This window comes from Heterodontus francisci, chromosome 10 (assembly GCF_036365525.1).
Source record: "Heterodontus francisci isolate sHetFra1 chromosome 10, sHetFra1.hap1, whole genome shotgun sequence".
Lineage (NCBI taxonomy): Eukaryota > Metazoa > Chordata > Chondrichthyes > Heterodontiformes > Heterodontidae > Heterodontus > Heterodontus francisci.
Window position 1 is genome coordinate 105,134,330 of NC_090380.1, and position 288,358 is coordinate 105,422,687.

Below are 288,358 nucleotides of genomic sequence, written 5' to 3' on the forward strand. Positions count from 1 at the left end.
CAAATCCTGGCAATTTTGCAAGTACACTGAGAGACATCTATCATAGCTGACATTGTCTGTTGCAGTCAGAGGCTAAATGCTAGCATCACTTCAGTAATGGGCAATGAAATAGAGGATGACTAACATTGCGAAAAAATAAATAAAAGGAGAAGGTATATATTATATTTTAAATCGTATATTTTCTATAAGCAAGGAAATTATGCTAAACCTTTATAAATAACTGGTTAGGCCTCTCAGCAGGAATATTGTGTCCAATTCTGTGTACCACTCTGTAGGAAGGATGTTAAGGTCAATGGGAGGGTGCAGAGAAGGTTTATTAGAATGGTAACCAGGGATGAGGGACTTCATTTCTCTGGAGAAACTGGGATGGTTCTTAGAGCAGAGAATGGTTGTTCAAAGAGTTGTTCAAAATTATGAAGGATTTTGAGAGAGTAAATCAGGACAAGTTGTTTCCACTGATAGAAGGGTCAGTAAGCAGAGGACAGACATATAAGATAATTGGCAAAAGCATAAGAGAGGAAATGAATAGGCATTTTATGCAGCAAGGTGTAGTCTGGAATACACTACCTGAAAGGGTAGTGCAAGTGGATTCAATAATAATTTTCAAAAGGGAATTGAATATATTCTTGAAGAGTAAAACAATTGCAGGGTTATGGGCAAAGAGCAAGGGATTGGGACTAGAGGCACAGAGTCATTTACGGCACAAAAGGAGGCCATTTGTCCCATCGAGTCCATGCCGGTTCTCCATGGAGCATTTCAGTTAGGCCCACTTCCCCGCTCAATCCCTGTAGCCCTGCAAGTTTATTTCCTTCAAATGCCCATCCAGTTTCCTTTTGAAATCATTGTCTCCTCTTCCACAGCACTTGTGGTCAGTGAGTTCCAGACCATTACCACCTGCTGCGTAAAAAAGTTCTTCTTCATATTCCCTGCATCTCTTGCCCAAAACCTGGAATATGTGTCCCTTGGTCCTTGGACTGTTCATTAATGTGACAGTTTTCCCATGTCTAATTTATCTATGCCTGTCATAATCTTGCACACCTCTATTAAATCTCCCCTCAATCTGCTTTGCTCTTAGGAAAATAACTCCAGCTTTTTCAACCTAACCTTGTAACTAAATTCTCCCATCCCTAGAACCATTCTGGTAAATCTTCCCTGTACTCTTTCAAGGACCCACACATCCTTCCTAAAGAATGGCGACCAGAACTGGACACAATACTCTAGTTGTGGGCCTAACCAGAGCTTTATAAAGGTTCAGAATAACTTCTCTGCTTTTGTACTCAATGCTTCTATTCAGGAAGCCCAAGATGCCATATGCTTTGCTAACCACTCTAATTGGATAGTTCTTTCGAACAACCGGCGTAGGCACAATGGACCTCCTTGTGTGCTATAAAATTGAATGAATGTGAATTAACTTCTGGCCCATGCATTTTGGGTGAACTCAACACTTTAGTAAATGAAAATTACAGTATTTCAAGCAAGCTTTATGTTGGTGCAGACATTAGAATCACAATGTGTGTTGGTGCAGTATTTGGAGTGGGTCACCTGCAACCCAAATGTGTTTGGTTCAGTGAGCCAACTGAGGGGAGGAGAGAGAAATATAAATTGACTACATGTACAGTATCAGTATGTTCTTGGCCCAACTAGAAAGGAGGGATTGCTGGATCTGGTGCTGGGAAATGAGGTGGGCCAAGTGTCAATGGGGGCGCACTTGGGTAAGAGTGATCATTGTATCACAAGGTTTAGACTCATAATGCAGAAAAGCAAGGAAAAAAATAAGGTAGAATGGCTAGACTGGAAGGGGTTTAATTTCAATGCGATGAGAAGGGATCTAGCCAGGAGAAAATGGAACCAAAGACTGACAGGAAAAACTGTAATGGAACAATGGGTTATCTTTAAGTAAATAATGCTTCAGGTACAGGCTAGGTAAAATTCCAATTAGGGCGAAAGGTAGAGGAACCAAACACAGGGCTCCTTGGATGACGAAGGAGATAGAGATTATGATCTCTATTATAATCTCCACTTGGAGAGGCAGGGATAGTCAGCATCGCTTTGTCAGGGGTAGCTTGTGTCTAACTAACTTGATTGAATTTTTCGAGGCGGTGGCTAGATGTGTTGATGAGGGGAAAGCAGTTGATGTAATCTACATGGACTTCAGTAAGGCTTTTGATAAGGTCTCATATGGGAGATTGGTTAAGAAGGTAAGAGCCCATGGGATCCAGGGCAATTTGGCAAATTGGATCCAAAATTGGCTTAGTGGCAGGAGGCAGAGGGTGATGGTCAAGGGTTGTTTTTGCAAGTGGAAGCCTGTGACCAGTGGTGTACCAGAAGGATTGGTGCTGGGACCCTTGCTGTTTGTAGCATACGTTAATGATTTAGACGTGAATATTGGAGGTATGATCAGTAAGTTCGTAGACGATACAAAAATTGGTGGTGTTGTAAATAGTGAGGAGGAAAGACTTAGATTACAGGATGATATAGATGGGCTGGTAAGATGGGTGGAGCAGCGGCAAATAGAATTTAATCCTGAGAAGTGTGAGGTGATGCATTTTGGGAGGACTAACAAGGCAAGGGAATATACAATGGATGGTAGGACCCTAGGAAGTACAGAGGGTCAGAGGGGCCTTAGTGTACTTGTCCATAGATCACTGAAGGCAGCAGCACAGCTGGATAAGGTGGTTAGGAAGGGATACTTGCTTTTATCAGCCGAGGTATAGAATATAAGAGAAGGGAGGTTATGATAGAGCTGTATAAAACACTAGTTAGGCCACAGCTGGAGTACTGTGTACAGTTCTAGGCACCACACTATAAGAAGGATGTGATTGCACTGGAGAGGGTGCAGAGGAGATTCAACAGGATGTTGCCTGGGCTGGAGCATTTCAGCTATGAAGAGAGACTGAAAAGGCTAAGGTTGTTTTCCTTAGAGCAGAGAAGGCTGAGGGGGACATGATTGAGGTATAGAAAATTATGAGGGGCATTGATAGGTTAGATAGGAAGAAACATTTTCCCTTAGCAGAGGGGTCAATAACCAGGGGGCAAAGATTTAAGGTAAGGGGCAGGAGGTTTAGAGGGGATTTAAGGAAAGATTTTTCACTCACAGGATAGTTGGAATCTGGAACACACTGTCTGAAGAGGTGGTAGAGGCAGGAACCCTCAACATTTAATAAATATTTAGATGAACACTTGAAACACCATAGCATACAAGGCTATGGGCCAAGTGCTGGAAAATGGGATTAAAGTAGTTAGGTGCTTGATAGCCGGCACAGACACGATGGGCCAAAGGTCCTGTTTCTGTGCTGTATAACTCTATGATGAAACAAATAAAGAGGGTGTATGATGCATGTCAGGTGAATTCTTCAAGTGAGAACCAGGCCAAATACAATGAGAGGGGAGGTGAAAAGGAAAATAAGACTGGTAAAACGAGAATGTGACAATACAATGGCAGTCAACATAAAAGGGAGCCCAAAAATCTTCTACCGGCATGTAAATACTAAGCGGGTAGTAAGAGGTGGAGTGAACAAAGAACAAAGAACAAAGAAAATTACAGCACAGGAACAGGCCCTTCGGCCCTCCAAGCCTGCGCCGATCCAGATCCTCTATCTAAACATGTCGCCTATTTTCTAAGGGTCTGTATCTCTTTGCTTCCTGCCCATTCATGTATCTGTCTCGATACATCTTAAAAGACGCTATCGTGCCCGCGTCTACCATCTCCGCTGGCAACGCGTTCCAGGCACCCACCATCCTCTGCGTAAAGAACTTTCCACGCATATCCCCCCTAAACTTTTCCCCTCTCACTTTGAACTCGTGACCCCTAGTAATTGAATCCCCCACTCTGGGAAAAAGCTTCTTGCTATCCACCCTCTACCTCGATACCTCTCATGATTTTGTACACCTCAATCAGGTCCCTCCTCAACCTCCGTCTTTCTAATGAAAATAATCCTAATCTACTCAACCTCTCTTCATAGCTAGCGCCCTCCATACCAGGCAACATCCTGGTGAACCTCCTCTGCAATCTCTCCAAAGCATCTACATCCTTTTGGTAATGTGGCGACCAGAACTGCACGCAGTATTTCAAATGTGGCCGAACCAAAGTCTTATACAACTGTAACATGACCTGCCAACTCTTGTACTCAATACCCCGTCCGATGAAGGAAAGCATGCCGTATGCCTTCTTGACCACTCGATTGACCTGCGTTGCCACCTTCAGGGAACAATGGACCTGAACACCCAAATCTCTCTGTACATCAATTTTCCCCAGGACTTTTCCATTTACTGCATAGTTCACTCTTGAATTGGATCTTCCAAAATACATCACCTCGCATTTGCCCTGATTGAACTCCATCTGCCATTTCTCTGCCCAACTCTCCAATCTATCTATATTTTGCTGTATTCTCTGACAGTCCCCTTCACTATCTGCTACTCCACCAATCTTAGTGTCGTCTGCAAACTTGCTAATCAGACCACCTATACTTTCCTCCAAATCATTTATGTATATCACAAACAACAGTGGTCCCAGCACAGATCCCTGTGGAACACCACTGGTCACACGTCTCCATTTTGAGAAACTCCCTTCCACTGCTACTCTCTGTCTCCTGTTGCCCAGCCAGTTCTTTATCCATCTAGCTAGTACACCTTGGACCCCGTGTGCCTTCACTTTCTCCATCAGCCTGCCATGGGGAACCTTATCAAACGCCTTACTGAAGTCCATGTATATGACATCTACAGCCCTTCCCTCATCAATCAACTTTGTCACTTCCTCAAAGAATTCTATTAAGTTGGTAAGACATGACCTTCCCTGCACAAAACCATGTTGCCTATCACTGATAAGCCCATTTTCTTCCAAATGGGAATAGATCCTATCCCTCAGTATCTTCTCTAGCAGCTTCCCTACCACTGACGTCAGGCTCACCAGTCTATAATTACCTGGATTTTCCCTGCTACCCTTCTTAAACAAGGGGACAACATTAGCAATTCTCCAGTCCTCTGGGACCTCACCCGTGTTTAAGGATGCTGCAATGATATCTGTTAAGGCCCCAGCTATTTCCTCTCTCGCATCCCTCAGAAACCTGGGATAGATCCCATCCGGACCTGGGACTTGTCCACCTTAATGCCTTTTAGAATACCCAACACTTCCTCCCTCCTTATGCCGACTTGACCTAGAGTAATCAAACATCTATCCCTAACCTCAACATCCGTTATGCCCCTCTCCTCGGTGAATACCGATGCAAAGTACTCGTTTAAAATCTCACCCATTTTCTCTGACACCACGCATAAGTTTCCTCCTTTGTCCTTGAGTGGGCCAATCCTTTCTCTAGTTACCCTCTTGATCCTTATATATGAATAAAAGGCTTTGGGATTTTCCTTAACTCTGTTTGCTAAAGATATTTCATGACCCCTTTTAGCCTTCTTAATTCCTCGTTTCAGATTGGTCCTACATTCCCGATATTCTTTCAAAGCTTCGTCTTTCTTCAGCCTCCTAGACCTTATGTATGCTTCCTTTTAGCTAGTCTTACAATTTCACCTGTCATCCATGGTTCCCTAATCTTGCCATTTCTATCCCTCATTTTCACAGGAACATGTCTCTCCTGCACGCTAACCAACCTCTCTTTAAAAGCCTCCCACATATCAAATGTGGATTTACCTTCAAAAAGCTGCTCCCAATCTACATTCCCCAGCTCCTGCCGAATTTTGGTATAGTTGGCCTTCCCCCAATTTAGCACTCTTCCTTTCGGACCACTCTCGTCTTTGTCCATGATTATTCTAAAACTTACGGAATTGTGATCACTATTCCCAAAGTAGTCCCCTACTGAAACTTCAACCACCTGGCCGGGCTCATTCCCCAACACCAAGTGCAGTAGGGCCCCTTCCCGAGTTGGACTATTTACATACTGCTCTAGAAAACCCTCCTGGACGCTCCTTACAAATTCTGCTCCATCGAGACCTCTAACACTAAGTGAATCCCAGTCAATGTTGGGAAAATTAAAATCTCCTATCACCACCACCCTGTTGCTCCTACATCTTTCCATAATCTGTTTACATATTTGCACGTCTATCTCACTCTCGCTGTTGGGAGGCCTGTAGTACAGCCCCAACATTGTTACCGCACCCTTCCTATTTCTGAGTTCTGCCCATATTGCCTCACTGCTCGAGTCCTCCATAGTGCCCTCCTTCAGCACAGCTGAGATATCCTCTTTGACCAGTAATGCAACTCCTCCACCCCTTTTACCTCCCTCTCTATCCCGCCTGAAGCATCGATATCCTGGGATATTTAGTTGCCAATCGTGCCCTTCCCTCAATCAAGTCTCAGTAATAGCAATAACATCATACTCCCAGGTACTAATCCAAGCCCTAAGTTCATTTGCCTTACCTACTACACTTCTTGCATTAAAACAAATGCACCTCAGACCACCAGTCCCTTTGCGTACATCATCTGCTCCCTGCCTACTCTTTCCTTTAGTCACGCTGACTTCATTATCTAGTTCCTTGCAGGCTTTAGTTACTACCTCCTTACTGTCCACTGACCTCCTCATTTGGTTCCCATCCCCCTGCCACATTAGTTTAAACCCTCCCCAACAGCGTTAGCAAAAGCACCCCCAAGGACATTGGTTCCAGTCCGGCCCAGGTGTAGACCGTCCAATTTGTAATAGTCCCACCTCCCCCAGAACCGGTCCCAATGTGCCAAAAATCTGAACCCCTCCCTCCTGCACCATCTCTCAAGCCACGCATTCATCCTGACTATTCTTTCATTTCTCCTCTGACTATCACATGGCACTGGTAGCAATCCTGAGATTACTACCTCTGAGGTCCTACTTTTTAACTTGGCTCCTAACTCCCTAAATTCTGCTTGTAGGACCTCAACCCATTTTTTACCTATATCATTGGTGCCTATGTGCGCAACGACAACTGGCTGTTCACCCTCTCCCTTCAGAATGTTCTGCAGCCGATCTGAGACATCCCTGACCCGTGCACCTGGGAGGCAACATACCATTCGGGAGTCTCGTTTTCGACCACAGAACCGCCTATCTACTCCCCTTACAATCGAATCCCCTACGACTATAGCCCTTCCACTCTTTTTCCCGCCCTTCTGAACAGCAGAGCCAGCCACGGTGCCATGAACCTGACTACTGCTGCCTTCCCCTGGTGAGCCATCTCCCCCAACAGTATCCAAAACGGTATACCTATTTTGGAGGGAGATGACTGCAGGGGACACCTGCTCTGCTTTCCTGCTCTTTCTCTGCCTTTTGGTCACCCATTCCCTTTCTCCCTCAGCAATCCTAATCTGCGGTGTGACCAATTCGCTAAACGTGCTATCCACGACCTCCTCAGCATCGCGGATGCTCCAAAGTGAGTCCATCCGCAGCTCCAGAGCCGTCATGCAGTCTAACAAGAGCTGCAGCTGGACACACTTCCTGCACGTGAAGGAGTCGGGGACATCAGCCGTGTCCCTGAGCTCCCACATTGAGCAAGATGAGCATAACACGGGTCTGAGATCTCCTGCCATTTTTAATCTTAAGCCTAACTTAGATAAATGAAAAAGGAACGAAAAGTTTTTACCAATCTCACGATAAAAAAAATGAGAAATAGAAAAAGCCTTAGCTTATCTACACACCACCGAGTCCTTTTTTTTTTGGTTAGAGGAGGAGGGCGGGTGGGAGACACTACACGTGTAGTGTCTCAGGTTCAGAAACAGCCCAAATATATAGGTTTTTACTTACCCAGCAGCCCCCTGGTCTGCCGAAAACAAAAGGAAAATTAAGTTTAAATTGAAACTGACCTCCCCAACTGATCACTCGCTCAGCACTCTCTGCTTCCAAATAAGCTGCTGCAATGAATGGGGCCTATTAGGGACATCGAGGGTAATATATGCTTAGAAGCACAGGGCAAGGCTGGAATACTTAGTGAGTACTTTGTATCAGTATTTACTAAGGAAGAGGAATCTGACAAAATATCAGTAGAAGTGGAGCGTGTAGAGGCAATGGATAGGATAAAAATTGAGAGAGAGGAGGTACTGGAAAGGCTGGCTGTACTTAGGGCAGTTAAGTCACCTGGTCCGCATGGCTTGCATCCCAGGTTGCGAAAGGAAGTGGAGATAACGGAAGGGTTTGCCATAATCTTCCAATCTTCCCTGGATATGGGGAAGGTGCCAGAGGATTGGAGAGTGATAAATATGATATCCTTATCAAAGAAAGAGTGTAAGGACAGTCCTAGCAACTACAGGTTGGTTAGTTTAACATCAGTGGTGGGTAAGGTTCTAGAAATAATAATCAGGAAAAAAAATCAACAGGCACTTGGAGAGGTTTGAGTTAAATAAGGATAGCCAGCATGGATTTGTAAATGCAGATCATGCTTGACTAATCTAATTGAATTTTTTGATGAACTCACAGAGAAGGTTGATGAAGGGAATGCGGTGAATGTTGTCGATATGGATTTTAAGAAAACATTTGATAAAGTTCCACACAAAACTGAGGCTCGTGGAATAGGAGGGCCAGTGTCCAATTGGATAACAAAATTGGCTTAAGGACAGAAGCAGCAGGTTGTAGTAAATGGTTGTTTTTCGGACTGGAGGATGGTAGACAGTGGTATTCCCAGGGGTCAATGCTAGGATTGCTCTGCGGAGAGTCGGCATGGACTCGATGGGCTGAATGGCCTCCTTCTATGCCATAAATGACCTCAATACAATTACAAAGAAATTAGATTGTGAACAGGCCATTTCGCTCAACCAGTCCCTGTTAATATTTACCCTCAATGAGCTGTAATCCTAATCCAATGTGGCTGCTCTGTTACAATATCACTTTATCTTCCCTTCCTTCAACTGCCTCTTGAACCTATTCTTAAACGTTGGCATGGTTTCTAGAGCACGGCTAGCCGACCTGAGCCCAACGGGACCTGATGACGTGTCGGGTTCGGGTCAGGTTGGGTCGCTCTTCCGGGTCTGGCATTCGGGCTCGGGTTGTGTCAGGCCGGGTCGGACACACTCTATCACCAAGTGGCTCCAATCTTAATGTACTTTTTGGACCAGAAAGATTGTTTAGTTACAGTTTTTTTAAGCTTGTCGGGCGTGGGAAAAATATGAAAAGATTCAGGCCGGGTTGGGCTCGGGTCGGATGTGGTTCTGTCGGGCTCGGGTCAGGTTGCATTTGCAGACCCGAGCTGGCCTTTAATGGTCTCTGCTTCAATCACTGACTCTGGTAGTGCTTTCCACAGCCTCACAGCACTGTTAAAAATGTATCTTCTGTTCCCTGTCTTAAGTTTCGCAACCACCACAAGAAAACCCATATTCCAAGGAAACCACTTTTTCTATCAGGTATCTAACATACTTTTTCCATTTGTTCTGCAGCACTACAGAATGTCAGCATTTTCTCAATGAACGCAGGAAATTGTGTTGATCACTTCCCTATTAGAATGTTCCAGATTGACGGTGGAGAAACAGAGGAAGAATTATCCCAACTGTACCAAGGGGAGTGCAGACTTGATACTCACTGCCAGGGATTTGAACTCTGCTGTACAAATGGTATCATCCGCAAATGTGTCCTATTTCAGAATCAAGGTGTGTGAACTCTCAAGTACACAAGCCAGATGAAAGAAAATTGAAACAATCTAACGTATATTTGTTTCATCTCTTATTGGGAATTTATTTCCTGTTTGATGATAACTTGAGGTCGCAGCTTTTTAAAAAAAATAGGATTACCAAAACACACATGGGGTTGGATGATGCAGCGGGATCCTTTCATTTCCGGTAGCGGATGTGAATTCTACCCAGGTTGATGGGAATGAAATGTCCTCTGTCTGTTGGCTGTAATGGTCTTCTGTTAGCCATCTCAAGCCAGCTCCGAGTGGGCAAAGGCTTGCAACAGAATGCTGCCTCCAGTTTGGCATTTAATTGACAATCCACTCGCATATGTCACCAGAATGGCTGGTGTAGGATGTGCAATCTTTCTTACTGGTGCAGTTGAAGAGTGCTATTCTGAGGTTGGAGCTGAGGTGCATTGTTAGAGTAGAGTAGAGTGAGCTTTACTTCGCATCTCACCACACTATACCTGAACTGTGGGTGTTTGGTATTAAATATTTTACTTGGGAAAGCGTTCTATTTCACAGCATCTTGATAGGAATAAAAATGAAAAAAAGTTACCAATAAAACCTTCACCTGGAAAGATGAGCAATGCCACGTGGAAACTCCAGTGCATGGTGGAGTGGTTAGACATGATTTTGTGGCTAAAATTTCCCGCACAGTGTATTTTCTTTTATCTCCTCTCTGGACGTGGGCAGTGCATGAAAAGTTGCATTTTTATTGCTTTCCCTAGTTGTCCTGAGAGGTGGGCCTTCTCTTTAAAATCTGAAGTCTTGATGCTGTTCCCACGATTGCATTAGATAATGTCTGGAATTTGTCCCAGTGACGATGAAGGAACAATGGTATATGTCCAAGTCTTGTTAGTGTGTGAATTGGAAGGAAACTCAGAGTTGATTACATTTCCACAATCTTGCTACACTTGTCATTTTGCAGGTACAGATTGTGAGATAGGGAGGTATTGATCAAATAAGCCTGTTGACTTGCTGCAGTGCTGTGTGCCAACTGAAGAAAAGGTGCTAAGCAAAAGCAATGTACAATTCATCAATTCTACAATCCCATTAAGGAACCGTACTCAAAAGGAGCTTGCTGTGAAGAATCAATGTTATATTTTTGTAGTTTTACCTCTTACCTGTTCTTCCCTTGGGCACAACTCCAGGATAGGAGCATATGGTCAGTGAATTTATCTTATGGGTCCTGGTTGATCTGTGGCACTTCAGCCAGGTGACCGTTATGTGAGAGCCAAGACAGTGAGGATTGACATTTATTCAAGCTTGATCTGTACCTGGGGTCCACATTATGCAAGCTCTCCAGTAAAAGTCTCTGGACAGAGGATAGGATTGGGAACCCCTGCAAATCTTTCCCTTCCTAGCCCTGGATGCTAAAACCAATCTCAAATCCCCAATCCTTGTTCTGGATGAGATCAGCTGGAGTGCACAGTCAAAGAGCCGGCACTGTATTTAATGATTGTAACCCAGCATATACTATGACTGGAACTTGGGAGCTTCCTGATCTGTACAGGTCAGCTTCTTTTTGGATATGCTCACTGTATCATCAGCCAGATTTTTGCATAAATGTGGCCATTTGTATTGAACCATGATGAAACAGTACTTTTAGGTCCAACATAAAACTTTTATGATGCTGCCTTTCCAGAGATGCATTATATTTAACTTCAACACAAAAGCAAAATATTGAGGAAGCTGTAAATCTGAAATAAAAATAGAAAATGCTGGTAACATTCAGGTCAGGCAGCATTTGTGAAAAGAGAAACAGAGTTAACATTTCAGGTCGAAGACCTTTCATCAGAACTGGGAAAAGTTAGAAATGTAATAGGTTTTTAGTCGGTCAAATGGGGGAGGGCAGAAAGAAAACAAAAGGGAGTGTCTGTGATAGGGTGGAAGACAGGACAGATTAAATGACAAATGAGTTGGTGGTGCAAGGCCAAAGGGAGTGGTAATGGGACAAGTAAAAAAGCAAAAGCTGTATCTAGAGGTGTGAATGGCAGAATGATGAACAGTTGCCATCTGAAAGCAAAAACAGAGAAAAATGTGAGTAAAACCAAAACTTGCAAAGTAAAATAAAACGTAATGGGGCAGAGAATACAGTATGAAATTGTTGAACCCAGTGTTGATTCCAAAAGACTGCAAAGTGCCTTATCAAAAGATGAGGTGCTGTTCCTCAAGCTTACGTTGAGATTCATTGGAATGCTGCAGGAGGCCGAGGTCAGCGTGAAAGCAAGGCAGAGAATTAAAATGACAGACGACCAGAAGTTTGAGATCATGTTTGTGGACTGAACGGAGGTGTTCTGCAAAGCGGTCACCCAATCTGCATTTGGTCTCCCCAATATAGAGCATCGCTTTGGTTTAGTCTTGTTTTTCTCTTGTTTTTGCTTCCAGGTGGCAGCTGTTCATCATTCAGCCGTTCACACCTCCTCTAGACACGTTTTTTGCTTCTTTATTTGTCCCACTAACACTCCCTTTGGCCCTGCACCACCAACTCTTTTGTCGTTTAATCTCTTATGTCTTCTATCCCAGACCTTTACTTTTGTTCTTTTTCTCATCTTTCCCCCTCTCACTTGCTTAAAACCTATTCCGTTTCTAAATTCTCCCAGTTCTGATGGAACTCTGTTTCTCTTGCCACAGATGCTGCCTGACCTGCTGAGTATTTCCAGCATTTTCTGTTTTTATTTTATATTTACCCTCTCTGTTTTACAGATGGAATTGACTATTACCTAGGATGGGCGAAGTTGAATGTATCTGAGATGGGCACCAACTACAGTAATTGGGATTATTTGGACCTATTAAGAAATGCCAGTAGTTGGGTACGTAAAGCCACTGAATATATATTCCTGGATGTTCAACAGGAAAGGCTAATAGTTGATCATCTCTAATAAGCATGGAACGGAGGCTGTAATAAATTTTAAAAATGTCTTTCCTCCAGTTTAGAATTATTTGCTCTTGCTCTGGTGAAGGTGCTACCTTGTGCTGGGCACATTTCCACATGTACTACTTGATGGTACCACACCCAAGTGGCTACTCTTCATGTGTCAGCCAAGTTAGTGATTGTCTGTAGGCTATTTTACATGGAATGATGGGGAAGCGGCTTCTTAATAACAAGCTCTGATACTCTCTTTTGCCCCTCATTTGTACACATGCCTTTACCTCTTTATCACCTATTCCATTTCATGAAGCATTCATTAGTATATCTTAGTATGTATAAAGAAGAAAACTTTGCATTTCTGCAGCACTTTTTCATGACCTCAGGACATCTCAAAGCACTTTAGAGTGAATGGGGTACTTTTTAAAAGTGTAGTCACTGGTTGTAATATAGGAAGACAATTTGCACGTAGCAAGGTCCCATAAACTATTATATGCTAAGATCCAATAATCTGTTTTATTAATGTTGGTTGAGGGCCAGGATACTAGGAATAACTCTCTTGCTCTTCTTCAGAATAGTGCTATGGGATCTTTTATGTCCACCTGAGACAGCAGACAGGGCCGTAGTTTAATATCTCATCTGAATGAGGAAGTTCCAACATTGCAGCACTGCCTCAGTAGCGCACTGTAGTATCACCTATATTGTGTGCTCAAGTCTTTGGAGTGGGACTTGAGCACAAGAACATTCATATCACCGTTATTATTATTTGTTATCAGTTGTTTTCCAGTGATTATTCCATGTTCAGTTATTGTTAGTTGAGTAGGTTTTGCAGGGGAACAGTAGTTTCTCGGACACTCAGGGGAAGACAAGTGATATCATAATTCCAGATAGCAGGAACCTATGTTGCGAGGAAGGATTAAAATGTTAGATTTGATGGATTAGATCTTGACTTGGTGTGATAGTGGGAAGTGGGTAATAGTTACTTGGTAACCCGTTTTACAGTTCTCCTGATTTTATTTCTATCGAGGTTTACTCGATTGTGTTTGGAAAAGAGGAGTCTTTGAGATGACCTGATTATTCATTGTGGGTGAATGGTTCAAAAACCAAGGACACAGTTAAACAAATATTCAGTTAGGAGTAAGAAGGGAAAGTAAGGTAGTTTAGTTTGGACTCGGAAAATAAATTATTAGAGAAGCTCAGTGAAATAAATAGTAAATTTGGTTCAAGAGGTAACTGGCTGTGTTTCTGGAAAAATAAAGGATTGCTAATGATGAGTAGTTGGGGTTGTGATCAGTGAACAGACTTTTGGGGTAGACGTTTCTATAAATTGCTGTGATGTTGTCTCATTTGCTTTATTACGACCAGGTGAGAAAGGTGTCTAGGAGTCCCTCTCAGCCTTCACCTGGTCTTACCGTAACAGGGTTTTATTTTTAAACACACTGTTTTTAGCTCCCCCTTGGTGAATCCTTGTTCACCACTTTCCAATTATAAGGCAAAGAAACCAGCACAAACAGGTTTTCTTAGGTTTACAGAATAAAAGTTGAAATTTATTAAACTTAAACTCTAATTCAGTTGAAGCCTACGGATACACGACGCACCCACGCTAGCATGCATATGCAAACACACATGCAAATAGAGACAGAAAAGAGCAGAAGAAAAATAAAGTGGAAAGATTTGAGACAATATCTGAAGAGTTTTTGTTACAGTTCTTCGGGCTCACTGTAGAGTCCTTGATTGTAGGTAGATCTTGCTTTTTGTTGCGGCCCAGTATTTTTTTAAACCTTGCTCGCTGTAGGAGACTTTTCTCTCTTGGGGTTTATGTGTCTTCAGTGGATTCAGAGGCTTGTGAGAAAGAGATGGGAGCAGACAGGAGAGATCTTCTCTGTCCAGGAGCAAACAGTCTTTTTTCAGTTCAAACTGTTTGTACAATTCAAAAAAACCCAGGTTGCCAAGCAGATTAGTCATGTGACTAACTGGTCTGACCACGTCTTGGCTCTGTGGATTGTATCATCTTAGCAGGGGCTGGAATGCACTTCCCTGCCTTCAATGTCTGGTGCTCAAAGTACATTGTGGGTTAAATGGATAAGGGAAGTAAGGGAAGTAACCTCTCTTGTCCCTATTGGTATGTAAATATCCTGCAGCCAAGTGTCTGGCAGCACTTGGAACAGGCCATCTCTTCTTCCCAGCAACAATTTGAAATTTAATGTCCATATGGTGAAATTAATATGCCTCATTCTTGGCAGGTGGGGGTCTAGCATGACACCTCCACACCCAGTGGAATGAAATGTGATTTGGCAAAAGGCGCATTTTATTAAAAGGGTCGAGAGAAAATATAAACAGCAAAATCCATGCATTTCTTGCATTCATTCCATTCATTCATAAATCCTAAAACTTATTACAGCCTGTCTTCTCTTGGTACCAGTGCTGCTTTAATTGCCCCTTTTTGGCATCCAAATAAACTTGTGGTTCTTTGGGGAAGTTTTTCTTCAGTTTAAAACTTCCTGAGAATCAAGTGTAAGAAATAGAGAAACTGAGGATGCATTTCTCATGAAAAGCCTGCCAGAAACATCTGATGCTGCATTTATCCTGGATGCCTGCCAAACTGATCCTCAATGTCACCTGAAAAGAATTGCTCGAGAAATATCCCAGTGACAGCATATTCTATACATATTTAGGACACCTGACCAAAAAGGGACACTGACATCTTTCCATATCTTCTCTTTTTTCTTCAAGTATTAGCAAGTATTTGGCCAACGTATTCTTTTTTGTCGTTTTTTTTGTAACAGAGCTCTAAAGACAGAATTTCTGTATTTTTTTCAGTGTGTGTGTGTGTGAGGAATTTGAAAAGGGAACTTTCATATTTCAATCTGTGTTTTAATGCCTTGCTGCATACTGGTTAAGTCTTGTTTTAAAATAAACTGATAATTTTGTTGTTTATTAAAGAAACCTGATTGGCGTATTTTATTCTGGAATAAAGAGTAGAGTATATGATTGATAGCATCGGTAACTGGGTAAAGGTTTAAAAAATATATGTTGTGACCTGTGTAGAAATGGAACTAGAAAAGACAGTGCACTCCTCCCATCTCGGTCTTAACAGTAGCTAATGCTGGAAATACACAGCAGGCCCATCAGCCAGCCTAAGAGACTGGTGAACACTTATGGGTCTCTCACCTCTGAGTCAGAATGTCATAGATTCAAGCTCCAGTATAGAGACTGGAGCACAAAAATATAGGTTGACACCGCCAGTGAGTACTGTACTGCTGGACGTGCCACCTTTCAGAAGAGTTGTTAAACCGAGGCCCCGTCTGTCCTCTCAGGTGGATGTAAAAGATCCCATGGCACTATTGTGAAGAAGTGCAGGGGAGTTCTTCCTGGTGTCCTGATTAATATTTATCCCTCACCCAACGCTTAAAACAGTTGATCTGGTCATTATCATATTGCTGTTTATGGGAGCTTTCTGTGTCCAAATTGGCTATACTGTCCCTATGGTAGCGCTATCCAACTAGTCCCACTCCCCTGTTCCTTTCCCCATAGCTCAACCAGTTTTTTATCCCATTCAGCATTTATCCAATTTCCCTTTGAACATTATTATTGAATCTGCTTCAACCACCCAGGCAATGAATTTAGATCATAACAACTCTCTCTGTAAAAACATGTTGCTTCATGTCGTTTCTGGTCCTTTTGCAAATTATCTTAAATCTGTGTCTCCTGGTTACCGACCGTTCTGCCACTGGATTAAGTTAAGTAAACAGTCTTCAATTTGATTTACAGCATTGCACTCCAGTACAAAGTAATAGATATTCCAAGAACATTCTCATAGATAACCACACTTCAAGCAATATTGAAGGTCTCTGACCCCTAACACAACCACTTTCCCAATGAGCTCAGGCAAGCCTATGCTCAAAAGCAGTTACTTCCAACCTTTTTGGCTGGGGACAACCAACACATATTGACACTATCTTGAAGATTGCTATGACTGGCACACTCCCACTCTCACTCCCACTCCCACTCTCACTCCCACTGGCACACTCCTGTAAACATTGACACATTACAGGAAACCCTTCACATCAGTCTTGGGGACTCCCAGAAAACATTGACCTAATCTGTGGGAGCACCATAAAATATACTCACGCTCCAGGGCCTCCCTGTCCTGACTTTAAAAAGATTGCCAGCTTCCCAAAAAGAACCGTCTCAGCTACCCATTACAGAAAATATTTTACATTGGTCTGTAGTAATAAGATATAACATACCAATAAATTAACAAATACAAAATAAACATCAGAGCATGGTGTGCCTGGTTCCAATAGTGCAGAAGTATAACAACATTGCAGACACTCTCCTATGAAATCTTCTTGCAGTGCCTTTAGTGTAAGTGGATCCCAGTTTGGAAATATATGCTGTAACTCTGAGTGAAGTGGTCAGGCAAGATTGGGATTTAGCTTAAGGGATCTGGGTTGGCATGATAACATTCTCTAATAATCACCACAACAGTAGTAATTAACAAATAGCTGGCATTTCTAATAATTTTCATACGCTCTAATTGTATGTTACAGCTGACAGCTGCACTGTTAACACACAACATATCTGATGCAAATGTCCACGTCCTATGCCCAGAGCCAACTTCTGGACACCAGCAGTACCCAGTCCTTGGTTTTATGTTGGAGGTGAATCAGAACTACAGTCTTGATTGGCTCCGTCAAGGATTCCACAACTTTACTAGTACCAGCGAATACGTATGCAATGTTAAACTTGGAGGTAAGATGGGCACATGTTGTTGTACCTGCATGGCATTATCATGTGATTCCTTCATTTTCTCTCTTATGTGTGAATGCGTGGTCCAGTGAAACAGCAGACTTTACAGAGCCCCCAGAACTCCTGTAAATGCACTTTTGTTATATGCTTAATAAAACATTGCTACTCTTTCTAACAATATATGGCTCTACCTATTATTTAACGATGTATTGACACATAGTGGCAGCGGTGGTACTGATTATTTAAAGCAGCTTTTACTTTTGTTTCGGTGGACATATAGATAGCCTACAAGGTTTCATAAGTTAAGCGAAATGGAAAGCATCTAACAATGGCATTGGGAGGTGCTATACCACCGTCTGTAGCTCTCAAGATCACTGACTTGAGTGCTTCAGAGAAATGGAAAATATTCGAGTTAGCCTGGGAAAACTACACTTTTGCAATGGTTCTTGACCGGAATTCAGAGCGAGTGCAGGTCACGACACTTTTCACAGCCATCGGGGTAAAAGCAGGTGAAGCCTACTCCATGTGGTTGGACTGAACTGTGGTAAAAACAGGAAGCAGATAGAGTTGGTGCTGATTTCACAGTATTGTCAACGACACATGAAGACCTGTTAATCTGACATCAGTAGTAGGGAAAATGCTAGAATCTATTACAAAGGATGTGATGACTGGGCACTCAAGAAAATAATGGAACAAAGAACAAAGAACAAAGAAAATTACAGCACAGGAACAGGCCCTTTGGCCCTCCAAGCCTGCGCCGATCCAGATCCTCTATCTAAACATGTCGCCTATTTTCTAAGGGTCTGTATCTCTTTTCTTCCTGCCCATTCATGTATCTGTCTAGATACATCTTAAAAGACGCTATCGTGCCCGCGTCTACCACCTCCGCTGGCAACGCGTTCCAGGCACCCACCACCCTCTGCGTAAAGAACTTTCCACGCATATCCCCCCTAAACTTTTCCCCTCTCACTTTGAACTCATGACCCCTAGTAATTGAATCCCCCACTCTGGGAAAAAGCTTCTTGCTATCCACCCTGTCTGTCCCTCTCATGATTTTGTACACCTCAATCAGGTCCCCCCTCAACCTCCGTCTTTCGAATGAAAATAATCCTAATCTACTCAACCTCTCTTCATAGCTAGCGCCCTCCATACCAGGCAACATCCTGGTGAACCTCCTCTGCACCCTCTCCAAAGCATCTACATCCTTTTGGTAATGTGGCGACCAGAACTGCACGCAGTATTCCAAATGTGGCCGAACCAAAGTCTTATACAACTGTAACATGACCTGCCAACTCTTGTACTCAATACCCCGTCCGATGAAGGAAAGCATGCCGTATGCCTTCTTGACCACTCTATTGACCTGCGTTGCCACCTTCAGGGAACAATGGACCTGAACACCCAAATCTCTCTGCACATCAATTTTCCCCAGGACTTTTCCATTTACTGTACACTTCACTCTTGAATTGGATCTTCCAAAATGCATCACCTCGCATTTGCCCGGATTGAACTCCATCTGCCATTTCTCTGCCCAACTCTCCAATCTATCTATATTCTGCTGTATTCTCTGACAGTCCCCTTCACTATCTGCTACTCCACCAATCTTAGTGTCGTCTGCAAACTTACTAATCAGACCACCTATACTTTCCTCCAAATCATTTATGTATATCACAAACAACAGTGGTCCCAGCACGGATCCCTGTGGAACACCACTGGTCACACGTCTCCATTTTGAGAAACTCCTTTCCACTGCTACTCTCTGTCTCCTATTGCCCAGCCAGTTCTTTATCCATCTAGCCAGTACACCCTGGACCCCATACGACTTCACTTTCTCCATAAACCTACCATGGGGAACCTTATCAAACGCCTTACTGAAGTCCATGTATATGACATCTACAGCCCTTCCCTCATCAATCAACTTTGTCACTTCCTCAAAGAATTCTATTAAGTTGGTAAGACATGACCTTCCCTGCACAAAACCATGTTGCCTATCACTGATAAGCCCATTTTCTTCCAAATGGGAATAGATCCTATCCCTCAGTATCTTCTCCAGCAGCTTCCCTACCACTGACGTCAGGCTCACAGGTCTATAATTACCTGGATTATCCCTGCTACCCTTCTTAAACAAGGGGACAACGTTAGCAATTCTCCAGTCCTCCGGGACCTCACCTGTGTTTAAGGATGCTGCAAAGATATCTGTTAAGGCCCCAGCTATTTCCTCTCTCGCATCCCTCAGAAACCTGGGATAGATCCCATCCGGACCTGGGGACTTGTCCACCTTAATGCCTTTTAGAATACCCAACACTTCCTCCCTCCTTATGCCGACTTGACCTAGAGTAATGAAACATCTATCCCTAACCTCAACATCCATCATTTCCCTCTCTTTGGTGAATACCGATGCAAAGTACTCGTTTAGAATCTCACCCATTTTCTCTGACTCCATGCATAATTTTCCTCCTTTGTCCTTGAGTGGCCCAATCCTTTCTCTAGTTACCCTCTTGCTCCTTATATATGAATAAAAGGCTTTGGGATTTTCCTTAACCCTGTTTGCTAAAGATATTTCATGACCCCTTTTAGACCTCTTAATTCCTCGTTTCAGATTGGTCCTACATTCCCGATATTGTTCCAAAGCCGTCTTTCTTCAGCCGCCTAGACCTTATGTATGCTTCCTTTTTCCTCTTAGCTAGTTTCACAATTTCACCTGTCATCCATGGTTCCCTAATCTTGCCATTTCTATCCCTCATTTTCACAGGAACATGTCTCTCCTGCACGCTAATCAACCTCTCTTTAAAAGCCTCCCACATATCAAATGTGGATTTATCTTCAAACAGCTGCTCCCAATCTACATTCCCCAGCTCCTGCCGAATTTTGGTATAGTTGGCCTTCCCCCAATTTAGCACTCTTCCTTTAGGACCACTCTCGTCTTTGTCCATTAGTATTCTAAAACTTACGGAATTGTGATCACTATTCCCAAAGTAGTCCCCAACTGAAACTTCAACCACCTGGCCGGGCTCATTCCCCAACACCAGGTCCAGTATGGCCCCTTCCCGAGTTGGACTATTTACATACTGCTCTAGAAAACCCTCCTGGATGCTCCTTACAAATTCTACTCCATATAGACCTCTAACACTAAGTGAATCCCAGTCAATGTTGGGAAAATTAAAATCTCCTATCACCACCACCCTGTTGCTCCTACATCTTTCCATAATCTGTTTACATACTTGTACCTCTATCTCACGCTTACTGTTGGGAGGCCTGTAGTACAGCCCCAACATTGTTACCGCACCCTTCCTATTTCTGAGTTCTGCCCATATTGCCTCACTGCTCGAGTCCTCCATAGTGCCCTCCTTCAGCAAAGCTGTGATATCCTCTTTGACCAGTAATGCAACTCCTCCACCCCTTTTACCCCCCTCTCTATCCCGCCTGAAGCATCGATATCCTGGGATATTTAGTTGCCAATCGTGCCCTTCCCTCAACCAAGTCTCAGTAATAGCAATAACATCATACTCCCAGGTACTAATCCAAGCCCTAAGTTCATCTGCCTTACCTACTACACTTCTTGCATTAAAACAAATGCACCTCAGACCACCAGTCCCTTTGCGTTCATCATCTGCTCCCTGTCTACTCTTTCCCTTAGTCACGCTGACTTCATTATCTAGTTCCTTGCAGGCTTTAGTTACTACCTCCTTACTGTCCACTGACCTCCTCATTTGGTTCCCATCCTCCTGCCACATTAGTTTAAACCCTCCCCAACAGCGTTTGCAAAAGCACCCCCAAGGACATTGGTTCCAGTCCGGCCCAGGTGTAGACCGTCCAATTTGTAATAGTCCCACCTCCCCCAGAACCGGTCCTAATATCCCAAAAATCTGAACCCCTCCCTCCTGCACCATCTCTCAAGCCACGCATTCATCTTGACTATTTTTTCATTTCTACTCTGACTAGCACGTGGCACTGGTAGCAATCCTGAGATTACTACCTCTGAGGTCCTACTTTTTAACTTGGCTCCTAACTCCCTAAATTCTGCTTGTAGGACCTCATCCCATTTTTTACCTATATCATTGGTGCCTATGTGCACAACAACAACTGGCTGTTCACCCTCCCCCTTCAGAATGTTCTGCATCCGATCTGAGACATCCCTGACCCGTGCACCTGGGAGGCAACATACCATTCAGGAGTCTCGTTTTCGACCACAGAACCGCCTATCTACTCCCCTGACAATCGAAACCCCTATGACTATAGCCCTTCCACTCTTTTTCCCGCATTTCTGAGCAGCAGAGCCAGCCACGGTGCCATGAACCTGGCTACTGCTGCCTTCCCCTGGTGAGCCATCTCCCTCAACAGTATCCAAAACGGTATACCTGTTTTGAAGGGAGATGACCGCAGGGGACACCTGCGCTGCCTTCCTGCTCTTTCTCTGCCTTTTGGTCACCCATTTCCTTTCTCCCTCAGCAATCCTAATCTGGGGTGTGACCAATTCGCTAAACGTGCTATCCACGACCTCCTCAGCATCGCGGATGCTCCAAAGTGAGTCCATCCGCAGCTCCAGAGCCGTCATGCGATCTAACAAGAGCTGCAGCTGGACACACTTCCAGCACGTGAAGGAGTCAGGGACATCAGCCGTGTCCCTGAGCTCCCACATTGAGCAAGAGGAGCATAACACGGGTCTGAGATCTCCTGCCATTTTTAATCTTAAGATTAACTTAGTCTTAACTTAGATAAATGAGAAAGGAACGAAAAGTTTTTACCAATCTCACGATAAAAAAAATGAGAAATAGAAAAAGCCTTAGCTTATCTGCACACCACCGAGTCCTTTTTTTTTGGTTAGAGGAGGAGGGCGGGTGGGAGACACGACAGGTGTAGTGTCTCGGGTTCAGCTGCTGCCCAAATATATAGGACTTACTTACCCAGCTGCCACCTCGCTCTCCCTGTTGCCGCTGCAAAAAGAAACTGCCGAAACAAAAAGTTAAGTTTATATAAGTTGTAAACTCACTTACCCAGCTGCCACCTCTCTCTCCCTGTTGCCGCTGCAAAAAGAAACTGCCGAAACAAAAAGTTAAGTTTATATAAGTTGAAACTCACTTACCCAGCTGCCACCTCGCTCTCCCTGTCGCCGCTGCAAAAAGAAGGATTGGGCAGAGTCAACATGGCTTTATGAAAGGGAAATAATATTTGACAAACCTGTTAGAGTTTTTTGAGGATGTAACTAGCAGAATAGATAAGGGGGAACCAGTGGACCTGGCGTATCTGGATTTTCAGAAGGCTTTCGATAAGGTCCCATACAGGCAGTTAGTAAAGAAAATTAGAGCACATGGAATTGGGGGTAATATACTGGCATGGATTGAGAATTGGTTAACAGACAGAAAGCAGAGAGTAGGAATAACTCGGTCATTCTCAGGTTGGCATGCTGTGACTAATGGGATACCTCAAGGATCAATACTTGGCCCCCAGCTATTCACAATATATATCAATAATTTGGACGTGGGGACGAAATGTAATATTTTCAAATTTGTTGATGACACAAAATTAGGTGGGAATGTGAGTTGTGAGAAGAATGCAAAGAGGCTTCAATGGGATTTAGACAGGCTAAGTGAATGGGCAAGAACATGGCAGATGGAATATCATGTGGAAAAATATGAAGTTATCCATCTTGGTAGGAAAAACAAATGCAGAGTATTTCGTAAATGGTAAGAGATTGGGAAGTGTTGATGTTCAAAGGAACCTGGGTGTCCTTGTTTATAAATCACTGAAAGCTAACATGCAGGTGCAGCAAGCAATTAGGAAGGCAAATACTATGTTGACCTTTATTGCAAGAGGATTTTAGTACAGGAGTAAAGAAGTCTTGCTGCAATTGAATCGGGCCTTGGTGAGACCGCACCTGGGATATTGTGTACAGTTTTGGTCGCCTGCCCGAAGGAAGGATATATTTGCCATCGATGTAACAAAGGTTCACCAAACTGATTCCTGGGATGGCGGGATTGTCCTATGAGGAGAAATTGAGGCGTCTGGGCCTATATTCTCTAGCGGTTAGAAGAATGAGAGATGATCTCATTGAAGGTACAAAATGTTTACAGGGCTCGACAGGGTAGATGCAGCTTGTTGCGTTTTTGTACAAGTGAAGTGGAACTACATTACATTGCGCACCCAGGTCTTTTTGAATATTTAAGTACTTGCATGATTCCAGATTAAGTGTAACACACTCTGAACCAATAAGGTTGACCACATTGATGACAAAGATTTCTTTTGTTCTTGGATCTTCATCTATTGCTCTAGCTCAGAGTTGTCCAAACTTTTCACGTGGGGGGCCACATTACAATTTTTGTCTTACAAAGGAGGCTGGTGAGACAATTTCAGAAAGATAAAGGCAATAAAAGTATTAATCAAAACAACAACAAATGTGCATTTTTGTGAAGCTTTAAATGAGAAGATCAATTTATTGACTTACTTTCTCATCACTATGTTGAACACAGATTTAGTGAGCTACCTGGCATTTCTTGTACTTGCACAAGTAGTCAATGTTTGCCCGCTCACTTGTAGCAACATGGAGTGTTCTTGATCACTGTCTCTCCCGCGCTCTCCCTCTGTCTGTCTCTCTCACTATGTTCCTCTCTCTCTGACCCCCTCTCTCTCTGTTGCCCCTCTCTCTGTGACTGCCCTCTCTCCCTGTCCCCTCCCCCGTCCTGCTCTCTGTCCACCCCCTCTCCCTCTTGCTCCCCCCTCTCTTTCTTTCCCCCTCTTTCTTTCCCCCCCTCCCCTCTCCTCTCTCTGCTCTCTCTGTACACCTCTCTGCCCCACTCTTCTCTCTGTCCCCTTCCCTCTCTCTCCCCTCTCTCTCTCGCTCTCTCTCTGTCCTGCTCACTCTCTCCCCACCCCACCCCCCCCACTCTGTTGCTCTCTCTCTCTCCCCCCCACTCTCTGTCTCTGTTAGTTGCAGAGAGCGGGAACGCTCAGCACAGCAGTATTGTGGTTGGTCAGTTTTGAAAAAAATCTCAACACAGCTGACAGATGCTGTATGAGAATGGGAACAGCGTTTCTGAATTTCCAACTGAATTGGAGTTTTCCGGTGGGCTTTTAAAAAAAGTTCAGAAACTGCTGTTCCTGCTCTCACGCAGCACCTGTCAGCTGTGAAACTGACTTGCGATTTTTTTAAAAAGCCTGTCTGGAAGAAGAAGACAATGCAAAATTTCTCATCTCTGAAATACATCTGTGGGCCGTACGTTGGACAACTCTGTTCTAGCTGTTCATGTGTAGGCAATTCCTTTCCAGTGTGAAATGGTTGTGCTTTCCACACTAGTTGCACATTTTCTCGGAGATGAGGAGAAATGTTTTCACTCAGAGGGTGGTGAATCTTTGTAATTCTCTACCCCATAGGGCTGTGGAGGCTCAGTCATTGAGTACATTCAAGACAGAGATCGATAGATTTCTAGATATTAAAGATATTAAGGGAAAATGGTGTTGAGGTAGAAAATCAGTTGTGATATGGTTGAATGGGGGAGCAGGCACCGGGGCCGAATGGCTTACTCCTGATCCTATATCCTATGTTCCTGTAAATGTTTCCTTTGAGAGATAGATGTTCAACAGGAGAATGCAAAGAACTGATGAAACATATGACCAGTACCATACAGCATTGTGAAAACTCACCAAAGGGCGCAAATTCCAATCCATAACACCAGAAGAGATAATCCGAGACTGATTAATGTTTGGGATTATGGATTCAAGGATGTGAGAGAGACTGCTTCGAGAGGCTAATATAACTTTGTTGAAGATGGTTGAGATATGTCACACATCTGAAAGCATGGTGGTGCAACTTAGAGTCATTGGGAGTCAAGGGGACAGCATGTGGGTGTGGTACAGAAAGCCAAGGAAAACCCAAGATGCAATAGAAGCTAACTTTGGGATAATGCTAAAGAATCCACAAAGACTGGTGAGTGCTGGAACTGTGCGAAGGAACATGAGTTCCATATGAGAGAATCACGATCTGCTTTTGAGAAAATGTGCAACAAACGTGGAAAGCACAACCATTTTGCAGTGGAAAGGAATTGCCTGCACACGAACAGATAGAGCAATAGATGAAGAACCAAGGACAAAAGAAGTCTTTGTCAGCAATGCGGGAAATCTAATTGGTTCGGAATGTGTTACACTTAATCTGGAGTCATGCAACCACTTAAAATTTCAAATAGACCTGGGTGCACAATGTAACATAGCTCCACTTCACTTGGACAAAACTGCAACAAGAGACTTTAAGCTAGCAAAGGTGAAACCACTTAAGTTTGCGATTGTGGCTTATGGAGGAACAAGTCTCTCCATTGGAGGACAAGGACAAGTCCAAATTTTGGTCCAACATGTCGATTATAAGTGTTAGCAGGACTGTAAGAACATAGGAACAGGAATAGGCCATTTAACCCCTCAAGCTTGCTCCGCTATCTAATGAGATTATGGCCGTTTTGCGACTTAACTCCAAGCCTTGGCCCCACATCTCTTAATACGTTTGGTTACCAAAAATCTATCAATCTCAGATATAAAAACTGACAATTGATTTAGCATCAGTTGCCATTTGTGGAAGAGTGATCCAAACTTCTACCACCCTTTGTGTGTAGAAATGTTTCCTAATTTCAAGCTCGTCAATAGCACAAGTACATGGCCTCTGCTGGGTAGAAAGGCCTGTCTGGGCATGGACATCATTAAGCTGAAGGAAATCCTGGATAGTCCAATCAGACAGACATCATCGTGCCTGTAACAACGCAGACCTCATGGATCAGTTTGATGGTAGCTGTACCTAAGAAGAACAGTACAACACACATCTGCTTAGATCCCAAGGACTTAACCAAAGCGGCACTTAACCGGAGCGGCACAGTGGCGCAGTGGTTAGCACCGCAGCCTCACAGCTCCAGCGACCCGGGTTCAATTCTGGGTACTGCCTGTGTGGAGTTTGCAAGTTCTCCCTGTGTCTGCGTGGGTTCCCTTCGGGTGCTCCGGTTTCCTCCCACAGCCAAAAGACTTGCAGGTTGATCGGTAAATTGGCCATTATAAATTGCCCCTAGTATAGGTAGGTGGTAGGGGAATATAGGGACGGGTGAGGATGTGCTAGGAATGTGGGATTAGTGTAGGATTAGTATAAATGGGTGGTTAATGGTCGGCACAGACTCGGTGGGCCGAAGGGCCTGTTTCAGGCTGTATCTCTAAATCTAAAAAAAATCTAAATCTATTAAGTGAGAGCATTATCAGAATTCACAGAATTGTTACAGCACAGAAGAAAGCCATTTGTCCCATCATGTCTGCACCGGCTCTCTGAATGAGCAATTCCCCTAGTGCCGTTCCCCCACCTTCTCCCTGTAATCCTGCAAATTCTTCCTGTTCAGATAACAGTTTAATTCCCTTTTGAATGCCTCGATTGAACCTGCCTGCACCATACTCCCAGGCTGTGTATTCCAGACCTTAACCACTTGCTGTGGTGAAAAAGTTTTTCCTCATTTCACTTCTGCTTCTTTTGCCAATTACTTTAAATCTATGCCCTCTCGTCCTTGATCCTTTCACAAGTGGGAACAGTTTCTCCCTATCGAATCTGTCCAGACCCTCATCATTTTGAATACCCCTATCAAATCACTTCTTAGCCTTCTCTTCTCCAAGGGAAACAGTCCCAACTTCTCCAATCTATCTTCATAACAGAATTTCCTACCTCTGGAACCATTCCCATGAATCTTTTCTGCACTATCTCCAATGCTTTCACATCTTTCCTAAAGTGCGGTGCCCAGAACTGGACACATATATACACCCAGGTCGCTCTGCTTCTGCATCCCCTTTAGAGTGTGCCCTTTATTCTATATTGTCTCTCCATGTTCTTCGTACCAAAATGAATCACTTCACATTTCTCTGCATTGAACTTCATCTGCCACCTGTCTGTCCATTCTACCAACTTGTCTATGTCCTTTTGAAGTTCTACACTATCCTCCTCACAGTTCACAATGATTCCAAGATTTGTATCATCTGCAAATTCTGAAGTTGTGCCCTGTACACCAAGGTCTAGGTCATTAATATATATCAGGAAGTGGAAGGGTCCCAACACTGACCCCTGGGGAACTTCAATACAAACCTTCCTCCAGCCTGAAAGACATCCATTAACCATTACTCTCTGTTTCCTGTCACACAGCCAATTTTGTATCCATGTTGCTACTGCCCCTTTTATTCAATGAGCTAAAACTTCACTCACAAGCCTGTTGTGCAGCACTGTATCACATTATTATGATATAGCTATACGCCTACATGGTGTTGAAACCTTCACAATTCTTGATGTTCGCAATGGGTTTTGGCACATGTGACTCGACAAAAAGTCATGATATTTTACCACATTGCACACACCTTTCAGACGATACCTCTGGAAGCATCTGCCTTTCGAGATCAGCTCAGTGCTTGAAATTTTCCAGTGAAAGATGCATGAGCTGGTGGAAGGACTGCAAAAGCTAGAGGCCACTGCAGATGATTTTGTGATCGTGGGTTTTGGCGAAATGTTTGAAATAATAATTTGAGACCACGGTAAACACCTGGAAGCTTTCCTACATTGACACAACGATCATGGACAGGTATTAAACATGGATAAAATGGAACTTCGTGGGCAAGATGCACCTTATATTGGACACGTTGCTATGGAAAGAGGACTTTGTGTGGATCCAGCTGAAGTTGGGGAGAAGCTGGTGTAGTGGCCTAGGCCAATTCCCTGAGGACAAGGGTTCAAATCCCACCATGGAAGCTGGTAGAATTTAAATACAGTTAATTAATAAAAAAACTGGAATTGAAAGCTAGTTGTAGTAATAGTGCCATGAAACTATCAACAATTGTTGTCAAAACTGATCTGGTTCACTAATGTCCTTTAGGGAAGGAACTCTACCATCCTTGTCTAGTCTGGCCTATATGTGACTCCAGACCAATAGCAATGTGGTTGACCCTTAACTACCCTCTGAAATGGCCTAGCAAGCCACTCAGTTGTCAAGGGCAGCTAGGGATGGGCAACAAATGCTGGCCTTTTCAGTGACACCCACATCCCGTGAAAGAATAAAAATAAGTTAAAGTGGTTTTGGAGATGCCGATACCAATGGATGTAGCGGGGATTCTGTGACTGCTTGGACTTGCCCAATATCTGAGTAAGTTTCCCTTGCATCTGTCAGACATAACGAAGCCTGTCAGGATTTATTGCAGAAGGACTCAGAGTAGTTCTGGGGAGGATCACAAGAATTGGTGCTGCCATGCCACAAAGTAGTGGCCACTCACACACCAGTCTTAGGTATCATAATCTCAAGGAAAAAGTCACTCTTTGATGCATCTCAATCTAGACTTGGAGCAGCAATGATGTAGACATTCAGTCACATAAGCATCGAGCATTGACTTCAGCAGAGACAAGATATGTACAAATCAAGAAAGAACTAGCGATTGTGTTTGCCTGTGATAAATTTGAATCTTACGTCTATGGCTGGATGGTGGTGAATATTGAAATGGGTCACTGTCCACCAGAATCAATAGTTCTCAAGCCACTAAACAGTGTGTCAAAAAGACTTCAAAGAATGCTCCAAGGGGAAAAAACTTGTTCACCTAGCAGCGGCGCTACACAGACTTACATTGATTCCCCGGGGCAAGCAGTGCCGTAGGCCGTTACCTGCGTGGCCTGGGTGGGGTCTCACAATGATATAACAAAGACATTTCCCCCCCAAAAGTTTTGTCTGAAAGTGTCTTATGAGGAAGTGGAGAAGATAGTTCTAGCAGAAACACTGAACAGTGCGTACCTGCTAGTGAGCTGGATGAAATTGATCATCATGAATCACTTCCAGTTTGAGATTCACACTGGCAACAACTGAATTGTGCTACTGCTGATGACCCTTCTCAGAAGCAACTGCGTGGGTTATCATTTGGCAAGGCTAGTTGGGAGCAATTTAGAGGTACCTCAGTGCCTCCATTCCTATTTTGACTTTCCATAGGAACTAACTGTCCAAGGGAAATTGATATTCAAAGAACAGCAGAGCATGGTAACTGTATTGCATAAGAAGCTCATGCAAGACACAACTGCATGGAAGGTTGCATCAGCAGAATTTGTGACAGCCTCCATTGACCTAGGGTGTCAACAGAGCTTAAACAATACAGTGCGAAGTGTGATATCTGTTTGGTTTAACAGGGTTCTCCAAGGAACCATTATTACAGATTGAGACTAAGCCTTGGTCAAAGGTTGAGGCTGAGTTTCGCGAGTTACAAAGCCTCACCCTGCTAATTGTATTTGATTATTATAGTAACTTTATCGTAGACTTCTGTTACTGCATGCAGTGTTCTCAGAGAATGCAATAATTGCTTGCAAGATTTGGGATACCAAACAACTTATAAAGGATAGTGGTACACAATTTGCACCCACAGAATTTGCAGTGCTTACCAAAAGATGAGGATTGAGAAATATAATTCCCGCAGGAATTGGCATCAGTTGATTTATCCTGATGAGGTACCTGTAAGCAAAACTCCTGAGATTAAGGACATCTCTAAACTGTCCACAGTCTCCAAAGCAAGTTACAATAGCTACAACACCCCAAATTCCTGGTCGTCAGATACCAATCACTGTGCACAGATGGAAAAGACAGTGCTATCCTTCATCTTGATTAAAGGGCTATTTGTTTTTATGGGTGCCTGTTTATGAGTGTGTTTTTTGTTTCGGTTAAATTTCAGATTTACTCCATGTGTTGCACTCTGAAATAGATAGTATATCTTTTCCTATAGAGGGGCTCCCATTTTTTGAATATGTGTGGCGACTTGAGTCATCACCATGTGATTCCTTTGTTTTTTTCTCTTTCTCCTGTGTGTTTGTGTGTGGTTCAGTGAAGTAGCAGACTCATAGAGCTTCTTGAACTGCTGTAAGTTCCTTTATGATATATGGTTAATAAAACATTGATACTCTTTCTAACAATGCATGACCCCGCCTACCATTTAAAGAGATATTGCAACAGATAGTTAGACATGTGCCTCACATTGGGCACTTTTATGTTATGTAGAGACACTGATCCCTTTCCTTTTACTGGACTTGTTCCTTGTTCTTCTGCAGGTAGCATTGTGCAAATCAGGAACACATGGACAGCACAAGGTGAGAGTATAACCAGCTGCAATGTGATGCAAGAAACATGGAGTTTACATGCAACCAACACAACCGCTGTGGCCCAGAGTACAGTGGACATGGAAAATGTTACAGTCGAAAAATCAACAACTCCAATTGGGAAATCAAGAGAGACTCATTCAACAGGTTCCACGCGGGTACAAAGGAGCACAACTGATGCTGCCAGTGACACACAGACAGTCAGCCAGGCAGGACGGAGGAGCACAACTGCAACAGTTGTTCCAACTGAGACAACGGTACAGACAGATAGAGCAGCCGCCATTACCATGGAAACAGGTACTCTTGCACAAAGAACTGACTTTGAAATATCCAGTGCTAAAATGGCAAAAACAGGTTGTGATGAGGCACAAACTGAAAACACAGCTGGGGGTTGTCCACTGCAAGCCCAGCTGTTGCCAAAGTCAAGCATATTAATAAATAGCAGAGACCTAAATTCAATACATTGGCATGTGCATTCTTGCAATGCATTATGTTGTGGAGATGAACTCTGGGGAAGAATCACTCTTGTGGCCATAGAAAGAAAGTCTTGCATTTCTATAGCACCTTTCACAACCTTAAGCTATCCCAAAGCGCTTTGCAGCCAATGAAGTACCTTTAAAGTGTAGTCAATGTTGTAATGTAGCCAATTTGCACATGGCAAGCTCCCACAAATAATAATGTGTTAATGACCAGATAATCTGTATTTTTTTAAAATAATGGTGATTGAGGGATATATACTGGCCATGACGCCAAGGATAACTCCCCTGGTCTTCTTCAAAATAGTGCCATGGGTTCCTATACATCCACCTGAGAGAGCGGGTGGCTGTGTGCTGTGATATGACAAATGTTTGAAAAAGAACATGTTTAACTGTCCTTTACACACCAAGTAGAGTTCGAATTTAATCATTGCCACTAAAGTAACGCTCACTGTTTTATTTCTAACATAAAAAGGTACGATTACTATTGGTCAGATTATGGCCTTGACACTTAATGCACTCATATCAGACTCCTCCTTGCTTTTATAACAGTGATGTTTGCCTGTTTATAGATTAATTAAAACTGTGGAGCAAGGAATTTTAATTGAGAAACTGCAACAGCTGGAAATGCACAGCGGGTTGCTCAGCATCTGTCAAGGGAAGAGACCAGTTCTGAGATTTCCGTTATGTGTACTTCACCAGTGCTGAAGACTGGAGCGAGGAATTAGATATTAAAAAAAGACTTACATTTTTAAAGCGCCTTTCACAATCTCAGGATGTGCATTAAGCATTCATGGGACAGCATCGCCAGCAGTGATTTCTGGGCGATCTAAATTAATTTAAAAAAAATTCATCATGGATTTTTAAACATTTTTAATTTTTTTAATTCATTCTACAATTTTTAGTTTCACCTGATCCCATTTTTTCACTTTTCTCTCTCCTTTAGCATGATAAAGTCCTTTGATACCTCATCAATTTGACCTTTCTTTATATTTAAGCCTAAATAGCCAGTGTACCTGGGCTATTGCACCATGGGAGTGGGGGGGGGGGCTCACCTGAAGTCCATACATGTCCACCAGGGATGGGAGGGGTCAATGGATAGAGATCAGAATCGGGGAGTCCATCTGATTGAATCACTTCCCTAGCCTCGAAGGCAAAGGCCATGTGCAGCACACAGCCACCAATCTAAAGAGTCACAGAGAGTTTTAACTCAACTGGCTGTTTTAATTTGTATATTTTGCAGCCATTACCAAATTCAGAGCTTCCATTTTGATCACCAACTGGAACTTCACCAAAGAGCTTGACAACGAAACCAGCATCGCCTACAGAAAACTGGAGGAGCTCTTTGTGGCCCAGGTAAGAGTTCAGGAAGCAAATGTAATGAAAGATCTTGTACTTTTATAGTACCTTTCATAACCTCAGGATGCCTCAATATGCTTTACGGCCAATACTTTTTTTTTGAAGTGTAGTTACTGCTGCAACATAGGAAATGCAGCAACCAATTTGTACATAGCAAACTCCCACAACAGTAATGACTAGGCTATCTGTTTTTAGGTGTTGGTTCAGGGACAAAAATCAGCCTCAATGGAGCTGTGCTGCTTCTTTGAACAGGGCCCTGTGATCTTCTATAGTCACCTGAGAGGACAGAGAAGACCTTGCTTTAATAACCCATCTGATAGCACCACAGATAGGGCAGCACGCCCTCAGTATAGTACTGGTCGGGGACCTGAATCCACAGCCATCTGATTCAGAGGTGAGACTGCTACAAACTGAGCCACAGCTGACACCACCATGCAGAGCTGTAGTGATGGCACCACTCCTCTGATAGGGACATTCCTTTGACTCTGCAACACATGACCCAGACCTATTGAGGCAGGTGTTGCTGAAAGAAATTTGTCACTAAACACCATGTATTTTTCTGTCTGCCAGTTATCTCAGCTGCTGACTGAAGCTGCAGAAGTAACTTTGCACCGTACGCTTGAATTCACTGTGTTGGTAGAAGGATTTAGAAAGGGCAGTGTGATCGTTGACTTCATCCTCCTGACACACACCAGGGAGAATGTAACCCTTGCCATCATGAACTCTGTGCTGATCTCCGCTGTTAACCAGTCCCTGAGATCAGAGAGTGGACTCAGCATGTCATACGGAAACATTGAAGGTAAGGGGGTAGAATTTCAACATGGGCAAGATCATCGGAGGCAGCACAAAAAACCGGGAAGTTTTAAATGTAAGTGAGTTACAGCCAAAAAACGTTTTCATTCGTGTTTTCAATAGGTTTTCCTGGTTGGTTGAACAATCAATTCACTGGGAATTGGCCCTGCCCGCAAAAATGGCCATGCCCCCAGGTCGAAATTGTGAGATCCTGCCAATTGTGCTGGTTTGGGAAAGCTTTTCAAATTGTGCTCATTTTCTTAGGCGGTCAGGCACTGATAGGCACATTTTAAATGTATTTTCATATCAGGAAATAATAATTTACTATAACATTGAATAGTGCACATCTATGAATATACTAACTGGTTCAGTACAGTTCTTTCAAGTCATTTTCAGTGATTTTAAATCAGGTTACTCACAGTTGGAGGACTGGATGTCCTGATTAAAAATGCTTATTTTTTGTGATAACCCCATTTTTAGCTATTAATAAAACTTCACCAGATTACCATTCTTAAATACATCAAGGAATAGTGAGTGACAAAAAAAAAACAATTATGTTCTATTATGCTGCCCAATTACACTGGTTCATTGAAAACTTTGGCCACAAAATTGGGCTCTGTAGTACCATTGGTGTCAGCGCTACAGGAGTCCTGGGGTGCTGATAATGGCGGCCAATCCAATTCTGCCATTTCTGCTGCAGTCACATTGCGCGCCATGCTGGGAAAGGTGCTACAATGGGCATACTATGCATGCCAGAAACATAGAGGGGGGAATTTTATGCTCTCCCCAACAGCGGACTTGGAGGTGGACAGAGCATATAATCGAGTGGGATGCTGGTGGGAGGGACCCCGCAACCTTCATGCCTCCGCTGCAATTATGTCTGGGACGGTAAGGTCTGCAATCGGCCTTCCCATTCTGCTGCCAATTGAGGCAATTAATGCCTAATTGAGAGCCTCATCTCGCCTCCCAAATTAGCCGAATGACGGGCAGGCCTGCCGCTTGCACAGCAAGAAAAACCGTTGCTTGCCGGCTCCAGGGTAGGTAGGGGTGGGAGGTGGTGGGGGGGAGGGTCACTCGTTAAAAGGCACAGTGCCTGAACAAGGGACCAGGCATTGGGCGGGGGGGCCCGCTGAGAACCCCTTGCGGCTGACCCCCTACACAACCCCCTCCCCAACATAGGACAGCCCTCTCACCCCAAGAATGGGTCTAGTGAACCTTTGTTGCACCCCATCTCAGGCAAGTTCTTTGGGCAAGGAGAGCAAAACTCTACACAGTAATCCAGGTGTGGTCTCACCAAATCCCTAGAAAAGTGGATTAGAATTAAATTACCTTTTAGGGCCTTGTCTGAGCAGGGCTCCTGTTAGCCTGACTCAGAAGTCATGATGGTTTCCCCACACAGGTCTCTGGTTACAATTGCAGTCGGGCCCCAATGACATTGTGAGCCTCATCTGGGTATTTAAAGGACTCCATTGCCTTCCAGCAAGTTTCCCTCTCATCTGCTCAAAAGTGCAGATTAAGGTTGCAAGGTGGCAAGAGTGGGTAAATTACACTGTCCATTTTAATTGCCCAGGTGCCTTATTTCCATTAAGCGAGCTGGGTTGGCTTTTAATGCTGTCAAGGCAACAAGGGAGGACAATAGATAATGTCTTTCCCATCCCAAGAACAATGAAATTGTGCTCAAAATACAACCAAAATTGCACAGGTTAGATTTCAAATTCCCAATAAAATTCATTGGTATAGTTACAAACATAAAGGGCTAAAAAAAATTGGACAGGGCCAGTTTTCAGACTCAGGGATTGAGATGCCTGATTATTTTGCACCCAATCAAGGTGATGCAGGCAGCACATAAAGTTTGTCGAGGTGCTATGCAGGCTCAGATTGCTGCCATCATGGTTGCAGATACCAGAACTCACAGGGGCATGCAGACTCTCACAGCAGTCCAGCAACCTGTTCTCCAGCAGATTACTAAGGTGACACCCCCAGGGAGTGGCAGTAGCACTGGGGTTCACAAACCTGCTCTTCTCAGGATGACAGCATTTGTGCTCCCACTACTACCAATGCCTCTCAGTGAGCTAGCCTAGACTGCTACAACCCAAGCACAGTCCAAAGCTGGGCCGCCTCTGCTCAAGGTCATCCTGCAAGGCCACCTGCAGTATCCCCCATTGAAAGACAGCAGCCCTCTACCTACCTTTATTTTTCATTCTTCCATGGGATATGGTTGTCACTTGCCAGCAATTGTTGCCCATCCCTAATTGCCCTTGGCAACTGAGGGCTTGCTAGGCCACTTCCAAGAGCAGTTAAGAGTCAACCACATTGCTGTAAATCTAACCTGTTAAAGATAGCAGATTTCCTTCTCTAAAGTGCATTAGTGAACCAAAAAGGTTTTTATGACAATTGCAGGGTACTATTACTAGCTTTCAACCTCTAGGTTTTTATTAATTAATTAGAAACTCTATCAACTGCCATTGTGGGATTTTAACTCACATCTCCAGGGTATTTGCCTATGACGATAAATTACTACCACAGTGACAGTACTGTGCTGCAGCCACTATAGAGACACTCCAGGCCAGGCAAAGGCACTAAGGGAATGAAAAAGTTGGACCAGTTCAGTTTTATATATATTATTGGAAGTTTTTTTCGTTATTCGTTCCTAGGATGTGGACATCGCTGGCGAGTCCAGCAATTATTTCCCATCCCTAATTGTCCTTGAGAAGGTAGTGGTGAGCTGCCTACTTGAACCGCTGCAGTCCATGTGGAATAGGTACACCTACAGTGCTGTTGGGAAGGGAGTTCCAGGATTTTGACTCAGTGACAACGAAGGAACGATGATATATTTCCAAGTCAGGATGGTGTGTTGCTTGGAGGGGATCTTGCAGGTGGTGATGTTCCCATGCATTTGCTGCCTTTGTCCTTCTAGGTGGTAGAGGTCGCGGGTTTGGAAGGTACTGTCTAAGAGGCCATGGTACGTTGATGCAGTGCATCTTGTAGATGGTACAGTATAGTGGGGTGGCACAGTGGTGCAGTGGTTAGCACCACAGCCTCACAGCTCCAGCGACCTGGGTTTGGTTCTGGGTACTGCCTGTGTGGAGTTTGCAAGTTCTCCCTGTGACCGCATAGGTTTCCTTCAGGTGCTCTGGTTTCCTCCCACATGCCAAAGACTTGTAGGTTGATAGATAAATTGGCCATTGTAAAAATTGCTCCTAGGTAAGGTGGGGATGTGAGGGGGAAAATGGGATTAATATAGGATTAGTATAAATGGGTGGTTGATGGTTGGCATAGACTCAGTGGGCCAAAGGGCCTGCTTCAGTGCTGTATCTCTCTATGACTCTACACACTGCTGCCACTGTGTCGTGAAGGGAGTGGATTTTTGTGGATGGGGTGCCAATCAAGTGGCTGCTTTGTCCTGGATGGTGTCGGGTTTCCTGAGTGTTGTTGGAGCTGCACCCATCCAGGCAAGTGGAGAGTATTCCATCACACTCCTGACTTATGCCTTGTAGATGGTGGACAGGCTTTGGGGAGTCAGGAGGTGAGTTATTCACTGCAGGATTTCTAGCCTCTGACCTGCTCTTGTGGCACTATTTATATGGCTACTCTGGTTCAGTTTCTGGTCAATGGGTAACCCCCAGGATATTGATAGTGGGGGATTCAGCAATGGTAATGTCAAGGGGAGATGGTTAGATTCTCTCTTGTTGGAGATGGTCATTGCCTGGCACTTGTGTGGCGCAAATATTACTTGCCACTTATCAACCCAAGCCTGGATATTGTCCAGGTCTTGTTGCATTTCTACACGGACTGCTTCAGTATCTGAGGAGTCGCAAATAGTGCTGAACATTGTGCAATCATCGGCGAACATCCCCACTTCTGACCTATTGATTGAAGGAAGGTCATTGATGAAGCAGCTGAAGATGTTTGGGCCTAGGACACTACTCTTAGGGACTCCTGTAGTGATGTCCTGGAGCTGAGATGATTGACTTCCAACAGTCACAACCATCTTCCTTTGCGCTAGGTACAACTCCAACCAGAGGAGAGTTTTCCCCTGATTCCCATTGACTCCAGTTTTGCTAGGGCTCCTTGATGCCATACTCGGTCAAATGGTGCCTTGATGTCAAGGACAGTCACTCTCACCTCACCTCTTGAGTTCAGCTCTTTTGTCCATGTTTGAACCAAGGTTGTAATGAGGTCAGGAGCTGAGTGGCCCTGGTGGACCTAAACTGAGCGTCAGTGAGTGGGTTATTGCTAAGCAAGTGCCGCTTGATAGCACTGTCGATGACACCTTCCATCACTTTACTGATGATTGAGAGTAGTCTGATGGGGCGGTAATTGGCCGGATTGGACTTGTCCTGCTTTTTGTGTACAGGACATACCTGGGCAATTTTCCACATTTCCGGGTAGATGCCTTTGTTATAGCTGTACCAGAACAGCTTGGCTAGGGGTGCGGCAAGTTCAGGAGCACAGGTTTTCAGTACTATTGCTGGAATATTGTCAGGGCCCATAGCCTTTGCAGTATCCAGTGCCTTAGTCATTTCTTGGATATCACGCGTTGGACAAAATTGTTACAGATTGCTTTTTCTTGTGGTGTCTTTTACTTCAGGATTTTGGCCAAGAGTACACTGTGATGGTCTGTAGCAGAGGGATGGAAAGGTGGGGAATTATGGAGAAGAGGTGATACAGGGATGTTTTTAGGGAAGCCAAAGTCTGATGAACTACTCAGGGACAGTGATGATGTCCCAGAAGCCTCCTCCCTTCCTCCTCCTGAGAGTCTCGCTGAAGGCCTGGTCGCAAGAGTTGCAACCTCGTGAGAGTCAGGTTATTTAGAAAGAGGCCACAAATTTGGAGATAGGCTCCGGCGAGTATTGTAGGACTCCCCTTCACCCAAGTGGTCCGGGCAGCGGAACCGTTGTTTTAGAACACAAGTTGTTTCCTCCACGACATTCCTAGTCACAGCATGGTCCGCATACTGTCAGGTGAAGGAGGGGAGCCATGAGCACATGTAGAAAGGGTAGCTCTTGTCAACAAGCAGCCACCCTCTGAGTCATTGTGGTGGCTCAAATATGGCAGGAACAGCTAACTGGTGCAGGATGCAGGATGAACTGCTGCCAAAATAGCTGGCATTCACCAACATGCTGCTCTGCGCATGGCTGCACAACAATTACAGTATTACAGTTCCGATATATCTTCCCTTGGAGATGCGGCACCTGCAGAGCCATGTGCTACCCGTTACCCTGGCAAAGGTCATGTTCCTCCTGCTCAGACAGAAGACTATGAAGTTCCCTTTTCTTGTGTAGAGGGTCTCTGTGATCTCCCTGATGCAGTTATGCATGGCGAACTGTGAGATGTTGGCAACATCGCTATGATGCCCTCGCTGTGCGCTGCAGTTACAGGTCTGATTACGGAAGGTGGCACAGTTCAGTGACCACCTCCTTGGTGAATTGTAGCCACCTCAGACACTGCTCTTGGCATACGGCCTTCTATTGAGAGCCCGCCTCTGCCACCCTCTGTACACAGCTTCTCCTCTCTGCTGCCTGTACTCCATCTCCCTGTTGTGTTGGAGCCCAAGAGGACCTGCAACCATAGCCCCCATTAGTGACAGCAGGCTTTCCACTCAGAGGCCTTCAACATCCACGGAAATCCTTGGAAATGTCCAGCACCGCTGTCTTCTAACTTCAACAACTTTTCAGTACTCCTCCAAGAAGACTGTGCGACAGCAGCAAAAGAAAGTCAAAAATACCTCACCTGAAAGTTCCATGCTGAATGCATGTTCAGCTGTGCATAGTTAAGAGAGGCAGTTAACAGGACCTACAATGTCCAAATGATAAGTTGGGTGCCACTCTGTGGCCGAGATTTTATCTGGGCGACGGGGTCTCGACCTCAGGCAAAAGCGCCGCCAAGCACCCCACATCACCCCTTCTGTGGGAGGCCTGCTGAATCAAGGGTGAATGAGGCACTTAACTGGACAGCAGCGGGCCTTCCACCGGGCCTGTCCAATCAGAAGCCGGCAGCTCTTTAACTGAGCAGCACAACCATAGAGGCAGTGGTTGCTGCTCGTGGAGCATCCACCCAAGGCCTAAGAGCAGCGCTGAACCCAGGTAGGTCAGGGCAGGAGGGGTCCTGAGGGGTTGGGTTCTTAATTTTGCTTTTTTCCAATTGTTTCTTTATGGGGCCAGAAGGAACAGGAGTGCTCCTCTCGGCTCCACAAGGAAACTGTTGAACTCTGTAGCCCCAAACTCTGCTACTGCTCCTCAGCCAGCGCTTCTCACTTGTTCAGGTAAGAGACTGATGGAGTGGGGTGGTACAGTGGTGCAGTGGTTAGCACTGCAGCCTCACAGCTCCAGGGACCTGGTTTGATTCTGGGTACTGCCTGTGTGGAGTTTGCAAGTTCTCCCTGTGACCGCGTGGGTTTTCGCCGGGTGCTCCGGTTTCTTCCCACAACCAAAGATTTGCAGGTGATAGGTAAATTGGCCATTGTAAATTGCCCCTAGTGTAGGTAGGTAGGTGGTAGGGAATATGGAATTACTGTAGGGTTAGTATAAATGGGTGGTTGTTGGTTGGCACAGACTCGGTGGGCCAAAGGGCCTGTTTCAGTGCTGTATCTCTAAATAAATAAATAAAGTCTCCCGGGCCTCACTGTGCAGAGGGCTGGGCGTTTTACAATCTGCCTGGGGCCCCAACCGCATAACAATCATTGGGAGTTAAAACTGGCCCTTAAGTGTGGGACTGGAGTCAACTTGGGTAGAGGTGTTAGATCCTTCACTAAAGTAGTGAACTATTTGGGCCTTTAAATCTGCTAGCTTTCACGCTCATTTATCTAGAACCAGCCTCAAATTACTCGATAAAACATACATTCGTGCACACTCAACAGTAATCCTGACTAACCTTCCCATTCCTAATCCCTTTCGATGCTGAGGTCAATTATAATACCACTGTGGCTGTCACGTTTGAGATTTTCAGTTCTGTATGTTTCAGCACTCGTTTACCTACTTGGCCCTTGGGGAGTTTCTTCTGAGCCATACCAATTACTAGGAATCTAATGTGTTTTAACAGAGAAGGATGGGGCCAGGCATTAGCCAAAGCAGATATGTAATTTTTGTGCCCTGTTTAATCTTTTTTTTATTTACACGAATCAAATATCCACAACTGGATATAACTTTGGCCGATCAAATTTGCCCAGCATGCAGAAATAGGGCAACGTTGGGCCCAATCAGCAGATGGCTTTCATTTTAGTTAACACGCAATAATACCCATCCTGCAGCAGAGCGGTTATTCGCATTCCATCTGCATAATTCATCAATTCCAACCTGCATAATTTATCATCTTTTTTTTCCATTACAGATTTTGGTCAGTGTGCGAACAACACATGTGTCTACAACTGCAAAGCCATCAGTGGGATGTACTGGTGTACATGTTTGACTGGGCTGAATGGCAGCAGGTTTGCATGCTCATACAGTGATACAGCCTCCTGTGGTGGAGCCCAAGCTGTGATACCAAACCCCCTTGTGTGGGAACTTGAAAAAATGGCTCAAATTCTAGACTTTGCAAATGACACAGGATGTTCTTTCAGCCGAAACATGTCTGACGCTTTTGGAATTCTGCACGTGAACGATTTGTGTCTGGTGAGTGAAAGAAAAGGCATGCACACGCTAAACAACTGGGCTGTTTTTATCAAATCTTCACACTTCAGAGAATGGTACAATGTAGTGGAAGGATTTGCAGGCTGATTAACAGACTGGTAAGCTGCGACCATAACTATCTTTATACCAGTCAACAGGATAATCCACCCTAGACAATTAACGACTTGCAAACACTTTCAATAGAATCAATTTGACTTTAGAGTTTTTGATGGATAAAAGATTGTCACAGTCTAACTTCCCTTCCTTCCGTTTAAATTACCAGAGATCTCTGTTTTGGCTTGCCTTTTTTTTAGAATTTTGAGAGATAATAATTAACAGACAAAAAATCCTATTCCTTCAGTTTAAATGGTTGAGAGCTCTTTTTATCAGGTGCTAAACACCATAGCTGTCTGTCTGTGTGTCCACTGTGTCTGTGTTCTGTTAGAACAAACTGTCTTCAACTAAAAAGCCAGTTCAAAATTGAATTGTAACAAATATATTGCTTAATACTCACTCCCAGGGGCTGTATCTATGGTAATGAGAATGCACCCTTTGAGTCGCAGTCTCCAAATGGCTGTTTCTAAGGCAACGAAATGCATCTCCCTATAACTCCTGAGGCTTGCTGGTTCTTAAAGCAATACTGATCCTTTGCAAGCCTTAAAGGCAAACCGCATATTCCCGGAAAAAAAAAACTACAGGACCATGACACCTCTGCCCCTAGCGGAATGAAACGCCATTCCTGAAATGCGTTTCATTACAATGAGTAAAAAAAATACAAATTGAAAATGCTAACTTTTTTTACGCATTTACAAATATACACATTTCTAAAAAAAAATTTAGACTACAGCAACAAGTTCCACCAGAACATTTCGGCTTTAAATCTTCAAAAGGTTGTTCCAATTAACCCATTTTAAATTTACAAGCATGGTCTTCCAATTGTTTCGTGTTTTCCTTCCAAGTGTCCCGATTGTCCATCACCTCAGCCAGGTGAGCTGCAGAGCTAGGAGCACTGACAACTATTGGGTTTCACTGTTCTCTGAGAAGTTTCTCGAGTACCCCTTAACCTATGTGGCATCACGTGACACTGGAAAAACCTGTCCGGTGTAACAGATGCTGATTTTTTCTTACCTGGGGTGTCAAAGGAATTTGACAGTATTCTTCCAACACATCTGTCTCTTTAAGACTCACTGTCCATACAGTCCTTTAAATGAGTATTTGGGTAGGAGCCTGCCTTCTTTACCACAGTGACTTTTCTAGAGTCGATGCAAGTTTGAGCCATTCCACCAGGTTTAGTCATCAAGATCACCTGCGATTTCCAGCTGTCCTGACTAGGTTCATCTAAGCTGCCCTTCAGCATGCATTGTACCTCTGCTTCCACTTGGGCCTGTCTGTCTGGACCTAAGCAACAAGGATGTCGGTTTAAAGGAATGGCTCCCCCTATACCCACATCATGTGTGGCTAAAGTTGTACATTCTGGCTTATCCTTACAAACCTTTTGAAACGTTGTGAAAACCCTGGTTAGGACTTCATGCTGTTTTGCCTCTAAGTATAAAAGCCTATTGTTTAATTTTCCTAGCCATTCTGCATTTGCTAATGGGATAGTTGGAGGTTCAATCCTTCTCCACAGTCCCAATTACCTGACATACCTGTACTGGCTTATCCTCCTCCCTGCAGTAATATGGTTTGAGCAAATTAATGTGACACAATCGGTTCTTCATCCGGCGATCAGGGGTGTCAATCAAGTAATCTACCTTACCCACTCTTTTCATCACTCTATATGGGCCACTGAACCGTAATTTCACTGGTTCTCCCTGTGACGGTAACAACACTAATGCCTCATCCCCTGGTTTTGTGGTAGGTTGTGGTTTTGCCACCGTTTGACAGGTGTGGCATGCCCTACAAAATTGTCTCACATCCTTTGTAAGACCTGGCCAGTAATAATGTTTGCTTATGTGTGATTTGGTCTTCCAAATTCCCCTATGTCCTGAAAAGGGAATGTCGTGTGCTAACCTTAATAATTCTTAGCGATATTTAGGTGGTACCACTATCTGTTCAACAACTGTCCAGTCTTTGTCGGCAGGTCTATGGGGCAGTCTCCATTTCCTCCTCAAAACCCCGTTTGCCATATAATAGCCTTCCAGAACACCTTTCACCTCAGCTTCTGACAGAGCCGTCTGTGCTATTTGGTAGATCTCTGGATCAGCTTGCTGTGCTGCAATGATAGACGATCTGTTAAACATCTCATTTGAATTATCTAAATCCCCAAATAAGGTTTCAGATACTTGACTATCTATTTGTGGTGCCCCTTTTTCCTTTGACAATTGATCCTGTTTAGCCATTACTCAGGTAACTACACATGCAGGAAATATTCCTGGAACTTGTTCCTGTAATTGCTCCGTTTCCCTAATTTCACATGGTTCCTCTGTACCCATAGGAGAAACTGATATTTTTGATCATGCCAAATCATTTCCTAGGAGTTGCTCAATTCCCTTTACTGGTAAACTGTGGACAACACCTACAGTTACAATCCCAGACATGAAGTCACTCTCTAGGCATACTTTATACAAAGGTATAGGTATACACACCCCGCCAATTCCATTTACCAAACCTTTCCAGTATTCAAGGTGCATCCTGGTGGAAACCTGATATCGTTCCGCAGCAAGAGTGTTTGGGTCACTCCTGTATCCCTGAGTATAATGATAGGTTTTCTTGCCTCACTTACAGGATACGGAGTTACGCTCCCCTTTGACAAAAAAATCATTATAACTCTCAGGTATTTTATTCTAAACCTCTACACTCCTCTTAGCTTTAGTATCTGGTTTCACATTCACCGCTGTCGTTAAAGCTATAGCCTGGTCTTCTATACTCTCAGTCAGAGTCTTTTCCTCTGCACTAACTTTGCGTACCCCAACAAGTCCTATGGGTTTACCTTGCAATTTCCAGCACTCTGAACGAAGATGACCCGTTTTGTTGCAATGATAATACTTTGGCTTGCGAACCTCACTTCTACCCCCAGCACCTTCCTTTCTGACCTGAGGAAGTGATCCTGGGGCATTCCCAGCTGTTCCTTCTTGTCCCCGGCTACTTGCCTTCCTTTTACTCGGCCACTTTCTATCCTTCTCAGGTTTATGTGGGTGAAGGACAAAATAGGTTGGCTTATTCACAAGCTCAAAATCATCAGCAATCTCTGCTGCTTGCCTAGCTTTCAAAACTTTCAGGTTATCTATATGCGTTCTCACTACTGAAGGAATGGAGTTTTTAAACTCTGCTAAGAAAATCAATTCTCGAAGGTTCTCATATAGGGTTTCTATCTTTAATGCTCGTATCCAACTGTCAAAATTAATTTGTTTCACCCTCTCAAATTCTGAATTTGTCTGCCCAGTTAATCTCTGTAAGTTCCTAAACTTCTGACGGTAAGCTTCAGGGACTAACTCATAGGCAGAGAGAATAGCTTTTTGTGCCATCTCATAATCTGCAGAAGTCTCTTCAGAAAGTATGGCATAAGCTTCATGAGCTCTGCCTACCAGCCTGCCCTGCATGAGCAATGTCCAGTTTTCTTTCGGCCATTTCATCTGTTTGGCTATTTTTTTCAAAAGATATGAAAAATGCCTCTACATCCCTTTCCTCAAACTTAGGAAGAGGCTGTATAAATTTAAATAACTTCATGTTAGGTCCTGATTGAAATTCAGATTCTTCTTGAACTGAATTTTCCCTGGATTTAAGACTACCCCTTTGTCTTAGTTTCATCTCTTTTAAGTTAAATTCCCTCTCTTCTCTTTCACTTTCTCTCTGAAATGCTCTCTCTTGCTCCCTTTCTTCCAATTCAAGTTTCCTTATTGCTATTGCTTTTTCTATTTCCCTTTCCTTTTCCTCTTTTTCCAGTTCAAGTTTTCTTAATTCTTTTTCTGTCTTAAGTTTTTTTGTTTTTAATTGAAACCTAGCCAATACCACTGCATCACTCTCGGACCTATTTCTTTCTTGTTCCTCGTATTGCCCTTCATCTGTATTATCATCATCATCTTCTACTACCAATTCCAGATGTTCGGCTATTATGTCAATTATCTCTGCTTATTTGGCACCTAATTTCTATTCCAACCCCAATTTCGCTGCCAATTCTTTTAATTTGTTCTTAGTTAAAGTTATAAAGTCACTCAGGGAAACATTCTGCTTTCCCAAAAACTCTGCTACAACCACTAATAGACTGTACCTTATTATACAAGAGACCTGATTTAGTTTAGTTTAGTTTAGAGATACAGCACTGAAACAGGCCCTTCGGCCCACCGAGTCTGTGCCGACCATCAACCACCTATTTATACTAATCCTACACTAATCCCATATTCCTACCACATCCCCACCTGTCCCTATATTTCCCTACCTATACTAGGGGCAATTTACAATGGCCAATTTACCTATCAACCTGCAAGTCTTTGGCATGTGGGAGGAAACCGGAGCACCCGGAGGAAACCCACGCAGACACAGGGAGAACTTACAAACTCCACACAGGCAGTACCCAGAATTGAACCCGGGTTGCTGGAGCTGTGAGGCTGCGGTGCTAACCACTGCGCCACTGTGCCGCCCCTTTCTTTACTTTCTTTGTAATTGGTGTCAGTTTTAGATCTCAACAATCAAGTTTCCAATTGATAAGATCCCAGACTCGAGAGCAATTAATCTGATGGCAAACGCAAGACCCCAATTTAAATATGTTATCTCAGAGATGAGTAATTACTATGATTCCAAATGCAAACTCTCCAGATTAGTCTGATTCTGATTCCAGATGCGAGCCACCAAATTAACTATGATTCAACTGCGAGCGAGCTCCCCCATTAAGATATGATTCAAATCCAGAAACCCAATTAATATGTGATTCAAATCTTGAGCGAGCCCCCCAATTAATATGTTATTCAAATCGCGGATGAGCCCCCAATAAATATGTTATGACCGACCGCTCCAGTCAAAGCCCCCAATCAAAATATACGATTCTGATTGTGGTGGGGGAACCGCACTGTTAATTCAATTCCGTAGCTCCACAGATCACCTAACATATCATTTAAAACTTTCCAAATTAAAGAAAGACCCAGCCAAATTGTACCATCTATTAACCCCCGAATGAGGCTAACCAAACTAGGTGTCTTTAAATCAACAAATTAACTGTTTAATCAGAAAAACTAAATTCTTAAACACCATGAAGATATAAACAACATTTAAAATAGAAAAAATTAGAGTCCTTGCAAATTTAGTCCAATGTTACTTGAAGTCCTCACAGAATGTAGCTTGAAGTCCTCACAGCCGTCTGATGTGAGAAAAAGGTTCTTCCAGAGTAGAGCAGTGCGTGGTCTAACTCCAGCAGTAGGTGATGCTTTCCTTCTCCACCGAATTTCAATAATTAATGACTTGCCAACACTTTCAATAGAATCAATCTGACTTTAAAGTTTTTGACAGATAAAAGATTGTCACAGTCTAACTTCCCTTCCTTCAGTTTATATTGCCAGAGATCTCTGTTTTGGTTTGACTTTTTTTTAGAATTTTGAGAGATAATAATTAACAGACAAAAAATCCTATTCCTTCAGTTTAAATGGTTGAGAGCTCTTTTTTCAGGCGCTCAACACCACAGCTGTCTGTCTGTGTGTCCTCTGTGTCTGTGTTCTGTTAGAACAAACTGTCTTCAACTAAAAAGTCAGTTCAAAATTGAATTGTAACAAATGTATCTCTTAATATTCACTCCCAGTGGCTATATCCATGGTAATGAGAATGTACCTTTTGAATTGCAGTCTCCAAATGGCTGTTTCTAAGGCAACAAAAATGCATCTTCCTATAACTCCCGAGGCTTGCTGTTTCTTAAAGCAATACTGATCCTTTGCAAGTCTTAAAGGCAAACCACATATTCCCGGAAAAAAAAACCTACAGGACCATGACACTGTTAAATGATCTATTCTTATATTTTGATCATAATGATAAACAGTTACAGGAATGTGTTTGAAGGCCTTGGGTGGAATAAATAAAGCTCTTGGTTTATTCTCTTGAGGAGAATTTTTCCATTCTAATTTTCTCTGATCCTTTCCTGAGGATCTGCTTATAGTTCTGCAGATATGGGCATCCCTTCAACACATCACCCAAATGACCATCCTTCACCTGCCTTTTGCTATTTACTATTTCAAGGGAGATATGTTCAATGGGAAGGAATGTGTCAGGGAGTATACATGGGGATGTACTTTCTCTATCTTGGATTGAAAACCGGAGGGTACTTTATATACAAAGGGTAATTCCATTACCCTGAACTCAGCAGTGAAGGTGTGGTGGCATACAGTACCAGTCAGATAGAGCCATATATCACAAGCCTGATTCTCCAACTTGAGCTCCATAGCGGTTCGGCTGTCCACCAGAATTTTCAAAAATTATTTCTGCCTTAGTTATATGGTGTTAGGGTGGGTCAGTGGTAGCACTCTCGCCTCTGAGTCAGAAGCTTGTTGGTTCAAGTTTCTCTCCAAAGACTTTGTACTAATCTAGCCTAACACTTCCAGTGCAGTACTGACGGAGTGGTGTACTGTCAGAGGTGCCATCTATTGCATGAGACATTAAACCGAGACTCCATTTTCCCTCTAAGGTGGATGTAAAAGATTCCATAGCACTATTTTGAAGAAGAGCAAGAGACTTATCACTCTTGTTCTGACAAATAGTCATCCTCAATCAGCGCTAAAAATACAAATAATCTGGTCATTATCACGTAGCATTTTGTGGGAGCTTGCTGTTCACAAATTGGTTATTGTGTTTCCTACATTACAACAGTGACTACATTTCAAAATACTTAATTGGCTATTAAATGCTTTGGGACTTCCTGAGATCATGGAAGGCGCTATAAAGATGCAAGTTCTTTCTATGCAGTGCTCCCACTAAACTTTCTTCTTCCTCTAATTGTCAATGAATCACAAATACACTCGAGTCTGAAGCAACCACAGGAACCTTCTGCTGACAGGATACATTTATTGGTTAGCAGGGATAATAAAAAAGTCACTTTTTTTGCTATGTTACAGAACATCACAGATGTCATCACGGATCTGTGGCTAGAAAGGAAAAACGAAGAAGGTTTACACCTGTATTTGGAGGGACCCAACATCACGGTCTGTCAATTTTCAATTTCTCCCCAACATCCAATGATGTAAGTGCAGTCTCTGAAGCAACATGAAAAGCAAAAATAAGTAACCTGGGGTTAATTGGAGAAGGGGCGGAAAATGTGCACTCATCATCGTCTATATGGAGAGTTCCTCATCACTTACTAGGTTGTTTGGGGGGATTTATCCAGGCTGCTTATGTTGACCAGTTGGAGAGCATCAACTGTGGAGGTCTTGCAGTAAATCTGCATTTTTTACTTGACCAAAGTACTTTAAAATTAAAACCTTTTAAAACAAAACTTAGCATTATAAATAAATAAATGCTCAAACTGTCAGAAACAAATATATGTAGTCCCCGTAGCAGCATTGCATTTTTTACCTCCTCCACTCATTTAAAATTCTATTCTTTTAATAAATAAATATTTTAAATTAATTCCAACTGTTGGCACAAATAAGGCCCCTGAACTTTAATTGAACGAATAACTGAACTCTATTCCTCATCATAAATTAAATGGCCCGATCTTGCAATAAATTTTTCATCGCGACACAAATACCATTCCTGAGCTAGTATTTGATAAGTGAATTCCCATAGTCTTTATATGCTAATTAATTCAAATCTCCCTGTTCTCGTTTTAGAAATAAATGACACAGATATTAAAATAAATAATAGCTAAAAGCTGCTTTGATTTACAAATTTGCCCAATCTTTAAATTCAAAAATTAATAGCCAACACAATCAAATTTAAAATATATAAATGCAGCACATTCATAGAAACATAGAAAATAAGAGCAGGAGTAGGCCATTCAGCCCTTCGAGCCTGCTCCACCATTCATTATGATCATGGCTGATCATCCAACTCAGTAGCCTGTTCCCGCTTTCGCCCCATACCCTTTGATCCCTTTAAGCCCAAGAGCTATATCTAACTCCTTCTTGAAAACATACAATGTTTTGGCCTCAACTGCTTTCTATGGTAGCGAATTTCACAGGTTCACCACTCTCTGGGTAAAGAAATTGCTCCTCATCTCAGTCCTGAATGGTTTACCCCATATCCTTAGACTATGACCCCTGGTTCTGGACTTCCCCACCATTGGGAACATCCTTCCTGCATCTATCCTGTCAAGTCCTGTTAGAACTTTATAGGTTTCTATGAGATCCCCCCCCCCTCACTCTTCTGAACTCCAGTGAATATAATCCTAACCGACTCAATCTCTCCTCGTACGTCAGTCCCACTATTGCCCTTCATTGAATAAACTGCTCCAATCTTCTGCTCCATTCCCAGTACTTGTCTTTAATAAATAGCCCCGATAACCTCATTTAACACTCCTATCTTTAAAGTAGCCCACCTACTGCCTTACTCTGAGCAATTCCACAGGCCATCAACATCTATCCATCTTTTTATCAGATAATTTACGCTTGGAGTCATAGAATGATGCAGACCATTCGGCCCATCGTACCTGTGCCGGCTGTATGAAAGAACTATCCCACTCCCCTGCTCTTTCCGCATAGTCCTGCAAGTTTTTTTTTCATTTTCAATTATTTATCCAATTCCCTTTTGAAGGTTACTATTGAATCTGCTTCTACCACCCTTTCAGGCAGCGTATTCCACATCGTAACTCACTGTATAAATAAAATACTCATCTACCTGTTAGAGTTTTTTTGATTTTCACAGGAGAATTACTCTGTCGTACATATAAGAAGAATATACAAAAGGAGAAAAATGCAAGTTGTTTCTTGTTAGTTTCTTCTGACCGTGGGAAGTGTTGGGGATTTACACGCGTCTGTCAATTTACAGTGAATCGATCCCAGCAACAAAAAATACTCTTTAATCCGAAGATCATGCCAAAGAGGGTTTAACCTCAGCAGATTCCTATTTACAACAATTCAACCTTGTGGCCTTAAAGGGACATACCAATTATACATAGATCCAGCTAAATAATAAATTTTGTGGTACATGCTATAATGGTCTAATTTTTACAAAGAAGTATATTCTACGACTTAATGTGAGCAACATTATGGGAGATCTGCACATAGATAATAAACTTTTGAAAGTATCCGGCACTCTTTAAAGGTCGTACTTCAAAATATAAAAAGTTAAAAGGCCAACATTACCTTTCAAGGGGAATTTTTGGTCAATTGCTATTTCTGAGGAAAGTTTACAAACTAAGCTGGAGCTGTAAATTTACCAGCATCAAACCATGTACAATTTGTCTCACACCAATAGAAATTGACTTGTAATTGATTCCAGAATGATTACAGCGAGGAAACCTCGTGGCCTTAGAAGGACAGGCTCTTTAAACATAACTGTACATTAGCAGCAGAATAATACACAGTGTGCTACATTGGTATAGTGCTCCGGTCATTATCAAACAGCCCATCCTCCAACTTCCTGAGCGCAACTTCATAGGAGATCTACATCTCATTCTAAACAGTCCCGTTCTTCATCATCTCTGTGCTGACACAGCAACGTTGCTGGGCTCCCAGACCAGCAACGCCTCCATTTTAAAATTCTCATCCTTGTTGTCAAATCTCTCCATGGCTTCGTCCCTCCCTATCTCAGTAATTTTATCCAGCTCTACAACCCTCCAAGATCTCTGCACTCCTCCAATTCTGGATTATTGCGCAATCTGGATTTTAATCACTCCACTTTTGGTAGCCATGCCTTCAATATCCTAAGGTGCTAAGCTCTGGAATTCCCTCCCTAAACCCCTCTCCTTCTCTACTTCTCACTCTTCCTTTTCGACGTTCCTTAAAACCTCTTAGACCTAACTTCTGATTATCTGTCCTAATATCTCCTTAAATGGTTCATTGTCAAACTTTGTTTGATGACATTGCTGTAAAGCGTCTTGAGGCATTTTACTGCATTACTGGCGCAATATTAATGCACATTGCTGTTGTCATATTAGCAGGACAAATTAGTGACAGATCCATGCATGTTGCTGCTTTATTTGATGAGTTCAGTTGTTTATATGTGGTACACACATTGGTATATACTTAACATCTTGCAGGTACAAAATAATTCACAGCACAGCTGGAATCAAAGGATCCTTCTTGGTTGACTATGCATGTTTGAGTAATGAGCAATCCTTTGCTTTTCACGAAAATGAAAGTCTGAATGTGACTGTAAGCATCCAGACAGGGCTCACCAAAAACCCTAAACTCTTCATAAAGAACTGCCGTGCAGTGCCATCATCACAAGAATCTGAAGGGGACCAACTCATAGAAGACGGGTAAGGAAAGCGGTTCGAGCTAAAGAGTAAATAACTCATGGAAAACAACTTTACTGTTCTTACACATGGTCTTTATCTTAACTAAGGATTACTAAGAATCATAATGAATGCACATTCTGATTTTTTTTATTTGTTCTTGGGATGTGTTTGTCGCTGGCTATCGCCAATCCCTAATTACCCATGAGAAGGTGGTGGTGAGCTGCCTTCTTGAACCACTGCAGTCCATCTGGGGTAGGTGCACCCACAGTGCTGTTAGGAAGGGAGTTCCAGGATTTTTACCAATGAAGGAATGGCGATATAGTTCCAAGTCAGGATGGTGTGTAATTTGGAGGGAAATTTGCAGGTAGTGGTGTTCCCATGCATCTGCTGCCCTTGTCTTGCCAGCTGGTAGAGGTCAAGGGTTTGGAAGGTGCTGTTGAAGGAACCCCGGCGAGTTGCCGCAGTGCAATTTATAGACGGCTATATTAATTCCTTTCACTTGCCCTCCCCACATCCCCTGCTCAGCCCACCCATTTCATTTGTCCATTCCTCTTGGGATACAATTCCAAGTATGGCTACAGCCCTCTGGTATGTCACCCAATTTTGCTTTTTATTATTGAGGTGCCTAGTTGAAAGACCAACGCTATTAGTGTAGGTTAACAGCAACTTGAATTTAAATAGCATTTCTATTGTGCAAAAATGGTTCCAGTACTGTTTATATATTGGGTAAACAATGAAAGGACTTTCTTTTGCATAAAAAGAGCTTCTTCAATCACCTCAAGACATCCCAAAGCACTTTATTGCCAATTGAGTACAATTTGAAATGTAGTTACTGCTCTAACGAGGGGAAAACACAGCAGTCAATCAGTGCAAAGGAAAATGCTGGAAATATTCAGCAGGTTAGGCAGCATGAATGGAGAGAGAAACAGAGTTAATGTTTCAGGTCAGTGATCTTTTATTAGAATGGGATAATGACAGGATAATTTGTTTTTATTTGCTGATGTAATCTGATTTAATGATGCAGGTTAAGGGATCATCTGAAAGACGTTACGTCTAACAGTGTAGCACTTCTGTAGTACTGCACTGAAGCATCAGCCTGAGTTATAAGTTTAGGTCTCTGAAAGGGGCTTGAACCCTTGACCTTCTGACTCAGATGCAACAGTCCAACAACTGAACCAAGGCTGGCACCTTTGAAGAATACAACTAGGCTTGATTGTGATGCTGTCTGGGGGCACAGAGGAAGAATCATGGTTCCCAGTGCCCATTGGACCCTAGTGAGTGTCAGGTCCTTCAGGAAAGGAAGGGATAAAATGTTATAAGGTGAAGGATGCTTAATGTTTCAATCCAGTAGGTAATCAGTCTGTCTTATTTCTTGCCACTAGGTGTCTGAAATCAAACGGAGTCTCTATTTTTCACAATGGAAATTCCTCGTTGGTGTTGCTGTCTGTCAAGGCATCTGCTGTAAAGAACTCCACGTTCATGAAATGTGAATTGCAAATTTGTGCTGAAAACAAATGCACCTGCACCAGAGATGTGAGTGAAATGCACATGATTTATCAATAGTGAGCGAGGGGAGCTTTGCTCGAGTTTCTATGCAGTGATATCGTGTACGTGTTTGTGATGATTCCATGATAGTCACGATGGGCCAAATGGCCTCCTTGTGTGCTGTATGATTCTGTGATTTTGCACAGTATTTCTGGAAAAACTCTAAAGAGGTTCACAGATTAAGCCGTTGTTAGAACCTCTAACTAGAAAAAAAGTCAAAGTTATTTATAATGTCTCCACGTACAGCAGATTAGCTTGTACTCTGTTTCATTCCAGATGAAAATTAATTTATGTCCAGTCATCAAAATCTATTCAACTTTCTATCTTCTTATTCCTATTCTGCCTTTCTCCTCTTGTCCAAATGACAGTGACCAGTCCTCAGGCCTGTTTCCATGGCTTTAGTCAGCTTCCTCACCCAAATAGCACTGTGTCACCCTGCAAATGGACTAGATTTGGACTTATTGACTTCAAAAGAGATGAAAATTGGGAGGTAAAATGAGCTGTCACGTCATTACCATCCATTCTACATTATTGCACAAGGTCAAGATCTACCCAAATGAGTCTATTTGACAATGGGAGCATCGCAATTAATCTTGATATTTTCCTCATCCAGTGCTCACAAGATCCTTGGTTGATTTAGTTTTTCTTCACTTCCTAGTGTTGAGATGCTGAGGCAAATTGTATTACGCTCCCCACTGCCCTGCTGATATTAACTCAACGCCAAGATTAAGCTTGGACTTGCTTGTTCTGTAGGGTTCAGCACCACACCAAGTGTCTATTTACTTGCTCAGGTGTTTGTTTGTTGAAAGAGGAATCATCATTCCACCTTGAGTGTCACTTTGACTGGATTTGTAAATGGAAAATTGTTGGACATGACTGTTTATTCCTTTGATTTATTCTCCTCCAGTGGCCCGCTAAATGGAGTGGAAGGGAGGCAAAAATCATGTGCTGTGTGTTGTTAAGTCGTTTAATTTGCACACCTGCCATTACATTCAGGAGGAACATACTTCCCATTTTAGCATAACAAAAGGAACTCAAAGGCTTGGGATTGCATTTGTGTCCCTTAGTTGATGTTTCTAACTGACACATACAGGAACAAAAAGCAAAAGACAACCAGTATACATGAACAGGTCCACTTCTCCTCTACTGGGTTGCATGGAGCAGGTACAGCAGAGAGTGGATTGAATAACAGAGGGAGATTTTATCTTAAAAGAAAGCTTCAAATATTCATACAAAAGCAAAATACTGTGGATGCTAGCAATCTGAAATAAAAACCGAAAATGCTTGAAATGACCTGGAACCTGCTGCCCACAAGAGGAAGTTGGATGGCCGACTGAGAGAAATAGACTTGCAGGGCTACGAGGATGGAGCGGGAGAGTGAGACTGACTGTATAGCTCCATGAAGAGCTGGCATTGACTTGATGGGCCGAATGGCCTCCTCTTGTGCCGTAAATGACTCTACGAAATACTCAGCAGGTCTGACAGTACCTTTAGAGAGAGAGGAACAGAATTAATGGCTGGAATTTAATGTTGAGGCAATGGCTCAAGCCCACTTCCACTGGGTTTGGAAGCCACGCTGCTATTTTGTGTGGCCCAGGCCCTTAATTGGGCTCGGTCGGGACTTCCGACCACCCCCCCACCCCGCCGAAGCAGAAAGCCCCACCTCCAAGAGTTGCCAGCCAGTCAGAGGGCCAGCAGCTGCTCAGTCCCAGCAGGAGTGGTGGCCAATGCTAGGACTGCACCCAGCAGGAAGAGGATGATGGACGCCGGCCTTCAGGAAGGTAAATGGGGTTTGGACCTGCTGGAGACAATCAGCTGGACCCCGACGAGGGGTTGGGAGTCGGAGAGCAGGACGAGGGGGTAGTTATAGCAGGGGCAGCCCATGCAGCTGGGGGGGGGCTCTCCATGGGGCACAGGGCACCTGATCAGGAGGTCTGCCCTTCCTGACCAGCTCGCAAGGAGGCTGCCTTGTATTACATACGAATTAGGAGCAGGAATAGGCCACTCAGCCCCTCAAGCCTGCTCCGCCATTCAATAAGTTCAATAAGTTCTACCTCTGCCTTAAAAATATTCAAAGACTCTGCTTCCACCGCCATTTGAGGAAGAGAATTCCAAAGACTCGCGACCCTCTGAGAGAAAAAAATTCTCCTCATCTCTGTCTTAAATGGGAGACCCCTTATTTTTAAACAGTGACCCCCGTTCTAGGTTCTCCCACAAGGGGAAACATCCTTTCCACATCCACCCTGTCAAAACCCCTCAGGATCTCAGGATTACCAGGCAACCTTCTCAGGGCTGATATGCCCGTCCGCTGCTGGTAAAATACCAGCGATGGTGGGAAGAGGCCCTTAAGTGGCAACTAATTGGCCACTTAAAGGCCTCAATTAGCTGGGGGCGGGTGGGCCATTTGCTAATTCCTCCACTGCTGGTAAAGTAACAGTGGGGTGGGTAGGACATAGGCATGGCACCTCCTGCCCCACCTCACTCGATTTTACGCACCCCTGCCTCATAGCCCGCTCCTGGGGAGGAGGGTCTAGGGCGTTAAATTCTGGCTAATCTTTCAGGTTGATGACCCTTCGTCAGAACTGATGAAAGGTCATTGACCTGAAACATTAACTGTTGCTCTCGCCTCAGATGCTGCCTGACTTGCTGAGTATTTCCAGCATATTCTGTTCAAATGTTAATATTTTGGCAAGCAATTCACAAAATAATAAGTTAACAATGTAAAATGGAAGCTTCTTGTTTTATCTTGTGCAGATCAATATATTCTTTTATTCTAGCTGCTGGGAAAAATCTATATGGCAAATTCACCCTCTTTCCAGGAAAACTACATTGAGATTGGACCAATCACTGTCCTGAAAATCAAGGCTAAAGATAAAGGTAAGGGATCTGTTCTGTGCCCCTGCCACCTGCTGGCTTATTACATTGAATAATTATATCACAGGTCCCAGGCTTTCCTAGTGTATAGATGTGCCACCCAGTGTAGTATTAAGCCATAGGGCAGGAAACCCCACTTACGATTCCACTTAGGATAATAATGATCTGATTGGGCATAGTCAACATGGATTTATGAATGGGAAATCATGTTTGATGAACCTGTTGGAGTTTTTTGAGGATGTTTCTCACAGAATTGATAAAGGGGAGTCAGTGGATGTGGTATACTTGGATTTTCAGAAGGCTTTTGATGAAGTTGCCCACACGAAATTGGTTAGCAAAATTAAAGCACATGGGATAGGAGGTAATATACCGGCATGGATTAAGGATTGGTTAACAGGCAGAAAGTAGAGAGTAGGGATAAATGAGTCATTCCCGCGTTGGCAGGCTGTGACTAGTGGGGGTACCGCAGGTATCAGTACTTGGGCCCCAGCTGTTCACAATATATACCAGTGATTTGGATGTGGGGTCCAAATGTAGTATTTCCAAGTTCACGGATGACACAAAACTAGGTGGGAATGTGTGTTATGAGGAAGATGCAAAGCTGCTTCAAGGGGATTTAGATAGACTAAGTGAGTGGGCAAGAACGTGACAAATGTGATAGAATGTGGAAAAATGTGAGGTTATCCACTTTGGTAGGAGGAACAGATGTGAAGCGTATTTCTTAAATGGTAAGAGATTAGAAAGTGTAGATGGATACAGGGACCTGGGTGTCCTTGTCAATAAGTCACTGAAAGCTAACGTGCAGGTGCAGCAAGCAATTAGGAAGGCTAATGGTATGTTATCCTTTATCGCATGAGGATTTGAGTACAGGTGTAGTGAAGTCTTGCTTCAATTGTATAGAACCTTGGTTAGGCCGCACTTGGAGTACTGTGTGCAGTTTTGGTCCCCTTACCTTAGAGGGAGTGCAACGAAGGTTCACCAGACTTGTTCCCGGGACGGTGGGACTGTCCTATGAAGAAAGATTGAGGAATCTGGGCCTGTATTCCCACCACCATCCTTAATTGGAAGGTGAGCTTGCCCTCTCTCCACTAATTGGCCAAAGCATGGAAAATCACAATGAGTGACTGTTTCCCACATAATAAATGACCTGTATTTGAGCCTGACAGTGGGGTGCAGAAGCCGGCAGTGAAAATCCTGCCTCCAATCTTTGCTGAGTTAGTTCGCCTTACTCATGCCAGTTATGGGGTGATGCATTTTTCCTTGGAGTTACTGTCTTGGTAGGGGAGAAATTATCCATGGGTCCTGCTGCATATCACCACTGGACAATGCACCTGTGTGGATATCAGGTGAGGATTAACTCCAGGGCCTCAACGATTAACTCACTATTAAGTTTCGTATATTAAGAACTTGCTTGCATCCTTAGATCTGTACCCACGCATCAGCCAGGAGAGCCAGGAGAGAATTGAAAGGAGCAGAAGAATGATAGCATTATTTAATTCTGTGTGGTACCTCAGAACCCTGTATCCCCACTGCCCTAATTGTTATTACATGACAGGAGGAAAATCAACAAAGCTAAGAAAGGAGAAATAAAGACTTGCATTTATGTAGCGCCTTCCACGACCTCAGCAAGTCCCAAAGCATTTACAGCTAATTAAGAACTTTTGAATTGTAGCCACTGTTGTAATGTAGGAAACACAGCAACCAATTTGCACACAGCAAGCTCCCACAAACAGCAATGTGATCATTTATTTTTTAGTGATGCTAATTGAGAGATAAATATTGGCCAGACAGTGGGGTAACTCCCATGCTCTTTTTTGAAATAGTACTTTAGGATCGTTTACACCAACCTAAGAGGGCAGACAAGGCCTCAGTTTTAACGTCGCATCTAAATGGTGGCATCTCTGACAGTGCAGCACTTCCTCAGTATCAACCTAGATTTTTGTGCTTAAGTCTCTGGAATGGAACTTCAACCCACTGACTCAGAGGCCAGAGTGCTCTCTCCTGAGCTATGCTGACATAGCTAATCTCATGTTTAAAAGATGTCTCACAACTCGATGTGGAAGTCAGTCAGTCATTATACAGTTTTCTTAACCTTTGCAGTTGGGCAAAATTTTAGCTGAAAAAAAACAGGCTGCTTTGGGTCAGGATTGGAGGGTGGTTAAAGTCAGAAAAATCTGTTTGCCGATCCAAACATTCCTCCAACCCGCCCATTTCCAGTTTTAACTGAGGCCGGAAAGTGGGTGGGTGGCCACCCTGTTCAAGGAAGTGGTTTGGAACTTTAAATTTGATAATGAGGCTGTGAGTGTCATTGTCATTCAACTTTTCAAATTTAATAATTGTCAGCTTGGATTCCCGAGCATCGTGGAACCTTGTAGCGTCCTCGAGGCGAAGACTTGGTGGACCAGGAGGTAAGTGCTTTCACACCTACCTCCTGGATCCAGCTGCCTTCCTGAGGAGCTACTGTGATTGGGGCCCCCCCCAATGACCTTCGCTACTCAAGGTCCCTGACTTCCCCCACCCCCACCAGGCCCCAACTCCCCCCACCCCCAGCACTGCCCACTCAAGCCTCTGATCCACCATACAAGGCCCTGACCTTTCCACACCGCCAGAGATCGACACCCTCCCCACTTCCTCCTCCTTTCCCTCGTCCCCGACCCTAGATCACCAACCCTTCTGATTGCACTCCCCTCCGTTCAATCCCCCCGAACGTTTCCCCCTCCCAGGTAAATCCCTCAATCGCGCCTCTCTCACCTCCATTCAGTCCCCCTGAATGCCCCCCCACCGCCCCCACCGGTAAATCCTCCGATTGTGCCGCCCTCCGTTCAATTCCCCGAACGTCGCCCCTGCCAGTAAATCCCATGATCGTGCCCCCCCTGCTGTTCAATCCCCCTGAACACACCCACCCCCAACCCTGTAGATCCCCTGATTGCACCCCCTGCCGTTCAATCTGCCCGAACGCCCCCAATCGGCCCCTCTCGGGTCAACCTGTAGTTGGAATTTAAAGTCTAGTTTTGGGCACTCTACTTTCAGGAGGAGGTAAAAGCCTTGGAGAAAATACAGGATAATATAGAGCTGAGAGGTTTTGGCGATGAGGTGACGCTAAAGAAAATTGGCAAAGGAGGTTGAGGAGAGCTGACAGAGATGTACCAGATTATGAGAGGTTTTGATAGGGTATATAGGGAAAATCTATTTCCAGCAGTTAGTGACTCAGTATCCAGAGGGCATCAACCTCGGATCAATCTCAGATCATTACCAAAAGAACAAAGAGAGATTAGACAAATTTTCTTTTTTAAACAAAAGTCAAATGCCCTACCCAGAAACAGAATCCATAATAGCTTTTAAGAGGACAGTGGATAATTACTTGAAAATGAAAAGTGTAAAAGTCGATGTGAAGAAGGCAGGGATGTGTGGCTAATGGATGACTCAGAGAGCCAGCATGGAAACGAAGGGACGAATGGCCTCCTTCTACAATATAAAATGTTATGAGTCTAGGACAGGGCATGAGGTTTGTGCATCCATAAATGTGCTGTAACCTGTTTTCTGTATTTTCATATCAGAGCCAAGCCTGATGATGGTGATTTTCATATCGATGGGTACAATACTGCTGGTAGTTCTCCTGATCAGCATCTTGCGGTACATGTATCGGCGCCTTTCTGGCTCCACTTTCCTAACCACAACCCAGAAGGCAAAGAATATTTTGAAGAGAAAGCCATCGGTGAACTCTGTTACTTTAGTTTCCTGGAGGCATGTGTAGCACCAACTGAGCAACCTGGGAACAAGACTATCGTGCGATTCGGTCCAAACAGCAACAAAAAAATCTCCACAACATCATAAAAAAAGAAAAGAAAGAAAGAATGAACTTGCATTAATATGGTACAAAAGCAAATTACTGCGGATGCTGGAAATCTGAAATAAAAACAGAAAATGCTGGAAATACTCAGCAGGTCAGGCAGCATCTGTGGAGAGAGAAGCAGAGTTAACGTTCAGGTCACTGATCCTTCATCAGAACTGGGAACAGTTAGAAATGTAATAGGTTTTGAACAAATGAAAGGGGGGAGAGTGGAAAAAGAACAAAAGGGAAGGTCTGTGATAGGGTAGAAGGCAGGAGAGATCACATGACAAAAAGAGTTGGTGGTGCAGGGCCAAAGGAAGTGGTAATGGGACAAGTAAAGAAACAAAAGATGTGTCTAGAGGAGGTGTGAATGGCAGAATGATGAATAACTGCTGTTCGAGAGAGAAAAAAAAAGTGAAAAATGAGAGTGAAATTGAAATTTACAAGGAAAAAGGAAATAAAATGGGGGCAGAGATTAGGGGCTGAAATGGTTGAACTCAGCGAGTCCAGAAGGCTGTAAGTTGCCGTATCGAAAGATGAGGTGCTCTCTCATTTTTCTCTTGTTTTCACAGCTGCTGCCTGGCCTGTGTAGTATTTCCAGCATTTTCTATTTTTATTGCATTTATATAATGCCTTTTGTGGCCTTAGGATGTTGCAAAAGTGCTTCACAGTGATTGGCGTACTTTTTGAAATGTAGTCACTTTCTTAAAATATAGCTAACATGGCAGCCAATTTTTACTTAGCAAGGTCCCATATGCAGCAATGAAAATAAATGAACAAATCATCTGTTTTAATTGTTGGTTGAGGGATTAATATTGTCCAGGAAATTGTGAAGAACTCCCCTACTCTTCAGGTAATGCAAATGTTAAAACAGTTTTTTAATATTGAATCTATGAATTACAAATTCAAGAATGAACTTTTAATTTTTATCGATTGTTTTCATGGTGTTTTATTGACAATGTTTATTTAAAGGCAATATAGAACTATGATGGAACATATAAACTTATAACCGTAAATCTACAGAAGAAACAAAGAGTGGTATGGAGGTCATCAGAATATGCCATTCGTAACAAAGACAGATTTTATCCAAGTCGATATTCAGGAGACGATTCTTGGAGATGGAAGGATGGGCGACAAAATTCGGTGAACTCTTTGGCCTCAAAGCCTTTGTTTCTCAGCTGTGAAATTTCTACACTTCCCTTTACTTTTACAACATCCAGTTGCAATTAGGATGCCATATAGAAAAATAAAAACTAGCATTTATATAGTACCTTTCTCTACCGCAGGACATACCAAAGCACTTTACAGCCAATTAAGTACATTTGAGGAGTAGTCCTAGAGTTATTATGGCACAGCAGGAGGCCATTCGGCCCATCGAGTCCATGCTATCTCTCTATAGAGAAATCCAATCAATCCCATTCCCCCGCTCTATCCCGTAGCCCTGTAACTTTATTTCCCTCAAGTACTCATCCAATTTCCTTTTGAAATCATTCATTGTCCCCATTCCACCACCGTTGTAGGCAGCAAGTTCCAGGTCATTGCCATTCGCTGCATAAGAAAGTTCTTCACATTCCCCTGCATCTCTTGCCCAGAAGCTTAAATCTGTGTCCCCAAGTCCTTGTGCCATCAGTTAACAAGCTTTTCTTTGTTTACCTCACCTATACCTGTTATAATCTTGTACACCTCTAAGAAATCTCCTCTCAATCTCCTTTGCTTTAAGGAGAACAGCCCCAGCTTTTCCAACCTAACCTTGTAGCCACAATCCCTCATTCCTGGAATCATTCTGTCAATCTCCTCTGCACCCTCTCAAGGACTCTCACATCCTTCCTAAAGTGTGGTGACCAGAACTGGATGCAATACTCTAGCTGTGGCCTAACTACATAAAGGTTATAAAGATTCAGCATAACTTTCCTGCTTTTGTACTCAATACATCTATTTATGAAGCCCAAGATCCCATATACTTTTCTAACCGCACTCTCAATATGTCCTGCCACCTTCATAGATCTGTGCTCATGAACCCCCATGTCCCTCTACCCTGCGCACTCTTTAGAACTATGTCATTTAGTCTGTATTTCCTCTCCCTATCTCTGCCACCAAAATGCATCACCTCACACTTCTCTGTCTTAAAGTCCATCTGCCACTTGTATGCCCATTGTCACTATAGCAATTTAGGAAGGGCGGCAGAAAATGTGCACACAGCAAGATCGCGCAAACAGTCATTAAGGTTTTATTTTTAGGTTTTTTTTGTAGGATAGTGCTGGCCAGGATACCAGGCAGAACTCTCCTGCTCTTCATCGAATAGTGCATTGTGATCTTTCACGTGCACATGAGAGGGAAGACGAGGCCTCAGTTTCTCAATTACATCATTGTTGGGGCTTCCTATCCATACTTGGCTGCTACAGGCTGTCATGTGAGTTTATTTATGTACTGGCTTCCCTTTCTGTAGATCCTCTCTGTTTAGGGTATTTCTACTCTTAGTTTTCTAACCTTCTGTTTGTCAGGCTGTTTAAATATATGTTCTTCTGGACACAAAGGGAATTGAGGGATATGGAGATGAGGAGGAAGGTGGAGTCAAGGTAGAAGACCAGCCATGATCTTATTGAATGGTGGAGCAGGTTTGAGGAGCCGTATGGCCGAGTTCTGTTTCTATTTCTTTTGTAAACAGAGCTTTGGGGGATTAATCAGCACGGGGTTGAAGAAGTTGTTGCTATGGTATTGTTCACATGATGGCCAAGTAGCTTCCTAGGAATAGCTCAGAAATAGTATCCATTGAATTATTATTTTTAAATGAATTAATTTTGGATTACAAAATTTTAATAGACTCCCTTAGGTGAAACTCATTGCACAATACAACTTTCTTTTGAATATTTGTATCCAACAGCCACATCCCTGAGGATCTCCTGTTTCAGAGATATTGAGGATCTTCATTGAGAATACGTTGTTCCAACTGAGCATTCTCCTGGAGTTGGGACATTATTCTATACACGTGAATCTAGTTATGATGGGTTACACTTCCAGGCTGCTGTACCACACAGAGGGCTGGCTATTTCCTTTGGAAATTAAGAATCTGAATAGGGTCAACTTCTATAAGTATTCAGACGACATCCAGCTTTACCTCTGCCACTATCTTTGACTTCACAACTGTTGTCATGTTGCTGTCATGCATAAACCAAAACTTCCTCCCGCTAACCATTAGCAGGACCAAAACTTTCCTGTTGCTTTTCACCATGTGTTCGGTCCTGATTCCATCACCCTCCCTGGCTGCTCGGCTGGGTTAAACCCAAGATTGCCATAACCTCAGTTCCCAATTTGACCTTAAGCTAGGTTTCAAACTTTACACAGATTCATCGCCAAACTGCTTATTTCCATTTCCGTATCTTACAAACCTAACCATGGAAAGAGGCCATTCAGCCCATTATGCCTGTGCTGTCTCATTGAAAGGGCAGTCACGTTTGGTAGCAAACCCCAATTTTTATCCATAACCCTGTAAGTTCCTCATCCTCAAGGACCTGCCCATCTCATTTTTAAAATTATTTATGGGATCAGCTTCCACCACCTTTTCAGGTTGAGCGTTCCAGATCCCGACAACTCCTGAGTTAAAAATTTCCCACCTCTCCCTTCTAAATCTTTTGCTAATGATTTTAAATCTATGACCTCTGGTTATTGTCCCACCTCTGCCCCTATCTCACCTCCAATGGAACTGCAACCATTTGTTACCTCCAGACTTGATTTTTCCAATATTTACTCTGTTGACTTCCTAAGCTCCTCTATACTCAAACCCCAGCTCCTTCATAACTCTATTGCCTGCTCCCTCTCCCACTCTATGTCCTACTGACATGTCACCTTTGTGATCGCCACCTCCACTGGCGCTCCACGTCCCAGTGCATTAACTTTAAAATTCTTCTCCTTATCTACCTATTTCTCCATGCTCTCTTTCCCTCTTACCTCAGCAGCATCTTCCAGCCTTCTGTCCAAGCTTTTCTGGTGTTTTGCATAGTTTGCATTCCCACTGCCTCCACTCCACCTTAGACAGCAAAGCCTTCAGCCAATACGCCCATGCATTCCAGAATTCTCTCCCAAAACCCTTCCACTGGCTTTGAATACCCTCAAAACCTACATCTTCAATTCCTGCCCAACACCTGATTTCCCCAGTCCTCTTGTAAAATGCTTGGACATTTCACTAAGTTTAAGGTTGTTGTTATTTGCATCTAAGGCATTCATTCTCATTGGGAACACATTCTAATTTCCACACAGGTAGGTTCCCGCCATGCAAAGCTTTGAGGCAAAAAATATGATTTCCTCTTGGCTTAATGTAGGTTTTGCTTTTTTTTCTCTCGCACAGGTCACATCTCTCCTTAAACAGATGTGTTTGCCTTCTTGGGAATTAAAGGGAAACTGCTTTTACAAAAATGTTGTTGGCAAACATTTTTTGTGCATTTGTTTACAAGCATAAAAAGCTCAGCAGGTAATCGCACTGTCAAGATCGAGAAGTTTCCAGGGACTGATCCCAGTCTATGTTGAGTTGACTGATTTAAAACGGGTGGGATTTGGGAATGCTATATTTCTCACTACCTCAGGATGAGGACAAAAGTCTGACAGGCTCCTGGTGTGTTCGCAGTGACTTCTACTGGAAAGTACATTTGTGTAGATGTTGGGTGAGGGCAGGACTGAGTTTAGCTGTGATGATCGCCTTGGCTGAATAGCCTACTGACACACCCTCATGGCTTATACTTAAATATTTGGGTGAGGAACTGGAGAGTGAGTGGAACTGTCCCCAAGCATGAATCCTTCAGGAGTGGAGGCATAGGGATTAAAACCTAATGATGAAACTCATAATTAAGCGCAAAATCACCATAGATTAACCCATAACTCTTCTTGTTCTCCTCCTTCTTCAAGTAACAACACTTCATCATAAAAAGAACTGGACCTTCTAAACAAAATCGGGTGTGATCAGCTACGAGCAAATGCCGTCATCTCGGATCAAAAATAAAACAAAATATTCCTAATTGGAATACTTCAGGTTTAATTAGCAAAATAACTTTGGAAAGAACAAACTGTTTTTTTCCTCTTTAGTATGTTATGACTAAGTACCTCAAGAGTTTACACTTTCCCTCCATGACCTTGCCCTTCCCTATCTCTGTAACCTCCTACAACTCCCTGAAAACTCTTCTCCAATTCTGCCCTTTTGCCTCCTCCACTCGCTTTGCCCCACTATTGGTGGTTGTGTTTTCAACTGGCTAGGCCCTAAGATGTGGAATTCACTCCCTGAACCTCTCCACATCTCCATCCTCCTTGAAGGCCCTCCTTAAAACCTACCTCTTTAACCCAGGCTTTTGATCACCTGTCTTAATTGTTTCTTTCTTAGGCTCAGTGTCAATTTTTGTCTGATTATGTTCATGTGAAGTGCCGTGGAACTTCTTTTTCTGCAATGGGCTCAGCTGGTAATTACCAGTTAGGTCAAGGAAGTCAGACCCTCTAGTACTTCCTCTCTCATTAGGGGAGGTTAGGGGTTAAGTCGGTACTATATAATTGGACACAGTAGCATTGTGGCTATGTTACTGGACTAATAATCATGGCTTTCAAAAGAAAATTGGACAATTATCTGAAGAGAAAAATTTGCAGAACTGCAGGGAAAGGGGAGGGTTGAGTGGTGTGGGACTAGGTGAGTTGCTGGTACTGACATGATGGACCGAATGGCATGCGTCTGTGGTGTAACCATTCTATGATTCTAATCCTCGAAGCCTGGGGATACGAGTTCTAAATCCTACCTCAGAAGCGGCGAAATTTAAATTTAGTTAATTAAATAACTCCAATAGAAAGCTAGTATCAGTAATGGTGACAATAAATCTGCCAGATTAAGGTAAAAACTCATCTGGTTCACTGATGTCTTTTAGGGAAGGAAACGAGCTACCCTTACATGACATGATGGGCCAAATGGCCTTCTTCTGTGCCTTAAATTTTCTATGTTTTCCCCAGTTTTACCTGAGGTAGGGCCTATCAGAGATGTACAGGGGAATTTATGCGTGGATGCAGAAGATGTGGGCAGGGTTCTTAATGAGGTTTTTGTCTCTATCTTCACAAAGGAGAGGGATGATGCAGACATTGTAGTAAAAGAGGAGTGTGAAATATTATATATGATAAGCATAATGAGCATAATAAGTACTAAAGGGTCTGACATCCTTGAAAGTGGATAAATCACCAAGGCCAGATGGATTGTATCCCAGGTTGTTAAAGGAAGCCAGGGAGGAAATAGTGGATGTGCTGAGGATCATCTTCAAATCCTCATTAGATACAGGCAAGGTACCAGAGGATTGGAGGTCTGCGACTGTTGCACCATTGTTTAAAAAGGGTGTGAGGGATAGGCCAAATAATGGGCGGCACAGTGGCGCAGTGGTTAGCACCGCAGCCTCACAGCTCCAGGGACCCGGGTTCAATTCTGGGTACTGCCTGTGCGGAGTTTGCAGGTTCTCCCTGTGTCTGCGTGGGTTTTCGCCGGGTGCTCCGGTTTCCTCCCACATCCAAAGACTTGCAGGTGATAGGTAAATTGGCCATTGTGAATTGCCCTTAGTGTAGGGAAGTGATAGGGAATAGGGGATTACTGTAGGGTTAGTATAAATGGGTGGTTGTTGGTCGGCACAGACTCGGTGGGCCGAAGGGCCTGTTTCAGTGCTGTATCTCTAAATAAAAATAAATTTAAAAAAATAATTATAAGCCAGTCAGTCTGACCTCGGTGGTGGGCAAATTATTAGAATCAATTCTGAGAGATAGGATAAGCTGTCACTTAGAAAGGCACGGATAAATCAGGGATAGTCAGCATGGAATTGTTAAGGGAAGGTCCTGTCTTGCTAAATTAATTAAATTTTTTGAGGAAGTAACAAGGAGGATTGATGAGTGTAGTGCAGTGGATGTTGACTACCTGGATTTTAGTAAGGCATTTAACAAGGTCCCACGTGGCAGACTGCTCAGAAAAATAAAAGCCCATGGAATACAGGGGAATGTGGTGAGTTGGATCCAAAAGTGGCTCAGTGACAGGAAACAAAGGGTAATGGTTGACGGATGTTTTTGCAAATGGAAGGTGGTTTTCAGTGGCATTCCACAGGGCTCAGTGTTGGGTCCCTTGCTGTTTGTGGTATATATTAATGATTTGGACTTAAATGTGGGAGGCATGATTGGGAAATTTGCAGATGGCACAAAAATTGGCCGTGTAGTTGATAGTGAAGAGGATAACTGTAGACTCCAGAATGATATCAATGGTTTGGTTGAATGGGCGGAAAAGTGGCAAATGGAATTCAATCCGGAGAAGTGTGAGGTAATGCATTTGGGGAGGGCAAACAAAGCAAGGGAATACACAATAAATGGGAGCATATTGAGAGGGGTAGAAGAAGTGAGAGACCTTGGAGTGCATGTCCACAGGTCCCTGAAGGTGGCAGGACAGGTAGACAGAGTGGTGAAGAAGGCATATGAAATGCTTTCCTTTATTGGCAGAGGTATAGAATACAAAAGCAGGGATGTAAGACTGGAACTGTATAAAATGCTGGTTAGGCCACAGCTGGAGTATTGCGTACAGTTCTGGTCACCACATTACAGGAAGAACATAATGGCTTTGGAGAGAGTACAGAGGACATTTACAAAAATGTTGCCAGGGCTTGAAAATTACAGCTATGAGGAAAGATTGGATCGGCTAGATTGTGTCCCTTGGAACAGAGGAGGCTGAGGGTTGACTTAATTGAGGTGTACAAAATGATGAGGGGCCTAGATAGAGTAGACAGGAAGGACCTGTTTCCCCTAGCGGAAAGTTCAATTACCAGGGGGCACAGATTTAAGGTGATTATAGAAGGATTAGAGGGGACATGAGGAAAAACGTTTTCACCCAGAGAGTGCTGGATGTCTGGAATTCACTGCCCGGATCGGTGGTGGAGACAGAAACCCTCAACTCATTTAAAAGGTACCTGGACCTGCACCTGAAGTGTTGTAACCTGCAAGGCTACAGACCAGGTGCTAAAAGGTGGGATTAGATTGAGTGGATAGTTTTTTCAGCTGGTGCAGACAAGATGGGCTGAATGGCCTCATTCTGTGCTGTAAGGTTTCTACGGTTCGATGGTTCAGTCTGGCCTAAATGTGACCCCAGACCCAAAGCAATATGGTTAACTCTTAACTGCCTCTGAAATAAACTAGGAAGTTACTCAGTTGCATCACACCACTAAGAAAAACATTAAGGATAAAATCAGACAGACCACCTGACATCGACCTAGGCATCAGGACTGACAAAAGCACATCCAGCCCAGTCAAGCTAACATCTGGGGACACTAATACAAAAGCAAAATTCTGCGGAGGCTGGAAACAGAAAAACAGAAAGAGCTGAAAATGCCCAGTAGCTGAGGAGATTTCTGTGGAGAGAGAAATAGAGCTAACATTTCAGGTCGATGTTCTCATCAGAAGTTCTGATGAAAGGTCATTGATTTGAAGCGTTAAGTCTGTTTCATTCTGCACAGATTCTACGGGACTCGCTGAGTATTTCCAGCATTTTCTGTTTTTATTTCTAACATTTGGGGACTTGTGCCAAAATTGAGAGAGCTGTCCCAGACTAGTCAAGCGTGCTCATAGAATCACAACTTACAGGCAATATCCCCGACTCCTGCCCTGGGGATGTCCTGTACCACTGGCACGACAGGTTCACCAGAAGTGCCAGCACAATTGTATGCAGTCGGGAGGGTGTGGCCCTGGGAGTCTTCAACATTGACTCCAGTCCTGATGAAATCTTATGGCATCAGGTCAAACACCGACAAAGAAACCTCCAGCTGATTATCATCTACCCTGCCCTCCCTCAGCTGAAGAATTAGTACTCCTCCATGTTGAATACTATTTGGAAGAAGCAATGAGGGTAGCAAGGGCACGTAATGTACTCTGGGTGGGGGACTTCAATGGCCATCACTGAGTGGCTCAGTAGCAGCAATATTGACTGAACTGGCCGAGTCCTGAAGGGCATAGCTACCAGCCTGAGGCTGCAGCAGGTGGTGAGAGAACAAATAAGAAGGAAAAACCTGCTTGACCTTGTCCTCACCTGTTGCAGATGCACCTGTCCATGACAGTATTGGTAGGAATGACCACTGCACAGTCCTTATGGAGACTGAGAGAGGTCTATCAGCTCAGAACTGGGCATCCATCAGGCGCTGTGGGCCATCAGCAGCACCAAAATTGTATTCAATCACAACCTGTAATCTCATGGACTGGCATATCCCTAACTCTACCATTACCATCAAACCAGGGGATCAACACTGGTTTAATGAGTTTAGGAGAGCATGCCAGGAGTAGCCCCCGGCAGACCGAAAACTGAGGTGCCAACCTGGTGAAGCTACAAACCAGGACTACATGCATGCTAAATAGCAGACGCAGCATGCAACAGACAGAGTAAAGCAAGCCACAACCAATGGATCAGATCGAAGCTCTGCTGACCTGTCACACTCAGTCATGAATGGTGGTGGACAATTAAACAACCATCAGGAGGAGGAGGCTCCACAAACATCCCCATGCTCAATGATGGTGGAGCTCAGCATGTCAGTGTGAAAGGCAGGGCTGAAACATTTGCAACTATCTTCAGCCAGAAGTGCTGAATGGCTAATCCATCTTGGTCTCCTCCTGAGGTCCTCACCAATGCAGATGCCAATCTTCAACCAATTTGATTCACTTCAAGAAATGGCTGAAGATACTGGATACAGCAAAGGCTATGGATTCAGATAATATCCCAGCTGTAGTACTGAAGACTTGTGCTCCAGAACTAGCTGCACCCCTATCCAAGCTGTTCCAGTACAGCTACAATACTGGCACCTACCTGACAATGTGGGGAATTGTCCAAGTATGTCCTGTCTACAAAAAGCAGGACAAATCTAATCCGGCGACCCATCAGTTGACTCTTGATCATCAGCAAAGTGATGGAAGGTGTCATTGACAGTGTAATCAATACTCAGCAATAACCTGCTCACTGATGCTCAGTTTGGGTTCTACCAGGACCACTTGGCTCCAGACCTCATTACAGCCTTGGTCCAAACGTGGACAAATGAGCAGAATTAAAGACAAGGTAAGAGGAGGCAGCATTTGATTGAGTGTGGTGTCAAGAAGTCCTAGTAAGACTGAAGTTAATGGAAATCAGGGGGAAAACTCTCCACTGGCTGGAATAATACCTATCACAAAGGAAGATGGTTGTGGTTGTTGGAGGTCAATCATCTCAGTCCCAGGATATCGCTGCAGGAGTTCCTCTGGGTAGTGTCCTAGGCCAACCATCTTCAGCTGCTTCATCAATGACCATCCCTCCATTAAAAGGTGAGAAGTGGGGATATTCACTGATAATTGTACACTGTTCTGTTCCATTCACAACTCCTCAGATACTGAAGTAGCCTGTGCTGCATGCAGCAAGAGCTGGACAACATTCAGGCTTGGACTAGTAAGTGGCAAGTAACATTCATGCCACACAAGTGCCAGGCAATGACCATCTCCAACAAGAGAGAATCTAATCACCTCCCCTTCACATTTAATGCCATTACCATTATTGAACCCCCCCATCAACATCGTGGGGGTCACCATTGACCAGAAACTGAACTGGACCAGCCATATAAATACTGCGTCTAAGAACAGGTCAGAGGTTGAGTATTCTGTGGTGAGTAACACACTCCTGACAGTGGCAGCAGTGTGGGCCATCTACAAGTCTCACTGCAGAAACTCGCCAAGGCTCCTTTGACAGCATCTTCCATACCCATGGCTCTACCTCCTAGAAGAACAAAGGTAGCAGGCACATGGGAACACCACCACCTGCAAATCAATCACCATCCTGACTTGGAAATTTATCACCATTCCTTCATTGTCACTGGGTCAAAATCATGGAACTCCCTTCCTAACAGCACTGTGGGAGTACATTCACCACGTAGACTGCAGCGGTTCAAGAAGGCAACTCACCACCACCACTTCAAGGGAAGTTAGGGATGGGCAATAAATGCTGGCCTTGCCAGCGATGCCCACATCCCATGTATGCATAAGAAAAAATGCAAGTTGTTGTTGTTCTCAGGACATGAATAAAGTGAATGCTGTTCTGTAGGTCATTGATTCATTTATGGCACATAAGGAGGCCATTCAGCCCATCAAATCCATGTCAGCTCTCCACAGAGCTATGCTATCAGTCCCATTCCCCGCTCGATCCCCGTAACCCTGCATGTCTAAACTCTCAAGTGGCCATCCAACTTCCTTTTTGATTGTCTCTGCTTCCGCCACATTGTGGGCAGTGAGTTCCAGGTCATTACCACCCACTGTGTAAATAAATGCTTCCTCATATTCCCCCTGCATCTTTTGCCCAAAACTTTCAATCTGTGTCCTGTAGTCCTTATACCATTTGTTAATGGGAACAGCTTTTCCTTGTCTAACTTATCTAAGCCTGTCATAACCTTGTACACTTCTATTAAATCTCCCCTCAATCTCCTTTGTTCTAAGGAGAACAAATACAGCTTTTCCAACCTAACCTTGTAACTAAAATGCTTCATCCCTGAAACCATTCTGGTAAATCTCCTCTACAAAATCAACGACCCTCACATCCTTCCTAAAGCATGGTGACCAGAACTGGATGCAATACTGCAGTTGGGCTTTATAAAGGTTCAGCATAACGTCTCTGCTTTTGTACTCAATGCCTCTATTTATGAAGCCCAAGATCACATGTGCTTTACTAACCATTCTCTCAATATGTCCTGCCACCTTCAAAGATTGATAAAAATGCACCCCCAGGTCCCCCTGATCCTGCACACTCTTCAGAACTGTGCCATTAAGTATATATTGCCTCTCCCTATTCCTTCTGCCAAAATGCAACACGCCACACTTGTCAGTATTAAATTCCATCTGCCACCTCTCTGCCCATTCTGCTAGCCTATCTATGGCCTGTTGCAGGTGGTACACATCATCCTCACTGTTTCTCGCTCCTCCAAATTCGGTGTCAACAGCAAATTTTGAAATACTACTCTGTATTCCAAGATCCAAGTCATTTATCTTTGGCCTCCTTGTCTTGAGAGATAATGGGTAAGCGCCTGGAGGTGGTCAGTGGTTTGTGAAGCAGCGCCTGGAGTGGCTATAAAGGCCAATTCTAGAGTGACAGACTCTTCCACAGGTGCTGCAGATAGAATTGTCTGTCGGGGCTGTTACACAGTTGGCTCTCCCCTTGCACTTCTGTCTTTTTTCCTGCCAGCTGCTAAGTCTCTTTGACTTGCCACTCTTTAGCCCTACCTTTATGGCTGTCTGCCAGCTCTGGCAATCACTGACAATTGACTCCCATGACTTGTGGTCAACGTCACAGGACTTCATGTCGCGTTTGCAGACGTCTTTAAAGTGGAGACGTGGACGGCCGGTGGGTCTGATGCCAGTGACGAGCTCACTGTACAATGTGTCCTTGGGGATCCTGCCATCTTCCATGCGGCTCACATGGCCAAGCCATCTCAAGCGCCATTGGGCTCAGTAGGGTGTATATGCTGGGGATGTTGGCCGCCTCGAGGATTTCTGCATTGGAGATACGGTCCTGCCACTTGATGCCAAAGATTCTCTGGAGGCAGCGAAGATGGAATGAGTTGAGACATTGCTCTTGGCTGACTTACATTGTCCAGACCATAGAGCAAGGTACCGAGGACACAGGCTTGATACACTCAGACTTTTGTGTTCCGTGTTAGTGCACCATTTTCCCACACTCTCTTGGCCAGGCTGGACATAGCAGCGGACGCCTTTCCCATGCACTTGTTGATTTCTGCATCGAGAGACAGGTTACTGGTGATAGTTGAGCCTAAGTAGGTGAACTCTTGAACCACTTCCAGAGTGCGGTCGCTGATATTTATGGAAGGAGCATTTCTGATGTCTTGTCCCATGATGTTTGTTTTCTTGAGGCTGATGGTTAGACCAAATTCGTTGCAGGCAGCCGCAATCCTGTCGATGAGTCTCTGCAGACACTCTTCAGTGTGAGATGTTAATGCAGCATCGTCAGCAAAGAGGAGTTCCCTGATGAGGACCTTCTGTACTTTGGTCTTCGCTCTAAGATGGGCAAGGTTGAACAACCTGCCACCTGATCTTGTGTGGAGGAAAATTCCTTCTTCTGAAGATTTGAACGTATGCGAGAGCAGCAGGGAGAAGAAGATCCCAAACAGTGTGGGTGCGAGAACACAGCCCTGTTTCACTCCACTCGGGATAGGAAAGGGGTCTGATGAGGCACTGCTATGCTGAATTGTGCCTTTCATATTGTCATGGAATGAGGTGATGATACTTAGTAGCTTTGGTTGACATCTGATCTTTTCTAGTAGTCTGAAGAGACCACGTCTGCTGACGAGTCAAAGGCTTTGGTGAGATCAATGAAAGCAATGTAGAGGGGCATCTGTTGTTCGCGGCATTTCTCCTGTAGCTGGCGAAGGGAGAACAACATGTCAATGGTGGATCTCTCTGCTCGAAAGCCGCACTGTACCTCAGGGTAGACCCACTCAGCCAGCTTCTGGAGACTGTTTAAAACGACTCGAGCGAAGACTTTCCCCACTATGCTGAGCAGGGAGATTCCACGATAGTTGTTGCAGTCACCGCGGTCACCCTTGCTCTTATAGAGGGTGATGATATTGGCATCACGCATGTCCTGTGGTACTGCTCCTCATCCCAGCACAGGCAAAGCAGTTCATGTAGTGCTGAGAGTATAGCAGGCTTGGCACACTTGATTATTTCAGGGGTAATGCTATCCTTTCCAAGGGCTTTTCCACTGGCTAGAGAATCAATGGCATCACTGAGTTCCGATTTTGTTGGCTGTTCGTCCAGCTCATCCATGACTGGCAGAGACTGGGCTGCATTGAGGGCGGTATCTGTGACATCATTTTCCCTGGAGTACAGTTCTGCTGGTGCTCCACTCAGCGGTCCATTTGCTTGCATTGGTCAGTGATCGTGTCCCCTGATTTAGACTTGAGGAGGGCGATCTTTTTGATGGTTGGCCCAAAAGCTCTCTTAATGCCATCATACATTCCTCTGATGTTTCTGATGTCGGAGGCCAGCTGAATACGACTGCACAGGTGTTGCCAGTAGTCATTTACACAGCGCCTGGCTGTTCGTAGTGTAGTGCTTCTGGCTACTTTAAGTTTATATAAGTTTATATATAATCGAAAAAGCAGTGGTCCCAGCACTATACCTTGAGGAACACAACGGTCTACCATCCTCCACTCTGAAAAGCAACCATTTATTACGACTCGCTGTTTTCTGCCCATAAGCCAACTTTTTATCCAATTGGACACTGACCCTTCTATTCCATGAGCTTCAGTTTTGTTAACCAGCCTTTTATGTGGTATCTTATCAAATGCTTTCTTAAAATCCATATAAACAACATCCACAGCATTTCCTTCTTCAACCTTCCCTGTTACTTCATCAAAAAATTCAGTTAGATTAGTCAAGCATGATCTGCTTTTTACAAATCCATGCTGACTAATTTAATTAACTCCAATCTCTCTAAGTGTCCGTTGATATTTTCCTGGATTATAGTTTCTAAAACTGTACCCACCACTGATGTTAAACTAACTGGCCTGTAGTTGCCAGGACTATCCTTACACCCTTTCTGGAATAGTTTTACAACTGAGACGGGAGGAGTGCACTGTCTTTTCTAGTTCCACTTCTCCACAGGTCACAACATATATTTATATCTTTATCCAGTTACCGATATGATCAATCTTATACCCTACTCTTTATCCCAGAATAAAATACACCATCGAGGTTTCTTTAAAAAATAACAAAATTATCAGTTTATTATAAAAACAAGACATATCCAGTAAGGAAGCAAAGCATTCACACACAGATTGAAATATGAAAGTTCCCTTTTTAAATACCCCACTCGCAAACTCACATACACTGACAAAAATAAAGAAATTCTCTCTGCAGAGGCCTTTTACAAAAAAAGACAAAAAAAATACTTCGGCCAAATACATGCTAATTCTTGAAGAAAAAGATAAGATATGTAAGGATGTCAGTTGTCCTTTTTGGTCTGGCGTCCAGGTACATGTAGATGGGTCCCTGGGATCTTATCAGAAGCAGCTCGTTCTGGAGATATCGTGATTTAGTCCGGTAGGCTTTCCAGGAGAAATGTGGCATCAGGGGTGTCAGTTATCATACTCTGGATTCACAGAGTTTATTCAAAGAAGGAGAGAAAGAGGAGCTGACACATTGGATTTCTCAGGGTCTCTTAGAGAGGTGCTGGAAACATGCACTGGGGATTTCTTTTTAGCAGGTTACAAAACCAACTGCTTTTCAACACCCCAACTGAACCAAAACAATATCTCAGAAGTCAAATCAACTCCTGACCATATAAATCTTGACACGTCACTTCTCTGTAAACATCTCCCCCGAGTCACCAAGGATTCTGCTGTTTATTTTTCTTAAGGCATGTGATATCCAGTAAAGGTTGTTTTCAAACACATCTCAAGTGTACTTTCAGTGAACCTTCAACAAAAAACAAAGTCCAGAATCTATGAAATCTTCAGCCTTCCAAAATGAATCCATTTCCATAATTTAAATACGAGTCCTCAAAAAATATTTCACAAAAAATGGAAGCACTTTCATAACAATAGGGGTGTCAAATTTGCCACTCTTCAATCCTTTGGTACCTCCCCCATATCCAGGGAAGATTGGATAATTATGGCAAACCCTTCCACTATCTCCATCACTACTTCCTTTAGCAATCTGGAATGCAAGGCACTTGGACCAGGCAACTTATCTACCCTAAGCATAGCTAGCCTTTTTAGTACCTCCCCTTCTCAATTTTTATCCTATCCATTGCCTCTACTTTCTCTGCTTCTACTTATATTTTATCAGCTTCCATTTCCTTGTGAACACTGATACAAAGTACTCATTAAATATATTGGCTTTGCCCTGCGCATATATTACCGTCTTTGTCCCTAATAGGCCCCACTCCACCTCTTACTACTCGCTTACTATTTATATGCTAGTAGAAGATCTTTGAGTTACTTTTTATGTTAACTGCCATTCTATTTTCATATTCTCTCTTTGCCAGTCTTATTTTCCTCTTCACCTCCCCTCTCAACCTACTGTAAATTTGGTCTGGCTCTCTTGATGAGTTCACCTGACATGCATTATACCACCCTCTTTTTTGTTTATCATCATCTCTATCTCCCTCGTCTATGAAGGAGCCCTGTTCTTGGTTCCCCTACCATTCGCCCTTGTTGAAATGTTCCTAGCCTGTACATGAAGGATCATCTTCCTTAAAGATAACCCATTGTTCCGATACAGCTCTTCCTGCCAGTCTTTGGTTCCATTCTATCCTGGCTGGATCTCGTCACATTGTGTTGAAATTAGCCCTCTTCCAATCTGGACATTTTACCTGATTGTGTTCCTTGCTTTTCTGCGCTACTAGTCTAAACCTTATGATATGATGATCACTCTTACCCAGGTGCTCCCCCACAGACACTTGGTCCACTTGGCCCACCTCATTTCTCAGCACCAGATCCAGCAATGTCTCCTTTCTAGTTGGGCTGAGAACATACTGATCAAAGAGGTTCTCCTGAACACATTTTAGAAATTCCTCCCCCTTCTTACCCTCTACTCTAAAATTATCCCAATCGATATTTGGGTAATTAATGTCCCCCAAGATCACCACTCAATAGTTCTTTCACATCTCTGTGAGTTCCCTGCAGATTTGCTCCTCTATCTCCCTCTCACTATTTGGAGGCCTATGGAATACGCCTAGTAGCGTGATCATACCCTTTTTGCTTCTCAACTCCAACCAAATTGATTCTGTCCTTGTCTCCTCAAGGGGATCCTCCCTTTCCAACACAGCAACGCCTTCCCTAATCAGTACTGCCATCTCACCTCCCTTTTTTCCTTCTCTGTCTTTTCTGAACAAGTTCTATCCTTGTATATTAAGCACCAAGTCCTCGCCATGTTGGAAATACACTGACGATCCTATATAGATCTATTGATCTTCACATGTGGAGGTAGTGGCATAGTGGTAATGTCACTGGACTAGTAATCTATAGCCCAGGATAATGCTCTGGGAGCAAGGGTTCAAATCCCACCTCGGCAGATGGTGAAATCTGAATTCAATTAATAAATCTGGAATTAAAAAGCTAGTCTAATGGTGACCATGAACCCACTGTCAATTGTTGTAAAAATCCATCTGGTTCACTAATGTCCTTTAGCTGGTCTGGCCTACATGTGACGCCAGACCCACAGAGGTTGACTCTTAAATGCCCTTGGAAATGGCCTTGCAAGGCACTCAGTTCAAGGGAAATTAGGGATCTGCAATAATTGCTGGCCTAGCCAGTAACGCCCACATCCCACAAAAATGAATGGAAAAAAAACTCTGGTAAAGTTGGCAGGGTTCTTCCTTCTCAGCAAGATCAGGCTGCACGTCAATACGGCGCAGTGGCTCATCAGGCACTAGGTTGCATTGCTACCTGCAACGTAATAGATTCAAGGGATTAGGAGGTGAGGATTAATCCATTTCAATGACAAACTGGGGGAATCCCTTGGGCTGTGGGGATTTGTGTATTAGAGTGTGGGTAGGCTTGCTGGAATGGGGCCCATGCCTCTTTGTATTTTTCTGGCTCTAATCTCAATCATCCTGTTCTTCAAGTCAATAATAATCCCTCAGAACTGCCTTCACAAAGCGTAACATTGAAAGGAATTGATGTGCACCAGTAGCTGCACCTTCAGTTCCTCCCCCTTCACAAAATTTCATTCTGGGTGTAAATGTGATGGGTAGGAAAGCAACGTTGTGAAGAGTCTGCAAAAGGATGTAGATAGATTGAGTGAGTGGGCAAAAATTTGGTAGATGGAGTATAAAGTGGGAAAATGGTAGGTTGTCCACTTTGGCAGGAAGAAAACAAAAGCAGAATGTTTTAAATGGAGAGAAACTGCAGAATGCTGTGGTACAGAGGCACATGTGTGTCCTTGTGCATGAATCTCAAAACATCAGCATGGGCATACAGCAAGTAATTAGGAAGGCAAATGGAATGTTGACCTTTATTACAAAGGGGATGGAGTACAAAAATGGGGAAGTCTTGTGACAACTGTACCGATATTGGTGAGACTGCACCTAGAGTACTGTGTACAGTTTTGGTCACCATATTTAAGGAGGGATATATTGCATTGGAAACAGTTCAGAGAAGGTACACTAGGTTGATTCCTGGGATGAAGGAGTTGTCTTATGAGGAAAGGTTGAGCAGGTTGGGCCTATATTCATTGGCGTTTAGAAGATTGAGAGGTGATCTTATTGAAACATATAACATTCTGAGCTGGCTTGACAGGGTAGATGTTGAGAGGATGTTTCCCCTCGTGGCGGAATCTAGAACTAGGGGACACAGTTTAAAATTAGGGGTCTCCGATTTAAGACAGAAATGAAGGGGAATTTCTTTTCTCAGAGGGTCACTTGTGTTTGGAATTCTCTTCCCAATGAGCAGTGGAGGTTGAGTCATTGAATATATTCAAGGCTGAGTTAGACAGATTTTTGATTGACAAGGGAGTCAAGGGTTACAGGGGACAGGCAGGAATATGGAGTCAAGGCCACAGTCAGATCAGACATGATCTTATTGAATGGTGGAGCAGTCTTGAGAGGCTGTATGTCCTACTCCTGCTCCTATTTCTTATATTCTTATTGACGGTGAAGTGCCTTTGAATATCCTGAGGTAGTGACAGGTGCTATATAAATGGGAGTCAAGGCTGCGTCATGCAGGCAAGAAATGCCCCAGGTTCAGTTGGCTTATGTCGCGTTAGTGAATCTCAGTTTGGTTGTGAAAATTAGCCTCAGAAAAGCTCCGGATCAGGGATGAGGAAAATAATCAACCAGGGTATCCTGCTCCTGATTGCCATCCAGTGGTGACTGCTGGAAGTGCATGTGGGCGAACATTGGGTAAGAACTGGATGAAAGCTCTCCTGTCATGTGCTCTGAAGCTGATTAACCTGCCATAACTTACTATCCATATGAATCAGACATTGATTGGTGCCTTTCGTGGCTCAGTTGGTAGCAGTCTCTCTCCTCTGACTCAGAAGGTTGTGGGTTCAGCTCCCACTCCAGGACTTAAGCACAGAATCTAGGCTAACACTCCAGTGCAGTACTGAGTGAGTGCTGCACTATTGGAGGTGCCATCTTTCCGATGAGGCGTTAAACGGAGACCAGTCTACCCTCTCAGGTGGATGTAAAAAATAAATCCCTATTTCAAAGAAGAGCAGGGGAATTACCCTGGTGTCCTGGCCAATATTTATCCCTCAATCAACATCACAAACACAGATGAATTAGTCATTGTTACATTATTGAGTGTGGGAGCTTGCTGTGTGCAAATTGACAGCTGGCTTTCCTACATTACAACAGTGACTGTACTTCAAAATTGCTTCATTGGCTTTAATGTGCTTTGGGATGTCCTGTTGTTGTGAAAGGCGCTATAGAAATGTAAGTCTTTTTAGTAGTGGAACTAAATGGCAGCACGGTAGGGAGCATAGTGGAGGGGCGAGGAGGAGGATGAAATGAGCAAGAAACAAGAGCCAGCTCAAGAGCAACAGAGGAGTGAAGAAAACCATCTCTTGGCCCGCTTACGCTGCATCAATGGTCTCGGGAAGGAAGAGAACTTCTCAAAGAAGGAAATAAATTTGTACAAATTTAGCAGTAGAGATTTTCTAAACAAGGGAGAAATTATGAGGAGATTTCCTCAGTGTAAAGTTGCAAATGTCTTCTCTGTAAATGTGTTTATGATTTCACTGTAGTTGCTGTAAGGAGGAAACATTGTCCCATTGTTGTTAAACATAGTTTGTTCACTCAAACAAGGCTCAGAGGGTAAGATCACTTTGTGGTATAGTGGGCCAAGATCCATTCGAGCAAACCTGAACTGCTGCACTTTTTTCACCCATCTTCAAGGACTGAAGTTGGATCATTTTTGCAGGTGAAATGTGGGAGGTGGAGGTGGGTGGGAATGTATAAGTCAATCTCAAACTTCTGTTACTTTCTACCTTCCTTGTTTTCAAATACCTCCATGGCCTCGACCTCCCGATATCTGTAACCTCCTCCAGCTTTACAACCTTCCAAGATATCTGTGTTCCTCTGATTCTGGCCTCTTGCATATTCCTGATTTTAATCGCTCTGCCTTTGGTGGCCATGCCTTTGATTGCTTAGATCCTAAGCTCTGGAATTCCCTCCCTCAACCTCTCCTCCTCTCTACCTCTATCTTTCCCCCTTTAAGGCACTCATTAAAACCTACCTCTTTGACCAATCTTTTGGACACTTCTCTTAATATGTTGCTCAGTGTCAAATTTTGTCTGATAATACTCCAGTGAGCACATTGGAATGTTTTGCTTTGTTAAAAGTGCTGTATAAATACAAATTGCTGTTATTGTATTGCTACTTAAACCAGCTGTAAGATACTTGAGATATTCTGAACCTACGCTTATTGACTCATTCTGCCTATTGTACAGAAGCTAATTAAGCATATTCATTCATCCTTACTCCCTGACATTACCTACAAACTTTCGTTAAAATGCTTTTATAAAAACTGGTTATCCACAATGAAAACTCCCAGCTGTCCCTCTAGTGCCCTGCTGAGTATATTACATGAACTACATCCCAATACTAAAATAATGAGTACACTTATTCTTGGCATTCCTGACACCACAAAACCTATCTCTATATGGATTTTGGAATCACCATTACTTCCTCTGAAGATATCCAAGCAACTTTAACCTCTACTTTGATAAGCAGGTGGCTCTTGCCTCCAAACGAGACCCATTTCTTTAATGCACCTCCTACAGCTGGATCTCCAAGGACATCTCATCAAAAGAAGAATGCTGTGCTAATTCCTTGCTGCCTTCGTTGTCTGCCAATAAAGACTTTGTTCAGACATCAAAGAAGCGCCAGCCTTTAATGGACAGAGCGATGGCCCTTTAAAAGCTGCTACCTTGCCAGTCACATGTCTGGCCTCATTCCCTCTACTTGCAGGGAGCCTACTAAAATTGGAAGGATAGACTATTTTGCAAAATTCACTGCAGTCAGGGCTCTTTGTACAGTCCATGTCATAGAGCATAGAGATATAGAATTGTTTATGGCACAGAAGGAGGCCATTTGGCCCATCGAGTACATGGGTGGTTTCAGTACCTGATTTTCCTGTCATCAAAAATTGGGCTTAAACCTAATTTCAATTTATGCAAGCCCTCCAAATAGTGAGAGACAGAGAGATGCAGGAGCAAATCTGCAGGGAAATCAGAGATATGCAAGAACTATCTATCTTTGGCCTCCTTGTCTTGAGAGACAATGGGTCAGTGCCTAGAGGTGGTCAGTGGTTTGTGAAGCAGCGCCTGGAGTGGCTATAAAGGCCAATTCTAGACTGACAGACTCTTTCCACAGGCACTGCAGATAAAGTTGGTTGTCCGGGCTGTTACATAGCTGGCTCTCTCCTTACACTTCTGTCTCTTTTCCTGTCAACTGCTAAGTCTCTTCGACTCGCCTCTTTTTAGCCCCGCCTTTATAGCTATCCGCCAGCTCTGGCGATTGCTGGCAACTGACTCCATGACTTTTGATCAATGTCACAGGACTTCATGTCGTGTTTGCAGACATCTTTAAACTGGAGACATGGATGGCCGGTGAATCTGATACCAGTGACGAGCTCGCTGTACAATGCGTCCTTGGGGATCCTGCCATCTTCCATGCGGCTCACATGGCCAAGCCATCTCAAGCGCCGCTGGTTCAGTCGGGTGTATATGCTGGGGATGTTGGCCACCTCGAGGACTTCTGTGTTGGAGATACGGTCCTGCCGCCTGATGCCAAGGATTCTCTGGAGACAGCGAAGATGGAATGTGTTGAGATGTCGCTCTTGGCTGACATATGTTGTCCAGGCCTCGCTGCCATAGAGCAAGGTATTGAGGACACAGGCTTGAAACACTCGGACTTTTGTGTTCCATGTCAGTGCGCCATTTTCCCACATTCTCTTGGCCAGTCTGGACATAGCAGCAGATGCCTTTCCCATGCGCTTGTTGATTTCTGCATCGAGAGACAGGTTACTGGTGATAGTTGAGCCTAGGTAGGTAATCTCTTGAACCACTTCCACAGAGGGAAATCACAGAGATATGCAAGAACATTCGAGTGGTGATATTGGGGGACCTTAATTACCCAAATATCGTTTGGTATAATTTTACAGTAAAGGGTAAGGAGAGGGAGGATTTTCTGAAATGTGTTCAGGAGAACTTCCTTGACCAGTATGTTCTTGGCCCAACTAGGAAGGAGGCACTCTTGGATCTGGTGCTGGAGAATGAGAAGGGCCAAGTGGACCAAGTATCTGTCAGAACCCATGGGTAAGATTGATCATCGCATCATAACAATTCAAAATGTTTAATAAAAATACATTCCATTGAAAATAAAAGCTCAGCAAATTGGTCCATCTGTGGCTTACTTAGGAAGTTAAGGATAGTATCATATTAAAAGAGATTTATAATTTTGCAACCAGTATTAGCAAGTCTAATATAGCTTGATTAATGGGGGGTGCCAGAGAACTGGAGAATTGCAAATGTTACACCCTTGTTCAAAAAAGGGTGTAAAGATAAGCCTAGCAACTACAGGCCAGTCAGTTTAACCTCGGTTGTGAGGAAGCTTCTAGAAATAATAATGCGGGACAAAAATAATAGTCACTTGGGCAAATGTGGGTTAACTAGGGAAAGCCAGCACAGATTTGTGAAGGGCAAATCATGTTTAACTAACTTGCTGGTGTTTTTCGATGAAATAACAGAAAAGGTTTATCAGGGCAATGCTGTTGATGTGGTGTACATGGACTTCCAAAAGCATTTGATACAGTGCCACACAACAGACTTGTGAGCAAAGTTATCGCTCATTGAGTAAAAGGGATGGTAGCAACATGGATACGACATTGGCTGAGTGACAGGAAACAGAGATTAGTGGTTAATTGATATTTTTCGGACTGGAGGAAGGTCAGTGTTGGGACCCTTGCTGTTCCTGATATATATTAATGACCTAGACCTTGGTGTACAGGGCACAATTTCAAAATTTGTGGATGATAAAAAATTTGGAAACATTGTGAACTGAGAGGAGGATTGTATAGAACTTCAAAAGACAGGTTGGTGGAATAGGTGGACAAGTGGCAGATGAAATTTAATGCAGAGGAGTGTGAAGTGATTCATTTTGATAGGAGGAATGTAGAGCGACAATATAAAATGAAAGGTGCAATTTTAAAGGGGGTGCAGGAGCAGAGGGACCTGGGTGTATATTTGCAAAATCATTGAAGGTGGCAGGGCAGGTTGAGAGAGCAGTTAATAGAGCATTCAGTATCCTAGGCTTCATTAATAGAGGCATAGAGTACAAACGCAAGGAAGTTATGTCAAACTTGTACAGAACACTAGTTCAGCCTTAACTGGAGTAATATGTCCAATTCTGAGCATCACACTTTAGGAAAGATGTGAAGGCATTAGAGAGAGTACAGAAAAGATTCATGAGAATGGTTCCAGGGATGAGGGCCTTCAGTTATGTGGATAGATTGGAGAAGTTGGAATTGTTTTCCTTGGGAAGAGAAGGCCTAGAGGAGATTTGATAGAGGTGTTCAAAATTGTGAGTGATCCAGACAGAGTAGATAGGGAAAAACCGTTCCCACTGGTGGAAGGATCAAGAATAAGAGGTCACAGATTTAGGGTAATTGGCAAAAGAAACAATGGCAACATGAGGAAAAAGTTTTCACGCAGTGAGTGGTGATAATCTGGAATTCACTGTCTGTGAGTGTGGTAGAGGCTGGTTCAATTAAGGCATTCAAGAGGGAATTGGATTGTTATCTGAAAAGGAAGAATGTGCAGGGAGAAGGCTGGGGAGTGGCATGAGGTGAATTGCTCTTTCGGAAAGCCAGTGCAGATAAGATGGACCGAATGGCCTCCTTCTGTGCTGTAATGATTCTGTGATTCTGGGAAGTCTGAGGATTGGGAGTGTTTTAGAAACCAGCAAAGAGCCACCAAAAAGTTGATAAAAAGGGAAGAAGTAGAATACAAGAGTAAACTAGATAGGAATATTAAACCCAATTGCAAGAACTGTTCCAAATATATCGAAAGGAAGAGAGTAGCTAAAGTAAACATTGGTCCCTTAGAAGCAGAGACAGGAGAAATTATTATGGGGAATGAGGAAATGACAGGACATTGAAAACATATCTTGTGTCTGTGTTCACAATAGAAAACATAAGTAGCATACCAGAAATAGAGGATAACCTAGGGGGTAAAAGAGTGATGAAGTTAAGGCAATTAATATCAGTAGGGAAAAGGTAATGGAGAAACTTAATGGACTAAAGTCTGACAAATTCCCGGGACCCGATTGCCTACATCCTAGGGTTCTAAAAGAGGTAGCTACAGATCTAGCGGGTATGCTGGCTTTGATTTGCCAAAATTCCCTGGATCCTGGAATGGTCCCAGCAGATTGGAAGTTATACTACTTCCAATGTAAATGTAACAATGTTATTCAAGAAAGGAGGGAGGGAGAAAATGGGGAACTACAGGCTAGTCAGCCTGGCGTTGGTCATCAGGAAAGTGCTGGAATCTATTAAGGAAGTCTTAGAAAAATCTTGGAAAAACTTAGAAAATCAGAGTATGATCTGACAAATTCAACATGGATTTACAAAAGGGAAACCGTGTTTGACAAATTTGTTAGAGTTTTTTGAGGATGTAACTAGTAGTGTAGATAAAGGGGAACCAGTAGATGTAGTATACTTAGATTTCCAAACGGCATTTTATAAGGTGCCACACAAAAGGTTAATAGGCAAGATAAGGACTCATGGAATAGGGGGTAATATATTAACATGGATAGAGGATTGGTTAATGGACAAGAAGCAAAGAGTAGGCACAAACGGGGCATTTTCAAGTTGGCAGGCTGTGACTAATGGAGTGCCGCAAGGATCAATGTTGGGGCCTCAGCTATTTACAATCTATATTAATGACTTAGATGAAGAGACTGAGAGTAACGTATCTAAGTTTGCTGATGAGACAAAAGCAGATGGAAATAAACAAGCTGTGAGGGAGGACACAGAGAGGCTGCAAAGGTTAAGTGAGTAGGCAACAAGGTAGCAGATGGAGTATAATGTGGGGAAGTATGAGCTTATTCACTTTGGTCATAATAAAAGAGCAGAATATTTTTTAAAAGGCGTGAAACTTGTAAATGTTGATATTCAGAAAGACTTGGGTGTTCTCGTACAAGGAAGACAGAAAGTTAGGATGCAGGTACAGCAAGCAATTAAGAAGGCAAATGGCATGTTAGCCTTTATTGCATGGGGACGGGTGTACAAAAATAAAGATATTTTGCTACAATTGTACAGGGTTTTGGTGAGACCACCTCTGGAATACTCTGTACAGTTTTGGTTTCCATATTTAAGGAAGGATATACTTGCATTGGAGGCGATGCAGTGAAGGTTCACTAGATTGGTCCTTGGGATGAGGGGGTTGTCCTATGATGAGAGACTAAGTAAGTTGGACCTGTATTCTCTGGAGTTTAGAAGAATGAGAGGGGATCTCGTTGAAACATACAAGATTCTGAAGGGGCTTGACAGGGTAGACACTGTGAGGTTGTTTCTACTGGCTGGGGTATCTAAAACATGGGGAACAGTTTCAGGACAAGGGGATGATCATTTTAAGACTGAGATGAGGGGAAGTTTCTTCACTCAAAGCATTGTGAATCTTTGGAATTCTCTACCCCAGAGGGTAGTGGATGGTCCATTGTTGAATATATTTAAGGCTGGGATAGACAGATTTTTGGTCTCTGAGGGAATCAAAGTATATGGGGAGTGGGAGGGAAAGTGGAGTTGAAGCCCAAGATCAGCCATGATCATATTGAATAGCACAGCAGGCTCGACAGACTGAATAGTCTATTCCTGCTCCTATTTCTTGTGTTCTTATAAGGTTTAGATTAGTAATAGAGAAGAGCAAGAAACAATCTAAAGTAGAACTTCTAAATTGGAAGAGGGCTAACTTCTATTGAATGAAAACGGATCTAGCCAGGTTAAAATGGAACCAAAGACCGACAAGAAAAAAGGTAATGCAACAATGGGTAATCTTTAAGGAGGAGATTATCCAGGTTCAGGCTAGGTACATTCCAACAAGGGTGAAAGCTAGTGGAACCAAAGCCAGGGCTCCATGAATGACGAGGGACAAAGAGAATATGATGCATGTCAGGTAAATTCTTTAGGTGAGCATCAGGTCAAAAACAATATATTAAGAGGGGAAGAGAAAAGGAAAATAAGACTGGAGAAGTGAGAATATGAGAATAGAATGGCAATTAACATAAAAGGAACCCAAACATCTTCTACCGGCATGTAAATGATAAGGTAGTAAGAAGAAGGAAGGTTAGGGCCTCTTAGGGACAAAGAGGGTGATTATGCTTAGAGGCACAGGGCAAGGCTAGAATATTTTTTTTAAATTTTTTTTATTTTAGAGATACAGCACTGAAACAGGCCCCTTGGCCCACCGAGTCTGTGCCGACCAACAACCACCTATTTATACTAACCCTGCAGTAATCCCATATTCCATACCACCTACCTATACTAGGGGCAATTTACAATGGCCAATTTACCTATCAACCTGCAAGTCTTTGGCTGTGGGAGGAAACCGGAGCACTCAGCGAAAACCCATGCGGTCACAGGGAGAACTTGCAAACTCCGCACAGGCAGTACCCAGAATCGAACCCGGGTCCCTGGAGCTGTGAGGATTTAATGAGTACTTTGAATCGGTGTTTACTGAGGAAGAGGATGCTGACAAAATATCGCTAGAAGTGGAGATAGTAGAGGTAATGGATAGGATGAAAATTGATAGGCACGACGTCCTGGAAAGCCTGGCTTTGCTTAGAGTGGATAAGTCACCTGGTCCAGATGGCTTGCATCCCAGGTTGCTAAGGTGGAGATAGCAGAAGGGCTTGCAATAACCTTACAATCTTCCCCAGGTATGGGGGAGATGCCAGAGGATTGGAAAATGGCAAATGTGACACCTGGTTCAAGAAACTAGACAGGGCGGATGTTGCAAGGATGTTTCCCCTCATGGGAGAGACTAAAACTAAGGGGTACTGTGTAAAAATAAGGGGTCTCCCATTTAAGACAGAGATGAGGAGAAATTTTTCTCTCAGAGGATCGTGAGTCTGTAGAACTCTCTTCCTCGGTGAATGTTGGAGGCAGGGTCATTGAATGTTTTTAAGGCAGAGGTAGACAGCTTCTTGACAAATAAGGGAGTCAAAGAGTATTGGGGGTAGGCAGGAAAGTGGAGTTGAGTCCACAAAAAGATCAGCCATGATCATATAGAATGGTGGAGCAGTCCTGAGGGGCCGATAGCCTACTCCAGCTCCTAATTCATAGGTTCACATGTTGAAAGGGTGTAAGGACATTCCTAGCAACTACAGGCCGGTCAATTTAATGTCAGTGGCGGGTAAGGTTTTAGAAACAATAAGCAGGGGGAAAAAAATCAACTTGGAGAGGTTTGAGTTAATTAAGGATTTAATTTTTAAAAAGGCAGATCATGCTTCACTAATCTAATTGATGTTTTTGATGAAGTAACAGAGAAGGTTGACAAAGGTTGACAATGGTTGTTGTCTAGAGTGATTTTAAGTAAGTGTTTGACAAAGTGCCACATAAAAGGCTGGTTAACAAAATTGAGGCTCCTGGAATAGGAGGATCAGTGTCAACGTGGATTAAAAATGGCTTAAGGACAGAAAACAGCAAGTTGTGGCAAAGAGTTGTTTTTTAGATTGGGGGATGGTAGACAGTGGTGTTCCTTAAGGCTCAGTCCACTGCTTTTTTGATTGGATATTGGAATATAGAGTAAAATTTCAAAATTTTCTAATGATACCAAACTTGGAGGTGTGGCAAACATTGAGGATGATACCAATCGATTGCAACAAGACATATATAGGCTAGCAGAATAAGCAGATAAGTGGCAGATGGAATTTAGTACAGAGATGTGTGAGATGATGCATTTTGGCAGAAGCGATAGGGAGAGGCAATATAAACTAAAGAGCACAGTTCTAAAGAGTGTGCAAGGACAGAAGGACCTGGGGATCATGTGCATCGATCTTTGAAGGTGGCAGGACATATTGAGAGAGTGGTTAGTAAAGCATATGGGATCTTGGGCTTCATAAATAGAGGCATTGAGTACAAAAACCGGGAGGTTATGCTCAACCTTTATAAAGCTCTGGTTAGACCACAACAAGAGTATTGCATCATGTTCTGGTCACCACACTTTAGGAAGGATATGAAGATCCTTGAGAGGGTGCAGAGGAGATTTACCAGAATGGTTCCAGTGATGAGGGATTTTAGGTGGTTTGGTTGAAAAAGCTGTGGTTGTTCTCCCTGGAGCAAAGGAGGTTAAGGGGAGATTTGATAGAGGTGCCCAAGATTATGACAGGTTTAGATAATGTAGACACAGAAAAGCTGTTCCCATTAGCTGATGGTACAAGGACGAGGGGACACAGATTTAAGGTTTTGGGCAAGAATTGCAGGAGTGATGTGAGAAAGTACTTTTTTACACAGCGAGTGGTAATGACCTGGAACTCACTGCCTAGGAAGAATTTGTATTGGCATTTGAGGGAAATAAACTTGCAGGGCTATGGGGATGGAGCAGGGGACTGGATCTACAGAGAGCCGACATGGGCTCGATGGGCTGAATGGCCTCCTGCTATGCTGTAATGACTCTATTATAATACACTCTCTAAAACACCTCCAAGTTAAAAGGTTCCCGACTGGCAAAAAGAGGGACTACAATTTTAACACTACACAGTGGAATTACAGTACAAGAACAACTTGTACAAATGAAGAGCCTTTCACATAATATGTCCAAAGGTGCTTCACTGAGCAGGAGAGAGGAAACATACACTAAGCAGGAGTTTAGCAGGAAGAGTTAGAGGAGGTGACTTGAAAATGCATTTTCTGAGAGACATTTTGAGAATGTTTTTAAAGATGGGAGGCGATGTCACAAGGCAGAGGGGATTCGGAACATGAATCCAGAGTGCAACAATAATAGCAGCATGCATTTATATAGTGCCTTTAACATAGTAAGATGTTCCCAGATGTTTTGCAGAAGCATTATAAATCAAAATTTGACCACCAGCCATGCAAGGAGATATTAGGAAAGCTGGTCAAAGAGGTAAGCTTTAAGGAGTATCTTAACGAAGGTGAGAGAGGTAGAGAGGAGGAAAAGTTTGGAGAGGAAATTCCAGAGCATAGGGCCCAGGCAACAGAAGGCATGACTGACAATGGTGGAGAAATTAAAACTGGAGATGTTCAGGAGGCTAGAATTGGAAGCCAAAACAGATGAAGGCTTTACCATTAAAGGTGGTGAGGAGGAAGGGGAATCTAAAGAAGACTACTTCTGTAAACTGTGCTGAAATACAGATGTTCTGGACTATTATGTTACATAATTTATGTATTAACTGATAGTCGACAGATGCAATTATAAAAGGTACGTCCAACTTCTCTGAAAGGGACAAGTACTTCTCGTGTCGTATTTGAGCATCTTGGTCTAAAGTTATCCTCATCCAATTTTTTTTTTATTATTCACTCAGGGGATGTGGTCATCACTGACTAGGCCAGCATTTATTTCCCATCCCTAATTGCCCTTGAGAAGGTGGTAGTGAGCTGTCTTCTTGAAATGCTGCAGTCCGTGGGGTGTAGGGGCCAACAGTGCTGTTAGGAAGGGAGTTCCAGGATTTTGCTGCAGCTACAGTGAAGGAACAGCGATATAGTTTCACGTCAGGATGGTATGTGGCTTGGAGGGGAACTTGCAGGTGGTGATGTTCCCATGCATCTGTTGCCCTTATTCTTCTAGGTGGTAGAGGTCACGGGTTAGGAAGGTGCTGTCAAAGGAGCCTTGGTGATTTGCTGTTGTGCTTCTTGTAGATGGTGCACACTGCTGCCACTGTGTGTCGGTGGTGGAGGGAGTGAATGTTGAAGGTGGTGCAGGGAGTGCCAATCAAGTGGACTGCTTTGTCCTGGATGGTATCGAGCTTCTTGAGTGTTGTTGGAGCTGGACCCATCCAAGCATGTGGAGAGTATTCCATCACACTCCTGATTTGTGCCTTGTAGATGGTGGACAGGCACTGAGGAGACAGGAGGTGAGTTACTTGTTGCAGAATTCCCAGCGTCTGACCTGCTCTTATAGTCACGGTATTTATATGGCTACTCCAGTTCAGTTTCTAGTCAATGATAGCCCCTAGGATGTTGATAGTGGGGGATTCAGTGATGGTAATGCCATTGAATGTCAAGGGGAGATGGTTAGATTCTGTCTTGTTGGAGATGGTCATTGCCTGGCACTTGTGTGGCGCGAATGTTAATTGCCACTTATCAGCCCAAGCCTGGATGTTGTCCAGGTCTTGCTGCATATGGACACGGGCTGCTTTAGTATCTGAGGAGTCGCAAATGGTGCTGAACATTGTGTAATCTTCAGCGAACATCCCCACTTCTGACCTTATGATGGAACTCAACTTGATTGAGTTTTTTGAGGAAGTGACGAAGATGATTGATGAAGGAAGGGCAGTGGATGTTGTCTATATGGACTTCAGTAAAGCCTTTCACAAGGTGCCTCATGGCAGACTGGTACAAAAGGTGAAGTCACACTGGATCAGAGGTGAGCTGGCAAGATGGATACAGAACTGGCTCAGTCATAGAAGACAGAGGGTAGCAGTGGAAGGGTGCTTTTCTGAATGGAGGCTGTGACTAGTGGTGTTCCGCAGGGATCAGTGCTGGGACCTTTGCTGTTTGTAGTATATATAAATGATTTGGAGGAAAATGTTGCTGGTCTGATTAGTAAGTTTGTGGACGACACAAAGTTTGGTGGAGTTGCGGATAGTGATGAGGATTGTCAGAGGATACAGCAGGATATAGATCGGTTGGAAACTTGGGTGGAGAAATGGCAGATGGAGCCTAATCTGGATAAATGTGAGGTAATGCATTTTGGAAGATCTAATACAGGTGGGAAGTATACAGTAAATGGCAGAACCCTTCGGAGTATTGACAGGCAGAGAGATTTGGGCGTACAGGTCCACAGGTGACTGAAAGTGGCAACGCAGGTGGATAAGGTAGTCAAGAAGGCATACGGCATTCTTGCCTTCATCGGTCGGGGCATAGAGTATAAAAATTGGCAAGTCATGCTGCAGCTGTACAGAACTTTAGTTAGGCCACACTTAGAACATTGCATGCAATTCTGGTCGCCACACTACCAGAAGGACGTGGTGGCTTTGGAGAGGGTACAGAAGCGGTTTACCAGGATGTTGCCTGGTCTGGAGGGCATTAGCTATGAGGAGAGGTTGGATAAACTCGGATTGTTTTCACTGGATCGACGGAGGTGGAGGGGTGACATGATTGAGGTTTACAAAGTTGAGAGTGGCATGGACAGAGTGGATAGCCAGAAGCTTTTTCCCAGGGTGGAAGAGTCAGTTACTAGGGGACATAGGTTTAAGATGTGAGGGGCAAAGTCTAGAGGGGATGTGCGAGGCAAGTTCTTTACACAGAGGGTGGTGAGTGCCTGGCACTTGCTGCCGGGGGAGGTGGTGGAAGCAGGTACGATAGCGACATTGAAGAGGCATCTTGACAAATACACGAATAGGATGGGAATAGAACAAAGAACAAAGATAATTACAGCACAGGAACAGGCCCTTCAGCCCTCCAAGCCTGCGCCGATCCAGATCCTCTCTCTAAACATGTCGCCTATTTTCTAAGGTTCTGTATCTCTTTACTTCCTGCCCATTCATGTATCTGTCTAGATACATCTTAAAAGACGCCATCGTGCCCGCATCTACCACCTCCGCTGGCAACACGTTCCAGGCACCCACCACCCTCTGCGTAAAGAACTTTCCACGCATATCCCCCCTAAACTTTTCCCCTTTCACTTTGAACTCGTGACCTCTAGTAATTGAATCCCCCACTCTGGGAAAAAGCCTCTTGCTATCCACCCTGTCTATACCTCTCATGATTTTGTCCACCTCAATCAGGTCCCCCCTCAACCTCCGTCTTTCTAATGAAAATAATCCTAATCTACTCAACCTCTCTTCATAGCTAGCGCCCTCCATACCAGGCAACATCCTGGTGAACCTCCTCTGCACCCTCTCCAAAGCATCCACATCCTTTTGGTAATGTGGCGACCAGAACTGTACGCAGTATTCCAAATGTGGCCGCACCAAAGTCCTATACAACTGTAACATGACCTGCCAGCTCTTGTACTCAATACCCCGTCCGATGAAGGAAAGCATGCCGTATGCCTTCTTGACCACTCTATTTACCTGCGTTGCCACCTTGAGGGAACAGTGGACCTGAACACCCAAATCTCTCTGGACATCAATTTTCCCCAGGACTTTTCCATTTACTGTATAGTTCACTCTTGAATTGGATCTTCCAAAATGCATCACCTCGCATTTGCCCTGATTGAACTCCATCTGCCATTTCTCTGCCCAACTCTCCAATCTATCTATATTCTGCTGTATTCTCTGACAGTCCCCTTCACTATCTGCTTCTCCACCAATCTTAGTGTCGTCTGCAAACTTGCTAATCAGTCCACCTATACTTTCCTCCAAATCATTAATGTATATCACAAACAACAGTGGTCCCAGCACGGATCCCTGTGGAACACCACTGGTCACACGTCTCCATTTTGAGAAACTCCCTTCTACTGCTACTCTCTGTCTCCTGTTGCCCAGCCAGTTCTTTATCCATCTAGCTAGTACACCTTGGACCCCATGCGCCTTCACTTTCTCCATCAGCCTGCCATGGGGAACCTTATCAAACGCCTTACTGAAGTCCATGTATATGACATCGACAGCCCTTCCCTCATCAATCAACTTTGTCACTTCCTCAAAGAATTCTATTAAGTTGGTAAGACATGACCTTCCCTGCACAAAACCATGTTGCCTATCACTGATAAGCCCATTTTCTTCCAAATGGGAATAGATCCTATCCCTCAGTATCTTCTCCAGCAGCTTCCCTACCACTGACGTCAGGCTCACCGGTCTATAATTACCTGGATTATCCCTGCTACCCTTCTTAAACAAGGGGACAATGTTAGCAATTCTCCAGTCCTCCGGGACCTCACCCGTGTTTAAGGATGCTGCAAAGATATCTGTTAAGGTGCCAGCTATTTCCTCTCTCTGTTCCCTCAGTAACCTGGGATAGATCCCATCTGGACCTGGGGACTTATCCACCTTAATGCCCTTTAGAATACCCAACACTTCCTCCCTCCTTATGCCGACTTGACCTAGTGTAATCAAACATCTGTTCTTAACCTCAACATCCGTCATGTCCCTCTCCTCGGTGAATACCGATGCAAAGTACTCGTTTAGAATCTCACCCATTTTCTCTGAGTCCAAGCATAACATTCCTCCTTTGTCCTTTAGTGGGCCAATCCTTTCTCCAGTTACCCTCTTTCTCCTTATATATGAATAAAAGGCTTTGGGATTTTCTTTAACCCTGTTTGCTAAAGATATTTCATGACCCCTTTTAGCCCTCTTAATTCCTCGTTTCAGATTGGTCCTACATTCCCGATATTCTTTCAAAGCTTCGTCTTTCATCAGCCGCCTAGACCTTATGTATGCTTCCTTTTTCCTCTTAGCTAGTCTCACAATTTCACCTGTCATCCATGGTTCCCTAATCTTGCCATTTCTATCCTTCATTTTCACAGGAACATGTCTCTCCTGCACGCTAATCAACCTCTCTTTAAAAGCCTCCCACATATCACATGTGGATTTACCTTCAAACAGCTGCTCCCAATCTACATTCCCCAGCTCCTGCCGAATTTTGGTATAGTTGGCCTTCCCCCAATTTAGCACTCTTCCTTTAGGACCACTCTCGTCTTTGTCCATGAGTATTTTAAAGCTTACGCAATTGTGATCACTATTCCCAAAATAGTCCCCTACTGAAACTTCAACCACCTGGCCGGGCTCATTCCCCAACACCAGGTCCAGTATGGCCCCTTCCCGAGTTGGACTATTTACATACTGCTCTAGAAAACCCTCCTGGATGCTCCTTACAAATTCTGCTCCATCTAGACCTCTAACATTAAGTGAATCCCAGTCAATGTTGGGAAAATTAAAATCTCCTATCACCACCACCCTGTTGCTCCTACATCTTTCCATAATCTGTTTACATATTTGTACCTCTATCTCACGCTCGCTGTTGGGAGGCCTGTAGTACAGCCCCAACATTGTTACCGCACCCTTCCTATTTCTGAGTTCTGTCCATATTGCCTCACTGCTCGAGTCCTCCATAGTGCCCTCCTTCAGCACAGTTGTGATATCCTCTTTGACCAGTAATGCAACTCCTCCACCCCTTTTACCTCCCTCTCTATCCCGCCTGAAGCATCGATATCCTGGGATATTTAGTTGCCAATCATGCCCTTCCCTCAACCAAGTCTCAGTAATAGCAATAACATCATACTCCCAGGTACTAATCCAAGCCCTAAGTTCATCTGCCTTACCTACTACACTTCTTGCATTAAAACAAATGCACCTCAGACCACCAGTCCCTTTATATTCATCATCTGCTCCCTGCCTGCTCTTCCCCTTAGTCACACTGACTTCATTATCTAGTTCCTTACAGGCTTTTGTTACTACCTCCTTACTGTCAACTGACCTCAATTGGTTCCCATCCCCCTGCCACATTAGTTTAAACCCTCCCCAACAGCGTTAGCAAAAGCACCCCCAAGGACATTAGTTCCAGTCCGGCCCAGGTGTAGAGCGTCCAATTTGTAATAGTCCCACCTCCCCCAGAACCGGTCCCAATGTCCCAAAAATCTGAACCTCTCCTTCCTGCACCATCTCTCAAGCCACGCATTCATAGAGGGATATGGTCCCCGGAAGTGCAGAAGGTTTTAGTTTAGACAGGCATCAAGATTGGCGCAGGCTTGGAGGGCCGAATGTCCTGTTCCAGTGCTGTACTGTTCTTTGTTTTGTTGGAAGGTCATTGATGAAGCAGCTGAAGATGGTTGGGCCTCGAACACTATCCTGAGGAACTCCTGGATTAATGTCCCAAGATTGAGATGATTGGCCTCCAACAACTACAACCATCTTCCTTTGTGCTGGGTATGACTCCACCAGCGGAGAGTTTTCCCCCGATTCCCATTGACTCCAGTTTTGCTAGGGCTCCCTGATGCTATACTCGGTCAAATGCTGCCTTGATATCAAGGGCAGTCACTCTCACCTACTTCACCAAATATTTACCATGGATGTATTTACCAGTTGCCAGCTCACCAGTGCTAACTTCATTAGTGCTTTTGTTAAAATTTGATAATTATGCTAAGTAAGTTAACCACTAATGGGAGCGAAATTTCTGATGCTCTGACTGCCCCTAAATTTTGAGAATAAATACTTTCAACAAACAAGTTAATAAGGTGCAGTGGGACCTACCCCTTCTAGAATGAGCATGCACAGACACGTCTAGGAAAGAATTGTGCATTTCTGTAATCGTATCGAGGCCATTCCGAACCCAAAGCTGAAAATGTTCATTCTTGTCAAAGGTAATGTAAACACCCGAGGACAAAGATGTTGTGAACTCATAATGATTTGTTTTTAGGGAGGTTATTATATACAGAGTAAGGTTTTATCATCACCCTCTATAAAAACAAAGGTGACCGCGGTGACTGCAACAACTACCGTGGAATCTCCCTGCTCAGCATAGTGGGGAAAGTCTTTGCTCGAGTCGCTCTGAACAGGCTCCAGAAGCTGGCCGAGCGCGTCTACCCTGAGGCACAGTGTGGCTTTCGTGCAGAGAGATCGACTATTGACATGCTGTTCTCCCTTCGTCAGATACAGGAGAAATGCCGTGAACAACAGATGCCCCTCTACATTGCTTTCATTGATCTCACCAAAGCCTTTGACCTCGTCAGCAGACGTGGTCTCTTCAGACTACTAGAAAAGATCGGATGTCCACCAAAGCTACTAAGTATCATCACCTCATTCCATGACAATATGAAAGGCACAATTCAACATGGTGGCTCCTCATCAGAGCCCTTTCCTATCCTGAGTGGTGTGAAACAGGGCTGTGTTCTCGCACCCACACATTTTGGGATTTTCTTCTCCCTGCTGCTTTCACATGCGTTCAAATCCTCTGAAGAAGGAATTTTCCTCCACACAAGATCAGGGGGCAGGTTGTTCAACCTTGCCCGTCTAAGAGCGAAGTCCAAAGTACGGAAAGTCCTCATCAGAGAACTCCTCTTTGCTGACGATGCTGCTTTAACATCTCACACTGAAGAATGCCTGCAGAGTCTCATCGACAGGTTTGCGTCTGCCTGCAATGAATTTGGCCTAACCATCAGCCTCAAGAAAACGAACATCATGGGGCAGGTTGTCAGAAATGCTCCATCCATCAATATTGGCGACCACGCTCTGGAAGTGGTTCAAGAGTTCACCTACCTAGGCTCAACTATCACCAGTAACCTGTCTCTAGATGCAGAAATCAACAAGCGCATGGGTAAGGCTTCCACTGCTATGTCCAGACTGGCCAAGAGAGTGTGGGAAAATGGCGCACTGACACGGAACACAAAAGTCCGAGTGTATCAGGCCTGTGTCCTCAGTACCTTGCTCTACGGCAGCGAGGCCTGGACAACGTATGCCAGCCAAGAGCGACGTCTCAATTCATTCCATCTTCGCTGCCTTCGGAGAATACTTGGCATCAGGTGGCAGGACTATATCTCCAACACAGAAGTCCTTGAAGCGGCCAACACCCCCAGCTTATACACACTACTGAGTCAGCGGCGCTTGAGATGGCTTGGCCATGTGAGCCGCATGGAAGATGGCAGGATCCCCAAAGACACATTGTACAGCGAGCTCGCCACTGGTATCAGACCCACCGGCCGTCCATGTCTCCGTTATAAAGACGTCTGCAAACGCGACATGAAATCGTGTGACATTGATCACAAGTCGTGGGAGTCAGTTGCCAGCATTCGCCAGAGCTGGCGGGCAGCCATAAAGACAGGGCTAAATTGTGGCGAGTCGAAGAGACTTAGTAGTTGGCAGGAAAAAAGACAGAGGCGCAAGGGGAGAGCCAACTGTGCAACAGCCCCAACAAACAAATTTCTCTGCAGCACCTGTGGAAGAGCCTGTCACTCCAGAATTGGCCTTTATAGCCACTCCAGGCGCTGCTTCACAAACCACTGACCACCTCCAGGCGCGTATCCATTGTCTCTCGAGATAAGGAGGCCCAAAGAAAAAGAAAAAAAAAAAAGGTTTTAACGTAATTATTGCGAACTGCTGGTGTGGCATTGGACATCTCAATTTCTCTGCTCCCTTCATTCACTCTAACCTGGGTTCTGATGATCGGTTAGAGATCTGAAACATTAACTCTGCTTCTCTCCCCATAGATGCTGCCTGACCTGCTGAGTATTTCCAGCATTTTTTGTTTTTAAAAACAGAGAAAGTATTGAAGATGGCATGAAAACTGCTAACAATTCCTGGTAACATTACAGGCCATTTGAGGGGTTCAGACAGGAGTGGACTGGCTCCCCTGTAAGTGCAGGATTTTCATGGACAAAGGGGGCTGATGATGGGGGTTTGGTATTGATTATAAAGTGCTGCCTAACCAGTCATGTGAGAAATGAGAAATGTCCTGATTTCCCAAATGACCAGACCACACCAGGTTCAAATAGTTTATAGAATAGTACACAAAGCACAGAATGAGGCCTTTCAGCCCATTGAGTCTATGCTGGCTCTTTTTTATTTATTCATTCATGGGATGTGGGGGTCACTGGCAAGGTCAGCATTTATTGCCCATCCTTAATTGCCCTTGAGAAGGTGGTCGTGAGCTGCATTCTTGAACCACTGCAGTCATGTGGCGTAGGCACACCCACAGTGCTTCGTATAGAATAATGGATACCCAGCTGGGTGTGATTATTGGGCTAGAAATTAATCGGAAGGTTTAAATGGTTTATATATCGAATAATGATTGCCTGGAAGTGAGTCACAGGCTGGAGTATAATCAAAGGGTTCATACTGTTGATATGTAGAATGATGAGTTACAAGCCAGAAAATCTAAATCCAGGCCTATAATTAACTAGAACATTCTGTACTTAAAGGAAATGGTTACACCTGTTAACAATTCCTTCAGCTGCAGTGTAGAAGAACCAGTCAGGTTGTAATTGTTTGTTCAATGAGTCATGAGGGTAACAATGAGGAGACCAAACACAGATAGGGTGACCGCTTTGCAGAACACTTTCGTTCAGTCCACAAGCATGATCCCGAACATCTGGTCACCTGTGAATTTAATTCTCCACCTTGATCTCATGCTGACCTCTTTGTCTTTAGCCTCCTGCAGAGTTCCAATGAAGCCCAATGCAAGCTTGAGGAACAGTATCTCATATTTCGATTAGGCACTTTACAGCCTTCCGGACTCAACATTCAATTCAACAATTTCAAATCGTAATCTCTGCCCCCATTTTGTTTCCTTTTTCTTTACAAGTTTCAGTTTTACTCACGTTTTCCTTTTGCATTTGGGTGGCAGTTGTTTATCATTCTGCCATTCACAGCTTCTCGAGACACATCTTTTGTTTTTTTACTTGTCCCATTACCACTCCCTTTGGCTCTGCACCACCAACTCTTTACAATTTAATCTCTCCTGCCTTCCACCCTATCACAGACCTTCCCATTCGTTCTTTATCCACCCTCCCTCCTTTCACTGGCTTAAAACCTATTACTTTTCTAACTTTTCCAGTTCTAATGAAAAGTCATCGACCTGAAATGCTAACTCTCTTTCTCTCTCCACAGTTGCTGCCAGACCTGCTGAGTATTTCCAGCATTTTCTATTTTCATATGCGAGTACCTCGTTGTCTAATTGCTGCTAAGTAAACACAGGATGAGGTTAATCAGAGTTTAATTGCTGCTCACCAAGAGGATTTTACAGATTGGAAGATTCTTTTTAATCACAGACTCCAGGTCAGAAGAGCTCAGGATTAATATCTCGATTTATCTTTTTTTTTAGAGAATATTCGTGAACGTGTGAACATTTTGAAAGGTGACATCCAGAACCTTGGAGTAAGAATAGATCATTCAAAATTGAGTCTGGCTCATCACTTTGATGTTAGCCATGGCAGTGCTAGGTTATACTCCCAATTCCTTGCCTTTTGTCCATATCCCTTTATGGCATTATTTCCCAAATAGGTTCCTATCCTCTTTTAGACTGCTCTGCTGACTCTATGCCTCTGGGACAACATGTTCTATAGTCTCTCATTCCTTTTTATGAGGATGCTTTTCCTGGATTTGCTTGCCTTGGATTCTAGGATTGCATCCCCTTGCTCTGGATTCCCTACTAGAGGGAGAAACCATTCTCTAATTTCCTTCATTATTGTTAAATACTTCAATCAGATCATCTTTAACCTCTTAATCCCCAGGGAGATGACTCAGTCTCACACTATAGTATAGTCCATTCATCCCAGGTATTATCTTGGTGAATCCCTGGACTTCCTCCAAGGTCAGTATTTCCTTCTTAAAGTGGAATATAAAAAACAAAATGCAAAACTCTAATCAGCGCTCTGCACAATTACTGGAGCACTTCTGTATTCTAGCCATTTACACCATCTTTTTTGTATCTGCAAGTGACTATATACTGGATCCCTTAAATTCCTTTGGTCATCGACTTGCAGTTTGTTAACTAAACAGCATCTGCCATTGTCTGGCCCACTCATTTAATTTACTTATGCCCTTTTGTAACTTTCTGCACTTTTCTTCAGAATATTGTACCTATCTCCCACCACTAGAGTGTGATGTCTCAATTGTGGATTCATGCTAAATGCATGATATTATATACATAAATATGTACTAAACAGTAATAAGGAGCCAGAGACATTGTATTTAAATACAATGCATGTAAGCAAAAAGCAGCTGTTACTGTTGTTGCTGCATTAATAGTAATAGTTGTGAATTGACAACACTGTTATACAGCTGCTTGGCACCATTTGGCTCTTGTTAATGCAGACGTCTATTAAATAATATAATTAGGATATCACTATGGAATTTAACCAGTCAGTGCAGAATATAAAATAGATTCTAATGTTACATCTCTTTACACAGAGAGTTGCAAAAATCATAGCATGCTTTGCTACAGAGAACAGTTCAGGCAGATAAATATTTGAAGCAGAGATTGTTACAGGGCTTTGGGAAGTCACCAGGGCAGACGGATTAGTTTTTTGTTGCTTTAGATAAGCCCAAGCATAGACACAATGGGCTGAGTGCATCTAGTAAACTGTAAAGTATGGTTGTAAATTGATATCTTTTGGAAGACCGTAGGATTTTTGTGTTGTGTAATGATGTTGTTATAATACAGATGTTCAGCTTAGCTGCTAAAGTAGGTAATCAACATACAGTCAGTTACAACCTGTATAAACCACAGTCTGCGCGACAATGCATGTGTTTTTACAAAAGTGGTTTTGAGTAAGTTAAGATGTGGAGACAAAAATTACCTGCTTGGTCTTGTATCTTTGATGAACTTCATTACAGATGGTATCTGTACTGCACAGCTCCTTAATGTAGTTCATAGTCTCCACTTGGTATCCCACTGGGGTTCCACCTGAGCACAAATGAACATGTTGACTGATTAAAAAAAAAATTCTTCCATAGGATTTGAGCATCGCTGGCAAGGCCAGCATTCGTTGTCCATCCCGAATTGCTCGAGACCCGAGCCGGCCTTTAGTAGTGGTTATTTGATCGGGAGTGGGCTGGTAAAACTTCCTGCCACAAAAAACACTAAATGTATCAATTAGCATGAATATGTTAGTAAAACACTTGTAACTGATCCTCCCCCTCAAGGCAGCTGGAGTTGTCTTGTCAGTAAAAAAAAACACGAATTTGTTGTCCAAGTGTACAGGAGAGCTCCCCTTTACAAAATGGAAAAAAAAAACTAATAATTAATGCCTCCATGTTGTAAGAAACAGAAATTAATGAAAAAAATGAACTTGACTTTGATGATTAGTTTTTATTTTAAAAGCGCTCATGAAGTCCAGAATGCGACAGGTGGTGATCCTACCTTAAATAATTTGCGGCTGGAATCTTGATTTTCTATTTCTCATTGAAGCCAACACTTTAGTTCAATTCAAAGCAGCATTGAGGGAGTGCTGCATTGTCAGAGGTATTGCTCTTTGGATGAGGGCCTGTTTGCTTTACAGGTGGCACATCTTGTGGCACTACACAGTTCTGACCTGGAGAGATTCGGGAGAGGCGGCATCAGTAGCGGACCTTGAGTGGAACCTACCCGGGAGGGAATAAAAGAGAGACCCAGGTTTGGGGCCTTCCACTTACCTGGAGATAGTTGGGAGCATGGCGGCAGCAGTGGTGGACCTGTGTGGAACCTACATGCTGATGTTTGAAGAAGTAAAAAAAAAAATCAAACCCTGACATTACAGAAAAGAAGTGAGTTGATTGGCTGGTGAGTATTTGCGGCTTAGGAACTCGGTCTAAGCGACGGGGAACATTAAACATATGAAGTATTAATAAAAAGTAACAAGTGGGTAGCTGGTAAGCCTTACCTTTTATTTTTAAATAAGGTTTAAATACTTTCTATTAAATAATTTTTATTTTTAAATAATTTTTAAATAAGATTTATTACTATTGGTGAGTTTATTATTACTACTTGATAACGTTTTAGTATTGGTAGGTGCTACTACTCAGTGAGAAAGTGGTCTAGGGTTCCCACTCAGCCTTCACCTGGTCTTACCGTAACAGGGTTTAATTTTTAACACACTGTGTTTTTAGCTCCCCCGCAGTGAATCCTTGTTCACTGTTTTCCAATTATAAGGCAAAGAAACCAACACAAACAGGTTTTCTTAGGTTTAAAGAAGAAAGGTTGAAATTTATTAAACTTAAACTCTAATTTGGTTAACGCCTACGGATACTCAACACGCCCACGCTAGCATACATACGCGATGCACACATGCAGATAGAGACAGAACAGAGCAGAAGAAATAAAGTAGAAAAGCTTGAGGCAATCTCTGAAGAGGGTTTTTGTTACGGATCTTCAAGCTCACTGTAGAGTCAGTCCTTAATTGTAGGTAGATCTTGCTTTTCATTGGGGCGCAGTATTCTTCTTAAACCTTGTTCTCTGTAGGAAAGGAACTTACAGTGGGAGGGGGAGATTCTTGATAAGCAAGGGGTTGGAAGGTTATGGGGAGTAGGTGGAAATGTGGAATAACCAGTTCAGCCATGAACTTATTGAATGGCGGAGCAGGCTCGAAGGGCCGAGTGGCCTACTCCTGCTCCTAATTCGTATGTTCATATATACCCCTGATAACCTTTGATTCCCTTGCCTAACAATAATCTATCTACCTTCGCCTTAAAAATATTCAATGACCCCGCCTCCACCACCTTCTGAGGCAGAGAATTCCAAAGTTCACACAACCCGCTGAGAGAAAAAAATTTCTCCTCATCTCTGTTCTAAAAGGGCGACCCCTAATTTTAAAACAGTTCCAGACTCACCCACAAGAGGAAACATCCCTTCCACATCCACCTTGTCAAGGCTGTTCAGGATCTTACATACTTCAATCAAGTCTCCCCTCACTCTTCTAAACTCCAGTGAAAACAAGCCCAGTCTGTCCAACCTTTCCTCATAAGACAACCCACTCATTCCAGGTACAGTGGCGCAGTGGTTAGCACCGCAGCCTCACAGCTCCAGGGACCCGGGTTCGATTCCGGGTACTGCCTGTGTGGAGTTTGCAAGTTCTCCCTGTGTCTGCGTGGGTTTTCTCCGGGTGCTCCGGTTTCCTCCCACAAGCCAAAAGACTTGCAGGTTGATAGGTAAATTGGCCATTATAAATTGTCACTAGTATAGGTAGGTGGTAGGGAAATATAGAGACAGGTGGGGATGTTTGGTAGGAATATGGGATTAGTGTAGGGTTAGTATAAATGGGTGGTTGATGTTCGGCACAGACTCGGTGGGCCGAAGGGCCTGTTTCAGTGCTGTATCTCTAATCTAAATCTAAAAAATCTAATCTAAACTTCCTCTGAACTGCCTCCGATGCATTCACATCATTCCTTAAATAAGGAAACCAAAACTGCACACAGTATTCGCCCTGTATAACTGGAGCATACCATCCTTACTTTTATTTTCAATTCCTCTCGTAATAAAGGTTAGCATTCCATTAGCCTTCTTTATTACTTGCTGTAACTGCACACTAACATTTATGTGACTCATGCATTCAAACACCTAGATCCCTCTGCACCTCAGAGTTCTGCAGTCATTCTCCATTAAGAAATACTCTGCTTTTTTATTCTTCCTGCCAAAGTGAACAACTTCACATTTTCCCACATTATACTCCATCTGCCAGATTTTTTTCCCACTCACTCAACCTATCGATATCAGTCACATCCTGCCAATCAAAAAGGACCCAATTACGTATACTGTCAGTTTTCGCCAGTCATCCAATCTTCTATCCGTGCTAATATGTTACCCCCTATAGCATGAGCTCCTACTTTACACAATAACCTTTTATATGGCACCTTGTCAAATGCCTTCTGGAAATCCAAGTACAGTACGTCGATAAGGTGATTACGAAGGCATATGGAATCCTTTCCTTTATTGGCTGAGGCATAGAATATAGAGTAGGAAGGTTATGTTGGAATAGTATAAATCATTGGGTAGGCCACAACTTGAGTACTGTGTGCAGTTCTGGTCACCTCATTACAGAAAGGATGTAATTGCACCAAAGAGGTTACAAAGGAGATTTACGAGGATGTTGCCGGGACTGGAAAAGTGCAGCTATGAGGAAAGAGTGGATACACTGGGGTTATTCTCTTTGGAACAGAGGAGTCTGGGGGAGATTTGATTGAAATGCACAACCACGTGAGGGGCCTGGATAGAGTGGATATGAAGGGCCTATTTACCTTAGCAGAGAGGTCAGTGACTAGGGGATATAGATTTAAAGTGATTGGTAGAAAGATTTGAGGGGAAATGAGGAAAAATGTTTTCACCCAGAGGGTGTTGGGGGTCTGGATCTCACTGCCTGAAAGGGTAGTAGAGGCAGAAACCCTCAACTCATTTAAAAGATGTCTGGATATCCACCTCAAGTGTGGTAACCTGCAGGGCCACAGACCGAATGCTGGAAGGTGAGACTAGGCTGGGTGGCTTGTTTTTCGGCCGGCGCAGACACGATGGGCCAAGTGGCCTCTTTCTGTGCCGTGTACTTTCTATGATTCTATGATTCTTACAGCATCCCCACCAGCACTCCTCCCTCAACCAAAAGTGTGACAAACAGACTAACTGGTCATTCATCTCTCATTTGTGGGATCGTTCTGTGTGCAAAATGGCTGCCGTGATTACCCACGGAACTGCACAATACAATGCATTGTAGGTAGAATGGGCTGGATTCTAAGAGACCACTGCTGAAGTAGGTTGTGGACATAAAAAATTTCGACCCACCTGCACTGGCACCAGGTCACTGAGCAGCTGCGATTTCAAACGCGGTGGCTCAATTACATGGCCGCTGCGCCCGCCCCCCGCGATGACGTGCAGGGGGCAGGCAAGCCGTTGCAGGTTTTTAAAGAGCTTTTAGCTCTTAATGGACATTTAAAAATTAAAGGGCCAGGTAAGTCACATTGCATCAAAACATAATGTCATGATGTTTGAATGCATTTTCCCAGCCTCCCAATGGCATTTCCAGCCATTCGTGCCCTTTTCCCCCCATAATGAAATTGTTTAGAATTTGCCCTTTTCCCCCCTTCAAGGTTTTACAACTTTGCCCTTTACCCCTTCCCATCACCACCCCCCCCCCACCCCCCCCGACCAATCCGCATTGTTTTGACCTTGCTCCCTCTCTCCGACACAGAGGAAAAATCCTCCTCCCACCTCCCCACAGGTGTCACGCCACGTTTCCCTGAATGGGGATTTGAAGGCATGGCGTTGTTGGCTGCCCGAATGAAGATCAATGTGGCGATTTAGGAGGCGCCGGGATCCTCATTAATTCTGGTATGTAAAGCACTTTGCATATTTAAATGGAGGTCCATTCGCCGAGCGGAGGGATGGCCACCACGAGGCCTCGCGGCCACAGCCGAGATCGGCATTGGGCCTGTCACTGTCGGGGTCGGTGGCAGGCCTCCGTCCCACCGATCTTCATTGCACCACCACCACCCCTCCCCGTCAATGTTCCCAACGTTAGAGTGGCCTTAAAATCCAGCCCAGTGTTTCTGGGAAATGATAAATTGATTAATATATATAAAATACAAATTAATTCTTCCTTCTTTATGTAGTTTATAATTTTCAAGGGTTTATGTGCAAATACATATTTTTCTGTTGCCTACACACTGTATGTAATGCACTTTGGGATGTTCTGAGAGATGTGATAAAGAATTATATAAATGCAAGTCTTTCCTTTAAATCTTTGCAGCTTGCAGCAGGATACATCTGTACAATGGGTTTGTTGTCAAGGATGTACGAACACTGGGAGTTACAAGTATTTTCAATTGAAGCAATTTGTTTGGTTTTGATCCCCTGGGGTCCCATTAGTTCAGCTCACCATCTCTGACTGGCTTCTGATGGGTTTCTGTTGTTGGTTTGTTCTCCCCTCCTATTTTGGTCTGAGACATATAATATCTCTTATGTGTGTTATTTATAGAGACATGTCAATAAAGTACACATAGACTGCAAGTTATAGAGGTTGCATTTTTTAAACTCTGCTATCCTGTGCTCACTGCACACCTGACTGTAACTAGTCCTCTTTGTGTTTCTATGGAAGGAGTCTTAAAGACAGAGGTTGGCCATTTAGGACCGAAATGAGGAGGATTTCTTCACTCAGTGGTTTGTGAATCTTTGGAATGCTCTACCCCAGAGGGTTGTGGAGGCTTAGTTGTTGAGTATATTCAAGATGGAGATTGGTCGATTTTTGAACAGGACGGTACATAGAGATAGGGTGGGAAAGTGGAGTTGAGGTAGAAAATCTTATTGAATGGTGGAGCAGGCTTGAGGGGCTGTATGGACTACCCCAGCTCCTATTTCTTAAGTTCTTATGTTCAAACCATAAAGAAAGACTGAAAGAGTAACATTATATGATTACAGCCTTCCAACATTCCAAAGCACTTTACAGCAATGATGCACTATGCTGATGAACCCTACTGATTACCTAAAACAAGACAGGATATAACAATCCCAGAATATTCTTAAAACAACAATAAGAGTATATTGGACATTACAGAAGTGGTTTCAGATATCTGGGAGTAGCAGGCAAAAGAACCCTTCCAGGCAAAAGAATCAGAGACAACACGAGGAACCATTTTTTTTACATAGCAAGTTGTTATGATCTGGAATGCGCTGCCTGAAAGGGTGGTGAAAGCAGATTTACTAGTAACTTTCAAAAGGGAATTGGATAAATTCTTAAAGGGTAACAAATTACAGGGCTATGGGGAAAGAGCAGTGGTAAAATGCTGTATCATTCTATGATTCAGTCAAAACATATACGTTTTCTGTTTCAAATCACACCTGTATTTCATTCCTGTCTGTCTCTCCCTTGCCCATTAGTAGTGTTACAACATTTAAGTGGAAAAACTCTCAAACACCAGAGAACAAGATTTAAGTATTAAATAGGTTCACTTAAATAGAATGTATTTAAAGAGAGCACAGCCCTTGCATGCAGTGAAAGAGCTTGGAGTGGCTGAACCTCTGAAAATAATGCTTTCAGTTGTATGAGTTATTTTTTTTCTTTTTGTAAAGTAAATTTAGAGTACATTTTCTCCCCCGCTCAATTTCTTTTTTAAACAGACAGTACATTTTACATGAGCTAGGTGCGACCCTGAAATATTTTTAGGGTCATGTTGATTGGAAATTTCTGAAAATGTTTGTTTGGTGAAGGAAACAAAAGATGTAGGCGTTGAAATGCTGTACTTTATGCCTTTATCACCTTTTCCTTTTTTCATGTGTTTTAAATACTTGTAAGGGGGAAAAATTGCAGGGCTATGGGAAAGGGCAGAGGAGTGGGTAACTCCTTCAAAGAGTGCCTTCCCCAGACATGATGATAAGTTCAGTCTCCAACAGTTGTGACATATATTTGCACTACAGGAGGGCTCACCTGACCTCTTACTCCATCTTGTCTGGATCAAAATGTGCCCATTCAATTCACCAGTTCATTCTTACAGTTCATAATTGCTCCAGTTCACTTTAGTTCATAATTACTCCTTTCGTGAGTGTGACAACACCTTTATTTGCTCGGTCAACACCTGAAGGAGAAAAAGACAGGCAAACAAACTGAGGATGGGCCCCTTCATCAGAACTGTGGAGAGTTAAGTTTTAGTTTAAGATGTATATTATAGAACACAGAACTTAGTAAAAATAATGATTCAAATGGAAACATAATGATTTCACTTCATGGTTGGTGTTCATTTACCTGACTAATCTGCTAACGATTATGATGTATCTCACTGGGGAATTGAGAGTGTTTGGATATTGTCTTTTTAGCTCTGGGATTTGGATTTCAATCCATCCCAAAGTGATAGCGTGAAAATTTCTTTATTAGCTTTGAGGGTCTTAAGTGCAATTTGTTTGGGACTGTTCTTGACGATTGAGGGTCTACAGCACAATACTGCCCAGAATTGGTTTTGGAAATTGGAAAATGCTCATCCATCCAGCCACAGTGAGGAAACTTTCTCGGAGTTTGGATTTAAAGCACATTGTTGATGGAAAGATTTCTGATTTGCAACTGCTTAACGCGATAATGGGCGTCAAGAGCAGAAAATTATTCTATTCCCTACTGCTAATGTCACTCATATTCAATCCTAAAATAAAATCCATAGTTGAGTAAATGTGACACTACTGTGTATAGTACTAAGACAATTGCAATGTTACATTATGGCCAGGCTCTTATTTTACTGGTTTAAATGATCTTTTTAGTCTTTCTCTTTTGCTGGTATCAATTCTGTCACCATCCCTCTTCCCAGTCCCCATGTGAGGCGTTACCATGGTATTTGTTTTCATTCTTCTGTGCTAATTACGCACTTGCCTTAGAGACCTTGGAGACTGGTCTTTGTTGGAACCACATGCAGTGGTACACCCCAGAGAGGAGAGGGATGGGTTCATTAGCTGGTTCTCTGGGTTGTTGACATGAAAGGCTGTGACAGCATCACTGCTAAGAATAATTGGCTCCAATGTTGGGTTCACAATAAAAGCTAAATCCGACTGTATGATTGTGTAGTACTCTTTTGGGGATTGTTCTGCAATATTTATCTGAAAGAATTAAAGCCAAATGTAATTCTAATTCTTTATTTTTTTTTTCATCTTTGAAATGCAAAATACAGCAACGCGCTGTTGTTTGGAATGTTGGAATGCTTTTTCTTCTGGCTGCAGAGCTCTTCCAAAGGTTGGGATGAGCTGCGAAGGGTAGCAACAAGGGAACTACATCACCCTTATAAAGGCAAGCAGAATGCTCAGACTGCCTATACCCAGAAAAAAGGGGCGACATTAATATCTTCCAGAAGGGGCGCTGGCACCTCAATAGAGGCTGAAGAAATTAGTTCTGTTATATATAGCTCACTTTTGAAGATATTGGCAGCAGCTCTTTTTTTTTTCTCTAAATACATTTTTATGACAAACCTAACTCGCCAGGCAGGAAACCCACTGGATCGTGTGGAACACTGGTTTTATACTCTGCCCAATATGGTAGCGTGTAAAACCAACATTGCACTCGATCCCATCAGTTTCCTGGCGGGTGTGTTAGTTAAAATTTGCCCCACAAAAGTGTTACTTGTGTTAACAATTGAAAATGGGAGATATTCTGCAACTGCAGAATCCTGCGCCTGATGTGTATAAATGAAGGTTGACTGAGTTGAAACCTTAAATTCCGAAGGCTGAAAGAAGAAATGTACTGGTGTGGGAATGACATTTCCCCAGGCCATGAATGTTTCTCCTGATTTACGCCCGTTTTGAGTTTGGGCATATTCTACTTAGATTGGGAGGAAACCTGGGCGTCTTTCAAAATGGGCAAAAAATGGAGCACAGTTTTGGGTGTAATTCTGGGTTGTGCCCACAGAGGAAACACCAGGCCCACGTGCCTAAAGCAGAAGAATGCAAAATGTTATTAGCAGTTAAAACTGGTGGGGTCACAGAGCGTCACAAAAGAATAAGGTGTTGGAGGCAGTGGGAGGAGCATGTGTGTGTGGGGATGGGGGAGGGTGGAAGGGGCAGGGCCAGAACAAATAGTAATGAGACAGCCTGGTGGAATATTCACAGGGGAATGACTGACAGCTTCGAAAAGCAGCTCGGCTTTAGAGGTTAGAAAGAGCAAATACGAAAAGCGTGAGCGGCAAAAGAAGCAGCACAGAGGAACTTACATGGCAAAGTGACACAAACCAACAGGAGGGACAGCCCAGGAGAAGTGTGGAATATTTTGGAATATTACATTTCACGCAATGAATTGGATATTAAACATTGCCCTGGCTCTCTTTGCTGTAGGTGCTTTAGGGCAGGAGGCTGAGTTTTACACCTGTAAGTAGATTCTGTGTTATTTTTATCACTCTCTATACAAATACAATTGAATGCAAAATCTTGATTTATAAAATAATTTTGATGCAAGGCATTTCTTTTATGTAACTGTGTTATTAGCACAGATGGGAACACTCAACAGTAAGGGTGGAGTGTGAAGATGGAATTGAAATAAAATGATGCGTCACAGATAGACCTGGTTGTTAGGGGCTGATGAATCCTACTGATTTAAGTAGCCAACATGATTGCTGGAATTAGGCTCCAACCAGGGTTCAGACTAATCTGCTGACAGGGTTGGGGGAAGAGGGTGGGGAGAGAGATATAAACCATTCCCACCTTCTGGTGGCAAACCTTTCCCAGCCCATATCAAGACCACTTATCCAGGGTTACCCAGGGAATCTCAAGCCCATTGCAGGGGTGCGTGCAGGGGTTGTTTTGGTTGCACAAAGACACAGCTTCCCAGTATAGAAAGACATCCTTCAGCTCCTCAATCCCAGTGTCCTGAATGGATCAGGAGAATTTGCCTTTATTGAGTAGCTCAGATTGTTATTGCTGAATATAGTTTACAATGTAATATCGGTGAGAAGTCTCTGAAGCTGAAAGGCAGATTATACAGATTGATGTACATTCACACATATATTATGAGGCTGTGATATCTGTATAGGTGTAAATGCATCCATGTATTTTATGAAACCAAGGATGATTAAAGATATATTTCTTTAGTTGTTAACAAAGTCATTGCATATTTAGGTGGATTTCCCATGCATAGTTTAGAAAGTTACGCTGCATCCAGAATGCTAATCCCACAAGGGGCAGGGGCTGGTGGAGGGAATGTATCACCACATCAGGCTGTTTCCACTGGAAGCTACATGGGTCAGGGGTTGAAGCAGTTTGTTTGTTCCTGGAGGCTGGAATTAGTTAGGTTTGGGAAGAGTCTGAACACTGGTGGTCCTGTAGGCTGGATATGGCACCTCTCATGGCTAGTGGGTGGGCTGCTGTGTTGAGAGGGTGAATGTGTTGAGTGAGTCTTCAAGAACAGGCCCCAGGCTGCCAGATATTTACGATGTTCATCTTTAATGCATCTTTTGTTCATGTTGAACTGGAACAATGTAATGGGCCAACATCACTGGCATCACTGGCAGCACTTGCTCAGGGTATCTTTCTTTCAAGGTCTCTGGTTGTGAAACGATGGCTTTGCTTACATTACCTGATGTATTTATCAAAAATGCTTACCTGGTGCGGTAATGAACATAATGGTTCCATCCTTGGCCACCTATCTGTGCTGAGGCATGCTGGCATTTGGAGTGCTACAATTCGCTTCAGTGCCCCTGGGATTCAGAGGAGGGACAATGAACACCAACCCTGGTCTCAAATCCCAATCACTATCTAGTGACCTAGTGCTGGACCGTGCACACATTTGGATATTGGGTGATCAGGCTTGGCAGTGATGCACTCCCTGGACAAATAGCCTGTCAATAATTACTATCCAGGCTCAAACCTGAAGAATGGAAACTGAGGAGAGGTAACAGAGGGTGCCTTGTGCCCCTCAAATATTGCACCATCAAAAGTCGACACCTTCAGGATGACCTACACATTGAGCCTATCCAACATCCTTTTCCCTTAAAAAAAAGTACACTTGCGCATTATTTAAATCTCTGTACTGTGTTCTCAAAGCCTAATTTTATGCTCTGATTCCAATTTTGTTTATCGTTTATAGGATGTGGGTGTTGCTGGCCAGGCCAGCATTTATTTCCCATCCCTCATAATTGCCCTTCAGAAGGTGGTGGTGATCAGTCTTCTTAACAATTGAGAGGTTGCTGGGCCATTTCAGAAGGAGTTAAGAGTCAACCGCATTGCTTTGTGTCTGGAGTCACATAGAGACCAGACCAGGAAAGGATGGCTGATTTCCTTCCCTGAAGGACAATAGTGAATCAGATGGGTTTTTACAACAATTCAGTAGTTTCATGGTCACCATTTCTGATGCTAGCTTTTTATTCCAGATTTATTTAACTAATAATTACTCCAGCTGCTGTGGTGGGATTTGAATTCATGGGCAAGATTTTCAAAATGGGGTTGGGGACTTGACGCCTGGATGATTTTCAGGTCCCGACCGCACGCCTCAGCTGTGTTGTCAACACGACGTGATCTACAGATGATAATGCCCTAATTGGGCAGGAGGCGAGCTCGGCACCGAATTATTGGCACTGAGTATCTGCAGGAGGTGGGAGCTGCCTGCCTGGCACCAGAGGCAAAGGCGAGTGGCAGCCATGATGTGGCCTGTTGCTGCCTTGCTGAGGAGAGCAGGCAGCTCCTCACAGGGACAGCAGAATGAACAGGTGAGGCAGCGGCTCCAGAATATAAAAAAAAAATCCTGCACTGGGCCAGGCTCCAGATCCCTGTGGGCCGAAAGTAATTCTTCCTCAAACAATGAAGCTATTCCCCTGCCTGCTGCGAGGCTGACAGCTGGGTACAATCGTGCAGCAGACTGGTCGGGCTTGCCGGATTCCTCTTTGAAAATCATGGTGTGGATCCCCCCCCCCCCCCACCTACCCCCTTAACCAGCTCCTATAGCAGCTTAACAACCCCTTAATTGGAGGCAAGTGGCTTCCCTGTTCTCTCCCCCCAGCCTTCCCATTAAAAGTCACAGACTGTCCCGGTGGTGTCGGGTTCCGGAGACAACCTCAGGTACTGTGAGTTTTAAATCGTGTCTGCACTGGCTCCTGACCCCACGGCCCTTTCAAAATCCAGCTCCAGGTCTCTGGATTACTCGTCCAGTAACATAACCACTATGCTACTGTACCCAGTAAATCCCCTTTAAGCTGAATTCACTGTAGTTAACCTTGGGTCTGTGAATCATGGTACAGTACACATCACACTGGCTGCAAATTTCTTCACAGCTGCTCCCACTACTCCGCTGTAACTTCGCCATAAGTGTGGCCAAAACAAAGGAGTCTCCAGCGTTCCTCTCGGAAAGTTGTGGTTGCAGTGTGGGAGCAGCACAGAGAAAATTCCTGGCCACTGTATTTGCACTTGAATACTTTTGAGGGTCTAAAGCAATTATGTACATGCTGTCAGTACTATAATCTCTGGAATGATAAGCTGGGGTCTTTCCTTAGTAGAAGGAACTTCAGGGTGTTCAGGAATGTTGTTTTGAGAATTTGCTAATTAGGGGCGTTTTTTTGTCGCAATGTGTAGCTTCTGGACTGACTGTAGCTGAGACCTTCAAAGCTCTGGTTAGGCCACAACTAGAGTATTGTGTCCAGTTCCGGTCACCAGTTTCATCTGGAAGGATGTGAAGGTCCTTGAGAGGGTGCAGAGGTGATTTACCAGAATAGTTCCAGGGATGAGGGATTTTAACAACAAGTTTAGTTTGGAGAAGCTGTGGTTATTCTCCTTGGAGCAAAGGAGATTGAGGGGAGGTTTGATCGAGGTGTACAAGATTATGACAGGTTTAGATAAGGTAGACAAAGGAAAGCTGTTCCCATTAATTGATGGTACAAGGACCAAGGGACACAGATTGAAGACTTTTGGGCAAGAGATGCAGGGGGAATGTGAGGAAGAACTTTTTTACACAGCGAGTGGTAATGACCTGGAACTTGCTGCCTGCACTGGTGTTAGAAGTGGAGGCAATCAATGATTGCAAAAGGAAATTGGATAAGCATTTGAGGAAAATAAACTTGCAGGGCTATAGAGATAGAGCGGGGGAATGAGACTGACTGGATTCCTCTACATGGATTTAATAGGCCGAATGGCCTCCTTCTATGTTGTAATGACTCTATGGGTCCGGTGATAGCTTCCCTTTTTTGTGGCGGATAGGGGTGAGACAGGAATGAGGTGTCACTGGGGCTTCAGGTGGGACGGGAGATAATGTGCACATAAAATGGTAGCCCACATTACCTGGGAGTAGTAGACCTATTTTTTTGGGATATTAATAATTTGTTGGTGATAAAGAAAGAAAAAGATATGTATTTCTATCGTGCTTGTCACAACTTCAGGAAGTCTCAAATATCTTTCCAGCCAATGAAATACTTTTCATTGAACTGTGCTCACTGTTGTGATGTGGGCTAAGTTTAGCAAAGACGAATAATGTGCAACCTTAAAATTCTAACCAGCAGTAAATAGGACACTTGAGGACGAGCTCTGGGATATCATTTATATCTCACCGGTCCGCTGATCTGATAACTACAAGTGATGAAGTCACAACTTAATTGTAGCTGGCTCCACAAGTGGGACATAGATGACAGCTCATGGTTCCTCACCATGTATTCTGTTTTTAACTAATATACTGTATAAATGCAAGTCTTTCTACAACAACAACTTGAATTTATACAGCACCGTTATCGTAATAAAACGCCCCAAGATGCTTCACGTGAGTGTAAATCAGACAAAGGCTGACACTGTCAAAGAAGGAGACATTAATACAGGTGACCACAAGCTTGGCCTAAGTATCATCTTTAAAATGTGTTCTTATTAAAATAGTGGATTAAAATAAATAATGCATTAATATTTTCAACACTGCAGTGCAATTTCAAACTATCTTCTTTCTCTAAAAAGTTCTATCAGCTGAAAACCAGTTAAAGGCTTCAGTCAAGTAGACAAATAAAAGCTGTTCTCATTAGCTCATGGTATAAGGACCAGGGGGTCACAGATTTTAGGTTTTGGGCAAGAGATACAGGCGGATGTGAGGAAGAACTTTTTTATGCAGCAAGTGATAATGACCTGGAACTCTCTGCCTACAAGGGTGATGGAAGCGGAGATGACAAATGATTTCAAAAGGAAATTGGATGGGCACTTGAGGGAACTAAATCTGCAGGGCTACAGGGTTAGAGTGGGGGAATGGGACAGACTGGATTGCTCTACAGAGACCTGACATGGACTCAATGGGTCAAATGGCCCTCTTCTGTGCGGTAATGACTCTATCACTCTTGTTTTCTGTACTCCTTTCCAGACAATGGACTCTCCCGCTCCTCGTACAACTTGTGCCAGTACTCCATAAAGCGAAATGTGACAAAGACTGTGTCCTATCAAAAATCATTCACCACATATGAATCCTGTGGAGGCTGGCATCCATGGAAGGTTTGCCCAAAGCTGATCTTCAAAACACTTTATCGTACGACCATAGCTGAAGCAACAGAGACTCAAGTCGACTGTTGCAAAGGATTTGAGCAACGTGGGCATTACTGTGTACTACGTAAGTACTGGAGAATAAAATATCTGTACTTGTGTAATGATATCCTGTGGATGGTGCATCTCTGGGATTTTGACTCCAGTTAGACTGATGGGATGAAAATCTTCTATGTCTGTTGCCTGTAAAAGTCCTATGCCATGTGCTTGGGCAGTTCCAATTCAACTTCTAGCATGGGGGGCTCATAGTGCAAAACTGCCTCTAACTCAGCATAAATTAGAACTAAAAATTGTCAGAAATGGAATCATGTGAATCACATTACAATGGCAAAGTAAGAGGGGCAGAGTAAAGTGAGATCTACTTTGCATCTACTCGTGTTTTGGTTTCTGGTCTGGGTTCTTTTTGACTTCTCCCAGGAGATCACATAGCTTGAGTGGGAGGTGGGTGGGGGGTGTTATGCAGGGGTGTGGGGCTAGGCAAGCTTAATACCTGAAATTGAAAGTGTTTCATGACTCATAACTAATAGTTTTGCACAAAAATGCATAAAAGTCAATTATGAACCAGTTAACTACTCCATGAGTTGTGCCATCTAGTGGCCTGGATGGAAAACAAATGGAATGAACTGACTTGCAACTGTTCAAGTCAATATTGGTGAGAGGCATCGATAGCCCAAGTATATTAGGTCTGATGGTCTTCCCTGTTGCAAAAAACTCTTAATGTAGGAATTTCTCTTTTCTCTTACAGAAATCCAGATGACTGTTAGGGGGTGAGATTTGCCTTGGACAGGCACAAAAAGCAGTCACAGTGAATTTGTCACCTGTTATACACCCTGCCTTAAATTCAGTTCTATTGAAGACAAAATAACTGAATATTGGGTGCGACGTATAACAGGCGCCAGATGAAATAACTGCTCATTTTGCATACCTGGCCAAGTTGAACTTCACCTGCTACATCTTTAAGAAAGGCTTTAATGGTGGTTTGTTGACTTAGTATTAAAAACTTTCCACATATCAATAAGAGGTTTACACCAGATGGTCTAGGTTTCAAAATAGAGCATGTATCATTAGTTACCAGGTCATTGAAATGATATGTTGCAGACCATCAGGATTTTGACAATTAGCAGATGAGCACCTCACACATTTGGATGAAATTCCTTTGATCGGTATTTTAATGTAGGCATTAGTCCATTTAAAATAAAGGGCTCAACAGCCCCATTAACATGGCAGAGATTGGAATTTCACACGAATGGGCACAGTGTCTATGCTATAATATTCACACAGTTTAATCTCAGGATTAAGGAGAGTTAAACCCGACTGATTTACTACCTGTTCTATTGTCTCAGCTTTGAACAGGAGCGAGGAGTTTGCTTCACACCCGGGAATGTGCCCGACAGAGGAGAAAGGCCCCGGGAATCACACCTGCAGATGGGACACCGACTGCCCAGGACTGCAAAAATGCTGCAACATCAGCGGGGAATCAGTGTGCACCTCACCTATTCCAGCAGGTACTGCACTATGCTGATAGACTTTACACTGTTTCTTTCCTTTCTTAGGTATCTTGCTTCTACCTCACCTCCATTTTTTTTCCCCCAAGATTATTCAGTGATGTAACTCTGCGTGGCATGTGAAAACAAATGAATGGTTTAAGATCATTGGCAAAAGAACTACTGTGGTGATGAATCATAGAATTATAGAATGGTTATAGTACAGAAGAAGGCCATTCAGCCTGTCGAGTCCATGCTGGCTATCTGCAAGACTAACTCAGCTAGTTTCACTTCCTCCCCATTACCCATAGCCCTGCAGTTGTTTTTGCTTAGATGCGTATCCAATTCTCTTTTGTAAGCTATGATCGAACCCACCTCTACCACACTCTCAGGCAGTGCATTCCTAATCCTGAGCACTCGCTGTGTAAAAAAGCTGTTCCTCATGTTGCAGTTGGTCCTTTTGCCATTCACCTTAAATCGGTGTCCTCTGGTTGCCGACCCTTCTACCAATGGGAACAGTTTCTCCCTATCTACTCTTGAGAGGAGAACTTTCTTTAATGCAGCGAGTTGTTATGATCTGGAGTGACTGCTTGAAAAGGTGGAGGAAGCAGATTCAGTAGTCACTTTCAAAAGGGAATTGGATAAACACTTCAAAAGGAAAGAAATTGCAGGGCTGTGGGGAAAGGGCAGGGTTGTGGCCACTTTGTCACTCAATCATCAGTCAGGAGTGAGAGGGCTGTAAACACGACAAGGAAATGTATTACACCCCATTGAAAGAGGATTTGTTTAAATGTAATTGACAAATATTTTCATGTTTTGTTATCTAGGTACCATGGGGTAATGATGCGATATGTGGTTGTTACGACCCAGTGAGAAAGAGGTTCCCTTTCAGCCTTCACCTGGTCTTACTGTAACAGGGTTTAATTTTAAACACACTGTGTTTTTAGCTCCCCCTTGGTGAATCCTTGTTCACTGCTTTTAAATTATAAGGCAAAGAAATCAGCACAAACAGGTTTTCTTAGGTTTAAAGAAGAAAAGTTGAATTTTATTAAACTTAAACTCTAATTCGGTTGATGCCGACGGATACACGACGCACCCATGCTAGCATGCATATGCAATACACACATGCAAATAGACACAGAAAAGAGCAGAAGAAAAATAAAATGAGAAGTTTGAGGCAATACCTGAAGAGTTTTTGTTATGGTTCTCCGAGCTCACTGTAGCGTCCTTGATTGTAGGTAGTTCTTGCTTTTCGTTGGGCCCCAGTATTCTTCTTAAACCTTGTTCGCAGTAGGAGACTTTTCTCTCCTGGGGTTCATGTGTCTTCAGTGGATTCAGAGGCTTGTGAGAAAGAGATGGGAGCAGACAGAAGAGAGATCTTCTCAGTCCAGGAGTAAACAGACACACTCAGTTTAAACTGCTTGCACAATTCAGAAAAACCCAGGTTGCTAAGCTGGTTAGTCATGTGACTAACTGGTCAGTCCACGTCTTGGATTGTATCACCTTAGCAGTCTCTGGAATGCTCCTCGTACACACAATACCTGGTGATCAAGGTCCATTGTGGGTTGAATGTGTCAGGGAATGGTCCTTTCTCCTTCCAATGCCATCTGTTAATCTGCAAATGTCTTTTCCAGCCATGGCTGATCTGTTTAACAAGTCCTTTCTTCACTCCAGTAACAGTTTAAAATCAATGTTCGTGACAAAATGAATGTGCCTCATTCTTGGCAGGTGGGGGCTTAGTATGACTGTGGCCAACTACATGTAATGCAAAAACATCGCTGTGGTGCTTTTGTGCTGAAAATGGTGCGCAGCCGTTCTGTGATAGACGTCACTACTTTTTGACTTTCTTTTGTTGTATCCAGTAGTGAATGGCAGTGAATGTGCCGTGATCTTGCTCACTGTCAGTCAAGGAAAATGGTAGGTCATTCAGCTGGGTTTATTCAAACAGGCTGGGAGAGGTGTTATAGAAGTAAGAATAGCAGGTGTAAACTATGAATTTCAGTGGACTGGGGCCATTACAAAAACAATTTGTATTTATGTAGTGCATTTAACATAGTAAACCCATTGGTTTCACCATCATTATCATCAATCTCAAAAAACCTCCAAGAATTGTAATATATTGTATAGATATTTTTGATTAATTCTCAAATTTGAATATTTTTAATTGGTTTTCAAAATTGAGCAGTTTTGATAGAGTAAATGAGGAGAAATTGTTTCCACTGGCAACCAGAGGACACAGATTTAAGATAACGCATAGAATCATAGAATGGTTACAGCACCAAGGGAGGCTCTTTGGCCCATCATGCCCATGTTGGCACTCTGCCAGAGCAATTCAGCTAGTCCCACTCCCCTGCCCTGAAAATTTTTCTCTTCAGAAAATTATTCAAACCCCTTTTGATTTTGACTTGCAACGGCAAAAGAACCAGAGATGGGACACAGAGAACTTTTTTTATGCAGTGAGTTGATACAATCTGGAATGCCTGAAAAGCTGGTGGAAGCAGATTCAATGGTAACTTTCAAAGTGGTGTTGGATATACACTTGAAAAGGAATAATTGGCAGGGCTATTGGGAAATAACAAAGGGAGTGGGACTAATTGGATAGCTCTTTCAAAGAACTGGCACAGGTATGATGGACCGAGTGGACTCCTGTGTATGATCCTTATGCTGCCTTACAAACATTCGCACAGATACAGTTCCCAACAGCAGTCACTAGACAGTGATCAGGACCTGACTGATCTCTCCTCTCCCTAGTCCGGAGCTGTGTGAAGGAATCTGTGGTTCCAAAGCTTGTTTTTTCAGTTCCTAACTGAGAGGGAAACTGGAACTGAAACAGAAATGGAAACCAAAGATGAAACAGAAGCTTGAAAAACAGCTTCAGGTTTCTAGGGAAACTGTTTAGAACCCGATACAAGGAGACCGTATCCTTCCCAGACCAGGCTGACGAGGCAAATCAGGAGCATTGCAAAGCAGAAGAAAGTGAAGACTGAATCGAGCAGCTGTTTCTGTTACCTAAAGTAGCCGACTAACCAGACCCGGCCATACAGTGCGCAGGTTGTTGCTGATGGACTCGGATAAAGAGAAGACTGGTAAATCCACGCCATCAAGACTGTCGTGAACAAAGCTGAGGAGGTTCTGGAGAAATGCACCTTGTGGTGAAGACCGCACCCGCGGAGCTCGGATTGAGAGGGAGCTGCTGTCAGAAGAAGAACAGCGGCGAAATCCTTGAAGAAAGAAGCTGAAAATCTACCTGAGGAAAGTCAGAGTTGTGAAGAGCTGTGTGATTGTTATTGCTGCCATGTATGGTGGGTGGACTGCCCAGTGAAACCGTGAGACCCATCTCTGTTGTATTTGATAGTTAATGTGTAATTTGTGATATATATCTATGTGTGTGTTTATATATACACTGTAATCTGTCTGTTGCTTCATGTTTAATTTATGTTGGTTTTGGTTTGAGTGTTAAAGTAAAATTTAGAAAAGTGAAGTCTTGTCTGTTTGGTTTGGTTTCCTAAATTGGAGTCAATCAGTGGATTTAATTTCTTTTCATTTGTTGGTGGTTTCCAACAGGGTTCATAACAGCTGTTAGAAACAATATTGCTGAGAAGGCTGAAATTAGCTGACCAAGGATTGAACTTGAGACTTTTCTAGTTTGTACACAAGTAGAAGTCTCCAATGAACCATTATGGCTCATTGTTGCTGATTGCAATGGTTCAGTGAGATTATTTCCAGTTAGGGTTGAATCCACGTAACATGTGGATGTTTCACAGATATTGGGAAGTACACGGAGCTACAGCTGTGGTCAGTTTTACTCATTCTGTTGTTACCAATCAGTTCAATAGTTCTTGTTTTAGAATTCAATAAAATCCAATCTTTAATGAGAAATGAATCGCAACTATAATTATTAAGGTGTAAAACAGTTTAACGTGCAGTAGCTCCTGCTAGTTTACAAACTCCATCTTTCAGGCTGCTGGCTTGCACAGTGTTGTCAAACTGGCTGCTGAATTGATCCAGCTTCAGATTATTGAGGAAACATCTCTAAATGACATCCGGAAACTGATGTGAAATGCCACTTACTGAAGTAAGGGAGCATCTATAAATCCTGACAGTGTGGCCCAGAAATTATCCTGCATGCAGGAGGGCTGAATATGTTCAGATGATGTTACTTTGCCTGCTGTCTTACTGGATACTTTAATCTGGTTGAAATAAATGAACAGGGACACAGGTGGCTTATGTGTACACTAATATTGTAAGGAGTGATATCTAGATTCATGTATTTATAATGATGACATGAAAAATACTGGCTAGAAAATAGGAGAAAACTTAAAAAAAATTATGATCAATATGGAAGCAGAGCGAAATACATCAGAATCATGATTACAAAGAGGTGCAGATCCACCTCTTGTAACTGGCATTCTTTACCAAATTACTGATTTATGTTGGTGAGTGTGCATAGGAATTGTTCACCAAGGATATCATGTCATTTTCTGATTTGTCTATTAACAGTGGGTGAAGGGTACTTCAATTTGTTAATTGAAGTGAAGCAAGATTTTGAGCAGACTGAGTTGGACCTTATGAATCACCTGAGATTCTTGCACTCTGTGGTAGGTCATTTATTCATCACTATTTTAATAGATTAGAGATTATCTTTATATTTATTATTTCACTTGCCTCTGGAGTCCACACATGTGCAGTTAAATGCAGAAATCCAGTTGTTGCTATTAGTTTCAGAGGAGTTACGATGGCAAACGCGAATAGTTCCATGGTCATTACTACCGCAAAATCTGGGCCATTCTCTTATGCCACAGTGTTACGACCTCAGTGAGACATTAATGTTAAATGATATAAACTGCACAGACCAATTTAACAAATTATACAAGATTTCACGCCTTGAGACTCTTATTATAACAATTAAACTAACAATATCCTGATTAACTAAATAGTACTTTGTAAGTAGCTGATACCCCAAATTACAAAGAAATGCATTTTCTCTACTTATTAAAACACTTGAAAACCTTGCACCATGCTTATATGTTACACAGTCCTTGATGGAAAAATCTTTGCAGCTAAAAGTCCCAAACTCCTCCCAGTTGCAATGATTGTCCTCTTTACTCACTTTTTCTGAGCACTTTTGACCTGGACTTCTATAACTAAGGCAATCCCTCATGATCCCGTTGATCTTTTACTTCTCAACAAACATCAACTTTCACATCATGTTCATGTCTTTGCAGCCTTTCACTGTATCAGTGTTCTGAAAGCAGGTGTTCCCTCTCTCACTCCTCTCTGAGGCTGTCACCGCTGATCTTCTGCTGGTCTTTCTTACCGCCTACCTACCTTCTGAAAATCTGTTAATTTTATCTGGAATCAAAACTCAATAGCCAATTGTCTTTTCCAATATACAAAGTCCATAAGTCTGGCTACAGCAGAGCCACCCAGGCTTTCCATTGTTTCCAGGTGTTGGCAATGTCCATTCAGATTTACATTCTCAGAGTCACTGACTCTTTGTTTATGATCTAAAAGTCTGCGAGGGTGAAACCCAGTGTTCTTCAGGTGTTATACCCCTGCAGTCTCTGATTTTTAAAAAGGTCTTTGATTTGGATTCTTTATTGTCCTGGTTACCAAGATTCCTGTCTTGTCTTTAAGCAGAGCTGATGTGAGGTCACCTGACTTCTTTGACTCTATCTTAAACTACATTTAAAAAAATCACTTTTTAAAAAACATAATCATTGCTACAAAGTCCGGCATTCATAACACACATGAATTCCCAGCTTTCTGCTGCCATCAGTTTACTTTGCTGTGTGTGCTACAATGTGTTGTGTCAGCATAGATCAGTTTGTAGCACCATTGTTTGAGCTTGAAGGCTGTGGGTTCAAGACTTCCACATTAGAGACTTGAGCGCAAAATCTAAGGCGACATTTAAGTGCAGTACAGTTGCAGGTGCCATCTTTCTGATGAGTTGTTGAACTCAGGCCCCATCTGGGCATAAATGATTTTATGGGTCCCCCCTCAGGTGGGGCCAGAGGCGGGGGGGCATGGAGAATCATGGCAGGTGTCAGGGGGGAGGGTGGGGGGGAGGGGTAAGACCCATCATGTCCCATCGCAAAGCAATCTTACCGGGAGCGGGATTGGCTGACGAAGGGATCCTACCAGTGGCTGGGTGGTAAAACAAGGCACCCTCCCTGTGGGTTTGGTGGGGGGCGGGGTGTTCCTCCTCCATGGGAAATCTGTGGCCCACGGAGGACCTCCACCAGGAACCACTTCTCTCCCTGACCCCCTCTTCTGGACTGCACGATCACCCCCTTACTCCCCGCTCGCCAGGTCCTTTCAGACTGGCCCCGGTGACCCCGCCTCACCTACCTCTGGTTTCGGGGTTCCAGTGCTGGGCCTGGGTCCAAGGCCTCTACAGTACCGACAGTGTCCACCGCTCCTGGTGGCACTGCTGATACTGCTGAGTTGCCAGACCTCTGATTGGCCGGCAAGCTCACGGAGGCGGGATTCCCGTCTTTAAAGGAACGAGGATCCCGGCTCATGAAACGTTGATGTAAAAAGACTGGAGGATCGCTCCAGGGGGCAAGGTGGGCGGGCAGGAAAAGGCCGAGGCGGGGTTCCCCTCGTCTTTTCGGCCCGGCACTGGGAGCTCAGCCTCCTACACAAAAGCCTGTTGCCCGAACAGCTCAATTTCTATTCAAGATGTCCTGGTGACAGTGAACATGTTGATCTCTAAGTGATAGTGAACCATCTGTTCTTGAAAAACTGTGACTTGACATTGACACATCTACATTCACTGCAGGTGATTGGAGCTCTGCATTCATTGAACTCCTCTATGTATCACATCCACACCCAGCGGGATGGAGAGGACAAAACCGTGTCAAAACTTTTGCTGGGCACCAGGCCTCCAACTACACTGCGGAATATATCTAAAGAACTACAGATGGTTTTAATAAACATTGCTGAAGTTTGTCATTTGGAAACCAAAGGTATATTTTAACTTTTTAATATATAGATAAAAATTGATGGTAATTGGTATGAAATCATTGTAAATAAATGGAGAAACGTACTTGTGTGAAACTTCGACTATTCCATCATTCTCCATTAGATAGCACCTTTAACATAGTAAAACAAAATCATGAGAGGTATAGACAGGGTGGACAGCAAGAGGCTTTTTCCCAGAGTGGGGGTTTCAATTACTAGAGGACACGAGTTCAAAGTGAAAGGGGAAATGTTTAGGGGGGATATGCGTGGAAAGTTCTTTACGCAGAGGGTGGTGGGCACCTGGAACGCGTTGCCAGCGGAGGTGGTAGACGCGGGCACGATGGAGTCTTTTAAGATGTATCTAGACAGATACATGAATGGGCAGGAAGAAAAGAGATACAGAACCTTAGAAAATAGGCGACATGTTTAGAGAGAGGATCTGGATCGGCGCAGGCTTGGAGGGCCGAAGGGCCTGTTCCTGTGCTGTAATTATCTTTGTTCTTTGTTCTTTGTTTATCCCAAGGCTCTTCACAGGAGGGCTATCTAACAAAATTTCACACTGCGACACATAAAGAGATATTAAAACAGGCTTGGCTAAAGGTTTTAAGGCGTATGTGTCTTAAAAGAGGAGAGGGAGATAGACAGGAGGAGGTATTTAGCGAGTAAATTCAGCAGCTGATGGCATGGCTGCCAATGGTTGAGCGATGGAAATTGAGGAGACACAAGAGGCCAGAATTGGAGGAGTGCAGAGATCTCAACGAGTTGCAAGGCTGAAGAATGCAAAGAGAAACTCTGCATGGAGCATTGAAATTACAATTTGTCATTTGCCATTTTAATTTTGAAGGCCAGTCTAGTTGCCTTCCACTCGGGCCACAGGCTTCCTTCCTGCTACAATCATTCAAATTTCCCACTTGGGTTCCAAGCTTTCCACCAGAGAACCTGTGTTTTTGTTCCCCCAGCAGTTTTCTCTCCTTGCCTGCTCCCTTAAAGTTGTACCCACATGGACTGTACACCACATGGACTGCAGTGGTTCAAGAAGGCGGCTCACCACCACCTTCTCAAGGGAAATTAGGGACGGGCAATAAATGTTGGTCTTGACATTGACGCCCACATCCTGTGAAAGAATAAATAAAAAAAGAAATTGGGGTACATTTCCAGGGGTGTCAGTAGCTGTCTTGCACCTCTCCCAAGTGGCTATTCTTCATCATGTGTCTGTTGTTATGTTTACGCCAGGTCGCTGGATATATTATGTTCCACCCATATGCTTAAGTAATCAAGCACAGTGAACACAGATAAGTGGACAGACTAATACAATCAAAGCCTGATCAATCAAACACACATATGTCACCTCAGTTATTTTATTGTCGGGGCTGCCTCAACCCTACTGTTACCTGATGTTTACGCTTGCATACTACACACCACTGGACAGCAAATGGGAGCAGAAACCCAGGTGGACCTGTCCATTCTCTAACCCAGGGGTGCGGAGGCCATTGGACCTCCTTGGTGTGTTTTTCTACATAGTTTCTAATCTCTCTACCAAGTGTTATTTTTGAATCACGTGGGAAGAAGAAAGGCTATTCATGTACAGTATGAAAGTTTTCAGTTCTATCAATGTTATCGAAGGAGAGATAGTGATGGAGAAATGTTTTTGGACGATGCAATAGCTTCCAGGATGACTCAGAAGGTATATTCAACTGAGCCACACATACCAGAAAGATCCCAGATTGTACCCCCAGCCTATACTGTGTCAATAGATCTAAGCTGGGGTGATGGTAAGGGTATTATAATGGGAAGCATACTCTTGGGTTGGGGATGGGAAAATGTGCTTCTCTGGTGAAGAGAGTGAATGTTGAAGGTGGTGGATGGTGTGCCAATCAAGCGGGTTGCTTTGTCTTGGATGATATTGAGCTTCTTGTGTATTGTTGGAGCTGCACCCATCCAGGCAAGTGGAGAGTATTCCATCACATTCCTGACTTGTGCTTTGTAGATGGTGGACAGACATTGGGGATACAGAAGGTGAGTTACTCGTCGCAGAATTCCCAGTCTCTAACCTACTCTTTTAGCCACAGCATTTATGTGGATGGTCCAGTTCAGTTCCTGGTCAATGGTGACCTCTAGAATATTGATAGTGGGGGATTCAGCAATGGTAATGCCATTGAACATTAAGAGGAGATGGTTAGATTCTCTTTTGTTTGAGATGATCATTGCCTGGCACTTGGGTGGCGGGAATGTTACTTGCCACTTATCAGCTCAAGCCTAGAAGTTGTCCAGGTCTTGCTGCATATGGATGATGCTTTGTCAGAGAAATTTGGACTGTATGGTGCCAAGAAGTTGAAAAATCAAAGACATCTCTGGAGGTCTTCCTTATCTTGTGGGATAGGCATATGCCTTACAGCTTCGATTTTTCTGGGTCAGGACGGATTCTGAAACTGGAATAGCTGGAGCCTAAGAAATTGATCTGATTTACACTCACATGGCACTCCTTGCTGTTAAAAATGAGACCTTTGGAATGAGCTACTGCCATCAATGAATGAATATTTCAATCACAAATATTTTACCTGGTAGAAATGAGTGGACCAGCAGTGGTAGGACGACCAGTGTGTCATCATTATCCACGAGGTCACCAAGGTACCAATTACAGCAGAAGAGACCAAGGGTACCCCCATTTAGTCACAGTTCCTCTAGGGTCTCAGTGGTTCTGGTTTGGAAAGTATCAGAGATGCCACATCCAAACTCAGATGGTGAAAATTCATTGTCAACAGGCTTGAGCTCCAGTGACTCAGAGAAGAGATTGATGTTGTCACTATTGAAAGCAAAGGCTGGCAGTGAGGAGCATTGCCAAGGGGAAATTTCCAAGGACTGGAACCCGCTCGCAGTCTCTGGCCAGGATCAAACGGTACAGCAGCACAACTATGTCGTGCCTTCACTTCTGTTCTCTAAAGAACCATCAGCACCACAACGAGCCAAAATGGACAGGTACTTCCATGAGACCAAGTACTCCTCCTCCAACAAGTCCTCGACCCTGAGCCCCAGGCCTTCAGATGCAGAGGATGAGGAGAGGCGAAGGACACGCAATGTCCTGAAGAGGCAGAGGAAGAATGAATTGAAGCATTGTCTGTTGGATCTTTGAGATGAGGTGCCAGAACTTTCCAAGAATGACAAGGCCTCAAAAGTTGCATCTTGAGAAGTTCCGGCACCTCATCGCGAAGGGCATGGTGTTTTATAATGCTCTGTGTTTATCTTGCTTGCAGCACTTAAGCTGGTCTATTTACACAGCTGTTCACTAGACAGTTCAATGGCTTTTTTTGGCTAGAATTTGTTTATGTTCTTCACGCTCGAGTGGATTAATGGTATTTTTATAGCTGTGGCTGTAGCTCTTCTTCATGCTTGAGTAATTTAATGAGTTTTAAAAAACTTTGGCTGCATGGATGAGGGTTCTGTAGTGATCAAGGTTTTGCCACGCTTTTTCTAACAGATGCCTCCTGTAATGGCGCCGACCTCGATCGGGAAAGGAGTTGGGTCTTCCCCATTTTTTTTTGTGGAGTCTTTGGAAAAAATCAGTCTTTCAAGAACTTTAAAGCTTGTTTTTTTTAATAATGACTCACCCAATTTACTTGCAGCCTGTCGTTCTATGCTCCGTCTGCTACAGCTGGAGGTAAGTCCTTTCTTCTGTCCACTTTTTGGGCCAATGTGTCTGTTGACATTTCTCCCAGTGGCTGTAGGAAAGATCTTTTTCAAAGCTGTTTGACCTGTTGTCTTCAACTTAGATTTTATTTTCTCACCACAGCTGCCACCATGTAATGAGTTCTTTATGTTGTCTGATGCAACATAAATGAGATGCGTGGAGTCCAGTTATGTTGAAGATCTCAAACAGGTTTATTACAGCTAACTATTATATACGGTACATAGCAAACTATTTACAGAACCTTACTCTAGGTATTGCAGTTACAGAGTGTCTCTTGCTTCGAGTCACATGATTATGTCCTGGTACTTCACTCATTAGGCATACTAAGATCTTCAAGGGATATCACTCTTAAAGGCAATCATACAACAAAGGGCAGCTAGCAGCTAAAGAATTGTATCTTTATAAGAGACATAAGGACTGGAGGAGACCATTCACCCTCGAGAGCCTGCTCTTCCATTCAATTAGACCATGACTAATCAGTCATTCAACTCCATCTACCTGCTTTGGTTCCATACCCATTAATACTCTCAGCTAACAAATATCTAGCAATCTCAGTTTTGAAACTTCCCAATGACCAACAACATTTTGGGGAGAGTTCCAGATTTCCATAACCCTTTGTCTGAAGAAGAGCTTCCTGTAAGTAAACAACACGATCAGGTGAGGAGGAAAAGGAAGAAAAATGGCAGAGGAAATCTTTTTCTATAAACAGTAGTTTCTAACTGTTAGGAAAGGTATTTCCATGGGCAGGTTTTCCAGGTGTACTAAAGCCTGGGAGATTTGAACTCTTCTTTCTCAAATTTTGGTTCTATCAATGAATACCCTTTATTGCATCAGTTTAACATAATCTCCTCTAACAGATATCAATGAATGTGAATATGCAGAGCTGAATTCTTGTTCTCCGAGAGCAATCTGTTCGAACACAGACGGGTCTCACAACTGTACATGTCAGAGTGGCTTCACAGACAAAGATCCTTCCAGACAAGGCAGAGACTGCAGAGGTAATAGTTATCGAGCTAACGTTGGAGTAAAGATGGAGGTTAATTTGTTCCTCTTTTGTGCCTAATCAATATCAGGCTGAGTGTGTTGGGAATGGTACACTTTTTCCAGTTCAGATGCTCGGTGTCAGTATCAAGACTCCCAGGTGCTGTATATCACAGTTAGATGCAAAGTAAAGTTCCTTCGACTATGCCATGGAAGAACATAATGCTCCCTAGATGACTAAAGAGCAAGAGATTAAACTGAAAAAGAAAAAGGAGGTTTATGACAGATGCAAAGTTCATGATAGAGTAGAGAAACCAGCTGAATACAGAAGAGTATTCAGAGGAGATCTAAAAAAGGGAATAAAAGGGGCAAAAAGAGAGTACGAGAATATAAGAACTAGACCATACGGCACATCGAGCCTGCTCCACCATTCAAAACGATCATGGCTGATCTTAGGATTCAACCCCACTTTCCTGTCTGCTTGTCATATCCCCTAATTGCCTGAGAGATCAAAAATATGTCTATCCCACCCTTAAATGTATTCATTGATGATTCACAACACTTTGAGTGAAGTAATTTCTCCTCATCTCAGTCCTAAATGATTGGACCCTTATCCTGAGACTGTGCCCTGTGTTTTCGATTCCCCGACCAGCAGAAATAATCTCTCAGTGCCTACCCTATCCAGCTCCTTCAGAATCTTATATGTTTCAATGAGATCACCTCACATTCTTCTAAACTCCAGAGAGTATAGGCCGAATTTACTTAGCCTCTCATCATAGGACAAGAATAGATTAATGGCAAACATAAAAGGGAACTCAAACGTCTATTATAAACATAAATAGTAAAAGCGTGGTCAAAGGAAGAGTGGCACCACTTGGGAGCAAAAAGGAAGTCTTCTTGTACAGTCAGAGGGCATGGCTGAGGTACTAAATGAATACTTTGCATCTGTCTTCACTAGAGAAGAGGATGTCGCAGTCATTAGTAAAGGAGGAGTTTGTATTGATATTGGTTAAGATAAAAATAAATAAAGAGGAGGTACTTAAAAGTTTGGCAGTGCTCAAAGTAGAAAAGTCATGTGGTTCAGATGAGATGCGTTCAAGTTTACTGAGGGAAGTGAGGGTGGACATTACGGAGGTGGATGAATGAGGGTGGACATTGCGAAGGTTGTGGTCACAATCTTCCAGTCCTCCTTAGATATGGGGGCATTGCCAGAGGACTGGAGGATAGTAAACGTTACACCCTGTACAAAAAAAGGGAGAGGTATAAACCCAGAAATTACAAGTCGGTCAGTCTAATGTCAGTGGTGGGGAATCCTTTAGAGACATTAATCCAGGACAAAATGAATTGGTACTTGGAAAAATAAGGGCTAAGAAATAAAAGTCAGTAGCGAATTTTTAAAAGAAAATTGTGTTTAAGCAAGTTGATTGAGTTCTTTGATGAAGTAATGGAAAAGATTGATGAAGGTAGTGCAGTCGATGTTGTGTATATGGCATTTGACAAAAGTACCACATAATGGACATGTTAGCAAAATTGAAGTCAATGTGATTAAAGGATAGCAGTGTGTGGATACATAATTGGCGAACGGACAGAAAACAAAGAGTGTGCTAAACATTTATTTTTCAGACTGGAGGGAAGTGGTTTTCCCAGGATCAGTATCAGGGCCATTGCTGTTTTTGATATAAATTAATGACCTGGATTTGGCAGAGAACACAAAACTCAGGAAAGTGGTAAACAATGTGGACTATAGTAAAAGAAAAACTCAGCAAGACATAGACTGATGAAATAGGCAGGTACATGAAGACGAAATTTAATGCAGAGAAGTGAGAAGTAATGCATTTTGGCAGGGAGAATGAGGAGAAGCGATATAAACTAAATGGCACAATTTTAAAGATGGTGCAGGATCAGAGAGACCTGGCGTGTAAGTACACAACTTTTTGAACGTGACAGGACAAGTTCAATTGGCTGCTCAAAAAGCATATAGGATCCTCGCTTTGTTAATAAAGGCATAGAGGAGAATTTTCCGGAATTAGTCCCTGCTGGAATGGCGCGACCATTTGTGGGTCGGGAACCTGAATGGTGAAGGAATCGGCTCTGCCGAGACGCTTTCCCTGAACCACGGCATTATTATCCCACATCCAGGTTCCCTGACTAATCAGAGCGGGCGGGTGAGATGGTGCATCCATTCTGTGAAGGAAGGGTTTCTAATTAAAGGGACCACTGCCTGGCTTACAAGGGCTCACCAGCGCTTGGATTTTTCAGGCTGCAGCAACTACAGGAGTAGAGAGGAGACTTGGGAAGGCTGCCCCCACCCCCCCAGTCTCTCCCTCTTACCTGGAGGTCCTGCTGTCAGTTCTGAGGGGCTGCAGTGAGGTGAGCTCTCCCAAGGTTGAGAGGATGAGGACAACCTCTCCAACCAAGCAGATGTGGATGGAAGTGGCCAAGGAAGTCAGCAGTAGAAATGTGGCCCCTCCAACCTGGAGAGAGTGCATCAAGAGGAGGGCATAACAGGTGAGTGACATCACACTTTCAGGTGCCAAATGCCAAACTTTGACTTTCTCAGCATTCTCCTGCACAACACTCCTCAGGACACCACACTGCAACTCCACTTATTCCTCTCTCTTGAGGCACCTCACCCCCATTTGCACAACCAACACTCACACTCACTCTCATCCTATTGGTCTCTGACAATTCCTCACAATCACCCTCCACAAATAGTGTCCTTCCCTCCTCTCCACACAAGCAATTATGAACACATGCATACGTACATACTCACCTCTGTCTGCTTTCTTTCCTTGCAGGAGAAGAGCGCACACAATTTGGCAATAGACAGAGACCCTGGGTGGGGTAGCGGTGGCCCACCCACCGGTGACAGGCAACTTATCAGCTACTGGCAATGCATGCCCTCCTGCTCCACCGGGAAGGAGGCCTTGTTCCAAGAGGCTGCAGATGTCAGCAGGGACTTGCCCTGAGAGCCTGAGCTTCCTGAGGCACTGATGCTCAGATATGTCAAGAGAGAAGAGAACCTTCGCCTGTAGACCCGGTGTTGGGGTCTTGCTTCCTTCCAGCTGGATCTCAATGTCCACCCTCTCTGCTCTGTGGGGTGGGGGGGATTGAGGCTGAGGAGAAGGCAGCTGGTTCGGTCGCTGGTGTTGCTGCTCCTCTTCACCCTCATGAGCTGCTCCCATGCTGTAGTGAAGGCTGGCAGCAAGGAAGTCCAGCTGAAGTTGAGTGCAAGAAGTTGGCAATCACCTGTCAAGCAGTGATAGCACTACCTGAGAAAAGAAGTACTTTCAACAGCAACCTCTCACCTGGCCATGGCTGGAGCTCTTCATTTTTACTAATCAAAGGCTTCCCAGCTTGTCAGTTTTACTGAAGATGCTCTTCCTGCTGTACACCTGCCTCTGTGACACCGGCAAGTTGCTGACAGGTTGAAAAACAAATGCCCCTGGCCGTGAAATCCAAAATTGAGGGTTAAAACAGTACGTAATTGGCTTTTTAAGTATCTTAATACGTTTTCTAACAGACCAAAGGGGGTTCCCTACTCACCTTCAATCCCGCCCCTGTGAAACTGGAAGTGTACGGGCTAATGTCATGATTCTTACCTGACATCACTTTTAAGGGATTTAACTCCCTGCAGGCATGCAAACCCACCTTCCCTTGCCTGGGAAAATACCCCTCATAGAGTACAAAAGCAAGGAGGTTATTCTAAACCTTTATAAAACACTGGTTAGGCCTCAGCTGGAGTATAGTTTCAATTTTGGGCACCACACTTTAGGAAAGATATCAAGGCCTTATAGAGATTGCAGGAGGTTGACCAGAATGAAACCAGTGGTGTGGGACTTTCGTTCTGTGGCAAAACTGGGCAAGTTGAGTTTGTTTTTCTGAAAGCAGAGAAGGTTAAGAGGACAGCAGTGTTCAAGATCACGACTAAATATGAAAAACAATTTCCAGTGGCGGAATGGTCAGTGACCAGAGGAAACAGATGTAAAGCGGTTGGCAAAAGAACCGGAGGTGACATGCTCAAACATTTTTTTATACAGCGAGTTGTTCTAATCTGGAATGCACTGCCTGAAAGGGTGGCGGAAGCAGATTCAATAGTAATTTTCAAAAGGGAATTGGGTAAATAATTGAAGGGCAAAAAAATTTAAAAGGCAAAGGGGAAAGAGTAAGGTAGTGGGACTAATTGGATATATCTCTACCAAGGAGTTGGCAAAGGCACGATTGGTAGGATGACCGCCTTCTATGCTGTATACTATGATGAACACCCTGGATGTTTCCATTCCCCTCACCAGCCACTTTGTACCCTCCCCGAGTGAGAGTGCCAATGTGCCAAACGAAGGAAAGTTTTGTTTTTTGGTCCATTCCTCCTAGGTTGAGTTTACCCAAAACTCATTTCACTTTAGGACTATTACAGCCAGCAGGTAGATTAAGTCCTTAAGGTGAAAGGCAGGTGGCTGCACTATTGTGCTGGTCCACGATGTGCCTGCAATGTGAGTGGGAAACCTGCTCAAATGTTTTAAACTTCAGAGCTAGGCTCATACTCATCTGACCTCCACTCACATTCCAGTAGGAGAGATTTGTTTTTAGTGATCAGGAATACAGATTGAGTTTTTCCCCTTAAGGGCCCTAAAGCCAATTGAAACACCCATATCAGCTGATAACAACAGCAAGAACAATGACTAGCATTTATATAGTACCTTTATCATGGTAAAGTGTCCTAAGACATTTCAAAGAAATGCTATCAAACAAAGTTTGACACCATAAAGACACCATAAGGAGCAACAGAAGGAAATATTAGATCTGGAAAGAAGTAGGTTTTGAGTGGCTTAGGAAGCTTAGGGACCAGTCAGCTGAAGGCACGGCTGCCAATGGTGGAACGATTAAAATAAGAGATGTGCAGTAGATGAAAATTGAAGGAGCACAGAGATCTTGGAAGGGTGTAGGTCCAGAGAAGTTTACAGAGATCGGCGCGTGACCATAGACGGATGTGAAATCCAAGGATGAGAATTTTAAAATTGTGGTATTGCCAAACCTGGAGCCAATGTAGGTCAGCAAGCACAGGGGTGAATGTGACTTGGTGTGAGTTAAGATATGGGCAGCAGAGTTTTGGATGAATTCAAGTTTAGGGAGGGTGGAAGATGCAAGGCCCACCATGATTGCATTGGAATAGTCAGGCCTAGAGTTAACAAAAGCATGTGTGAGGGTTTCAGCAGCAGATGCACTGAGGCAGGAGTCTATCTATGTTACGGATGTGGAAGTAGATGGTCTTGGTGATGGAGCGGGTCATCTCGGTCAAATAGGACTCAGCAAAGACCATAAAGAAAGACGAGCATTTGTGTAATGCCTTTCATGACATCAGGATGTCCCAAAGCACGTTCCAGCCAATGAAGTACTTTGGAAGTGTAGTCGTTGCTTTATTGTAGGAAATGAGGCAGACCATCTGCACACAGCAAGATCCCACAAACAGCAATGACCAGATATTCTGTTGCAGTGATGTTGGGTGGGGGATAAATATTTACCAGGTCACTGAGGAGAACTCCCCTGCTCTTCTTCGAAGTAGTGCCATGTGATTTTTTTACCTCCACCTGAGAGGGGGGCTGGGGCCTTGGTTCAATGTTTCACCTGGAAGATGGCACCTTCAACAGTGCAGCACTCCCACAGTACTGGAGTGACAGCCTAGCTTTTGTGCTCAAGTCTCTGGAGTGGGACTTGAATCCACATCCTTCTGACCCAGAGGTGAGAGTGCTACAAACTGCACTGGGTTGGTCCTGGATTTTTCTAAGTCTGAAAGACTCAGTTCCACACTAGACATTGCAGGCACAACCTAATTAGTACTGGTTTGCAAGTCACTTTGTTTTATCTGTTCACTGAAAATTTTACAATGAATCTTTTCCAAAGCTATCAGATTTCTTTCTTTTACAGAAGTGACCACAGCTGTTTTGATTCCTAATTCAAACTCAGGACAGTCGAGCAAAACCACCTCAACAATCACTGATCTGGAAAGGTTGAAACCTAGCACTCCATCAACTAAAACAACATCTTGCTGTATGTATCTTTTTTCCAGGGTTATCCAGTACCTGTGCTTCTTTTTATGGGCATCACTGGCTAGGCCAGCATTTATTGCCCATCCCTTATTGCCCTTGAACTGAGGGGCTCATTAGGCCATTTCAGAGTCAACCACATTGCTCTGGGTCTGGAATCCAGACCAGGTAAGGACAGCAGATTTCCTTTCTTAAAGGACATTAGTGAACCAGATGGCTTTTTACAACAATCGACAATGGTTTCATGGTCACCATTAGACTAGCTTTTTAAATTCCAGATTTATTAATTGAATTCAAATTTCACCAACTGCCATGGTGGGATTCGAATCCATGTCCCCAGAGCATTAGCCTGGGTTTCTGGATTACTAGTCCAGTGACATTACCACTACACTACTGCCTTCTTTTTGGGAAGGTCTAGGAGTTTGGGATCTGAGCTGACTAGTTCAGATTAACTCTCGTTTCTCCAAGTTCTTAGTAATTATATCCCCTGTAAGCAATTGACTCTAATCTCTTAACAGCCACGAATTAAGACTATACAGTGTAATAGTCAGTGCTGTTATATTGCATGGTGAAGGTGAGTGGGTGACAATGTAATGATGTGCTGCTAACCCAACTCATTTCCAACAGCTCCTTCTCCAGTTACAAACTTGGCGATTGCCAATATCACCAGCATCAGCTTCCAAGTCATTTGGGCAGCAGCCACCAGCGAAAAACAAACAGTTATTGTGCGGGTGCTGCAGGAAGATGTCATCGTGAATGAAATAGAGACAGAGGAAATGGATTGGACGGTGAAAGGATTGGAACCTGGGGTTCTATACACAGTGGAAGTCCACTCGCAATCCTGTGAAGATAGCTTTGTCAAAGAAATAAAAGTGAAAACAGGTAATAGCTCAGCCCTTGGACACAGTCATGTGCCTAGTCACCAGAATGGCCTTCTGATTATTGAAAGAAATTCTGATTGAAATTGGCCATATCTATGTCAGGTCTTTTTTCTCCAGTTCTCTTTTTTCTCTTGGAAGCATTGACTTTTGCTCTTGTGAGGTTTTGCAGGTCAACTAACCCTCTCGCACCTCACCCATGAGGCTGTTCTCATTTGTGAGTCTACTAGACCACTTGATCATGGAGAGTATCTGTGTGGGGAGGGGGCAGGTCCTGCTCTCACCAGATGCCCTCAGAAATGTATCTTCCAGCAAGAGTCAATCTATAGCAATTAGAATCAGCTGCATACAGTGATACCACTATCATCAGCCTGAATGGAAATAATTGGGTAATTCCCTGATCTATCATGCTTGGAGATCATACTTTTCTTCTGTAACTATCCTCCACTTATTGCATTGTGCTGGATAAATCACTCTGCTTTTATCAGGAGACGTTACTGCAGTTTTGGTCATACATGAGTTCTCTTTGCTGTAAACATTCTTTTTAAATAGGCTCTGCAAATAAATTTTAATTGATTTGTTTAATGCAAAGAATGTACTTGCTTGCTGTAAGTCCCACCCCACCTCCAACACATTGGCTGACAATAGTGCAACTCATTGGCTGACAACAGTGCAACTCATGACAACTCAGCCCAGACTGTGGACCAGGTGTAGAAAGGTCTACTACCATCCTGGGTGGAGCCACTAACCAACAGGTTATCAGGGAGATAGTAAACAGTATTTTACAAAGGGGGGCAGTGATTACCAAATTTTCCCTGAATAGTAATACACTTTCTCAATGCTTTGCAGCCGCATTACTATTGGATGGACGGGCGAGGATCAAGAATTATAACTTCACTGAAAGTCTCGGAAACACCAGTAGCAGTGAATTTAAGCAGTTTACAAAGCTTTGGTACCAAGAGGTAAGGGTGCCTGGCACACGATACAACTGCAGTTTGAAAACATGGTAGTAGAGAGGCATTCTCTGAATTACTAGTCTGATAATATAATCGCTATAGACAGTGGGCGTCTCACCAAACAAAGACTCATTTCACATAGGATGCTTACAACCAGAAGAAAGAGAAGACTTCCATTCCTGAAGTCTGAACTGGATTCAAATGCAGGTCGCAGAGATGAAAGAATAGTGAACTACCTCACAGAGAGTTCAAATCCCACCATTACGGTTGACAACCCTCCAGGATTATCCTGGAGTCTCTGGGAATAAAAGATTAATCTTTTGGTCACTACCCTGGAGAAACATCATAGGGGTATTAAAATTTTCATGCGATTTTTTTCATTTTCTTCAAATAATTTACTAGAGATGTTTGATTGGATGGGCAGTTGGAGGTGGAAGTCATGCAATGAAAATCCAGTAATACATCTAACTAGAGTTAGCAACCCTACCCACCACAGCAGACTGAGAATTTGAATTTGGTTTTAAAAAATCTGAAAATAAAATACTGGGATCAGTAAAAGTGCCCGTGAAGCTGTTAGATTGACAATAAAACCTAACTGGTTCACTAATATGTGACTCTGGTTCTACACCAATGTGATTGACTCTTAACTGAAGTGAGCCAGCTGCTCAGTACTGCCTGAAGGGGTGGTGGGGGCAGGAACCCTCACAACATTTCAGAAGCATTTAGATGAGCACTTGAAATGCCATAGCATACAAGGCTACAGGCCAAGTGCTGGAAAATGGGATTAGAATAGATAGGTGCTTGATGGCTGGCACAGGCATAATGGGCCAAAGGGCCTGTTTCTGTGCTGTATAACTCTATGACTCTAAACCTCTACCAGTGGCTTAAGAAGTCCCAGAAGCACCACCTCAGGGCAACTAGAGATGGACAATAAAGGTCGTCCTTGCCAGCAACACCCACATTTCAAAAATGAATTATAATTTAGTGCTAATTTGTGTAAAACTGCAATCTTACTTAGGTTGCATCCATTCTACAAGTATACAGTACTGTGTTTAATTCTGGGCATCACACTTCAACACTTTATGAAGGATGTGAAGGCTTTGGAGAGAGTACAGAAGAGATTTAATGGATTGTTCCAGGGTTGAGGGATTATAGTTACACAGATAGACTGGAGAGGCTGGGGTTGTTCTCCTTACAGCAAAGATGGCTAAGAGGAGATTTGATGGACATGCTTAAAAATCATAAAGTGTTTAGATAGTGTAAATAAAGAAAAACTGTTTCCAATGGCTGAAAGATTGATAAGACAGTACAGATTTAAAATGATTGGCAAAATAACCAGAGGTGACTTGAGGAAAAACTTCTATTACTCAATGAGTGGTTAGAATTTGGAATACACTGCCTGATAGGGTGGCGGAAACAGATTCAAGAGTAGCCTTCCAAAGGGAATTGAAAAATACTTATAGGAGATAAAAATGCAGGCATATGGGGAAAGAGCGGGGAGCGGCACTAACTGCATTGCTCTTCAAGAGAGTTGGCGCAGCCTTAATGGGTTGAAGGGCCTTCTTCTGTGCTGTATACTATTCTATCATTTTATGATTTTCAGTTTAGTATTGGCACAACGTAATTTTCACTTCACTCTAGCGCAAAACTGCAGTATAAATCGGGTATTAAGGTCCGACCTGATTCCAGAGCAATGTGTTAAGAGTGAGACTACCTTCTCTTGGGAATCTCAGTCCACTTTAACCCAGTGTCAAGTCATGCCATGTTGTCTGGATCTCTGCTGCATTTACAATATAAGTGTAGTATCAGTGCTACTGTTGTAGTGCAAGTGGACATTTAGAGATGCCATAAGGGTGGCAAATATAAATTCCTGGTGCAACAAGGAATATTCTTTTCAGGCTGGCTAACAAGCAGCCTCTTGGAATAGAGTGGAGAAAGAAAGACTTGCATTTATGTAGCACCTTTCTATTTTTTATTTTTATTTAGAGATACAGCACTGAAACAGGTCCTTCTTAAAACCTGCCTCTTTGACCCAGCTTTTGGTCAGCTGACTTAATATCTCCTTATGTGGCTCTGTGTCATATTTTGTTTTATAATGCTCTTGTGAAGCACTTTTGGATGTTTCATTACATTAAAGGTGCTATATAAATATACGCTGTTTTTGTTGTCCGTGGTGTCTGAACTCAACCTTTGGTTACCATAAACACTCGGCTACTCTTCTGCGAACCGGGTGACTTAATGGGAACTTCACACTAAAAAGCATAAAATTAGACACAATGATGAAGTAAAGACTATTTGCAAGAGTTAATAACAATTTTCTTTTCAGCTTGAAAAATCCCTTCCCCCAACAATCCATCGATTGTACCAAAGTGGGAAAATTCTGGTCCGTATAAAATCTCTCACCTATGGGAGCACTGTGGTGAATTTCGAAATTGTTATTGATCAAGGAATCAAACTCGATGTCTGGAATATATCGTCTGCTCTGATCTCCTCTCTTTACAATAGCTCTGTCTTTGTGTATGATCATAACGGCACCTCCATTTCAGGTAAGTGGACTCCTTAGATGATTAGACTTGGATCTCATATTCTTAGAATCCTTTCTAACTTATATTAAAGTGTTGCTCTCCTGATCGGCCTCCCACCTTGCACCCTCCATAATCTTGAGCTTATTCAGAACTCTGCTGCCCGTGACCTAACACGCACCAAGTCCCGTTCACCAATCACCCTGTGTTCGCTGACCTCTATAGGCTCCGTTCATTTTAAAATTCTCATCCTTGCTTGCAAATGCTTCCAAATCCTTCTCCTTCCCTATCTCAGCAACCTCTTCCAGCCCTACAACCCTCCCAGATCTCTGCTCTCCTCCGTTTCTGGACTCTTGCGTATCCCTGACTTTCATCGCTTCATCATTGATGGAGGTGCCATCAGCTACCTAGGCTTTGGTATTCCCCCTAAACCTCTCTACCTCTCTGTATCTTTCTCTCCTCCTCTTAAAACGCTGCTTAAAACCTACCTTTTTGTCCAAGCTTTTGGTCACCTGTTCTTATATCTCATGTGGCTCAGTGTCAAATTTTGATTAATAACGCTCCTGTGAAGCAACTTCAGATGTTTAATGATATTAAAGCCGCTATGTAAATGAAAGTTTTGGTTGTTGATTAAAGTGATCAGTGGTTGTCGTGATACAGATCACTGGTGTGCTTGCTTAAGGTGGGATGCAGTTTTGATAAACCCTGACCTCCTAAGCTCCTGGTCTAAACTGCACTGATTGTGGAAGAAATACCAGACAGACGGTTCTTTCTGGGCAGTTCTTCCAGTTTCCACTTTGAGACTACAGTCATCCTGGGAGTAGGTTAGACTATTTGACCTCTCAGCTATAATGGGTGCAGGTGGCCTGGGAAGACTGGCAAAAATTTGGGTAAAGAATGGAAGGGTTTTGTGTCCCAAGAACATAAGAAAACATGGAAGGAGAAAAGCTCATTCCCTACAGTGACCATGTCCAATTTGCAATCTTCTTGACTTACTGGGAAAGGGTTGGACGGTGAAATTTGTCTTGGGTGTTGATGCAAAATGGACGGTAGAGGTTTGGCCACCTCTGTTACACACTGTCGGAGATTGTATCTGCAATTCCCCACACAGTGAGTTGAGGAGCATTGTGATCCTATTAAGGGAAATGTCATAAAGACCCCCACCTTCCAAGAATGAGACATATTCATTTCTTCATATGAACATTAGTTTTAAACTGTTGCTGGAGTGAAGAAATGACTTGTTTAAAAAGAGATCACCAGATGCTTGGCTGGAGGACATTTGCATACTAAAAGACAGTGCTTGGAGAGACAAAAGAATTGCTCACTGATTCAATTAACAGAGATTGGGTAGACAATGGTGAGCCACATCTTATCAGTGTAAGAGACAGCACGACACCCCCCCCCCCACCCCACCCCCACCCCCCCCACTGCCACCGAGACCTTTGAAATCCACAAACGCAGGTGTTTGTTTAAACAGTTAGTCACATGACTAACCTGCTGGCCAACTTGGAGTTTTGAATTGTGCTCACAGGACAGTTTGAAGTTAGACTGCAGATTGTAACTGAACCTGGAAGAAGACAGCCTCTCCCCTGGCTGGCTCTCTCTCACTTTCTCACAAACCTCCGGACCCAATGAAGACACGTAAACTTCAAGAGAGAAAAGACTCCTACATCAAAACAAGTTGAAGCGTGTACTGGGCCCCAATGAACAGCAAGACTTATGGGCAATCAAAGACTCCACATTGAACTTAAAGAACCGTAAATAACTACCAGATATTGCCTCAAACTTTTCCCCTTTATTCCTTCTACTTTTTCTGTCTCTATCTGCATGTGTGTTTATCGTGGTCGCGTCGCATATTTGTGGTTGTTAACCAAATTAGAGAGTAAGATTAATAAAATTACACCTTTCTTGTTTAAATCTAAGAAAACCTGTCTGATTTCTTTGCCTTACAATTGGAAAGCAGTGAACAAGGATTCACTGAGGGGGAGCTAAAACACGGTGTTCTTGAAATTAAACCCTGTTACGGTTAGACCAGGCAAAGGCTGAGAAGGAACGCCTGGACCCTTCTCACCTCGTCGTAACAGAAATTTGGGGGCTAGCGTCCTGGATTTGACCCACAGACAGATGAGGAAATTGGAAGTGGGAAGTCAAATTGATCCCAAACAAAAAGAGAAAAGATTTCAATACAGGTTTTCTTGTGGTTGTGTGTGCTAGAATACTAACATGTTTGCAACTGAAGCCAGGGTGAAGTAATGTGGGATAAGTTAAAAGCCCTGTCTATGGAGGAGTTGAGGAAAATGGCTGAGCAGTGTGGGATCACTGTACGTAGCAAGGCTAGAAAGTCTGAACTCCTAAGACTAGTGACCAACCATTTTTCCCTTGAATCTGAAGAAGCAGAAACCGGGTTAGAAGTAGACCCTGACAGGATATTGCTAGCAATGATAAATTGGAACAGAGGAAACTTGAATGAGAAGAGAGGGAAAGAGAGAGAGAGAGACAGGAGAAAGGAAAAGAGAGACAAGAGAAAGAAAGAGCCTTCCGGAAGGAACGTGAGGAGAGAGAAAGAGAGAGGCAGGAGAGAGAGAAAGCAAGACAGGAGAAAGAAAAGAAAGAGAGAAAGAAAGAACCTTTCAGAAGGAATGTGAAGAGCGAGAGCTGAGGCGGCTTGAGTTCACTAGGGGGCAACAGAGTAACCCCAGTGAAAGGATGGCCAATATGGAGCGTAATTCAGGGCCGGGTACAGAATTGTTAAAAATTTCCCAACTGATCCCAAAATTCAATGAGGGAGATGTGGAAGCCATTTTTGTGTCTTTTGAAAAACTGGCCAGCCAGTTAAAGTGGCCAGCTGAGGCTTAGACTCTCCTGCTACAAAGCAAGCTAACCGGAAAAGCCCATGAGGTTTATTCCATGTTGCCAGATGAGAATTCATCAAATTATGAACTGACAAAAAATGCTATCCTCGGGGCATATGAGTTAGTACCCGAAGCCTATCGCCGAAAACCTATCAAGAAGCAAGCTGATTAAACTTACCTGGAGTTTGAGAGAAATAAAGCAGCTGGCTTTGACCAGTGGCTGAGGGCTCTTTAAGTGCAGCTCAGCTATGAAAATCTCAGAGAGGTAATTTTGCTTGAGGAATTTAAAAATTCTCCCCCACTCTCCATAACAACACATGTAGAGGAACAAAAGGTTCATAGAGCCAGGCAAGCTGCAGTTCTGGCTGATGAGTTTGCTCTCATTGATAAGTCGGTTCCCCAGGGAAAAACCTTTCCTAATCACCCCCACAAATCCGAAAAGGACAAAGGGTGGGAAGGTAATACAAGCCCAAGCAGTCCTGGGAGGGAAAGAAAAACAGGAGACACAGGGGGCCCTCCTCCAGCTGAAAAGAAAAGTGCCTTAAGTAGGAGTGAGACCCGGAGACCTGTGTGCTTCCATTGCAATAAGGCTTTTATTTAAGAGCTGACCACTGGAAACTAAAAGGAAAAACCTGTAGGGTTAATCAAGGCACACCCGCTCAGTGACGGAGAGGGACCCTGACGGAAAGCACAGCAGAACAAGCTGTGACTTTAACTGCAGTAAGAGTGAGACCCAGGAAGCTTACGGCTGCAAGTGCAGGAACATTTAATAGGATTCCCAAAAGTTATCAGGGTTTTGTGTATGAAGAGAGAGTAATCCCATACCCCTTGAGTGGGACAAGCAGGCCCATTGTAATTCTCAGGGACACAGGGGCCACTAGATCCCTTTTACTGGGAAAAGTCCTGACCCAGAGAGTGCAGTAAACACCAGAATGATGGTGAATGGTATTGGAGGGTGGTGTATGCCTGTACCTTTACGCCATGTGTACTTGGAGTGCAGCCTAGTTTTGGAACCGATGACCATAGGGATTGTCCCTTAGTTTGCCTGTGGACGGGGTTGACCTGCTCCTAGGTAATGATCTGGCAGGGACAAAGGTGGTAGCTTCCCCAGTAGTGAAGGAGAGACTGCAGGAGGTCAGAGAGACAGGGCAGGGAGATGGTCCCCTACAATTTCCCTGGATAGTGAATCAGACCATGATCAAACCAGCTCCCCCAGAGGAGACTGAATTGGCACTGCAGGCAGATGACCATGAGGTCTGTCTGTCTGAGACTTTCTTTGGGAAGTTAGAAGAGCCAGGGAATGAGTTAAATGGATCTTCCCGAGCTGAGGCTCAGCGAGCTGACCCAGTTTTGAGAGTGTTAGCACAGGCTGCCCAGTCTGAAATGGAAGCAGAGGGAGTCCCTGACTGCCACTATTTAAAGAATGAGATAGAAACATAGAAAAATAGGAGCAGGAATAGGCCATTCGACCCATTGAGCCTGCACTGCCATTCAATACGATCATGGTTGATCATCCAAACTCAGTTCCCTGTTCCCTCTTTCTCCCCTTATCCCTTGATCCCTATAGAGGTACTAATGAGGAAATGGAGTTCTCCTCACAGACCTGAGAGCAAGAGGTGCACAGTGGTTCACCAGTTCATGATGCCACAGTGGTACCGGAAACAAATAGAAAGAATGGCCCATGAGACTACAGTGGCTGTACATGTCAGTGTACGAAAAACCAAAGCCCACATAAGGCAACAGTTTGACTGGGCAAAACTCCACAAAGATGTGGTGGAGTACTGTAGGAGTTGCCACATGTGCCAGATTGTGGGGAAACCCAAACTTACAGTGAATTCTGCACCACTAAGTCCTGTACTGGCGTTTGGAGGACCCTCCAGCAGAGGGCTGGTGAACTGTAAGGGACCCCTGCAAGAGAACAAAAGGGGACAGACAGGCACAAGGCTGGCAAAAGGTTAGAAAGGAAAGGGGAAAAAGGGACAAAGAGGGTAGGTTAAAGGAAGTCCAGGAGGAATCCCAAATGGAAACAACTACTGTCCAGACAGCCAACCCCGAAATATTTGAAAAGTTAGACCCCACATCCTCCTTTGTAAATGCAGACACCAGAAGCACCCCACCAGAGTTGCTAACGGCAGTTACAGGAACCTGCAGAGACTAAGAAATTCCTCAAGGGGGCACAGAAATTGTGAGAGTGATGCCTCACCTAGTCGAAGTGCTGAAGGGGAGTGCAGCAGAATCTGGACAAATAGCTACAAGCAGGAATGTCCCAGAGGACAAAGGGAGGATTAGCAAAGAATCCTCCCCCACAGTCAGGAAAAAAAGGAACCAACCATCCCCGAAGGTGCAAAGCCCTTGCATGACTCATCAAAGCACTGAAAGAGTGTTCAGAGTGGAACCACCCACTGCTGTCTCCCCTGGGCAGAACAACAAAGGGCTAATTAAATTTAACCCTCCCCCTGTAGACCTCAACAAGAACAAAGACACCCCAGGCAGTCATGGAAATGTGCGAACTGAATAACGTCCCCAAAAACCACATGTTTAATGGGATGCCAAAAAGAGCCATTTAAAGCAGCACTGCCACCAAGAAAAGACAGGCTGTAACAATTGTTTATAAAAGCAAAATACTGCGGATGCTGGAAATCTGAAACAAAAACAAGAAATGCTGGATTCACTCAGCAGGTCTGGCAGCATCTGTGGAAAGAGAAGCAGAGTTAACGTTTCGGGTCAGTGACCCTTCTTCGGAACTGTAACAATTGTTAACTGCAAATGCGACATGAAGTCCTGTGACATTGACCACAAGTCATGGGAGTCAGTTGCCTGTGATCACCAGAGCCATTAAGGCGGGGCTAAAGAGTGGCGAGTCGAAGAGACTTAGCAGTTGACAGGAAAAAAGAGAGAAGCACAAGAAGAGAGCCAACTGTGTAACAGCCCCGACAACCAATTTTATCTGCAGCGTCTGTTGAAGAGTCTGTCAGCCTCGAATTGGCCTTCATAGCCACTTCAGGCGCTGCTTCACAAACCACTGACCACCACCAGGCGCTTACCCATTGTCTCTCGAGACAAGGAGGCCAAAGAAGAAGAACAACTGTTAAGATTTCTGAATGAATGAGAGAGATGCATGTGTGTTTTCCTGTACTTATCTTTTCTTTCAAAGTTAAACTCAAACCAAAGAAGCTACATCACTCCAAGCAGAAGGGCCGCCTGCGCATCAACACCAACAGAATTTCTTACCCACAGCTGTCACAAAAGTTTCTTAATTCACTTGAAAACGCCCTTCAAAACACTCCTGCAGGGGATGCAGAGACCAAGTGGGCCCACATCAGAGATGCCATCTATGACTCAGCAATGACCACTTTTGGCAAACGTGAGAAGCAGAATGCAGACTGGTTTCAATCTCACTTTGAAGAGATGGAACTTGTCATAGCCGCTAAGCGCACTGCACTGCTGAACTACAAGAAAGCCCGCAGCGAGTTAACATCCGTAGCACTTAAAGCTGCCAAAAGCACTGCACAAAGAACAGCCAGGCGCTGTGCAAATGACGACTGGAAACACCTATGCAGTCGTATTCAGCTGGCTTCTGACACCGGAAACATCAGAGGAATGTATGACGGCATTAAGAGAGCTTTTGGGCCAACCATCAAGATGATCGCTCCCCTCAAGTCTAAATCAGAGGAAACAATCACCAACCAACGCAAACAAATGGACCGCTGGATTGAACACTGCCTAGGACTGTACTCCAGGGAAAATAATGTCACTGATACCGCCCTCAATGCAGCCCAGTCTCTGCCAGTCATGGATGAGCTGGACGAACGGCCAACAAAATCGGAACTCAGTACTGCCATCGATTCTCTAGCCAGTGGAAAAGCCCCTGGAAAGGACAGCATTACCCCTGAAATAATCAAGAGTACCAAGCCTGCTATACTCTCAGCACTCCATGAACTGCTTTGCCTGTGCTGGGATGAGGGAGCAGTACCACAGGACATGCGCGATGCCAATATCATCACCCTTTATAAGAACAAGGGTGACCGCGGTGACTGCAACAACTACCGTGGAATCTCCCTGCTCAGCATAGTGGGGAAAGCCTTCACTCGAGTCGTTTTAAACAGACTCCAGAAGCTGGTTGAGCGTGTCTACCCTGAGGCACAGTGCGGCTTTCGAGCAGAGAGATCCACCATTGACATGTTGTTCTCCCTTTGACAGCTAAAGGAGAAATGCCGTGAACAACAGATGCCCCTCTACATTGCTTTCATTGATCTCACCAAAACCTTTGACCTCGTCAGCAGACGTGGTCCCTTCAGATTACGAGCAAAGATCAGATGTCCACCAAAGCTACTAAGTATCATCATCTCATTCCATGACAATATGAAAGGCACAATTCAGCATAGCGGTGCCTCATCAGACCCCTTTCCTATCCTGAGTGGAGTGAAACAGGGCGGTGTTCTCGCACCTACACTGTTTGGGATCTTCTCCCTGCTGCTCTCACATGCATTTAAGTCTTCAGAAGAACGAATTTTCCTCCACACAAGATCAGATGGTAGGTTGTTCAACCTTTCCCGTCTTAGAGCGAAGACCAAAGTACGGAAAGTCCTCATCAGAGAACTCCTCTTTGCTGACAATGCTGCATTAACATCCCACATGGAAGAGTGTCTGCAAAGACTCATCGACAGGATTGCGGCTGCCTGCAACGAATTTAACCTAACCATCAGCCTCAAGAAAATCAACATCATGGGACAGGACATCAGAAATGCTACATCCATCAATATCGGCGACCACGCTCTGGAAGTGGTTCAAGAGTTCACCTACCTAGGCTCAACTATCACCAGTAACCTGTCTCTCGATGCAGAAATCAACATGCACATGGGAAAGGCGTCTGTTGCTCTGTCCAGACTGGCCAAGAGGGTGTGGGAAAATGGCACACTGACACAGAACACAAAAGTCCGAGTGCTTCAAGCCTGTATCCTCAGTACATTGCTCTACGGCAGCGAGGCCTGGATAACGTATGTCAGCCAAGAGCGACGTCTCAACGCGCTCCATTTTGCTGTGTCCGGAGAATCCTTGGCATCAGGTGGTAGGATGGTATCTCCAACGCAGAAGTCCTTGAGGCAGCCAACATCCCCAGCGTGTACACCCTACTGAGCCAGTGGCACTTGAGGTGGCTTGGCCATGTGAGCTGCATGGAAGATGGCAGGGTCCCCAAAGATGCATTATACAGCGAGCTCGATGCTGGCATCAGACCCACCGGCTCTCCATGTCTCCGCATTAAAGACGTCTGCAAACGCGACATGAAGTCCTGCGACATTGACCACAAGTCACGGGAGTCAGTTGCCTGTGATCACCAGAGCTGGCTAACAGCTATAAAGGCGGGGCCAAAGAGAAGCGCATCGAAGCGACATAGCAGTTGACAGAAAAAGTGTCAGAAGTGTAAGGAGAGAGCCAACTGTGTAACAGCCCCGACAACCAATTTTATCTGCAGCGCCTGTGGAAGAGTCTGTCACTCTAGAATTGGCCTTTATAGCCACTCCAGGCGCTGCTCCACAAACTACTGACCACCTCTAGGCGCTTACCCATTGTCTCTTGAGACAAGGAGGCCAAAGAAAGATCTTTTCTCTAGTCCCTTTTAATGAAATGCTCTTTTTAAAAAAAAAAATTGCTCTAAATTCCGCTGGGTGTGGAGGTGTCATGAAGACCCCCACCTGCCAAGAATGAGGTATATTCATTTTGTCATATGAACATTAATTTTAAACTGTTGCTGGAGTGAAGAAATTACTTGTTTAAAAAGAGATCACCAGTCACCTGGCTGGAGGACTTTTGCATACTAAAAGACAGTGCTTGGAGAGACAAAAGAATTGCTCACTGATTCAACTAACAGAGATTGGGCTAGGCAATGATGAGCCACATCTTGTCAGTGTAAGAGACAACACGACACCCCCACACCACCGCCACTGAGAGCTTTGAAATCTACAAATGCAGGTATTTGTTTAAACAGTTAGTCACATGACTAACCTGCTGGCCAACTTGGAGTTTTGAATTGTGCTCACAGGACAGATTGAAGTTAGACGACAGAGTGTACCTGAACCTGGAACAAGACAGCCTCTTTCCTGGCTGGCTCTCTCTCGCTTTCTCACAGACCTCCGGACCCACTGAAGCCACGTAAGCCTCAAGCGGGAAAAGACTCCTACATCGAAACAAGTTAAAGTGTGCACTGGGCCCCAACGAACAGCAAGATTTACCAGCAACCAAAGACTCCACATTGAACTTAAAGAACCATAAATGACGACCAGATATTGCCTCAAACTTTTCCCCTTTATTCCTCCTACTTTTTCTGTATCGATCTGTTCATGTGTTTATTGCGTATGCATGCTAGCCTGGTCGCATCGCGTATTTTTTTTATAGAACATTACAGCGCAGTACAGGCCCTTCGGCCCTCGATGTTGCGCTGACCTGTGAAACCATCTGACCTACACTATTCCATTTTCATCCATATGTCTATCCAATCACCACTTAAATGCCCTTAAAGTTGGCGAGTCTACCACTGTTGCAGGCAGGGCGTTCCACGCCCCTACTACTCTCTGAGTAAAGAAACTACCTCTAACATCTGTCCTATATCTATCACCCCTCAACTTAAAGCTCTGTCCCCTCGTGTTTGCCATCACCATCCGAGGAAAAAGACTCTCACTATCCACCCTATCTAACCCTCTGATTATCTGAAATGTCTCTATTAAGTCACCTCTCCTCCTCCTTCTCTCCAACGAAAACAACCTCAAGTCCCTCAGCCTTTCCTCGTAAGACCTTCCCTCCATACCAGGCAACATTCTAGTAAATCTCCTCTGCACCCTTTCCAAAGCTTCCACATCCTCCCTATAATGCGGTGACCAGAACTGCACGCAATACTCCAGGTGCGGCCTCACCAGAGTTTTGTACAGCTGCAGTATGACCTCGTGGCTCCGAAACTCGATCCCCCTACTAATAAAAGCTAACACGCCATATGCCTTCTTAACAGCCCCATTAACCTCGGTAGCAACTTTCAGGGATTTATGTACCTGGACACCAAGATCTCTCTGTTCATCTACACTACCGAGAATCTTCCCATTAGCCCAGTACTCTGCATTCCTGTTACTCCTTCCAAAGTGAATCACCTCACACTTTTCCGCATTAAACTCCATTTGCCATCTCTCAGCCCAGCTCTGCAGCCTATCTATGTCCCTCTGTACGCTACAACATCCTTCGGCACTATCCACAACTCCACCGACCTTCGTGTCATCCGCAAATTTACTAACCCACCCTTCTACACCCTCATCCAGGTCATTTATAAAAATGACAAACAGCAGTGGCCCCAAAACAGATCCTTGCAGTATACCACTAGTAACTAAACTCCAGGATGAACATTTGCCATCAACCACCACCCTCTGTCTTCTTTCAGCTAGCCAATTTCTGATCCAAAGCTCGAAATCACCTTCAACCCCATACTTCCGTATTTTCTGCAATAGCCTACCGTGGGGAACCTTATCAAATGCCTTACTGAAATCCATATACACCACATCCACTGCTTTACCCTCATCCACCTGTTTGGTCACCTTCTCGAAAAACTCAATAAGGTTTGTGAGGCACGACCTACCCTTCACAAAACCGTGCTGACTATCGCTAATGAACTTATTCTTTTCAAGATGATTATAAATCCTGTCTCTTGTAACCTTTTCCAACATTTTACCCACAACCGAAGTAAAGCTCACAGGTCTATAATTACCAGGGCTGTCTCTACTCCCCTTCTTGAACAAGGGGACAACATTTGCTATCCTCCAGTCTTCCGGCACTATTCCTGTCGACAATGACGACATAAAGATCAAGGACAAAGGCTCTGCAATCTCCTCCCTGGCTTCCCAGAGAATCCTAGGATAAATCCTATCTGGCCCAGGGGACTTATCTATTTTCACACTTTCCAAAATTGCTAACACCTCCTCCTTGTGAACCTCAATCCCATCTAGCCTAGTAGTCCGAATCTCAGTATTCTCCTCGACAACATTTTCTTTCTCTACTGTAAATACTGACGAAAAATATTCATTTAACGCTTCCCCTATCTCCTCTGATTCCACACACAACTTCCCACTACTATCCTTGATTGGCCCTAATCTAACTCTAGTCATTCTTTTATTCCTGATATACCTATAGAAAGCCTTAAGGTTTTCCTTGATCCTATCCGCCAATGACTTCTCGTGTCCTCTCCTTGCTCTTCTTAGCTCTCCCTTTAGATCCTTCCTGGCTAGCTTGTAACTCTCAAGCGCCCTAACTGAGCCTTCACGTCTCATCCTAACATAAGCCTTCTTCTTCCTTTTGACAAGAGCTTCAACTTCTTTAGTAAACCACGGCTCTCTCGCTCGACAACTTCCTCCCTGCCTGACAGGTACATACTTATCAAGGACACGCAGTAGCTGCTCCTTGAATAAGCTCCACGTTTCGATTGTGCCCATCCCCTGCAGTTTCCTTCCCCATCCTACGCATCCTAAATCTTGCCTAATCGCATCATAATTTCCTTTCCCCCAGCTATAATTCTTGCCCTGCGGTATATACCTGTCCCTGCCCATCGCTAAGGTAAACCTAACCGAATTGTGATCACTATCACCAAAGTGCTCACCTACATCTAAATCTAACACCTGGCCGGGTTCATTACCCAGTACCAAATCCAATGTGGCATCGCCCCTGGTTGGCCTGTCTACATACTATGTCACTCCTGCACACACTGGACAAAAACTGACCCATCTAAAGTACTCGAACTATAGTATTTCCAGTCAATATTTGGAAAGTTAAAGTCCCCCATAACAACTACCCTGTTACTCTCGCCCCTGTCGAGAATCATCTTCGCTATATCCTTTCCTCTACATCTCTGGAACTATTCAGAGGTCTATGGAAGACTCCCAACAGGGTGACCTCTCCTCTTCTGTTTCTAACCTCGGCCCATACTACCTCAGTATGCCGCTGTCATACTCTCCTTGATTAACAATGCCACACCCCCTCCTCTTTTACCATCTTCTCTTACTGAAACATCTAAATCCCGGAACCTGCAACATCCATTCCTGCCCCTGCTCTACCCATGTCTCCGAAATGGCCACTACATCGAGATCCCAGGTACCAACCCATGCTGCAAGCTCACTCACCTTATTCCGGATGCTCCTGGCGTTGAAGTAGACACACTTTAAACCAAATTCTTGCTTGCCAGTGCCCTCTTGCGTCCTTGTAACCTTATCCCTGACCTCACTACTCTCAACATCCTGTACACTGGAACTACAATTTAGGTTCCCATTCCCCTGCTGAATTAGTTTAAACCCCCCCCGAAGAGCACTAGCAAATCTCCCCCCCAGGATATTGGTACCCCTCTGGTTCAGGTGAAGACCATCCTGTTTGTAGAGGTCCCACCTACCCCAGAAAGAGCCCCAATTATCCAGGAAACCAAAACCCTCCCTCCTACACCATCCCTGCAGCCACGTGTTCAACTCCTCTCTCTCCCTATTCCTCGCTTCGCTATCACGTGGCATGGGCAACAACCCAGAGATAACAACTCTGTTTGTTCTCGCTCTAAGTTTCCACCCTAGCTCCCTGAATTTCTGCCTTAAATCCCCATCTCTCTTTCTACCTATGTCGTTGGTGCCTATGTGGACCACGACTTGGGGCTGCTCCCCCTCCCCCTTAAGGATCCCAAAAACACGATCCGAGACATCACGAACCCTGGCACCTGGGAGGCAACATACCAACCGTGAGTCCCTCTCGTTCCCACAGAACCTCCTATCTGTTCCCCTAACTATGGAGTCTCCAATGACTAATGCTCTGCTCCTCTTCCCCCTTCCCTTCTGAGCAACAGGGACAGACTCTGTGCCAGAGACCTGTACCCCATTGCTTACCCCTGGTAAGTCGCCCCCCGCAACAGTATCCAAAACGGTATACCTGTTGTTGAGGGAAACGGCCACAGGGGATCCCTGCACTGCCTGCTGGTTCCCTCTCCTTCCCCTGATGGTAACCCATCTACCTACTTCTTTTACCTGAGGTGTGACTACTTCCCCATAACTCCTCTCAATAACCCCCTCCGCCTCCCGAATGATCCGAAGTTCATCCAGCTCCAGCTCCAGTTCCCTAACGCGGTTCTCGAGGAGCTGGATTTGGGTGCACTTCCCGCAGATGCAGTCAGCAGGGACACTCTTGGCGACCCTTACCTCCCACATTCTGCAGGAGGAACATACAACTGCCTTAATCTCCATTCCCACTATTCTAAATTCCCAACAAATCTACTGAAAAACCCCCAAAAAAAGTCAAAACTTGTTAGCTTAGCAATCCGACGGACAGAACATTTTAAATAAAAAACTTACTTTATCAACACACCAGAGTCCTTTTTTTTGGTTAGAGGAGGAGGGTGGGTGGGAGACACTACACGTGTAGTGTCTCAGGTACAGCCACCGCCCAAATATATAGTTTTCACTTACCCAGCAGTCCCCTGGTCCTCCAAAAACAAAAGGGAATTAACTTTTAACTTACACTGAAATTGACCTCCCAGCTGTAAGTTCGCTCCGTACCTCTGCTTCTGTCCAAGCTGCTGCAACCAAAACTAAAAGGATTCTTGGTGGCTAACCAAATTAGAGAGTAAGATTAATAAACTTCCACCTTTCTTCTTTAAATCTAAGAAAACCTGTCTGATTTCTTTGCGGTACAATTGGTAAAATTGGATAGCAGTGAACAAGGATTCACTGAGGGGGTGCTAAAAACACGGTGTTTCTAAAATTAAACCCTTTTACGGTTAGACCAGGCAAAGGCTGAGAAGGAACCCCTAGACCGCTGTCTCACCTGGTCGTAACAGAGATGAGAGGTCAGAAATTCAGAGGTTTTTTTTAACCCCAGGCTTTTCTGAAGCACTTTTTTTTGCATACAGGACGGGTTAGTTCAGTTGATTAGAGCATGGTGCTAATAATGTGAAAGTTGTGGGTTCAATCCCCATACTAGCACACTACCCTACTCTCGGTCAAGTCGGCATAAGGAGGGAGGAAGTGTTGGTCCCGGAGGACTGGAGAGTGGCTAATGTTGTCCCCTTGTTTAAGAAGGGTAGCAGGGAAAATCCAGGTAATTATAGACCGGTGAGCCTGACGTCAGTGGTAGGGAAGCTGCTGGAGAAGATACTGAGGGATAGGATCTATTCCCAGTTGGAAGAAAATGGGCTTATCAGTGATAGGCAACATGGTTTTGTGCAGGGAAGGTCATGTCTTACCAACTTAATAGAATTCTTTGAGGAAGTGACAAAGTTGATTGATGAGGGAAGGGCTGTAGATGTCATATACATGGACTTCAGTAAGGCGTTTGATAAGGTTCCCCATGGTAGGCTGATGGAGAAAGTGAAGTCGCATGGGGTCCAGGGTGTACTAGCTAGATGGATAAAGAACTGGCTGGGCAACAGGAGACAGAGAGTAGCAGTGGAAGGGAGTTTCTCAAAATGGAGACGTGTGACCAGTGGTGTTCCACAGGGATCTGTGCTGGGACCACTGTTGTTTGTGATATACATAAATGATTTGGAGGAAAGTATAGGTGGTCTGATTAGCAAGTTTGCAGACGACACTAAGATTGGTGGAGTAGCAGGTAGTGAAGGCGACTGTCAGAGAATACAGCAGAATATAAATAGATTGGAGAGTTGGTCAGAGAAATGGCAGATGGAGTTCAATCAGGGCAAATGCGAGGTGATGCATTTTGGAAGATCCAATTCAAGAGTGAATTATACAGTAAATGGAAAAGTCCTGGGGAAAATTGATGTACAGAGAGATTTGGGTGTTCAGGTCCATTGTTCCCTGAAGTTGGCAACGCAGGTCATTAGAGTGGTCAAGAAGGCATACAGCATGCTTTCCTTCATCGGACGGGGTATTGAGTACAAGGGTTGGCAGGTCATGTTACAGTTGTATAAGACTTTGGTTCGGCCACATTTGGAATACTGCGTGCAGTTCTGGTCGCCACATTACCAAAAGGATGTAGATGCTTTGGAGAGGGTGCAGAGGAGGTTCACCAGGATGTTACCTGGTATGGAGGGCGCTAGCTATGAAGAGAGTTTGAGTAGATTAGGATTATTTTCATTAGAAAGACGGAGGTTGAGGGGGGACCTGATTGAGGTGTACAAAATCATGAGAGGTATAGACAGGGTGGATAGCAAGGAGCTTTTTCCCAGAGTGGGGGATTGAATTACTAGGGGTCACGAGTTCAAAGTGAGAGGGGAAAAGTTTAGGGGGGATATGCGTGGAAAGTTCTTTATGCAGAGGGTGGTGGGTGCCTGGAACGCGTTGCCAGCGGAGGTGGTAGACGCGGGCACGATAGCGTCTTTTAAGATGTATCTAGACAGATACATGAATGGGCAGGAAGCAAAGAGATACAGACCCTTAGAAAATAGGCGACAGATTTAGATAGAGGATCTGGATCGGCGCAGGCTTGGAGGGCCAAAGGGCCTGTTCCTGTGCTGTAATTTTCTTTGTTCTTTGTTCTTTGTACCCTACCTGATGCCACCTTTGCGTAAAAACAATTTTTTTTTAGTACAGACTGGATGGGCTGAATGCCCTCCATTTCTGCTGTATCATTCTTTAATAATGGATCATTATAGAGTGAAACAGGCAGAAATCGTCCTCTTGGCTGATGATGGTGCTTGGTGTTGGGCAGATCAAAAGGGAGAAAATGGAAGAAAACATAATGGGCCGGGTTTCCCACTCCATCACTGAAACCGTGACAGGGCAGGTTTTCTGCTGCTGACTGACCAGGCCTTGGGTAATCCTGGGGATGGGAACAGTTTAATGTTTGGGGCGTCTCACCCTGAGTTGCCAGTGGCAGGTCCCACTGCAGTCGGCTGCTTCAGTAAGGGAGCTCGAGGCCAGTAATAGGCTGAAGAAGTGAGAGGAAAAATTATTTAGAATTTCCTGCAAAGATACCAGGGCCCGTATTCTGAGGTAATCAATGCCCAAAGGGTTGAACTAAGTTTGTAACGCCTGAGGGGCTTTTCGGAAGGTTCAATATGAAACCTGTCCCCACATCTGAAGCACGGGTGGGAAACGCTGGACCCAAGACTGATGAGCTGAACGGAATTGTCAGGGGAGATTGGACTTGTAGCCAGTCATACTACTAAGCTGCTGTTTCGGCTAGGATGTGAGATAATGGGAAGAATTGCTCCCTGACTCCTTGTCCCTGCCTGGAACTTCAGCTGTTGGCTTCTTCCTGTTCCTGTGGGTGAAATGCTACATTTCTGCTCTCCCCTGACTGTAGGAGTCTCAGGCCCAATGCTTTTAATCAAATGATTAACCTGCCTCCTTTTCATAGGTGGCTGAATTAATAGGCCCACATGTCTCTCGTATAATTAATAACTAGTTTCTGAATTAGACAAATATATTGGGGCACATGTATGATACACCTTCAGCCATCAGACTTTACAGAGTTCATATTGATGTTAAAAGGCATTGTCTGAATGAAATATTGGTTGGCGATTTTTTTTTTCTCACATGAAGCAGCAGAAGCACCACAACTCTTTCCATCAAGTGGAGTTGAGATGTGAATATGTTTAGAGTGCAGGGTTTTGCGTGCTTGTAAATTAACAAAGGAATATGATTTAATAAGAATAATGGTGCTCCTTTAAGTGACAATGCAGCGCTGGTCTTTTGCCAATCTTTCCTGAAATTTTCACCCCTTCTTTCTCCTTGCCTTGTGCTGATATTTGGTTCCACAGGAGGAGTTGCCCAGTCTCTGGTACCTTAAACCAGTGGCCATTGTTCATGCGTGAATCTAATCAGTGAGCGTTGGCATATTGCTCAATGACAAGTGGCATTAAAGCTTGACTCCAGCTTCATTCATACCACATATGTGCAGTGTGGAGTCACCAGACAGAGATGATGTGTTAGATTTTCAATTTATGACCAGGGCACAACATTGTATGCAGATTGTCCAGCCATTATAAAAATTGTCCGATTTTTCATTCCCACTGGTGTCAACCCCGAAAATCCACCCCAAGGAATGGGAACCTATGCTGATTTTTCTCTTGCCTAGCCTTGGCGCTGAGCCCAACTGCCACCCTGGTCATCATCAGTTGTCATCGTATTGAATGGTGTGTATGTGGGGCTGGGCTCCACAATGGATACTTTACCCACTGTGACATTGGAAGCTAGTGGTGTTCAAGTTGTAATGGTGATGGAATTTCACTGCATTCAATTGTTTCTAAATGTTTTTATCACTGTAGATGTTAACGAATGCACCTCACCTATTTACAATGACTGTTCGCCTCATGCAATGTGCAAAAACACTGATGGATCATACATCTGCATCTGCAGTGAACGTTACAGAGATGTGAGTCCAACCTGGCCTGGCAGATCCTGCGAAGGTGAGACTTGAATTGCTGGAATAATTAATAGAGGATTTAAATGAATTTTCTGATGTGGATTAAGTCACAGAATCTTACACATTACAAAGATGCGCTAAGAAAGGGGTCCGCAAACTACAACCCTGGGTCACCTTCAGTGTCTCCACCCCTCCACCCAAAGCCTGCCAATCGAGTGCAAGAATGTTCTAGTCCAACAAGAAAGGAGGCACTGGTAGACCTGGTTCTTCTAATCCAATGAGAAAAGAGGTGCTGCCAGACCTGGTTCTTTCTAGTCTAACGAGAAAGGAGCCACTGCCAGACCTGGTTCTCGGGAATAAGGTGAGCCAAGTGGATCAAGTATCAGTAGGAGATTATTTAGGGGACAATGATTATTGTATCATAAGGTTTAGGCTGACTATGGAAAAGGACAAAGTACAATCTAGAGTAAGAATAATTAACTGGGGGAAAGTTAACATCAATGGGGTAAGAACAGAGCTAGGGTGAATAAATTGGAGTCCAAGGTTGGCAGGAAAAACGATAGCTGAACAATGGGCGACCTTCGAAGTGATAGTGTGGGCACAGTCAATGTGTGTTACCTCGAAGGGGAAAGGTAGGGTAAACAAATCCAGAGTTCCCTGGAGAATAAAAGAGGAAGAGATGAAGATGAAGAAGAAATGGTGTGCTTAGGATAGATACCAGGTAGAAAATACTATTGAGAACCAGGCTGAATATAGAAGGTCCAGAGAGGAAGTGAAAAAACAAATAAGAGAAGCAAAGTGAGAGCATGAAAAGAGATTGGCAGCTAACATTAAAGGGAATCCCAAAGTTTTCTATAGACACATAAATAGTAAAAGGGTGGTAAAAGGAGCAGTGGGCCTATTAGGGACCATAAAGACGATTTATGTATGGAGGCAGAGAGCATAGCTGAGGTATTAAATGAATACTTTGCATCCGTCTTTACCAAGGAATAAGATGCAACCATAGCAATAGTGAAAGAGGAGGTAATTCAGACACTAGAAGGGTTTAAAATTGATAGAGGACATTTTAGGCAGGCTGTCTGTACTTAAAGTGGATAAAGCACCAGGACCGGATGAGATGCATCCAAGGATACTGAGGGAAGTGATGGTGGAAATTGCGGAGGCACTGGCCATAATTTTTCAGTCTTCCTTAGACTCAGGGGTGGTGCCAGATGACTGGTGATTTGCAAAAGTTACACCTTTGTCCAAAAAAGGGTGGTAAGATATGCCCAGCAACTACAGGCCAATCAGTTTAACTTCAGTGGTGGGGAAACTTCGAGAAACAATCATTTGGGACCAAATTAATAGTCACATGGACAAATGTGGTTTAATGAAGGAAAGCCAGCATGGAATTGTTATGGGAAAACTGTGTTTAACTAAGTTGCTGGAGTTTTTTGAGGAAGTAACAGAACGTTGATCAGGGAAATGTAGTTGATGTGGTGTACATGGACTTTCAAAAGGTATTTAATACAGTGCCACATAACAGACTTGTGAGCTAAGTTATAGCTCATGGAATAAGAGGGACAGTAGCACCATGGATATGGAACTGGCTGAGTGACTGGAAACAAAGAGTAGTGGTTAATAGGTGTTTTTCGGGCTGGAGGAAGGTTTGTAGTAGAGTTCCCCAGGGGTCAGTCAGTGTTGGGACCCTTGCTTTTCCTGATATATATTAATGAGTATTGCTGAAAATAGAGACATGTTGTCGAAGCTTTTCATCTTGCACTCATCAGGGCAATCCACAAGAATACCAATGTAAGGGAAAGCAACAACTTTATATTGTATGAGAAGAGAGTGCTGATTGGTTGGTAACTGGACTCTGATTGGTGGAGGTATTTCCATGGAGACTGACAGTAAACAACCAAGCTTTGTTTCAAATTTACACCAGGTAGCTTGACTCTGATTGTTCAAGGCATTGGATGCGAATTATCCTGATGTGTGCAAGACATAAAGCTTCCACAACATGTCTCTATTTTCAGCAATACTCAAGTTCTGTACGACCAAATGACTATTTATATAATAATGACCTAAACCTTGGTGTAGAGGGCACAATTTCAAAGTTTGCAGATGATATGAAACTTGGAAGTATTGTGAACTGTGAGGAGGATAGTGTAGAACTTCAAAAGGACATAGACAAATTGGCAGACAGGTGGCAGATAAAATTCAATGCAGAGAAATGTGAAGTGATTCATTTTGATAGGAAGGGCAGGGAGAGGCAACATAAAATAAAGGGTACAATTCTAAAGGGGGTGCAGGAGCAGTGGGACCTGGGTGTATATGTGCATAAGTCATTGAAGGTGGCAGGAGAGGTTGAAAGCACGGTTAATAAAGCATACAGTATCCTGGGCTTTATTAATTGGGGCATAGAGTACAAGAGCAAGGAAGTTATGTTGAACTTATATAAGACACTAGTTCGGCCTCAGCTGGAGTATTGAGTCCAGTTCTGGGCACCGCACTTTAGGAAAGATGTGAGGTCATAGGAAAGAGTACAGAAAAGATTGACGAGAATGGTTCCAGGGATGAGGAATTTCAGTTATGAAGATAGATTGGAGAAGTTAGGACTGTTTTCCTTGGAGAAGAGAAGGCTGAGAGGTGATTTGATAGAGGTATTCAAAATCATGAGGGATCTGGACAGAATAGATAGAGAGAAACTATTCACAATAGAGTCATAGAGAGATACAACACCGAATCAGGCCCTTCGGCCCACTGAGTCCATGCTGACCATCAACCAACTATTTATACTAATCCCATATTAATCCCACTTTTCCCTCTCACATCCCCACTGTCCCTCAATTCTCCTACCACCTACCTACACGAGGGGCAATTTTCTTTTACAATGGTCAATTTACCTATCAACCCGCAAGTCTTTGGCATGTGGGAGAAAACCAGAGCACCCGGAGGAAACCCACGTGGTCACAGGGAGAACTTGTAAACTCCGCACAGACAGTACCCAGAACCGAACCCAGATCGCTGGAGCTGTGAGGCTGCAGTGCTAGCCATTGCGCCACTGTGCCGCCCCCCCCTCCCACTGTGCCACATGCCGCCCCCCCACCGCACTGTGAAAGGATCACGACCAAGAGGGCAGAGATTTAAAGTAATTGGTAAGAGAAGCAAAAATGATATGAGGAAAAACTTTTTCACGCAGCAAGTGGTTAAGGTCTGGAATGCGCTGCCTGAGAGTGTGGTGGAGGAAAGTTCAATTGAGGCCTTCAAAAGGGAATTAGACTGTCATATGAGAAGGAAGAATATGCAGGGTTACGGGGAGAAGGCTGGGGAATGGCAATAAGTCAATTGCTCTTTCGGAGAGCTGGTGCAGACATGATGAGCCGAATGGCCTCCTTTAGTACTTCTGTGATTCTATGAAGAACCCCAGGCAATTCTGTCCTACTTGTCTTTCCCTTCCTGTTCAAAGAACAAAGAACAAAGAACAAAGAACAGTACAGCACATGAACAGGCCATTCGGCCCTCCAAGCCTGCGCCAATCTTGATGCCTGTCTAAACTAAAACCTTCTGCACTTCCGGGGTCTGTATCCCTCTATTCTCATCCTATTCATGTATTTGTCAAGATGCCTCTTAAATGTCGCTATCGTACCTGCTTCCACCACCTCCCCCGGCAGCAAGTTCCAGGCACTCACCACCCTCTGTGTAAAAAAAACTTGCCTCGCACATCCCCTCTAAGCTTTGCCCCTCTCACCTTAAGCCTATGTCCCCTAGTAACTGACTGGGAAAAAGCTTCTGACTATCCACTCTGTCCATGCCACTCATAACTTTGTAAACCTCTATCAGGTCGCCCCTCCACCTCCGTTGTTCCAGTGAAAACAATCTGAGTTTATCCAACCTCTCCTCATAGCTAATGCCCTCCAGACCAGGCAACATCCTGGTAAATCTCTTCTGTACCCTCTCCAAAGCCTCCGCATCCTTCTGGTAGTGTGGCGACCAGAATTGCATGCAATATTCCAAGTGTGGCCTAACTAAGGTTCTGTACAGCTCTAGCATGACTTGCCAATTTTTATACTTCCTTGAAAAATTACAAGGTTAAATATAGTATCAAACTTAAAGAAAAAGCCTATAATTGCACAAAGATGGGAGGCAGGTCAGAAGATTGGACAGAATATAAAAAACGGCAAAGAATGACTAAAAGATTGATAAGGAAGGTAAAATTAGAGTATGAGAGAAAGCTAGCTAGAAATATAAAGACAGATAGTAAGAGTTTCTATAGATAGTTAAAAAAGAAAAGAGTTAACAAAGTGAGCATTGGTTCTATAAGTTCACATGGGGTTAGGGACAATTTATTTGCTTGGATAGAAGATTGGCTACCCAACAGAAAACAGAGAGTCGGGATAAATGGGTCTTTTTCTGGTTGGCAAGATGTAACTAGTGGGGTGCCACAGGGTTCGGTCCTTGGGCCCCAACTATTTACAATCTATATAAATGACTTGGATGCAAGGATAGAAGGTACTATAGCCAAATTTGCAGATGACACTAAATTAGGTGGGACAGTAAGTTGCAATAAAGAAATAAGAAATCTAGAATATATTAGATAAATGGGCCAAAATTTGGCAGATGGATTTTAATGTGGATAACTGTGAGGTTATTCATTTTGGTCGGAAGAATAAAAAGGCAAATTATTATCTAAATGGAGAGAAACTTCGGAGTGCTTCAGTGCAGAGGGATGTGGGTGTCCTCGTGCATGAATCGCAGAAAACTAGTTTGCAGGTACAACAGGTGATAAGGAAGGCAAATGGAATTTTGGCATTTATTGCTAAAGGAATAGAGTATATAAGAAGGAAAGTGTTGCTGCAACTGTACAAGGCATTGGTGAGACTGCACCTGGAGTATTGCGTACAGTTTTGGTCCCCTTACTTGAGAAAGGATGTGGTTGCATTAGAGGCAGTTCAGAGGAGGTTCACTAGATTGATTCCAGAGCTGGGGGGGCTTGTCTTATGAAGAAAGATTGAGCAGTTTAGGCTTTTACTCTCTAAAGTTTAGAAGAATGAGAGGAGATCTAATTGAGGTATATAGTATGATTAAGGGGATTCACAAGGTAGACATAGAGAGGATGTCTCCTCTTTGGGGCAATCTAGAATGAGAGGTCACAGTTTTAGGATAAGGGGTAGCAGATTTAAAACAGAGATGAGGAGAAATTACTTTCCTCAAAGGGTCGTGAATCTGTGGAATTTACTACCCCAGAGTGCGGTGGATGCCAGGACATTGGGTAAATTTAAGGAGGAGATAGACAGACAGATGTTTAATTCAAAATGGGTTGAAGGGTTGTGGAGAACGGGCAGGAAAGTGGAGTTGAGGTCAAGATGAGATCAGCCATGATTGTATTAAATGGCGGAGCAGGCTCGAGGGGCTGAATTGCTTACTCCTGCTCCTAGTTTGTATGTTTTTATGTTCTATAAAAAGTGAATCTGGGGAAGTAATAATGGATAATAAGGAGATGGCAGATGAATTGAACAGATATTTTGATTCGGTCTTCACAACTGAGGATACAAGTAACATCCAAGTATTTTTTGGACTAATATGTTGAGGGACCAACTAGAGAACAGGCCATCCTAGACTGGGTATTGTGTAGTGAGAAAGGATTAGTTAACAATCTTGTTGTGCAAGGTCCCTTGGGGAAGAGTGACCATAACATGATAGAATCCTCCATTAAGATGGAGAGAGAGAGAGTTGATTCCGAGACCAGGGTCCTGAATCTAAATAAAGGAAACTATGAAGGTATGAGGCGCGAGTTGGCTATGATAGATTGGGGAATGTTACTTAAAGGGTTGACAGTGGATAGGCAATGGCTAGCATTTAAAGAGCGCATGGATGAATTACAACAATTGTTCACTCCTGTCCGGTGCAAAAATAAAACAGGAAGAGTGGCTCAACCATGGCTTACAAAAGAAATTAGGGATAGTATTAGATCCAAGGAGGAGAAATATAAAATGGACAGAACAAGCAGCAAACATGAAGATTGGGAGCAGTTTAGAATTCAGCAAAGGAGGATAAAGGGATTGATTAAGAAGGGAAAATCGAGTATGAGAGTAAGCTTGCAGACAACGTAAAAACTGACTGTAAAAGCTTCTATAGATACGTGAAGAGAAAAAGATTAGTGAAGACAAGTGTGGGTCCCTTACAGTCAGAAACGGGGGAATTTATAATGGGGTACAAAGAAATGGCAGACCAATTAAATACATACTTGGTTCTGTCTTCACAAAGGAGGACACAAATTACCTCCCAGAAATGTAGGGGAACATTGGGTCCAGTGAGAAGGAGGAACAGTATGAAATCAGTATTGGTAGAGAAATGGTGTTAGGGAAATTGATGGGATTGAAGGCCAATAAATCTCCAGGGCCTGATAATCTACATTCCAGACTTCTTAAGGAAGTGGCCCTCGAAATAGCAGATGCATTGCTGGTCATTTTTCAAAATTCTATAGACTCTGGAACAGTTCTAATGGATTGGAGGGTAGCTAATGTAACCCCACTATTTAAAAAAGGAGGTAGAGAGAAATCAGGGAACTATAGATCAGTTAGCCTGACATCAGTAGTGGGGAAAATGCTAGATTCCATTATAAAAGAAGTAATAACAGAGCACTTGGAAGACAATGACAGCATCGGACAAAGTCAACGTGGATTTACGAAAGGGAAATCATGCTTGACAAATCTACTGGAATTTTTTGAGGATGTAACTAGTAGAATAGGTAAGGGAGAACCAGTGCTTGTGGTGTATTTGGACTTTCAGAAGGCTTTCGATAAGGTCCCATATAAGAGATTAGCGTGCAAAATTAAAGCACATGGAATTGGGGGTAAGGTACTGACATGGATAGAGAACTGGTTGGCAGACAGGAAACAAAGAGTAGGAATAAACAAGTCTTTTTCTGAGAGGCAGGCAGTGACTAATGGGGTACCACAGGGATCAGTGCTAGGACCCCAGCTATTCACAACATATATTAATGATCTAGAAGAGCGATTTAAATGTAATATATCCAAGTTTGTAGATGACACAAAGCTGGGTGGGAATGTAAGCTGTGAGGAGCATGCAGAGAAGTTCTAACATGATTTGGACAGGTTGAGTGAGTGGGCAAATACATGGCAGATACAGTATAATGTGAAAAAATGTGAGGTTATCCACTTTGGTGGCAAAAACAGAAAGGCAGATTATTATCTGAACAGCAATAGATTGGGAAAGGGGGAGGTGCAGCGAGACCTGGGTGTCCTTGTGCACCAGTTGCTGAAAGTAAGCATGCAGGTGCAGCAGGCAGTTAAGAAGGCAAATGGTATGTTGGCCTTTATAGCGAGAGGATTTGTGTACAGGAGCAAAGTGTCTTGCTGCAATTATACAAGGCCTTGGTGAGACCACATCTGGAGTATTATGTGCAGTTTTGGTCTCCTTATCTGAGGAAGGATGTTCTTGCTATCGAGGGAGTGCAGCCAAGGTTCACCAGGCTGATTCCTGGGATGGCAGGACTGACGTATGAAGAGAGATTGGGTCGATTAGGCTTGTATTGGCTAGAGTTTAGAAGAATGAGAGAGGATCTCATAGAAATCTACAAAATTCTAATAGGACTGGACAGACTAGATGCTGGAAGGATGTTCCCGATGGCAGGGGAGTCCAGGACCCGGGGTCACAATCTAAGGATTGAGGGGTAAGCCATTTAGGACTGAGATGAGGAGAGATTTCTTCACCCAGAGAGTGGTGAACCTGTGGAATTCTCTACCACAGAAAGCAGTTGAGGCCAAATCATTAAATAGATTTAAGAAAGAGTTAGATATAGTTCTTCGGGCTAGAGTGATCAAGGGATACGGGGAGAAAGTGGGAACAGGGTACTGACTTTGGATAATCAGGTATTGAATGGCGGTGCAGGCTCAAAGGGCCAAATGACCTAATCCTGCTCCTATTTTTTCTATGTTTCTATGTGTCTGAATGGAAGAGAGGGGGGAACTCAAGAAAATTATAATCGCCAGGGAAGTGGTACTGAACAAATTATTGGAGCTGTGGCTGACAAGTCCCCGGGTCCTGATGGACTTCATCCTAAGATGTTAAAAGAAGTGGCGAGTGTGATAGTTGATGTGTTAGTGAAGGTTCCTTTAGATTAGAAAATAGCGAATGTAATTCCTTTATTCAAAAAGGGAGGGAGATAGAAAGCAGGAAACTACAGGCCAGTTAGATTAACATCTGTCTTAGGGAAAATGTTAGAAGCTACTATTAAAGACGTTATAGCAGGGCATTTAGAAAAAATCATGGTAATCAGGCAGAGTCAACATGGTTTTGTGAAAGGGAAATCATGTTTAACCACTTTATTGGAATTCTTTGAGGGAGTTACATGTGCTCTGGATAAAGGGAAACAAGTGAATGTATTGTACTTAGATTTCCAGAAGGCATTTGATAAGATGCCACATCAAAGGTTATTGCAGAAAATGAAAGCTCATGGTATAGGGGGCAACATATTGGCATGGATAGAAGATTGGTTAGCTAACAGGAAACAGAGAGTAGACATAAAAGAGTCATTTTCTGGTTGGCAAGATGCAATGAGTGGTGTGCCACAGGGATCTGTGCTGGGCCCTCAACCTTTTACAATTTATATAAGTGACTTAGATGAAGGGACTGAAAGTAGAGTTGCTAAATTTTCTGATGACACAAAGATATGTAGGAAAGTAACTTGTGAAGAGGACATAAGGAGGCTACAAATGGATAAAGGTTAAGTGAGTGAGAAAAGACCTGGCAAATGGAGTATAATGCGGGAAAGTGTGAAATTGTCCACTTTGGCAGGAAGAATAAAAAAGAAGCATATTATCTAAATGGTGAGAGATTGCAGAACTCTGAGATGCAGAGGAATCTGGGTTACCTAGTGCATGAATCGCAAAAGGTTAGTATGCAGGTACAGCACATAATTAGGAAAGCGAATAGAATGTTATCGTTTATCGCGAGGGGAATTGAATACAAAAGTAAGGAGGTCATGCTTCAGCTATACAGGACATTGGTGAGACCAGATCTGGAGTACTGTGTACAGTACTGTTCTCCTTATTTAAGGAAGGATGTAAATGCATTGGAGGCAGTACAGAGAAGGTTTATTAGACTCATACCTGGAATGTGTGGCCTGTCTTGCAAGGAAAGATTGTACAGACTAGGCATGTATCTGCTGGAATTTAGAAGAGTAAGAGGTGACTGATTGAAACATATAAGATCTTGAGGGGTCTTGACAGGGTGGATGTGGAAAGGATGCTTTCCCTTGTGGGAGAATCTAGAACTAGAGGTCACTGTTTAAAAATAAGGGGTCGCCCATTTAGACAGAGATGAGGAGAAATTTTTTTCTCTCAGAGGGTCATGAGTCTTTAGAATTCTCTTCCTCAAAAGACGGTGGAAGCAGAGTCTTTGAATTTTTTTTCAGGCAGAGGTAGATATATTCTTGATAAGAAAAGGGGTAAAAGGTTATCAGGGGTAAGCGGAAATCTGGAGTAATCAGTTCGCCATGAACTTATTGAATACTCCTGCTCCTAATTCGTATGTCTCTTTGCATTGTGTGAAGCCTGGAGGTTGAGAAATGTATTCATGTGATGAACTTCTTCACGATAATGTTCCTGACACCATCATAGAATCAAAGAATCTTAGCGTTCTGAAGGAGGCCTTTCAGCCCATTTTGCATGTGCTGGCTCCTTGAAAGAGTTGCCCAAATAGTCCCATTCCTCTGTTCTTTCCCCAAGCGTGCAGGAGGAATTTTGAAAACAAGGCTAATAGATTTATGTTGAGCTCCCCTGTAATTTTGGGTGTTAATTTATGTTTTCAAAATTGTTTGACTAATCTAATTGAAATTTTTGATGAAGTAACAAAGAAAGTTGATGAAGGGAATGCAGTGGATGTTGTCTGCAGTGATTTTAAGGAAATGTTTGATAAAGTACCACATAAAAGACTGGTTAACAAAATTCAGCCTTATGGAATAGGAGGGTCACTGTCCAATTGGATAAAAAATTGACTTAAGGACAGAAAACAGCAAGTCATGGTAAATGAATGTTTTTCAGACTGGAGGATGATATTCAGTGGTGCTCCCCATGGATCAGTGCTAGAACCACTTTTTTTTTATGTAAATGACTTGGATCTTGGAATAGAGTAGAATTTCAAAATTTATCAGTGATACTAAACTTGGAGGTGTGGCAAACATGAGGATGATATGAACCACCTGCAACAGGACATAGATAGACTAGCAGAATGGGCAGACACATGGCAGACTGAGTTTAATACAGACAAGTCTGAGGTGATGCATTTTGGCAGAAGGGATAGGGTGAGGCAATATAGACTTAATGGCGCAGTTTTAAAGAATGTGCAGGAACAGAGGGACCTAGGGGTGCATGTGCATCTTTGAAGGTGGCAGGACATATTGAGAGAGCAGTCAGCAAAACATAATGGGATCTTGGGCTTCATAAATAGAGGCATAAAAGCAGGGAAGTTATGCTGAATCTTTATCAAGTTCTAGTTAGGCCCCAACTAGAGTATTGAGTCTAGTTCTGTTCACCACACTTTAGGAAAGATGTGAGGGTCCTTGAGAGGATGCAAAGGAGATTTCCCAGAATGGTTCCAGGGATGAGTGATTTTAGTTACGAGGTTAGGTTGGAAAAGCTGAGGTTATTCTCCCTAGAACAAAGGAGATTGAGGGGAGATTTGATAGAGGTGTCCAAGATTATGACAAGCTTTTTAAAAATTTCTTTCATGGGATATGAGCATCACTGGCAAGGCCAGCATTTGTAGCCCATCCCAGATTGCCCTTGACATCTGAATGGCTTACTACGCCATTTCAGAGGGCAGTTCAGAGTCAACCACATTGCTGTGGGTCTGGAGTCACATGTCGGCCAGACCAGGTAAGGATGACCGATTTCCTTCCCCAAAGGGCATTAGTGAACCACATAGGTTTTTATGACAACCAATGATAGAGACCAGCTTTCAATTCCAGATTTTTTTTGTTAATTAGTTGAATTTATTAATTAATTGTCTTGTATGATTGCCTTTAAGAGTGATATCCCTTTACGATCTTAGCACGCTAAGAGCTAAGTGTCTGGATGCAGTCATGTGACTACCTTCCAGATTCACTCTGCTACTGTAACACCAAGAGGCAAGTCTTGTAAATAGCTCTGTGCTGTGTGATAGTTCAGCTGTTCAATAAATCTGTTTGAGATCTTCAACCAACTGAACTCCACACATCTCATTTATATTGCATCAGCCAACATAAAAAGCTTCTCATTACAAATTGAATTTGAACCTGTGTCCCCCAGCATTAGCCTGGGCCTCTGGGATTACTAGTTCAGTGACATTACCACTACACCACTGTCTCCCCTGTAAGATAGGTTGGTCAAGAAAAAAGTGTTCCCATTAACTGATGGTGCAAGGACTAGGATACACAGATTGAAGATTTTGGGCAACAGATGTAGAGGTAATGACTGGAATTCACTATCCACAAGGGTGGTGGAAATGGAGACAATCAATGATTTGAAAAGGAAATTGGATGGACATTTGAAGGAAATAAACTTGCAGGGCTACAGGGATGAAGCGGAGGAGCGGGACTGACTGGATTGCTTTGCATGCCAGCATGGACTCAATGAGTCGAAAGGCCTCCTTCTATGCTGTAAATTACTCTATGATTTGAAAATTGGAACCCTCAATGAATTAATTTCACCAAATAATCCTAACTTTCCCACTGGGAACATTGCATACTTGGAGAGAAAAACAGAGTTAACCTTTCAGCTTTATGTCATCGACCTGAAACGTTAACTCTATTTCTTTCTCCACAGATGCTGCCAGATCTGCTGAGTATTTCCAGCATTTTCTGTTTTTATTCTAGATTTCCAGCATCCGCACTATTTTGCTTTTGCTTAAAAACGGGTTGTCCTACAATAATTTAAAGTGTCATCAGACCTTTAAAGCTGCAATCACTTTGCAGTACCGTAAATAGGATGTGATAGTGTAGTGTTACTGGTCTAGTATTCCAGAGGCCTGGGTTAATAATTCAGAGCTTTTGATTTAAATCCCAGGGCCGTTTGGGAATTTGATTTCAGTTTTTTTTTTAAAAGAGCTGGTATCAGTAAAAGTAGCTATGAAGCTGTTGGATTGTTATAAAAACCCAACTGGTTAATTCATGTCTTTTGGCAAAGGAAAACTGTTGACCTTACCCAGTCTGGTCTACATGTGATTCCGGTCCCACACCATTGTGGTTGACTCTTAACTGCTCTCTAAAGTGGCTTAGGAAGTTGTATCAAACTGCCACCATCAAGAACAAAGCCCACAACCATCTTTTCAGGGAAACGAGGATGGGCAAGATGTGCCAACCTTGCCAGCCACTTCCACATCCCAAAAACAAAGTTTGTAAATTGGTTGTAAAATTGTCCAACTTTATCCTTTAACAGAAGCCACTACGACCGTGTTAACTCCTACATCCACTCAGGGACAATCTTCTACTGTCTTTGCCTCTGCCATGATCACCTATGTGAGTGGGCCTGGATTTCCAGCTGGCTTTCCATATTCAAAAGTGCCTCACTGTGGTATGTGATCTTCATTGTTTCTACTCAACATTCAATTTTATTGCTATTGTTGGTTCAGATCCTGTTTTGTGAACTGATGGCTATTTGGCAGAGCCAGGGAATCATATTTTATTGTCTCACAGGGAGCTATTCTCATACGGATAAGCTTGGATAAGGTTTGAGGATTGCATTGTACATATTGTTCACTTGAGGCTACCATGCACACATGAGGCAGCAGAGGGAGCTGAAAGAGAAGGTGAAAGTTAAACAGAATAAAGAAGACTCCATTATGTTCAGCTGTCTTTGTCTCAGTCTTTGCCTCATATTTCTTACTAAACTCGGCTAAACCTCGCTCCAGTCCCGAGAACATGACACTTAACTACTATGGAGGTTGGTTGTTAAAGTGTAAATGTAAACACACAAACACATGATATGGGGATCAGGTAAGAAATTTGAGTTGAGGTAGAGAGTAAGTCATGATTTTATTGTATGGCAGAGCAGGCTTGAGGGGGCCATATGGCCCACTCCTGCTCCTATTTTTTATATTCTTATGTTCAAACACACCTACAGAGTAGCATTTACTTCATTGGGCCATAAGCGGAAAATGGCCCTGGGAGATTTATTAGCAATGTAAAAACGATACATTCCTGTGCACGTCATGTCCATCATTTTGCCTTGCCTCACTTCCTGTGCCACACTTAAGTATAGGCTGATTGACATATTTTCAAATTTCTTTCAGAACTCTTCACAGAATAAAGAGAAACCATTTAAGCATAAATGGAGAATTTTCTTTGCCAATACAAAATTAGCTTAGAGGTTACAGGGGTGGATTTTAACTCCCAGGAGGGAATCCGAAATGGTGGGGTGGGGTTTGAATGAATTAAAATGATTTGACAGCCATCCTGCCTGTGGGTCTGTGGTAGGCCTTGGCAGTTTTGAATGGTCAGGCATCATTTACAACCCGCCGTCCGGCTGCATAACCCGAAACAGACAGAAAGAAGCAGCTGGCGTGGTTTCAAGCCAGTTAAAATTGCAGGGCCCAGTGGCTGTCTTCCCGCATCAAGGTAAGTGGTGGAAGGGTTGGCTTTAGTGGGGAAGAGGGAGAATGGTGCCATTTGGTGGAGGCAGGGAGGATCCCTAGGCAGCAGAAGCTCAGACGTTTCCTGAGGAGATGGAGGATCACTCCTGCTCCTCCTGACACTGCTGAGGAGAGTTCTGTACATGCCTTAAAGGGCCTCCACTCCTTTCCCATCAGGAAATATTGAGAGAGACACTCTTGGCAGGTGCTCTGCTCAGCAGGCCGTCAAAGAGCCAGTTGGTTCCTATTAATAGGGGCCTACTTGTGCCTAACTCTGCCTGCTTGTAAAATAGGACGCAGCATTGGGGGTGCATTTCGGGGTGACACAGACCTCCTCTCATGAATGACCATTTAGCTGTGCTGTGCTGACTGACCATTCCTTTAAATCACCTTTTTGAACAGCTCCTTCTCCAGTTATCAACCTGACTGTCTCCAAGGTCACCAGCGCCAGTTTCCAAGTCACTTGGACAACAGAGATCAATGAAGAACAGACATTTATTGTGCAGGTGTCGAACAATGATAGCATCGTGAATGAAACGGAGACCATGGAACTGGAGTGGATCGTGTCAGGATTGGAGCCTGAGACCGAGTACACTGTGAGCGTCATCACCAGAGCCTGTGAAGATGAGAGCACTGCCGCAGAGCTGAGTGTAAAAACAGGTAATAGCACAAGGGATGGGAAGTATTTCAAATGACCTCCATATACGATACATCAAAGTGAACGTAGAGCACCAATATCCATGGGCTGAGAGCCAGGTGATCTGTTTTTAACTTTCAATGAAGTTGAGCAAAAGCTTATCAGCTGTGTTCTGGAGGAAGGTTTCCCTGTCAGTGATTATACAGTTTAGTTCTTCAATATGACTGTTTTCTGATCAATGTATCTGGAGATATGATCTATCGTTGAAGTGGCCCTTTTAATTGCTCTGACAATGCTGGAAGTGTGGTCGAATGTAGCAAATTATAAAATGTCTCTTGGCCTATGACAGAATGGTCTGATGAAGGAATATGCCATTAGCAATATGACTTATGATAGATTATCAAACACTTATGCTTCCATTTTTACTATTTTACCATTGTCTCTTTACAAAACTGCCAGATTTAATCAACTTTGCAAGACTCCATTTCTTATCCTGGGGAATAGACTTGCCTACTGTACATCAGAAAATATCAATGGGAACAGGAGTAAGAAATTTGGCCTCTCATGCTGTTTTGTCATTCAGTAGGATCATGGTTGACCTTCTACCTCAATTCCACCTTCCCACACTATCCTCATATCCCTTGAATCCCTTAGTATCCAGAAATTTATCAATCTAATTCTTCAATATACCCAATGACTGAGCATCCACAGCTCTGAGGGGGAGAGAATTCCAAAGATTCATAACCCTTTGAGCAAAGAAATTTCTCCTCATCTCAATCCTAAATGACTGACCCCTTATCCAGAGATTATGATCCCTAGTTCTAGACTCCCCAGCCAGAGGAAACATCCTCCCAGCATCAATCTATCATGCCCCTTAACAGTTATATATGTTTCAAAGAGATCACCTCTCATTCTTCTAAACTTTAGGGAAGATAGGCCTTGTCTACCCAATCTCTCCTCGGAGAACAATCCCCTCATCCCAGGAATTAGCTCATCGAACCTTCCAAGACAAGTATATCTTTAATGAGTAAGGAAACTAAATCTGTATACAGTAAAGAGCTGCTCAGGTCGGGGAAAAGAACCTGACCCGAACCCGACTGATCTACAGCAGACCTGAGTCTGACCCGACCCGAGTCTGACCCCGACCATCCTTTTACTTACCTTCCGACTCGGAACCTCCAGGAAGCTGCAGCGTGTGCGTGATGACGTCATAGTGGCGTCACTCGCTCACTGTGCAGACTCAGTTTCGTCCCGGACTCCCAGCTCAGGTAAGTTTTTTTAATTTTTAATACTTACTGGCAGAGCACTTACTGTGCGTGTCCGGCCCGACCCGGACCTGGCCCAACCCGACCTGAGCCCGAAAGCCGGCCCCAGAAGGGGGGCCCGACCTAAACCCGACACATGTCGTCGGGTCCCATCGGGTTTGGGTCGGGTAGCAAGCCTTTAGTACACAGTACTCCAGCTGTGGTCTCACCAAGGCCCTATGTAATTGTAATAAGATTTCTTTACTCATACTCCAATCGTACTGTGATAAAGGCGAGCATACCATTTGCTTTCCTAATTACTTGCTGTTCCTGCATGTTAACTTGCTGTGATTCGTGTTCAAGAAAATTCAGGTCCCTCTGAATACCAACATTTCTCAGTCTCTCACTATTTAAAAAATAATCTGCTTTTCTATTTTTCCTATCAAAGTGGATAACTTTACACTTCCCTACAACACTGGCATCTACCTGGCAATGTGGAAAATTGCCCAGGTATGTCCTGTACACACAAAGCAGGACAAGTCCAACCCGGCCAATTACTGCCCCATCAGCCTACTCTCAATCATCAGTAAAGTGATGGAAGGTGTCATCAACAGTGCCAAGTGGCACTTGCTTAGCAATAACCTGCTCAATGACGCTCAGTTTGGGTTCCGCCAGGGTCACTCAGTTCCTGACCTCATTACAGCCTTGGTTCAAACATGGACAAAAGAGCTGAACTCAAGAGGTGAGGTGAGAGTGACTGCCCTTGACATCAAGGCAGCATTTGACCGAGTATGGCATCAAGGATCCCTTGTAAAACTGGAGTCAATGGGAATCAGGGGGAAAACTCTCCGCTGGTTGCAGTCATACCTAGTGCAAAGGAAGATGGTTGTGGTTGTTGGATGTCAATCATCTGAGCTCCAGGACATCACTGCAGGAGTTCCTCAGGGTAGTGACCTAGGCCCAACCATCTTCAGCTGCTTCATCAATGATCTTCCTTCAATCATAAGGTCAGAAGTGGAGATGTTCACTGATGATTGCACAATGTTCAGCACCATTTGCAACTCCTCAGATACTGAAGCAGTCCATGTAGAAATGCAGCAAGACCTAGACAATATCCAGGCTTGGGCTGATAAGTGGCAAGTAACATTCGCACCACACAAGTGTAAGGCAATGACCATCTCCAACAAGACAGAATCTAACCATCTCACTTTGACATTCAATGGCATATGATTCCTGAATCCCATTATCAACATCCTGGGATTTACCATTGACCAGAACTGAACCAGAGTAGCCATATAAATACTGTAGCTACAAGAGCAGGTCAGAGGCTAGGAATTCTGCAGTGAGTAACTCACCTCCTGACTCCCCAAAGCCTGTCCACATCTCCAAGGCACAAGTTAGGAGTATGATGGAATATTCTCCACTTGCCTGGATGGGTGCAGCTCCAACAACACTCAAGAAGCTTGACACCATCCAGGACAAAGCAGCCCGCTTGATTGGCACCCCATCCACAAACATTCACTTGCTCCAGCACCGACGCACAGTGGCAGCAGTGTGTACCAATTACAAGATGCGCTGCAGCAACGCACCAAGGCTCCTTAGACAGCACCTTCCAAGTCCGTGACCTCTACCACCGAGAAGGACAAGAGCAGCAGATGCATGGGAACATCACCACCTGCAAGTTCCCCTCCAAGCCACACACCAGCCTGACTTGAAACTATATCGCCGTTCCTTCACTGTCGCTGGATCAAAATCCTGGAACTTCGTTCCTAACAGCACTGTGGGCGTACCTACCCCACATGGACTGCAGCGGTTCACCACCTTCAACTTCTGAAGGGCAATTAGGGACAGGCAATAAATGGTGGCCTAGCCAGCGACGCCTACTTCCCAGGAACGAATAAAAAAAACCCATTATATTCATTGACCATGTGCTTTCCGACTCGCTTAGCCTGCCTATATCCCTTTGCAGCCTCTTTGTATCCTCACAACTTTCTTTCCTACCTAACTAAGATTTAAGGTAGTTATGGAAAAAGACAAAGATGGACCAGAATAAAGGTACTGAATTGGGGGAAGGCCGATTTTTAATATGATAAAACAGGATCTGGCCAAAGTGGACTGGGAGCAGCAACCTGTAGGAAAGTCTACATCAGACCAGTGGGAGTCATTCGAAAAGGAAATAGTGAGAGTTCAGGGCCAACATGTTCCCCTAAAGGTGAAGGGTAGGACCAATAAGTCAGGGAATCCTGGATATAGAGGATTGGATAAGGACAAAAAAGGAGCCTTATGGCAGATTCAGAGGACTGCAAACAGCTGAGGCCCTAGAGGAGTATAGAAAGTGTAGGGGGGTACTTAAAAAAGTAATTAGGAGAGCGAAGATCAGGCATGAAAAAGCACTGGCGGGCAAGATAAAGTAAAATCCCAAGGTGTTTTATGAGTATATTATCATCTGTGTTCACTATGGAGAAGGATGATGTAGGTGTAGAGATCAGGGAGGGGGATTGTGATATACTTGAACAAATTAGCAGCGAAAGGGTGGAGGTATTAGTGGTTTTAGTGGGCTTAAAAGTGGATAAATCCCCAGGCCCAGATGAGATGTATCCCAGGCTGCTAAGTGAGGCAAGGGAGGAGATTGCAGGGGCTCTGACACAAATGTTCAAATCCTCCCTGGCCACAGAAGAGATGCCAGAGGACTGGAGGACAGTGAATGTGGTACCATTATTCAAGAAGGGAGTAGGGATAAATCAGGTAATTACAGGCCAGTGAGTCTAAAATCAGTGGTAGGGAAACGAGTGGAAAAAACCCTGAGGGACAGGATTAATCTCCACTTGGAGAGGCAGGGATTAATCAAGGATAGTCAGCATGGCTTTGTCAGTGGGAGATCATGTCTCACAAATTTGATTGAATTTTTCGAGGAGGTGACTAGGTGTATAGATGAGGGTGAAGCAGTTGATGTAGTCCACATGGACGTCAGTAAGACTTTTGATAAGGTCCCACATTGGAGATTGGTTGAGAAGGTAAGAGCCCATGGGATCCAGGGCAATTTGGCAAATTATATCCAAAATTGGCTTAGTGGCAGGAGGCAGAGGGTGATGGTCAAGGGTTGTGGGTTTGGAAGGTGCTGTAGAAGGAGGCATGATAAGTTGCTGCAGTGTATCTTGTGGATGTACACACTGCTACTATTGTCCACCAGTGGTGGTGGGAGTAAATGTTTACGGTGATGGATGGCGTACCTTCTAATCCACTGAAACTGTTCTGAATCTTGGGAATTCTCGAAGATCAAAACCAATGCATCCACTATCTTTGTAACCACATCTTTTTGGAATCCTAGCATATAAGCCATTCGTTCTGCGGGATTTATTGATGCCCTTTTTTTGTACTTTTTGTATGATACTTTTTTGATCATTCTCTCTTGCAAGTATTAGTACAGATTAAATATCTGCAAAATAATTCCAGAAAAATCTGTTTTGTGATTATAATGCTGTTAATCACCATAAATATTTTGCATGTGATTGCCAGGCGTTTTTAGTACATGGTGATATAGCCCCCTCTAAGCTCTTGTCACTTGTCAGCCTTGTTACCTATGAGTTACATCTACTTGTTATTTCTTAATAGACACCATCTTTACTGGACCATCTTCTACACATAATTCAATTCAGTCCAGCACCAGATTCACCTCTACAGTGGCCATCTACCTGAACAGTTCTAGGTTCGCACCTGGCTTCCCTTATGCAGAAGTACTTCCATGCTGTATGTAATAGTCATTGTATCTTCAGTCTCACTGGTACTGTATTGCTAGATATAATCTGTGCTGTAAGATTCTATGATATGAAAACCAGTCATTATTCAAAAGACAAAAGGGACGTGCGTGCCCTACTTAAATATGGGTTGCATTTCCATGGATTTCTCTCCATTTTCCACCGTAACATCAATGGAAGATCCACAAGACATTTGGAGGAATGTTGCAAACATTTCCATGGATTTTCTACTGAAGTTACAGCAGATAATTGAGAGAAACCCAACCCCTTTAATCCTGTAAAATGGAAACTCAGTAGAGCCAACGTACAAGGGTCTATGACAATATTTATCTTAGCCTCTGCCAGAGTCTATCAATATTAGTAAAAATATGTGTGAATGTAGTGTTGTATGTTGTAAAGCTGTAGAATACTTTTCACCAATTAGGCCAGAGAACCAGACACTGCTTGCATCCCAGAACTTCAGCGAATCAGATCTGAGTTAACTCTCACTTTAACCTGCCAATTCAACCAATCAGAACCATGTTACCAGGGAGCAATCACTTTCTGATTGGTTCAGCCATGAAAATGACTAATTATATTCTATCACAAGTTCAAGTTTATATTCAATTTCTCTTTTAAGTTATTGAACTTTGAAAGTGCATTCCAGATCATAACAACTTACCATGTAAAAACATTTCTCCTCATCTGTCCCCTGCAGCTTTTGTCAGTTATCTTAAAACTCTGTACTCTGGTTACTGAGCCTCCTGCCAAAGGAAACAATTTCTCCCTATCTGCTCTGTCAAAATTCTTCATGTGCCTATCAATATAGAAAGTTGTTTAAGAAAGAATAATTATTACTGTAATCTAAATTAACAATGCTGCTGGTATGATTACATGATAGCATTCATGCAGAGTATCACTCTGAGTGCCCTCACTCAGATAACTACCTAGCTGTTTTGTGTTGGCTTTTTTTTTCATACTTCCTGTTTTCAACAGCTCCTTCCCCAGTTATAAATTTGACTGTTTCCAACGTGACCACTACCAGTTTCCACCTAACGTGGACAACAGACACTTATGAAGAGCAGATATTTATTGCTCAGGTGTTGAAGAATGATAGAATCATGAATGAAATGGAGACCATGGAACTGGAGTGGACCGTGTCAGATTTGGAGCCTGAGACCGAGTACACTGTGAGTGTCATCTCCAGAGCCTGTGAAGATGAGAGCACTGCCACAGAGCTGAGTGTAAAAACAGGTAATAGCACAAGGGCTGCGAAACTTGCATAATGACGGGCAGGTTATACCTTTTAGAGATAAGCAATTACGGGTTGAAGAATCAAAGCTGTCTGTGCTTGATAGTCAAAATTTTTCATCTGATGTGATCATTCATAGAAATTGAATTAATTTATTCATTCTTTGTTTCAAACTGATTTTTCTTATCACAAGTGCTCCTGGTGGATGTAATTCTGATCCACAGCTTGTTCTTTTGCACTTTTGAGTCCTGTGACTTTGTTAGAAAGTTTCTAGAAGGTTGTCAGAGAGTGCCCACCCTTTAACAGTTAACAAAATACCTTCACAAGCCAGGACTTATCTAAAATTCTAACAAAGTTATGTCATATGAAGATATAATTTAGGAAGAATTATTGAAGCACAGAAGAAGGCCATTTGGCCCTTTGTGGCTGTGTTGGCTCTTTGAAATTAGTCCAATTAGTCCCACTCCCCTGCTCTTTCCCAATAGTGCTGCAAATTTTTCAAGTATATATCCAATTCCGAAAGAAATATTATACAAAATTAGAAAGTTACGGTTGAATAGATTGGATCATTACCTCAATCTTCTCAAGTGAGAACTGTGTTTCATTCAAGAACAAGTTATTTTGGCTCTGAAAACTAGGCTGTAAGGGTAAATTTTTCTCGTTCCTTTGCCTGGGGGTATTCAGTTTCCACGAGCAGCAGAAAGAGAAAAGGGGTGGAGACAAGTGGGATCAGGTCTCTGGATGCAATACTCTCCACTGGGATTTCATTGGGATCCCCAGATTGGTGGTGGGCCTTTAACTAAATACATTCACCTCTAGTATTTTTGGAAGAATTGTAATAATAGGTTTAGACTTTGCCAGAAATAACCAACAGGGAAAAACCTTCATGAATGCATTTACAATGCTGCTATGGTGCAACCACCAGAGGATTTCTGATTCACTCGTCTGCAGTTCTGGGCTTCTTACTTTCAAATGACCGTTGATGTGTTGGGGAGAGTTCAGAGATAAATAATAAGACTAATAAGTACGATTGAAAGACTTTAAGCTTTAAGTTGTGATGGGAGATTCTAGGAGCTGAATTCCTTTCCATTGGACAAAGCAAGATGAGTGGATGTTCTTAAAAAGCAGATTATTAGATTTGAACATTGAGCACAGAACCAGATGACACAGGTTTAAAACTAAACAGTCTTGTTGTGGTTGCTGAGTCAGTTAACTCTTTTGAAAGGCACTGAAATGTTTATTGGGAATGCGATTTGAGGTTGTAAGTAAAGGCTAAAATGATCAAATACTCCATTAGGCAGGATGACTTCTGTGCCAGTGGTATTTTTGAGGGGATGGATTGGGAGATGTGCTGAGGTTGCTGTTTCCAAAGATCAGAAGATCAAGTGGACACGTGAAAAAGGCTCAAAATTGAATTGAACTTGATTATCTTTAGGAATCAGAAGTTTTATCTTTGGGATAAAATTTATAACAGGGTAGGTTGTGCAAGACCTGTAATGGACCCATTTTATTGTATTAATATTTCTTAGGTTCTTTTGTCACAGACATGAGAGAATACCTGTCAGTATTTTAACCTATAATAAATTTGCCTATTTGTTTTTGTTGACAGAAGCCATCATGAATATTCCCAGTTATACATCCAGCCCAAGGCAGTCCAGTACTGGGGTCGTCTCCACAATGACCATCTACCCGAACACTTCTGGATTCCCAATAGGATTTGCATATACAGAAGTGCCTCCATGCTGTATGTGATAACCGCTCAATATTTTGTCAGTATTACAATATTTTGCCTTGTTGATACTGTAGTTCCAGATAGTTTATTAAGTATTGATGGGGAAGATTAATGGGGTACAAGAGTTTAACAATGGAATGCTATCCAATGAATTGTAATGTATGTTCTCAGCATTCCAACTCACTAGAGAGTGCTTTGCAAAATACTGGGTGGGAATCCATGATTCAAATAATTTTGGCCTATTTGTAGACAGTTAGGGCTAGAATTTTTTATCTAGTGGGAATCTAAAATTGAGTGGTCTTGGCATGGACAATCTATTCCTAGACGACTTCAATGCTGAAGATCCTTTCAATGAACGGTTGGAGAATATGGGTGGGGGAAATACAAGTTGGTAGTAGAGCAAATGGGCAACAGCGGATGTGCAGCCTATTTTACATCCACCTGATTTTCTTTTCAGAGTATCAGGCAGATGGGCTGCCGATTTGCCCATTCTGCACTACTGCTCAAGGTGATTTTTACCCTTTACGTTTCTAGACAAATGGTAATAGTTTTAAAACATTTCAATTGATGCTAGCAATTGATAAGGCCTCTTCTGATTTTGAGAATAGCGAGTAATTTTTCTTCAGAGGGAAATAAATAGAATCAGGTTGCACTTCTGAAGGAAACCCAAGAACTACCAAATCAACAGCGGAAGCAATTTCAGGTAGGTGGATGATGCTGACAATACTATGTAGCCCTAGAATTGCTTATTTATCTGTATAGTAAAATGTATGACGTGCACTTCCTGCCTACACCATGGGTTTTGCATTCGACTGTTTATGCCAGCAAATATGAAGGAAACTCCTATTTGCCAGTAACATGGTGATTGCAAGCCTGCAGCCACGAAGTGGGTGCTGTGATGAAAGTTTCCCACTGCTATTTTCTGTTTACACTTGATTTTCAGGGTGTTTCTTTGCCATTTTTCATCTGTATTTTTTGCTGATTTTTGGACAACCCCTTCTCACCTGGCCCGTTTGCTCAGCCATTTTCTGGGCATTGAATTAGTGTTGTGGTTACCTCCAGAGTCCCCCTCAGCCACCCCTCTCCACCTTCACTCAGTGTTATAGCTCATTATCAGTAGTTGAACATTACCACATCTGGTCCCCTGCTCCTCCTTGACCTTTGACCTAACCTCCTGACCTCCATCCTTGCCCCTGACATCTGACCCTGAGCCCCTATACTTACTCCCATTTCCCCTTTGGAACTTTCCTCAGAATGATTTGACTTTGCACAAAGTAAATCATTTACCAGATGAACAATTTACAAGCACTTAAAGTGACCATAGAACATAAAACATAGAACAGTACAGCACAGTACAGGCCCTTCGGCCCACGATGTTGTGCCGAACCATTAACCTACTCAAGATCTAAGTAACTACATACCCTTCATTCTACTATCATCCATGTACCTATCCAAGAGTCGCTTAAATGCCCGTAATGTATCTGCTTCTACTACCACCTCTGGCAGCGCATTCCACGCACCCACCACTCTCTGTGTAAAGAACCTACCTCTGACATCTCCCCGAAACCTTCCTCCAATCACCCTAAAATTATGCCCCCTGGTGATAGCCCTTTCCACCCTGGGAAAAAGTCTCTGACTATCCACTCTATCTATGCCTCTCATCATCTTGTACCCCTCTATCAAGTCACCTCTCATCCTTCTTCGCTCCAATGAGAAAAGCCCTAGCTCCCTCAATCTTTCTTCGTAAGACATGCCCTCCAGTCCAGGCAGTATCCTGGTAAATCTCCTCTGCACCCTCTCTAAAGCTTCCTATAATGAGGCGACCAGAACTGAACACAATATTCCAAGTGTGGTCGAACCAGGGCCTTATAGAGCTGCAGCATAACCTCGCGGCTCTTAAACTCAATCCCCCTGTTAATGAAAGCCAACACACCATAAGCCTTTTTAACAACCCTATCAACTTGGGTGGCAACTTTGAGTGATCTATGGACATGGACCCCAAGATCCCTCTGTTCCTCCACACTACCAAGAATCCTGTCTTTAAGCCTGTATTCCACATTCAAATTCGACCTTCCAAAATGAATCACTTCACACTTTTCCAGGTTGAACTCCATCTGCCACTTCTCAGCCCAGCTCTACATCCTGTCAATGTCCCGTTGCAACCTACAACAGCCTTCCACACTATCCACCACTCCAGCAACCTTCGTGTCATCGGCAAACTTGCTAACCCAGCCTTCCACTTCCTCATCCAAGTCATTTATAAAAATCACAAAGAGCAGAGGTCCCAGAACAGATCCTTGTGGAACACCACTGGTCACCGAGCTCCATGCTGAATACTTTCCATCAACTACCACCCTCTGATATGGTCCAGACAGCCAACCTTCCCTGTATCTCATGCCTCCTTACTTTCTGAATGAGCCTACCATGGGGAACCTTATCAAACGCCTTGATAAAATCCATATACACCACATCCACTGCTCTTCCTTCATCAATGTGTTTTGTCACATCTTAAAAGAATTCAATAAGGCTTGTGAGGCATGACCTGCCCCTCACAAAGCCATGCTGACTGTCTCTAATCAAACCATGCTTTTCCTAGTAATCATAAATCCTGTCTCTCAGAATCCTCTCCAATAATTTGCCCACTGCCGACCTAAGACTGACTGGTCTATAATTCCCAGGGTTATCCCTATTCCCTTTCTTGAACAAGGGAACAACATTTGCCACCCTCCAATCATCCGGTACTACTCCAGTGGACAGTGAAGACGCAAAGATCATCGCCAAAGGCGCAGCAATCTCTTCCCTCGCTTCCTGTAATATCTTGGGTATATCCCGTCTGGCCCCGGGGACTTATCTGTCCTCATATCATTCAAAATTTCCAGCACATCCTCCCTCTTAACCTCAACCTGTTCAAGCATATCATCCTGTTCCACGCTGTCCTCACAAACGACCAGGTCCCTCTCACTAGTGAATACTGAAGCAAAGTATTCATTTAGGACCTCCCCTACCTCCTCCGACTCCAGGAACAAGTTCCCTCCACTGTCCCTGATCGGCCCTACCATCACTCTGGCCATCCTCTTGTTCCTCACATAAGTGTAGAATGCCTTGGGATTTTCCTTAATCCTACCCGCCAAGACTTTTTCATGTCCCCTTCTAGCTCTCCTAAGTCCATTCTTCAGTTCCTTCCTGGCTACCTTGTAACCCTCCAGAGCCCTGTCTGATCCTTGCTTCCTCAACCTTAAGTAAGCTTCCTTCTTCCTCTTGACTAGCTGTTCCACATCTCTTGTCATCCAAGGTTCCTTCACCCTACCATCCCTTCCCTGCCTCATCGGGACAAACCTATCCAGCAGTCGCAGCAAGTGCTCCCTAAACAACCTCCACATTTCTGTCGTGCATTTCCCTGAAAACATCTGTTCCCAGAAAACATCTGTTCCCAATTTATGCTCCCCAGTTCCTGCTGAATAGCATTGTAATTCCCCCTCCCCAATTAAATATTTTCCCATCCCGTCTGCTCCTGTCCCTCTCCATGACTATAGTAAAGGTCAGGGAGTTGTGATCACTATCACCGAAATGCTGTCCCACCGAGAGATCTGCCACCTGGCCTGGTTCGTTGCCAAGCACCAAGTCCAACATTGTCTCCCCTCTAGTTGGCCTATCTACATATTGAGTCAGGAAACCTTCCTGGACACAAGTGACAAAAACTGCTCCATCCAAACTATTTGCACTAAGGAGGTTCCAATCAATAGTAGGGAAGTTGAAGTCACCCATGACAACAACCCTGTTACTTCTGCACCTTTCCAAAATCTGCCTCCCAATCTGTTCCTCCATGTCTCTGCTGCTATTGGGGGGTCTATAGAAAACTCCCAACAAAGTGACTGCTCCTTTCCTGTTTCTGACTTCCACCCATAATGACTCAGTAGACAAACCCTCCTCGACGACCTCCCTTTCTGCAGCTGTGATACTATCCCTGATTAACAATGCCACTCCCCCACCTCTTTTACCTCCCTCCCTATTGCTTTTGAAACATCTAAACCCTGGAACATCCAACATTCATTCCTGCCCCTGTGATATCCACGTCTCCGTAATGGCCACAACATCGTAGCTCCAAGTACTGATCCATGCTCTAAGTTCATCACCCTTATTCCTGACACTTCTTGCGTTAAAATAGACACACTTCAACCCATCATACTGGCTGCAACTTTGCCCTGTCAACTGTCTAACCTTCCTCACAGACTCTCTGCACTCTGTATCTGCCTGTTCAACAGCTACCCCATCCACTGATCCGTAGCTCCGGTTCCCATCCCCCTGCCAAACTAGTTTAAACCCTCCCGAAGAGCTCTAGCAAACCTCCCGCCCAGGATATTGGTGCCCCTCCAGTTCAAATGCAACCCGTCCTTCTTGTACAGGTCCCACCTTCCCCAGAAGGTATCCCAATGATCCACATATCTGAATCCCTCCCTCCTACACCAGTTCTGTAGCCACGTGTTCAGCTGCACTCGCTCCCTGTTTCTAGCCTCACTAGCACGTGGCACCGGTAACAATCCTGCTTGTCCTGCCTTTCAGCTTCCAACCTAACTCCCTATATTCGCTTTTCAGGTCCTCATCCCTTTTCCTAGCTACGTCATTGGTACCGATATGTACCACGACCGCTGGCTGCTCCCCCTCCCCCTTAAGAATCCTATAAACGCGATCAGAGATATCCTGACCCTGGCACCCGGGAGGCAATATACCATCCGGGAGTCTCGTTCGCGACCACAGAATCTCCTGTCTGTTCCTCTAACCATTGAATCTCCTATCACTATCGCTCTCCTATTCTCCCCCCTTCCCTTCTGAGCCACTGAGCCAGGCTCAGTGCCAGAGACCTGGCCACTGTGGCTTTCCTCTGGTAGGTCGTCCCCCACAACTGTATCCAAAATGGTATATATATTATTGAGGGGAACGGCCACAGGGGATCCCTGCACTGTGCGCCTATTCCCTCCCCTGACGGTCACCCAGCTACCTTTATCCTGTAACTTAGGTGTCACTACTTCCCTATAGCTGCTCTTTATCACCCCCTCAGCCTCCTGAATGATCTGAAGTTCATCCAGCTCCAGTTCCCTAACGTGGTCTGCGAGGAGCTGGAATTGGGTGCACTTCTCACAGGTGAAGTCAGCAGGGACACAAGTGGTGACCCTCACCTCCCACATCCTGCAAGAGGAGCATGCAACTGCCCTAGCTTCCATCCCCTTCGCACTAAATGGACAACAGAGATTTTAAAAAAAGGAAAACCTTACCTTACCAAACCCTCCACACAAGAGTCCTTTTTTTTGGTCAGAGGAGGAGGATGGGTGGGAGACACTACACGTGTAGTGTTTCGGGTTTAGCCACTGCCCAAATATATAGGTTTACTTACCCAGCAGTCCCCTGGTCCGCCGAAACAAAAGGTAATTTATTTTATGCTGAAACTCACCTTCCCAGCTGATACCTCGCTCGCACTATCGCTGCTTCAGAAAAAGCTGCTGCAACTTTTTCATACCACATATAAATTTGCAGATTACTTCTTTAGCTGTCTTAGTAAAATAAGAGCTTGTTTTTTAACCTCAGTAATCGTCACTTGACTTACAGGTGACACACTGAAATCAGCTTGAAGTAATTATACTCTCTAAATAAATGTGTTTGCCTCTGTGTCAATCTTTCTTCAGATAGGCTGTTTTCCACTTACTCATTCACTGAAAGCATTACATAAATCTGTTCTCCCCAGTGTCAATGTTCCCAGCAAATCATACTCCACAAATAGTGTAGCACATAAAAACCCAATATAAAAATCATTAACTTACCTATAAACCTAACTCCAACAACTTCCTCCTCATCTACAGCTGCAGAGTAGCATAGTAAACTCTTTTTAATCAGATGAAAATGGGACAGAACTGCATGAAATTAAAGAAAGACTTGTATTTATATAGAGCCTTTCACATGCCAAAGCCCTTTACAGCCAACGTTTGAAATGTAGTCATTTGTTGTAATGATGCTGTCTACATTTAAAGAAAAGAGGAGAAGGGCGTGGGTATTATACCTATTACAATTATAACGTGGCTGGAACCTCTTGATAGTGTGGGGGTCAGGATGACACAAGATAGTGTTATACTTGACTGTTAGGGCTCATATTAAAAGCCCAAAGGTCACTATGATAAGTATGAAGCACCATCCTTAGAATTACAGGAAATTATTATATCACACCATATCTAAACACTGACTGGCTTTCTTTCATCAAAATGACCAACTCAGAAAACGTATAAAATAACAGATTACCAATTGCCAGTAATTTAATATCATGATTTTCTATTCAAAAATCAGTCTCTCAAAGTATCATACTCTGTGTCTTCCTGACTCTGACAGCCATGTAATTAGTGCTGTGCTCACAACTCATATTACTATCATTAGATTTTATCCTAGAAAGAAAATATGTCATCATACTTTACAATACTCGTGTCATTATTAGTTGGTAAAGTTATCCACCCAAAGCAAGACTGTTCCAGACAGTTCACAAGTGTGGTGTCATATTTGATCCCTTGATGAGCTCCTGGCTACACGTCGGAGCCATCACTATGACAACCTATTGGCACATCGGAAGTGTGATGATACAGCATTCATAGACTAACCTTGAAGAGCTATGAAACAATGGCTGACGACTAAGACTGAGGGAGATGCCTCACCTAGCTGAAGTACCACAGAGGAGTGCAATCGAAGCTGGACAACTGTCTGTGAGCAGCAGTGTCCCAGAGGACATGGGGCAGATTAGGGAAACACATATCTCGGAAGTAAAAGGAAAGGGAAGGTAATATACCCTAAAGTGAACCACATTGGTGAAAATCACAAGAGGACTAAAAGTGAGGCCAGCATGGATCTATCCACTGAAGAATCACACACTCAGATTCCAAATCCAAAACTAATCAAACCCAACAAAACCCAGCCAAACAAGGGGCAGGAAGAAATCCCAGATGCCTCGCAGGAGATAACAAACAATGTATCACCCTAGAAATAAGAACTATCAATATGCCAGAACCTGATTGGTTAATGCCATGTAGTGTGGAAGCAGTAGTCAAGGGGTTAAAGCTTGTACAGACAGAGAATCTCGCCACAAGCAGTAACAGAAATTTGCATATTACAAGCTGCTCTAACAAGAGATTAACATTCCTAAAGTAGTACTAACTTTTTTTTTTCTTCTTTTGGGCCTCCTTATCTCGAGAGACAATGGATACGCGCCTGGAGGTGGTCAGTGGTCTGTGAAGCAGCGCCTGGAGTGGCTATAAAGGCCAATTTTGGAGTGACAGGCTCTTCCACAGGTGCTGCAGAGAAATTTGTTTGTTGGGGCTGTTGCACAGTTGGCTCTCCCCTTGCGCCTCTGTCTTTTTTCCTGCCAACTACTAAGTCTCTTCGACTCGCCACAATTTAGCCCTGTCTTTATGGCTGCCCGCCAGCTCTGGCGAATGCTGGCAACTGACTCCCACGACTTGTGATCAATGTCACACGATTTCATGTCGCGTTTGCAGACGTCTTTATAACGGAGACATGGACGGCCGGTGGGTCTGATACCAGTGGCGAGCTCGCTGTACAATGTGTCTTTGGGGATCCTGCCATCTTCCATGCGGCTCACATGGCCAAGCCATCTCAAGCGCCGCTGACTCAGTAGTGTGTATAAGCTGGGGGTGTTGGCCGCTTCAAGGACTTCTGTGTTGGAGATATAGTCCTGCCACCTGATGCCAAGTATTCTTCGAAGGCAGCGAAGATGGAATGAATTGAGACGTCGCTCTTGGCTGGCATACGTTGTCCAGGCCTTGCTGCCGTAGAGCAAGGTACTGAGGACACAGGCCTGATACACTCGGACTTTTGTGTTCCGTGTCAGTGCGCCATTTTCCCACACTCTCTTGGCCAGTCTGGACATAGCAGTGGAAGCCTTACCCATGCGCTTGTTGATTTCTGCATCTAGAGACAGGTTACTGGTGATAGTTGAGCCTAGGTAGGTGAACTCTTGAACCACTTCCAGAGCGTGGTCGCCAATATTGATGGATGGAGCATTTCTGACATCCTGCCCCATGATGTTCGTTTTCTTGAGGCTGATGGTTAGGCCAAATTCATTGCAGGCAGACGCAAACCTGTCGATGAGACTCTGCAGGCATTCTTCAGTGTGAGATGTTAAAGCAGCATCGTCAGCAAAGAGGAGTTCTCTGATGAGGACTTTCCGTACTTTGGACTTCGCTCTTAGACGGGCAAGGTTGAACAACCTGCCCCCTGATCTTGTGTGGAGGAAAATTCCTTCTTCAGAGGATTTGAACGCATGTGAAAGCAGCAGGGAGAAGAAAATCCCAAAAAGTGTGGGTGCGAGAACACAGCCCTGTTTCACACCACTCAGGATAGGAAAGGGCTCTGATGAGGAGCCACCATGTTGAATTGTGCCTTTCATATTGTCATGGAATGAGGTGATGATACTTAGTAGCTTTGGTGGACATCCGATCTTTTCTAATAGTCTGAAGAGACCACGTCTGCTGACGAGGTCAAAGGCTTTGGTGAGATCAATGAAAGCAATGTAGAGGGGCATCTGTTGTTCACGGCATTTCTCCTGTATCTGACGAAGGGAGAACAGCATGTCAATAGTCGATCTCTCTGCACGAAAGCCACACTGTGCCTCAGGGTAGACGCGCTCGGCCAGCTTCTGGAGCCTGTTCAGAGCAACTCGAGCAAAGACTTTCCCCACTATGCTGAGCAGGGAGATTCCACGGTAGTTGTTGCAGTCACCGCGGTCACCTTTGTTTTTATAGAGGGTGATGATGTTGGCATCGCGCATGTCCTGGGGTACTGCTCCCTCGTCCCAGCACAGGCATAGCAGTTCATGTAGTGCTGAGAGTATAGCAGGCTTGGCACTCTTGATTATTTCAGGGGTAATGCTGTCCTTCCCAGGGGCTTTTCCGCTGGCTAGGGAATCAATGGCATCACTGAGTTCCGATTTGGTTGGCTGTATGTCCAGCTCATCCATGACTGGTAGAGGCTGGGCTGCATTGAGGGCAGTCTCAGTGACAGCATTCTCCCTGGAGTACAGTTCTAGGTAGTGCTCAACCCAGCGGTCCATTTGTTTGCGTTGGTCAGTGATTATGTCCCCCGATTTAGATTTGAGGGGGGTGATCTTCTTGATGGTTGGCCCAAGAGCTCTCTTCATGCCATCATACATTCCTCTGATGTTTCCGGTGTCTGAGGCCAGCTGAATATGACTGCATAGGTGTTGCCAGTAGTCGTTTGCGCAACGCCTAGCTGTTCTTTGTGCAGTACTTCTGGCTGCTTTAAGTGCTGCGGATGTTAAATCGCTGGGGGCTTTCTTGTAGTTCAAAAGTGCAGTGCGCTTAGCGGCTATGACAGGTTCCAGCTCTTCATTATGAGATTGAAACCAGTCTGCATTTCTCTTCGCACTTTTGCCGTAGGTGGTCAAAGCTGACTCATAGATGGCGTCTCTGATGTGGGCCCACTTGGTCTCAGCATCCCCTGTGGGAGTGTTTTGAAGGGCTGTTACAAGTGAATTTAGAAATTTTTTTTTTTTTTTTAGTACTAACTGAAGTGAGAGAAACTACATAACCAAATGTAATGCAATATTTTGATGGGACCTCATCCAAAGGAAGGATGGAAAAAATGTAGGCTGGAAGCCTGAGAAGTCAATGAAATGAATGTGTAAAGTGGTGTAACCCAAAACTATTGTACCGTTTTCCCCCCTCTTTCTAAACCCAAAAAAGAACATAAAAATGAAATACAAGGAATTAAATTTTTTTCCCTTTGGGGTAGGTGTCATGCATACTGGAAGTGTGATGATACAGCATTCACGGACTAACCCTGAAGAGTTATGAAACAACAACTTTGTCTTTTAAAAAATGAACTTTTATTTTAAAAAGCGAACAATAGTCCAAAATGGCCACCACAGAAAAAGGGCATTAGTCTTTTGTATATTCAAACTGTCTGACAAAGACAAAGGACAGATTTTCAAAGCCAAAAGATGTTAATGAAACCCATCTTACATCAGTCCTAAAAAATTTCAGAATTGAATGTCTTCTTCTAAAACAAAGGAGGTGTGAAGTAACCACGTCCTGGGCCATTGTGTGATCACCATGGGGAAGAAACCAGGGTGTCTCCTAACAGGAGGAGAGAGGTGACAGTTTTACTTTAAAACAAAGACAGCCAGAGAGAGAGAGAGAGAGAGACTGACTGACCCAGAAGGTGAAGCTACTTGTAACCGTTGGCATTCCAGCAAGCCAAGAAACACCCTCCCTGCTGAAAAAATCCACCATCTACATTATACAGCAGAGAGAGAGAGAGCTGGAAGTGACCCACCATCTTCAATAGAACCTTCATTCAAGAGAGAAATCTACAATCATCTCATGCCTGCAACAATCTGGAACTTGAATCTCAAGAGAATTTAACAGGTTTATCGTAACCTTTCACCCTCACAAAAACCCACCTACCTCTTTCCCTTCTCTATTTGTTACATGTGTGTGTACATGAATGTATGAGTGAATGAGGTTGCGACAATTTTGGGATAAGGCGTATTAATCAATAAACAATTGAATTTCTGTTTTTTAAAAAATTAACCAGAAAACCAGTCACTGTCTGTTTATTTGAAAAATAAAACCCCAAGAGGCTAAACTTTTAATACAAATGCACTTGCTGCGGTCAGGGGGTGGGGGGTGGGGGGGAGTTGAACTGTAGGGAATCACCCATGTCACACCACATGGCTGTAGCACTATTTCCATCTCTGTAACATCACCCGACTGTGCCCTGGACTCAACTCATCTGATGTTGAAACCCTCATCTGTGCATTTGTTACGTTTAGACTCAACTATCCCAATGCACTCCTGGCCATCCACCCACAGTCTACCCTCTGTAAACTTGAGGTCCTCTCAAACTGTGCTGCCTGTGTCTTAACTCACACCAAGTACCATTCACCCATCACCCCTGTGCTCGTTGACCTACTCTGGCTCCCCGTTAAGCAGCACCTCGATCTTAAAACACTCATCCATGTTTTCAAATCCCTCCATGGCCTCACCCTTCCCTATCTGTGTAATCTCCTCTGGCCCTACAACTCTCCAAGATATCTACACTCCTGTAATTCTGGCCTCTTGAGAATCCCCGATTTAATTATCTTCATCATTGATGCCTTCAGCTGGCTAAACTCTGGAATTCTTCCCTTAAACCTCTTGACTTGTCTACCTCTTTAAGATGCTCCTCAAAACCTACCTCTTTGACCAAGCTTTTGGCCATTTGCCCTATCTCCTTTTGTGACTTGGTGTCATATTTTGTTTTATAATGGCCCTATGTTAAAGATGCTATACAAATACAAGTTGTTGTTGTTGACAGGGTTACTGTGTAATTTCTTGTAATGACTGGCATTTACCTTTTCAGCAACTCCTTCGCCCATTATAAACTTGACAGTTTTCAATGTCACCACTAAGAGCTTTCACATTACCTGGACAACAGATAACTATGAAGAGCAGCTATTTATTATCCAGTTGTTACAGAACGACAGTGTTGTCAAAGAAACAGAAACACTGGAGCTGGCATTAACTGTGTCTGGATTGGAGCCTGGGACTGAGTACACTGTGAGCGTTGCCTCCAGGTCATGTGAACTAGAAAGCATTGCCGCAGAGTTGAACATTAAAACAGGTAACAGTTATGATTAACATGTGCTAGCTCTAACTTGATATTAATTGCTACTAAATTAGCAAACACTTTTCCAAGCCCTCAGCATAATTGACACATAAACTGGAGAAGTTTTAGCTTAGCTTTCCTAATTTGGAGTTGAGGCATGTTTTTGGGGTGGATTAGAGCGAATGATTGTCTAACTGTGCTGCGATTTATCTTGAGTGCTTGGTCCAGATATTTAGGTGGCTAACACAAGAACACCTTCCTTTCCCTCAACAAATAATCAAAAAAAATCACAAGAAAATGTGTGAACCAAAAGGGATAAGGTGTCTTGCAAGATATTCTTGCACGATGAATTAATTGTGGGGGTGGGGAACTACCAACTTTAGCAGAGTGGTGGTAGCTGATTGGCAGCCCACTATACACAATGTCCAATTTTCCAGGAAGTCAATAGGAAGAAAAATCTGCAGGGTGTTTGTAACGGGTAGCAATCTGCTGCTGCCTGTCTCGTGGGAAGACATTTCGCTGCCTCCCGTTGTATGCTCCTGCTGAAGTTGGAAGTTCCACCCAATTATATTAAAGCTGTAAAGGGTAGAACAAAGGTTAAGGAACTTGTACCGAATGCCCCTCTCTGCTATTTAATGAGTTACTGTCTATATTAAAACATTCCGGGGAGGCATTTGATATAAACACATTAAGCTTTGATATGAGAACATGGCTGAGAGTATTTTCTACGATACCCTTATCTGCCTTGTAACTAATAATAAAATATCTTTTTGTTCAGTAGAAACCACAAGCACCCGGGCAAAACGGTCTGCCATGGACTTTGTCTCTTCAATGACCATTTACCTGGATAGACCTGGATTCCCAGCTAATTTCCCATATTCTGATGTACCTCCATGCTGTATGTGATACTTACTGTGTCTTTTCAACATTCAGTCTCAGTGATGTGACATTGTACTTTAAGATTCTCTCCTGAGTGTTCAGTTGTTATGAATGAATTTGCACACTGTTACTTTTATGACAAACATGGAGATGATCTCTCATGGGTTGGGGAGAGAATGTAAAAACTGGACAGCATACAGAGAAAAGAAAAATACTCATTTACAATTGCACAGTTAAGAGTGGAACCAAAACAAGGACAGTCCACTCATCTGGAAAATGGAGGAGAAAAACTGGAGGAGGATATTATGGTCAACCACATCACAGGCTGCAGAGAGGTCGATGAATTTGAGGAGGGAAAGGACACCATGATTACAGTCACAGAGAATGCCATTTGTGACTGAAACTGACTGGCCTTCCACCTACATAAACTTGTGTTCATCCAAAACTCTGCTGTCTGAACCTTAACTCACTCCAAATCTCATATTACCCATCACCCCCCGTGCTGACTGACCTTCACTGGCACCCTGTCCAGCAACACCTCGATTTAAAATTCCTCATCGTGTTCAAACCTCTCCATGGCCTCGCCTCTCTCTATCTCTGTAACATCCTCCAACCCCATAACTCTCCGAGATATCTGTGCTCTTCCAATTCTGATCTCTTGCACATCCCTGATTTTAATCACTTCACCATTGGCGGCCATGCTTTCAGCTGCCTTGACCCTAAGCTCTGGAATTCCATCCCTAAACCTGCCTCTCTACCTCTCTGATCTCCTTGAAGCTTCTCCTTAAATCATTTGGTCATCTGTCCTGATATCTCCTGTGGCTTGGTGTGAAAAATATCAAAATTGTTTTATTGATATTGCTCCTCTTAAGTGCCTTGGGATATTTTACAACAGTAAATGTGCTATATAAATGTAAGTTGTTGTTTTGGTGCAGGGGTGAAACCTGATTGGAGAGATACAAATTGGAGAGTTGCGAGATTGATGGGCATGGATTTGGGAGGCAACATCAGGTTTGAAGACTTTATAGAGGAAAGGGAGGTTGGAATTGGGTTTGTGGTTTGCAAGGATAGAGAGGTTGAGGGGAACGATGGTGGTTTTGAAAGTGGGATGAAAGGTGCGTGGGGAACAGTGCCTGAGGAAAGGAAGCCATCTACAATGTCAGCTAGGATTGGTATCCAGGAAGGGAAGTGGATTGGCCAGCAGTTTAGTGGGAAATGGAATCAAGGGAGCAGGAAATGGGTTTCACAGATGAACTTGGACAGGGCATGAAAGGAGATGGGAAAAAAAGCTAAAGTAAGAGGAGAAACCAAGCTGTGACATGGTACTGAGGGTCACACTGCCAGTGCTGTCACCTAATAAACTGGCTGGCGGATTTATTAACAGCAAATAGATAAATAAAAGGTAGAAAAGGCAAATAGTAGATTTGTCATAATATGCAAAGAAAGGCTTGCATTTATATAGCATCTTTCACCACCACCTTATGACATCCTGACCAATAAAGTACAATTGCTGTTGTAGGAAACTAAGCAGCCAATTTACACTCAGTAAGGTTCTACTAATAGCAATGTGATAATAGCCAGATAATCAGTTTTAGTAATGATGGCTGAGTACATACATGTTTTTGGTTCAACATCTCATCCAAATTGATGGCACCCCCAATAGTGTAGCACTCCCTCGGTACTGTCTAGATTTTGTGCTCAAGCTTCTGGAGTGGGATTTGAACTCATAGTCTTCTGACTAAGAAGCAAGAGTGCCTCAGCTGACACTCATGTAGCTTTAACTATTGCTCCTCTGAATATAGAAAATCGTAGTCATAGCTGTTGTACTAAAACACATTGGAGGGAATTTATGCTCTCCCCTGCGGCGGGTTTGGAGGTGGGGAGAGCATAAAATTGCTTGGGAGTTTGGCGAGGTGTGTTCCCGCCATCTGCCCGCATCCGCCAAAATTTAGTTTGGGGCGGGTAGGCCTGTGAACAGCCTTCCCACTCCGGTGCCAATTGAGGCCCTTAACTGTGCAATTAATCTCCAATTAAGGGCCTCATCCTACCGCCACTGCAATTAGCCATGTGGTGGGTGGCCCTGTTGCCACACGGGAAGCACAGCATGAAAAACCATGCGGGCTGCTTCCCGGCTCCGATGGAGTCCCTTATTTCAAGGCACTTGGTGCCTGAACGAGGGACCTGGCATCTGGAAGTGGGGGGGCACTGAGAGCCACTCCCCTGCTCTTGCTAGCCACCCCCCTACACCCCACTCCCCCATGATCCCCAGCCCACCCTCACCTACCTGTGGCATGGATCCAGCGCCCCTCTTGAGCCTTGGGATGTTGCTCCACCAGTAGCAGCCCCGGCCTCCGTGGTGGTGCTGCTCAGTGGAAGAGCTGTTGGCCTCTGATTGGTCGGCAGCTCTCCAAGGGCAGGACTTCCGGCATCAGGGTCCTTGATCCCATGGAAGGCCCTCTGCTTTCCACTTAAGTGCCTGATTTGCTGTAGATTTGGTGGGCGTTCCGGAGAAGAGGTGATGCAGGGTTCTCGGTGTCGCTTTTCCCGCATGTCGAGACCCCTGTCGCCAGACTAAAATACCAGCCAGTGTAAAACTGGGGTCTGAAACAAGATCCCTGATTAAACTTTGAATATTGTTGGCTGTTACCTTTCGATGAAGTTGCATTTCGCTTTCAACACAGATAAATGTGAACTAGTGCATTTTGGTAGGAAGGATAGGGAGGTTGCTTATCACTTGAAAGGTGCAAGTCCAGGTGGGTAGAGAAACAAAGGGATCCTGGAGTACAAATACACCAATCACTAAAAGTAGCGCCACAGGTTAGCAAGGACATAAAAAACAAACCAAGCACTAGGCTTTATTTCTAGAGAGATGGATTTGAAAAGTAGGGAAGTTATGCTAAACCATATGGTTCTGGTCACCATATTATAAAAAGAATGTAGAAGCATTACAGAGAGTGCAGAGAAGTTTCACAAGGTTGATACCACAAATGCTTGGGTATACATATCAGGAAAGGATTGACAAGCTGGGTGTCCTTTCTGTTGAAAAAAGAAGGCTGAGAGGTGACCTAATACAGGTCTTTAAAATTATGAAAGGTTTTGATAGAGTGATACAAAGAGAATGTTTCCTGTTGTGTGGAAGAGCATAACTGGAGGCCATCAATATAAGATAGTCAACAAGAAATCCAATGGGGAATTCAGAAGAAACTTCTTTACCAAAAGAGTGGTGAGAAGGTGGAACTTGCTACCACAGGAAATGGTTGAAATGAATAGTATGAATGCATTTAAGAGGAAGCTGGACAAACATATGAGGGAGAAGGGAATAGAGGGTTATGATGATAAATTTAGATAAGGAAAGATGGGAGGAGGCTCAAGTGGAGCATAAACATCGGCATGGACTGGTTGGGCCCAATGGCCTCTTTCTGTGCCATATATCCTATGTAATTCTCTAATGACTTAATTTCCTTTGGTAGCTCACTTCTTGTAAAGTTTCTCTGCTCCAATGCAGATTTATTTTCAATGGGTCAGTGACTGCTTTAAAGTAGTACACAAACGCATTAGTCAGTGGACTTCCAAAGGACATTAGATGGCAAAGTCACTAAATTAGAAAGAAAACTCTTCCACAAATAATGATTATTGTTGTAGCACCAGTGTTGTCATTATATCGTTAAGAACAAGAGCAACAATATCATGTGAACACCATCAACTCCAAGTTCCCTAAAAGTCACATACCTACCTGACATATATCACCTTTCCTTCATCAACACTGGGTCAATATCTTGGAATTCTTTACCTAATACCATTATGGGAGCACCATCACCACAAGGACTGCAGCGGTTCAAAGAGAAGGCCCACTAGCACCTTCTCAGGGTAAATAGGGATGTGCAATAAATGTGGCCGTGCCAGCCATCATCTTGAGAACAAATTATGATAAAGGTAGTTCCCTCAAACTCAGAGTTTTGATCACCATGTTGCTCTGTGATGTAATGCTCACTAATCGTTCTTTAACTCATCAACAGCTCCATCTTTAGTTACCAACTTGGCTGTTTCCAGTGTCACCAGCAGTGGTTTTCAATTAACTTGGACAACGGATACCAGTGAAGAACAAACCTTTGTTGTGCAGGTGCTAAAGAATGATAGCATTGTGAGTGAAACAGAGACACAGGAAATGGAATGGAAAGCATCAGGATTGGAGCCCGGAACTGAGTACGTTGTGAGCGTTATGTCTAGAGTCTGTGAGCAAGAGATCATTGCCGCAGAGTTGACTGTAAAAACAGGTAATAGCACAGGGTTAGTGATTCAAATACAGAAGTATCCTTTGGGCGTAGATCATATAAGAGCTGGAGAACTAATCACCTTCCCGATTTTACAGCTCTCAGTCCAACCAAGGCTGGAACAGAAATACCCATATCAAATGCCAGTTATCAAAGAAACAGCATCGCCTTGGACCAGTTAGTACCCAACTCTGTTCAAACCTTCATATCATCTTCCACACAAATATCTTCTCCGGCGTGTGGTGAGTGTATCTAATCTTCCAATCAGTGCACAATATCATATATGTTGGAGTCATTTTAGGGAAACTGCAGAGAGATTTAGAAATTCCTGTCATCTTAAAATGAAAAATAAAAACAGGCTTTCATTTTTATCCCCTAGTTCCTTCATCAATTAGAAGCCTCATTGCCTTTAATGTCACAAGCACCAGTCTAAGTATGATTTGGGAAGCTGATGCCACGATCAACCAAGAGTTTGTCGTACAACTTTGGAAGGGCAACAATATTGTGGTTGATGCAAAGACCATGGAAAAGAGCTGGACTGTGTCAAACCTGGAGGCTGGAGTGTTGTACACCGTCAGGGTTGTCTCTCAGCTTTGTGGGAAAGAAGGCAAAGCTAAAGTACAAGAAGTAAAATCAGGTACAAAGAGTTACATTTGGGTTATCTATTTTTCCCTCAAGCACTGTTGTTCTTGGTTCCTACAGTTCCTGAAAGATACTTGCCGACATTTTCTGCTTATGTCCTTGCCATGTGATATTCCTTGTAATGGACAAGAAGATCATGGGCTGGGAAAGGCAGAAGCAGCAAACCCTGGCTAGAGTTTTTTCATATGTGTCATAAGTCCAACTCAACAGCTACCAACTCTTACTTTTGATGTCTTCACCCTTGGACCTTCTACATCTATTGCCATTCTTGTCTTTATTATCTCCTCTGATTTTTACTGAAACTCCCTATCCTCTATTTTTAAAGACACTTCCAACAAATATTTATCTCTTCTGTGCTAAATACTTCTTTGTCCCATGGTAGCTGTTAAGTGTCCTGAAAACCTATGTCTGTTCAGGACCTGAATATTGCTTCCCTATATGAAAAAAGCTATTGGGCTAATCCAGTGAAATTCATCAGGGTCACTAGTAGGTCCACCCCACCAGAGTTCTTGTGGTAAAGCTGTTCCTGATGTAAATCTAGGCCAAGAAGTTGGACACTGAACAAGAAATGAGATGGGAATCTTTAGAGGGAGGAAAACCAAAGGGACTGTCAAAGGAGGGTTTTTAGAAAGTTTCTGAATGCACGGAGAGAGGAAGATTAGTTTTTGGGAAGAATTGCAAAACCAGAGTGGGGGCACAGTGATGGAAAGATCAGAGGGGGGTAATTTTGACTTTTGGGGTAGTGTTAAACTGGCGATATAATTTTAATTTAAATGAAAATCATAAGAAATGTATAGTGGATAGCTGATTCACTATTGCTCACTTCACCCTGTCAAAACTACCTCCAGGGGACAGAAAATAAACAGTAAACCAGTGTTGGAGGAGCAGAGGGTGTGTGTGGGCCGTTGTGGCTGTAATTAGGCCTGTTTAAGCAGGATTTACTCACTATACAGTTAAGATACACAATTAAAATCAATTGATAATGCTGTACATCCTAAATTACTGGCAAACATGGAACTCCGTTGCATTAGCTTCCAAACCCTAAACCTGATTTCAATGTACACCTTCCAGCGTGAAAGCAATGGCATCAAAGTGTCACCATATTTTTGTACTAGCTAATACATGTAGAGCCAGAAAGAGTAGACAGACTAGATCATGGAAGAAAAGTGAGTGATATTTTTAAATTACATCCGAGTTATTCTAGCCTTGCCTCATCAAATTGTCTCTAGAGTTTAGCAGTGAAATTCTTTCAATAAAGTCCATCCAGTGATAGTTTTTCCCCCTTTTCATGGTCACTTTTCCAAGGACCATCACTGTAATGCCTGCATGGTCAGGGGTAGCATAGGCTCATGGGTTTTCAGATCAGTCAGGGCTCAGCACAATAGACATAATAGAGCTTCTTCCCTTCCCTTTCCACATTGTTGATCACTAAAGTTTTATACCTTATCATTAATATCGTCTGCCTTTACTCCATTTTAAAGCCACAAGCTACCTTTCTATATAGCAAATAGGAAAATGTTACTACTTAGCCATTTTGAATATACAATTCATTTAAAATCTTACAAACTCTCCTTTTTCTTTAAGCTGTTCACAGAGGTATGATTGTGCTCAGCGGCCTCTGAATTATAGGCCTCTCTGTGACAGGATATGGGCAAAGATATTCCTGTGTACTGTTTGGGGATTTGTAACACCGAACAAGGATTAGAAGGGCTGTCCTGAGGCCCTTGTTCTAGGATCTTCTTTCAGGGGAGTGATCTCTGTATGTCATACTGCCCATTTTCCTCTACGTTTCCAGAGCCAGACTGTGTAGGAAAGTGGCACTCCTTTGTGTAAGACAGGCTTGGAGTAGAAACATGTGGTCTGGAACATGGCTTCTCTTTCATTGAATACGTGTGGTATTAACCCTCTGATACACGTGGATTGACAATGTTGTTAGTTTTCCTAAACCCTAGCTTATTCATAATTGCAATCTAATGTAGAGTCTGGACACACTCCTTTTTTGCAAATGTTGCTTTGATTTGGCTTAAAGTTCAGCTTCATGTTAGACCTAATCATAATCAATTGTGATTAATCAAACTAAAATGTACCGAACGGATCTTAACCAAATCTTCAAACCTTGGCAGACACGATCATCACTAGGGCTAACAATGAATGTATTAACTGACTTTTCACACCATCCCACAGCTGCGCGCATCATGGGAGGCAGAACAAGGATAACAAACTTAATGTTCAATGAAGGGCTGAGAAACAGCAGCAGTGACAAATTCAAGAACTTTACAGCACTATTTAGTACACAGGTATGTATACATCTCACTGCAATCTCACCAGTTTATGATGGATTTGCTTCTCATGGTTCAATAATTGAATGCCATAAGGGGGGGGAGGAGTGGGGGGGGAGGCGTGGATTACATCGGGAATTCGTAGATTTTGGTTTACACCAACAAATGCAAAATTGTGAAACCAGTTATTGTGTTAAAAAACATAGCTGTAACACGAAATGTGCAACATTTCACCAAGAGATCCTCATAAGTCGATTTGCTGTATTCCACCCATATGACTATGCTAGAAAATGGGCTTTTCTAAGGTTGGAACTGAGGCACCTTCTTCCATTTTCCATTGCTCAGATCCTGCACTTTGAGGTGCACAAAAATAAATTACCTTCATAACTAATATACTTTTCTTCTGCTCGTAGATCTTGAAATCTTTGCCTGAATACACTGCTGAACTTTTAAGTTCTGGGAAAGTCAAGATTGTGATTAAATCCCTCTGGGAAGGAAGTGTGAATGTAGACTTCCAAGTGGTCTTTGATGAAGAAATGGCAGCTAATGTTTCTGAAATCATCATGGACTTTGTGACATCAATAAAGGACAGCTCTCTTTTTAGCTTTGATCCTGACAGCACAGACATATCAGGTAATGGGGATAGGGTGGGAAAATAACTTTCAATGGAGAAAATCTCTCTTATAGAATCAAAGAATGGTTATAGCACAGAAGGAGGCTATTTGGCCTTTCGTGCTTGTGCCAGCTCTCTGTAAGACCAACTCTGCTAGTCATTCCTTTCTTTTCAGGTGCTTATCCAATTCCCTTTTGAAAGCCATGATTGAATCTGCCTTCACCGCACTATCAGCCAGTACATTCCAGATACTAACCGATCGCTGTGTAAAAAAGTTTTTCCTCATGTCGTCCTTTGCTAATCACCTTAAATCAGAGTCCTCTGGTTCTTGACCCTTCCGCCAATGGGAGCAGTTTCTCCCTATTTACTCTTTCCAAAATGCTCATGATTTTGAACACCTCTATCAAATCTCCTCTCAATCTTCTCTTCTATAAGGAGAACAGCCCCAATTTCGCCAATCTATCGACGCAACTGAAGTCTCTCCTCCCTGGAACCACTGTCATAATTCTTTTCTGCACCCTCTCCAATGCCTTCACATCCTGCCTAAAATGTGGTGTCTTGTGACAATGTTGGAATGGTGATAAATTTCCAAGTCAGGATGGTGTGTGACTTGGAGGGGAAGTTGGAGGTGATGGTTTTCCCATGCAACAGCTGTCCTTGTCTTTCTAGTTGGTGGAGGGCACAGATTGGGAGGTTCTGTCAAATGTTCTGCTCAAGCTGCAGATGCACAAAGCCCCTCTCCTTTCCCCGCTCCCTCTCCCACCTCTTTTGTTCTCACTCTTTCTCCTCCCATGGAGACCAGAGTCTTGTGTAGGCCCTGTCTGATGGCATTTATCTCACATAAGTATGTTCTCAGAACTATTGCACCACTCCTCCACCTCAACTGCCCGTTCAGTAACTGTAGCTTTCTGGATGGACTGCAACAGAAGGAACCATTCGCATCATCCAGACATTTCTTGTTATTGCCCAAACACAATCTGCAGGCTAGTTGTCTGATTTGCGGCATATTTTGGTGCATGATTGGAATGTTGTTAGTAAGATCTGACATCATCCTAGTGGCCATTACGGCAGAAAAGAGGAAGAACTTACATTCCTCTAGTGTCTTTCATGACCGAAGGACGTCCCAAAGCGATTTACAGTCAAAGAGGTACTTTTGAAGTTTAGATACTGTGTAGGAAATGCAGCACTCATTTTGTACACCCAAGGTCCCACAAACAGCAATGTAATAGATGGCCAGATAATGACCAGTGGTTTTGGCTGAAGAATAAATATTGGCACAAGCCACTGCAATGAAATTATTGGCAATGTTATTTTTAACCAATCTTGTAATCACATTTAGTAATAACACTTTGATGGCTTATTGAAATGAAATAACAGGGAAAGTATTGGAATGAAATATTAAACAAAAGTCCCATCTATGTTCTGCTAGATCAGGCAGATAGTAAAGGTCCTGGGGCAAGAAAAGCATTGACTTTCCCTGGCATTCTGCCCAACATTTCTCTCATCAGGCAGTATCATAGAGTCATAGAGTTATACAGCACAGAAACAGGCCCTTTGGCCCATTGTGTCTGTGCTGGCCATCAAGCACCTATCTATTCTCATCCCATTTTCCAGCATTTGGCCCGTAGCCTTGTATGCTATGACATTTCAAGTGCTCATCTAAATGCTTCTTAAATGTTGTGAGGGTTCCTGCCTCTACCACCCCTTCAGGCAGTGTGTTCCAGATTCCAACCACCCTCTGGGTGAAATTTTTTTTCCTCAAATCCCCTCTAAATCTCCTGCCCCTTACCTTAAATCTTTGCCCCCTGTTTATTGACAACTCTGCTAAGGGAAAAAGTTTCTTCCTATCTAACCTATCAATGTCCCTCATAATTTTGTATACCTCAGTCATGTCCCCCTCAGCCTTCTCTGCTCTAAGGAAAACAACCCTAGCCTATCCAGTCTCTCTTCATAGCTGAAATGCTACAGCTCAGGCAACATTCTGGTGAATCTCCTCTGCACTACTCCAGCTGTGGCCTAACTAGCATTTTATACAGCATCATCATAACCTCCCTGCTCTTATATTCTATACCTCGGCTAATAAAGGCAAGCATCCCATATGCTTTCCTAACCACCTTATCTACCTGTGCTGCTGCCTTCAATGATCTGTGAACAAGTACACCAAGGTCCCTCTGACCCTCTGTACTTCCTAGGGTCCTACCATCCATTGTATATTCCCTTGCCTTGTTAGTCCTCCCAAAATGCATCACCTAACATTTCTCAGGATTAAATTCAAAGATAGATTCATTTCTGTTGCGAACATTGTTTACACAGAATGAATGTTGAATTTTGCCTATGTAAGAGTCATTATACTTCAAAAGTAATTCAGTGTCGGAAGTGCTTTGAGATTTTACAATGCGATAATAAGGTGACATGCAGAAACATGTTTTTACACAGAGAGTTGTTGTGATCTGCAATGCACTGCCTGAAAGGGTGGTGGAAGGATGTTTGATAGTAACAGTCAAAAGAGAATTGGAAAAGTACTTGAATGAAACAAATTTCTGGGACAGGACAGGGGTGTGGGATTAGTTGTGTTAGCGGGAATGAATCTAGAAGAATCACTCGACACTCAGGTCTGCTCCAATGTCAAACAGTTTATTTAGTTACGCCGGCGGGGAGCAGGTCACTGGGCTGTCCAGATGCCTCTCCACTGAACCAAGGAAAATCATCCATACTTATACATTTTCAAACAGTTACTCAGCCCATCCCAGGCGGACATGGTCCAATCACAACGATTATCGATTATATACATCGATTATTTTCTTTTTTGTTCTTTTGGGCCTCCTTATCTCGAGAGACAATGGATACGCGCCTGGAGGTGGTCAGTGGTTTGTGAAGCAGCGCCTGGAGTGGCTATAAAGGCCAATTCTAGAGTGACAGGCTCTTCCACAGGTGCTGCAGAGAAATTTGTTTGTCGGGGCAGTTACACAGTTGGCTCTCCCCTTGCGCCTCTCTTTTTTCCTGCCAACTACTAAGTCTCTTCGACTCGCCACATTTTAGCCCTGTCTTTATGGCTGCCCGCCAGCTCTGGCGAACGCTGGCAACTGACTCCCACGACTTGTGATCAATGTCACAGGATTTCATGTCACGTTTGCAGACGTCTTTAAAGCGGAGACATGGATGGCCGGTGGGTCTGATACCAGTGGCGAGCTCGCTGTACAATGTGTCTTTGGGGATCCTGCCATCTTCCATGCGGCTCACATGGCCAAGCCATCTCAAGCGCCGCTGACTCAGTAGTGTGGACAAGCTGGGGATGTTGGCCGCCTCGAGGACTTCTGTGTTGGAGATACGGTCCTGCCACCTGATGCCAAGTATTCTCCGGAGGCAGCGAAGATGGAATGAATTGAGACGTCGTGCTTGGCTGACATATGTTGTCCAGGCCTCGCTGCCATAGAGCAAGGTACTGAGGACACGGGCTTGATACACTCAGACTTTTGTGTTCCGTGTCAGTGCGCCATTTTCCCACACTCTCTTGGTCAGTCTGGACATAGCAGTGGAAGCCTTTCCCATGCGCTTGTTGATTTCTGCATCGAGAGACAGGTTGCTGGTGATAGTTGAGCCTAGGTAGGTGAACTCTTGAACCACTTTCAGAGCGTGGTCGCCAATATTGATGGATGGAGCATTTCTGATGTCCTGCCCCATGATGTTCGTTTTCTTGAGGCTGATGGTTAGGCCAAATTCATTGCAGGCAGCCGCAAACCTGTTGATGAGACTCTGCAGGCACTCTTCAATGTGAGATGTTAAAGCTGCATCGTCAGCAAAGAGGAGTTCCCTGATGAGGACTTTCCGTACTTTGGACTTCGCTCTTAGACGGGCAAGGTTGAACAACCTGCCATTTGATCTCGTGTGGAGGAAAATTCTTTCTTCAGAGAACTTGAACGCATGTGAAAGCAGCAGGGAGAAGAAAATCCCAAAAAGTGTGGGTGCGAGAACACAGCCCTGTTTCACGCCACTCAGGATAGGAAAGGGCTCTGATGAGGAGCCACCATGTTGAATTGTGCCTTTCATATTGTCATGGAATGAGGTGATGATACTTAGTAGCTTTGGTGGGCATCCGATCTTTTCTAGTAGTCTGAAGAGACCACGTCTGCTGACGAGGTCAAAGGCTTTGGTGAGATCAATGAAAGCAACTTAGAGGGGCATCTGTTGTTCACGGCATTTCTCCTGTATCTGACGAAGGGAAAACAGCATGTCAACGGTAGATCTCTCTGCACGAAAGCCACACTGTGCCTCAGGGTAGATGCGCTCGGCCAGCTTCTGGAGCCTGTTCAGAGCAACTCGAGCAAAGACTTTCCCCACTATGCTGAGCAGGGAGATTCCACGGTAGTTGTTGCAGTCACCGCGGTCACCTTTGTTTTTATATAGGGTGATGATATTGGCATCGCGCATGTCCTGGGGTACTGCTCCCTCGTCCCAGCACAGGCATAGCAGTTCATGTAGTGCTGAGAGTATAGCAGGCTTGGCACTCTTGATTATTTCAGGGGTAATGCTGTCCTTCCCAGGGACTTTTCCGCTGGCTAGAGAATCAATGGCATCACTGAGTTCCGATTTGGTTGGCTGTATGTCCAGCTCATCCATGACTGGTAGAAGCTGGGCTGCATTGAGGGCAGTCTCAGTGACAGCATTCTCCCTGGAGTACAGTTCTAGGTAGTGCTGAACCCAGCGGTCCATTTGTTTGTGTTGGGCAGTGATTATGTCCCCTGATTTAGATTTGAGTGGGGCGATCTTCTTGATGGTTGGCCCAAGAGCTCTCTTCATGCCATCATACATTCCTCTGATGTTTCCGGTGTCTGAGGTCAGCTGAATATGACTGCATAGGTGTTGCCAGTAGTCATTTGCGCAGTGCCTGGCTGTTCTTTGTGCAGTGCTTCTGGCTGCTTTAAGTGCTGCGGATGTTAAATCGCTGGGGGCTTTCTTGTAGTTCAACAATGCAATGCGCTTAGCGGCTATGACAGGTTCCAGCTCTTCATTATGAGATTGAAACCAGTCTGCATTTCTCTTCGTACTTTTGCCGCAGGTGTTCAAAGCTGACTCATAGATGGCGTCTCTGATGTGGGCCCACTTGGTCTCAGCATCCCCTGTGGGAGTGTTTTGAAGGGCTGTTACAAGTGAATTTAGAAATTTTTGTAACAGCTGTGGGTGAGAAATTCTGCTTGTGTTGATGCGTGGGCGGCCCTTCTGCTTGGAATGATGCAACTTCTTTGGTCTGAGTCTAACCTTGCTGCACACCAGGGAGTGGTCGGTGTCGCAGTCTGCACTGTGGAAGCTGCGTGTGATTTGAACACTGTTTAAGGCGGCTCGCCTTGTGCCGATGAGGTCTTGCTGGTGCCAACGACGTGATCTTGGGTGCCTCCATGAAACCTGGTGACAGGGTTTAGTGTGAAAGAACGAGTTGGTGATGCAGAGGTTATGATAGGTACACAACTCAAGTAGTCGCTACCCGTTCTGATTCATCCTTCCAACGCCATAGCGCCCAAGGCAGGAGGGCCATGAGTCATGGTCGGCCCCAACCCTGGCATTAAAGTCACCCAGCAGGAATAGGTGTTTGGTGTTGGGGATGCTGCTAATGATATTATGGAGTTGCTCGTAGAACTGGTCTTTAGCTTCAGGTGGGGAGCAGAGCGTTGGAGCATAGATGCTAAGTAGGTGTACTGGACCAGAGGTGGTGAGCAGTCGGATGGACAGTATGCATTCCGAGCCATTTGAGGGAGGCTCTATCATGCTGAGCAAGGAGTTTCTGATGGCGAAGCCCACTCCATGCTGTCTTGGTTCTTCAGGATCCCTGCCCTGCCAGAAGAAGGTGTAGTCTTGCTCTGCTAGAGATCCACTCACCAGGAGGCGAGTCTCCTGAAGTGCTGCAATGTCTACATTGAGTCTACTGAGCTCGTTGTTAATGATGGCGGTCTTCCGAGAGTCGTTGATTTGTGTAAGGTCTTCCGACAGGCCAGGACACATAGTTCTGACGTTCCAGCTTGCAAAGCGAAGGGCTGGTACCTTCTTTCCTTTTTTCGTGTTGTTTGGTGCGGTGGATCAGTCCACCTTTCGGGCAATGACCCTGAGCTCCAAGCACCCATTGAAGCAGGTAGACTGTGGCGGGACAGAACCTTATTGACCGGTTAGAGCCAATAGAAGCGGTTACTAGACATAAAGGGGCTGCATGACCGGCCCATACACAGATAGGGGATTGCTCATGATGTTTTCCATACCCCCTTATCTTCACCTCGTTACAATTGTTAGCACCTTTGTCAGCGTCTGCTTTTCATTTTAATTAGCCTTTTGTTTGAGATTGGATTACTCAGCTCCTGTGGAATGTGGTCAAGTTAACTGAGCCCCATGGTGCTTTGCAACCTCCTCACTGTTCACTAATATTATATGTTACTGGTTACTCAAATAATATTTAAACATTATGATATTTACGGCAGGTGCCTCTGCGCTTGGGAATACCCTACAATAGTTGGATAGGTCTACCAAAGAGCTGGCAAAGGCACACTCTGAGCTGTTTCATTCTACAATGAGCGGCTATATAAATGCAGGTTTTAAAAAATGATCTAACTTACCAATAGCAGTAAAGAAGTCGCACTGTAGGCTTCCAGGTAATGTCCATTTCTCCGTCAATGGTGGTAATACTCAATCTTTGAGAATGTGTCTGACTGGGTTGATGGGTACCAATGAAACAAGTTAAATCAAATCATCCCTAGGTTTTCCAGGGATGAAGACCATCCTCTGTGTGAGTAACTAGACAGGTAGATCTGCCTGTAGGCCTCTAGCACAATGCAGCTGAGGCAGTTCCTCAGAGGTTTAGAGACCCCTTTATATTTCTCCTCCTCCTCCTCCTTCCATGGGGGAATGCCCTTGCCCTGCTCTCAGAACCTCATCTCAGCTGCAAAGGTGAAGATTGGATGTTGTCACCTTGGGGATATTTGGTAGGAATTCACTGTTCAGCTGCCTCAGGGAAAAGCTTAATTTCAGCACATGCATTTCCCTAGTGCCTGCAGCAAAGTCTTTTGAGCAAAGTATGCAGCAGTAACTCCTAGGGTTATAGGATATCTTTTTATTATTGCTATATAGGCACAGCGGGAGAATCAATGGTGAATCATGGTAGGTCACCCAAACTATTGTCTCTTCATTTTCCTTTCATCTCTTGACCACAGATTATAACGAGTGCGCCTCACTTGAAGACAATGACTGCTCACTCAATGCAAAGTGTATCAACACGGAGGGGTCTTACACCTGTAGCTGCTCTGACAGTTTTGTGGATGTAAACCCGGCTCGACCTGGCAGAAATTGCAGAGGTAAAACCTGGGTTCCGGATTTTTTTACTATTTAACTATTTTTAATGCAGTTCAATTTCATTTGTTCGGATCATTTGTGGCTGCCTTCGTATTTTCAAACATCTCTTTCGGGTAGGAACATAGGAACAGGCATAAGTTGTTCTGCCATTCAGTTAGATCATGCCTGATATGTACCTTAACCCCAATTACCCTCTCTGGTTCCATGTCCTTTAATTCCCTAACCTAATAAAAGTTTGCTAATCTCAGTTTTGAAATTTTCAATTCACCCCTGGCCTCAACAGTTTTTTGGGAAGAAAGTTCCAGATTTTGTGTGAAGCAGCACTTCCTGACATTGCCCCTGTATGACCGAGCTTTAACTTTCAGGTTATACTCCTTGATTTAGACTCTCCCACCAGAGGAAATAATTTCTTTCTAGCTGCCCTATCAAATCCTTAAGGATACTAGTCCTGATCTAGCAAACTTCTTCCAGAGGTCCTCAGCTTTAATCTAACCAGCTGCTGAGGTAACTAGGCAACATCTATCCTCAGTGGGAAAAATCAACCAATAGAATTAACTTTTCTTTTGTATCTGTGGAATAATTATCTCCTTGCTGATTGGTCGATGCTTAACCAAACTCATTCGACCAAAAAATAGTTTTCTTGGCAATTCAGCCAATGTGACTTCCCTCCGCTATTTCCACCGCCCCCCCCCCCCACTACCACTCCAATGCCCCCACCCCCGACTGAACCTCAGTTCCAATCTTCTGCCCTCCAGCAAGGAACGTGTGCAAAGAAGGCCAATAAAGGCCATCAGGTCCATCAGTGCACATTCTGTATGCTAGCTGATACAAACTTATGCATTGCTCTTCCCAATTGATTAGCAGTATTAAACTCCTCCAGAAAATTTATGGAACACTGGGAAATTCCTCCCCGATCCAAAGGCCAAACAAGCAAGCTCTGAGAGGCACACGAATCATCGCTAGCAAAACTTAGTTAACCTGCGGACACCTCCCCTCTCTGCCACCCTCAGTACATCTAATATCCATTTTCTTCTGCAATTTGACAAGCCCCTTGTTTGAGTTGCTTGTAAACACCACTGTGTACTTCTATTACTCCACACCACAGATCATCTCTTTCTGTTGGTGGGTGTGTTGAAGAAGACACCTTTTCTTCAGCATGGCCGATCTCCCTCAGCTGTGAGAGGAGATTGTTGCCATTAGGGTTCCCGTTACACAATGGTACATCCCTGGATTCATCATCAGCAACTCCACGGGAGACCTGTAAGTACTTATTTAAAAAACTGGTTTTCAGATTTCTCTGTCACAGATGTCGGACCATCACACAAGTTAATAGGCTGAATTTTACAGCCCCTCCGACATCAGGGGTCATGGCGCAGGAGTCTGGAAAATGCCTCGGGGAGAGGCGACGCTGGGAAGGCCCGGCCCGGCCCGATATTGATGGCGGAGGCGAGGCCTCGTGGTGGTCCCCTCGCCACTCGGCGACAGGATCAAAATTTACATATTTTAAATAAATTTAAAGGCATTAATAACCTTTCCGCCTCTGCCTTCTGTCCCGCTGTGGTATCGGTGCCGGTGGTCAGCACTCCCACCCCCGGATGGGGAGCCGAGGCAGAACACTGGTGGGGAGGCGGGAGCAAGTAAGTTTTTCAGTGCGGGAGATGGCGGGGGATGGGAAGCAGGGTCAAACTCATCCGATTGGGGTAGGGGATGGTGGGAAAGGGTAGAGTGCATAGTTTATGAACTTTATGGGGGGGGGAAGCTCAGGTGCACAAGGTAAGTATTTCGGGGGGGGTGGGGAGAGAGGGCAAGGAATGATTTATATGGTTATTGAGGGGGGTGGGAGAGAGGCGAGAAACATTTATTTTATTTTTTCAAAGCAATTTTCAATCACTATTTCTTTAAATATTACAATTGAAATGTAGGGTTTGAAGCCTTTTAAAAATTGAGTCAGCGCCTGCACAAAGGCTGATGCCATTGCTGGGGTTGGACAGCCTGCCCCCTGCACGTTATCGGGGTTGGTAGTCCACCCCGGCCATTTAAATGAGCCGCTGCGCTGAATATTGTGGCGGTTCCATGACATGCGGTACGCGCGGGTGGACCGCCATTGTTTACGTCTGCCGCTGATTTCGTCGGGGGAAATGTAAAATCCAGCCCCAATATTTGTAGAACTTTTATAGATGACAAGATCGGAAGTCAGTCTTTTCTAATGTACCAAGAAACTTCTCTAGCAGAAGAAAATATCTTCCTCTCAATTGGAAGAAAGCCAGTCTGACCTCTAATTGACCTGAGTCAATTTGCCCCTAACTGACATAGGAACAGGAGTTGGCCATTTAGCCCCTTGAGTCTACTCTGTCATTCAAAGAGATCATGGGTGATCTGTGACCTAACTCCCTAAGTCAGCAGAGCAATTATGCCTGTGGTTTTCAAGGGAGCACCAGGGCAGAAATTCACTTTGGGCAGAGGTGCAGATTGGGCGATATCACATTGACCGTCTGTTATACATCCCGATCGATATTCAGTCCCATTGAAGCCCAAGACTAATATTACCCTACTAAGCTGTGATAATAGGCCACTGATTGGATGGAAGAGGAGAAAGTTGTGAATGAAGAAAGGGCAAAGGTATTAAGGAAAAATAGAGCAAAGTAGCCACCTTAATCTTAGGAAGATCCAAGCATTTTTAAACCAAGCAACTATTAGAACATTAATGAATCAAGAGCAAGAAATGGCCAGTTGACCCATCAAAGTTCACTGTCCAGTGTCCATATATAATAATTCCATCATAGACTCACTCCCCTCATCTGGTAATCCCCTACCTTCCCTGAAATGTAAAGAGCGTGAATCTGCCTCTGAGCGAGGCCACTGTGCACAATCAAGCAGTCAATTGACATAATACTGAAACATTCCTGGTTAAAAAGGTCCCCTGAAGATAATGGTGTCTTTCATTGTCCACTGTCACACAGGCCATGGTTACATTAATCTATGAACTTCAGTTTTTATTCCCTGTCCCCTGCCCTGAAAAAAAAAAGTCTTCTAATTTTTGGTCATCCTCATCTGAAACCATTGATGCCTAGTTAGATTCATGGAATCATACAACAGAGAAGGAGGCCATTCAGCCCATTGCACCTTAAAGTGCTATCCAATTAGTTGCACTCCGTTCTGCAGCTCTGTAGTTACCAATGTCGCCATCTCTTTATTGCTCATGTTCCCATTCTTCCTGTGGAAGTCTAGGCTAATGATGCTCAGCAGCCTATTTATCCAAAACTAAGCTAAAACAAAAGCAAAATACTGCCAATGTTGAAAATCTGAAATAAAAACAGATAGTGATGGAAATACTCGGCAGGTCAGGCAGCATCTGTTGAGCATCTGATGAAAGGTTATTGACCTGAAACGTTAACTCTGTTTCTCCACAGATGCTGCCTGAACTGCTGAGTATTTCCAACACTTTCTGTTTTTATTTAACAACTGAACTGACCTTGTGCTTCTCTGACATCTGCATATGTGTATATTCCACAAAGGTCTTTGTTCAAGGAAACAGTGGTTTATTCCGCCTCCTTCCTAGCAGAAGCCCTGAGGCCAACTGAGGCGTCTCTCAGCTGAGATGAGCTCAGTGAACACACACAGCCTCTGTGGTATTTTAAAAACAAAATCCAGTTCTGTTAGCCTTAAGAACATAGAACATAGAACAGTACAGCACAGTACAGGTCCTTCGGCCCACGATGTTCTGCCGAACCTTTAACCTACTCTAAGATCAAACTAACTACCTACCCTTCATTCTACTATCATCCATGTACCTATCCAAGAGTCGCTTAAATGTCCCTAATGTATCTGCTTCTACTACCACCGCTGGCAGCACATTCCACGCACCCACCACTCTCTGTGTAAAGAACCTACCTCTGACATCTCCCCGAAACCTTCCTCCAATCACCTTAAAATTATGCCCCCTGGTGATAGCCCTTTCCACCCTGGGAAAAAGTCTCTGACTATCCACTCTATCTATGCCTCTCATCATCTTGTACCCCTCTATCAATTCACCTCTCATCCTTCTTCGCTCCAATGAGAAAAGCCCTAGCTCCCTCAATCTTTCTTCGTAGGACATGCTCTCCAGTCCAGGCAGCATCCTGGTAAATCTCCTCTGCACCCTCTCTAAAGCTTCCACATCCTTCCTATAATGAGGCAACCAGAACTGAACACAATATTCCAAGTGTGATCGAACCAGGGCCTTATAGAGCTGCAGCATAACCTCGCGGCTCTTAAACTCAATCCCCCTGTTAATGAAAGCCAACACACCATACGCCTTCTTAACAACCATATCAACTTGGGTGGCAAGTTGAACGATCTATGGACATGGACCCCAAGATCCCTCTGTTCCTCCACACTACCAAGAATCCTGTCTTTAAGCCTGTATTCCGCATTTATATTCAACCTTCTAAAATGAATCACTTCACACTTTTCCAGGTTGAACTCCATCTGCCACTTCTCAGCCCAGCTCTGCATCCTGTCAATGTCCCGTTGCAACCTACAACAGCCTTCCACACTATCCACAACTCTGAACTTTGAACTTTCCTTGCTGCTCACCTCTGACCTTTTTCCAATACATCATTTGCCTTGAACTCGTACTGTGTGGTATTAGTAGTGATACAATGTTTGGATTAAATTCCTTTGTCCAATATTTTAATTAAGATGTTAACCGTCCATTAAAATAGAGAGCAGAGAATTTCATTCACATCCTTTCATGCATTTGTTACTCGTATAGCAAGTATGCATTCAAGATGAGTGTCTTTTTAAGATAAGTTGAGACAATGCATCATATTTTTGATGGTTTTACTTCATTAACCAGCTCAATCTCATGCAAAACACTGTTCACACTTCTTGACAACTTTTTGTATCTTTATTAGGTTTACTTAAAGAATTGAAGTTATCCCAGCAGTTTTTTTTCACGCTTGTTGTTAGCCATACAATTGAGAAATGATTTGTATTTCTTTTAAGTTCTCTCTGTACCTCTATCAGGAGAATTTTTGGATTTTACACATTTGAATCTATATAAAACCCTAGTAAGACCATAGATAGCGTACTGATGGTAGTTTTGGGCTCCTAACTTTAGGAAAGTTGTTGAGTTAGTAGAGAGGGCACAGCACAGATTCATTAGGATGCTGCCTGGTATGATGTAATAGAAATATAAAGAAAGACTTGATACATTGGGGCTCTTTAGAACAGAGAAGATTAAGGGATGATTTAATGGAGACATTTAAAATTATGAAGGAGTAGGACAAGACTTTTTTTTTATTTATTCATGGGATGTGGGCGTTGCTGGCTAGGCCAGCATTTATTGCCCATCTCTAATTGCTTTTGAGAAGGTGGTGGTGAGCTGCCTTGAACCTCTGCAGTCCATGTGAGGTAGGTACATCAACAGTGCTGTTAGGAAGGGAGTTCCAGGATGTTGACCCAGCGACAGTGAAGGAACGGCGATATAGTTCCAAGTCAGGATGGTGTGTGACTTGGAGGGGAACTTGCAGGTCGTGGTGTTCCCATGCATTTGATGCCCTTGTCCTTCTAGTTGGTCGAGGTTGCGGGTTTGGAAGATAGATACAAAGAGACTGTTTCCAGTGATTGAGAGGTCCAGAACAAGAGGACATTGATATAACATTAAATAGAAGAGATTCAGGACAGAGAGCAGGAGAATTTTTTTATACAGAGCATGTGAAATGCAATGTCAAAGCTTAGCGTTCAAAGCAGAGACATTTAAGAAGGTGCTAGACAGGTGATTGAAAGAAAGGGGAAATAAAAGGATATATGAACAGGGTGGGCACCTAGGATTAGGCCTATTGCTTGTGTGGGGGAATGAGCACTGACACAGTCAGCCTGTTTCAACATAATTCAACTAAGTGTGAGGCTGGTAGGAGAGCAATGTAAATATTTCAGCTGAACTTTCTTGGTCTTCTATGTCAACCTCCAATGTCCACTGCAGAACCTATGGTGGTCAACCCAACAACTGTAGAAGCAGCTTCCCAATCGATCATGATACACTGTAAACTTCATGAGATCTCAGTCATAATGGAACGATCATTCCTGGAAGAGAAGCAGATACCAGTGTCTTCTCTTTACCTGGGGAACTCGCAGTGCAATGGGAGCATTGGTAACTTGACTCATGTTGCCCTCAAGGTCGGGTGGACTGAGTGTGGAACTCAAATATCAAATGTAAGTCCCAAAGATATTTAACTATTAAAAAATGTTGTATTTTTATTTATGCGCTATTTGAAATCTGACTTTCAGATTAAACAACAACCTGTCTTGAATATTTTAATTGGGGCGGTATTGCAATTGACTTTGGCATTCTCAATGTAATGAGAGGAAAGGCATCCACAGTTTCTGCTGCCCCATGACACCTGCAGGAAAGGTGTGGATTAGATTCAGATGGGGTCAGCAATGGGCTCAGCTCTCCCAGAGGCTGTCAATCTTCAGGGAAGTAGACTCTCATTCATGGAGAATGTCCACTTGGCCAAGTTATTGGAGACCATTGTTATCACTGGAGCTGAGTCTCAGCAGGCATTGCTGTCAATGGGAGGGAACAATAAAAGCTTAAAAAAGAATTGTTGGTGGCATGTTATATGTGGCAAACTGAACATGTTTTGCTATTATTATTCTGGCACCAGAACTGAGAGACCTTGCCAGTGTCCTCCTCCAACCCTATCAGCCTCCGAAATCCTTGCATTCCTCCAATTCTGTCCTCTTGCCCAATTTTAATCACTCCACCATTGAAGCTTTGGAATTTCCTTTTTAATACTCTCTGCCTCTCCACTTTTTTCTCCCACTCCTCAAAACACGCCTCTTTGACAACCTGTCCTAATATCTCTTATGTGGGCTTGGTGTCAAATTCTGCTTGATAATGTTCCTATGAAGCACCTTGGAATGTTTGACTATGTTAAAGATGCTATATAAATGCAAGTTATTGTTGTATACGTTGACAGTTACTTGATGGCGACATTTATTCATTCTAGAATGCAACGCACACAGTAGTGAAAACAACACTTCGTAACATTCCTTCCTCCAGTGTAGACTCTGCTGGTGCTAACCTCGAGGTTCCTGTAAATTGTACGTTTGACAACAGCCTCTTGCTCACTGCTGGCTACACTCCAAATGGGTAAGGTTTCCTGTTTCAGTGACGTTTGAGACAGTCAGCGCTTAGCTAGGCCTGTCTGCCAGTATGCATGTCATGAGAATGAAATGGTATCAGGCAGCAATTTTCATCTTTATATTCACGCTAGATCTTTTTGTTAACCTGTGATGGTGAAGGATACTATATACATGAGGGACATTAGTTAAATTCAGAGAGTGATAGAGATAGGGACATGCAGAACTCCAAAGAATTTTGATTTTATGAGAAGTTACTAGATAAATCACATAGAACTTACAACACAGCAGCAGGTCATTCGGCACAACAGGTCAGTGCTGGTGTTCATGCTTCACAAGAACCTCTTTCCACCTTTCTTCATCTCTCCCTATCAACACAAAGTGTTAACTTTTCCTCAGGGATTGATTCGCTCGCTGCTAGAGGGAAATTTGCATGGGACTTTTGTCTACCACCTTGCTGTCACCATGTCTCCAACCCATCCGACTGGGCCAGGGTTCATTACTTATACTGAATGGCTTCTGATGAGATCCCTGCCATCAAAAATGAGCCTGCCATTCTGGCTAAGGAAATGAGTTAAGGCCGAGAAAGGGTAAGCGATTGATAGCAGATGAAAGGGAGCAGCGCCCTTTAGTAGTGCCCTTTCCCTCCAAAAGAGCCTTCGATGCACGTTCGGCTGCTGCCCCAGAGTCTCCCAGTGGTTGTGGGGTCCATGGTAGCTGAGGAGTAAGGCTGGTATTTCAGCTGTCTTCCCAGCCTTGTTATTTACATGTGGTGGAGTGGATAGTGAAGGGACGGCAGGGGGTGGATGGGTGGAGGGTTGCCAACTTCCTGGTTGGGGTTGGACAGGAAAGTTCTTGATGATGATACCATGGCTGGGGACATAGTGATAGGTCTTTCATTTCCCATCATTTTCTGCCTCAATACTGTTGCAATTTGGACAGTTGATAGTGGAGGGAAATCAATAGATTTTTTGAAAATTGAAATGAACGTAAGAGATTTGACATTTAAGTAATTTCTTTACATCCACGGTTGTTTGCTCTTTCTGTTAATACCTGTACCAATAAACATTTGGCTGCGTTTGATTACAATGCAACCACTAGGTGGCGCAGTACTTGCACATGCGACATTTTGGCAGCTGCCAGTAGCAAAGATGGTGCTGCTCAATATATCACAAAAACGAAAACAAATGAAACCAAAATGGCCACTTCTGGTCCCCATTCCTGCTCCCAGCAACGGGTTGTTTAATGAATTTTATTGACGATTATTTCAGGACACAAACCCGAATTTTAAACCAGCGAGCATCTTAAAAAGAGATTTCTACCATTTTGGAAATTGGAACAGATAAATCTTGGGAGCTCGTGTTCAGCATGAACACCGGCAGAGAGCTGTTTCTGTGTTGTAATAAGAGCCAAATCAACAACTTGATCCAGCATTAGTTCAGTGAGCTTTGTGTTTAGACCTGAGCTCCAGGATAGTTGCATGTGCGGGATTGTGTGTGCATTACAACAGAATCCGTGGCCTCGCCCCTTCTTCCCCCACGGCCATTTGCTCCCCGCTCCCTCCCGCTCGCAGTCCCCCTCCCTTCCTCTGCCTATCTTGCAACTCTCTCTCTCTTCCCCCATGTGGGGAAAAAAGACTGCGATCGCGGGAGGAAGCGGGGACCAGTAGCGTGAAGGAGCCGAGTGTTGGGAGTGACAAGCGACGAATGACTAATTCGTGTGCTTGCGCCCGTTAGTCGTGTTCGCGTGGCAAGCTGGGTGCTGACGTAGGATGCGCATGCGCAGCACCATTCCGGCAGCAAACGTCTGTTCTGCACATGTGCGAAACTGGGAGTGCTCTGATGATGTCGGCAGTGGTGGGGGGGGGAGGGAGTGGGGTGGGGGGGGGCTGCGATGTCAGGTGTCACTTTGTAAACATTTTAGGTTGATTAATGCTACAATGAGTGTGATTCACACTGGACATACTCCTGTTTCCCAGCACAGTAAGTGGCTTAAATTTAAAACCTCAAATGCCACTGCTCAACTACAGGAATGATGTTATCACTTTTCGATCTCCAAGCCTTGTGAGTCACAGAGCCCAAAATATGCCTCTGTCCACTTACCTCATAACTTTCAGCATTCGCCCTACTCTTGCTTTCATGCTGACATGCTGTTCAGTCTTCAGTGACTGGTGCCTGTGGCTGGTGACAGTCGTAGACGTTACAAAGTTACAGGGCAGGTATGAATCTGGGAGAACTATTCACTCCATCTGTGCTCATCCATGCAGTAAAAGGTACCTGGACATGCACCTGAAACGCTGTAACCTGCAAGGCTACGGACCAGGTGCTGGAAGGTGGGATTAGAATGGGCAGCTAGTTTTTTTTGGCCAGCATGGCCACGATGAGCTGAATGTCCTCCTTCTGTTTCGTAATCTTTCTATGGGTGTAACCCTGCTACCAGTTCATTCAACATCCATGTATGTTTTAAATGTCTCCAAGTGTTTTGCCTCCAGCACCCCACCCAGAACTCTATTCCACAAGTTACAGCACAGAAATAGATCACTTGGCCCAATTAGTCCATGTTGGTGTTTATCTGCCACATGAGAATAGAATTAACCCCATGTTCTCACCAGGTTCCCATATCCCTTCATCCCCCATTCCTTCAACCACCTATCAAACTTATTCTTCAATGTAATAGTCGCTGCTTCAGTCACTAACTCTGATAGTGCATTCCATGGCTTCACATCCATCTGTGTAAAAACCTTTCTCCTGCTCTCTGTCCTTTTAAAGATTACTTTACAAGTAATCTTACAAGTCTAAAAATAAAGTAGTAATCTCTTACATCTTACATCATTGTCCCCTCACTCGAGATCCTTCAACTACTTGAAACAGCCTGCCTCTATCTACCATCTCACACCCATTCATAATTTTAAATATCTCTGACAAAGCACTTGTACAAAAAACTTCCTGAATTGGGGTTAAGTTTGCCTTTTTTTGCCAGTTTGAACCAGTGCCCTCTTGTGCTACTGGCTCTGTTTATTTTCTATTTGTGTCTCCACAAAATAAAACGTTTGCTGATAAAATGTTATCTTATGCAGTAGGAGTTCAGATTCTAAGTCAACTATTTTGTTTCAAGGACGAATAGGATTGGCCTAGAAGGAACTGGAAACTACGTGGCCAGCATTGAGACATTCAGCGGAAGCCAGGCCCTATCAGAAGAGCCTGTTTTAACACCTGAAGATGAAGTGTCCATTCAAGTATCAATTGAAACATCAGATAGCAGAGCCAAGCTGATCCTTGCAGAGTGCTGGGCAACGCCAAACAACAATTCAACCAGCAATGCTTCATACACTATAATCAAAAGCGGGTAAGGGATGGATGACCAAGGATATATGAAGGATGGAGTGTGATACCAATATGGGACTCAAATTCATTCATGAAGTCCAATTTTGCACATGAACTATGAAGGTCATCCCCATAAATCTGGGGTTATCCCTTTGGTTTAATTGATATTTGATTTGGTGCTGTACTAAAATGTAAGTTTTTATTGACCTTCTTTCCTGATGTTTCTATTTTCTCCCCTTTTCTGCCTCCTCCTCATCCTCCTCTGGCCTAAATGTATTGACTTTCACTGGGTACCATTGAATGGGCAAACAACTGTCCTTCAGTTCCTTGCCCAAGTGGCCATTCCCCATACTTGTACAGTCATTGTTGGTAGATTGTTCTATCGTGGGGGAGGAGGGAATACCACAGCTAAGTGAGATCCTGTCCTCACCAAATGTCCACTCATGCCCACTGTTCAGGAGTCACAGGGAGGAGGAGTGGAAGCTCTGTTTTTCCTTTCCCTCTCTCTAGCATAGCCTGATACAGTACCCATATTGCCACTGGGACAATCAAATCAGCATAGACCAGGGTTTGTACTTGTGACTTTCCTGGTCTAATTGACTCAGGTCTACAATGGGCAGTGCATTCCCCAATAGAGCTCTCAAGATCCTGCTTCCTCCTTTTACCATTGCAGCACTTGAACCTTGGGATGAAGAAATGAGGTTAATAATAAAACACATTGTAGAGGGAGTTGGAGAAATTCATCACGAGGAATTGGTCCAATATCAGTGACTCTTATTATGTAAATTTTAACCACTTATCTCTTAAGTTCTGTTTACTCTTTTTCAGATGCCCAGTTCCAGAATCACAGACAAGAATATCTGAAAACGGAAACTCCACCAGTGCAAATTTTACTCTGAAAGTATTTTCGTTCATTAACATGCCTTTCGTCTACATACACTGCTGGACTCAGGTCTGCCTGGAAGACAACAGGACTACGTGCCAACCGGTAGGATCAATAATCTTGACTCTGGAGCAGGGTTGCTGAATAGCTTTGTCTCCTTGGATCATTTCATTTCACTCTCAGGTCCTGCAAGCCATGAATGAATGCTTACAATAAAAGACACGGAAGGAATACACAAAACCCCAGTTTCCGCTGCCTCCGTGTTAGGTTAAAAACTAACCATTTAAATTTGCTGCTCCATTTCAGACATGGACTGGTGCCTTGTAGATTGGTTAGCCTGAGCTTGCTGCAGCATAGATCCCATGGCTGCCGTTTTGATATCTCTGATCTCAGACTAGAAAATTGTTCTTTTTCCAGTTAACAAATTATTCCTTTGGGTATTTGGAGGCCAGAAGGTTGTGGGTCAAGCCACAGTCTGGGAATTTGAACACCAAATCTAGGCTGACACTTCAGTCCAGTACTGAGGGATTGCTGCACTGTCAGAGATGTTGTTTGGATGAGGCATTAAAATGAGGCCCCATCTGCCCTCTCAGGTGGATGTAAAGATCCCATGACAATATTTGAAGAGCAGGGAAGTTCTCTATGTCCTGACCAATAGTTATCCTTTAGGCAATATTACTAAATCACTATCTGTTCAATTATCTCATTACTGTTTCTGGGACCATACTGTGTGAAAATTGGAGGCCACACAATAGTTTATTTTTATTCATTCATGGGATGTAGGCGTCTCTGGTAAGGTCAGCATTTATTGCCCCAACCTACTAACCCTACACTGAGTGGATTGATAAGCTATTTCAGAGGGCAGTTAAGAGTCAACCACATTGCTGTGGGTCTGGAGTAACACAAATACCAGACCTGGTAAGGACAGCAGGTTTCCTTCCCTAAAGGGGATCAGTTAACCAGATTGGGTTTTTACAACAATCTGGTAATTATATGGTCACCATTACTAATACTTTTTTTTTAAATTCCAGATTTATTTATCAACTGATTTTAAATTTCCCAGCTACCTTAATGGGATTTGAACATTGGTCATTCATCCAGGTCTCTAGATTACTTGTCCAGTAACATAACTGCTGTCCTACCCTTCCCTAGTGACTACTTCAAAAGTGCTTCATGGCTGTGAATGCTTTGGAGTATGAAAGGTGCTATATAAATGCAATTTATTTCTTATTTCTTCATGTGGAGATTTTCACACTGCAGGACTGGCTCTACACAAGATATTAAATGTTCTCTGCTTGTATGTCACATGTACCACGGAGATAGAAAGAAAGACAAACCTTAGATTTGGCTTTGATGAAATGTAGCGATTCTGTGGCTTTGTGGCTTTCCTACCTTGTAAAAGAAATTGTTGACTGGGCATTTAGTCAGGTGAGGCAGAACACACATCCGGTCATGTGTCTCATGATGTTGTTAGATAGGGGTTACAGGATATTGACCCAGCAATGAGGAAGAAACAGCAATAGTGCCCAAGTTGGTTTGCTGTGTGACTTGGAGGGGATCTTGGGTACTGCTGCTGCACTTGTCCTTCTAGGTGGTGGAAGCCAAGGGTTTGGAAGGTGCTGTCAAAGAAGCTTTGATGTTACACTGATGTACACCCTGTCTACATCCAGAACTGCAATCGTTGGCACCTTGGGCAAATCTAGAATTCTTGTGGAGAGGGCAGGCTATCCATCCCCGGCAATGGTGTCAGCTGCCTGTGCGCAAGTGCTGGTGCCATTTTTAAATGACAGCCAGCCCTGCTGCCCAATTTAAATTTTTAAAGTCCTACCCACCAAAAATTAAATAAATAAATTTCTAACGCCCCTTTCCCACCCCTCAATAGCAATTACTACAACTATTTGCCCTTTCCCCCAACAAAACACTTCCCTTTTACATCTGACCTTCCCCCCCCCCCCACAAACTGCAGAAAGTTTAAAGTTCAATCCTGCCCACCATCCCCTCCACCCATTACATAAATTTGACTCCGTTCCCCTCCCCCCGCCGCACTGACAAAACTTACCTCCTCCCCCTCCCCACCAGTGTGGCGCCGCGTTTCCCTGGACGGGGATCTGATGGCGCGGGAGTACCAGCCGCTGCGCCAAAGATCGCAGCGGGCCCTCATGATCGCAAATTTATTAATTTAATTCATTTGGATACTTAAATTGCGGTTCCGTTGCCCTGTGGTGGGGTGGGGTGGGGGTGGTCACGGAGCCTTGCCACCACCAGGAGGATTGGGCCGGGCCCTCCCGGTGGCAAGACCCATGGCGGACCATCTTCAGGCCCCCTCCGCCATGGAACCCGACACCTGGGGGAGAACAAAATTCAGCCCAACGTCTAACTTCAGATGTGATTCTGTGATTGAACAGCACTTACCGAACAATTCTGAGTATGCTAGCATTACAGTTATGACCAATTTAAGATTATCAGTTGGGCTTGCAACGTGGCTCAATTCTGCTTTAATTTAGCTACATATCTTCATACGCAAGGATCTGTCCTCTGCAGGTAATAGGAACATATTTAGGCATTATACCTTTTTTGAATTAAACAAAAGGGTGGGGGACAATAGTTCCCTGGTGCTTTCTCCATGGCAATGCCTCGACCAATCAGAGTCAACTTGCCAACCAATCAGCTCTCTTTTCTCCTACAGTATAAATTGTTACTTGGGAGCACCTTGGGAGCCCACGTTCTCCTATGTTGCGCTATTATTGAGTGTTCTCAGGTCAGAATCAGTTGTAGGATGACTTCCAGCAGCTGCTCCAGCCAGAATTCATCTTCACTTTAAGAGCTGCAGGCTGGCTTTAAGTGGTGCTAACTGCTCACAATTTTGGGCTCCCTGCTGAGGCTTGCAGCTGCTCAATAGCATGGTTAGTGCTGACTAAATGCGACAATCATGTTAATTAGCAGGCAGTACAAAGTTGGTGCACTGTCTGCATCAGAAGTAACAGGCGTGGGTCAATATTGCATTGTGCTCCCCGTGTTCATTTTTGGGGGCAACTAAATTTTACCCCCTACAAATTTTAAATTTTAAATTATATGTTCCTGCTGAAAAAAATTGTTTCTTCGGTGAGCTAGTGACTGAAAGAACAATTTTTTTAAAATTGAGAAGAAAAATATGCACTTCTGATTTTTTTGTTCTTTGCTGTCCAAATTTCTCCCTTTCATTCCTGAAGACATGAGTGGCTGAGAATTTGCTGACAAAATTAATGGCATCTTCAATGGCATTCACCATTATGAAGCTGTCCAGTAACTTGTGACAAGGCAGAAATATACTTCAGTAAGATTTTAAGTATGTTTACACCAAGTCCTGTTCCCCTATCACCCCTGTGTTCGCTGACCTACACTAGCTTCCAGTCCAGCAATGCCTTGCTTTTAAAATTCTCATGTTTGTTTTCAAATCCCTCCAGGGCCTTGCCCCTCCCTATCTCTGTAATCTCCTCCAGCCCCACAACCCTCCAAGATACCTGAGTTCCTCCAATTCTGGCCTCTTGTGAGCGCTCAATTTCTATCTGTTCACCATTTATCGCATTCTTTCAGCTACCTGTGTCTGAAATTCTGTATTTTGCTCCCTGAACCTCTCTGCCTCTTTACCTCTCTCTCTTTCTCTCTTTAAGACACTCCTGAAAACCTAAAATAAAAACAGAAAATGCTGGAAATACTCAGCAGGTCTGACAGCATCTGTGGAGAGAGAAACAAAGTTATTGGGCTGAATTTTGTTGTTGCGGTGGGGGGTCTCAATGCTGGGCAGGAAAGCCAGGGGCAACCCCACCTCGGCTGTTTGGGAGACCTCCGACTGCATTTTTCAGTACTCAGGCAATTGACTGCCTGATGCTGGGGCTCCCGTCCCTTTAAAAGCCTCTAAGAGCTGCTGGCCAATCAGAGAGCCAGCAGCTCTTCGGTCTCAGTAGTGCCACCGGAAAGATGGATGCCGACCTCCCTGCAAGGTAAGTGAGGTCGGAGGTCGCCGGGGCCAATCAGGAAGGCGTTGGCAAGGGGTGTGTGGGGGGGGGGGGGTGGTTGGTTGGTGAGGATGGGGTGCTGTTTCCGTAGCGGCCCTTGCCACTGGTGCCCCTCCATGGGTCACAGAGTGCCCAATCAGAAGGACCCCACCCTCACCCCAGCCCACAGGGAAGCTGCCAGGTTTTACTGTGTGGTCTGCCCATGTGACGGGGGCCCACCTGTTGCTGGTAAAATGCCAGCGGCGGTAGGAAGAGGCCCTTAAGTGGCTCTTATTCGGCAGTTAAGAGCCTCGATTGGCTTATGGGTGGGAAGCCTGTCTTCCACCTTCCCCGCCATTGATATAATTCCATGGCAACGGGCACTCCACCCTCCCCCGCTTTCCCTCATCATTTTACATTCCCCCTATCTCCAAGCTCATCCCTGGGGGCGCTGTTCAAACTCAGCCCAACGTTTCAGGTCATTGACCTTTCATCAACCCACTTCTTTGACCAAATTTCTGGTCACCTGTTCTAATATGTCCGTTTGTGACACAGTGTCAAATATTGTTTGATAACGCTTGAGACATTTTACTGTTGAAGTTGTATTGCTTTCCGTAAAAGCTGCCATATTTCTAGTAAGAAGAATTATTCCACTGTGATTTATTTTTGCAATAGACCATGTTGAATGATCCTGTTGCATTATCTTTGCTTTGTTTCCCTAGACCTGGGTATTTGTGGTCATTCTGGGATTGGGAATACAATTTGTTGCTATATCTTATTGCAAAATGATTCTTATTGTTTCATGCTTTTCTGTCTAAACAGTCATGCAGTGGCTCGCTTGCAGTTGAGAATGCTGAAGTTGTTGCAGAAAGAACAGTATCACTTGGGCCTCTGTATCGCAAGTATATCAACGGTGAGTAAAATTTGAACTTTCTTCTGGGTGTGGTGCTGTATTGCCACAATAATTATTTCAGTCAAAGCCATTATGCAAGAAGTATGATGAAGTTGGAGACTGGATTGCAACAACATACCAATTTAACATGGATGAAATGCTCCAAGTCACTTCATTGAAACATAATAAGGCAGAAATTGACACTGAAATATGCAAGATAGAATCTTTGCCATTACCAAGGGATAGTGTGCTCTGATCATCACCAGTGTTTCAACCCAACCCTCCTCGATTGCATTATCCTTGACATGGGTGAACTATCAGAGCAGCCATCAAATGTTATTCCTGGACTCATGCTTTTGCAACAGTGATGTGCTTGGATGGGAACCAGGCCTCTTTTAAATGCTGAATCTTACTGACTCAAGGTACACTCTGCAAATGTAAGACTGGAAACAAACACACCATCCCCCCCTTCCCCCACTACACACACTCCCTCCCCGCATGCATCCACCCCCCTCCAGTGTAATTGGAACAAGATAGTAGAGAGTGGAATATCAGACAGCCACATTCTGCATTCACATGTTGATAGTGCAGACATTAATTACTGGCCTATTATACTTGGCCAGGGAAAATAAATTCTGTTAGTTAAATAAATCTGGAATAAAAAGCTAGTATCAGTAATGGTGATCATGAAACTACTAGATTGCTATAAAAGGCACTGATGCACTGCAGCCTCCTTCAACAGCACCTTCCAAACTAGAAGGACAGGGGCAGCACACGTATGCGATTACTAACGCCTGCAAGTTCCCCTCCAAGCCACACACCATCTTGACTTGGAAATATATCACCGTTCCATCACTGGCGCTGGGTCAAAATCCTGGAACTCCCTTCCTAACAGCACTGTGGGTGTACCCACACCACATGGACTGCAGCAGTTCAAGAAGGCAGCTCACCTTCTCAAGGACAATTATGGATGGACAACAAATGCTTGCCAGCAACACTCATATGCCATGTAAGAATTTAAAAAAAATCTGGTTCACTAATGGCCTTTAAGGAAGAAAATCTGCTTTCCTCACCTGGCCTAACCGACATGTGATTCCAGAACCACAGCAATGTGGTTAACTCTTAGCAGGTTATTTAATCTGAATTGGCCTGGCAAGCCACTCAGTTCAAAACCCTGGACCCCCCTGCCTAATAGCACTGTGGGAGCATTTTCATCACACAGACTGAAGCAGTTCAATAAGGTCATTATCATTACTTTCTCGAGGGCAATTTGGAATAGGCAGCATATGCTGGCCTTTCCAGCTACACCCACATTCCCTGAATAGACAAGATTTTTTTTTATAAGTGAGTGTTTGAAGAAATTTTCAAACAAACCCAGGCCAGATGACAACCTTATTGGCTAACTCATAACCTTGCCCACTTTCCACCTTCTGACACCGTCACAGGAAGTGGCTGATTATCGTAGGCAAGGTACAAAACCGGGCAGTAATTACAAATGGGAGCGTAACTTGCTACAAATATTTTGCAAGATGTCTTTATCTCATATTTAAGATATCACCAGCATCTTTCCCTGCCCTACCTTAAAATAATGCAGGTCACATCCCTTTTAGAATGATTTAAACAGTTCAATACAATTCCACAGAGGAAAGTACTAAAACCTCCCGGAAATAATGGAGAATCAAGGGACTAGTGTAAGTGAAAGTTGCAAGCTATTAATATTAATAAAAAAAATAGTATTAGATAAATCAATGGGGCTTAAAGTAGCTAAATCTCCTGGACCTGATGATTTACATTCCAGAATGTTGAAAGAGGTGGCTGTAGAAATAGTAAATGCATTGGTGGTCATCTTTCAAAATTCTATAGACTCTGGAATAATTCCTGCAGTTTGGAAGGTGGCAATTGTAACCCCACTATTTAAGAAAGGAGGGAGAGTGAAAACAGGGAACTACAGACCTGTTAGTCGAACATCAGTCGTAGGGGAAATGCTTGAATCTACAATCAAGAATGTGACAACAGGACACTTAGAAAATAATGGTAGGATTAGGCAGAGTCAACATGGATTTATGAAAGAGAAATCATATTCAACAAACCTGTTGGAGTTTTTGAGGATGTTACTAGCAGAACAGATAAGGGGGAACTGGTGAATGTGGTATATATAGATTTTCAGAAAGCTTTTGATAAAGGTCCCACACAAGAGGTTAGTAAACAAAATTAGAGCACATGGATTTGGGGGAATATAATGGCATGGATTGAGAACAGGTTAATGGACAGAAAACACAGAGTAGGAATAAATGGGTCATTTTCGGATTGGCAGGCTGTGACTTGTGACTGATCCGCAAGGATCAGTGCTTGGGCTCCAGCTATTCACAACCTATATCAATGATTTGGATGTGGGGATTAAATGTAATATTTCCAAGTTTGCAGATGACACAAACCTAGGTGGAAGTGTGAGTTGTGAGGAGGATGTAAAGACACTTCATGGGGATTTGGAGAGGCTAAGCGAAAATTTGTCAGATGCAATACATTGTGGAGAAATGTGATGTTCTTCACTTTGGTAGGAAAAACAGAAAGACAGAGTATTTCTTAAATGGTGAGAGGCTGGAAGTGTTGAATTTCAAAGGACTTGGGTGTCTTTGTTCATGCGTCACTGAAAGTTAACATGCAGGTACAGCAAACAATTAAGAAGGCAAATAGTATGTTGGCCTTCATTACAAGAGGATTTGAGTATAGGAGTAATGATGTCTTACTGCAATTATATAGAGCCTTGGTGAGACTGTACCTGGAGTATTATGTGCAGTTTTGGTCTCCTTACCTTAGGAAAGATACACTTGCCTTAGAGGGAGTGCAATGAAGGTTCACCAAACCAATTCCTGGGATGGAAGGATTGTCCTGTGAGGAAAGATTAAATAGACAGGTCCTTTATCCTCTGCAGTTTCAAAGAATGAGAAGTGATCTCATTCAAACATACAACATTCTTACAGGGCTCGACAGGGTTGGCAGAGGAAGGATGTTTCCCCTGGCTGGGAAGTCTAGAAGCAGGGGACACAGTCTCAGAATAAGGGGCAGGCCATTTTGGACTGAGATGAGGAGGAATTTCTTCACTCAGAGGGTGGTGAATCTTTGGAATTCTCTGCCCCAGAGGGCTGTGGAGGCTCAGTCGTTGAGTATGTTCAAGACTGAGATCATTAGATTTCTACATATTAAAAACATCAACAGATATGGGGATAGTGCAGGAAAATGTGAAGTGATTTATGACTTTAACCCCTTATAGGGACTAAACCAAATCAAGCGTACATCCCTATAAGTCTCCTTTAATGAAGTTCAAACTAGACAGATTCTTACAGACACTTGTTTGGGTCTGAAGAACAGAACTAGTCTTACCTCAAAGAAAGAAAACTAACAGAAAATATTGCCATCTTTCGGATAACCTATTTAAAAAATAATTCATAAGTCATAAATATCCCAGATATTATAAGGGTCTGGGAAACTCTCTTCAATAAGTGTCTCCCCACTTAAGGAAACACAGAGAGGGGGTTCTTGTAGTTGTATACAGCATGCTACATGAGTCGATTTATTAACTTTTATATATTTATTAAAGAGTTGAACATACAATGTACTTTAAGTGGCTAAGTATATTACACTATCAAAGATTACTAATAGATGTAAAACATAATCTTATTTCTAAAATAGAATTCAAAAGTTCAACCTTGAAAATGTTACAGCAAAATATCTTAGAATCTCCATCAAAATTTAAAGTAAACTTTTACCTTAAATTCTCCGAGTAAGCCTTCCTGCTGAACAAGATAAAACATTCTTAGTTAAGAGCAGAATTCCCTTGTCATGCAGTCAGCCAGAGGTTGAGAAGCACTGATGAGGAATTCAATACTTCTGGTTTTTTGATTCAGAACTCTCATGTTTATACTGTTTCTAGTCTATCATATCATCTTTTAGAATGTAGGTGTTACCTTTCTGTGTGTTTTTTTCCTGCTTTTGATATCCATATGTAGCAATATCATTAGCTACTATACTCACTTAATTTATTTGATGGAAATTCCCTTCTCTTGAAGTTGTGAGCTTTTATCTGGTCAAAATGTTTGTAATTGTGTTTATTTGGCACCTGTTTTTGTAAGTACCATTCCATTTTGTAATTTATCATCTGTAATTGTCTTTTTATGGTACCTTGTACCACCCTCTTGAGTCAGTCTGCCTATATCACTAACACTATCAACTAATTAAGTTTATAGTTATCAGTATTGACCTCACATAGGATATCTCAGTGTGTTTCATCTTCTAATTCAATTGTAGCAGGAACCTTGGAAGACCTTGGAATGGATTTTTTTTTAACTTAAAAGGTGTTTCTGGTTCACATTCTATTGTAACAGGGATGTTTATGGATTTTTAATTCTGCCCTTAAAGGGGGATTTCAGTGAGTCTTGAAAACTGACCATTTATTCAATCTTTAATTCTAAAAGGTATAATGTATTAATTCTATCTAAATTCTATCTAATTAAGTCTATTATACCTATGTTTTATCACAAATGGTGTTGAAATAGAAGATCAGCCGTGATCTCATTGAATGGTGGAATGGGCTCAATAGGCTGAATGGCCTTACCTCCGCTCCTGTTTCTTCTGTTCTGACATTCTTATGTTTCAATAACTGGGGAGCTGAATGGCAATGGAAATGGTGATGAGTAAGGATACAATCATATCTGGACATCTTTTGGAAGGTTGGGAGATAGAAGATTGTGGTTATAGAGCCTCTCTGTGGATGGTTAAGAAGCTGCTTTTTCCAGTGTTAAATGGAGAGAATACATGCCTGGTGAAGTTAATGGCAGAAGTAAAACCACTTTTTTCTTTTCATTGGTCAATGGCAGTATCAAATATTTCTGAGCAAACTACAGACATGTACTTTTACAGCACTTTGTCAAGTCTCAGTGGTTGGCATCACACCCAACAAAACACCTTTTATACTGTCAGTTGCTTTCATAGAATCATGGAATGGCACGGCACAGAAGGAGGCCATTCGGCCCATTGTGCCTGTGCCAGCTCTTTGAAAGAGCTGCCAATTGGTCTGGATACCCTTATTCATTCCTCGAAGTCCTTCATTTTTTTTCTTTTCCAATATTTGTATAATTTGATTTTGAAAGTTATTATTGAATCTGCATCCCCCACCCTTTCGGACACTGCATATTAGATAATAACAACTTGCTGCATAAAAAAAATCCTCCTCAGCTCCTCTGTATTCTTTTGCCAATTTTCTTAAATATTAGTCCTTTGGTTATTGACATTACTGCCAGTGAAAACAGCTTTGTAAGCAAACAGAGCAGTCAGTTTGAGCACAACATTGTTCCATAAATAGTGGTGAGATTATTCACCAGTTAATCTATTTTAATGTTGTGGGTTGAGGGAATGTGAGTCAGGACACTATAAGAACACCCTACTCTTCTTTGCAAAGCTCGTTGAGATCTTTTACATCCACCTAGGCAAACAGGGCCTTAGTTTAATATCTCATGAAAGATGACACCTCCAAAAGTGCAGCAGACCCTTAGTTTCTGCACTCAACTGTCAGTCTAGGTTTATGTGAATGGGTGCCTGAAGTAGAGATTCAATAACACAGTTCAGATGTAAAGATTCCTTCACCCCAAAAAAAGTACCTCAGCACCTTTGCTGGTCTGATTAGTAAGGTTGCGACGACACAAAGGTTGGTGGAGTTGCGGATAGTGATGAGGATCGTCAGAGGATACAGCAGGATATAGATCAGTTGGAGACTTGGGCGGAGAAATGGCAGATGGAGTTTAATCCGGACAAATGTGAGATAATGCATTTTGGAAGATCTAATGCAGGTGGGAAGTATACAGTAAATGGCAGAACCCTTAGGAGTATTGACAGGCAGAGAGATCTGGGAGTACAGGTCCACAGGTCACTGAAAGTGGCAACGCAGGTGGATAAGGTAGCCAAGAAAGCATACGGCATGCTTGCCTTCATCAGTCGGGGCATAGAGTATAAAAATTGGCAAGTCATGCTGCAGCTGTACAGAACTTTAGTTAGGCCACACTTAGAATATTGCGTGCAATTCTGGTCGCCACACTACCAGAAGGACGTGGAGGCTTTGGAGAGGGTACAGAAGAGGTTTACCAGGATGTTGCCTGTTCTGGAGGGCATTAGCTATGAGGAGAGGTTGGATAAACTCAGATTGTTTTCACTGGAACGACAGAGGTGGAGGGGCGACATGATAGAGGTTTACAAAGTTATGAGCGGCATGGACAGAGTGGATAGTCAGAAGCTTTTTCCCAGGGTGGGACAGTCAGTTACTGGGGGACATAGGTTTAAGGTGCGAGGGGCAAAGTTTAGAGGGGATGTGCGAGGCAAGTTCTTTACACAGAGGGTGGTGAGTGCCTGGAACTTGCTGCCGGGGGAGGTGGTGGAATCAGGTACGATAGCGATGTTTAAGAGGCATCTTGACAAATACATGAATAGAGGGAATAGAGGGATACAGTCCCTGGAAGTGCAGAAGGTTTTAGTTTAGACAGGCATCAAGATCAGCGCAGGCTTGGAGGGCCGAATGGCCTGTTCCTGTGCTGTACTGTTCTTTGTTCACCAACCTCAGAAAAGCACCCAATGCGAAAATTAGGGTAAATTTTGTCGTGTGTCCTAAACTTTGCCACCTCTCCATCTCCATCTCCCCCTTCAATGCCATCCTTAAGATCCATCTCCTGGTCAAACAGTTAGACATCCCTCATAATCCCTCCTTCTACTTGGTGTTCTGAAGCCTTGGGTTGATTTTGTATGTTATACAGAAGATGTTGTTGGCCTATGCCCAGTAGGAACTGAATTCATACTGTCCAAGCTCATTTCAGATTAGGAATTTTACAGATGATGGTTTGATGAATCTATCAAACTTGGTAGATTGAAGCTCTTCGGAAGTGAAGTACCAAAGTCTAACCAAGTTCCCAATAAAACTACAACAATTAATGCATAGGAATCAGCAGTAGGGTGGAGATAAAATGATACTTCACCCTCTATTCTTTCCTAGTCTCTTATTGTTTGAAAAAAAGCTTGAAGGATGTCAGACCTTCAAGACTTAGGACATCCTTTCTGGCACGGACCACATATTCACAAAGATACAAGTGTACAGTAGTGTGCTGGTTGTGTACTTGGCCTATTAATCTGTCATGAGTTTTGTTGTATTATCTTAAGCAACACAACGAGGTACGTAGATTCCAGTTCCTTGAAGATCCCTAGAAGATTTATTTACACCTAAACTAATACACACAATACAGAACAAACTATATACTGAACTTTTGTCCAGGGTGTTAGAGTGCAGAGTGACTATGACTTCTAGTCACATGACTACATCCTGGTATTTACATCATTAGCATACTGAGTTCTTAAAGGGACATCACTCTTAAAGCGATCAAACAACATAATCCAGAGGATTGGACCAATATTCCAGAGAACGTAAACTCAGATCCAACACATGGCAGCCTGAAAATCTGAAAAACTGGGGGAAAAAAAACTGGTATTAGTAAAAGTGACAAAGAATCTGTTCAATTGTTGTGAAAACCCAATCGGTTAATTAATACCTTTTAAAGAAGGAAAGCTGCCATTCTTTCCAGCCTGGCCAATTTGCAACTCCAGTCCCACACGGATGTGGATGACTCTTAACTGTTCACTGAATGGGCTAAGAAAGACACTACCCAGCGTAAATGAAGATGGTTGTGGTTGTTGGAGGTCAATCATCTCAGCTCCGGGACATCCCTGCAGAAGTTCCTCAGGGTAGTGTCCTAGGCCCAACCATCTTCAGCTGCTTCATCAATGACTTTCCTTCAACCATAAGATCAGAAGTGGGGATGTTCGCTGATGATTGCACAATGTTCAGCACTATTCGCGACTCCTTAGATACTGAAGCCATCCGTGTAGAAATGCAGCAAGACCTGGACAATATCCAGGCTTGGGCTGATAAATGGCAAGTAACATTCGCTCCGCACAAATGTCAGACGATGACCATCTCCAACAGGAGAGAATCTAACCATCTACCCTTGACATTCAATGTCATTACGATCATTGAGTTCCCCACTATCAACATCCTAGGGGTTACCATTGACCAGAAACCAAACTGGAGCAGCCATATAAATACTATGGCTACAAGAGCAGGTCAGAGGCTGGGAATCCTGCGGCGAGTAACTCATCTTTTGACTCCCCAAAGCCTGTCCACCATCTATAAGGCACGTGTCAGGAGTGTGATTGAATACTCTCCACTTGCCTGGATAAGTGCAGCTCCAGCTCGACAAGAAGTTCGACACTATCCAGGACAAAGCAGCCCACTCGATTGGCACCCGATCCACAAACATTCACTCCCTCCACCACCGACGCACAGTGGCAGCAGTGTGCACCATCTACAAGATGCACTCCAGCAACGCACTAAGGGTCCTTAGACAGCACCTTCCAAACCCACAACCTCTACCAACTAGAAGGACAAGGGCAGCAAATGCATGGGAACAGCACCACCTGCAAGTTCCACTCCAAGTCACACACTATCCTGACTTGGAACTATATCGCCGTTCCTTCACTGTCGCTGGGTCAAAATCCTGGAACTCCCTTCCTAACAGCACTGTGGGTGTACCTACCGAACATGGACTGCAGAGGCTCAAGAAGGCAGCTCACCACCACCTTCTCAAGGGCAATTAGGGATGGGCAATAAATGCTGGCCTAGTCAGTGACATCCACTTCCCGTGAATGAATTAAAGAAAGATTAATGAGCAACTAGAGATAAGTCGCAAATGGCAGCGATAGCCATCTCCTGGGAATGGATTCAATTGTGGCTTTCAAAAGGGAATTGGATAGGCACCTGAAGAGAAAAAAATTGCAGGGCTACAGGGAAAGGGCAGGGGAGTGGGGCTAGCTCTATTGCTCTCGCAGACAGCTGGCAAAGACTGACGGTCTGAATGGCCTCATTCCATGCTGTAACCTTTCTATGATTCTATGGTCAAGAATTCCCCAAACCTCTTTAGAGACCACCACTTCTGTGAGTAAACAAAGGGAAGAAATGGGGAATAAGCAAGAGGTTTGACGAGTGAGATATCCATCTGTTGCAGATTGTGCAAATGCAAGGGGGGAAAGGTATCACGAGAAGGGTAACTAGCCAGCTGCAAGTACTTGGGATAAAGGAGGACAGACAAGCAGCTCTAAAGCACTCGTCCAATGTATTTTCAATATGAATGGAAAAATAACAGTAGCTATAATATGGGCTCATCGTGGCTTTCAGAACTAACTTGACTGTAAATTCAGTGCTGTGTAATATTACTAACAAATGCAGAAGAAAGAATTTTTTTTATTTGTATAGTGACTTTCACAACCTTCGGATGGCCCAAAGCACTATACAGCCAATGAACTACTTTTGACGAGTAATCCCAGCTGTAGGAAATGCAGCAGCCAATTTGTGCACAGCAAGGTCCCACAGACAGTAATGAGATATCTGACCAGATAATCTTTTTTTAGTGATGTTGGTTGAGGAATAAATATTGGCCAGGGAACTGGAAGAGAACTTCACTGCTCTTTTTCAATGGGAAATTCTGCATTGACCTGACAGTGCAGATGAGGCCTCAGTTTAATACCTCAGTCTAAAGATGGCAAGTACAACAGTGCAGGACCAGGTACATGAGAGCTATAGGTGTCCACGCTTTCAGGAAGATCAATGTACAGGAGGACTGTAGATATCTTTACCATCAGACAAACCTATAAGGGAGAAGTGGAAAGAGTAGCAAAATAGAAAAGGCAGTGAACACTTTACTGGTTCAGTACTAACCTTAATTAATGCATCGTTGCAACCATGGTGGTATTTTTTTGAAACCTTTCTTTCTGGGACAGTTGTCTAACTAAAAATGCTGCTGATATCACTAAGCTGCTGACTAAGGATCTTGCGCTTTTATCTTCTAACAGATGGCGGACCCATGGTTGAGCTGGATGAAAATGGCTCGGCAGTGAGGGCTGTGGTAGTGCTTGGAATTCTCCTCTGCCTGACACTTGTGGTAATATCTGCAGTTGCGGTGACCGTATACACCAGGTGGGGTCGGAGCTTCACCGTCCAGTCTGATGGCCAGAACTACCAGGCTTTCGATAACTACTGATGATACAGAAATAATACCGTGGATTGCACACTGCCTGTGCCTTGGCGGCAGGACTGAAGTGATTGTGTCATTGATTAACCAGTACCTTAGTAGGAGACCCAGTTACTTTTTGCCATTTTGGAAAAGGAATTTTGAATAATTTTATCTGTTTCTTTTACCGTAGTTCTGGGGAATGGGACACCACTACAACCCTTCAAGATCTCTGCATTCTTCCAACTCTGACCTCTTATCCAACTCTGATTTCCATTGCCCCACCATTGTTGGCTGCCTTGTACCTAAGCTCTGGAATTCCATCCTTAAAGCTCCCCACCTCTCTCCCCTCTTTTAAATCCCTGCTTAAAACCTACCTCTTTGACCAAAATTTTGGTCACCTGACCTGATCTTTCTACATGGCTCAGTGTCAAATTTTGTTGGCTAACGCTCCTGTTAAGCACCTTGGGATATTTTACTACATTCAGAGCACTATATAAATGCAAGCTGTTGTTGGACCTACTGTTTAATGGCTCTGATCATTAAGAATACAGGTCAAAAGAAATAAATTAACCATGAAGACATCAACTGATTTCCTGGTCATTTGATATCCTCAAAAAACGTCCTGAGTGACAATACCAAAAGAGAAAGGGGAGGGGAATTGAAACAAGGTGTATTTACACATTTTGCACAATTCACACAAAAAGAAGTGCTCAATACACAATAAGCACTCACACTCCCACTTACATGGCAAGAATCTATTAATAGTTTGTTTCATCCCATGCCTTTTGTTACAACCAAGGCGGAGTAATGCACCGTTAATTCAGTCCCACTACTCCACAGGTCACAGCATATTAGTAAAATTTCCCACCTACCAGAAATTAGCCACATTAAAGACTTTATTTATCCCCCAGAATAATGCATGTCAAACCAGGTTTCTTTAAACAACGACAAAATAAACCAAGTTTTAAATGCTAATGAGAAAAATCTATATGTATGAAAAGATTTTATAACTCCTTAATCTTCCTAGCCCTCATACACACACGCGCACAAACATTCAATGGTTAACCAGTTTCTAAAATGATGTTTTAAATTAGAACTGTTTCTTAGGAAAAATAAAATAATCAGTCCGGTTGGATATTTCCAGATTGGTGAGGTGTCCCAGAGTCAAATAGTCAAATGCCACTCAATGTCTCTCCAGGTGAGATTAATGAACAGTCTGTGATGGGTAGGCATTCAAAGCAATTCATCTGCAGCAGGTGTCACACAGATCTTTCAGCAAAAGGTTTTAGCAACAGGTCTACTTAAATTTTAAAGTAGCAGTATTCACAGTAGAAACTTTCTTGAGAATTCAGGTTCTCTCAAAAACACAAAGGGCAACAGGACTCACTCTTGAGGCAGAGATTTTCCAGAGACTGGAGACAATAGGAAATTTGCTACCTTCAACCTTCCTCTCAGCAAAGGAACCTTTCTCCACAGAGAACAGCAAATCCTCTTTCTCTGGGTCTTTTTCTCTCGAGGCAGAGCACAGCCCCAAACATTCCATTCAGGGAGAATTATTTTTCTGGTCTGCAAACCCAGGTCTCTAACAACAACTTGCTTCTCAACCCAAAAGTGAAACTAACAACCTTTAACAACCTAGTTACAAGACAGTCATAAAATCTTCCTGGTTGCTTGGATACAAGCTTTACAGGTCTCAGCAGTCACTGTTCACAGTCCTTTTTCTCAGTCTTAAAGGCACACAGACCTTTCAGTTTAAAAAAAAACTCATGACACCTCTGCCCTTGGTGAAATGAAATGTCATTCTTGAATGCGTTTCATTACAATGTAAAACAGAAATAGAAAACATTTTTTTTTTACCATGTTTTCACATTCATGCCCCCATTCACTCTACTGGTAACTAACACAATTTTTCTTTGTACCATTGTTAGTCATGTAACTCAACAAGGTTAAACTCATGACAAAGCACCGACAATAACATTGTTTTTCCTGAAATGTGTACATTCTTCATGATAAGGCTGTAACAATAAACTCCATCTGAATATTCTGTCATTTTGGTTTTTAAATTTTTCTGCAAACGTTAATGGATTATGGTCAGTGTATATTAATGCTTCTTTGTAGTCACGGCAGACATATACTTCAAAATGTTTAAGAGCCAGCAATAGTCCTAATGTTTCCTTTTCAACAGTGGAATACTTTTTTTGGTGATGATTCAATTTTCTTGAAAAGTACCCTACTGGTTTTTCTATGCGCAATTCATCATCCTGCAATAAGATGAACCAACCCCCAGCTCACTGGCATCAATCGCTACCTTGAAGGTTTTAGCAAAATTTGGAGCAGCCAACACTGGCTCATTGGGTAAGATTGCTTTTAAAAACCTGCCTGGCATTCACCTGACCATACTACTCTACTTTTCTTTTTCTATAGCAAATCGGTTAGTGGAGCAGCTACAGCACTAAAATTCCATACAAACTTAATGGTAACAATATTAACACTTCATCCCCCGGTTGAAAATTTAGGATCTTTGCATTCTTGTCTGCCCATTTCTTCATATTGACTTTGGGATGCTTTAAGGTGTTCTAGAGCCACATCGCAAGCTTTCGTGAGCCTTTCCCAGAACACAGATACATAGGCTAGTATCGAAGATTCATTCCTATGTTCTAAGACTCTGTCTTTGATGAGTTTTAGATGTTCTCTTATTTCATGCCTGTAAACCAATTCGAAAGGACTAAAACCCATAGACTCATTTGGTGACTCTCTGGTGCAAATAAAAGAAAGTCTATCCCTTTATCCCAATCATGTGGATATTCGTGACAGTATGCTCTAATCATTGTTTTGAGAGTTTGATGGTAGCTCTCTGAAGCTCCCTGTGTCTGTGGGTGATATGCTGAAGATTCTAACTGTTTGATACCCAAATTACCCATAACTTCTTGAAATATCTTAGGCATGAAATTAGAACCTTGATCTGATTGAACTTCAAGTGGTAATCCATATCTCGTAAAGAATTGGGTTAACTTCACTGCTAGTACTTTAGCAGTTATTGTCCTCAAGTATAGCTTCTGGCAATTGAGTAGCCATATCTATGTTTGTAGGCATATATTGACGTCCTGGTTTTGTTTTTGGCAAAGTTTCTACAAAGTCTATCAATACCCTACTAAATGTTTCCTCAATAACTGGTATGGGAATTAGGGGTACCAGTTTTATGGTAGATTGCGGTTTTACCACCATTTGGCACATATGGCATGTTCTACAAAACTGCTTCACATCCTTTGTAAGGCCTGGCCAGTAATAATATTGACTTATACATGATTTGGTCTTCTGAATCCCCCTATGTTCTGCTAGAGGAATATCATGTGCTAATCTTAATAATTCCTGGCGATATTTAGGTGGTACCACTATCTATCAAACAACTGTCCAGTCTTCATCTGCAGATCTATGAAGTAGTCTCCATTTCCTCCCCAAAGCCCCATCTTCAACATAATAACCTTCTGGAACTCCTTTCACCTCAGCTGCTGTCAGAGCCGACTGTGTTATTTTATGTAACTCTGGATCATCTTGCTGTGCTGCAATTATAGAAGATTTGTTAAAAATCTCATTTGGATTATCCAAATCCCCAAAGAAAGTTTCAGATACCCAGCTATCTGTTTGTAATGCCAATTTTACCTCCGACAACGGAACCTGTTTAGCCCTTACTCGTGTTACTACACATGCAGGAAATATTCCTGGAACTTGTTCCTGTAATTGTTCCATTTCTTTAACTTCATTTGGTTTCTCTGTGACTACAGGAGAAACTGATACTCTTGATCCGGCCAAATCATTTCCTGGGAGTATGTCAATTCCTTTTACTGGCAAACTATGGACAACTCCTACAGTTACCATGCCAGATATTAGGTCACACTCTAGGTGCACTCTACATAAAGGTATGGGTATGTACTCCTGCCAATTCATTAACTAAAACTTCAGCATTCAGTACACTCTCTGGTGTAAAGGTTATACCTTACCCCAGCAAATGAGTTTGGGTTGCTCTTGTATCCCTAAGTATAAGAATAGGTTTGCCTGCCTTACTTGTGGGATATGAAGTTACTTTTCCCTTTGACAAGAATTCATTATAACTTTCAGGTATCTTATTCTTAGCATTTACACTTACTTTAGATTTTGTGTCTGGTTTTACAGCTGCTGTTAAAGCTCCAGTCAGGTCTGCTATACTCTCAGTCAGAGCCTCTTTCTCTGCATTAGCTTTGTATACCCCAACAAGTCCCATGGGTTTACCTCGCAACTTCCAGCATTCTGAACGAAGATATCCCACCTTGTGGCAATGATAACACTTCGGCTTGCAGACCTCACTTCTATCATCAACACCTTCCTTTCTGGCCTGAGGAGGTGATCTTGGGGTGTTCCCAGCTGTTCCTTCTTGTCCTCGGCCAGTTGCCTTCCTTTCACTCTCCTACCTTCTATCCTTCTCGGGTTTGTGGAGGTGATGGACAAAAGGTTTTGGCTTACACACAAGCTCCACATTATCAGCAATTTCTGCTCTTGCCTGATTTTTAAAACTTTCAGGTTATCTACATGAATTCTCACTACCGGAAGGATTGAATTTTTAAACTCTTCCAAGAGAATCAGTTCTCTAAGGTTGTCATACGTGGCTTCCATCTTTAGTGCCCATGTGCAATGATTAAAATTAATTTGCTTCACCCTCTCAAATTCTACATATGTCTGCCCAGCCAATTTCCATAGGTTCGGAAACTTCTGATGCTAAGCTTCAGGGGCTAACTCATACACAGCAAGAATAGTTTTTTTTTTGCCATTTCATAATCTGCAGAAGCCACTTTAGAAAGCATGGCATAAACCTCATGACCTCTGCCCATCAACCTGCTTTGCATAAGCAGTGTCCAGCTTTCTTTTGGGCATTTGATTTGTTTTTTCAAAATAAGTGAAAAATGCTTTTATGTCCCTTTCCTCAAACTTTGGGAGGGCTTGTATAAATTTACATAGCTTTTTGCTGGGTCCTAGGCTGGATTCAGATCCTTCCTGACCAGAATTTTCCCTGGATTCAAGACCACCCCTTTGTCTTAGTTCCATTTCTTTTAATGTGAATTCCTTTGCTTCTCTTTCACTTTCTCTCTGAAGTGCTCTCTCTTTCTGCCTTTCCTCTTTTTCAAATTCAAGTTTGCTTAGTTCTTTTTTCAGCTTCAAGCTTTCTTAATTCTATTTCTTTCTCCTGTGGCAGCCTAAGTTTTTCCATTTCTAAACAAATCTGAGCCGCTTCCAATGCATCACCCTCTGACTTACTATCTTCTCGTTCTGCTTTTTCTTCTAATTTTAAATGTTGGGTTATTATGTCAAGTATCTCTGCTTTTATAGCACCTGATTTCAATTGTGCTACCAATTCTTTTAGTTTAACCCTAGTTAACGTTTTTAAGTCACTGAGTGACACATTCTCCTTTCCCAGTAAACCTGTTGCAACTGCTAATGCCATTCTGATGATATAGCCTTTATCCTATTACAGGAAACATGTTTTTTTTCTCTTTCAAATTATTACTCCCTTTATAATTAATGCAATTAATGTGTTATGACCAAGGCGGGAGTAATGCACTGTTAATTCAGTCCCACTACTCCACAGGTCACAACATTTTAGTAACGTCTCCAACCTACAGGAAATTAGCCAAATTAAACACTTTATTTATCCCCCACAATAAAGCACGCCAAACCAGGTTTCTTTAAACATTATTTATTAATTTATTATTTATTAATAAAGCAAGTTTTAAATGATAATGAGATAAATTTGTATGTATGAAAAGATTTTATAATTCCTTAATCTTCCTAACCCTCATACACACACACTTCAAAAACCAATGGTTAACCAGTTTTTAAAATAATGTTTTAACTTAGAACTGTTTCTTAGGAATAATAAAATAATTAATTGTCACAGTCTGGCGGGATATTCCTGGATTGGTGAGGTGTCCCAGAGTCGAATAGTCAGATGCTACTCGATGTCTCTACAGGTGAGATTAATGAACAGTCTGTGATGGATAGGTGTTCAAGGCAATTCATTTGCAGCAGGCGTCACACAGATCTTTCAGAAAAAGTTTGTAGCAACTGGTCTACTTAAATTTTAAAGTAGCAGTCTTCACAGTAGAAACTTTCTTGAGATTTCAGGTTCTCTCAAAAACACAAAGGGCAACAGGACTCACTGTAAAGATAGAGATTTTCCAGAGATCGGAGACAATAGGAATTTTGCTACCTTCAGCAATGCAGGTTTCCTCTTAGCGAAGGAGTGTTTCTCCACAGAGAACAGCAACTCCTCTTTCTCTGGGTCTTTTCCTCTCCAGGGGTCTTTTCTCTCTCCAGGCAGAGCACAGCCCCAACTCAAATGTAAAATTATTTTTTTTCCATTCAGGGAGAGTTATTTTTCTGGTCTGCAAACCCTGGTATCCAACAGCAACTGACTTTTCAACACAAAACTGAAAATAAAAACCTTTAACCACCTAGTCACAAAACAGTCATAAAATCTTCCTGGTTGCTTGGATACAAGTTTTACAGCCTACAGTTCAAACACCAGATCTCAGCAGTCACTGTTCCCAGAAAGTCCTTTTTGTCAGTCTTAAAGGCACACAGACCTCTTAATTGTTTTTTAAAAAAAAGCTCTCGTGACACTTTCTTCAAGTCTCTAATATCTTACTTGCACTGCCAATTAGGTTGAAATACCAATCAAATATTTGTGCAACTTGTGAGAAGCAGTGTCACACACCCACAAATAGATATTTAACAGCATGAGATGATTTATTGGTTTTTATTCTATTTTGCATTCTGCTGATGTATGTACTTTGTGCACTCACTGACCAAACCCATGCGAACACCTCTCCTATCGTTAGACATTCCAGTTTGACTGCCCACTGCGAATAGTAGGTGAATCACATTAATCTCAGTGCATATGCTATAAAACATAGGAATTGTATCCCTAAATTTCTGGAATCTGAAACCAGACAGGCAAAGAAGTTGCTGTAGCTCTGTCAATAGTTTGTCAGAATCCTCTCCCCTAGTAAACACTGATACAAAGTACTCATTAAGTATATTAGCCTTTCCCTGTGCCTCTAAGCATATATCATTCTCTTTGTCCCTAACAGCCCCCACCCCAACCCCTATTACCGGCTTACTATTTACATGCTGGTAGAAGAATTTTGGGTGACCTGTTATGTCAATTGCCATTCTATTCTCATATTGTCTCTTTGCCAGTCTTATTTTCCTTTTCACTTCCCCTCTCAACTTATCGTATTTGGCCTGGTTCTTGCTGGATGAATTCACCTGACATGCAGCCCACACCCTATTTTTTTAGTTTCATCATATTCCTTATCTCCCTCATCATCCAAGGAGCCATGCATTTGGTTCCTTTACCTTTCACCTTGTTGGAATGTACCTAGCCTGTACCTGAAACATCTCCTCTTTAAAGATCACCTATTGTTCCATTATAATTTTCCCCGGCAATCTTCGGTTCCATTTTATCTTGACTAGGTCCCTTCTCATCCCATTGAAGTTAGCCCTCTTCCAATTCAGAAGTTCTATTTTAGATTGTTCCTGGCTCTTCTCCATTGCTAATCTAAACCTTATGATACAATGATCACTCTTACCCACATGTTCTCCCACAGATACTTGGTCCTTTGGCCCACCTCATTTCCCAAAACCAGGTCCATCAGTGTATCCTTATTTGGACTGAGAACATTCTGGCCAAGGAAGTTCTCCTGAACACATTTCAGAAATTCCTCCCCTCCTTACCCTTTAACATTATTCCAATCGATATTTGGGTAATTAAAGTCCTCCAATATCATCACACTATAGTTCTTGCACATCACTGTGATTTCCTGCATATTTGCTCATCTATCTCTCTCTCTCTCTCTCTTTCTCTCTCTCACTATGGAAGCGTATAGAATACCCCCAGTAACGTGACCATTCACTTTTTACTTCTCAACCCTAACCAGATAGATTCTGTTCTTGACCCCTCAAGGACATACTCCCGTTCCAATACTACAATGTTTTCCCTAATCAGTACTTCCACTCTACCTCCCTTTTATCCTTCCCTATCTTTTCTGAACACTTTACATCCTTGAATATTAAGCACTTAGTCCTCAGCATTTTTAAACTATGTTTCCATTATTGCCACTACATCATATTTGTGCTTGTAGGTCATCAGTCTTATTCGGCACACTCCATGCACTGTAAACCTGACTTTGTATTCCTCATAGTCCTTCTTAGTTTGTTTCTATCTAATATGGAACTATTTCCTTCTCTAGTATTATCCAACACTCACACTCCTTTATGCTCCTTATTCCTCTTTTCTACTTCTATATGCTGATACCCATCCCCCTCCGAATTTAGCTTATCCTCCCCAACCACACTAGTGAACCTCCCCGCGAGGATATTGGTACCAGTCCTGTTGAGGTGCAACCTGTCCCTTTTATTTAGGTGGCTCCTATCACAGAACAGGTCCCAAAGTTCCAAGAATCAGAAGCCCTTCTTCCTGCACCATGCTTCAAGCCATGCATTGATCCTTCCTATCTTCCTATTTCTACCCCCAAAGCACATGACACTGGAAGTAATCCAGAGATTACCACCTTTGAGGTCCTACTCTCTAACCTCCTCCCTAGTACCTGAAAATCTGATTGTAGGACCTCAACACCTGCTCTCTCTATGCCATTGGTACTGTTGTGTACTTCAACTTCTGGCTCACTCCTTCCCCATGCAGAATATTCTGCACCCTCTCTGTCATGTTCTTTACCCCGGCACCAGGGAGGTAACACACCATGCAGGAGTCACGATGACAGTTACAGAAATGCCTGTCTGTCCACCTAACTACGGAATCTCCCATACGACTCCATTTCTGTTCTTTGCTGTTCTCTTCTGTGCAGTCCCATGCCCATTTGTGTCATGGTTTGGACTGCACTCCTTCAAGGTGATCACTCATAACAGTCTCAAAATTTGAGTACTGGTTTGAGAGTGGCACACACCCTGAAGACTCCTGCGTCTCTTCCTATTCTTCAGGATGACCCACCTAGTATCCTGAACTCTTACTGCCTGCGTGGTGATCACCTCCTGCAATGTACAATCCAGAAAACTCTCCTGCTCCCTGATGCTTCGCAGTGATACCAGCTGCCCCATAAGCTTGAAATCCTGTGCTCAAGCTCAAGCAACTGGAGACACTTCCTACCCATGTGGTTCCCCCAAGACACATGAAGTGTCCTGGAGTTCGCACATGGTGCAGGAATTGCAAGCAACAAGTCTCCATCTGCTGCCCATCCATGATCTAAAAAATAATCTATATTCCCTCTTTTAGAATCTAGTTAGTACCTTGTTTAAACTATTAATTTTAATTAATGCCTCTAGACCTGCTCTGTGTTAATACTCTTATTAATTCCCTTACTGTTATACTTACCCCAATTGAAATTTTATCAATTAGTTTAGCTACCTGAGCTGTAAATTAATACAGTACTTTATAGTTTCCTGGTCCTAGTTTAAATCACTGCCCTAGGTTTAAAAAAAAAATACTTTCGAACCAATCAGTCCTCTGATGTCACTCCTTGCTTTCCTGAAAATACACCGATCAGGTCCGCATTACTCTCCCACTCTGTCTCTCTCTTTCTCTTTTATCCTCTGCTGGTGTCTCTGATCAGGTGTGTATCTTAGAGGGGAACTTGCAGGTTGTGAGGCTCCCATGCATCTTCAGCCCTTGTTCTAGGTGGTAGAGGTCACGGATCTGGAAGGTGCTATCGAAGCAGCCTTGGTGATTTACTGCAGTGCATTTTGTAAATGGTACACACTGCTGCCACTGAACACTGGTGGTGGAGGGAGTGAATGTTGAAGGTAGTAGATGGGGTGCCGATCAAGCGGGCTGCTTTGTCTTGGATCGTATTGAGCTTCGAGAGTATTGTTGGAGCTGCACTCATCCAGGCAAGTGGCTTGTAGATGGTGGAAAGTCTTTGGGCAGTCCGGAGATGGTGACTTATGGCAGAATTCCCAGCCTTTGACCTGGTCTTTTAGCCACAGTATCTTAACTGGCTGGTGCAGTTCAGTATCTGATCAATGGTAACCTCCAGGATGTTGATGGTGGGGGATTCAGCAATGGTAGTGCCATTGAATGTCAACGGGAGATGGCTAGATTCTCTCTTGTTGGAGATGGACATTTCCTGCCACTTATCTGCCCAAGCCTGGATGTTGACCAAGTCTTGCTGCATGTGGGCATGAACTGCTTCAGTATCTGAGGAGTTACGAATGGTACTGGGCACTGTGAAATCATTAGCGAACATCTCCATTCTGGCCTTATGCTTGAGGGATGGTCATTGATGAATCAGCTGAACAGGGTTGGACCTAGGATAGTATGCTGAGGAACTCCTGCAGCATTGTCATGGGATTGAGATGATTGCAGTCCAACAACCATAATCATCTTCCTTTGTGCTTGGTATGACTCCATCCAGTGGAGAGTGTTCCTTGCTTCCCGTTATTGAGTGTGTCAATATTTGAAGGGGCTCTCTGGGTCTGTGTCAGTATTTGTAGTGAGCCTCTGTGAGTGTACCCTACACAGAAAAGTTTGGAATGTGGGAATTATAATGCTGTCGTAATGTAGGGAAACATGGTCGTCAATTTGCACACAGCTAGGTCCCACGAAGAGCACTCAGGTAATGACCATAGTTGGTAATTTTGTTTTTGGGATAGATATTGACCAGGACAATGGGGAGAACTCCCCTGTTCTGCGAATAGTGCCTGGGGATCTTCTACAGCTACCTGAGAGGGCAGCTAGAGCCTCGGTTCAATTTCTCAACTGAAAGTTGGCAGTGCACTACTCCCTCAATGCTGCAATGAAGCCTCAGCCTAGACTAAGTGGTCAAATCTCTAAAGTGGGACTTGAACCTACAATCACCTAGCTCTCTACTGGGAGCAGGGGTTAATGATCGGAAATTGGGATGGGGGGTCAGCAATTGGGAGGGGCCAAGGAAGCTCCAGCTCCTGTCACCAATTAGGGAAGTGGATGGGTGCCTTGGTTTGGGTTAGAGTGGGGTAAGCTGGAGATTGGGGTTGGGACACACCTGAGGCTTCCTTGAGGGGTCCTGAGGTCGGGTGGGGGTGGGGGGGGGGTTGTATTCTTTCTCCTTCTGGCCCACAATAGTGCTGAAAGAGCCAGTTACCTTGGGGAGCCAGTAGCTAATGCTTCTCTTCCACTGCCGAGTTCTTTGACTCATTAATGTGTTAAATATGTTAATAAGCTTACTGCCTCTCCATGGCGTGACACTTGGACACACTTGCTGGTGTAACAATGATGGCAGGTGTGAACCCAACGTGTTGGGGTCGGGTTACACGTATTTCACTATTTAACCCCAGTCTGACCTCCTCCTGCTCGTCCTGGGGCGGAGAGGGGTTTAGTGTTGAGGCTAAAGCCTGGCTTGGGTATAAAATTAAAACCCAACCCTGGCCCGACCCGACAACAGCCAACCGAACCCGACCCGGGCCCAAGTCCTTTAATTTTTTCTCATGCCCAACCCGACCCAAAAATATCAAACATATCAAAACAAAACAGTACAGTCCAGCTCAACCCCGATCGAAGCCCGAATGCTGGACACAGAATATAGACCCGACCCGACCCGAACCCAACACATGCTTGGTCGGATTCGGGTCTATACTATAGCTATACTATAGCCTTTAATTGAGCCTACAGTATTCAACTTCTTAAAAATGCACAACAAAGTTTTGTTTTTGTACTGGCTGTTCTAATTATTGCACGTTTTGTTTTTCTTACTTCCATGCTTCTACACAAGATGCTCAAATTACAAATATGAAAACTGTTTCACAATAGTCATTTAACTAACCGCACCTTTTTTCAAGGTGTGGTGGGACTCTGAACGGTAGCTATGTGCAACCAACCAAGGCGTGTTCATATAAGTGGATAATCATCACAGTGTTGCTATTGTTTAACATGGAGGGTTCAAAAACAGCTGTCTCATAGTAGTCAGGGAAAGTTTGTTATTGTAGATGGCTTTTTAGCTGTGACGTCATGGTCGCATTCCCATACCTCTGAGTCAAAACATTTCGGACTCAACAGCCATTCCCGAGACTTCTACACATAATCTAGATTGACATTTTAGTGAAGCAAAGAAGGCTTTCTACACTGTTGTTGATGCTGCCTTTTGGATGAGATGTTAAACTACACCACCCCCCTACGCCCATCTTCCCTCTCAGGTGGATATGAAAGATCCCACAACATAATTTGAAGAAGAGCGGGACAGCTGTCCTGGTCAACATTTGCTGCTTAACTGATATCATGAAAACAGATAATCTGGTCAAAATTTATTGGTATTTGGGAAAGTATGGGCTAATAAATGAAATCCATTATGGATTTCTTAAAGGCAAAACGTGTTTAAGTAACTTGATCAAGTTTTTTTCAAGAAGTAATGGAGAGGGTTAATGATAATATGGTTGATGTTATGTATATGCACTTTCTAAGGTATTTGACAAAGTACCACATAACAGACTTGTTAGCAAAATTAAAGACCATGGATTAAAGGGACACTGACGGCACGGTTACAAAAGTAACATTCGCACCACACAAGTGCCAAACATACAAGGCACAAGTCAGGAGTGTGTTGGAATACTGTCCACTTGACTGGATGGGTGCAGCTCCAAAAACACTCAGGAAGCTCAACATCATCCAGGACAAACAAAGCAACCCACTTGATTGGCAGTTCATCCACCAGTAAACATTCACTCCCTCCACCCACCCCAGTGCACAGTGGCAGCAGTGTGTACCATCTACAAGATGCACTGCAGCAACTTTTCAAGGATGCTTCGACAGCACCTTCCAAACCCGGGACCTCTGCCACCTAGACGAACAAGGGCAGCAGATGTGTGGGAATGCCACTAAATGCAAGTTCCTCTTTAAGTCACACACCATCCTGATTTGTAACTGTATCGCCGTTCCTTCAGCATTGCTGAGCCAAACTTCTGGAACTCCCTCTCTAACAGCACTGTGGGTGTACCTGCACCACATGGACTGTAGTGGCTCAAGGAGGCAGCTCACCACCACCTTCTCAAGGGCAGTTAGGAATGGGCAATAAATACTGGCCTTGCGAGGGGCATCCACATCCCATGAATAAATAAAAAACAATTGGCTAAGGGCCAGAAAGCAGAGAGTAATGGTGAACAGTTGTATGTCAAACTGGAGGAAAATCTACAGTGGTTTTCCCCAGGGGTGAGTGTTGAGACGCTGCTCTTTTTGATATCCGTTGATAACCTGGACTTGGGTATACAGGCCACTTTTTCAAAATTTGCTAATGACACAAAACTGAGAAATGCACTAAACAATGGGGCGGACAGCTACATTCTTCAGGAGGACATAGATAGACTGGTAAAATAGGCAGATTAAATTTAACACAGAGAAGTGTGAAATGATGTATTTTGGTAGGAAGGATGAGGAGAGGCAATATAAACTAAAACAATTCCAAAGTAGTGTAGGAATAGAGAGACCTCGGGCTTTATTTACACAAATCTTTGAAGGTGGTTGGACAAGTTGAGAAAGCTATTGAAATAGCATAAAGGATCCTTGACATTATTAATAGAGGAATTGAGCACAAATGTAAGGAAGTTATGCTTAAACTTTATAAAACAGTGGTTCGGCCTCAGCTGGAGTTCTTCTTCTTCTTTTGGGCCTCCTTATCTCGAGAGACAATGGATACGCGCCTGGAGGTGGTCAGTGGTTTGTGAAGCAGCGCCTGGAGTGGCTATAAAGGCCAATTCTGGAGTGACAGGCTCTTCCACAGGTGCTGCAGAGAAATTTGTTTGTTGGGGCTGTTGCACAGTTGGCTCTCCCCTTGCGCCTCTGTCTTTTTTCCTGCCAACTACTAAGTCTCTTCGACTCGCCACAATTTAGCCCTGTCTTTATGGCTGCCCGCCAGCTCTGGCGAATGCTGGCAACTGACTCCCACGACTTGTGATCAATGTCACACGATTTCATGTCGCGTTTGCAGACGTCTTTATAACGGAGACATGGACGGCCGGTGGGTCTGATACCAGTGGCGAGCTCGCTGTACAATGTGTCTTTGGGGATCCTGCCATCTTCCATGCGGCTCACATGGCCAAGCCATCTCAAGCGCCGCTGACTCAGTAGTGTGTATAAGCTGGGGATGTTGGCCGCTTCAAGGACTTCTGTGTTGGAGATATAGTCCTGCCACCTGATGCCAAGTATTCTCCGAAGGCAGCGAAGATGGAATGAATTGAGACGTCGCTCTTGGCTGGCATACGTTGTCCAGGCCTCGCTGCCGTAGAGCAAGGTACTGAGGACACAGGCCTGATACACTCGGACTTTTGTGTTCCGTGTCAGTGCGCCATTTTCCCACACTCTCTTGGCCAGTCTGAACATAGCAGTGGAAGCCTTACCCATGCGCTTGTTGATTTCTGCATCTAGAGACAGGTTACTGGTGATAGTTGAGCCTAGGTAGGTGAACTCTTGAACCACTTCCAGAGCGTGGTCGCCAATATTGATGGATGGAGCATTTCTGACATCCTGCCCCATGATGTTCGTTTTCTTGAGGCTGATGGTTAGGCCAAATTCATTGCAGGCAGACGCAAACCTGTCGATGAGACTCTGCAGGCATTCTTCAGTGTGAGATGTTAAAGCAGCATCGTCAGCAAAGAGGAGTTCCCTGATGAGGACTTTCCGTACTTTGGACTTCGCTCTTCGACGGGCAAGGTTGAACAACCTGCCCCCTGATCTTGTGTGGAGGAAAATTCCTTCTTCAGAGGATTTGAACGCATGTGAAAGCAGCAGGGAGAAGAAAATCCCAAAAAGTGTGGGTGCGAGAACACAGCCCTGTTTCACACCACTCAGGATAGGAAAGGGCTCTGATGAGGAGCCACCATGTTGAATTGTGCCTTTCATATTGTCATGGAATGAGGTGATGATACTTAGTAGCTTTGGTGGACATCCGATCTTTTCTAGTAGTCTGAAGAGACCACGTCTGCTGACGAGGTCAAAGGCTTTGGTGAGATCAATGAAAGCAATGTAGAGGGGCATCTGTTGTTCACGGCATTTCTCCTGTATCTGACGAAGGGAGAACAGCATGTCAATAGTCGATCTCTCTGCACGAAAGCCACACTGTGCCTCAGGGTAGACGCGCTCGGCCAGCTTCTGGAGCCTGTTCAGAGCGACTCGAGCAAAGACTTTCCCCACTATGCTGAGCAGGGAGATTCCACGGTAGTTGTTGCAGTCACCGCGGTCACCTTTGTTTTTATAGAGGGTGATGATGTTGGCATCGCGCATGTCCTGGGGTACTGCTCCCTCGTCCCAGCACAGGCATAGCAGTTCATGTAGTGCTGAGAGTATAGCAGGCTTGGCACTCTTGATTATTTCAGGGGTAATGCTGTCCTTCCCAGGGGCTTTTCCGCTGGCTAGGGAATCAATGGCATCACTGAGTTCCGATTTGGTTGGCTGTATGTCCAGCTCATCCATGACTGGTAGAGGCTGGGCTGCATTGAGGGCAGTCTCAGTGACAGCATTCTCCCTGGAGTACAGTTCTAGGTAGTGCTCAACCCAGCGGTCCATCTGTTTGCGTTGGTCAGTGATTATGTCCCCCGATTTAGATTTGAGGGGGGTGATCTTCTTGATGGTTGGCCCAAGAGCTCTCTTCATGCCATCATACATTCCTCTGATGTTTCCGGTGTCTGAGGCCAGCTGAATATGACTGCATAGGTGTTGCCAGTAGTCGTTTGCGCAACGCCTAGCTGTTCTTTGTGCAGTACTTCTGGCTGCTTTAAGTGCTGCGGATGTTAAATCGCTGGGGGCTTTCTTGTAGTTCAAAAGTGCAATGCGCTTAGCGGCTATGACAGGTTCCAGCTCTTCATTATGAGATTGAAACCAGTCTGCATTTCTCTTCGCACTTTTGCCGTAGGTGGTCAAAGCTGACTCATAGATGGCGTCTCTGATGTGGGCCCACTTGGTCTCAGCATCCCCTGTGGGAGTGTTTTGAAGGGCTGTTACAAGTGAATTTAGAAATTTTTGTAACAGCTGTGGGTGAGAAATTCTGCTCGTGTTGATGCGCGGGTGGCCCTTCTGCTTGGAATGATGCAACTTCTTTGGTCTGAGTCTAACCTTGCTGCACACCAGGGAGTGGTCGGTGTCGCAGTCCGCACTGTGGAAGCTGCGTGTGATTTGAACACTGTTTAAGGCGGCTCGCCTTGTGACAATGAGAGACCTCGGGCTTTATTTACACAAATCTTTGAAGGTGGTTGGACAAGTTGAGAAAGCTATTGAAATAGCATAAAGGATCCTTGACATTATTAATAGAGGAATTGAGCACAAATGTAAGGAAGTTATGCTTAAACTTTATAAAACAGTGGTTCGGCCTCAGCTGGAGTATTGTGTTCAATTCTGGGTACCATGCTTTAGGAAAGACACAGAAGCCTTGGAGGTGGTACACAAAAGATTTACTTGAAATTTTTTTTATTCGTTCATGAGATGTGGGCATTGCTGGCTAGGCCAGCATTTATTGTCCACCCCTAATTACCCTTGAGAAAGTGGTAGTGAGCTGCCTATTTAAACCGCTGCAGTTCATGGTGTAGTATCACGGATGAGGGACTTCAGTTATGTAGAGAGACTGAAGAAGCTGCGGTTCACCTTAGAGCAGAGAAGGTAAGGGGAGATTTGGTAGACGTGTCCAAAATCGTGAATGATTTTGACAGAGTAAATAAGGAGAAACTATTTTCAGTGCCAGAAGGATCGGTAACTGAGGTCATAGATTCAAGGTGATTAGCAAAAGGCCCAGAGGGGAGATGAGGAAATTTTTCTTTTACACAGTGAGCTATTATCATCTGGAATGCACTGACTGAAAGGGTGCTGGAAGCAGCTTCATAGCAACATTAAAACAAAATTGGATAAATACTTTAATGGGAAAAAACTATAGGGCTATGAGGAAAGAGCAGGGGAGTGGAAGGGATTCTACTCCCTCAATGTCAAGCTGGTGTGTGATCATACTCAGAGCATCATGGAGGTTAATGCTCGGTTTCCTGGCAGCAATCATGATGTCTTCATTCTGTGGTAGTCTGCTGTGCCATCTGCATTTGAATCACCACGACAAACTAGAGGGTGGCTACTAGAGGACAAGGGCTATCTGCTGACCATTAGGCTGATCGCTCCAGTGCGCAACCCATAGACACATAGGCAGCATGCATATAACACAACATGTGATCCAGCAGACCAGCCTAAACAATTCCAGGAGCCCTATAGTACTCTCCAGACCATGTGCCAGGATTTGGTGTGGTCTGCTGCATACTGCACAATTTCACCAACATGAAGGCACAGTCCTTGCCACCAGGTATTCAGTGAGCAGTTGAGGAGAAGGAAGAGGAGGAGGAGGAAGAGGAACAGTAGGACGAGCAAGAACAGGAAGGGAGGAGGCAAACAAAACATCCCCTTTCTGGCCGCATTGTCCAAGAATGATTCATCTGACGTTGGCAGCAGTGAACTCAATCCCAATTTCCCCATTCACCAACACTCCCTCACCTTACCTTCCTTCTGCTACTGACCATCACACCATACTCTTGGTCACAATGCTGAAATAAAAACCAGCCCAAAACAAATATTGCAAACTGACTTTACAAATCAAACTATCCAATCTTCCGTAAAAAAGTCAACTAATCACCCTTGTGCATTCCCCTTGTGCCTTTCTTCCAACTGACTTTGCCTGTCCTAATGCTTGTACGCCATGCTACCTGAGTGGTTGCAGCATGGTTGGTGGAAGGCTTCTGTCTTTCAGTGGAGGAGACTGTAGATGGCCTTGTGCTGCTCTGGGCTTTAAAGGCCTGATTTTGGACTGCACACCTCGGCATGGGTGGCAGCAGTCTGAGCTGGCTGGCTGAAAGGCAACTACAAGGGGAGTGGCAAGGTAGCAGTGGTGACAGGTCGAATGCTGTCCTCCCTCCATAGAGCCACTGCCACTCCCACAGGGTTGTGTACTGAGTTCTTTATGTTGTCTGATGCAACATAAATGAGATGCATGGAGTCCAATTCATTGAAGATCTCAAACAGGTTTATTAAAAACTAAACTAGTATGTACAGTACAGAGCAAACTATTTACAGAACCTTCCTCCGGGAGCTTGCAGAGTGACCCTGGCTTGTAGTCACTAGACTACATCCTGGTACTTAGCTCATTAGCATACTGAGCTATTAAAGGGACATCACTCATAAGGTAATCATGCAACAAAGATAAGTCTCGTAGGTTACAAGTAAAAACACATAAAATTAGATAACATCAAAAGTAGTTATATGGGATATAGATTATAACATTCATAGGTATAATGATAAGGATTGTGAAATTTACAAGTGTAGATGCTTAAAAGTCCATATATCGTTTCAGTGGTTTGACAATTCTTCCAGATCTGGTTATGGTATAACATTCTGGGGATGTGGATTTCACCCTTGGCTATTTTTGGCTTGCAGGCATTTGTCAATGTGTTGGTTGTTGTCCTGTTGTTCTGTCGTATCCTCATCATCAGAGTGTAGTCTTCCAAGTCCACAATTGGAGAATTGCACATTTCCCTTCGTTGGCTTCGGTTCCTTCTCAACACCTCTCCGCTAGATGTTGGAATCTTGTAGGACCTAGGCTCACGGCATACTTTGGATACCTCTGCAGGCAAAAATGTTCTCGTTATGGGGTTTATGACCCTGACCTTTTGTCCTACGTGTAGCTGAGGTAGTTCCGGTGTCAATCCTAACCTTGAGTGTGTGTTTGCCAACTTTCCTTGGGCACTTGATGTTAATGGTAGCAAAAGCTTCCAGTTGTTTGACTTCATCAATACAATGTGTCAAGTTCACAATGTGAACGAAAAGCAAAATACTGCAGATGCTGGAAATCTGAAATAAAAACAAGAAATGCTGGAATTGCTCAGCAGATCTGGCAGCATCTGTTGAGAGAGAAGTAGAGTTAACATTTTAGGTCAGTGACCCTTCATCAGTTCTCCATGTCCACGGTAGGGCACAGCATCTTGCTACATTTCACAAAAACACACACCCATTTTGCAAACAAGGATTATAGAATTTAGTTTTAATTTTTCTCTCACAATAAAAGCAGAGCCCAGTGACTTTGAAAGCAGCTGCTTTTTTCTTTCTTCTCAAATCTAGTTCTGACAGAATACAATGGCACCAAAGAAACAGCAACAGTGACTAAGTGAACACTTCAACTACTATTGGAAAGAAGAATCAGCAGCCTTGACTTTTCTGTTAAATTGAATTGTGATTACACTTGAAAACTACTTAATTGGCTGTAAAACACTTTGGATGTTCTGTGGTTGTGAAGGGTGCTATATAAATGCAAGTTTTTTTTTCTTCACAAGGGAAAAGCTTTAAAGTTACTTGGCTACCAGCAGGAAATGGGAAAGTAGACCAGCTACCAAGCACAGGTTTGTAATGGATCAGCTGTTCATAAAGTAATGTCCTACCTTTTAAGGAAAATGTAGAATCTCCTTTCAATTCTTGTAACAATTGTTAACAGTGTTCTAAGGTGAACCATTTCCCCCTCCATAGCTGCTTGCTGCCGCCGATTATGGATCAACTTTTCCTTCTTGCCACTACATTTAACTTCAGTGAACTGTCTGAATCCTTTGCGTTTGGATAGTACTTTCAAGTATTGTACAGCATCAAGACCTCTAATTTTTATACTCTGGTCCTTGCTCCCAGTAACTAAGAGTTGACTCGCTGGAGTGGTGCATGTGTGGGGATTGAGGACCGTTGTGAAATTTCATCATACTAATCATTCATTAGTTACAGATAGGATGGCAATGGAGATTATTCTGGTAGCCAACAGTTTTTCAAGATGCTCAAGGAAACTAGTCCCTTCAGGTATCTTGGCCAATCTTTCCAATCTTTATTAAACATTTTTATGCACTATGTAGCAGTGCATGGGACAGTGGAGGTTGGACAGTCTAAGTCATCTCACTTCATAAAGTCTGCAACACCCCCTTCTATGACTTCCTTTCTTGAACGCTGAGGAACTGGTGTTTCATCGTATTTATCTCAGCTTACAGTAGATTGATGCAACTGTCTGAGAATCTGGGTACTCTTGCCGCAGCTAAAGTCCCAGGTGCTGCTCCTCCTCTGCCATTTTAGTTTCTTTATGTGTTCCCAAATTTCCTTTGATTTTGTCATTTAAGCAGCTGCAGCTCCATTAAATGGAGTAACATGCACTGTGGATAAAGGGGACTCTATTGACGTACTGTACTTGGATTTCCAGAAGGCATTTGACAAGGTGCCCCATAAAAGGTTATTGCACAAAGTAGGAGCTCATGGTGTAGGGGGTAACATGGATAGAAGATTGGCTGGCTGGCAGAAAACAGAGAGTATGCATAAATGGTCCTTTTCTGATTGGCAGGATGTGATGAGTGGAGTCCCGCAGGGGTCTGTGCTGGGGCCTCAGCTTTTTACAATTCATATCAATGACTTAGTTGAGGGGCACGATGGCATGGTAGCTAAATTTGCACATGACACAAAGATAGGTAGAAAAATATGTTGTGAAGAGGACATAAGGAGGTTGCAGACCAATATAGATAGGTTGAGTGAGTGGGCAAAAGTCTGGCAGTATAATGTGGGAAAATGTGAAGCTCTTCACTTTGGTAGGAAGAATAAAAAAGCAGAGTATTACTTAAATGGAGAAGGACTGCAGAATTCCAGGGTGCAGAGGGATCTAGGTGTTCCAGTGTACGAGTCACAACAAGTTTATATGCAGGTACAGCAAATAAAAAAGAAGACGAATGGAATGCTATCCTTTATTACGAGAGGAATTGAAAATAAAAGTGAGGATGTTATGCTTCAGTTATCCGGGGCATTGGTGAGACCACATCTTGAATACTGTGTGAAGTTTTGGTCTCCTTATTTAAGGAATGATGTGAAAGCGTTGGAGGCGGTTCAGAAGAGGTTTACTAGACTGATACCTGGAATGAACAGGTTGTCTTATGAGGAAAGATTGGACATACTTGGCTTGTTTTCACTGGAGTTTAGAAGAGTGAGGGGAGACTTGATTGAAGTGGAAAAGATGTTTCCTTTTGTGAGTGAGTCCAGAACTAGGGGGCACTGTTTTAAAATTAGGGGTCGCCCTTTTATGACAGAGATGAGGAGAAATTTTTTCTCTCAGAGGGTTGTGCGACTTTGGAATTCTCTGCCTCAGAAGGTGGTGGAGGCGGGATCATTGAATATTTTTAAGGCAGAGGTAGATAGATTCTTGTTAGGCAAAGGCATCAAAGATTATTGAGGGTGGATGGGAGTGTGGAATTTAAAACAGATCAGCCATGATCTTATTAAATGGCGGAGCAGGCTTGAGGGGCCGAATGGCCTACCTCTCCTAATTTGTGTGTTTGTACGCTCGTATGCTGCAATTGCTAAGCAATCTTCTCCCTCCAACTAGCAGTAAACCAGTCAGGTGTGGAATGTTTACTGAAAACCTACCCTGCAGTCTCGTCCATGAAAATGAAACAGTTTTCGGTGGCGTCACTTGGTCAGTTGAAACGCTCAGCTCTTCCTATTTTTGGTGGCTGGTGGAACATCCATCGCTGTGCCTCATGAGATCTCATGAAGAAGGCAGGCAGTGTGGATCTATGGACAAATCTAGGATTTTATTGACTTTTAGATTCATATATTGGCAATTATTGAACCTATAAGGCTGATTTTAAGTCCTTCCCCACCCCTCCCCCTGGCATCTTAAACTCCCGCTAGCAACGACATACTGGGTGGGGAAGGACTTAAAATCAGCCTTATAGGTTCATGAGGATCCCACGAGGCACAGCGACGGATGTTCCAACACCTTAACTCTCTGCTGTTAAGCTACATAGTTCTATCTTTCTTTGGGCCTCCTTATCTCGAGAGACAATGGATACGCGCCTGGAGGTGGTCAGTGGTTTGTGAAGCAGCGCCTGGAGTGGCTATAAAGGCCAATTCTGGAGTAACAGGCTCTTCCACAGGTGCTGCAGAGAAATTTGTTTGTTGGGGCTGTTGCACAGTTGGCTCTCCCCTTGCGCCTCTGTCTTTTTTCCTGCCAACTACTAAGTCTCTTCGACTCGCCACAATTTAGCCCTGTCTTTATGGCTGCCCGCCAGCTCTGGCGAATGCTGGCAACTGACTCCCACGACTTGTGATCAATGTCACACGATTTCATGTCGCGTTTGCAGACGTCTTTATAACGGAGACATGGACGGCCGGTGGGTCTGATACCAGTGGCGAGCTCGCTGTACAATGTGTCTTTGGGGATCCTGCCATCTTCCATGCGGCTCACATGGCCAAGCCATCTCAAGCGCCGCTGACTCAGTAGTGTGTATAAGCTGGGGATGTTGGCCGCTTCAAGGACTTCTGTGTTGGAGATATAGTCCTGCCACCTGATGCCAAGTATTCTCCGAAGGCAGCGAAGATGGAATGAATTGAGACGTCGCTCTTGGCTGGCATACGTTGTCCAGGCCTCACTGCCGTAGAGCAAGGTACTGAGGACACAGGCCTGATACACTCGGACTTTTGTGTTCCGTGTCAGTGCGCCATTTTCCCACACTCTCTTGGCCAGTCTGAACATAGCAGTGGAAGCCTTACCCATGCGCTTGTTGATTTCTGCATCTAGAGACAGGTTACTGGTGATAGTTGAGCCTAGGTAGGTGAACTCTTGAACCACTTCCAGAGCGTGGTCGCCAATATTGATGGATGGAGCATTTCTGACATCCTGCCCCATGATGTTCGTTTTCTTGAGGCTGATGGTTAGGCCAAATTCATTGCAGGCAGACGCAAACCTGTCGATGAGACTCTGCAGGCATTCTTCAGTGTGAGATGTTAAAGCAGCATCGTCAGCAAAGAGGAGTTCTCTGATGAGGACTTTCCGTACTTTGGACTTCGCTCTTAGACGGGCTAGGTTGAACAACCTGCCCCCTGATCTTGTGTGGAGGAAAATTCCTTCTTCAGAGGATTTGAACGCATGTGAAAGCAGCAGGGAGAAGAAAATCCCAAAAAGTGTGGGTGCGAGAACACAGCCCTGTTTCACACCACTCAGGATAGGAAAGGGCTCTGATGAGGAGCCACCATGTTGAATTGTGCCTTTCATATTGTCATGGAATGAGGTGATGATACTTAGTAGCTTTGGTGGACATCCGATCTTTTCTAGTAGTCTGAAGAGACCACGTCTGCTGACGAGGTCAAAGGCTTTGGTGAGATCAATGAAAGCAATGTAGAGGGGCATCTGTTGTTCACGGCATTTCTCCTGTATCTGACGAAGGGAGAACAGCATGTCAATAGTCGATCTCTCTGCACGAAAGCCACACTGTGCCTCAGGGTAGACGCGCTCGGCCAGCTTCTGGAGCCTGTTCAGAGCGACTCGAGCAAAGACTTTCCCCACTATGCTGAGCAGGGAGATTCCACGGTAGTTGTTGCAGTCACCGCGGTCACCTTTGTTTTTATAGAGGGTGATAGAGGGTATAGCTGCAGCAGTAATCTGGTGTCTGTTTGGAGCCCTTGAGGTTTGATATGTTCATCTCCTCCTAGGCCTCTAGACTTGAGTAAATGTGTCTCTGTGGGGAAAGTGTGTGCACTACATATTAAGGAAACAGAAACTACTGCAGATGTATATTCAGTCACTTGGTCTAGATTTGATGATGGGTTTCTGCCTCTGTTGGACACAACTGACTAAAAATACTGTTCTCAGTTTGCGAGGAAAAAGACTTGACTGTAATATAACATTTGATGACTGAGCTATGGGTGACTCCCGTCCACCCCTCTATCCCTTCAGTTAACTTCAGTATTAGAGTGGCTCATTAGGCGCACTCTTCTCTCTGAGTCAGAAGGTGGTGGGTACAAGTCCTGCTCCAGAGTCTTGAGCACAAAGTCCACGTTGATACTCCAGTGCAGTACTAAGGGAGTGCTGTGTTGTCTTTCATATGAGGTAATAAACTGAGGGCCCGTCTGCCCTCTCAGGTTGATCCCAGAGCAAGAGTTCTCCCTGGTGTCCTGGCCAATATTTATCCCTCAACCAACCAGAGCTTTTCTGGGCATTATCACATTGCAGTTTGTGGGAGCTTGCTGTGCATGAATTGCTGCCACGTTTCCTACATTATCACTTCAGAAGTACTTCATTGTCTGTAAAGTGCTTTGGGATGTCTCAAGGAGATTGAAGGTGCTAGATAAATGCAAATTCAAACTTTCTTTTTAACTTAGAGCTTTGTTGATGAGAGTTATAAAAAGACAGCATGCCTACATATGTGCATGGCTCAGCTGGCCGTGCCATTTTATTATAAACAGGAATAGGAATACTGGCTGCTTCTTTCCCTTTTTAAACCTGGAGGTACTGAAATGATTTTAATCTGACTGAGATTGCAGAAATTAAACCTGGATCTTTCTGCTCCATAATCCATAGTTATTATTAGGTCTTTTGTTTCAATTCAACATTCAAACCCAATAGCTGTATATAGTATAATTGTGGAGTGCTGTGCAATTGGAGGTGCTGTCTTTCAGATGAGATGTCAAACTGAGATCCTGTGTGCCCTCTCATGCAAAAGATCCCAAAGCAGGAGTTATCCCTAATGTCCTGACCAATATGCCATGCCATTTTCTTTCTTATAATTCCAATGTAAGCAGTGTGATTCAACTTGAAAACATGAAAACAAAACAAAGATAAAAGCAAAATACTGCGGATGCTGGAAATCTGAAATAAAAACAAGAAATGCTGGAAGTACTCAGCAGGAACAAAGAATGCTCGACATATCCCAAAAAAAGACAGGCATAACTAGGACCCATGTGGGTACCCATAGCAACACCTTTTACTTGAAGGAAGTGAGTCGAGTTGAAGGAGAAGTTGTTCAATGTGAGAACAAGTTCAGCCAGGCAGAGGAGGGTGGTGGTGGACTGGTTGGGCCTCTGCTCAAGGAAGAAGCGGAGAGCCCTCAAACCGTCCTGGTGGGGCATGGAGGTGTAGAGAGATTGGACGTCCATAGTGAAAAGGAGGCGGTTGGGGTCAGGAAACTGGAAATTGTCAAAATGACGTAGGGCGTCAGAAGAGTCACGGATGTAGGTGGGAAGAGACTGGACCAGCGGAGAAAGGATACAGTCAAGATAGGAAGAAATAAGTTCAGTGGGGCAGGAACAATCTGAAACAATGGGTCTGCCAGGACAGTCCCGTTTGTGGATTTTGGGAAGGAGGTAGAAGTGGGCTGTCTGGGGTTGTGGGACTATGAGGTTGGAAGCTGTAGAGGGAAGATCTCCAGAGGAAATGAGGTCGATGACAGTCCTGTGGACAATAGCTTGATGTTCGGTGGTGGGGTCATGCACCAGAGGGAGGTAGGAAGAAGTATCTGTGAGTTGGCGCTGAGCCTCTGCAAGGTAGAGGTTGGTACGCCATACAACAGCACCACCCTTGTCTGCAGGTTTGATGACCATGTTGGGGTTAGACCTGAGAGAATGGAGTGCCTCAAGTTCAGAGGGGGACAGGTTAGAGTGAGTGAGGGGGGCAGAGAAATTGAGATGACCAATGTCTCACCGACAATTTTCAATGAAAAGTTCAAGAGCGGGTAAGAGGCCAGGGGGAGGGGTCCAGATGGAGGGAGAATGCTGGAGGCGGGTGAATGGGTCTGTTGGTCGGGGAGTGGACTCCTGGTCAAAGAAGTGAGCCCGGAGACGGAGGCAACGGAAGAAGAGCTCAATGTCGTGCCAAGCTCGAAATTCATTGAGGTGGGTACGTAAGGGGATAGAACTGAGACCTTTGCTGAGTACAAAACGTCCAGCATCAGAGAGGGGGAGGTCAGAGGGTATAGTGAATACAGAGCAAGGGGTCAGATCAGAAGGGGTGGGGTCGGAGGGAAGTGAAGCGGAAGGAGGATCTGGAGGAGCATTTGTTTCCATCAGCTGCTGGAGCTTGCGTTCCTTGACACCTGAAAGGAAGAAAAAATGTTTTTTGCTAATGCGTCGGATGAGACGAAAGATGAAATGAAACTGCGGAGTAGAACAGCTTTGAAATAAGGTGAGGCGGTGCTTCTGGAGAGAGAGGTCCAGTGTGTACGTGTGGCGGCGCATGGCACTGAGTGTGGATCTCAGGAAGCGGCTAGAGTAGCAGTCTGAGGAACGTTGTATTTCTCGGAGATACCTGTAGTCCTGGGTGGATTCAAAACATGAAGGGTGAAATTGCAGTTGGAATCTATGTGGAATAAGTCCGAGCTGGAGACAGTCGCTGAGGAAGGAGATGTGGCTGTGAAAATGAGTTTTGGTAGATACTTTATCAAACACCAGGAGGGAAATAGAAAGCAATGAAGGTGAACAAGGTAAAAGAGACAAACGAAAATCCCGTCGGAGAGAAGAGCAGAACTTCTTCAAGGTAGGCATTCCTGGAAGAGAAGTGGCAGTGAATTAAACACTAAAATAAAAGCAAAATACTGCGGCTGCTGGAAATCTGAAATAAAAACAAGTAATGCTGGAAATACTCAGCAGGTCTGGCAGCATCTGTGGAGAGAGAAGCAGAGTTAACATTTCGGGTCAGTGACCCTTCTTCGGAACTGACAAATATTAGAAATGGAGAGAGAGGTCCAGTGTGTACATGTGGCGGCGCATAGCACTGAGTGTGGATCTCAGGATGCGGCCCATTTACCTCCTCTCTCCTTACTATCCCAGGCCCCAAACACTTCTTTCAGGTGAAGCATTGATTTACTTGTACTTCTTTCAATGTAGTATACTGTATTCGCTGCTCACAATGTGGTCTCCTCTACATTGGGGAGACCAAATGCAGACTGGGTGACCGCTTTGCGGAACACCTCGCTCAGTCCGCAAGCAGGACCCTGAGCTTCCGGTTGCTTGCCATTTCAACACACCCCCCTGCTCTCATGCTCACATCTCTATCCTGGGATTGCTGCAGTGTTCCAGTGAACATCAACGCAAGCTCGAGGAACAGCATTTCATTTACCGATTAGGCACACTACAGCCTGCCGGTCTGAACATTGAGTTCAATAATTTCAGAGCATGATGGGCCCTCATTTTACTTTCACTTTTAGTTATTTTTTTTTACATTTTTTTGGTATGTTTATTTTATTTCATCTTAGTTTGTTCAGGTTGCTTACCCACTGTTTTTTTTCCATGTTTGTATTTGCTGCTGTTCAATTTTCAGTCCGTTAACACCCTATCTGTACTAATGCTTTGTCTTTCAACACACCATTAACATATTGTTTGCCTTTGCTCCATGACCTTCTGGTCAGCTATTCTGGGCCTTGTCCAATCTACACCTCCTTTGTTATCTCTTGCCCCACCCCCGCTTTACTTGCTTATAACCTTTGACTTTTCTAATATTTGCCAGTTCCGAAGAAGGGTCACTGACACGAAACATTAACTCTGCTTCTCTGTCCACAGATGCTTCCAGACCTGCTGAGTATTTCCAGCATTTCTTGTTTTTAAAACAAAAACAAAGGGTGTGCTTGACCTTACTGTGCATACCATCTCAGCTATATGTGATATTTTAGAAAGTAAAGCATGCAGTGAATAACATGTCTGGAGCTTAACAGTATGAATGCATATACAAAGAACAAAGCACAAAGAAAATTACAGCACAGGAACAGGCCCTTCGGCCCTCCAAGCCTGCGCCGATCCAGATCCTCTACCTAAACATGTCGCCTATTTTCTAAGGGTCTGTATCTCTTTGCTTCCTGCCCATTCATGTATCTGTCTAGATACATCTTAAAAGATGCTATCGTGTTCGCATCTACCACCTCCGCTGGCAACGCGTTCCAGGCACCCACCACCCTCTGCGTAAAGAACTTTCCATGCATATCCCCCCTAAACCTTTCCCCTCTCACTTTGAACTCGTGACCCCGAGTATTTGAATCCCCCACTCTGGGAAAAAGCTTCTTGCTATCCACCCTGTCTATACCTCTCATGATTTTGTACACCTCAATCAGGTCCCCCCTCAACCTCCGTCTTTCTAATGAAAATAATCCTAATCTACTCAACCTCTCTTCATAGCTAGCGCCCTCCATACCAGGCAACATCCTGGTGAACCTCCTCTGCACCCTCTCCAAAGCATCTACATCCTTTTGGTAATGTGGCGACCAGAACTGCACGCAGTATTCCAAATGTGGCCGAAACAAAGTCTTATACAACTGTAACATGACCTGCCAACCCTTGTACTCAATACCCCGTCCGATGAAGGAAAGCATGCCGTATGCCTTCTTGACCACTCTATTGACCTGCGTTGCCACCTTCAGGGAACAATGGACCTGAACACCCAAATCTCTCTGTACATCAATTTTCCCCAGGACTTTTCCATTTACTGTATAGTTCACTCTTGAATTGGATCTTCCAAAATGCATCACCTCGCATTTGCCCTGATTGAACTCCATCTGCCATTTCTCTGTCCAACTCTCCAATCTATCTATATTCTGCTGTATTCTCTGACAGTCCCCTTCACTATCTGCTACTCCACCAATCTTAGTGTCATCTGCAAACTTGCTAATCAGACCACCTATACTTTCCTCCAAATCATTTATGTATATCACAAACAACAGTGATCCCAGCACGGATCCCTGTGGAACACCACTGGTCACACGTCTCCATTTTGAGAAACTCCCTTCCACTGCTACTCTCTGTCTCCTGTTGCCCAGCCAGTTCTTTATCCATCTAGCTAGTACACCCTGGACCCCATGCGACTTCACTTTCTCCATCAGCCTACCATGGGGAACCTTATCAAACGCCTTACTGAAGTCCATGTATATGACATCTACAGCCCTTCCCTCATCAATCAACTTTGTCACTTCCTCAAAGAATTCTATTAAGTTGGTAAGACATGACCTTCCTTGCACAAAACCATGTTGCCTATCACTGATAAGCCCATTTTCTTCCAAATGGGAATAGATCCTATCCCTCAGTATCTTCTCCAGCAGCTTCCCTACCACTGACGTCAGGCTCACCGGTCTATAACTACCTATATAAACAAAGGGTGTTAAGACCTTCTGAAGAAAGGTATATGTACACAACAGGAAAGACAAATATGGCTCAGGCTCAGACTTTGCTTCGAAAACTGTTTTGATATTGTGTTAAATGTTGTGCTAGTGCTGGTGGTGATGCATGAGTTTCAGAAGCAATGCCAAAGCAAACTTGTTGGACTTGCTTAAAGCAGGTATCCATGAGAACCAACCCTTAGCAGCTTCAGCAAAGCTGACGAGCTTTCGGTTGCTGTCAACCAGCATGAGACTTAAGCAGATATAAAAGTATCGTGCAAGTGTTTATTGTTTTGTTTTTCTGAAATAGAATGAATGGGAATGTCAATGATTGCTCCAAAGGGTAATTGCAGTGCAACTGAAGTAAAGTTGAAGGACATACAGATGGGCAATTAAAGTCCTAAAGGATAAAGTTTCATCTTCGCTGCCCAAGTGGTAATCTGGAAGAGCATATCACCCATCTTTCAGTGTAGATATAAATTTACCTCCCTGTTTTATGCACTAATCGGAGATCAAATCCAAACTCTGATCGCCAGTGTATACTGTCAATTCTATATTCAAGTGAATCTGGGGTTTCATTGAACACACTTCTAGGTTTTAAAGGCCAATGTTTCTTAAGGAGAAGATTGCTCTGTCTTTCTGTTAAATCATTTCCTTTTCTTCTGGGCCAACGTGGTACCTTGGTGCCTCATACAATCTTAGGTCAAGGGGTTATCTGCACAATCTGCTTCTAGGCCTTTTCTATTGTATCTCCTGAGACTGGTCAATGTTAAGGGATTCAGAGTTATACTGGGTTGTTCTTCCAGTTTTCCCTACTCTCCTCTGTGGAAACAGCTGGCCTCTGCCTGCCCTCTTCCCATAGTGACACAGCTGAGTATTGACCTCCTATCCTGAGGTATGTGCCATATCCAGGTCCCCATTGTGCTGTGTAACTGCATTGCTAGTCTATTCCAAGATCAACACAGGGGGATGGGAACTTGAGCGCAGTCTTAGATAGGACAATTTCAGGCCAGGGAACAGGACGCAGCAAATTAGTGAGTGACTCTGAAAGACAGAAGAAGCAAAGGTTAAAAAGTGTGCAGCACAGGAATTTGGCAGTGTTAAAGGGTATTTATTTAAATGCAAGGAGTATAGTAAATAAAGCCGATGAGCTGAGGGTACAGATAGACACATGGCAACATGATATCATTGCTATCACAGAAACTTGGCTTAAGGAGGGGCAAGAATGGCAACTCAACAGCCCTGGATATAGCGTTTTCAGGCAGGATATAGAGGGAGATAAAAAAGGACTGGGTGTAGCATTATTAGTTAAGGGATCAATAACAGCTTTGAGGAGGGATGATATGCTAAATGAATCATCAAATGAGGCCATATGGGTGGAGCTCAGAAATAAAAAAAGGGGCAGCCACACTACTAGGAGTGTACTATAGACCCCCAAATAGTGAGAGGGAGGTAGAAGACCAAATATGTCGGCACATTTGTGGGTGCAAAAACTATAGGGCAATAATAGTTGGATATTTCAACTACCCCAATATCAACTGGAATGCAAACAGTGTGAAGGGGACAGAGGGGACAAAATTCTTGAACTGCATTCAAGAGAACTTTTTAGCCAGCTCGTAACAAGCCGAACAAGAGGGGCCGCAATTCTAGATTTAGTCTTCAGTATTGAAGCTGGGCAAGTGGAGGAAGTAACAGTGGGTGACCAATTTGGAGATAGTGACCATAATACAGTAGGTTTTAGCATAATCATGGAAAAGGACAAAGATAAAACAGGAGTAAGAGTTCTAAATTGGGGGAAGGCGAATTTTAAGCTGAGAGGTGATCTGGCGAAAGTGGACTGGATACAGCTACTTGAAGGAAAATCAATGGCAAAAAAATGGGAGTCATTCAAAAGCGAGATTCTACAGGCAAAGTGTAGGCATGCTCCCATAAAGATGAAGTAATCAAGTAAATCGATGCTTTACCTGAAAGGAGTGTTTGGGGCTTTGGATAGTGAGGAGAGAGGAGGTAAAAGTGCAAGTATTACACCTCCTGCGATTACATGGGAAGGTGCAGTGGGAAGGGGCGAGGTGTTGGGGGTAATGGAGGAGTGGACCAGGGTGCCACAAAGGGAAAGATCCCTTTGGAATGCTGCCTATGAGGGTGGTGGAAGTGGCGATGATAAATGATTTCAAAAGGAAATTGGATGTGCACTCGAGGGAAATAAACTTGCGGGGCTACAGAGATAGAATGAGACAATGGGAGTGATTGGATTGCTCCACAGAGAGCTGTCATGGACCTGATGGGCCTAATGGCCTCCTTCTGCTCTGCCATGACACTATGGGCTGAATTTTGTTTGGACTCCGCAGATCCCGAAGTTGGGACCAGAAGCGGGTGTTGCTTCCATTGGGGCAATGAGCGATCATGCGGTGACTAGCCAGTTAAAAGTCAAGTTGTATGGAGGCCGTCCAGTGAGAGGATGGAGGTGGGAGTGGAGGCGGCGAGGGCGGAGTCAGGTGGTGTCGCAACAGATGCTGGCACCATATTTAAATAGCTCCCATGGCTGAAAGTAGGCACTGGATGGCCACACGGCTCAGCAATGCCTCCCTTCAGACTCTCCTCCAGGCTGCAAGGGAATGATGGGAGGTCCTCTCTCCAGGAATGGGAGGAGGAGACTGGCCCGTCTGACCAAGCAAGCATGGAGAGAGATAGTGGAGGAGGTCAGCAACCGTGGGGTCATCTCCTTGTCCTGGATCCCAGGCTGGAAGAAGGTCAATGAATTGATCCAATCTTCTGAGGTGAGTACTCCATACGCTTACTACGCTTAGGGCTTTGCATGTTGCAGAATGAGAGAGTGCGTTTGATTGAGAGGGAGTTACCATCTAGCCGTGGGCAATGGGGTAAATGCTGCCTGAGGCATAGCTGAATTTCGGTGAAAGGTGCCCATCTGTTGTTGCATTCCCCCACAAAGTCCCTCGAGAATGGTTGCATGCAGGAGGAATTTGTATATCCCCATCATGGGCCGCTGGACTATCACCAACATAGCTGTTGTACTTGTCTTCACTGGTGGAATAACATTGTTCCTCTTTGTGTTTGCAGGAGAAGACAGCACACAACCGAAAAGAATGGGCCAAGATCTGTGGTGGTGTGCCTTATTTGCACGTCCTAAGCACAATGCAAGAGGAAGCTATGGAACTGACAGGGCAGCAAGGTGGCAGCTCCTTCATGGATGGCGAGATAAGGGTGCACACCCAAGAGAGCGAGTGAGGATGTTAGGGCATAGGAGTGCATGCGACACAAACAAGCCAATGTGTTCAAGTGTCCGCCACTGGATACATGGAGCTGCATAGGTGGTTGAATCCCGTGATGGCAAACCCATAAAATCCATAACCCTTCAAACCATCTCTTCTCTCATGCAGGGCATGCTCAACAACAGGAGCAAAGAGCTGGAGAGACTGGGGGACAGCTGGCCACCTCTGAGGAAGAGGACAGAACCTCAGAGGATGCATTGTCACTTCATTCTCGGTGCCACCAGCACAGATATTATCACGTCAGTGGGTATCCGCTCACATTCAGATACAGACACGCAACCTGGTAAGCACATCACAACCATGGCCAAGCAGCTGTCAGAGGCTGTGACAGCCGAGGCCACTGACAGTCAGTGGAATGTTGGAGGCCAGATCTAAGCTGCCCCTCAAGTTGTTGGAGTCGCCCGCTGGCAACATGGGAAATGCTGCATCTGTAGCGAGAGGTCAAGCTACATCTGACAGAGATGCCAGAGGCTATGCATACCCAAGTGCAGATGATGGAGGAGTCCATCCAGGCCTTGAGTGCGGCCATGTCTCTGACTGGTTCATGTGTGCCTTCCTCTATTGAGAGATTGGTGACTTCCATGGAAGGCCTGATCCAGCAGACTGCTGTAGATGCGCACAGATCTGCATACCCTCTCTTTGTCCATGAGCTCAATGCAGCAATGGCAAGGGGTGGCTGAGGCACCTGGAGTCACCACCAGGTCCTTGTCTCTCTAAGGTCAGCAAGGAGGTACAAATGAGCCTTGTAAGGGAGGAGGAGAGGCTGCCTCCTGCATCTGGGGGCTCCTCTCAGGGTGCTCCTGGTGTGGGCAGCAGCTCCTCAGTCCCTCTGCCAGTGATGCCAGCGTTTCCATCATCCCCACGACAGATGAGGGTTCTGCACCTGTGCAGGGTGCCCTCAGTATGCTGGCCCCCTCAAGGCCTCATGAAGCCAGAGGATGTCCGCCAAGTTCATCACAACAAGGTCAACAGCCTGCCTCTGCCTCTGCCTCAGCTGACAGTGCAGGGGGAGCAACTCATAGGAGCACCCAGAAAATGTTTTAAGAAGAATGCCTAGATGCACTTAGGGGTTCACAGGTGATTGTACATTCAAAATGGATAGGATTACTTTTTATGCTGCACAGAATAAAGAAATGATGTCATCTGACTACATCTCCTTCCTATTGTTGATGCCCTTGGGACTTCACTTAAACCCTTCCGCCCAAGGGGTTGGAAACGAGGGACCAAGCCATAAGTGCTCAATGGTTCGCCCTTGTCACTGTGCGATGTGTACCTGGGCGCTGGAGTGTAAAAGGAAGGAGGCAACAACAGGGCTGCTTAAAGGTAAGGCTTTATTGGTGTGGTTCCAGAGGTGGTATGGATCATAAGAAACATGAATGTATAAGGGTGTCTCGAGCTCCCTTGCACGTATCTCATGGCATCTTTCCTGCTGTCCCTGGGGTCCTTCATTTGGCACTGTCTGTGCATCCTCATCATCTACGGAGGCATTGCGCTTCATGGTACCCTCACTGGTCAATGTCTCTGCCCTCTGTCGTGCATCGTTGTGCAGTGCACAGCAGACCACCACGATACATGGGATATACTGAAGGGCTTCACTTGATCTAGGCACCTGACTCTCATCTTCTGCAGACATGGCCTGCTTCATGGTTGCTCGGGTTGTCCCATGGCAGGTGTTATACCTCGCCTCTGCATCTGTGCGGGGTTCCTCGCAGGCTTCAGTAGCCATATCCTTAGTGCAGCCCTTGTCTCCTGAAGGTGCATGGCTGAACGAAAAAGCTGTGGCACTTGGGACTGCCTTCGTATATAGGCATTGTGGCTGCTTCCTGGAAACCTTGCACACACTTGTAGGATCTGTTTGTGGTGGCCACAGACCAGTTGTACATTGAAGGAGTGAAAGCCCTTCCTGTTGATGAAGGCTGATGACTGGTGAGCAGCAGACCTTGATAGTCACATATGTGCAGTCAATGACTCCCTGCGCCTGGTGGAATCTAGCGATGGCCCCGAATTCTATAGCCCTCTCAGCTTGACTGTTTGGATTGGTGCAGAAGCACACATAGTGCCGGCCCTCCTGAAAAGGGCATTGATGACCTCCTTGATGCACTAATGCAACACAAACTGCAAGATCCCACACATATTTCCACGATCCCTGGAATGATCCGGTGATGTAGAAGTTCAGTGCCACGGTAACCTTCAGCAATACTGGCATTGGGTGTTCACCAAGTCCCATGGGGCTCGGCTCATCCTGCATCAGGGCACATAGATCAGTGATGGCCTCCCTGGAGAACTGGAGTCTTTGGGGAAACTGCTGCTCAGACATCTGCAGGTAGTTGAGCCTTGGCTGGTAGACCCTCTCTGGAAGATAGCTTCTTCTGTGTGCATTAGGCTGTTGGCGTGACCCTCTGCATCCTTCTCTGGCATCCTGTTCTTGCCCTCCTGTGGGCACTGAAGTTACTGGTGAGTCCCTGTCAGTGTCTGGACTTCCCTTCCTCTATGCTGCTCTTCCATCTCAATGGGGGCCCCAAAGTCAGGGTGAATGAGGCCAATGACAGGTTGCCTCTCCCTGAGTGCAAGGCCTTCACAGCAGCAGGCAACCCCCCACCCCACTTTCCCTCACTAGTCACCACTAATGAGGTGGCACTGCCCTGATGGCATCCTGGTATGGGTCCTCCCGCAGTGCTGGCACCTTTGCCCCTTATCCTGACAGTGATTCCCAATGCCCTAACTTCTCCACCCTCTCTGCCAAGTGATGCGACCTCACTTAATGGCTGTCCAGTGAAGCCAGCCCTGAGATTCCGCCTCTTTTAACAAGGCGAGGCTCTGAAGCCCTGTGATTCTCATGCACCATTAGTGATTAAAATTGCTGTCAATTAAGTAATTAAGTGCCTTCCCACTGCGTGGATGTGCAAAGTCTGTCCTCCATGTCAACTGCCCAACAGTAAAATGCGGAATGGATGCCAAGACGTCGGACTTCTGGTCTGATGTCTTCCATCCGTTTTCCCATTTCTGCAGCCCCTTAAAATTCAGCCATGTCAAGGAGGTGCCTAAGTTTGCAAGATAGCAAAGAATAGAAGGATATGCTGATAGAGTGGGATTAAGTAAGGAAGGGGAAGGCTTGGATGGAGCATAAACAATGGCATCGACGAGTTGAGCCTGTTTCTGCGCTGCAAATATAGTGTAAACCCAGCTAAAAGAAAGTAGAATATTAGTCACAGCAGAGCAAAACTGTGAGATTTAAACAACAATTTAAATTTACATATAAAATAATAAACAGGAAACGTTGGAAATACTGAGCAAGTCTGGCAGCATCTGTGGAGAGAGAGGCAGAGTAAACATTGAAACATTGGGCTCAATTTTACGTCACCCAGTGGGTCGGATGAAGGCGTGAGGGTAGTGTAAAATTGAGCGAAGGCCCCGGGAGGCCTTCCCGCCCCGCTTCTGTCTTTGGCCAACTTTATGGCGGTCGAGTGGGGGGCGAAAATGGTTCACCCATCTGAGGCCAATCAAGGCCCTTAAGTGGCCACTTAATGACCACTTAAGGGCCCTTCCCTGTCTCCATGGGTATTTTACCTGTGGCAAGCGGGCATGTGGGGGACATGAAAGGCCACCCAGCGATAACTGCTGGCCTTTCTGCACGCTGGGGGGTGCCATGGCAGTCAGGCACAGGGTGCCTGATTGAGGACTGCCCCCACCTCCCAACCCACCCCTGGGACCCAAGATATCCCCCCTCCCCCCAAACGACTACCCTTGCCTCACCGCCATGACCGACCACCGCCCCCCCCCACCCCCCGGCGAGGCAAGCCTAACTTACCTGAAGTCCTGGCTCCATGGCTTTGGCTGGGCTGCAGTCCCAGCAGTGGCCACCGCTCCCAGCGGTACTGCCGGGACTAAGAGCTGCCAGCCTACTGATTGGCTGGCAGCTCACGGAGGTGTCAAGCGGGTGGAAGTCCCGCCTTGGGATAATTAAAGCCCGGGGACCCGTAAAATGCGGGTTGGATCCCCAGGCTAGGCGGAAGCGGGTTCGCCACCGACTTTTACGTTGATGGTAATGTCCCGTCTGCCTAAGATAAAATCCAGCCCATTAACTCTGTTTCTCTCTCCACAGATGTTGCCTTACCTGCTGAGCATTTCCAGCATTTTCTGTTTTGATTTCAGATTTCCAGCATCCGCAGTATTTTTCTTTTGTACTTAATTTATCTGATGCCTTTAACATAGAAAACATTCCAACTTCACAGAGATGTGACGATGATGGACTCTGAGCCAACTAAGGTGGTATTTGAGGAGGTGACCAAAAACGTGGCATAAATGTGAGTTTGAAAGAGGATCTTTAAGAAGAGGGAGTAACAAGGCAAAGATATTAATCAGTAATGCGTCACTGAATCATTCTGCACAATCAAAACAAACAATATAAATCCAGAATGTTTAAATATATACTGATGATTGAATGATGCCTGCCTACTTTTTAATAACAATCAATCACACAACCTATTTGAGTTTTACCCACGTCTATAGAAGACCATGACGTTGATTAGTACATTCAAATTTCATCCAACCATTGCCTCTGATTTTTTGAGAATGTTTTGCAAATGAGGAAATCATGGAGTGTCAATGGTAAATTAGTTAGCTAGTTGGCTATTATTAGTAAAAATGAGAGTGCACAAAATTGGAGGTAGCCTTTTGACTTGGGTTAGGAATTTGTTAGGTCAGAGACAGATAGCAGGGATTAAAGGTACGTACTCTGATTGGCTTGATGTGGCAAGCATTGCTCCCCAGGGATCTATTGTGGGACCTCATCCTTTCACCACACTTATTAATGAAGGAATATAGAGTCATACAGCACTGAAACAGGCCCTTTGGCCCACCAAGTCTGTACCAACCATTTATACTAATCCCATATTCCCTACCACATCCCCACAATTCTCCTACCTACACCAGAAGCAATTTACAATAGCCAATTTACCTACGAGCCTGCAAGTCTTTGACTGTGGGAGGAAACCAGAGCACCTGGTGGAAACCCATGCAGTCACAGGGAGAACTTGCAAACTCCACACAGGCAGTACCCAGAACTGAACCTGGGTCACTGGAGCTGTGAGGCTGCAGTGCTAACCGCTGCCATATATGCAAGTTTCTAAGCTGGTAGGGACAGTAAGTAGTGCAGATAGGAGCAGGAAGTTACAAAAGGACGTAGAAAGAATAAATTAGTGGGAAGAATGTTGGCAAATGGAGTTCAATGTGGCAAAGTGTGAGCTCATCCATTTTGGACCCAAGGAAGATAAATTGGAGGACTTTCTAAATGGTGAAAAATTGGGAACTGTAGAGGAGCAAAAGATTTGGTAGTCCAATGAAACAAAATATTAAAAGGTGGTAGACAGGTATAAAGAGAAGTTTTAATGGAGTGTTGGCCTTTATCTCAAAGGGGCTGGAATACAAAGGGGAGAAAGCTGTGTTTCAGTTGTATAGAGCTTTGGTCAGACCCCAATCAGGAGTACTGTGGGTACCGTAGCTCAGGAAGGATATTCTGGCCTTGGTAGGGGTACATCTCAGATTCACCAGAATGGTACTGGAGTTTAGGGGTTTACATTATGAGGATGGGTTGCATAAATTTACTAGTATTTCCTTGAATATAGAAGATTGGGGTGGTCACACTGTGGTGTTTAAATGTTAAAATAATTTGGTACGGTAGATACAGAGAACATGTTTCTCCAGGAAAGGGAATCTAGAACAAGGGGACGTAAGTTTAGAGTTAGAGAGCAATATCAAGGAGCACTTTTTCCACAGAAAGGGCTGTAGGAATCTTTAACTCGTTCCCCCAAAAGGCTGTGGATGCTGGGGCTATTGGATCTTTCAAGACTGAGATAGACATATTTTTATTAAAGTAAAGGTATCAAGTCATAAGGTGCAAAGGTGGGGGGTGGGGTAAATAGATTTGAGCTGCAGAACAACCACGATTTAATTCAATGAGGAAGCAGGCTTGAGGGGCTGAGAATAGTTTGCTCCTGTTCCTAATATCCCAATGTTCCTAATAGTAGCCTAAAGGTAATGACAAATAGACAAGCTTTACTTGTGGAACACGGGAAGAGGAGTAGACCCTCAAGCCCGCTTCGTCATTCAATTAAATCGTAGCAGATCTGTGACCGAACCCCATATACCTGCCTTTGCGCAATCTCTCTTAATACCTTTGGTTAAGAGATGCCTATCAATCTCAGATTTTAAATTAACAGTCGATCTAGCATCAACTGCCATTTGTGGAAGAGAATTCCAAACTTCTACTACTTTTTCCAAAGTAAATGCTGTAAATGTGAAATAAAAACAGAAAATACTGGAAATACTCATCAGGTCAGGCAGCATCTGTGGAGGGAGAAACAGAGGGCTGAATTTTTCCAGCTCACTGCCGATGTCGGCAGCGAGTTTCAAAAACTGCGGGGCAAACGCGTGAGGTTTACTCCGCGGAGCCACTGCGATATTTAGCGTGGCGGCTCATTTAAATGAACGTGGCAGACCGCCCTCACCCCCTCCTCCCCCCTGTCCCTGATGACGTGGAGGGGGCATGTGCTCCATCCCTAGCAACGGCGTCTGGTGCCACTCCTCAATCATCCCCAACATCACCTCCCCTTCCCATGGCAGCATTCCATGCAAGCACAGGAGCTGCAACATCTGCCTTTCACCTCTTTCCTCCTCACTGTCTAAGGCCCCAAACACTCCTTCCAGGTGAAACAGTGAGTTATGCATACTTCTTTTAATTTAGTATACTGTTTGCATTGCTCATAATGCGGTCCTCTACACTGGGGAGTCCAAATGCAGATTTGGGGACTGCTTGGCGGAACACCTCTGTTCAATCTGCAAGCGTGACCCTGAGTTTCTGCCCACCTGTCATTTTAATTCTCTACCTTGCTCCCACGCTGACCTCAGTCTCCTGCAGTTTACAATGAAGCTCAACGTAAGCTCGAGGCGCAGCACCTCATCTTTCGATTTGGCACTTTACAGCCTTCCAAACTCAATATTGAGTTCAACAATTTCAGACTGTAATCTCTGCCCCTATTATGTTTTGTTTTACTTTACAGGTTTCGGGTTTACTTTCATTTTTCTCTGTTTTTGCTTTTAGACGGCAGCTGTTCGTCATTCTGCCATTCACACCTCCTCTAGACACATCATTTGTTTCTTTACTTGTCCCATTATCACACCCTTTGACCTTGCACCATCAAAATGGGGCATTTTCAGGCTGGCAAACCATAACTAGTGGAGTGCCGCAGGGATTAGTACTGGAGCCTCAACTATTTACAATTTATATTAATGATTTGGATGAATGGACCAAGTGTTTTGGAGCCAGATTTGCAGACAATACAAAGATTGGGAGGAAAGCAAGTTGTGAGGAAGATACAGAGTGTCTGCAAAGAGATATAGATAGGTTGAGTGAGTGGGCAAAAATTTGGCAGGTGGAGTATAGTGGGAAAATGTAAGTTTGTCAACTTTGGCAGGAAGAATAGAAAAGCAGAATATTATTTACATGGAGATAAGACTGCAGAATTCTGCAGTACAGAGGGATCTGGGTGTCCTTGTACATAAATCACAAAAAGTTAGCATGCAGGTACAGCAATTAGTTAGGAAGGCAAATGGCATATTGGAATTTATTGCTCATGGGATGGAGTATAAAAGTAGTGAAGTCTTGCTACAAGTCTACAGGGCGTTGGTGAGACTGCACCTAGGGTACTGTGTATGGTTTTAGTCTCCTTACTTAAGGAGGGATATATTTGCTTTGGAAGCAATTCAAAGAAGCTTCACTAGGCTGTTTCCTGGATACAGGGGATGTCCTATGAGGAAAGGTTGAGCAGGTTGGAACTCACTGGAGTTTAGAAGAATGAGAGGTGATCTTATTGATATATATATCTATATGTAAGATTTTGAGGGGGCAGATGCTGAGAGGATGTTTCCCCTCATGAGGGAATCTAGAATTAGGGAGCACAGTTTCAAATTAAGGGGTCTCCCTTTGAAGATGGAAATGAGGAGGAATTTCTTCTCTCAGAGGGTCATTGATCTTTGGAATTCTCTTTCTCAGAGAGCAGTGGAGGCTCAAGGTTGAGGCTCAAGACTCAAGGTTGAGTCAGACAGATTTTTGATCTACAAGGGCATCAAGTGTTGCGGGGGCCCAGCAGGAAAGTGGAGTTAAGGCCACAATCAGATCAGCCATGACCTTATTGAATGGCTCACTCTTGCTCGTATTTCTTATGAACTCTTTTGTCACTTAATCCTACTCTCTTCGACCCTATTACAGACCTTCCGTTTTATCTTTTCTCACCCTCCCAGCTTTCACTTGCTTAAAATCTTTTATATTTATAACTTTTCCAGTTCTGGTGAAAGGTCATTGACATGATGATTTAGCTCTGTTTCTCTTCACAGATGCTGTCTGACCTGTTGAGTATTTCAAGCATTTTCTACCACCTTTTACTTATAGAAGTGTTTTCTCATTTCACTCCTAAAGATCTGGTTCTACATTTTAGACAATTTTTCATAATCCTAGATTACCCAACCAGCAGTAACAGTTTCTCTCTATCTTCCTTATCAATTTCTTGTAATATTTTGAAAACATCGATTGCATCACACTTTAATCTTCTAAATTCCAGGGATTGCAACCTTAGTTTATGTAATCTCTCCTTGGTGTTCACATATCATTTTGGTGAATCTATGCTGCACTCCTACCAAGGCCAATATTTTCTTCCAAATGTGTGGTGCCCAGAACTGAACACAGTCCTCCAAATGTGGTCAAACAAAGCTTGTAGAGCTGCAGTATGACATCCATTTTAGACCTCCAGTTATAATGGTCAGCATTCCATTAGCCTTTTTGATTCTTTTTGGAAATGTCCACAACATTTTAATGACCTATATACATGGCACCCCAAGCCTCTTTGGAACTCCACTGCTTCTAGATGTTCACCAAAAATGGATGACCCCATACTTGTGTACATTTTAATCCATTTGCCACAAATTTGCCATTCATATAATCTATTAATATCTCTTTATAATTTGACGCTTCCATCTACACTGAAGATTTTTTTGTCATCCGCAGACTTGGAGATGTGGCTCTCCATCCCATCATATAATTTGTTAATAATTACGGTGAATAGTTGTGGCTCCAACACAGATCCCTGTGGGATGCAACAAGTCACATCCTGCAAATTAGAGTACCTGCACATTCTCCCTCCACTCTGTCTCCTGCCACCCAGCCAATCTCCAATCTCCGGGTCATTAATTTGTCCTCCATTCCATGAGCTTCAACTTAGTTAACAGTTTCTTATGAGTGACTTTACCAAGTGCCTTCTGGAAATCTGTATAACATTCATAGACACTACTTCTGTCCACTACTTTAGACCCCTTCTTCAAAAAATTCAATCACGTTCATCAGGCATACTCACAGAATCATACCTTACAGGCAATGTCCCAGACACTGCCGTCACCATCCCCGGGTATGTCCTGCCCCACCGGCAGGACAGACCCACCAGAGGGGGTGGCACAGTGGTATACAGTCAGGAGGGAGTTGCCCTGGGAGTCCTCAACATTGACTCTGGACCCCATGAAGTCTTATGGCATCAGGGCAAGGAATCCTCCGGTTGATTACCACCTGCTGCCCTCCCTCAGCTGATGAGTCAGTACGCGGCCATATTGATCACCAATTGGAGGAAGCACTGAGGGTGGCAAAGGCGCAGAATGTACTCTGGATGGAGGACTTCAATGTCCATCACCAAGAGTAGCTCAGTAGCACCACTACTGACCGAGCTGGCCGAGTCCTAAAGGACATAGCTGCTAGACTGGGTCTGCGGCAGGTGGTGAGTGAACCAATAAGAGGGAAAAGCATACTTGACCTCGTCCTCACCAATCTGCCCATGACAGTATTGATAGGAGTGGCCACTGCACAGTTCTTGTGGAGACAAAGTCCTGCCTTCACATTGAGGATACTGCCCATTGTGTTGTGTGGTACTACCACCATGCTAAATAGGATAGATTTCGAACAGATCATGCAATGCAAAACTGGGCATCTATGTGATGCTGTAGGCCATCAGCAGCAGAATTGTACTCAACCACAATCTGTAACCTCATGGCCTGGCATAACCCCCACTCTACCATTACCATCAAGCCAAGATACCAACCCTGGTTCAATGAAGAGTGCAGGAGGGCATGCCAGGAGCAGCACCAGGCATACCTCAAAATGAGGTGTCAATCTGGTGAAGCTACAACACAGGATTACTTGCGTGCCAAACTGCGTAAGCAGCATGCGACAGACAGAGCTAAGCAATCCCATGACCAACGGTACAGATCTAAGCTCTGCAGTCCTGCCACATCCAGCCGTGAATGGTGATGGACAAATAAGCAACTAACTGGAGAAGGTGGCTCCACAAATATCCCCATCCTCAATGATGGGGGAGCCCAGCACATCAGTGCAAAAGATAAGGCTGAAGCATGTGCAACAATCTTCAGCCAGAAGTGCCGAGTTGATGATCCATCTTGGCCTCCTCCTGAAGTCCCCAGCATCACAGTTGCCAGACTTCAGCCAATTCGATTCACTCCGCATGATATCAAGCAACGACTGAAGGCACTGGATACTACAAAGGCTATGGGCCCTGACAATATTCCAGCAATAGTACTGAAGACCTGTTCTCCAGAACTTGCCGTGCCCCTAGCCAAGCTGTTCCAGTACAGCTACAACACTGGCATCTACCCTGCAATGTAAAAAATTGGCCAGGTTTGTCCTGTACACAAAAAGCAGGACAAGTCCAACCCGGCCAATTACTGCCCCATCAGTCTACTCTCAATCATGAGTAAAGTGATGGAAGGTGTCATCAACAATGTCATTAAGCGGCACTTGCTTAGCAATAACCTGCTCAGTGACGCTCAGTTTGGGTTTCGCCGGGGCTACTCAGCTCCTGACCTCATTACAGCCTTGGTTCAAACATGGACAAAAGAGCTGAACTCAAGAGGTGAGGTGAGAGTGACTCCCCTTGACATCAAGGCAGCATTTGACCGAGTATGGCATCAAGGAGCCCTATACTCCATCACACTCCTGACTTGTGCATCAGTTATACCTAGCGCAAAGGAAGATGGTTGTGGTTGTTGGAGGTCAATCGTCTCAGCTCCAGGACATCACTGCAGGAGTTCCTCAGGGTAGTGTGCTAGGCCCAACCATCTTCTGCTGCTTCATCAATGACCTTCCTTCAATCAGAAGGTCAGAAGTGGGGATGTTTGCTGATCATTGCACAATGTTCAGCACCATTCGTGACTCCTCAGATACTGAAGCAGTCCGTGTGGAAATGCAGCAAGACCTGGACAATATCCAGGCTTGGGCTGATAGGTGACAAGTAACATTCGCACCACACAAGTGCTAGGCAATGACCATCTCCAACAAGAGAGAATCTAACCATCTCCCCTTGACAATCAATGGCATTACCATCGCTGAATCCCCCACTATCAACATCCTAGGGGCTACCATTGACCAGAAACTGAACTGGAGTAGCCACATAAATACTGTAGCTACAAGAGCAGGTCAGAGGCTAGGGATCCTGCAGCGAGTAACTCACCTCCTGACTCCCCATTGCCTGTCCACCATCTACAATGCACAAGTCAGGAGTGTGATGGAATACTCTCCACTTGCCTGGATGGGTGCAGTTTCAAGAACACTCAAGAAGCTCGACACCATCCAGGACAAAGCAGCCCGCTTGACTGGCACCCAATCCACAAATATTCACTCCCTCCACCACCAACGCACAGTGGCAGCAGTGTGTACCATCTACAAGATGCACTGCAGTAATCCACCAAGGCTCCTTAGACAGCAACTTCCAAACCTGCGACCTCTACCAACTAGAAGGCCAAAGACAGCAGTTGCATGGGAACACCACCACCTGCAAGTTCCCCTCCAAGCCACACACCATCCTGACTTGGAACTATACTGTTTTTCCTTCACTGTCGCTGGGTCAAAAACCTGGAACTCCCTTCCGAACAGCACTGTGGGTTCACCTACGCCACAAGGACTGCAACAGTTCAAGAAGGCAGCTCACCACCACCCTCACCTTCTCAACGGCAATTAGGGGTGGGCAATAAATACTGACCTGGCCAGCGATGCCCACACCCCATGAATGAATAAAAAAAAGGCATGACCTACCTTTAGAAATCCATGCTGGCTCTCTGATCAGCTGAAAATTTTCTAGGTCTTCAGTCACTCTATCCTTAATTACAGACTTTAGTAATTTCTCAACAATAGATGTTCGCCTAACCAATCTATAATTTCCTGGTTTCTCTCTCACACCTTTCCTAAATACTAGAGCAACAGGAGCAATTTTCCAATTTGAATGGTTCCTGAATCAAGGCAACTGTGGAAGATCATGACTGGCAAAGTTCTGCAATTAAAAAACGTACAGACCATATATTCCAGTTGTAATGGACAATGTTCAAATGAAATCAAGCCAGGACCAATGTCCTTTCGGGGTGATTTGCTAATGCCAGTGGGGAGGCTTTAAATTAATTTGGTAGGGGTGTGGGAACCAGGAGGTAATGTTCGGCAGAAAAACCAATGTACACAGAAAATTGGGAAAGACAGATAGCACTAGAGTATGAAACAATAAGACATTAGGTGGGGCCAGAGTAAGAGAGAATATAATAAGGTCTAAATTAGGGTTACTGTGCATGTATATGAATGCGCAGAGGGGGATAAATAAGGTTGGTGAGCTGCAGGCACAGATAGTCACGTGGAAATATGATGTCATTGCGATAACAGATACCTGACTCAGAAAAGGGTAGGACTGAGTACTAAATATTCCTGGATACAAGGGACTGAACTTCACCAGCCCCTCACGACGGGGGTCAGGGCAGGGTGCCTGTAAAATACTTGTGGGAGAGGCCCCGTAACGACCCACGACGCCAAGAAGGCCCTGCTGCATATTGCCGGTGGCGGCAAGACCTCGGTGCAGCCCGTAAATATTAAAATTCATTAAAACGAAATGCAGATTAACTTACCTGGTCATGGCGGTCATTCCATGCCGAATTTACGGCAGCCGGCCACAACTCACGTGCCTTTGGAACTCCGTATGGAGTTCGTACCTCCGTACGAGGTCGTGGGGGGTGGGTGGTGAAATTGGCAATGTCAATAAATTTTATTCAGGGTCTGTGGTCCTAAAACAGACTTCGGGGGTGGGTTGAAAGTGTCGCCAGGTTTCAATAAAATTTTAAAATGAGATGTAAACGAATTCCCGTTTAAATGTTAAAATCTCATATAAGGGCTGTGAGCCTTTTAAAAATGGCGCCAGCGCCAGCGTGGTGGCGCCGAACGCCATTGCCGGGGACGCAGCGTCCACCCCCTCTGTCATCGGGAGCAGCCGTTCTGTCCCCTCCATTTAAATGAGCCGCCGTGTGAAATATCATGGGGGCTCAGTGGCGGCACTTAGGTGTCAGAAGCCCACTGAGTTCAAAGTGTGCCGCCACAATGTGCGGTGCGCTAATAAAATTCAGCCCAAGGTATTCAGGAAAGATAGGGAAGGAAGGAAAGAAGGAGGGGCATCTATAATGAAGAACATTACAGTGCTGGAGAGAGATGGTGTCCTAGAGGGGTCAAGATTAGATTCTATTGGTTAGAGTTAAGACACAATAGAGGTACAATTATATTGCTAGGTGTATTCTATAGGCCACCAGGTAGTGGGAAAGATGTAGAGGAGCAAATTTGCAAGGAAATTACAGAGATATGACAGAATTATTGAGTAGTTATTATGGGCTTTAATTATCCTAACATAGACTGGAATAGTAATAGTTGTTATGGCCAAGTGAGGAGGAGTTAAGGGGCTTCCCTCTTTTCCCTCTCCTTGATTGAACACAACAGGTTTAATTCTTTTTTAAAGTGGATGTACTGCAATTCAGTAGGTGTTTGATTATTTACTTGCTATGATCATAACAAGAAACAATCAAACAGGTTTTCTTGACTTTAACAAAGAAAAAGCTTATCTTTATTGTACCTAAACCGAACTAATGAAAATAATAAATTATGCGGCAACTTGCACTCACACACACACACATACTAAAGGTTTACAGCCACACAAATAGGTTACAGAGTGGGGAAAGGTAAATTGGTTGAGTTAGACTCCATAGAAAAAAAGGATATACAGTCTGAGGGGGTTTGGTGATTTGGCTGAATTCGGTTGTCCTGAACATTTAGTTCGAAGAGGTAGATGACTGGTTTGGTGGGTCTCTTGGAGACAATGAAGTGGATGATTTCCTCCAATGGGGTTTCTGACTGTGGCTGGAGTATGCAAAGGTGGTCAGTCAACAGGCAGAGTTCGACGCTTGTAAGCTGAAATGGAGAGAGAGAGAGGGACCTCCCACTTGGGTCTGCATGTGTCAGAGTCCAGAAGCTCCTCCTTGCTGCTGCAGAGGAATACAAGGTTGAAACCACGGATGGGGAGGGGCTTGTCACATGACAGTCATCCAGTGATTCAAACATGGTAACAGTGTTTCTCTTTTTGCTAAAAAGAGCATGCAGTTCCCTTAAACTTCCTAGCTGTTGGTTCTTGCTTTGATGAGCAGCCATTTTGTCTCTACCTCACATGCCTTGCAATGTAGGATACAGTGTTGCAAACTAGGTGGCCATCCTAAGCTGTCAGCCAAGTCATCCTTCATCCGTTCTCTCCTAAATTTCTTTAAAAAAATACAAATTCAGATCTCCAGTCAGTGGATTAAAGAAAATTATCATTCAACAGGGGAGGTGGTGATGTAGTGGTAATGTCACTGGACTAGTAATCCAGAGCCCAGACTAATGCTCTGGGGACATGGGTTTGAATCCCACCATGAAATTTGAATGCAATTAATAAATCTGGAATTAAAAGCTAGTCTAATGATGACCATGAAACTATTGTCGATTGTTGTAGAAACCCATCTGGTTCACTAATGTCCTTTAGGGAAGGAAACCTGCTGTCCTTACCTGGTCTGGTCTACATGTGACTCCAGACCCACAACAATGTAGTTGACTCTTAAAATGCTCTCTGAAATGGCCACTCAGTTCAAGGGAAATTAGGGATGGGCAACAAATGCTGGCCTAGCCAATGACAGGAATACAAAGAAACAAAACAAGTTGGCATGACACCTCCTCACCACACAAAATGAAATGCGACGACAGGAGCATTTCATTATGAGGTCGCAAATTAAAAACAAACTGTACACATACACGCATCAGTCTCACCGTCATAGCCATTCCCTGGTTCAGTTTTTTTTAAATCCGGGATGGTTCCGTGCTGAGCTAAACCCTAGATAAAGTGTCAGCTATCATGTTGTTTTTCCCTGCGATATGGATAATCTTTAGGTGGCAAGGTTGCAGAAGCTGGCTCCTATGAAAAAGTCTTGCATTATGGGTTTTGAATTTCTCTACAAAGGCCAAAGGATTGTAGTCAGTATAAGCTATGGTCCCTCTAAATCCATTTTGGACATATACCTCAAAACTTCTGAGAGCCAGCAACATTCAAAGGGCTTTCTTCTCCACAGTAGAGTGCCTCCTTTGATGTTTGTTTAATGTTTTGGAGAAATACCCAACTGGTCTCTCAATGTCTAACTCATCACCTTGAGCAGGACGGCACCTACCCTGAGATCACAAGCATGAACTGCCACTTTGAATGGTTTGTTAAAGTTTGGAGCTGCCAGGTTCATTGGCTAAGATGGCTTTCAGCCTGTCAAAGGTACCTCCCTGACCACCTGCTTTTTCCTGTAATAAGTTTGTCAGTGGGGCAGTTATAGTGCTGAAGTTTGGGAAAAACTTATGGTAAAACCCACCCATCCCAAAAATCGCATTATTTCCTGTTTGGTCATGGGAAAACCTATCAGTGCCTGTACCTTTGCCTCTCTGGGCAACACTCGCCCTTGACCCACAATATGCCCTGGGTAGGTTACTTGAGCTTGAGCAAACTCGCTCTTTGCAAGATTAACCACAAGGTCAGCCAACTGTAACCTTTGGAAGAGAGCTTCTAACTGGTCTAGATGCCCCCTACCCCGCCCCGGCCCCACCCCCAGGTGTCACTGTATACCAACTGATCATTCAGGTACACTACACAGTTGGGTAGGCCAGCCACTACCTGATTCATAGAGTCATAAAGTCACAGACTAATACAGCACAGAAACAGGCCCTTCAGCCCACTGTGTCCACGCCGGCCATCAAGTCTATCTATGCTAAGCCCATTTTTCAGCACTTGGCCCATAGCCTTGTATGCTATGGCGTCTCAAGTGCTCATTTAGATACTTCTTAAGTGTTAGAGTCATAGCGTCATACAGCACAGAAACAGGCCCTTCGGCCGTCGTGTCTGTTCTGGCCATCAAGCACCTAGCTATTCTAATCCCATTTTCCAGCACTTGGCCCACAGACTTGTATGCTATGGCATTTCAAGTGCTCATCTAGATATTTCTTAAATGTTGTGAGGGTTCCTGTCTCTACCACCCCTTCAGACAGTGTGTTCTAGATTCCAATCACCGTCTGGGTGAAACAATTTTTCCTCAAATCCCCTCTAAACCTCCTGCCCATTACCTTAAATCTATGCCCCTTGGTTATCGACACCTATGCTAAGGAAAATGTTTCTTCCTATCTACCCTATCTGTGCTCATCATAATTTTCTATACCTCTATCAGGTCTCCCCTCAGTCTTCTCTGCTCTAAGCAAAACGACCCTAGCCTATCCAGTCTCTCTTCATAGCTGAAACGCTCCAGCCCAGGAAACATCCTGGTGAATCTCCTCTGCACCTTCTCCAGTGCAATCACATCCTTCCTATAGTGTGGCGACCAGAACTGTGTACAGTACTCCAGCTGTGGCCTAACTAACATTTTATTCAGCTCCGTTATAACCTCCCTGCCATATTCTATGCCTTGGCTAATAAAGGCAAGTATCCCATATGCCTTCCAAACCACCTTAACTACCTGTGCTGCTGCCTTCAGTGATCTATGGACAAGTACACCAAGGTCCCTCTCACCCTCTGTACTTCCTGGGGTCCTACCATCCATTGTATATTCCCTTGCCTTGTTAGTCCTCCAAAAATGCATCACCTCACACTTCTCATTTGCCATTGCTCCGCCCATCTTAGCAGCTCATCTATTTCTTTTTCTTTTGGGACTCCTTATCTCGAGAGACAATGGATACGCGCCTGGAGGTGGTCAGTGGTTTGTGAAGCAGCGCCTGGAGTGGCTATAAAGGCCAATTCTGGAGTGACAGGCTCTTCCACAGGTGCTGCAGAGAAATTTGTTTGTTGGGGCTGTTGCACAGTTGGCTCTCCCCTTGCGCCTCTGTCTTTTTTCCTGCCAACTACTAAGTCTCTTCGACTCGCCACAATTTAGCCCTGTCTTTATGGCTGCCCGCCAGCTCTGGCGAATGCTGGCAACTGACTCCCACGACTTGTGATCAATGTCACACGATTTCATGTCGCGTTTGCAGACGTCTTTATAACGGAGACATGGACGGCCGGTGGGTCTGATACCAGTGGCGAGCTCGCTGTACAATGTGTCTTTGGGGATCCTGCCATCTTCCATGCGGCTCACATGGCCAAGCCATCTCAAGCGCCGCTGACTCAGTAGTGTGTATAAGCTGGGGATGTTGGCCGCTTCAAGGACTTCTGTGTTGGAGATATAGTCCTGCCACCTGATGCCAAGTATTCTCCGAAGGCAGCGAAGATGGAATGAATTGAGACGTCGCTCTTGGCTGGCATACGTTGTCCAGGCCTCGCTGCCGTAGAGCAAGGTACTGAGGACACAGGCCTGATACACTCGGACTTTTGTGTTCCGTGTCAGTGCGCCATTTTCCCACACTCTCTTGGCCAGTCTGAACATAGCAGTGGAAGCCTTACCCATGCGCTTGTTGATTTCTGCATCTAGAGACAGGTTACTGGTGATAGTTGAGTCCAGGTAGGTGAACTCTTGAACCACTTCCAGAGCGTGGTCGCCAATATTGATGGATGGAGCATTTCTGACATCCTGCCCCATGATGTTCGTTTTCTTGAGGCTGATGGTTAGGCCAAATTCATTGCAGGCAGACGCAAACCTGTCGATGAGACTCTGCAGGCATTCTTCAGTGTGAGATGTTAAAGCAGCATCGTCAGCAAAGAGGAGTTCTCTGATGAGGACTTTCCGTACTTTGGACTTCGCTCTTAGACGGGCAAGGTTGAACAACCTGCCCCCTGATCTTGTGTGGAGGAAAATTCCTTCTTCAGAGGATTTGAACGCATGTGAAAGCAGCAGGGAGAAGAAAATCCCAAAAAGTGTGGGTGCGAGAACACAGCCCTGTTTCACACCACTCAGGATAGGAAAGGGCTCTGATGAGGAGCCACCATGTTGAATTGTGCCTTTCATATTGTCATGGAATGAGGTGATGATACTTAGTAGCTTTGGTGGACATCTGATCTTTTCTAGTAGTCTGAAGAGACCACGTCTGCTGACGAGGTCAAAGGCTTTGGTGAGATCAATGAAAGCAATGTAGAGGGGCATCTGTTGTTCACGGCATTTCTCCTGCATCTGACGAAGGGAGAACAGCATGTCAATAGTCGATCTCTCTGCACGAAAGCCACACTGTGCCTCAGGGTAGACGCGCTCGGCCAGCTTCTGGAGCCTGTTCAGAGCAACTCGAGCAAAGACTTTCCCCACTATGCTGAGCAGGGAGATTCCACGGTAGTTGTTGCAGTCACCGCGGTCACCTTTGTTTTTATAGAGGGTGATGATGTTGGCATCGCGCATGTCCTGGGGTACTGCTCCCTCGTCCCAGCACAGGCATAGCAGTTCATGTAGTGCTGAGAGTATAGCAGGCTTGGCACTCTTGATTATTTCAGGGGTAATGCTGTCCTTCCCAGGGGCTTTTCCGCTGGCTAGGGAATCAATGGCATCACTGAGTTCCGATTTGGTTGGCTGTATGTCCAGCTCATCCATGACTGGTAGAGGCTGGGCTGCATTGAGGGCAGTCTCAGTGACAGCATTCTCCCTGGAGTACAGTTCTAGGTAGTGCTCAACCCAGCGGTCCATCTGTTTGCGTTGGTCAGTGATTATGTCCCCCGATTTAGATTTGAGGGGGGTGATCTTCTTGATGGTTGGCCCAAGAGCTCTCTTCATGCCATCATACATTCCTCTGATGTTTCCGGTGTCTGAGGCCAGCTGAATATGACTGCATAGGTGTTGCCAGTAGTCGTTTGCGCAACGCCTAGCTGTTCTTTGTGCAGTACTTCTGGCTGCTTTAAGTGCTGCGGATGTTAAATCGCTGGGGGCTTTCTTGTAGTTCAAAAGTGCAATGCGCTTAGCGGCTATGACAGGTTCCAGCTCTTCATTATGAGATTGAAACCAGTCTGCATTTCTCTTCGCACTTTTGCCGTAGGTGGTCAAAGCTGACTCATAGATGGCGTCTCTGATGTGGGCCCACTTGGTCTCAGCATCCCCTGTGGGAGTGTTTTGAAGGGCTGTTACAAGTGAATTTAGAAATTTTTGTAACAGCTGTGGGTGAGAAATTCTGCTCGTGTTGATGCGCGGGTGGCCCTTCTGCTTGGAATGATGCAACTTCTTTGGTCTGAGTCTAACCTTGCTGCACACCAGGGAGTGGTCGGTGTCGCAGTCCGCACTGTGGAAGCTGCGTGTGATTTGAACACTGTTTAAGGCGGCTCGCCTTGTGACAATGAGGTCTAGCTGGTGCCAACGACGTGATCTTGGGTGCCTCCATGAAACCTGATGACAGGGTTTAGTGTGAAAGAACGAGTTGGTGATGCAGAGGTTATGATAGGTACACAACTCAAGCAGTCTCTGCCCGTTCTCATTCATCCTTCCAACGCCATAGCGCCCAAGGCAGGAGGGCCATGAGTCATGGTCGGCCCCAACCCTGGCATTAAAGTCCCCCAGCAGGAATAGGTGTTCGGTGTTGGGGATGCTGCTAATGATGTTATGGAGTTGTTCATAGAACTGGTCTTTAGCTTCAGGTGCGGAGCAGAGTGTTGGAGCATAGATGCTGAGTAGGTGTACTGGACCAGAGGTGGTGAGCAGTCGGATGGACAGTATGCGTTCCGAGCCATTTGAGGGAGGCTCTATCATGCTGAGCAAGGAGTTTCTGATGGCGAAGCCCACTCCATGCTGTCTTGGTTCTTCAGGATCCCTGCCCTGCCAGAAGAAGGTGTAGTCTTGCTCTGCTAGAGAGCCACTCGCGGGGAGGCGAGTCTCCTGAAGTGCTGCAATGTCCACATTGAATCTACTGAGCTCGTTGTTAATGATGGCGGTCTTCCGAGAATCGTTGATTTGTGTAAGGTCTTCCGACAGGCCAGGACACATAGTTCTGACGTTCCAGCTTGCAAAGCGAAGGGCTGGTACCTTCTTTCCTTTTTCCATGTTGTTTGGTGCGGTGTATCAGTCCACCTTTCGGGCAATGACCCTGAGCTCCAAGCACCCATTGAAGCAGGCAGACTGTGGCGGGACAGAACCTTATTGACCGGGGGCTGCCCGGTTTGAGGCGGGCGGTAGCTGTCCAGTGAGGTGCAATGACCTCTCCCACCGACAAAGGCAACCCGTGGCGCCCAGTTTCTACGCCAATTTATCTGGACTTATAACCCGTAACTGCTGCCTTCCGTGTTGTTTTAGTCGCTGTGAGGCAACTATGGAGTGACCTCTCCATGGCGCATGCCTGGGCAAATTTATGGAGGTTGAGAGTTGCCCAGTCGTCAAAACCCCCCTCTCGGCCTTTCTGGTGGGGTCCAAAGGAGTGCAGGACACGACGTTTGGCACCAGTATGGCTGCAGGAACTGCCGGAAACATGCCAAAGGTGACACATGACCGCCTACGGGGTTCCGCTCCGGATTTTCTGTTAGGGTTTACTCCCTTAGCCTTGGTCTCTCCCGAGACGCCCACAAGGCAGTGGGGTTGTTGGGGCCCCTACACAGGTGTAGGATGGTGCCGGTGGGAGGAGGGGATGCAAGGGGGAGGGGTAGAGGGAGGGGGTGGGGGGGGGGTGCAGGGGAAGGGGGTGCGGGGTGAAGATGGTGCGAGGGGGGGGGCGGGCTGGGACGGGGTTGTGAGGGGGTGAGCTGAGAGGGTGGAGCAGGGAAGGGGACGGGGGTGGGGGGGGGTGGAAGGGGGGTAAAGGTGGGGGGAGGGGGGGTGGAATCTGGTGCAGGTAATAAGCCATTTCCTCAGTGCCCACCATCGACGTCCGGAAAGCTCATCCACGTCCTTCGGGAGGTGAAGCATCATTTGGCAGACTTAGAGGTGATTACATTTGCTAAGGGTTTTTTTTTTTTGCAGTGGTTTAAATAAAGGCATGCAGCATTGCCGACAGTGCGCTGCAGATGCTCTCCGAGCCATCTCCCGCGGGCGCTTTGAAGTTGCGGCCGGGGGGGCCGTTCGTGGATGTTTTGGGTGTTCGGGGCACCTTTTCACAGGACTTCTCTCGGGTCCCGCAGCTCCTTCTTCACCTCAATGGACTTACCGCATGCCGTGGCTGCAGACACTCTGGACTGTTTTATTGCAATGATGGTTGCAGAATATAGTCACAGTGTGTGTTGACATGCGTTGCCCAGTGTTGGACTTTACTCTGCTATGATACGCCTGAAGCAGCTCATCTATATCATCCTGTAATCTAAGGCTTTCCTCCTCACTATTTATGACACCACCAATTTTCATGTCATCTGTGAACTTACTGATCATACCTCCTATATTCATGTCTAAATCATTAATGTGCACTATAAACAGCAAGGGTCCCAGCACCGATCCCTGTGGTACACCACTGGTCACAGGCTTTCAATCGCAAAAACAACCATCGACCATCACCCTCTGCCTCCTGCCACGAAGCCAATTTTGGATCCAATTTGCCAAATTGCCCTGGATCCCATGGGCTCTTACCTTCTTAACCAATCTCCCACTCGGGACCTTATCAAAAGCCTTACTGAAGTCCATGTAGACTACATCAACTGCTTTACCCTCATCTATACATCTAGTCACCTCCTCGAAAAATTCAATCAAGTTTGTTAGACATGATTTCCCCCTGACAAAGCCATGCTGACTATCCCTGATTAATTTCTGCCTCTCCAAGTGGAGATTAATCCTGTCCCTCAGAATCCTTTCCAATAGTTTCCCTATCACTGATGTTAGACTCTTGGCCTGTAATTACTTGTTGTATCCCTGCTACCCTTCTTGAATAATGGTACCACATTCGCTGTCCTCCAGTCCTCTGGCACCTCTCCTGTGGCAGAGAGGATTTGAAAATTTGTGTCTGAGGCCCTGCTATCTCCTCCCTTGACTCACATAACAGCCTGGGATACATCTCACCGGGGCTTGGGGATTTATCCATTTTTAAGCCTCCTAAAACCACTAATACCTCCTCCCTTTCAATGCTAATTTGTTCAGATATATCACAATCCCCCTCCATGATCACTACACCTACATCATCCTTCTCCATAGTGAACAGAGATGAAAAGTAATCATTTAAAACCTATTTATGTCCTCCGGCTCCACACACAGATTGCTACTTTGGTCCCTAATGGGCCCGACTCTTTCCCTGGTTATCCTCTTGCCCATAATATACTTATAAAACGCCTTAGGATTTTCCTTTACTTGCCTGCCAGTGTTTTTTCATGTCCCCTCTTCGCTCTCCTAATTACTTTTTTAAGTACCCCCTTACACTTTCTATTCTCCTCCAGGGCCTCCACTGTTTTCAGCCCTCTGAATCTGCCATAAGCCTCCTTTTTCCTTTATCCAACCCTCTATATCCCTTGACATCCAGGGTTCCCTGGACTTGTTGGTCCTACCCTTCACCTTTACGGGAACATGTTGACCCTGAACTCTCAGTGTTTCCTTTTTGAATGACTCCCATTGGTCTGATGGAGACTTTCCTACAAGTAGCTGTTCCTGGTCCACTTTGGCCAGATCTTGTTTTATCATATTGAAATTGGCCTTCCACAAATTCAGTACCTTTATTTCCGGTCCATCTTCGTCCTTTTCCATAACTAACTTAAATCTTACAGAGTTAGGGTCACTATCCTCGAAATGCTCCCCCACTGACACTTCTACCACTTGTCTGGCTTCATTCCCTAGGATTAGGTCCAGTACCGCCCCTTCACTTGTAGGACTGGCTCAAAAGCTCTCCTCTATGCACTTTAAGAATTCTGCCCCCTTTAAGCTTTTTGCACAAAAACTATCCCAGTTCATATTGGGGAAGTTGAAATCCCCTACTATTATTACCCTGTTAGTATTTTAAACCTCTCTGAGAATTGCCTACATATCTGCTCCACTATCTCTTCCTGACTATTTAGAGGCCTGTAGTAAACTTCCAGCAAAGTGATTGCCCCATTTTTGTTTTTTAGTTCTGCCCATATGTCCTCATTTGAGGAACGTTCTAAGATAGCATCCCTCCTTACTGCAGTAATTGACTCCTTGATCAATAGTGCAATGCCACCTCCTCTTTTACACCCCTCCTCCCACCCCCCCACCACCACCCCGTCACGCCTGAAGATTCTATATCCTGGAATATTGAACTGCCAGTCCTGCCCTTCCCTCAACCATGTCTCTGTGATAGCAATAATATCATATTCCCACATGTTAATCAACACCCTCAATTCATCTGCCTTACTTGCAAGATGCCTTGTGTTAAAATAGATGCAATCCAGCCTTGCATTGTTCGCTTGTGGCTTAACAGGTCTATATTTGCTCTGCCTTCCAGACTGACTGAGTTTCTCTTCTATATTTGACTGTGCTCCTGCACAAGGTGAGTAACTGGCTTGATTGCGTTTGTCCAAGAGAAACTCCCAGCTTTCACAGAGATGGTCACATGGCTGCCTTAGTGTATTCTCTGAAACCTTCGAATGAGAGGGTTAGGAGTTTAATTCTTTCTTAAAGTTGATGCACTGGCCAATTTAGCAGGTGTTTGATTACTTACTTGCTATGATCATAACAAGAACAAACTGGACATGTACCTAAATTGAATGAAACAAAATAATAAACGACGTGCCAACTTTCACTCTCACACACACACACTATGGGGTTGGATTTTACAGGGCCCCTGACGTTGGGCTCCGTGGCAATGGCGGGGGGGGTGGGAGGGTGCCGGAAGATGATTTTGGCAGCGGCCCACCATGCAGCCCGACACAGGGAGGGCGGGGCCCGATCATCGCGATGGCGGTGAGGCTCCATGGCAGCCCCCTGCCACTGGGCAATGGTACCTGGATTAACATATGGTAATGAATTAACTGCATACATTTAAGTACACTTAGCTGCAATATAACGGTTGGACCGCGATCTTCAGAGCTGCGGCCGGAACTACCGTGCCTTTACTTTCCCGTCTAGGGAAAGCAGTGGAGGAGAAGGGCGGAACGTGAGATTATTAGTGCCAGATAATTTTGTTGTTTACTAAAGAAGCCAGGTTGGTGCATTTTATTTGGAATAAAGAGTAGTCTATGATTGATCGTCTTGGTAACTAGTTAAACATTTAAATATATGTTCTGGCCTATGGAGAAGTGGAACTAGAAAAAACAATGCACTCCTCCCTCCTCGATCGGAACAGTGTGTTCAGGACAATTTTCTACATTAGTATGTTTCCAGTCTCATGAGGAAGGAGGCACAGCTGGATCTGGTTCTTGGGAATAAGGTGGATCAAGTGAATCAAGTATCAGCAGCGGAACATTTAGGGGACTGTGACCACAGCATCATAAGGTTTAGGTTAGGTATGAAATTGGACAAAAAGAGCAATCCAGAGTAAAGATAATTAATTGGTGGAGAGGCAACTTCAATGGAGTGAGGATGGAACTGGCCTGAACAAAGAGGAGATATTTCCAGTAGAATAAAAGTACATTCCTATAGGGTAAACAGATCAGAGCTCCTTGGATGATGAAAGAGATAGAGAGCACGATAAAGCACATGACAGATGTCAGGTGGATAATACAATTGAGAACCAGGCTGAATATAGAAGGTTCAGAGGGGAAGTGAACAAACAAATAAGAGAAGCAAAGGGAGAGTATGAGAAGAGATTGGCAGCTAACGTAAAAAGGAATCTAAAAGTCTTCTATTGGCATATAAATAATAGAAGTGTGGGAAAAGGTGTGGGGCTGATTAGGGACCGAAAAAGAGGTGTACACATGAGTCAGGGAAGGCTGTAACCCCTTTGTGCCCACCCTTGCCATGAGGGCTGTAACCCCTCTGTGCCCACCCTTGCCATGAGGGCTGCAATCTCTCTGCACCAACACCTGTGTGAGGGCTGTAACCCCTCTACGCCACCCTTGCTATAAGGGATTCACAGTTATTGGACAATGGCTACCAATTCCCCCATTCCCTCCTGCATTCATCCAATGCTCCCCATGGCGGTTTTCCCAGGGTGACACTGAGGGATCACCTCGGTACCTCCACCTTTAACCGGGTGGGAATCATAAGTCATGTAATCCCTGTGTACCTTTGATTAAATTTGAAACCCTTCATAAAATCGGAGTGAGGTCGATGCAAATGCATATTGATTAATAGCTCAGCAATTCATAGTGTAGTCCCGACATGTCATAGTGGAAACCCTGCCTTGGACCATTCCCGCAGCTGACAAAATCACAACGTCGGGTTTCTGGGTGAAAGCGTCCCCTCCCAATTTTTGGGCTCTCCCACACCTCCAATTCTGCTCCTGCTGTCTGGATAAAAT

The 288,358-nt window shown here is 44.0% G+C and overlaps 1 protein-coding gene across 1 annotated transcript; it reads left to right on the plus strand.

Annotated features, from left to right (window-relative positions):
• The first annotated feature begins 108,426 nt into the window (after nt 1–108,426).
• umodl1 (uromodulin-like 1) lies at nt 108,427–230,521 on the plus strand. Its single transcript, XM_068040011.1, has 29 exons — nt 108,427–108,502; nt 114,967–115,128; nt 119,608–119,705; nt 121,892–122,078; nt 126,616–126,756; nt 132,662–132,784; nt 133,408–133,662; nt 134,508–134,620; nt 136,941–137,160; nt 154,216–154,356; nt 166,733–166,867; nt 168,327–168,584; nt 173,418–173,552; nt 174,536–174,793; nt 176,401–176,535; nt 187,936–188,196; nt 188,963–189,079; nt 193,077–193,334; nt 193,430–193,573; nt 193,711–193,968; nt 196,158–196,270; nt 196,666–196,885; nt 204,056–204,196; nt 210,160–210,389; nt 211,190–211,332; nt 214,437–214,667; nt 215,474–215,633; nt 220,325–220,415; nt 230,334–230,521. The coding sequence occupies exons 1-29, from the start codon at nt 108,427–108,429 to the stop codon at nt 230,519–230,521; spliced, it is 4,992 nt and encodes a 1,663-aa protein (XP_067896112.1).
• The last annotated feature ends 57,837 nt before the right edge of the window (nt 230,522–288,358 follow it).

Coding starts and splice junctions, on each gene's coding strand:
- umodl1 (XM_068040011.1), top strand. CDS start 108,427: ATGAATTGGATATTAAACATTGCCCTGGCTCTCTTTGCTGTAGGTGCT. Junction 115,129..119,607: donor CACCTCACCTATTCCAGCAG/GTACTGCACTAT, acceptor GTCTATTAACAG/TGGGTGAAGGGTACTTCAAT. Junction 173,553..174,535: donor TGCAGAAGTACTTCCATGCT/GTATGTAATAGT, acceptor TGTTTTCAACAG/CTCCTTCCCCAGTTATAAAT.